The following is a 249,163-nucleotide window of genomic DNA, read 5'->3' on the forward strand; positions in this document are numbered from 1 at the left end:
CACACTGAGATCAACAGACTGACCCATCAGTGCCACTGGGGATTGTACTTGCACCCTGGCAGTCAAGCTCATGAGCTCATTCATTGGCAATCTTCACTGAGACCTTTTCAGTTACTAATTTAATTGCTTTCAAGTGTTTGCTGGCTGTGTGCACTTTTCCACCTCAAAGAAAAATCTTATATTTTCTGTTAGACTTTATTCTACTCATAGCTTTCCTGCATTTTTTTTACATATTGAAGAGAATCTATCTCCTAATCAGAAGGAACTCCATCTCAAGGTTTTTCCTTCCCTACTCAATCTAGCACTGATGATGGTAGGGCATGTCACATACTTAGCCAACAGGGGCACTCTGGCTTGGGAGAAAGGAGAAGGCAACATGTCTGCAGAGAATTACATCTGACAGAAGACTGGGACAGGAGGAGAGGAGCCAAAAATACTCCATAGCAATGACAAGTAACTCCCTGAGTTCAAACATACTTCAGGCAAGACTTGATTTTGGTTTTCAGACTTGTCATAGATTGGGCACAGAACAGCGTACAGAAGAGAATTATCACTCCCTTAAGGTGGATCATCTCTATGCTGGATGACATGATTCTGGATATTGGAAAAAACACATATTTTCCTCCTGGTTGGGGAGGTTCATCAGCGAATGTCCTGAAGTCAATGTTCACACTGTGTCCTTGGCTGAAGCCCTGGATTGCAGCTGTCACCTGTTACTGTGACAAGAAATAAAGTCTGATGCCTTGAGTAATGTGAGGTAGATTTCACTTTCCCTTACTAAGTTAAAAACTCACTTTCACAATGTCTGATACAATGTCATCCAATAGACAGAGCTGATACAGCAGCAGGGTGTGGAGTCCATGGGCCCTGTCTAGAGCTCCATAAATCCTGTTCAGAATGTGTTTGATTCAGTGCCTGAGACATATCTGCTTTCTCATAGTAACTGCAACACAGTAATGACATGAGAAAATCCTGGGAGAACATCAGGTGAGTGAGAAGCAGGTGCAATGGAATGCAGTACAAGGAAGGGAAGCTTTGTCTTTCAGGCCTGGAGAAGTTAGGACCACAGCAATCAGAACTGAAGTATTCATTTTTACCACTAGTCTTCCTGAAGGCAGGATTCTAAATCCAGTCCTGTGCTGTCTGAGTTTCCCCAGGCTGCTGCATTTGCAAAGAGAGGATACTACAGAAGACGTCATTGCTTGAGTTCCTATGGTGTTGTCAATAGATGTTTTCCACAGAATCCAAGTAGGTCAAATACCTCTTGCTTGGTTCACTCGGGATCATGTGGAACAATGCCCAAGGGGCTTGCTTGCCAAGTACACGATTTCCACTGTGGCTCTGGTCCAGGATTTTTCTGATCAGTAACGCTACTCCATCACCAAATTCTTCAAAGTTGCTGTTGGAGTTGAGACAATTTACAACAAAACCACCACAAGTATAAGAGTAAATATGCACCCAGATCTGCATATGTTTCTTGGGAAATATTTGAGTTCCATGGCAAAGCAGCACCAAGAGCACAAAGTGAGTATGAAAGAGCTGGCAAAAGAGCCTTTGGGCTGGCAAATAAGCTTCACTCAAAAACATGGTTATCTGACACTTGATCTTATGCAATCCTGACAGACAAAAATTACTCCTTCATATGTTTATATAAATATTCTCACCACCGCCTCCAGCTCCAGTCAAACAGTATGGTCTTACAGTGGTTCAGCACCTTCTGTCCAAGGGCTGAAGCATTTTTAATCTAATACAAGCTACCCTAGCACTGGACTTACAGTTTAGTGAAGCCACCATGTCATTACTGTCTCTGCTGTCTGCAGCTGCTGGCCTCTCGTCTCTCTGTCCAAACGAAACCTATGTAAGTGCTGGCAGAGAGTAGAGAGGGAACCAATGAAACTGGAGCACGCAGACAGCTGTCTTTCCCTCCCCCTTCACGCCCCCTCTTTTTTTTTTCCCCTTTGTAAAGATATTTGGATGTTGTTCTGTTCAGCGTTACAAGCCCCACTGTGCACTAGAGTCATGCCTAAATAGGCTCAAAAATATCAGTCAGTGTGTTAGGTGAAAAATCAATGACAGCTTAAAGAGCAAGCCAGAAGTGATAAAGAAGAAGAGAGTTTGGGAGCTTGAAAAGGGAGACAAAAAAAATAAAAGGAAAATACAGGTGGGGATATGAGGTGAGAGAATATTTTTGAGGTGGAGAAATGGGTGGTTACTAGAACAAGGAAAGAAAGCAGCAAAAAATAACGGGAAAAGCAAGACCCAGGGAATTAAATTCACACAGGAAGAAGTTGGAGAAAAAGAAAATGAAAATATTAGGAAAACAGAAACAAAACAGAAGAACTGACAAACGAGAGACAGAAAACTGCACATATGGATAGAGAGAAAGGATAATTAAAGTATCAAAAACAAGGAGCTAAGCTCTTTGTAGTTAAATATATATACACACTGTGAGAGACACAAAGCAATAGAGACTCAGCATTAAGTGGATTTTCTTAGTTTGGGCTGTTGTGCAAACCAGCCACCCTCATGTGATACTATGCCTGAGCTACATCTTGCCAGGAACCTCATATTTCAGTGGGTCTCTGCTCACCCACACATTTCCATGCTGTGCTCTTTTCCTGGGTGACAACACACTTCTAAATTTCTGAGCCTAAAAGAAAGCGGTGATGAAAGCATTCAGGTTTTTTTTTTTTTTCCTGCTTCTGATATTTTAGTTTCATAGATCCTCATTAGCAGTTGGGACTCCCGTGCCAACAGACATATATCCTCAGACCTGATTTTTCTTTCATATAACTCAACAGGTAACTGCTGCTGACTTCAATGTCCACAGAGAACAACCAGTTTCAGGGTGCAAAGGGAAAGTTCTGATTCATGTGGGAACAATGCTGAAAGGGACAGATTCAGAAAACTTAAGCTGGCAGAAAGAAATTGAGCAAGAATGTCATTTGGAATTTGGGGAAGAGAAGGTGGTATAGGAGTAACTATGGATGCCAAAAATAAAAAATTAAAATCATGGTGCCCCTACTGAAACCACCTACACCACCACCATCTTTTATCTGCCGCTCAACCACTTGCTGAGTTGAGACAGATTTTACTCTTTGCACCCTAGAGCCAATATTTCAAAAGCACTGTACCTACAGCCTCCAATGGAAATCCAGTAAAAGTTAAAAGTTTCCATAGAACTTAAAACCTCCATCCCTCACTAAAAAAAAAGGGGCAGTGACCTTGATAGCACACTTGCCTGTTCTTCATACGCCCCCTCCTTCAGGAGGTTCTCCATATTCTATTTCCCAGAGCTGAGTGCATGGGAAAGCTGTGATGCTCTGAACAGCCCGACCCTACACTCCCACACACTGTCCAGGGGCTGGAGCTCTCATGGAGCTCAGCCCTGGCCCTGTGGTGGAGATGGCCCAGTCTCCTGTTCATCTGATGACCACTGGATCACCAGCAGGTCCTGTCACTACCTCAGAGTTGCGCGGATGTGAGGGATGGTGCCCAGACCAGGAGGGTACTGCCCTGCCTTGGCAATGGACTCTCTAAGGGGGAAGCCCTACCCTTGCTGTTCCCTGGCACTGACTAGGAGGCACTGGCATTTAGCTGAGCTGTAAACTGGGAGCTACTGTCACTTGCTTTTCTGAACACAAATAATACAGCATTTGTAGGGTCATGATCCCTTCCCAACTGTTGTTGCTGTGAAACAAATAACAAATTGCCATGTAGATAGAACAGGGATTCAAGACATTTTTGGGAATTCATGGATGAAAGAAGGAAGCTTTAATTAGGTTCTCTAAAAGCACAATAGAGAGATGTGCTTAGAATCCCAGTTCATAACAACTGGGCTGGACAGTTTGGGGAAGCAAGAAGTGAAAATATGTTTGCACTATAGAAAACACAGAAGAAGCAATCTTAACTATGTTCCTGTGTACCTTTCTTTGGAATGTTGTTAGGAAATGGGCCAATTTCAGGAACAGAGTTTTTAATTTTCACTTCTACAGTGGGTAAACTGATAGCCTTTCAAAAGTATGAAGCAATGCTCTAGGGATAAAGCCACACCACAGTGACTGACACATAAGAAAATTGTCTCTTTAGAAAGCACAAATCTTTAGAACTACAGAATTGTGATAGAGTTCAGAAAACTACTGTCTAGCCCTGTACTGAGGTGGAATTAAATACTCCCAGAAAAGCCTGGCACATGAACATCCTAACTTCTCAAAAACTTCCTGTGAAGGAAGTTCCTTTGGCCCAACAGTTGGTCTATTCTGATGTCTCACTATTACAATACAACATAACAGAGCAGAGATTAAGAGCATGGCTGTGTTATGTTCATAATAGGGACAAACATCATTCATTCATTGCCATGACAGTGTAACACTTGAGTTGGATTCAATGATCATTGTGAGTCCCTCCATTCTGTTCTGTACTGTGATTTTCTACTTGTGAGCCGTGTTTTCTGTCTGTACCATGTCTGGAAACAGCCTGTACCACGCTTACAACAATCACTTTGTTACTCTACAATGGTATTTCTAGATTCCATCTCTTCCTGAGGGTTTGTTGGAGGCCTGGAGTAGAGACTGAGGTGAGGGTGGCTTCCTCCCTTTGAAAGATGAAACTGTTGAACAGCTGGTAAAGAACTGCTTTGGTACTTTCGTTTTTGACTTATCATAGAATCGTAGAAACCATAGAATGGCCTGCATAGGGAGGGAACTTAAAGACCATCTAGTTCCAACCCTTCTGCCATGTGAGACTCATTCACTAGACCAGGCTGCTCAGAACTCCATCCAGTCTAGCCTTCAACACTTCCAGGGATGGAGCACCCACAACTCCTCTGGGCAACCAGCTCCAGTGTCTCACCCCCTCCACAGCAAAGATCTTTTTTCCTAGAATCTAGGACTATCTAGTCTATCTCGGACTGAAGCCGCTCCTCCACAGTGCTATCACAGCAAATAGTTATTGCAAATAGCTCTCTCCATCTTTCTTGTAGGCTCCCTTTAGGTACCGGAAGGCTGAGAGAAGGTTAACCCTTAAGCTTTCTCTTTTCCAGGCTGAAAAAACCCAAATCTCTCCAGCTTTCCACAGTAGAAGAGGTGCTCCATGCCACCAATCGTCATGGAGGTTGGTGATTTTGCACTTGACAAACAACTTGGGCACACAGCATGGAAAACTTAAACTAAAAAAATTTGCGCATGTGCAACTTTTTTTTTTTTTTCCAAATGTGAGTAAGACCAACAGGCTTTGCCATGGAGGTGGTTATTGTAGCTCTACCATATCTTGCACCACGTAGCAACCACGACCAGCTCCGGCTCGCCCAGCTAACCGCTCCACACCAGTCAGGCTGAGCGGGGCCGAAGCCGCAGGGAACAGCGGCACAAGCATCGGGGGGAAACAACAGCACCACGGCAACTCATCTGGTTTTAATCCAACAACGACCAGCCTAGCGGAGCACAGCATGCCGGGGACTGACTCCGCTTTGTGACTGCAGCAAGGCTGAGGGCGGACGGCTCGGGGCTGACGCGCCCCGAAAGCACCTGCCGGGCACCGCCGCCACGCATGCGCGCTCCTCGCCACCGCCCGCCCGGAACTACACATCCCGGCGTGCCGCGCGTGCCCGCCGCTGCGGCCGAGCCAATGGGGAGGGAGGAAGCAGTTCCCGCCTCCACGCAGCAGGTGTGGACGCCATCCCCGAGCCGCCCTTCCCCCGCCCGCAGGCAGAGGGCTGGCGCGGGAGGCTCTTACAAAGGAGCACAGCGGCGGCAGAGCGAATAGGCGCTGGCTTCCCAATGGAAGCCGCAGGGATGTGTCCTCCCCGCTCCCCGGACAGCCGAGGAAGCGGGAGCGGCGGCCGCACCTCAGTGGAAGCGGCGGCTCGGGGGCTTCCCGCGCGCTGTCAGTTACGAGCGCGCGAGGCGGGCGGGCGCCACCGGGTTGGCCGGCGCCCGCGCGCGGCCCCGCCCGCCCCCGCGCCGGATTCGCTGGCGACCGGGGCGCGCGCGCCGTCCATCATCGGCCCGAGCCGCGGCGGGACCCGGGGCTGAGGGCTCGGCCGGGCCCCGCCCCGCCCCAGGCTCCGCCCCCGCCCGCCCCTCCGCCCGGCGCTGTCAAGCGAGAGGCGCGAGCGCGGAAGCCCGGGCCGCCCGCACGCCCCCGCCCCCGCGGAGCGCGCGCGCCTCGGCGGCCACGCCCCCTCCCGCGCGGCGCGGACGGGCAGAGGACCGGGAGGAGGAGGAGGAGGAGGAGGAGGAGGCCGAGGGCCCTGGGCCGCGGCCCGCCCCCGGCCCGCCCCCTGTGCCTGCGGCGTGGGGAGCCGGGCTGAGGCGGAGCGGGGCGACCGAGGGGCCGGCGGCTGGGCTCGGTTTCCTGCTCAGTGGGCGTCGTCGGGGCCCCGGCGGGCCCCGCCCCCGCGCCGCCCACCCCGGGCCCCGACTGTCACTCAAGGCGGCGGGCTGAGGCCGGCGGCAGCGGCGGGCGGAGAGAGAGGCAGCTACGCCACAGCCCAGCGGCGGCCATTCGTGGAAAAATAGGCCGTCCCGCTCCTCCCAGCTCCGGCTGCGACCGGCCTTCTCCCCGCTACCCCCACCCCACCCTCCGCCTCCTCCTCCTCCTTCTCCTCCCCCCTAGAGCGGCGCCTCAGCGGGGCATTAATGCGGGATGAGCGGTATGTAACCCCCTCCCTCTCTCCCTCCTGTGCACACCCCTCCCTCCCTCCGCTCCTCCCTCCACCCTTCATCCCCCCTCTATCCCGCCCTCCCGGGTTCCCCCTTTTCTTCCCTCTGTTCTCCCCCTTCTTACCCCGTTCTTCTCTCTCTGCCCCTCCGCCCATCCGTGCTGCTTCCTCTTATGCCCCCTTTCTTCTCTTCCTCTCCTGCCTGCCCCTCCGGCTTGCCTCCTCCGTACCTCCCTCCTCCATTCCCCCTTTCTTCGCTAGCCCTCCCTCCTGTGCACATCCTTCCCTCCTTCATTCCTCTTTTCCTCCCTCTTTCCCTCCCATGCACAACCCTCCTCCTGCCCCCTAAAGCATCGGCGGCCACTCAGTGGCCGTCGATGCTTTAGGGGGCAGGAGGAGGAGGAGGGTTGTGGGTGGTTTTTTCCTGCTGTCTCTGGGAGAGGAAACCAAACCTCCCCTTTCTGGGTGTTAACTCTCCAGCCCCCATGGGTTGGGTTTCAAACCACGTTTCTTAGGACTCGTTCTTTTGTAATAATGATTTGTACTGTTGTTTTTATGAAGAGGCAGAAGCGACGAGCTGGGAACCGAAAAGGATATGCTCGTAGGTTTTCTTATTGTATAAATGAAGGTGAATAATTAACCTGTTACACTTGATATTTTTGCAGATCAAAAGAAGGAGGAAACTATGCCCACAGAGGGAGAGAAATCTCCCGAGGCAGAGAATAACAACAATAATAATAAAAAAGGAAAAACTGGAGGCTCACAGGTAAAGAACACACACTCAAATAGGGAAGTGCCCAAACTATTAGCATTTTAAATGAAATGTTCAGCTAACAGCATTTCCTGCTCAGGGCATCTTTCTTTGGGTTAGATGAAACACAGCTGGTTGGGTGCAATGTTTTTACTGCCTGGACATGTTTGTTTGATTGCATTTTGCAGTGATCAGCTGCTTTCCATGTAATAGAAACATTTTAACATTATTTTCTTTATTTTTGGGTGGAGGAAAGACTGAAGTGATGATGCAGTTGAGGTCTTAGCTGTCATATAATTATTGATAATTAGGGACTTTTAGGAACACTATATTTAAAGATTATTTACAGCAATTCATACTTCCTTATTCAGAGCTGTATCATTGGTCTCTATGCAGAAGCACCTTTTTTTTTTTTTTCATTTGGCTTCCTGTGCCTTAATGCTGACTTTTGATGTTCATACTTACACTCTTCTCCTGAATTCTTTCTGTTTTCTCTTTTTATGGATAGGATTCCCAGCCTTCACCTCTTGCTTTGCTAGCAGCCACTTGCAGCAAAATAGGAACTCCTGGTGAGAATCAAGGAACTGGACAGCAGCAGATTATTATAGACCCAAATCAAGGTTTGGTGCAGCTTCAGAATCAGCCACAGCAGTTGGAGTTGGTAACAACTCAGCTTGCTGGAAATGCTTGGCAGCTCGTTGCCGCTACTCCTTCTGCTTCAAAAGAAAATAATGTTCCTCAACAAGGATCTTCTGTTGCCTCAAGTGCAGCAAGTCCCTCCAGCAGTAACAATGGAAGTGCATCTCCTACAAAAACCAAATCAGGCAATTCTTCTACAACGACCCCTGGACAATTCCAAGTCATTCAAGTACAGAACCCAAGCGGTAGTGTTCAGTACCAAGTGATTCCACAGATTCAGACAACGGAAGGTCAAATCAATCCATCCAGCGCTACTGGTCTACAGGACATACAGGGTCAAATTCAGCTTATTCCTGCAGGGAATAATCAAGCTATCCTCACAACTGCAAACAGGACAGCTTCAGGAAATGTTATTGCTCAAAATCTGGCAAATCAGACAGTTCCAGTCCAAATTAGGCCTGGTGTTTCCATACCACTGCAACTGCAAACTATTCCTGGTACTCAGGCGCAAGTTGTTACAACGCTACCTATAAACATTGGTGGGGTAACCCTGGCTTTGCCTGTGATTAACAACGTTGCCACTGGAGGAAGTTCAGGGCAAGTTGGGCAGTCTACTGAGAGTGGCGTTTCCAATGGAAATCAGCTGGCATCTACGCCTGTCACTTCTGCTTCTGGTAGTACCATGCCAGAGTCTCCTTCCTCATCTTCCACAGCTACAACCACTGCCTCGACATCCCTGACTAGCAGTGACACACTGGTAAGCTCTGCAGAAACAGGCCAATTCACAAGCACAGCAGGCAGCAGTTCAGAGCAGGCGACTGAAGAACCTCAAACAACTGCTACAGACTCCGAAGCCCAGAGCTCTAGTCAGCTTCAGTCCAATGGACTACAGAACGTTCAGGATCAGTCAGGTTCCCTTCAACAGGTCCAGATTGTAGGTCAGCCTATTCTGCAGCAGATACAGATCCAGCAGCCTCAACAGCAGATTATTCAGGCCATTCCTCCACAGTCATTTCAGCTCCAGTCAGGGCAGACTATACAGACCATCCAGCAGCAGCCTTTGCAGAATGTTCAGCTGCAGGCAGTGAGCCCAACTCAGGTGCTCATCAGGGCTCCAACTTTAACACCATCAGGACAGATCAGCTGGCAAACTGTGCAGGTTCAGAATCTGCAAAGCCTTTCCAATCTGCAAGTTCAAAATACTGGGTTACCCCAACAGCTAACCATTACCCCTGTGTCTTCAAGTGGTGGCACAACCATTGCCCAAATTGCTCCAGTGGCTGTTGCTGGTACCCCCATCACTCTGAATGCTGCCCAGCTTGCTTCAGTACCTAATCTTCAAACAGTAAGTGTTGCCAACCTGAGTGCTGCAGGTGTTCAAGTTCAAGGAGTTCCTGTTACCATTACCAGCGTTGCAGGTGAGTGATCTGACAAAGTTTTAGGGTTATGCTTGTTTGTAGGGGTTTTTTTGTTTTGTTTGTGGTGGTTGTTTGTGGCTTTGGTTTGGTTGTTTTGTTGTTTGTTTTTTTTTTTTTACTATTACAAGCATACCAGATGATTTTACACTAACACTCTTTCTTCAGAATTTTCTGTAATGAATGTTAAACCCTTAACTGTGAGGAAATAATCTTACACTTGTCACTAAAATTCAGATCTTAAAGTAGCTGACATTTTTGCTAAACATTGAATTAATATTATCAGTCAGTTGAAATGGAGCTGTTTGTATTTGATAAACTGTACTTTAATATTTTTGTCCTCCATCTTACTAGAGACATGTAGGCTCCAGAAATGAACGAGACTTTACTGCTGGAGCTTTGATGTGTTTGAAAAACAACACGAAAAAGCTTTTTCCAGCCAGGCAGTGTTCTTAATCTCCTTTGGGGGGTTGAAGAATGAGAACTGACAATATAGGAGCTGGGATACCTTGTCCTGGCATCATTCATATGGAACTACTCGTTGCATTCTGCACTGGTTCGTAAAGTTGTTCCCTTAGAAGTTTGAGTTCTGCAAAGAGATTGAGTGGAATAAAGTGTGCTTGCACATAGTTTCTGTGATTTGGTTTAAAATAAAAAGATAAAACCAACTGGTGACTCTACTTCAGTACTTGCTGCTGAACTTTTGATATGTACTGTGAAATACCTTTTTGGTTATGCTGGTCTAATAGTTGGGAAAGGAGCTAATAAAAGGCTCTAGGCTGGATAACTGACCTTTAGTTTTACTGTAAACTCTACAATGTCTCTGCAGTGTCCCACAAAGATAACTCTTTATGTAAAATTTGCCAATTTCTGATGTTTCAGATAAAACTTGATTTAGGTAGGAGTTAGCTTTGTCAGCCTGATAACTACTTGCCTAAGCTTGGGTTTATGTCATAGAAGTAAAAGTCTTCTATTGTGGTAGTACAATAAACTCTTTTCAACAACAGCCTGACTACAGGCAGAGGTTTTTTTTACTATTAAAAACACATCATGTTTAACTGCTGTCCAATCTGCATAAGCGAACATTAGTATCATATTGACTCTTACATGGTTTGTTTTTTTAATAATCATATGCTAAGATGACAAAAGTTTAACTGGGCAGAAGATTGTTCTCTTTAATTGAAAGTCTTTTGAGGAGACATAACTACTGACATAGTTTAGTAGTAAGAAATTTGCTATTGGGAGAATTTTGTCTGCTATGGTACTTCTCAGCATGGAATGCGATGTTGAAATACTAAGCTGAGTTTGATGTGCTAAACATCTGGGTAATGAGAATTAAAATCTTGACCTTGTGTTTAGCTGTAATGGTTCAAAGTGAAGTTTTGGTTAGCTGTAGCTGAGCAGCTGCAGTCCTGTTTACCTTGGAACACATTGTTTCTTAATGGAAAGATGCTGGTTGAAGGGTTTCATAGACAGAAGTCTCTGCTTTGGTAGGGGACTCTGCAGGAAGCCTGCTTTGGGAACAGCCTAGATTTGGGGGTGCTAGATAACCTTTCTGCATGTAGGTTTTTTCTCTGCTTACTAATGGTGTACTACTGTTCAGTACACACTAGAAGGTATTAGAACAGGAGATTCTGAATATGATCTTTATTGGCTACCTGTGCTTGTATATGATGTCTTTTGGAAGATAAAGGGATTGGTAACTTGAGCATGAAAAAAGAGCAATGAATCACAAGTATGGTCCTGGACAAGCCAAGCCTTAGTCAGTGTTTGTCTGTTAACTAGACTACGTATGGTGACCATTGAATTCTTCTTCATTGTGCCCACTCTATCCTGCCCTGCTCCCGGTAGGCCTTAGAGCTGTTTCCATATTTTTTTGGCAGCAGTGAATCGTAGAAACATAGAATTGTTTGGATTGAAAGGAACCTTTAAAGGTCATGTAGTTCAACCCCTTTGCAATGGTCAGGGACATCTTCAACTAGATCAGGTTGCTCAGAGTCTCATCCAACCTGGCTTTGAATGTTTCCAGGGATGGGGCGTCCAGCACCTCTCTGGGCAATCTGTTCCACTATTTTGCCACCCTCATTGTAAAAAACCCTCTTTCTTATGCCTAATCTACACCTACCCTCTTTCATATTAAAGCCATTCCTCGTGGTCCTATCACTACATGCCCTTGTAGAGAGTTCCTCTTCAAGTCTCTTGTAGACCCTTTAGGTATTGGAAGGTGCTATAAGGTCTCCCCAGAGCCTTCTTTTGTTCAGACTGAACAACCCCATTTTTGTGAGACTTTTCCCATGGAAGAGGTGCTCCACCTCTGTAAGTATTCTGACATTTTTTCCTTCCCTTTGTCAATAAGGTTCTGTTTCTCACCCAGGACTTGACGTTTAGGAGAAAGAACAAGCTTTGTGAATGCAGCAGATTAGTTGTAATTTCCTTCTCTTACTTATCTCTGCTTCTGTTTGATGAAACTTCCCGATTCCACAGTGTGGGAATGGGAAACATGGTAAAATGGAAAGTGAAGAACATGATGTGCAGTCCCTAGTACTGTATTAAGATTGCAAGGAAAGAATGGTTATGGAATAGAAAATTGCAAACTTGCTAAGATCTAAACTTTGCTTGCCACCTAAATAGAATAAGCTAACTTGATCAGGGCTGTTAATTCCTCAGGTTTGCTGGTTTTTATTTGAAATGTTGGTTTTTTTTGTTATTCCCAGGCATCATTACAGGAAACCTTTCGAAAAACAAACAACTCAGCTACCTCAATATCTGCAGACTGGTATTTCTTTTCTGCAGTACCTGAGCTTGCCAGTGTGAAGTGTGTTGAAAATGAGCTGAACTCTCCACAAGTAGATCATTCACCACAAATGAGCAGTAGAAATAGGTGTTAGAAATGACCTGTATGGAGGATGCCCATCTCCCAAAATTTTAAGGAGAAGGCTGAAGAACTCATCCCACGCATTGATTCAAGTGTTCTAACTTTGTTAGGGAAAAGAAGTTACTTTGTCCTTCAATCAAACCCCTTAATCAAGCCAGCTGAGTTTCTAGGAAAAAACTTTTAAAATCACAATAAAAAAATCATAATAAATCACTGTTTTTGTATTTGTGTCATATTTCTGTTTCATGAACAGTGGTTTTCCTAGTTTTTTCCACTGTGAGATTTTTAAGAACTTTTTTCTTTAGTTTTTTAGTAGTAAATGAAATCATAAAGCAGAAAAATAGTTTGGAATTATAAAAAATTATTAATTTATAGAAAATTTTGAGAAACTGGGGGACTTGTGCTTTTTGTTAGGTTTTTTTTTATTGTTGTTTTGTCAAAGGAATTCTAAATTCCAAAAGAGAAAAAATACACATTGGGAAGAAAAACATTAAAATCTTCTGGTAAATATTATATTTTGGTCCACCTTTCATACCTTTGTTTCTGAGAGTCTACTGTAAACCTAGCAAGATGCATAAGTGTGTTTGGGGTTTTTTGTTGTGTTTTTCTGGTAAAAGTTCAAAAACTGATTCTGGTAAGTACTATAATTAGGGTTATATGTTGCATGTGGTCAAAAAGCCAGGCAAAGCAGAGTAGTTCTCACATTCTTTCCTTTTCTGGCCTGAGGGAAAATTTCTATGTCAATGATGAAAATAAATTTTTTACTGTGAGAGCAACTGATTACTGTCAGAGGTTGTCTAGAGAAGTTGCAGACTCTGCATCTTGGGAGATACTCAGAAACTGTGTGGACATGGTCCTGGATAACTTGCTGTAGGTGGGATCAGATGCTCTCCGGAGGTCTCTTAAAGTCTGCACCAATATGTGATTCCATGAAATTTTATTAAGGTGTACAAAGTGTCAGTCAAAGGCATAATTAAATGTACAGAAGGAAATTTTAATCTTCTTGTTCCGTTAAGTTTCTGATTGTTAAAACCAGGTCTTTAAACAGTTGTTTAATTAAGAGGTAGACAAACAGCAGGCTACATAAAAACCTCTGTGGTTGCTTGAACATTCATACCTGCTTTGCTATGAGATCAGTACCTGTCATAGCCTTTTACCAAGCTAGTTGTGCACTAAGTATTTCTTCTCTGCTCTGTCAGTTGTTGTTTTGCACATGGGTCCCTGTAGAATGAGATAGCCTGGAGTGTTACAGGTGGCAACTTCCTGAATTTAGCCCCTGTGGTCTTAGGGAAAAGCAGTTACTGTAAAGTATCCTTGCCTTTTTTCAAGGCTTCTGCTGTGAGAGTTGCAGATGCAAGTTCGAGGGATTCAAAGTCCCCAGCTCCTTTTAAAAATAAAATAAGGTATCTTTTGCCTTTTTTAAGCTTATTTTCAGGTCCTTCATTTTGTCTAGATTTTTTAATTGGCAATGTAAGGGACTATGTGAAAGAAACTGATTTTAGTACTAGTTGATTCTAAGAAAAATATGCAGTTTGTAAAATTGTTTCCTTTCAGTAGGCTGTTGTTTTGTGTTTTGTCTGGTTGGTTGATTTTGGTGGGTTGTTTTTTTTTTTTGGTGGGTTTTTTGTGGGGTTTTCTGGTTTTGGGGGGATTTTCGTTTGTTTTTTGTCTCAGAAAAAAAATCCCTCTTTTATATGAGCAAACAAAGTAATAGATCAAACTCATATCTACCTTAATTATAAATCTTAGAGTAATTTTGTTACATAATGATGGAGGTGTTTACCCCACACAAAAGTGAATTAGATCATTTTAAAACAGTGAAAAATACTGTTTGTATTATTTGTATATTATTTGAGTTTTTACTTGTTTTAAGCAAAAGTCATCAGATTCTATCACCTTGCAACACAAGTTCAAGCCTTTTTCTTGAAGATGAGCAGTGACATGGTCTGTATTATGGGGAATTTGGAGTTCATCCACCCAAAATAACCTGGAGCAATGACTTCTGTTCAGTGGAACAGTCTGTTGCCTGGCAATAGTAAAGCTGTATAGTTGTAAGTCTTTTGTAGGGGTGTGCGATGGGCTCCAAAATAGTTCTTAATGACTGTGAAATCCAGTGCCATGTGGTCTTATTGGGGTACTTTAAAATGTAATGAGTCTTGCCATTCTTACTCTGTAGTAATGTAAGCTACTAAGGCATTTCTGTCTTTGGTCAGATACTTTCACATCACTGTGATTAGCAATTTGTCAGTATCTTGAGGTCTCCTAATTTCTTGTGCATTTTCCCACTTGTCCGCATCCAGCTTCAGCCTATCTTCGAGGCTTTCTCTTTCCCTCTTTATTAACTCTTCTTGTGTGACAGTCACTAGTTTTAGGACTTGCAGTTCAAAGACTCAGTATATTGTTTAGACGTGACTGTCATTCTGGGTCAAAGTTTGGTGAGGACTTTGAAGCATTCTACCCACTCAATTCTTTAAACAGGAAAAAAATGGATTAGATTACCTGTATGTCACTCAGTGACTGGAAAAAAAGGAAACATCACGCTGATTTTTTAAAAGGTAGTAATAAGTAGGCCCCTGAGAACTATCAATCAGTCAGTCTCATTTCTGTGTCTGGTATGATCATGGAACAACCTCCTGCCAACCATGTCCAGGCACATGGTTGCAGAGGTGGTTAGAGACAGCCAACATGTTGTCCCGAATGTACACCAAACATTGCTTCACAGAGGGCAGATGGCGCCTGAAATCCAGTGGCCTTCTGTGATGGAGTGACAGTAGGTAAAGGAGTATCAGTAGGTAAAGGAAGAGCTGCTGATATAATCTACATCATCTGCCATGACTTATGTAAGGGTTTTTGACATAGTCCCTCACAGTAGCCTTGGAGAGATATGGATTTTATGGATGACAGGGAAGTGGCTGGATGGCCACATTCAGAGTTGCCATCAATGGTTCAATCTCCAAATGTAGATCAGTAATCAGTGATGTCCCTCAGGGGCCCGTGCTGTGACCAGTACTGTCAGTATCTTTACTAATGATGTTGTGGGATCGTGTACACACTTGGCAGATTTGTAGATGGCACCAGAATGAGTGGTGCAGTTGATGCACTTGAGGAAAAGGATACCATGCAGAGGGTCTTGGCAGGCTTGAGAAGTGGGCCAATGTGAACCTCATTTTATTTCAGCAAGGCTGGGTGAAAGGTCCTGCACCTGTGGGGGGCTTATCCCTAATCTCATTGTAGTTGGTGTGTTGAAGTAATGGTTTGAGAGCAGCTCTGTGCAGAAAGACTTGGGGGTTATTAGTAAATGAAAAATAGGATATGCACTGGCAATGTACACTTGCAGCCCAGGAGCTGTTAGAGCTGGTACAGAAGAGGGCCATGAAGATAATCAGAGAGTTGAAACACATCTTGTATGAAGACAGGTTGAGAGAGTTGAGGTTGTTCAAACTGGTGAAAATAAAGCTCTGGGAGCCTCCCAGATATACAATGGGATCTTGTCAGAAAGATAGACTTTTTACCAAGACTTGCCCACAGTAACAGCACAAGAGACAGCAGTTTTAAGCTGAAAAAGTGTAGGTTTAGATTGAGGAAGATACGCTTTACTCTGAGGATGATGAGGCACCGGAACGGGTTTTACAGAGAGGTTGTAGATGCCCCATCCCTAGAAGTGTTCAAGGTGAAGTTGGGTAGGTCTTTGAGCAATGTGATCTAGTGAAGATGTCCCTACTCATGGCAGGGGGATCAGAACTACATGATCTTTAAAGATGTTTAAAAATGTTTTGTGACCCAAAACATTCTATGGTTCTATGAATGTAAGAATCAAAAGTTTTTCTGAGCCTGTCTCATGCTGACTGCAGGTGATGCATACGAGAGCAGTGCTCAGATTCTCTTCCCTCATTCAGTCATCTGCATATTCCTGAGCCAAAAGGGGAAATTTTTTTAAAAAGGAGTTTAATAGTTCTTGATGGATTTCTTTTCTCTGAATTTGTCTTTTCTGAGTCTAATTTTTTTATGTATTCAATATTTGGCTGCAATATATTGTGTTTTAATTGTTGCATGAGACATGTTTTTATTTAAAGTTCTGAAGTTCTTCTGTTATGAAAACTTAAAATACCTGATTAATCTTCATCATATTGGGTCTTCTATTCTCTATTACATATGCTAGATTTTGAGGGAGAGGAAGGTGTTTAAGCTTCCTGGAATATTGCACTTACATTGCTGAACGAACGAAAATGCATTTTTGTGATAACATATCCTGTGGGGCTCCTCTCCTGTTAATGTAATAGTGATTATGTCTAGAAACAGAGAGTGGTGTAGCTAAGCAAGATGGGATTCCTGTAGGTGGTAAGAAGGTGAAAAAAGTTTAAAATAGCCGCATTACATGCAAGAAGACTGGCAAATATGAACACCAAAGGAGGAAGACAAAGAAGCTGAAGGATAAGGGTTGCATTATTTCTTTTTTTAAAAATAACATGCAGTGTTTTCCTGAATGTTCATTGACAAGCAAGATGCAGCAAACATCCTGAAAGAAACAAGCTGTGAGTTGTGGAATCTGTAGTAAAAAGATAAGTACAAAGTACTGAGCTCTACTAAAAAAGCAAACAAACAAGCAAAAAAACGGAGAAAAGGAGTCTGTCTTGATTTTTTTACTAAATGGTATGTGACTTGGCATTCTGAGAGTGTAGATGGGAGGAGTATAGAAATGTAGCATACTTTTTCCAGAGTCACGAAAGATCACAACTGTTCACAGGCTGCCTTGAGCTGAGAGTTGTTGAAGAACCACAGTGTTTTAAATATTATAGTACTGGCATCCTTTTCAAATGTTTCAAAGTACAGTAATTTCACGATTATAAGCCGCACCATTTTGACTAAAATTTTGCTCCCAAACCGGAAGTGCGGTTTACATTCAGGAGTGGCCAATATGTGAACAAATTTTGGAAATTTCCCAACCTGGAAGTCCGAGCCAGCAGCAGCCTCGAGCTGAGCCAGAGCCTGCCCGGCAGTGGCCAGGGACGCCCCTCTCCCTCCTCCCGGTGGCACCGGCTGGGCACGCCGCTCCCCTGCTTCCCAGTGGCAGCAGCGAGTGGGGCTGGGGCCACTCCCTGGCGGCCACCCTGAGCAGGGCCAAGCCAGTAAACCCCATGATCCCCGATTCTGTTACTAACTGGCAACTTTGTGAAAGTTGCACGTGGGTCCTCGCTGTGAATGAAAGTGCGGCTTACAATCCAGTGCGGCTTATTTACGACAAAGACCTAAACGCTGCTGACACACGGAGCTGCAGCTTATAATCAGGTGCGGCTTGTAATAGTGAAATTACTGTAATTACAGGAGGAGCATTTAGCCTCCTAATGACAAAATTGCTTTTGTTATATGGTATTTTCTTAAACTGGAATTCAATACAGTGGCAGAAACAGTTTGACAACAAACTGCAGTTGGAAACAAACATTTGCCATGGTGATGGTAGCATAAAGTAAGTGTCAATGTACCAGTTCTGAACTTGATGCCTAAGGAACGTGCAATATGCCTGTTCAGATAAATTGCCAATGGAGAATAACCTGGTAAATGTGCCTCAGTAAAACTAGTCTTTTTTGCCTAACCTGTGAGTAGCAAGGCACGACTTCATCATTACTTCTAAAATAAAGTGGGAAGGGGGAAGCATTTCAAGTACCAACTTTGTTCATAATTGCCAGGTAAAATAGACTTACAGTTAGCTTTTTCTATGCTATAAACTTCAAGAACAAAATATAAGTCTTAAAGTCTTTAAAGAATAATGTTACTAAAGCTGTACTTCTCTATTCTGTGACATCAGTAGAGATACACTCTCTTGAGAATATTGGAGTTTGCCATCCCCTCTCTCAATCCCTATTGTCAGAAATCAGAGCATAGAACAGGAAAAGTATTGGCTGAGCTTTCTTGTTCATAAAATGCCAAGAAAGTGAATTTAGTGATACAGCACATCTTCTCCAGCTTGTTAGTATTTTTTTCTTTTTTAAAGCATACTTAGATCTGCACTAAGCCAACCTTCTTGTTCTTCCATTAATACCTGGTGTGAGGGAAAGACAAGAAGCATATTCAAAATTTCATTTCAACAGCTTCCTCACTGTAACTTAAATTCTGGAGTCCTAAGTCTTGTATTATTTTGAAACTGGTAGATCAAATAAATAATTTCTTATTGTTTTTTAATATATTAAAAAAAATTTAATAGCAGTGGTGATTATTGAAAGAGCTAACTATATATGGAATTGGATATTGTGTTCTGAGAGGAATATAAATTTCAAGTGAAACAGTGTTATTATTGGGGGTTGCTTTGTGGAAAGCCAGGAGTTGGACTGGATGATTCTTGTGGGTCCCTTCCAGCTCAGGATGTTCTGTGATTCTTGAAAAATAAATCTTTTTTTTAGTAGTCAATGATTTTTAATGGTAATTTAGTTAATAAAAATAGCTTGATTTACATGCTATAGCATAATAGCTTTAGAAGTAGTCAGGACTGCATAATTAATTATAATTTTTTAAATTAATATTTTACTCTAGTTATGACACTTTCATCAAAACAGTAGCTGTGGACATCTGTAGTCTCTTGAGAAATGTAGCATCAGAGCACATGCTTAGTTTAGTTTGGAATATAGTTATATAGATGTAATGATTTCTGTATGCATCTGTTCCTAACAGTGGAGTCTCCACTGATGTTTAACGCTGCTGAGAGTTGATAACAGTCATATGCCTTGATCATCTGGTCATTGGAAAAACTGTATCATGCCAACATACATATTTAATCTTCATAGATTTTCAGACTGCTATTACTTTGTTGTAAAGAGAGAATTATCAGTTAATATCTTCCTGCCGGAAAACCCCTTGGGATACATGTTAAGTACAAGCCTGTGTTTCCTTAATTATAGTTTCAAGTGATGACGTGACCACTTTTCCCTTGAGAAAAATACTGAAGTTTAAGAAATATGGACCTTGATTTTCTTGTTTCTTTGGTGATCAGGAAGTAACTGACAAAACTGTGAAGCTTTTCAGTTTGTTCTGATTATAAAAACAAGACTCAGTAAACAGTTTTGTAGGGTTAACAGTGTTACAGAAAATGCCAGAACTTTTACAGGTTTAGATCTTACAGATTTATGTGGCCCTTCTTTTGTGATTCTATAATACATAGTTTTGTTGGTCCTTGCCTGATGAAGGCTATAACAAAGTTTCACTTTTTACATCTTAAATAAATAAGTTACTTTTAATATTGACCAGTCTGTTCATCCATAAGCTGTTAATAAAACCAAAGCTTGTGACTCATGTTTAGTCTTGTAGTCTTTAAAAATGTTCTGTGGATCTTGGTCTTTTCCTTATAATATCCTTTAAATTCCTTTTAATCATCTTGCTTTTTTTTTGTATATTTACTTTTGTCTTGATCAGCATAACATTTTATATAGCCAAAATATTTACTTCAAGGAAATTCATGAACCTTCTAGTCAAGTGTAAAATATTTAAGCCAGCTAAAGCATAGTGAAAATCCCATAAGACCCACCCAGAAAAGCTCCTAGCTCCACCTCCCAAAATCCGAATAGAGTACTGGAATCTTAACTTCTTTTTTTTAATGTTAGCCCACTTCTGTCCTTTCAAGATTCAGTAATTACTACTTCATAACAATACTCATAAATTGAATGGAGATGCAGAAAATGACACCTTCTGAGTGTGTGTTTTTGTTACCATATGGCAGAAGTGTGTAAGACAGACACTTGATTTTTGGTTTGTTTTGGAATTCTTGTTTCGTTTCAGTTTGTCAGGTATTGATCTCCTCTAGTCAGACTGCGAAGACCGACAGTCCACAGGTTTCTTTCTAGTCCTACCCCTGTTTAGGAGTTAGGGGAAAGAGTTAAAGGAAAGAACTGGACCGCATTCTGTTGTGGCTATAAACTGTAGAATAATCTGAGAATTGGGACACGGGGATGGAGGAGAGGAAGATGTTCCATAAAAGTAAATCTGAGAATCTCAATTTCTTACATCTGCTGCTAGTTTCCATGCAATGTTTTTGATACTTTGCAGCACAGCTGGTGCTTGAGTTTTCAGCTGTTGCTCTAAGTTTCAGCATGCAGGAAATTACTTGTGTTCATCTGCAGAGAAGTGTTCTTGGACACTTACCCTAAGTATACTTTTCTTTTTGTCTGTTCATTCAATAATGATGAAAATCATGGTTTTTTGGGAGGGTCTCTTTTCATTAGTATAGCAAGTTACTTTTCTGATTGCATCTCCTTTAGAATACTTAATTTTTCATTTGAATACTTTTCATTTGAATAGACACTACTGAGGACAACCAGAGACATTACCTTGCTTTAGCTCAAACCACCAGTTGGTTGTTCAAGACTAAATTTTGGGAAATTGTAGCTTTATTGTGAAATTGATTTTTATATTGACTTAGTATGGGTCTTTCTGTGTTGTATTTGTACTAGCTCTCCTATTTTTAATAAAGCAATAAAAAATAAACTAGCTTTCAGTTTAATGAAAGGTTCTACCAGCTGGGAAAGCTTAATTTCTGGCTCAAAGTGCTGAAGTGCCCTCAGGTTGTCCTAAAGCACTTGGGCAAAGCCTTACATTTTTGAAAAATCATTGAAGTAATGTGGTCAAACTTCCAGGGCATTGGTTTAATTTTATGTTATCAATATGATTCTTGCACTAAAGGAAACAGCCTTCTTTTTTTTTAAGATGCTTAAACCCTTCAAACTTTATTGCCTTAAATTTCACTCTTGAAGCAGTACTTTCAACAAAATTAAGCATAGTTATGCTGTCCAGTAATTTTTTAACACACTGAGACTTAAAAAGCTTTTGAAGAAGGATATAGCAAGTTCTTACAAACCTTGACAAAGTTAGCCATGGACAAAAGATAGAAACTTGCTGCAGTGCCCCTGTAGGAGGTAGAAAAGACTGATGTCTATTTGCTGCTGCAGTTTGCACTGGAAACTCTCTGCTTGTAGTAGCATCTGGACACAATGCTGTGGTTTGTAATGACCCTTGTAGTAGTTGAGTGAATCCAATTCCTCTCCTTACTCTGTACTGATCTTCTCTACAGAATATGTGGATCCCTTGTATCAGTGCAGATTCTGGTCTGGGGAATTCTTCTTTTGCCACATACTGTTTTTTCATAATCTTTATTAAACACTGCTTAGAAGAGAGAGCAGAATTGTCAGCGTACTACATCATCTTCTGTGTAAATATTTAATTTCAGTGTTGTCTTTACATATATGTGGTTTTTAAATATGGTTTGTGCTTCTTTTTTCAGCATGAAACCTCCTTCATATTAGATTTTTAAAAATAAAAATAAATATTGAGGATCTCTAACTACATTGACACATACTTTTAAACAATATTTAAATCTTGGCTATATCTTAAAGCATTATATTCTATTATATAGACATGTTATTGTAAGTATATTGTAAAATAAATAAATATATAAACTGTGTAGATATTAGTATAAATTATGTGTATGTCTTTGTGGAAAAATAATATTAAAAGATATTTTAATATTATTAAAACATATAGTATCTGGTGTATGCAGGGCAAGGGCAGATAAGAAACTTGGTTTTTCTTGTTGCTTTGTATCAGTGAGTTGTTAATGGGTGAGTTGCTGCATCATCTCTGATGCCTGTAGAGCTTTAGAACTCTGCAGGTTGTCTTGTAGTAGTATGCATTGAATTATGAATTCTACCTGCAAGCTTCTCTTTGCTTTTTAGAATTCACAGTTGAACAAATTTTCTTTTTTGCAACGTTAGCCACTGTGGCTCTAGTTACACTTTGCAAAGTGTTTTTCAGATTTTGAAGCAAGGTGCACCCTACTACTCTGTCACCAATAACTCTGTCATTGATGTCTCATCTTTTGGCTGCTAAACATTGATTGCACAACAGCGACAGGAAATATATAATTTTTTTCTGAGGAACTATGTACCAGAACTCAGAAGTATCCTTTTCTTAGTCTTGAATTTCTCTGCTTTCCAAGATCCGATTTTCTAATACTTTGTTCTCATGATTTCTGTAGATCAGTAAAATCCTTTTCTTTCCCTTCTGCCCTCTTTGCCTCAGAGTCATCTTTTGTGCCTGCTACTTCAGGTGAGCAAGAGTAGGAAAGCAGGTGTAGTGTGTGGTAAAAGGAAGCTTGGTTTGACTTATAATGGATGACCAAGCCTAATAACCAGTGGTTGATCACTCTCTACAAAAGTACTTTTTTAGGTACCATGCATTATCTTTCTTAAATCATTCAAGTTCTGTTAAGGTTTTGCAAATTAATTTTTAACTGAAAATGTGATTGGGGTGGGATGTGTGTGTGTGTATTATTTAGTTTGATGGTAATAATTTACGTTTGAATTTTCTTGCATGAACGTGTTATAAACTCACGTATGGGAAAGTATATGTGAGTTTCACCTGCTAAGATGCGATTTTACTGCAAAATTTGAAAGCTGAGCTAGTGATGCTGAAGAAAAAGGATGTGCAGTCATTTATCTTGATAATCCTGTATCTTGTGTTAATAAGTAATGCATTTACTTAATAGCTTAAATAGGAAAGATCAGTGAGTGAGTTCATGCAGGTTCTTTTATTTGAGAAACTTTAAAAATTTCTATTCAGTCATAATCATATTTTAAATATTGCAATCAGTGAGACTTCTGTTGCACTGGATTTGTACAGTAAATACTATATCAGGTTTCCTTACTGTATGCATTTTGTCCTATGGTGGAACAAGTGGTTACTATCCAATAGCAAGAGAGAACTTAGGCCTGAGAGGAAATGAAAGGCAATTGAGTATCAATGTTATTTTGTAACATTTGGTTGTAACTTAACTTCATATCCTGACAGTGTGTACAGTAAAGCTCAGACATATGCAAATTCAGTGATGATTTTTTTCATCAAGATATTTCACAATTTCAGAAATTATTATTAAAGAAATCATGGAAACCTGAGAAAACTTTCTCTGTTCCAAAAGCATGTGTCAGTGTGTGGTGACTGCTTTCACTGCTCATACAGAATAGCATAGATGAACTGAAGTGTGACTTTGTTCCCTCACCTAGTGATTTGTTTAGCTCTCTTTTTGAAACCTGTGCTGAAACATGAGAGCTGTTGTTACTGAAGGGTTTGATTATGAATGGTGAAGTGTAGTAATATCAGGTCTTGTGGTTTGGAGTGTGTCAGGAAGAAGCAATTTCAAGTCATCTCCTGACTGTAGCAGCATTTCTGAAAGGCTTTAAATAGCACTTAATGCCCTAGTAAGACATTCAAAGGAATATTTTTAATAAGCCTTTTTTTTTCCATCTGGAAGGTGTCAAGAAATCATTCTGCTCCTGTATGGGTAACATTATCTCAACCACCTGTTTTTTGAGTTTGTTTGTTTGGTTTGGGTTGGTTTGTTGGTTTTTTTTTTAAATAAGAAGCCAGTTTAGACCTAGATCCTCCCAACTGAAAAATCCTCTCTGATTTAAACTTTTAGAAGTTGCCCTCATTTAATTCTATGATATAGGTGCTTTAAGATATAATTAAATTCTCTTGTCTTCCCTTTATATTCTCTTTATTTTTCTTCCTCTTTTATAAGTACAAGTGATGTAAAAGTTAAAGCCCCTCGTGATCCACCGAATTCTAGTATATAGTTTAGAAAACATCCCATACAACTCAAGAGTATAGCAGACTCACTTTGAAATTTTGGGCATGTCCTGTCAGTTGGTTTGTGAAAATTTTCTGGTTTTTCTTTAGGAGGAAATATATTTCAACCGGTCTCAAATACACTCCTATTATTCTTTATAAAATAACAAAGACTTTTATGTTTAGCAGCTTTAAAATGAGAATAGATACATTTCTACCCTGTGTATTACTAGTGTGCTAGCTTGTTGGGGTGCTCTTTCAGGAGTCCAAAACAAAAAGTAAGTCCATTAATTACATTATTGAACCTCACAGTCTTTTCTCATAACTGCATAAATCTCTGACAATCAATATTTATCTTGCATGTGTGCTTTCTTCAGTAACTCTTTTACCTCAAAAAACTTGATTTGCTCATTGAATCTTGTGGCCTGGTTCTTCAAATAAGGCAATTTGTATATTTTGAGAGCTTCAGAACCTTCTGATATGAGTTTAGTTAGTGGAATTTAAGGGAAGAGAGTTTAAAATAGTGACTCCATGAGATTAATTTAAAAAAGAAAAATCAATGTGCATTATTAGAAAATGTCATAACCAGTTAATGCTGTCTAAAGAACAGTCATCTAATTACTATTTAACTGAAACCATGTGCGGCATATAATTGTCTTCCTGAACAACCTTACCTAGCATTGTCCCATTTGTATTTTTACTGTCATTTTTGAGGTTATTGTGAAGAATTTCTACTCAAATTTGTCACTGTATTATGTTTAATGAATAGATTAAGGTTGTAGCTCAGTAGTATGTATCCTGTATTCCAAGATAGAAGGAAAGTTCAGAAAGGTACAGTGTGTGTCAGCAGTGGTACTTGATAGTCTGAAGAAGTGTCAGAAGACCCTTGTGTAGTTGCTCATTATTAGTGGCTGGCTTTTTTCCCCTGCCTTCACTCAGAGTCAGATAGAAGCATGAGAGACAGGATTTTTGTGTTCAGACTCAGTTGTTTATTAATTCTTATCTAAAGTACAGTGAGTTCTACAGAACCTCAGCTAACAAGCTACAAGTGAAAAAACGGAGTTGTATCTTGCTTGTCACAAGGTCTTTTAAGGCCTAACTATCCAATTAAAAACTGACATCTATATTATTTATGCTTTTGACTCAATGACCAAACACCTGTGACTCGCCCTGTGGTACTTTCTACCCAACCAAAAACTACTCCCTAAAATCAAGAAGAAGAAGGAACACAAAGGAAGAAGATGCCACTGCCCAAGAACCTCCATCTTGTCCCATGCCTATTACTATATTCTAAAACCTGAGATACCAAACCCTTCACCATGTGATATTGCACGCTTCTATTCAAACTACATACCAGTAATTCCAACTCTATCACTCAAATTTGGAAGCCTTCTCTAAGGCCTCAAGTTTAAAGCAGTGTTCTCCTGAGGGCCAGTGCCAGAAAGCACAGAAAGTTCAAAACTCCCAGGCTTCAGGGTTCCAACAGCTCATCTCATAACTTGGACAGTGAAGGTTGGAGTCAGCAAAATATACTGTATGCTTAGAAATGCTGAACAGGCTTCTCTATAAATGTGGATTGGTCATAGTCTAGAATTATGTCCTGAATATTCACCGGTAGTCACGGGATGAGTAAAGGAGTCATCCTCCTCAGGGTTCAAGTGCCTCAATGTACAGTAATTTCACGACCATAAGGCGCACTGGACTATAAGGCGCACTTTTTTTTTTGCAGCGAGGCTTCGCCCCCAGCTCCCCCCGCACGGTTGCTGGCCGAGGCCCCGCCTCAACCCGGCGGCCATGGGCCAGCTGGGCCTGCCTCCACCCGGCAGGGGCCTTCACCCAGCAGCCATGGGCCCCTGGGACTGCCTGGACCTGGGAGCGGCGGTGCTGTGGGCCCAGAGGCCTGCCTTCACCTAGCAGCCATGGGCCTCCGGGCCCGCCCCCAGCCGGCTGCCACGGCACTGCCAGCTCCCCCCATGGCTCACAGCTCACACTTCCGGTTTGGCAAATTTCGCAACTTTGTACATCATATAAGGCGCACCAGACTATAAGGCGCACTTCCGTGTTTGAGGGAAAATTTTAGTCAAAAGGGTGTGCCTTATAGTCGTGAAATTACTGTACATCTTGCTTGAAAAACCTTGGTTTGGCAGCTGTCTTGATTTAGGGTAAATTTAGGGAGGAAACTTTTGAAGGAGTCTCTTCAGAAAGTAGATTTAAGTGATCCCTCCCCCAAACAGTTCAGGAGGTAAATTTTCTTCGAGAGAAGTGGAAAAGGTTTTTGTTTAATGAGCAAAGTACTCACAAACATTAAAAAATGAATAATATTAAACAATAAAACTTCTTGTTGCTCTGAAGAGATGAGAGATTTCAGAATCTAAAGTCTTTTTTGTAGGTATGGCATTTTTCAAGTTAGGAGCTGGCAATGCAGCATCCAAGGGGTGAGGGGGTACCTCTCCACACTGGGCTTTGCTGGTGTGTGTTCTCAGTGTTGGTCTTCTGGACCAGAGCAGAGTTGAACAGGTCCTCTGAAGAAGCCACAGTCTAGAGAAAAACTTTTTGTCTTGGCTAATGAACTAGAAGCTAGTTTAAAAGTAGAGAAAGACTCTCAGTTTTCTCTTCCCTGCTATAGGGCTGCGATCTCCGAAAGCACTCTGAGAATTTTATTTTTCTTTCACTGCCTGTGCTAAGCAGCACAGTCTATGAGAAAAGGAATTTCAGGGGAGTAAAAATAAAGTTTCTGCAGATAAACTGTGCACATCTTCTACTGTCCCTTCATGCTCTCTCTGTCTCTCTGGGCCTAGCTTAGACCTACAGGGCCCATTTCTGAGCAACAGTATAGGTGAGGAGGATACCAGGATACCACATCGTAAAGTCACCTCAGGACACCAGCCCAGGGAAAGGTTGCATTGAAACTTTAGTATCAATTCAAGAAAATCAGAGAGAAAGATACCATCATCCTCTTCAGTGGAGTTCTGACCACAGACTGTTATAGGTCTCAGGATTACTTTGCTCCAATTGAACTCTGTGACATAGATGGAGTCATCCTTCTAACAGACTGTAATAAAAAAGTTTAATTCTTAACGATGTACTCAAAAATGTGACTGATAAAGAAAATAGAATAGGAGGCTGCAGTAGGCCATCATATCTTTATATCTTTAACTTCTGTAGTGACCATCCACAGACCCTTCATTTATAGTGCTGCTCTGTGAATTAAGGGAGTACCTTGAGTATGTTTGACAGATGGAGAGTGGATTGTGCTCTGCAAAATATTGCACATTGAGCAAGTTCTTAGTTTTCCTTTGGCTCACCAGAAAGTGCAACTGTTTATCACAAGCAATCGTATTGTCATATTAATATTTTCATATTGAGATAAACATTAGATATATAAAAAAATTATTAGTCTTTTTTTTTCACTCTGGCTGTTTATAGTGCTCAGTGTTCCCACAACTTAACAGCCTGACAAGGAGTTGCCTGAGGACTAGCAGTTTCTTTGGAAGCTCTACTATCCTCTTCAGCCACTGTTAGACCAAAGTACTTGGTATTACTATTTGCATTTATATCATGATGTTCTTCTAACCTTACTGTATTCTCCCTCAAGTATTATCATGAGTGCTTTTCTTTCCCACTAAAATATGGGAAATATATATATTTCCAGTACATTACTATTTCTGAAAAGAAGCACTTGGTTTTATCTTAAACATGTGGGGCTTCTGCACTCAAGGTTAAGCCTGTAATTATTTTTCCTTTGCTGCTGATACTAGAATACTTTTAGATTTTTTTTTTTGTTTGTTTTGTTGTTTTTGTTTTTTTTTTTTTTTACTGCCTGTCCAACAGTAAGTGGGGTTCAAACACTATCTCTTATGGGCTTGTCCTTGTTTTTTCAAAGAACTGAAAACACTCTGTGTCTGTCAGTACTTGTGTCCTTCTTAAGAAGACAAGGAATTAATGTTTAGTCATATCTAGGCAGGTTAGATACAACTTACTGTCATAAACTAAGGGCGATAACTGGGAAAATTTGGTCAATGCTTCAGGTGAAAATAACCTGGTACTCACCTAGGCAGAAACCAGATTTTTTCTATTTCCTGTTGCCAGCAGTGGCCTTTAGATGACAAGTCATTTTGGGAGGTTCTCTATATATGATGTTCTTCAGTCCTAACTTGTGTCCATGTATGTGGTGGTGTTAGGTGGTGTGTGTTAGGTTTCATCTCTGACTCGTAGCATGGTGTTGCACAAGGTAGTCTGTCCAAGCATCTATTGGCCCTCAGCAATCATGTGAATGAAGTAGTCATCATCCCGTGCTGGGCTGTGTGTCAACTCACTCAGTAGCTGGGCACTTTAGGCTTCAGAGAGAGTGTTGTTCTTATCCCCACTGGTGATGTCTGTTATGGATGCTATAGAAGTCATTAAAACCCATTCAAATATCTCTGAGTCCTGTTATCTCTGAGGAATTTCTACATTTTAAATTAATTTTTCAATACTGAGGACTTTCATGTCTTAAAATATTCTATTCTGCTCCAAAGAATTCTGGTTGCCTGTTACACTCTCTAAATAAGGAGATAGTATTTCCTTTAATTTCACAGTTGTCTGAAGGCAGTGAATTTTTGGAAATGGCAGCATCTAATTATATTTTGTCCCATTCCTGTTACTAGTAGAGCTGGCATTCAGTGTTGTCGTAATGTGACTGGAAGTCATATCTCTGTGTCAGATTTCATTTTTTACATGTATTTTCTAGTCTGTATAGTACTAACTTTTAAAACAAACAATATTACTTTTTTGTTCAAGAAACTACCCTTCTCACCTGTATTGGAATATTTTCTTTTGCTTTAATATCAAGCCAGTAATCCAGATTTCCTTAGATCAAGAAAGCCAATGAGGTAATGGACATATGCAGTGAAGCTGAATTCTTTGTTCATCAAGTCAGTCTTGGAATTTTATTTGGTCCCTTCCCTGGGGAGGCTGTTCTGGTGATTGACCACCCTCTCAGTGAAGAGCCTTTTCTTAATGTCCTGTCTGAACTTCCCCTGGTACAGATTCATGCCATTCCCTCATGTCCTACCACTAGTCACCAGAAAGAGGAGAGAGGGGATCAGCACCTCTCCTTCCACTGCCTCCCTTGAGGAAGGTGCAGACTGTGTGGAGGTCACCCCTCAGCCTTCTCCCAGCTGAGCAAACCAAACTGCTCCTTCTAAGTCTTGCCCTTGAGATCTTTCATCATTTTGGTCTCCTCCTCTGTACACACTCTGACAGTTTGATGTTCTTACAGTAAGGCACCCCAGCCAGCACAGAGTGCTCGAGGTGGGGCTGCACCAGTGCAGAGCAGGACAATCACTTCCCTCACTTGGCTCGCTGCACTCTGCTGGATGCACCCCAGGGTACAGCTGGCCCTTTCAGCTGCCAGGGCACACTGTTGACTCATCTACAGCTTGCCATCAACCCAAACACCAGATCTCTTTACCCAGCACTGCTCTTGCTTATTGTCCTCCCATTTATGCATCTAACCAAGATTACCCCATCCTAAGTAGAGAATCCTGCAAAACAACAGTCTCAAGAAAGCTTTGGTATGTTAGCTTGTTTAATCCTTGTCATAAGTTTCTTTTTCATTCAGAAGTTCCTTTCTGGCTCAATGTTGCTTCAGGACAGGTTGTAAAGAGAAGTGACAGTTCTGTAAGTGCCATAAAGCAACTTCTTAATTAGCTAATGGTAGTTTTCTGAATGCAGATATAGTTCAAAGGTTCTTAGAGAGACATTAATTGGCAATTGACTGAACAGTATTTCTTTGTAAGATTTCGCGTGTCTCAGCTTTTAAGAAAAAGAATACATTTGTTAAACTAGGTAATTTTTCTTACTATCAGTCAGTAATTTGTAGTCTTGTGCTGTTTTAATAACAAATCACATTAAACTAGCAGGTAGGTAGTGCTTTAGGAAAATGGCTGGATTTAACATTTTGTTTGTTGGCTTCCCTGAACATTAGGTAGATTTTTGTCCACCTACTGTAAATGTATAAAGTTTATTTATGCATTTCACTTATTGAAATTACTAATAAAAGGTACAAACAATTTTTATTTTACAGGTCAACAGCAAGGACAGGATGGAGTAAAAGTACAGCAAGCCACAATAGCTCCTGTAACCGTAGCAGTAGGTGGCATTGCTAATGCTGCAATTGGTGCTGTTAGTCCTGATCAGATAACACAAGTGCAGCTTCAACAAGCTCAACAAGCTTCTGACCAGGAAGTGCAGCCTGGCAAGAGACTGAGAAGAGTTGCCTGCTCGTGTCCTAATTGCAGAGAGGGAGAAGGAAGGTAAATGTAACTTTTATCAGTATATGTTTAAGCATCTTATCACAGCTTGCCTTATTTGGGAATGAGATTGTCCTATATTGACTAGATTTTTAATGCTTTCTATTAGAAAGTACATTTGTGTGGGCTGTTTTAGACAGGGTTTAAAATTGCCACTATTAGCATGAAATGTTTCTCCTAATAGCTGGTAATGTTTTCAAGTATAACTACTTAGCTGTTTAAATATAATCTTTTTAGAGGCAGCAATGAGCCAGGAAAAAAGAAACAGCATATCTGCCATATTGAAGGGTGTGGAAAAGTTTATGGCAAGACATCTCATCTTCGGGCACATCTGCGCTGGCATACTGGTGAAAGACCATTTGTCTGCAACTGGATTTTTTGTGGCAAGCGATTCACAAGGAGTGATGAGTTACAAAGGCATAGAAGAACCCATACAGGTTGGTTATCCCTCTCTATAGCCATAGTACAGCAAGTCTGAATCGGAGTGGCCATAGTCAAACAATGGTATCAAGGTTCTCACTTACTAAGTTAGCTGAAATTACCCTTAAATGTAAATAAAGTTACTTTAAAACAAGGAAGTGGTAGATTTCAGTTTTCGTTAATTTAGGCTGACTGTGAAGTCATATATATAAAAAGGGATCTGTTCCAACTGTTCTTTTGTACATAGGCTAGAAAAAATGACCATTTCATCATAGGTGATGTACATTATCTTGTGTCTGATCTAAATGTAATAAATTTAGGTCAAGCATGTAGGATTGGCCATGGACCAGGGTTATTGTTTCCTCCCTTGGATTAGCTCAGTCCTTAAGAAATTTATTAACCTAGTCCATACACTAGATTTGGTCTGCTTAGGAAATTTCCTAGAGTTTCAAATGGGAACTGATAAAGCAAATTCTCTTAACAGTTCAGAATGGAAAAGTTGGCCTTCTAAAAGCTGAATATTTTATCAGCCTTCATATTTTTAGCCCCAGGAGAGTGTCTCCCCCTCCCTTCCCTCCTCCCCCAACTTACACCGCCTGATGTCTAAGCACTAACTGCATTTGAACAGTGACAGGACCTTTTGATAAATTGAATTTGTCTCCCTTAATGTAGATTCCATACATCTTCATGGAGCATTTGAATTCATGTTTCTGAGTTTACTTCTCATTCCTTTAATCTAAATAACAAAAATATTCTTAAAAAATGCTACCAAGTTGTTCTTTGAGTGCTTTTACCTCCCTCGCTCTGGTAGGTTTATGGTATTTATGAAAACTCTCTGGTGTCCTTAAAATTCAAACTTCTTGTCAGATAATCACAGCACAGCAAATATTTGTTGAGAACATTTTAGTAGTGAAGAGTATGTGGCCAAAAGCCTGGGACTGAACAGAGCACACCTGGAAATGAATCAGATGGAAAATAAAATGTGTCCTTTTAAAGACACTTTGAATGTTGATTAGAATAGGGTGAGATTGAGATGATCAAACAGTTTTCAGTGCTCTCATTCAGCAACATTTTGGTTTTCTTCTTCTTTTAAAAAAGGTGAAAAGAGATTTGAGTGCCCAGAATGTTCTAAAAGGTTTATGCGAAGTGACCATCTCTCGAAACATGTCAAAACTCATCAGAACAAGAAGGGTGGTGGAACAGCCCTTGCTATTGTTACCTCAGGAGAACTGGACTCTTCAGTTACTGAGGTTCTTGGTTCTCCAAGAATTGTCACTGTTGCTGCCATTTCTCAAGATTCAAACCCAGCAACCCCTAACGTTTCAACAAACATGGAAGAATTCTGAAAGGATCGTTTATATGGACACCTAGTGCTGCACTTAAGTTTACATACCTTTCAGGATATGGAAGTGGGCTGGTAAAGTGGATTACAGAGCAGGAAATCTTTTTTCAGTCATGACTTCTGTAAGTGTTCCAGGTTGGAGGGTCAGCATGGGAAGTGTACACCGGTGCAACAAGACAAAAATTTCAAAAATACAAACAGCGCAAATTGATGACTGGATAAACAGATAGAGGAATAATATTTCCATACTGTACTTTTTTAGTTATATGTCTGTATATTCTGTAATTATTTTAAGTGAACTTTACCCCCCTATTTTAGCACTGTATGTTAATGTGTTTATAAAATCAGATAGTATCAATGTAAAACTGGGTGGGCCTTGACTAGGATTAATACCATTTGATGAAGGCACTTTTTTTTTAACATGAATTCATAAAGTTTTCATGAGAGCGTCCTTTTCCCATAAGGCACAGCAAAACACAACACAGGAGGAACAACAGTGGATATATTTTAGGGTTTTGCTCAGTCCATACAACACATTGGTTAATTTTGGCCATCTTTTCTCAAGTTTTGGAATGACTCAAATAGCAGCTGAGTGATGCATGCTGCAAAGTGATTCTGAGGTGGGCCTCAGATTAATTTTGACTGCTACATTATAGTAGTATGTATAAATGACAATCAGTGAGTTCTAATTCCTCTCTTTGTGTGGAGAGCTAGGTTACGTAGAATTAGTGTAAACAGTAGGAAAGATAAAACCATAGAAAGATATTAACATAAGATTTACAAAAGTAATGGTATCTTTATGTAGAATGAAAAAAAAATTGTGTAAATTTTTGGTAATTAATTTCATTTTGTATTTCCCTGCCCATGGCAAGGAGGTTGGAACTAGACGATCTTTAAGGTCCGTTCCAACCCAAGCCATTCTGTGGTTCTATGATTCTGTATTTTAAAATATCTGTGGCCCATTTCTAACTCATAGATAACTTGAATCTTAAAAACTCGACCTTAGGTGTTTGACTGTTTAAATTTTGTTAGAATCATGGAAATCAATCTGACAACTGACTGTTGTCCAGTATCTTCTCTCTGTAAATACTAGTTTATTATATTGTGGTTAATGTGCTGAGTTCTTTGTGCTTTGACTTAATAGCCAAAGAAAAAAATTAATTTTCACATTTTAATAAGAAGTTAGTAAACATTTTCTCTTTCCCCTTAAATATTACCATTTATTTTTTTTCTCTTCAAGGATAATATGTAGACTGGTAATAAATATCTGTTACCTAACAAGACTTATATTGACCCTCCAACCACAAAACAAACTGGGAAAAGAGAAATATTATCCTTTTTTTGGAACATGACTTTTGGTTTCAAAGATTTGGTTACATTTTCAGATGTGACAGTGAATATAGAGGAAATGTAAAAAAAAAAAGGAAAAAAAAAAGAAAAAAACAACAACAAAAATTCCATTTTCTATGTGAAAATTCCAGTAGGTACAAGGAGGAAAGATGGCCAAATATTTCATACTCAGGATTTTTAATTACTTCCCTTGGCATAAGTATAACCTTTTACATCTGCAGTCACTTATTAATAAATTCTCATGACCAGTTTTTAAGGAGATTTATACACCAAAATGTTTTTAGTGTAACTGAAGGAGGTACAGTGCAAGAAGAACAAGATGTTTTTCTTTCCCCAACAAATTATGAAAGAAGAATGTGTGTGGTAGCTGTTGGTTTGAGAATAACAGGTACCCTGTGCGTTCCATAAAGAGCATATACTTCTCATCTGAACAATTTATCAATCTTGTGGTGTTTTCTGTATTTTTGAAGCAAAAGAAATATCATTGTTTACACTGTGTACACTTTAGGCCAGCCCTTTGTAGCAAAATACTAAGCTGAGGGTATTTTATACTTTCAGTTTACATAAAAAGCTTTGAGATTAAAGAAAAACAATTTTACACTGTGGTTATGAATTTCAAGTTTCTTAAAGCTTTTTTAGACTTGTGACAGAGTCTTTAAATTTTAGTTGGGTTTTGTACATTATTTTGTATATTTTATTTAAAATACTCTTAACTGATGTATCTGGATTTAAAATGTCAGAAACAATTAGGTGTTACATTTAATACAGATGAACATTAGGTAGTATTAACTGTTAATTTTATTATAAAGGAAACGAAATGTCAAAGATATATTTTATCATTATGCTTCACAATCAGTGCTCTACATTACTTTATGCAAAGAAAAACTTTCCTAATGTTAATATTTCCTAAAGGTTAACAGTTTTGTAAACTGAAGTTACAAGCATTCTGCACAACCATTTCATATGTAATTTTTCATGCATACTTATGTATGCAGATAGGAAACTGAAATAATTTTTAATCTGTAATGAATCCCTATTATAGATTTATCCAAATCTAAATCTGGTTGGCTTCATAGCATCTCAAGTACATTAACTTGTGTTAGCAGGTGCACATTTTACCGCTGGAATTAGAAACATTCTGCCAGTCTGTTCTGCATACCATTCTGAATCCACTTTTCTGTCTTAAAAGGATCGTAAATTTCAATGTCCTTTATTTGACTCAGTGGGATATAGCTGTTGTAAGTAATAGGGCACAGATGTGCAGTAGTATCTTGTTTAATGGCATTTCACTGTTCATTCCCTTTGCCACCGTTAAAAATTTTGCTTTATTGTAATTATCAGTGCAAAGTGTATTTACCATGGTAGAACTCCAGTGTTAGAATAGTTTTTTTCTTACAATATACTTTCTTTGGTTAGGTTTGTGTATGTGTTGCCGATTACATTAGCAATTGGTGTTAAGTCATTATTTATCACATTCTTTCACAAGAGCAGTAATAAAAGTGTGTAATCTAGGAGAAAAAGTTAATTTGTCAAAGTTAAGTAAGCATGATGTTTAGGTCCTATTTTTCAATTTTATAACTGTTTTATTGCAACAATATTTGTATTTAAGTCTTCATTTTAATGCCTTGTGGTGTTTTTTTATGCATGTCACTGAATTGTCATCCCGCAAGAATTGATGTGCAGCATAGGGTATTAAATCTACATAATGATTTTGAAACAGAAAAATAGTTGATGGTAAAAATGTAAATGTTTTGCAAAAATTCCTTATAAAAACAAAAGTTTTGTAGTAATATTTCACTTGTAAATTTTTCTAAAAAAAAAAGGAAAAGGAAAAAAATGAGAGTAATGTTTCCCCACATCTAGAATTTAGAAATTAATTCTGCCAGCAAAGCCTGTAAGGCATTAATCTGACACTTTTACAATGCTGATTTGTATAATTTTTTGGTGGGTTTGGAACTAAAATCATGTACAAGTTGTTGCCTGCAATAACATTTTGCAAGTAACCTATTAAAATTCCCTTGAGTTTAAAAGGTTTCTTCATTTAATTGCTTACAACATAAAGCAGCAATAAATAATGTTTGTATGATAATCTGTTCATCAAGAAGAACACTAGAAAACAAATGCTTCTCAATGGGGAAAGGTTGGCAGCAGCTTCTGGATTTGTGTAATTAAGAGCTGTACTTGCTGGTCAGCGTTTCCCAACTGGCAGACTCCCAGCAGGGAATTAAACCAGCAGATTCTAGCTCAGCATGAATTCTGTGGGGTTTGTTCAGCTCTTGCGAATGGAAGCTACAGTTGTTCCTGAACACACCAAAGGGAAAAATTTCCTAAGGTAAGGAATATGTACATACACACACACAGATAAAATACAAATTTAGAAAACAGAAGATAATTCAGTTTGACAGATAAATAATAGAAGTGTCACTGTATTGCACACAGGGAATGAATATAACAAATAAAAGGAAACCTGAAAGTACTGACTTCAGTTCATAGAAAATATATTGAGCTTTTCTTAGTGAAACGTCGACAGGCTCCTGCATTGTGTTATACTAAAATAGCTTCCATTATATGCCCAATTGCTAATGATGATGTTATACTAATTTTTTCTAAAATGCTAAAAATTTTTATGGTAGACTTTACCATACTTTTACAGTGAGTAAATAATGCTGTTTCACAAAGGAAGAAATACATAGAGAATCACAGGATCATTTAGGTTCGAAGAGACCTTTAACTTCAATGCGCTCAATTGAAAAGCTAACCCTGCAAATCTCACCACTAAAACATGTCCCTAACCACCACATATACACAAAAGAAGGCCACTTTCTTCCATTTTCCAAAAGAAGATGAATTTATTATTTGGGACTTCTAACCTTGTACTGCAAAGCAGAATCATTTTTCCTAACTGAGGTATAAAATTTGTTATATGTTTGATTAAATACCTGTTGAAGTCTCAGTAACCTCTATTTGAATGTCAAACTTCTGAAATCAATCTATGTCATAATGCAAAGTAAATGGACGTCTGACCAACTAATATGTCTTTATTGACCAATTTTTTAGTATTGTGGCACTGGTGTGTTTTGAAGCAAATTCTACATTACTGGTAAAAGAATAGTCCTCTGCTTACACCATTTCAAATATTCAATATCAGAAAATAACAAATTCTTACATAATGACATAAGGATGATTGTGCACATTATGTTTTACACTTTTAGTCCAGATGTGACACCAAACTGAGTATTTGTGTCCACAACTGTAAATTCACTACCATTGCTAAAATTATCAAAAGTTGCATTTTATATTTATTGCATTAGCTTTATGTCCGACTAGGTAGAAAATATCAGAATTAATTAATTTATACTGAACTTCCTAATGTCTTCCATGTCCTTGCTTCCTATTCCTTTCTTTTCTTTCCCCAAAGCTACTTGCATAATTTCCTGATATCTTGAGTTTGTCAATGAAAATGGAAGTGCTGTGGAGACCTAGAGCTGGCATGTGCTATCTTTGCTTGCTAGAATACCTTCCATGGAGAGAGGACAGCAAGATACTTTTCTAGAAGAGCCTCACTAAAAATCACCAGAGGTTATCACAAATGGGTGAAGTGGTGCTTTGCCCAACTACTGTGGATGTAGTGATGGGTGTTTTTCTGTTGAGTTTATTACAGATTGTTGGATGGTTTTCTTAACAAGTACCAAAATTCTGTTAAGCATTTATTTTTATGTTGTTTTTAGTTGAATGCATAGCTTTGTGTCATTTTTATGTATTTTAAAGGAAAATCTGGGACCAAATTCCAGGAAGAGCCCAATCTCAAAGCTGGCTGACCTTTTGGTGTTGACACATTTGTCAAAGTTGTGAAAGATGTTTAAAACTAATGAAAGCAGGTAGCAAGAGAAACATTCTCTGCACAGACCTAGACACATTCAGATTTTTTTGAAGTAAGTGAATTAGTGAGGTGCTGCTTTACTTTCCCAACTCAATTTCCTAACTTAAACTGATGCTGATAGGTAATACATGTGTCTGCTGAGTGGGCATATACATCTTCCAGGAATTAAAGGTTCTTGAGTCTGTACATTAACAAGTATATAAAACACTATGCTCTTGCTAACTTCTTTATGTCAGTTCTACTTCAGTCTTGCAAATATAAATTCTCCTGCTTACAGTTTTAAAAATCTAAGGATTAATATGCAAAATTACACAGGTGAGTTGAAAATAGCTAAGAAAGTGAAAGCCAAATCAAGTGAAGTAATTTTTTTCAGTCACACATTTTACTTTTGTACTGTTGTAATTGTTGCTTAGGCATGCCAGATTTTCATCATTTTATGTCAGTTCCTAACAGGAAACTTCTGTAACTAGATGCAGAAGAAGTGTTTATTTAAAGGAGGAAAAAAGGTAGCTAGAGCATAAACAGGATTCTGACTGTGCACCTTTTCCCCCTTAAGTCTTCAGTTTTTATTGACAATAGCCACTGAAGTTTACTGCTGCTCATAAAGGGAAAAGAAGTCAAGGTAGTTGAAGGAGGCAATAATCACCTGAGAGTGGGATGAGAAGGGTGATAAAATACAGTAATTTCGCGACCATAAGGCGCACCCCCGGGAGTCGGCAAAATTCGGCAAAATTCGCAATTTTGTAGATCAGATAAGGCGCACTGGACTATAAGGCACACTTTTTTTTGCAGGGAGGCTCCGCCCCCAGCTCCCGCAGCGTGGTTGCTGGCCGAGGCTCTGCCTCAACCCAGCAGCCATGGGTCCCCGGCCCGCCTTCACCTGGCAGGGGCGGTGCCGCAGGCCCCTGGGCCCGCCTCCAGCCGGCTGCCATGGCACTGCCAGCTCCCCACACGGCTCACAGCTCACACTTCCGGTTTGGCAAATGTCGCAACTTTGTACATCATATAAGGCGCACCGGACTATAAGACGCACTTCCGGGTTTGAGGGAAAATTTTAGTCAAAAGGGTGCGCATTATAGTTGTGAAATTACTGTACTTAATTATGGAAAAATAAAGAAAAAGAGTACATTACAAAATAGGAGACTGAAGAACTAAAAGAAACCTGAATGGAGTCTAAAATGATACTATGGTCAGGAAAAGCCGTAGTTACCATGTTGAGCTAGAAGGAGGTGGAGAATAGGTAGGATTTTCCTTTTGCAAATATACTTTTTTTATGCTTTTGACTTTTGATACAACACTGGTCTTGCACGTAGTACTGGCAGCTTCTTTATCTTGAGCAGAAGTCACAGAGTACACAGTAGATTCACTATTGAAAGGTCTTGGAAAGTAGAAATTCTTGTCAGTGTTTGTTTCTCTAGACTGCTGGTCTTGCAGACAGATTAGAATATGGTTAAAAGTAGAGTCCGCTGGGAGCTGTGCATGGACATAGTAAATGTCAGTCATCCTGGATGTTACCATCTGTTTACATTAAGAGAAGCCACCAATTTTTACAGATTGTCATAAACCAGGGAGATTTTTCTACTTACATAGAAAAAATTCAATTTCCCTCAGCTTTTTTTCACTTCCTCTTTTATAGCAGCATGAAACTACACAGAAATAAAGTTGGTAGCCTTGATGGAATAAAAATACTCTGATTTAATGGTAAGAGCTTAAGACATGAAATAGTTATACATTTAAGCTCCTGCTCTTAAATATGAGCAGAACTGATTTCCCTGGCATCCAACATCAATTTACTGATAACATTCAAGTGGTGTAATTCAGATGTATTGCAGTAAATACGACTTTTGCATTAAACACAATCCACACTTCTACATTGGCATCTCTAAGTTTCACTTTTGTTGAAATAAATGCCTGAAGCCTCTTCTGGAACTAAGATTGAAAGTAGTCTTTTTTTTTTTTTTTTTTTTTTTGCATAGTCTTCTATTTTTACACTTGCAGCTTTCAAAAGTAGTTTGGCACTGAGGAAAAGAAATCATCATCTGTGGTCTTGAGAAGATATCTAGCAAACTCACAGGAACACATGCAGTGAAAAGAAGCTGACTGTAACAAATATTTATTGCAGCAAACCCCTACCAGTTGGACAGCAATGATACATGGAGGAAAATCAAAAGTGAAAATTGTTGTGGAAAATGATAACAGATTCCAAATGTATCACAGGTTCAGAAAAAAAAATTGGAGATTACCATTTTGTATATTGCAGAAGTAAAAATACATGTGTCACAATAATTTGTATAAATCCCTTCATTTGAATGACTTGACAGAATGTACCATGTGACCCTCAGCTGAACTAACTGAACTAAGCTTTCCACAAAAATTCTACAGGCAGTTTTTAATGAGGATCAGAAAACTACTTTTTGAAGGTGCCAACCTTTTTCATTTCAGAGAACAAGAGCGTCTATTATACTACTTCACTGAGATCTTAGAGATTAATATCTTTTTCACATATATCTAGTAAACTGTCACCTTATATCCCTCAAAATATATTATTATGGTCTCAAATTACTGTTCTATTTCTCTGTTAACCATCTGTTAATTGTCCTTCTGACTGGCCAACTAAGGGATTCAAATATCCACTCTATATATTGTGTTGAATATATCTATTCATAGTGCTACAGCTGCAGTAGCTAACTAGATAATTTGCATTGAAGATTTTACCCATACTCTTGTTGAAGTGCACTCCTAGAAGATTGTCTGCTGAATATTTGAGATAAGATTTAAAGAAACAAAAGAATTATCAGAAAAGAAGAAAGCAAATAAAGCTTGAGGACAAAGTATGAGGACGGTCACTGAGGTTACATAAGTCAGGAAGAGACTTTGGGTCAACTTTTAGGATTTTTCATTCTTGTTTAATTACAGGTCTTTTAAGTTTTCTTTAAAGCACATTTTATTTGATTTCACTACAGGAAATGGGGAAATTACCTGCCTTCAATGGATGGATGGATGGGATGGATAGATAGATAGATAGATAGATAGATAGATAGATAGATAGATAGATAGATAGATAGATAGATAGATAGATAATTTTTTTTCATGAGTGCCCATTTAAATTTGTAGACTTCTCTGGTTGTGACCCAAGAGTCAGGTTTGTCCAGGCAGGGGAAGCCTGGAAAAATCCCTGCACTTAGACCAAGACAGGTGTTTTCTCTGCCACTCTGTGATTCCAGAAAAGTGATGTAGTTCAAGCTTAGCTGTGAAGAGCTATATTGCACAGATCAATGTCTCAAAAGAGCAAGAGAAGTAAAAAAAAATAGTAATTTCTCTTTCTGTTCCCTTGAGAAAGGTGGAAAGTGCTCTGAAAGTTGGTTACATGCTAAATGTTGATCAAGTGAAGCATGAAAAGCAAACGGATGGCACTGGTGAGAGAGCCAAGCTCCAAGCCCTAGCAACACTGCTGAATTCTGGCTGACCCCTGCAGATGGGAAAGTAATCGCCTTCTCTTAGAACATAAGAACAAAGGTGCTCACAGAAAAGAAACCAGCGGAAGAAATGTAATGTCCCCTGTGCTGCAAAACAAAGAGAGTAAAATTCATCAAACAGCACCACCGTTTTCTGCACAAAGCACGCAAGCCAGCTCCAAAGGTCTGTGGGGCGACTGCCTGGCACGAGGTGGTTTGCTGAGCATTGCCTCACTATTCGTGCTCAGCTGCTGAGAGAGCTGTACAGGCAGCAGCGCAGGGCTCTGTGCAGTCAGAGGTACCACTTTATAAGGTACATTGGTGGTAGAGCTCAGCTCATAGTTCCATCCTAGATGTTTTCTCCATGATCACAGAGGTCTCCAGATGCCCATGCCAAGAGCAGGTACATATTTTATAAGGGTGTTTTTGCATTAGTCAGAAATCAACTTTTTCTTGGATGAGTGGCAGTCTGCAGAGATGTTCTACAGTTTGGCAGACCACCATGAGAGGGTAGAGACATGAGCAGCCTGTAAGTGCCAAACTGAAGAAACCTCAGAGGGAAACCTGTCACACACCAAGTGAAGCTTGCAGCTGACATAATGGGTGTTTTTCTCAGACATCCACAGATATTTTGCTTTCACTGGGTTAAAAACATGCATTATGAAAATATCTGTTTCATTTGTGCTTATTCAGATACAGTTAGGCAGCTTTAGCAGCTGAAGTTGGGAAGGCAAACATTAGTGACCTGTTCTCTTTTTTTTTTTCTGCAAAAAAGCAAGCCGAGGAGTAGTTTTAAATCCCGGTAAGAAATGTTTGTTGCACAGTGAGCGTACCTTCAGAAAGCAGCTGTCCTCCCACCGCCGTGGAAGAGGGGGTTGCTACTCTCATAGTCTGAAGTTTAACTAAGAGCTGCCCAGATAAAACCGCTGTCGAGGCATTGCTTCCTCTGAGCCCCTTATCCTTGTGTCCCCGCAGCAGCGGGGATCGGCGCGACCTGTCCCAGTGGTTGATCTGGAATCCCGAGCGGGGGCCGGACGCCTGTGGTCTGGTTTGTGTCTAACAGCTCCCACCGGACGCGCTGTCCTGGCATCCCCAGGGCGTGCTGGGGAGCAGGTAAGGGCAGGCAGCAAACAGTTAATGTATGGCACTTCTGTACACATTTGCGGAGCGATGCTGAGGCAGGGATTCCTATTTCACACCTTCCCGGCGGCTTGGGGGAGGACGCTCCAATGTTGCTCCGTAGGGTCTCGATGCTGTAAACGGTCCCGAATTCCCTGAAATCCCGCCGCCCTGCCGTGCCCTCCGCCCCCGGCCCCTCCCGCATGGGCTCGGCCGCCCGCCCCGGGGCCGTCCCGGCGGAGGGACCGGGCCGCCCCGCTCCGCCGGCCGAGGGAGCAGCGCCGGGAAGGGGCCGGGACAGCCATCCCCAGCGGGACGGGAACGCGGTGAGAGGGGAACGGGACGGGCGGAGAGGGGACAACCGAGCCCCGAGCGCGGCTCCCGAGGCGGCCCCGGCAGCGCCAGGTGAGCGGGGCCGGCCCCGAGCCCCTTTCCCGGCCGAGCCCCCTGTGTCCTGCCGAGACCCCTTTCCTCGCCGAGCCCCTTTCCCTGCCGAGCCCCCTATTCCCTGCCGAGCCCCCTGTCCCCTGCCGAGCCCCCTATTCCCTGCCGAGCCCCCGTTCCCTGCCGATCCCCCTTTCCCGGCCGAGCCCCCTATTCCCTGCCGAGCCCCCTGTCACCTGCCGAGCCCCCTATTCCCTGCCGAGCCCCATATTCCCTGCCGAGCCCCCTTTCCCCCGTCCCTGGCGCCGCGGTCCCGCTGGAGGCACGGCCGGGCAGCGCCGGCGGCCGCCGCGGGTGCCTCCTGCCGGCCCGCGCGGGGCTTTTCGCAGGGAATTTCAGAGGATGTACTTTGCCCCTCTCCCGGGGTGGGTAGTGGGAAAATGCAGCGGGCTTGTGCTTCTTATTTTCACTTCCGAAGGGTTTGTTATTTTGAAAACCTGAAGAGCGACCAACAACCAAATCAGTGAGGATGTCGTCTCTCTATGGATTTTAGTGTCAATCTGAAACAAAAAAAAGTTCTTTGGTTGGTCTTTTTGAGGGAACGGGGTTGGACAAAACCTCAAGCTGATTCCACAGCCTTGGTTTGACCAACAGAGTAAGTTCAAAAATTAATTCTTTGTGCACCTTTTCTTTGCATCACTGTGAGGCTCCACTTGTCTCTCTCATCCAGTAAGCTGTTAAGAATGGTTTAACGGATAGAAACCAAGAGGTAGAAATACTGATGCTTTACAGTGTCAGTCTTCTTCCTGACCTCTCCTCCCTTGACTCTGTATGGTTTTGAAGATCTTCTGCACCATTTATTTTGACAAAGGTCATTGATTTCTCTGCCGTACTGGGTCTGTGACATCTGTGTTGAAAACTAGATATACAATAACTGCGTAAAATTTGGTCCCAGTTAAAATCTTTGTAGCAAATGAATTGTTTTCATGACTGTAGTGTCCAACAGGAAAATCTGCGAACACTTTACTTGTGCAAAGCACAGCTCCCCTACTCCCTTCCATCCTTCTACCAAAGGAGTCATACTTATGCTATGGCAGGGATTCCGGCTGTTTCTTGCCTCCACTTGCTGATCTGTGCATGAGTAAACTGACCTTCTCTGAGGGGATTATTCCTCTGCTGGGGAGCTGTCTCTATCCCTCTTACCCCTCTGCCCTATACCATTCAGTGGGCTACAACCTCACTTTTGGAGTCACTTTATGCTGTATACACTTGTTGGTGTGACAGAATTAACCAATTTGTTGTTGATATGGTCCCAGACAGCACTCAGTTTAGCCTGTACTCAGTAATGGCTGTTAACTCTTTCAGGTAGGCTACAAGCCTTTTGCTTCAATAAAAATTTCAGTTCTGTATTTCTGAGCAAGCAAGAGAAATTCACAGCAACCTGCAGAGCTGCCAAGCCATGAAATACAGAGCCCTGGCAAAGATGATTCTGAAGAACTGGTTTATTTTTGGACACGAAGACACAATTTATGATGAAATTATGCTTTCAGAAATATTTTTCTAGTTCCCATTAACTTAAGGAGTCAAGTATATAGAGTTGAACAGAGTAAGGTCTGTGAGAATCTAGTCTCATCTCCTAAATGCAACTTGGTATCTGGAAGGAGGACCCTGATTCTATGTCTGTTACCTACCAATCAGGCTGTCTGCAAGATAAGACTATATGGATTTTTGGTAGAGCAGAGATGACTAAACGCAATTATGTATATCAAAATATGGCACTGATGAAAGGTGTTATGGCATATCCAGGGATGATTTTCAAAAGAGGATGTGTATGTTCATATTTCTAAACCCAGAGGCTTGGTAAAAGTCAGCAAAAGTCCCTAGGGAAGGTGGATAAGCAAGTTTAGGAGGAAGAACAAGGAGTATGTATGTTTGTGTAGTATAGGTGTTCTGGAACACATTTTTTTGGATTTGAAGTTCACTTATTTATATATAATGTTTTCTTCACTCTGTTCAGCCAAAACATACTGAGGTTCTGGCTTCTATTATGCATTAGTTTTTGGAGACCTCTGATGGGCAGCTGAAGCTCTCCTCATCTTTTGTCTGTCTAAAAAGAAAAGTGGCACTGAGATTGCCAAACCAATAACCCATATCTCCCTTGATTCAGATACCACATGAGGTGGTGCAGAAAGCTGTCTGTGCTATGAGGAGCACCATAGAATGCCTTGGAATGGAAAACAACAGAAAGGACCTTCAGTTTGGGGAGCTGGCTCAAACACTGCTCCAGCACACAGTGGCCTTCATAGAGGAGATTTTTATATCTGAATACTTATGATAAAGCAGGAAAGAAAAAGAAAATAAAAAGGGAATGATACTTTAACTGACACTAGAGACAACTGATGCAAAATAGCTCTTTTGAGAGTGTTTTAAAAAAAGTAGCTGTCCACTTCTGATATAATCATCAGAAGTGACTTGTTGCTGGAGGCTTAGTTCTGTGCAGCATGTCACTCTTCCTTTCTTTTTATTGCATTTTGTATAATGGATATGACTGCTGTCATCCGAATTGTTTACTGCATGAAAGATATATTCTTCCTTGTGCTCAGGTCTCCAGAGCCATCCCCAGTGCAGTGCAAGGTGATGCACTTCTTGTCCAGTGTAGGTCCCTGTGAAAGATGAGGCATGAGTCACTTCCCTGGTGGGCAGTGATGACTAACTGCCTTTCCTTCGGGAGCAGCAGTGCGGAGCTGCCATGCCAGCAGCTGGGCACACAAGGAATCATCACCTCAAATCAGCTCTCTGATGATTACGTGATGTAAAAGCAGTTTATTAAGTTGCAAGATTAAAGACTCTTACAGCTCATAAAGGAGGAAAGCTCATAAGAAGGTAATAAGAGAAGGAATGCTTAATTTTGCAAGTCTTCCTAAAATTGTGTTGCTTCTGAAGTGTAAATCATAAGAGATTTGTACACAAGATTTCACAGTGTGTCATGTAAGGCTTATTAGGATTTAACTATAAAAACAATTACTTGTGTAAGATTTTCTTAAAGAAAAGCACCTTCATTTAGAGTACATGTCATAAAGCTCTTTAGAAATCTCTTGCTTTATTAGCAATATGTAGAAGACACTTAGGAATGTTCGGGGTATTTTTTGTGTTGTAAATGTTCTGGGATTAACATGAAATATTTAGTTTTCAGCTTTTCAACTGGGTCTATATGAACACTTTGAAGAAAAGGAAAAAGAGAGACTACAAACCAGGCCTGACTCCTACCCTTGAAATAAAATTTCCCTTAAAATTGCTTTGGAAATTTTGGCTTATAGCAACAGTGGATTTACACTTGGTACAAAAATGCAATGTCATGGATTAAAGATTTTGTACTGTTCTTTCCAGCTCCCAAGTCATGCCTATGGTCCTGATCTTGACTATTTGGGTCTCTTTTCCAAAATTTTGAGAACGTTTGGCTCATCAAAATAACATGTTTTTAAGTGTAAATACTCCAGTACTGTGGAAAATGCTCTGATGTACAGATGCAGGTCCAAATTTTGGTTGGAGCGAGAAGTGGTGGTATCCATCGCTCATACTTGGGGAAACCCAAATTTAAGACCAGGAAAGCCAAACAGGTTTCACAGAACAGTTTTTAATTATTACTGCCGCATTTTTATGGGAGAAAATGAAGTTTCAAAGAGGGAATAAATGTGTGCCATTTATGCTGCAGTATTTCAGTTATTGTGTAAAAATACCAATGGCAGGGACAGGAAGATGAAAAAGTATTCTTTTTGTCTGCTAGTACTTTGTTAGCAGCGTTCAGATTTCAGGCTGGTCATTATCTTTTCAGTTTGATCTTGCGAGGCAGTGGTCATGAATAGGGGCAGGGATAGAACCACAACTCCCCCACCGAGACGGAAATCTCTTCCCAATTGAAGCCCATGACAAAACTCCCATCAACATCAAAGCAGGAAGGTTTCAAGCACAGCAACCTGAATGCATCTGAAATCCACTGTTGGGCAGCTTGGAAAGGTCAAGGGTTTTTTTCAAAGATTAGTAGGGAAAAGAAAAAGACTGAGAGCAAACCATGACTAGCATAAAGAGAAGAGGAAGTTGGCAACTAAGTTCACAGTTCATTGCTAAATCTGTGTTCATTAAGGTGGCTAATTTTTGTGAAAACTGATACAGGCTTTCAGCTGGCTTAGGTGTTTCTGCTTCAAATGAGAATAGGATTGTTTTTATCCTTGGTTTGATGTTAGGCAAACGAATATATAAGATTTGGTTGTCACAAGTGGTATCTGTAGCACTATTGTGGCTGTTTACTAAAGTAGTATGGTCGGCAAAGAGAAGACAGAATTTCCCAGGTTACCTGCTAAATTTTGTATCTTATCTATCTCATAACTTTCAATTTCCATGTGTTTGTGTTATTAAAAAACCAAACAAAAGCAACAAAATACTTGTCACCACAAAGTGCTTAAAATTATTTTAAAATATTTTGAAACTTTTTGCAAAGGAGGTACTGAAAGAGAAATAAAAGATTTTGACATGAATTTACTGCTCGCTCAGTATATACAGAAGGAGTTTAATTTATAACTTTGGTATTTAAATTTAGTGCTGACATCTCATAACATGGCTTTAGTGTTCAAAAATAGAAAAATAACCTCCCACAATGATATTTTTGCTCCTTTTTTCCATACTGAAGCAAATCCAAACTCTATCAGATTAATGAAGTCCATGAACTTTAAGGAGTTTATTGTGTTAAGGAAACATAAATTACTTCATAAAGCCACAAATGAACTCGTTACATTAATGTCTGCCTTACGAGTCTCTGGGGAGCACACAGGCAGTGTAAGGCATGCCCTGCTCATGGATGAGATGGGGACTGACCAACGTGACAGATGTCGGGGGGCTTTTAGGAGGGGAGGGTGGGCTGCTGGGAGAGCAGACTTCTGCTGCCCTGGAGCAGCTGGTGGTGCTCAGGGGCGGGCTGGGATGGAGCCTGAGCTTCAAGGTGCTGGAGAAACTGTTTGTTACTCTTATCAGCCTCTAATTAATTAGATTTTGGGAGAAGGATGGTGGCTTTTTTTTTGCCCACTTGCTTACCTGCTGCTTTGCAATTTTTACTCACTTATTTGCATGCTGAGGTTGCTCTTGTGCTGTTCATGTCTTCACTGTCAAAACAAGCTAAACTGCACCATGAGTTTGTAACTATTTATGCAAAAGCAGATTTGCATCACTATTTTCCTTGTAGCTTCCTTTTGTGTTATAATTCAGTGTCTTGTTTGTAAGTCAGTGGCACAGAAAGGAATCAGGGGGATAGTTATGGATGTAGCAGCACATCTTAAGCTGCACAGGGCCCTAAAACTGAGTTCATAGCAAGGGTTCATCTCCCTGAATTCTGTAACTCAAAGGTTACTTGTCAATTTTGATGTTTGGCACTGAAAGATGTTTTGAAATATTTTTTGGTACAATCATTGTGTTTTATACTGTAATTGTTTTGTCATATTGAAATATTAATTTTCAGGACTTTATATTTTGGGTTTAATAATTTCAAAGGTAAGACTTAAGCAGTCTGTAGAGTCATCAAAATTTGGAATTAATTGAAACTACACTTTCAGGGTACAAAATAGGTTTATTCTCTTTTAAATGTTTTTTCAATAGATTACACTTCTCTGTTGCCTTGAGCATTTAATGTGAAGTGAACTGATATCATAAAAGGCATCTTATTGTTTTTGATGAGACTAACACTAATATCAAAGGATGGCATCAAAAAGGGGAATGTCACTAATTATTCAGGTGTTCCTCTCTTGCCTGTAGCACAGCAATAGTATGAGCTGTGCTCCAGAGAGCTCCCAGCTTAAGCAAACCTAAGACTTGATTTCAGTTTGGGACTGACTGTGTACAGAGATGATTGATACTCAGTTGTTGGATAAATGAAGATTTATAATCCTGTCAATAACAGATGGTCTGAAGGCTCTGGCCAGGGTCAGTCCCCTGCTCTGTGTCATGGCAGTGAAGCAGGTGTGCCAGGCAGAATAGTGTAAGCACTGAAAGCTCAGCTAAAACTGAGGCAGAACTGATGAATTGGCTTAAGTGAAAGGGAAAAAAATGGAGTGTGGAACAGAATGTGAGCTGTAATGTTCCAGGAATATTTTATTAAAATGCTTTGCTGGAGATTTTTAGTTTCTCTTTTTGTCAACACTGGTAAAGTGTAATAAAATATATTAAATAAGATCTATTTAATATTTTATGTTTATGTCAACTCTCATGTTTATTAAAAAAAAACCAAATTACCATGTAACATTAGGAAACTCAATAGTAAAATTTAGATTTTTCACTTCTGTAATAACTGCAAGGATCTATTCAAAGGATCTGCAACCAACAATTTTTGAGAGGGTGTTTGGGCATGGTGTTATTAATATATAAGCTATGTCTTTATAAACAGTCTTTTATCTCTGTCTTCATGATTTTTTAAAAATTTTCTTCTAGTCAGAACTAATTTCCAAATTTCGGTGTTATTCTTCCTTCAAGTGCAAATAGGAATAGTGGGTGAAGAGCTCTGTACTATCATGAGGTAGTATTTGCTTTGAAATTCGGGGGTTGTTTTTGTATTTTGCATTCAAGATTCTAATTCCAGGACACAGCTACATGTAGTTGAATCAGTGATGGTCACAGCAGATTCATGGCACTGTAAGTAGGGATTCTGCTGATCTTCTTCTACGTGGTCTTCCTACAGGCCTCCAAACTGAGCTGAACTTCTGGAAAGCAAGAAAAGACAATATTTTATTTAAAAATAAACAGGTAAGAGTTTTTAGGTACCATTGCAAACATCGAGGAGAACTTTCTTTTTGGACTGCCTTTCTCTATGCACTTTGAAAAATGAGGCACTAAACGACTTTCCCAAACTAGTTTCCCAAAATAGTCAGGGTTTGCATAAATTACAAAAGAAAAGCTGAATTTAGCATAAGGGGAAGTTGAAGTTGGTGTTAAGGGATTAAATAGCTGTAAGGGATTCTGTTGTTCTTGTCCATTTCTTCTAAATTTCTTCCCATGACATTTCTGACACTAGGGGAAAAATGAGTGGGAGAACAAAGTTTACATTCAGGAAATTATTGCCAAATCTGCCCATGAATCTGACAATGTTGATTAATGATAATAATGATAGCTTGTTACAAGCAAAATAGCTCTTTTTAATTGAAAAATATGGGCAAGGTTTCTTACTTTCCAAACGCAAAATGTTGTTGGGAGCGATGTTTAATTTTCTTCTTTTTCCATGCTAGTTATTCACAGTGTTATGATGCCATGATACCAGGTAGAATTGTGAAGAATCCAGTTCATTCCCCACTTTTTGACCTTTCCAAGGATTTCAGCCAGCATGTATCAGTCTTTAGTTGCTAGTAGGCTTGGGACACATTTATTCATGAATTCTCTGAGTGTACTGTTAAGTTCTTTATTTTTGACAAGCAGTCATGATCTTCAACTGTTTTCTTCCTCTTTTCTAAAATGATAGTTTCAGTGTTGTCTGGATCCAAAAAAAAGAATTTTTAACTTCTTGACAACCAAAGAAAGCAGCTGTTATCCTGCTTTTCAGGACATTTTCAAGGAAGTAGAAGATGGTAAGGGTAGAGTGAGTGAGATGTATATTTTGTGTTTATGTGTCTAAGAGTAACAAAGTAATCCATAATTTATCTTAACATGAGAGTTTAAGTCATGTTGCTAAGTTATGTAAGAAATGCAAGAGCTTTTTATGTGCTGAGATGGCTCATTATTTGTTTGTTTGTTTCAAACTTTATGACTTTTATGACTTTTCCCATCGTAAAATAGGTGAGAGCGATAGAAGTTGCAAAATCAATTAGTATGTTCACTTTTTTCAGCATTGTTTTTGATACTTTAAATGCAGTAAATCTGTAGACAGATAAATTCTAGTGCTAAAAAATTAAGGCAGTTAGCAATAAAGAAATAATTAGCTAATATAATACTTTGTATATAAAATTAAACTTTAATGGATTATAATGTGATATCAGCTTCTTCTGTAATGTTATTCAGTTTAGGAGACACTAGTTCTGCAAAAAGCTTACACTTACAAATATTTTTGTACCTATTTTACTCCTGGTTAAAGATCACTGATAAAGGTTTGTAATAAAACCTGAAATAGTGACAAGTTTACAAATTTTTTTAATGCTTGTGTTAAAATTGTGGGTTATTGATGGAGGTCATAATTTTATATTAGTGAATTGAAATGTAGTGAAAGAGTTTTTGTGTTGACATATGACTAAAGACTGAAACTTCTATATTTTATCAGGTGTCTTTAATTAACCAATAGTCTGCAGTGACAGAAGGAAAAAATTTCAGGTCTCTTCTAAAGTTTTGAAGCCAGAGATATGTGGAACACCCACCAGGTGATGGAAAGAAAGCATTGCTCACCAGGATCTTGCCACCTGTGCAGCAAAACATTGCTCTACATCTCTCATTTTAATAAATTCTTGAGCAGGAAAAGAACAGGCTTATGTTGAACAGAGATCAAAACAAACTAGTTGTGTGAGTCGGAATTTTTACCAGGTCCTCCTATGCCAGCAGGAGCCCAGAGCAGCTGTGTCATGCCTTCTGCTGGAGGGCAAAACAGCAGAAACTTCTACAGTCTGTGAGAAAAAGTTGTCAGTTTGTTATACTTTCAACTTGAAGAGAGTGTGGAGTCCTTTTCCCCTTTGATGAAAAAGCCCAAGTCATCAAACAACACCAGAGGTTGGAACACAGCTCTTTTTCAGAATGGCAGGATGCACTTGGTGCCAGATTGGCCAGGAGTATGAACTAATATATAATTAGACCTCTGGTGACCAGATCTGGCCTGTCCAGCAAACACCCTGTTTAAAATGGCTGCAGACTTCTGACTTATTTTCCTTTCATTCAAGGTAGAAATTTCACATTTCCATGGCCTGGGCATCTGTGGTGATTCCTGCTTCTCCTTGGTCTGGTTGACATCACTGAGAGGAGCTACAGACATTCTAGAAAGGTGTTGAGCAGCCATGGCTACCAGAAGTGGAATGGAAACCATCACAGCCACTTGGTGAGCCTCATGCAATTTCATGAGTAATCTCTAGCTAAAACCTGCATGTCTTTCTATTTTAAGTAAATAATTACAGTAAATTCACGAATACAAGCCGCACTGACTATAAGCCGCATCACCAGGTGTTGGCAAACATTTTATTTTTTGTCCATAAATAAGCCGCACCTGAGTATAAGCCTCTCTGTCGTTCCCAGCGAGGACTCGCGTGCAACAAAGTTGCCAAATAGTAACAGAACCGCGGCAGGGCGGGGTTTACTGGTTTGGCTCAGGCCGTGAGGGCTCGGGGCTGCCAACAGGGCTGGGTGGCCCAGCTCGGCGCTGCCGCTCGGCAGGGGTGCTCGGGGCCGACTGCCGCCACCGCTGGGCTTGGTCACCCTGGCCCGGCGCTGCCCCACGGCAGCAGGGGGGGCACAGAGCCCGCCGGCACCTGCAGCAGTGATGGGAGGCGGGGATGTAGCCTGCCTGCTCCTGCGGCAGCGGCACGCGGGGACGGGAGCCCCCCGAGCCGTGGGGCCAAGCAGGAGAGAGCTTGCCCGCCTTCCCCCAAGCCGCAGGGCCAAGCGGGAGAGAGCCCCTGCTTCCCCCGAGCCACGGGGCCAGCAGGAGAGAGCTGCCCCGCCTTCCCCACCCCCTGTACTGCCTGCACGGAGCAGCTCCACCCACCGTGCAACAGAGTAACCAATTTGTAACAACCACGTAAATGCAGGGTTTTACTGCAGGAGCTCGACTTTGCAGTTTGTACTGACTTGGTTTGCACTCCCGGGGTTGAAAATGTCAGAAAATTATTCACATATTGGCTGCTCCTGAGTATTAGCCGCATTTTTGGTATGGGAGCAAAATTTTGGTCGAAATGGTGTGGCTTGTATTCGTGAAATTACTGTACCTTGCATTCCTCATTGAGTCTTGGTTAGCTTGGAAATGATCCTCTTTGAAGCCGAAGTGCATTTTCCCTTTTATACTTTTACAGCACTTGTAAAAGCCCAAGATATTGATCTTTATCTGACACCACTGGAAAAATGCATTCAACTCTTTTGGAAGATGAAATTCCCAAAGATCTGTAATTTAATCCTACCTTTATTTTGCACCATCTGCCTGATATGCAGCCACTCTGAATTCTACAGCAGGCCTGCATGAGTCAACCTAGTAATTGATCAGGTAGCTTTGAGTAAGGGTTGTAAACCACCTAAGTACCAAATAAATAAATGTTTCTTGATACACAGGAACTATTAAAAAAGACATGGGTTTAATCTGTCTTTTAGCTGCCTAAAAACCACCAAAATTACTTTACAGATACTTTCCACCAGTTTTAGGTTATTAAATTTGAAGATGAGATGAATAAATTGTTGTCAGATAGTTATCAGCCACGACCACAGTCATCAGGTACTGCATACTTAAGAACAAAATATGCTTCTTGTCTAATGAAACAAATTCTCGAGAAGCCGTATGACCTTGTCAGGATGGGTTGCTGCTCCTTACTCTCCTTTGTTGGTATAAGTTTGCTGCCTCTTTTCTTACCATATTTCTTAGTAGGTATTTCTGAATTTGAAAAATCTGGTTAGAGCTGCACAAGCCAAGAAAATATGGGCTTTGCAAACAAGCTGTGAATGACCTGCCTTGAGGCATTTTCTGTGGCCAATAAGCTTTCCCCACGCTTCCACTGAAACCAAGTGTGCTGCTAGGAGTGTGAGCACTTTCAAAGCTGGCAAGCAAAGACATTCTGTAGTGTTAACTGTTCTGAAGCATTTTGTTGGCCAGGAAGTAGAAGAATTATACATTACATACACATGTGTGTTAGATTTGATTCCAAGGTTGGGGAAGCTCTCTTCTGCAAGTTTACTAAATGACAGAATCTAACAGGATTTGTATTGCCGTTTCTGTATTTGTTGACACAATATATGCTACAGGAGAATTAGTAGCCAAAAGATATGGCAGTGTTATGTCAAACAGGTGAAAAATTTCCAGTATCACTTTTCCTGAGATGAAGAAACTCCCTTTACTGTGTCATTTTCTGAATGTTCACTGTACAGAAGATGACACATAATAGTCAATCTAGCTGGGCATGTTGAGGATGGTCTGGGAACACCTCAAAAGTGAGCATTGCATTATGAGATAATTACAGAACTAGAATCATTAGAGATAAAAATGCTAAAATATATTACATGTTGGGGTTTGTGTTTATATATAAATTGAAAAGTAACTTTATGACTGATGTCATGACTACACTTTGAAAAGTAACTTTTTTTTGGTTCACTTATTTACATTCTATTCTAAATTGCATCTTTCACCAAAAATCTTTTCAAAGAAGAAACTGAAGAAGCATTGCAGCATGTGTAAACAGCTAAAAGTACTTTAAAAAGCTTTAAGGATTTATACTTTAATCACAGAAACATGTTGGAGAGTTACTTTTCCTGTGCCAAGGAATTTAAATCATGGGATTTCACATCTGAGATGTTGTTTTCCAGATTTGATATGCTCCCTAAAAGCTCACTGAAGATTGAGGTATTACTTACTATCTATGCTGTTTGATAAATACAGTATCTGAGAAATATGGGCTATTCTCAGTCATGCAGACAGCAAGGCTCAGGTTTCTAATATCCAGAACACAAAATCACAGTGCATAGAGAATAAAGAGTGTTGAACAAGATGAGAATGCCACATGCTGTGCAAGGAGCAGACTAGTAATAGCATTATGAGAAATTGGAAAGCTGATCCCTAAATCCACTCCTTAGGGTTTTGGAAGTGGCTTTAGGAAAGTACTGGTCTCCACATGCAGCCCATGGCTAGAACTTTCTCCTGAGCATGGCACCTGCCTCTAAGAAATAAGGACTCATCTATTTATAGCTATGAAAAATGTAGTGTTTTAGGCTAATTCTTGGATGAGACAGAACACCCTTCATTCTCCCTTTTTAAATCTCTACCTTTAAGCAAGAGAAAATGAAAAATCTGAGGTCAGGGAAGAAGTGCAGAATATTTGTCTGATATTGTGGTTAGTCTGCTGTGTAGGATGGGAGCAGCCACAGCTTTTGGCTCCTGCCCCTGGGGCCTTTTCTTTATTGAAACTGGAAGCAGTGGGAGTCAGGACTGGCAGCTGATTAGAATTAGAGAAACAGAATATTCTGAATTTGAAGGGAACTTTGAAGGTGACCTGCAATGAGCAGAGAAATCTTCAACTAGATCAGGTTGTGTATTTCAAGGGATAGGGCATCCCCAACTTCTTTGGGCAATCAGTGCCTCACCAGCCTCATACTAAAAAAAACCTTCCTCCTAATAGTCAGTTGAAATCTACCTTCTTTTAGTGTAAAACTAAAACCCTTGTTCTATAGCAACAAGCCCTGCTAAAAAGTTTGTCTCCATCTTTCTTATAAATCCCCATTAAGTACTGACAGGCTGCAATAACGTGTCCTCAGAGCCTTCTCTTCTCCAGTCTCAGCAATCCCAGTATTCACTGCCTCTTCTTAGAGGACTGATGCTCCATCCCTCTAAGCATCTTTGCAGCCCTCCTCTGGACCCATGCCCTTCCAGGAAATGTGATGCTCACTTTGGGGATCTGAGCTGGAAAATTATGTACTTTAGCTCTGAAATTATTGAGACAGTGTGCTGCTCCATCCCACTCCGTAAAATTCTATCTGAGAGTATGAAACCCAATCTTACAGTGTCTGACAGTGCCCACCAGCATGATCTGCAAATAGGATTTGGGGTGAATGTGTTGGATCTTGGCTGTCTGCCATTAGAAAGACAGGCTGAGGTGCTTTTGGTGGGGGGGAGATGTAGATACTTGGAAGAGCATCCTGTGCCAGCAATTTCACAAAGGTGGCAGCTTGTGCTCATCAGAGATGTCCTGCACAGCCATTGCACATGAAGGAGCTCTTGCTGGCAGTCTTGGCTCTTCATAATCAGCTGGAGCCACAGAGAGCCTTGCCCTGTGCCAGGGGTGAGGGAAGTCTGTAATGACAATCACAGACCAGGGGTCTGCAGTGACGAGGGGTCTTCTTGGGGAGCTCGTGACTGGTTTACTCCTAGGGAGAATAGGTGTTGCTGATTTCTATACATACAAGGAAAAAGTTATTTTCATCCCTTTGGGGCATAAAACAATTACTTCATTCGAGTGAAATCAGAGACCATAGAAATTAATTTGGCACATGTTACGAGAGAGGTTAAAGTGTGTTCAATTTTATTCCTCTGGGAAAGATTTAATTTTCATAGCAACACTTTCTGTTATTATAATAAATCATGTGTTTATACGTGAGAATACGTGTTTAGGAGTGCTTGCTCTTTTTCATCTAGGTCTTTTTTAACTCAATCTGCTGAAATTGGAATGGGGTTAAATGTGTATGCTCTATGGGACAATTAATTTCCACTTGCATTTTAATCCTGGAAGTGAATCAACCAGGATGAAGCCTTGCTGGAAATATTTGGTGCTCCTCCACCTTTTCTTTCATAGTAATTATTTAAGATAGCACAGACTTAACTGCTCCTTCAGCCAAACCAGGAGGGAAAAGGTCAAATGGCAAAAACCATTTCAAAGGTAGGTTTGTTACTGACTTTTTTGTAGAGGTTAATTATTTTTATTCATTTGATTGAGGAAATTTCCATTATTATGTTGCAATTTCAAAAGCTGGAAAAACTGTTTTTTGGTGGACTCAAGGGGCATAGTTAAAGTGAGCAGAATGACTGAATAGTTTCTGGAAAGCTCTTCAGAAAGAGAATATACAATCCTTTAGATTACAATAATATGTTAACACTGCACCCTGTACACAGGATATTATTATTTTCTTGTTTATTCAAAAGTATCTGTAAACTTGGAGTTGTGACACTGGGAATGTTATAGTGCTGAATTGAACCAGATTAGCGTGAGGTAGGCCTCCAACACAGCTGGGTACAGAGTCTATCATTTGTTCTTTAAAACAGAAATTACTTTTCATAAGGATAGATATCTGGATGCATTGTCCTGATCAGGTGAATTATTTAGAAGTGTCACGTGTAGAGACACATTGAAATGGCTTTTACCAAAGACTTTTAGTGAATAAACTAAATTTAAGTGAACAAAATAAATCTGGATAAAGTGAAACAACATCCCAGCAAAATTGCCCAAAATTAAAAACAAAACAAAACAAACAAACAAAAAAAACCCAAAAAAGGTTTATTTTTCACATATAATTTACAGAACTGTCAGTTCTGTAAGCTTTTTCTCCTGCGTGTTAGGATGCAATTTACATACAGTTCTGGTGCAGGTACAAAATCATTTGATTCTAATCAAAAGATAGAGAATGTTTTTAAAATGTTGGTTTATAGAAGTGTCTTTCAATAAAATCTAAAATAATTCCTAACACTGTGCTCACTAGCTGTCATGGTATGTCTTTATGATAAAACAGAATATTTATGACTTTACTTTTTAACACACTTTTTTGGTAATTTTCAAAAATTTGGTGTTAATTCATTGCTATAAATATCTATGAACTTGGAAAATTAGGTTTCTGGAAGGATTTAATCCCCTTGTAACATAAATTCAAATAAAGAAGTGCTCTATCATATTATGTAGTTGGCTTTACTGCCTGCTGGCTAGAGCACTCAGCTGGTATGAGGGCAGCCAAATTCTCTCTCTTCTCCTTCATTTTCACCCTGCAGCTTTGTGGATATTGATTAAATTCCACTTGAAGTGAAGGGGCTGGTGAAGCCCAGGTGTGTCCAGCTCCAGGTGCAGATGTAATGAGTGCCCTGGGATGAGTCTCTTCTTCACTATCCTGATCCAGAAAGGGATTCTCCTGGCTGCGTCCCTGCCATTTCCCTGTGCTCCTGGCACCTGGGTGTGCCCAGATGCAGACCATTAGAAGGTGGGCTATAAGCTTTGCTGGTCTCCAGGAGCTTGGATTTGCTGTATGGCAATTTTGGCAGAATGCTAAGGAGAGAGATCGCTGCATGTGTGAGGATTGGGGTTTTTTTGGTAAGATATTAATTAAACAGGCAAATTTTTGGAAACAGACACAAATATTAAAGTCTTTAAAATAAAAAATAACAAATAAAAATAATCTGGTAAAATGTATATTAATGATGGCTATAAGAAAATTGCTAGCAGAATATAGAGATTTACTGTTCCATTAGATGGGGTAGGAAGTTTATTCTCTCTGTGCATACATTGATTTTTCTTGCAAGTATATATCTTATTCTAGGTAATTAAAAGCCCAGACAAATGGTTATAACAGGTTACACCCAGACAAAACCAGGTCTAAACTAAATGAATGGCACATGCTTAGTTCATGCAGAAGCCTTGTAAAATTGTTAATGCCTTTGGACTAAAATCCTGGTACTGCTTTCAAATCCATGGCAAAGCTTTCCATGTCTCAGGGTCAGGACTCACTGTATTGTACTTCTGAGTTTCATTGCTCCTGATAAAATCCCTTAAGTTTCACGGGAAATTCCTGCTGATCCCTGCACAAAGCTGCCTCAGAAAGGAGAAGTGAATGGCAGCAGTGACCTACTGCTGAATTTTTTCTTTCTTCTGGAGCACCAGGAAGCTCTGAACCAGCCTTGTCTGTGGGAGATGTGGATTCAAGACACCCCTTCTGAGGTCTGTGTGTAGTTTATCTGGTCTTGCCTTTACTTGTGGAGGATTCCCTCCACAATTTGTAAACATAAATTTGGTGACATGCTTGAATAACAGTTTTAAGCTGCTAGGTGGAGTAAAGCATTTATCACACTTGGTCAGGTGTAGACTGTAAGAGGGTTTGAATTTCGGCATTTTTGAGGTGATGAGTGCTTCCTTAGTGACTTGACTGACTTAGGGCAAAAGCAGCCTTTCTAACACTGTTCTGAATGAGAATTCTCCATTGTAAATTTGCTGACTTTCCAGCTTATTGCCAGGTAAAGCACAGTCAATAGGTATCAGTTTTCAAGTTTAAGCCATTCTTTTCCTCATGCATGCAGTCTCAGTGTTGACAACAGAAGTACAGGTGAAATACCAAGCACCAATTACTGCCTGGCTTTACTGTCACCACTAAAATATTTATTTTCCAGGTTCTTCAGAAACTATTTGCCTTTGGGTTTTATAGTCCTAATCAGGAGCTTTTTCAAACAATACCTGTCATCTTACAGCTAATTTATTTATCAGAAGCTTCAAGGTTCATGCTGTTAAGTGCATGATATATGAATAGTGTCCACATATTTTCAGGAATGAGCCTTACATCGTTCTGGATTGGCAGGAATGTATTTGGCTAAAATGTGAATGGAATTCCCTGAAAACCTGAACAGAGCAATGATCTGGGTGGGGGTTGATCCTAAGGAGGAACAAACTTAGCTTTCAGGGCACAAATTTGGGCTCCTCAGGCTTACTGTCTTGGATGGATTCTTGACGAGTTAAATATGTGTATCCTTAAAGGCAAATATATTCTAATTTAGCCACAAAACTATATCTACATTTCTTTATTTGCCTTGGAGAAGTGCAGTAGTTCATTCTGTCATGGGTTTTGTGTCTATATGAGTGGGCTTGTACTATATATTTAAAAAACCTCGAATGAACAAAAAAAATCCATGTTAGTTGAGGGATGGAGGGAATTCGAAAGGAAGAAGATTCATAAATAAACAAGTTAATGTGATATGCCTAGTCAAAGATGCTGGTTTTTATTTAAATGTCCACCTTGGCTACTGATACTGTTATTTGTTTATTTATTTTTCAAGAGGCTTGCAACAGAAAAGAGATTCAGACAAGCTGCAAAGAGGAAATTCTCAGAGATGATTAATGTTTAACATATTTAGCAAAGTAATGAGTGTAACTTTACCTGTGCCTGTTGCATGTTGCTGTTTGTGTTGCTAATGGAACAAAGCAAAAGGTGCTGGAGCTCTCCCTTTAGAGCCAACAAGCACTTTCATTAATATGCACCTCTATTTTCTACTCTATTATTTTTCCAAAAGTTGTCATCTGTGAAGATGGATAATTATCTTGAATGTTAATAGAGTAAATCTGTGCAATAGAAAATGACTGTTGTTCTGTTGCCTGATACATGTGGTAGCCATGGATTAAGACAGCCTAATTAAATACAATGATTCAGAGTCAAAAGATACTGTTTATTTAGTGAGTTGACCTCAAGTATTTGAGTAGCTGAAGTCTGATGTGCATAATAGCCTTCCTAATGATAATGCATACACATAATTTGGCCTTATAAAAACTTGTTGAGAAGATCTTTATTTAGCACTTTATGAAACAGTATAAAAGTAAGGGGTAATATAGATGGCTATCCCTGTTACCCTCTTCTTAAACAAAGGTGTCTTTAGTACACCTTGTACATGTATTGGTTTTGCATCATATCTTAAACTCTTGTTGAAAATCAGTCTGTACTACTGAGAAAATTCCTCCGTTGCTAACTCAGTTTCTGTTAAAAAAACAAAAACCCCAAAGCAACTATCACTATTAATAGTATCAGTTATTGGTTGGTTAAAACAGCACTGAAAAAGTACTGTTCAGTGTGTTCAGTGGCAGAGGTAAGCTATGTGTTTAGCTTTACCATATGCCATCCCTCAGATTTTCCTACCATTGCCTTTTATACTTTTTTTTTTTTTTGACATTACAGGAGTTTAAAGATGATTATACTGATTCAAAAGCCAAAACATTGGATCTTGACAGATGTGTTCATCACTGTTCTAGTTTAGAATCAGTGTTCAAAGTCAGTGCCCAAATACACCAAAATATTTATTTCTTATTAGGAAGACAGTTTTCTCCATTCCTAAAATTACAGCTTTAGTTAAGATATTTGTGAATTGAATGACTTGAAATACTGACATATATATTGCAGCTGGGAATCAAACTGTGTTTTATGATTCTATTCTTGCTTTACTGATGTTTTGGCTGCTGGTTCCTTCCAGAAATTAACCCATAGCTAAAGCCAGATCTAAAATGCAATTCAAAGAAACAGGGAGACTTTCAGCTCACTGTCATTCTTTATTTTGCATTTGTCTACACGAGGCACAGAGAATCCATGGATGGCAGGTGTGTCCAGGTTCTCCATCCAGTGTAGCACATAGTTAACCTGGATGGCTGGAGCATGTGTTATTCTTACACAGGAATAATGAAAACTTAAGATAGGAAAGAACTGATTTGAAACAGTTATTCAAAATATGATTTAGGAGCTGTCACATGTCAAGCATGAAATCATGCTGTTAAGAAAGAGGTAAGTAAGTATGTAAGTGTTCAAATAAGTGGTTGTCCTGAAAGGCACAAGGATGTGAAATCTCATGTTTCTGTAAGCCTTGATGAAGCCTCTAGTGGAGTATTGTGCACAGGCATTACACTTCAGGAAAAAAGGCTCTGTTGTTGATCACTGAGGCTGAAGAAGAAGAGAGAGGACAGGCATAAATCTTCAAATACAATAAAGATTTCTGCATACAGGAAGGAAATAGTCTATTCTCTACACCCAGAATATACTGAATTTAATTTAAAGTGTATAATGTTCAAGTCTTATGGCTGAAAAAATCACCTTATTGCAAGAATAATGAATTGCTAGAATATATTGCTAGAGGAGGTGACAGGTTCCTCATTTCTAAAAAATCTTCCAGGGAGAGCTAGAAAAACCTTTTTTGCAAATTGCACAGGTATAGCAAACCTCTTCCTGGTGCAGGAACATGGACTAATTACTCTTGAAGTCACTTTTAGACATACATTTCTATGGCATTGTATTACACTCAAACTGTGGCAGAGTATTGCAAATTAGTTGTGGGTATAAGGCAGTAATAATGAATATTTAGCTACTAATTTTGAATAAATGAATTTTCCTTAGGTTGACACTTTTGGCTTTGTTAATCAATATCAAGTAATTATAAATATATCAATTAAATGAGTGTCTTGCATTTAATGTTTACCCTGTTTCTTTCCAAACTTGTTTTCTCCTGATTTCAGATAATATATACATTATTATATCTACTCTTTCAAAAGGCAGGTAACTTGTCTTAACTTTACAGATATCAGTGACAATGGAAGGCAACTTGAAATCACTTCTGCTAGCCAATTCTTTGGTAAGCTTTTACAGGAGTAGGTGCTTTTTTTCCTCTAGAAAATATTAGCTTACAAGTAAGACTTGAAATTTTTATGTGATTCAGAGGAAGAGCCTAGTGACTTATAAGAGAGAATATATCCGAGGGGAAAAAAAAGAGGAGAACACAAACAAGTTAGAAAAGTACAGGATAGAATTTCACTTGAGGTGAACTCAATCCTTGTGTTTCCCTTCCAACACAGAATATTCTGTGATTTAGAAATCATCAAGAGTGCAGGGTGCATCCCTAGATCTGGAAAGTCTAGTTCCATACTTTTTAGGATCTGTGCTAATCTGTCATTCTTAAGCATTCTAGAATTCATCTGTTTGGGACTATTTAAGAGCATATTTAGAAATTTGTTTTTTGTTGGTGAGCACATGACACATACCAACAGTATAGCTTGGTACAGTGCCAGTCTCTACTTCAGAAATATTTTGGATGAGATTTCATGTTGAGAGTATTACAGAAAGAACTCTACTGCTTTCTCTGCTCTTTAGGTTTTTTCTCTTTTTATTTTCATTTCAAGCTTTCAACCATCTTGGAAGCTTTCTAACAAAAGCCCTGTCTGTGGAGATAATTAGCCCAAATTGCAATATTTCATCACAATTGTTTAGTGAAGAACTTGATAACTGCAAACGAACATGATGAACACATTAAAAAGGTATTGAACAATGCAAAAATAAAAGTGCATTTTCCTGCTGGTTCATAATACCTTAATTTATATTCTAATAAGAGGGGGGATGAGGAGGAGGTTATAATTAAATCATTAACAAAAATATGCTGGTTACTTTGGGAAAGCTTAAATGTTCTAAAGAAATGAAGGAACAAGTACAGATATTTTGGTCCTACTATTCATAGGAGTCCATAAAGAGTTTTATTGTTCTGTGGTGACAAGACCTTCAAAGATACTTATGGGGGATCTAGACATCCCAGTTACTTGAAAACTGTGCTCTGTCCTTTCCTCTTGTCCTGATCCTAGGCAAACGTGCTTTCAGGTGAGAAGCTCCTGTGAGAGCTTTAGATACACATGAATTAAATTATTGAGTTATAAGAAGTCCAGTGTTGAAAACTGACATAGCTAATAGCATGCAAGGAGAGGAAAACTAAAACATTCCAGCAGAATTTTTTTATGAGGTGCTATCAGTAAAAGAAAAAAAAATCTGATTAGGTGTAGGTTTTTACCTTCTAGATTCTTAGAAAGTTCAGAAAATGCCTTTATTTCTCAGAAATACATGGAGAAGTTGAAATCTCTTGACCAGCATGAAGACCAGACCTACAGTAAATTGAGTGTTCAGGTGGACTGAATTTTTCAGTTTAATTTAGCATAATCCTCAAAACCAACTCCTGATGGTGAATTTTGATCTAAGGTGTGTGCTTAGAACTGCAACCAAAATATGTAACTGAGATTTGTCTTTGGCTTCAGAGTCAAAAAATGACAGTAATCTTCTGGGGTATGAATGGATCTTAGAATCTTAAGCCTTACATGTTTTTATAGAATCATGCAATCATTCAGGTTGGAGAAGACCCCTAACATCATAAATTACAACCTTAAACCCAGCACTTCCAAGCCCACCACTAAACCATGTCCCCAAGTGCCACATCTGTGTGCCTTTTAAATATTCCAGGGGTGGTGACTCTACACTTCCCTGGACAACATGTTCTGTTTCAGTGAAGAAATGTTTTCCTAATATCCAATCTAAACCTCCCCTAGCACAATCTCTCTTGTTCTGTCACTTGTCACCTCAAAGAAAAGACTGGCATCCACCTGACTATGACCTCCTTTCAGGCAGTGTAGGCATCATAAGGTCTCCTGAGCCTCCTTTTCTCCAGGCTAAAGAACCCCAACTCCCTCAGCTTCTCCTCATCAGGCTTGTTGTCTTTTCCAGTCAGGAAATCTAGTTGCCTGCTCAGAGTAGAGTTCTTTAAACATTTAAGGTCATTACTGTAGTAAATGGCTTCCCCAGAGACACATGCAGGAATGTGATAATAACAGTTAGCTCTTACCCTGTAAAACACAATGGTTCTTTTAATATTTCAAACTTCAAAAAGCCCTTAAATCCTTATTCCTAGATTGCTGAATACTAATTAAATGGTGTCTCCTGTACACTTTCTCATACTTCAGTCATTAAAATGATATTTTAATGCCTTTGTATCTGAGGTTAAATGCAAAGAAAACAAAAAGTCATTGTGTTGAGGCTTCTGAAAGGATAAGATGAACTGTTTCTTCCCTCCCTTTAGACAGAGGCTATCCTTTTATTGAGAGAGGTAAATATTTGCTGATGTTGAACCAACCCAACATTCTGGATTCTGCTTTAGTTTTATGTGAGAAAAGGAACAATTATACAAAACTTCCTAATTGTGGGATATGTAGGGTGTGTGTATCTTCTATTTTGTTCTTTAAAGACTTGTTTTATGTAAACAATGGAAAATCAATTCAAAACCAGATGTTGCATTTTGTTCTAATGGGGCCCATAGTCACTTTTTGCTCATTTTTTTTCTTCATAATGACCAAATCATGTTCACTTTCATAAACCTCCTCCCAAACCCATACAGAAACTCCAGTGAGTGTCTGTGTTGCTTTACCTTCCATATCACAGGTAGCTGTAGTTTGGGACTGTTCAAATATGGATTCAAAAATAGAATTTGATGGCTGCCAGGTGGTGCTGTGTTACAGACATCCTCAGCCACCTTTTTCTCTATGAGTTCTGCCACACACCCACCGCAGTTATAATTTTTGTGAGTGGCAAGTGTAATTTGGAGGAATTACCTGAATTAAGAAAATCTGCTTAGAAGAGTAGATGGGAAAGTACAACAGCTGACACCAAGAGAAAAACTTATTAAACCATTGTAATAAGAGCAGCATTTGCATGTGAGAGACCTTTATTTGGTCTGTTTTGGGATGTGCACTGCAATGTAAATTCTGTTAAAAAGAGTAGGGTGAAAGTTAAACTAATGTTTTCAGGAAATAATTAAAACTTCTCTCCAGCATCAGTGAGGTTTCCAGTCCTTGGAATTTCTATTTCTGTGCCCATCTGGTCTAGTATTTTTTGTAGGATTTTTGATGTGTACATTTAGCTCTGTTATTCTGAAGTGACTCAGATTCAAACTTCCCTTTCTTCTTTCTTTTGAAACAGACATAAACCCCCTGTCAAGGTATCTTTTTTCATCCTGATGGAATTTTTTTCCCACATGGTTTACTGGATATTTTTTTCCTGGGGAGATTTTGGGGAGATTTGTAGACTCAGAAAGCTTTTTCCAGGTCATCTTTACATACTTGAAAGTGTGTTAAAGTAGCAGGGGAAGATTCCCAGCTTAATTAAAATGAATTTTTATGTGATTGTAGATAAAATAACTGGGTTTATTAAGTTCAAATAGTTTAAAATTACCAATGATCCATATAATTGATTTTTTTCCAGTTGACAAAAATTTTAGTAGAAGCTATGACATAGAATATAGTTTTGGTTAAAAAATTCATCCACTGTAATTTCTTATTCATAAGCATTCATAAGTAGATGCTGGAATAGTCTCATTGTTAGTATACAGATATTACTGGTTTATATCTACCCCATGTGATATTTTTTGTTTAAAGGAAGTGTTGCTCTGTTAAGTAGGAACTGCCCAAAGAATGGAATGCCATTAAGAATTGAGCTCTGTCAGTATAGCACAGAGTAATTCCTCTTCAGGCATTTGACATTGCTGTTAATCAGAAGAAAATTCACTTTCCTTGACGTATGTTGAGTTCTGGGATCAGAACATTTAATTTCTGTTTTTTTTAATGAGAACGTAATCAGTGACAAGTGACATTACCTGCTCTTCATGGGTAAGCAGATGGAATTCAGAGAAAGATTTAAAATGGAAGCTCCCTTTCAGTTTGCTGTAGAAAACCCATATGTTCATCTCAATGAGATGATGAGGATTCTCAGAAAAACATATTTGCTTGTAATATTTCAGTACAAAAGTTAACGATATTTCAATGTAGACGTTAAAATATTTGTGGGTTGGGCCTTCATTAGTTAATTTGTTTGTTTGTTTGATTGTGTGAGGGTCATTTTGGATGGCTTTTTTGTTTTACTGGTGTTTTGGGGGGATTTTTTTGTTTGTTGGTTTCGGGTATTTTTTTTTCCAACATGCTGGTATAATTCTAGAACCACCAAATTCAGGTTTTTTGTTTCTCTTCCAGTGTTGCATATGCTCACCAAAAAAATTTTAAAAATTCATTTACACAGCAAAATGTGCTCTGGAGTAGAGTAGCCTAAAGTAGACTATTAAGTGACCCTTTTTTAAAACCTCATGAGGGGACTTTTTAAACATTTATACAACTTTAAGGAGTGGTTTAATAAGTTAAAGAATGCAAGTGTCCTTTGTGTGCTTTAGGGTGCTTTCAGAGGCAGTGCAAATGCAGCTTTGTAGCCTCTTTGCCATAATTCTCTCAGCTTTTTTTATCCTAAATCGTATATGGAGGATCTATAGATTTCACTGACAAGTTAGGTAAGCTCATTATACCCTACAACTGTACTTTGAGTGTTCCTTCCTTCTTCCAGGCAAATCAAAAGTTTGAGATGCTGGAAAAAGAAATGTTTCTAATGCAGAAATCTATCTACAGCACTATTTGAAGTATCTATTCCAGGCTACAAGCACATGAAATAATGCTGAAAAGAAGTGCAGTTGCTCAAGAAAGTATGGGATATTCATGTTTATATTAATGTAAGATCTTTCTTTAAATTACATATAAATTTACATATAAGTTTATTTGAATATTTTTAATTTTATCCTAGAAGCGCTGTAGTTTTGAGTCTAAAAAATTAAATGTTGAACACTTTATTATTACTTTTTTGGTTTTTTTAATAATAGTTGCTATGTTTTAGGATACCCAGAGTAAAAATATCTCTGTTCCCAAGTCAACCAATTTCAAGATAAACCCAAAGCAAAACAAACTTTGTAGTTTCCTTTAGAGCTTTCCTAATACTCAGAACTTGCTTGATTAATTGAAATAACAGAGTAAATATCTAGAAATCCATAAAATCCAATTCAGAACTCAGGACGGTACAGTAGAAAGCGCTACAAATCTAGAAGCAAGAGTCCAGAAAAGTCAGTGTACAGACCTGCGTGGGGAGTTAGTCTTGCAAAGTTTTGTTTCCTTCAAGATGCTGCCTTTCATAGGCAAGTTTCAAAATGCTTGTACTACATCTTCCTTCTGTAATTTGTAGCACCCCCAGGAGGAATTGCAAGGCACCTTCCCAAAATCTGCCAGGTACGCCTGTATGTTACCTGTGGATATAGGTGTGTGTTTAAACAGCACAATAAAGTTGTGTATGTGTGTTTTTATACTGAAACATGAAGCTGTTAAAATGCTTGGCCTTTGAGTTGAATTTGGAGAAGGTGTTATTATATGTGCTTGCTAAGTAATAGGTGTAGGAAAAAATTAAGGCCCATGAGCTGTTTGCTGTAGGATGGGCTTTCCTCTGCATCCATTTATCTGTTTTGTAGCAGAAGCTTGTGTTTACCAAATGTTGTTGATGCTTTTATCTGTTCTCTCTGTTTCAGGGCAGCATTGATGATTGCACTAAAACCCAGTGGAGAGAGATTAATGTGGAACAGATGGATGTGCAGCTCAGAAGGTTTGCCAAGGCAGGTTCCACAGCCGTCTATTTCTGCAATTTATCTCTCTCTCAGTGCCACCCCTTCCTCACTCTTCCCACCCACTTGGATGTTTTGGTGGGTTGATTACTCATGTCCAAGCTGAATGTTCTGGAACATGCTTTGTTTTGGGGGCTTTCCTCTAAAACTTTGATTTTTTTGTGAATGAGTTTCCAGCCCCTGTGGAGTTATATGTACAATCATGCTGTCACTTCTCTGAGTTGAGGCAGTATGGGAAATAAAAAAAGAGGATGGGTGTTTAGGACAGAACCCCCCCCAGACAAAAATCACTTTCACAGTGGAACTTGCAGAGGTTCATCTACTCTGCTCATAGACATAGATCCAGAGTGTTGGGAACTGCAGGGAAGGCACTCATTTTTAAAGGGAGGACACTTCTTCTGCTTGAAGTATTTAAATGTTTTGTTGACAGTAGCCCTGCAGAAGAAAATTCCAATGGGACAAGAGAAGTATGAAGTAAAAATAACAACAAAGGCTCCCCAGGCTATTTGAAGGACACTACAGCTGTGCCTCACAGACAGTACAGTGGTTGAATACAAAGTCTTGTATCTAATAGGTATGGAGTTTCTTCTTGCTTATGTATTTGTTTCATGCAGAAATAAATTATCTGTATTCCGTGTCCATTTATAGGTCTCTTAAGAGAAAAATCAGCCTTTATCATAGATGTCTTCTCTTTAATTGCTTCTAAGTCTGAACTCTACCTACCCAGCTCTAATATTCTTTTTTTCATTTAAAAAAATAAAAATCCCAGTGGTCTTTGTTCACAGCCATAACTTGGAGCAGTTGTCGGTTTTCAGCATTTGAATAAAATTCTGTTACAGCATTAAAAAAAATAAATTGAAGTCCAATTTCCAATTTTTTTTTTCATTTTTAAAATTAAAAAACCGTGAAGCTGAAAGTATAGAAGAGAGTGTAACAGAAATTTTCTATTTTTCTTCAATATACCAATGATTTCTCATATACAACTTTTAACAAAAGCACATTTAAGCTTCTTTGTAATGCAGGAAGCTCCTAAACAGGATTAGCACAAAACTGTGATTTTTTTAAATTTTTTTTTTTTTAGAGAAAATGAAGAAATAATTGGCTGACATTTTTTCAAATTATAGATAAAAAATTTAACTTTTTAAAAAATTAATTTAATTAATCCTACCAAGTAGCAACAAAATACTGCAAATATTCCATCACTTCCCAAGTTTTCTAGTCTGAAGATACTGAGTTTGTATCTCACATCAACTTCTATGGCAGCTGTGCAAATAAACTTACCTTTAGTGATACAAAGTACAAGACAAAACAAAACAAAAAAACCCTGTAACTGCATGAAGAAATATTTCTGCTAGGCTGATTAAGTCCACACTTTGGTAGCAAATCTGAAAGTATGTTTGGTATCTAGAGTGCATTTAATTGATTTAATTATGTTTTTTGGTTAGATTCAATTTGAACACTAATATGTGCTTCTGTCAGACTTTTTCATTGACTTTATTTACTTCCTGCTGTCTCCTTTCTTTCCAGGTCAGGCTTTTAGTAGCAGAATACCTTAAACTTTCTAGTACTCCAGTTTCATAAAGGTAGAAGATGAAGTCCAAAATGTAGTTGCCTGCACTGTGCAAGAGTGGAGTACTGAAAAGGTGAGAGATGTACTTGATTTTTTCCTTCTGTTTTTGCAGAATAGTTTATAACAAACTACTGGTTTAGGTCTTGTTGCAAGAAATTAATCATTGAACTGAATATTTTCATGTGACTTACTTAGGCATCAAAATTCATAGCCTAGCAAAATTAACTTCTTGTCTGTATTGTACTTTACCATCACCGTGAATTACATATAATTTAATTAAATTCCTCAGTTCCAAATATGAAATGTGATATATATATATAGACAGATGTTAATATTACTCTTATTATTCCCAGATTTTGGAAGAAATCAGCCAAACATGGAATGCCGTGGGATTTTCTTACCAAGAGCATAAAAGATTAGAAATTCCTTTATTAAAGGCCAATGAACAGCTGCTTGAAACTTAAGGTAACAATCAAATTGGATTTTAATTATTAGAAATATTATTATTGTGTCAATATTACTCACTCCCTTGATATACTTGGCAAGTCGAAATTTTTTTCCTCAATCTTTATTGCAGACTTGTATTTTCTCCAGATGTTAGTACTGGGAATTTGCATGTATGCTGCATAACTATATGTATTCTGAAAATATTCCTGTCTCTATGTAGGAGTTAAAAAAATAACAACTTTTTAAGCTTTTAAATCTTTCAAATTTTTAAAACCCCTTTATTAATATACTGTCCATTTTCAGTGTTTAAAGATGTCTTCTCTTATGATACACAATAATAACAATTACAGGAGAATTTGTTAATTTGTCTTTTTAGCTTTAGTTTTCTTGTGTTTGAGAAATTATTTTGATTAGTGCAGTTTTTTCTGGCTTTTTTTGTTTTGTTTGTCTGTCTAGTTTCAGACACAAGTGATTTTGAAAAGTAAATATGTGGTATATTTCACTGAACAAGCGAAAGGCTGGCAAAATAACATGGCAGATTCTGTCATTTCCATTTGGATGGAATTTCAACACCTGTGGTATCTTCATCAAAACAATTATCTGCCTTATTTTCCTTTCACATGGACTGGTAGCTGCTGGTGTCACAATTTGAGACAAAGATCTACAGGTCATTCCTTCACGTGTCTTTAATAGCTTCTTTTACTCTTTGTTATCTTTTTAATCTCCTGGAGGCACACAGAGATACAATACTGCTGAGGTGCAGAAATCTTTTCTGCAAACTCCATATCATTTAGGAAAGTGATGGTTGAAATACAGGTTTATGGTCTGTTACGTATTAATGGCTAAAGGTAACTGCAACAATCAACATGAGCACTTGAACTGACACAAAGCATTATGCCTTAATTGTTCATTCTGACCCAAAAAAGTCAGTGAACCCTTGCATAGTAAAGATGATCGTTTTATGTTGCCAATACACCTGTAATTCAATCCACAGATGCCAGGGAAAGTTCTCATCATGTACAGCTCTGAAAAGCTAATATAAGATAATGTTCTACAGGGAGCTCCTGTGCTTGAAATTTCAAATCTATTTCTAATTGCTTAAATCTGCAATTTAGAAACATTGACAGCAGCGTGTCCCACTATATGCCAAAAAAGTATATTTTTGTACAAGAACCTGTTAAGAGCAATGAAATTATTTGTGGTGTTTAACATTTATAAGTTTCTTCATGGTGCATAATGAAAAAGGCATTGAGCTTGCCTAAGCAGAAATACTCTAAATTAATAATTCTGCTAAAATCTGTCATTTTTATCTTGTTGAAGAGTTTTATTGGTATAATCAGTGATATTTTCAGACCTCTCTGTTCATTTTACTTTTCCTTTATATTCAGTCTAAACACTGTCAAAATACGTGATTGTGGCTTTCATTATTTTTCTTTTTCCATCTGAGAAATAGAACTTAAGCTGATTAGGTGTGTTCTTCCAGCTTTTTTCCCCATGTTTTTCTTGTCACAGTTTAGTAAACTATGTGAAATTGAAAAAACAAATTTGAGAGTTGAAATAGCTCCCTTTCTTTCTGTACAGCAGTTGGTGACTAACATTACAAATAAAGAAAATGTGATGGAAGCTACAAGAAAGTCCAAGGTGTATGAAAGCTTTGAAGCTCTGCAGCAAAGGTAAAATTTCCAGTATGATTACAAACTGTTCTAAAGTGTAGTTCTGCAACAAGCAGGAAATGAGAGCTGTCAGCTTGTTTCCTTTTTGTACAGGTGTGAGATGTTCCAATGACATTTTTGTCATTCATTTCCATTTGATATTCTGTATTTCTACTGCTTTTTACATGACCAGCTAAACTTGAGGCTTTAGCTCATTATTTAGGGATGGCATGATGTCAAAATTGTCAAAGGTCTGTGTTCTCTTTGGATGAAATTCACTTTCTCCCTATCCACACGCTGGGAGTGCTTCTTTCGCACTCACAGCAGGAGGTGGTGGTGGATTCCTGCGACCAAAATCCTCCTTCAAAAACCTTGAACTTCCCACCTGCACTCCCTCTTCCTGGCCTTAGAGAAAGAATGTTTAGAGTCACAGTCTGTTTCTTCTTGCAGGAGGGTGTTGCAATAGGAAGTTTAAAAAAAATAAATAAAACAACACAAACCGGTTTCTTGAGATGTCACTTTTTTTCTGGGAGATACCAAGCTAATGGCTGGAGTACATCAGTCAAACATAAATAAATATGGCTTCTTTTTCTTTCCAGATAGGCATAGAATTGAATATTTTGATCCTTAATGCTTTTTGTGTCAATACCAATATGTGTTTCCATGCTTTTAACTCTTTGTACATAAAAAAAAAATATATGTCTTTCTAAAAAGTGGTTTCCTTGCTCTCCCACTCAACTGATTCTTATCTACTTTTTCATTTGTTGTTTTGGTGGTTTCCTTTTTAAATTTATCTGACATGTCTACCCTGTTGAGCTAGAAATTTTTTTCTCATCCCTTACTTGCTAAGGCTGGACTCTTTGGAAGGTTGAAGAGGAATTTCCCCTAGCCAGATTTACCTTTTGAGGGACTTTTCTGTCATATTTCCATTCCCTTGGTTTCCTTGGTCTGAATGAAATTGCCTTTCATTTTCTGGGAAGAAAATGTGAAAGACTTGCCACCTTTTCTGTTCCTTGCAGCTGTGTTCATCATTATTATTTCATATCAATAGTGGAATATATTGTTCTGTTTTAATGTTTGGTCTGAATTTTACCTTAACTGGGAGAGAATTCCTGGGTTTAAGGTGATTTAAGGCACATGTCGTTAAAATCTGTCTCTTTTTCAGACACTCTTTTTGTGAAAAATTTTTGGCTGTGTACTTAGAAAGCAAGCACATGTCTTGTCCTCTCTTCTATTTTGGTTTTTCAGCAGACTTGTTAGACATTCTTTAAATGGGAACAAAACCAAAACAGCTGAGCTTCTTTGTATATTAATGTGCTTAATTTTCTCTACAGAAAGGAAAGTTTTCCAGTTAACCTTGTGAGCTGATAATAGCATTGAACTGCACCTTTGTTCCAAGCAAATTTCTAGTTTACTTTGAAAATAGGAACATTTTGCCTAAGGAACGTAGTAACATTTTTTTCCCCCCAGCAAAGTACAAGATGTTCAGCGAGAGGAGATGAGAGACATCTTACAAATCTCGATCTGTCTTAGCTGGAAATTTAACTACACAGAAGTTGCATTTGTTTGGATTTTTGGGTTGTAGGTTTGCAGAATTAGAAATGAGAAAGGTCAATGAGATCATCAAATCTATTCTTCTAGCATGGATTGCTCAGATTTCAGGCAAGCAATGGAGAGTGATGATAAGTAAGACTGAAAGATCTATGGTGTCTGGTAGGCTGTTACTGGCTGAGCTGCTGAATCTTGCACAAGGAATGTTTTTGTAGCCATCCTTCTGTGTTCCTGCCTTAAACAATGATCTGCTAGGTTTTGTGACACCAATCTGTACAAAAGCAGAGGCACTTTGATGTATTTCAGGAGCTTCATACTATGTTATCTACCAGCCAGATGATACCCCTGGCCTTGGTTACCATCCAGCCACAGCCATCAATTCTCTGAGTGCTACAATTTTTAGTGTGCCTCAGGCAAAACCCTTTCTTTGAAGGGGTGTGAGTTGTTGCAGAAGAAGAGGTGCTTTGAGAGATTATGAAGATTTGAACATGGGGCCTCTTCAAACACGAGGGTAGGCCCCCATGGATTCTTCACAGAACTAAATCTCAGTGATTTGTTTCATACACATATAGGGCAAGCAAACAAGTCTCGTGTTTTAGGTGTCAGGCATAGAGCATGCTGCTGTGTAGACAGTGTTTTTCAAATTCCATGGTCTTTGGAGAGATATGTAGCTACAAAAGGCATTTACACCTTAACAGGCAACTTGCAAAATAACCATTAACCATAATACAATTTCAAGACTTCTCAGTTTTCCATTGAGCTTTGCCTTCAGCCTTTTCTGACAACTGACAGAAGTGTAATTAACTCCATTCAGTGATTTATCATTTTGGCCCAGCTTTTCCCCATAAAAACCTTGTGTGTAGTAATCATGCAACAGTCAGAGAGCCATCCACTTCTAACAGAGACAAGCATTAGTGTGATTGACACAAATCTAATGCAAATGGTTTCCTTATATATCTGGTGTTTTTGGATGCAAATAGCTCAACATCTTACCAAACTTTTTGACAATGTTGATGATCTTAAATTTCAAGAGAATACAGAGGAATATACAAATGCAGCCCTTGGGACATAGAGCACAGAAAAGGAGCATGTTCTGTTCCATGACAAACATAGATCTAATGATCAGATGTGTTATGTAAATCTCCTTTATGAATTTTGCCCTCTTTGGGATGTAGATTAAATAGACTCTTTCAATGGCATGAAATGCTACTCTATATTAGATAAATTTGGGTAAAATAATAAATAATAAACCCAGATAATTAGACAATACTGTGTAATTTACTAACAATTTAATAAATTGTCTGTCTTCCTCTTGTACATAAAATGGTTTTTAAAAGAAGTGTAGAGAGTGTACTGTTTGGAAGTAATGAAAATGAAAAAGAAGTACAGTAATTTCACGACTATAAGGCGCACTCTTTTGACTAAAATTTTGGCCCGAACCCAGAAGTGCACCTTATAGTCCGGTGCGCCTTACATATGGACAAAGTTCAGAAATTTGCCTACCCGGAAGTGTGAGCCGCGAGAGGAGCTGGCAGGGCTGCGGCAGCCGGGTGGAGGCGGGGCCGTGGGGCCACGGCTGCCAAGTTGAGGCGGGGCCGCAGCCAGCAACTGCGCGGGGGAAGCCGGCGGCAGATCCTCGCTGCAAAAAAAGAGGTGTGCCTTATAGTCTGGTGCGACTTACATATGGGCAAAAGTTCGGAAATTTACCGACACCTGGAAGTATGCCTTATAATCCAGTGCGCCTTATAGTTGTGAAATTACTGTACTAAAAGTCACAGAACCGATCAAGACTATGGTTGACTGTTGCATTTCTCATACTTCCTCTCTTCTTTTGCTCTTTTTACTTTTTATTCTGTTATAGTTTGAGATCCCCTCCTGTCTTATCCTTTAGCACACACCTCTCCAAACCTGCAGCACTCTCACACATCCCCAGTTGGCTGAATGGGGTTTCAGCTGGTTCTGAGCCTTGTATTTGCCAACTGGCCAGCCAGTATGTGTGCTAGCTGGGTAGTGGTAGGTCAGGGAGAACAGATCAGCAACTTCTGAGACAATAACTCATTGTTCTCAGAACAGCGCTGCATGCATAAGCGCTCACAATTGCATAAAATCAATGTTGCTTTCGGTTCTGATGATTGATTGTCACAGCAGGGAGGCCCCAGACTGAATGGACAAGAATATGCAGCTTGCCTCTTGGAGATAGATAGTTTCCCCAAGATACAGCTATGTTTGAGTGCATAAAGACAGAAAATACTGCATTGTCTGTGCTTACTCTGGGGCTATGAACACAGAAACTCCACATTTTCATATTTGGAGCTCTAAGACTCTCTGTGTTCAAGTCAAGTGGATATGTAAAAAAAAAAAAAAAAAAAACGAAAAGCCAAAAGACAATATCTGGTTTATCATCTAAATACTACTGAAGTTACAGTGACAGAGAAAATGGAGGGAAAATCCACTCTCATTTCAAGTTCGTAAAAATTGCTGATGTAAAGAAAATCCTTTGTGAAGACTAATGAGATGAACTTCCTTTGTTTTCAGTACAAAATATACCATTTATGCTATGTGCATAAATTTATGTATGCTTGGGGTTTTTTTCGATTCAAAAGGTGGAGTCTTGGTTGCTGCACCTTGAGGAAACTGTGCACAATGCAGTACATCTCTGCATAGGCTGTACTGGCCTATGAAGAGAAGCAGAGAGAGCAGTGGGGTTTTGTTCACCCAGCCAAGGCTGAACGTAGTGCTTCACAAACCTGATGGGTTTTAGATGCAGAAATGGCAGCTGGTAGGCTTGGCAATGGCCCTGAAGAATTGCCACAAGAAGCAGGTATGGACACCTCCTTTGTGTTTAATTCAGAGAAAATAAACACAGTGTGGAAATAGTCATATTAGTATAGTACACATATTCAATGTTAAACATATTAACATGTTACTATAACATATTAAACTATACTTTACAGCACCTACTGAAAAAAGAAGCATGGCTTTTTCTTCAATTTCTGCTACCTCATGGGCATTTTTATCACATTAATTACTGGGATTTTGTGGGATTATTCTGAACTGAGACAGAAGCTAAAGGCAAATATACTGCCACAACCACGTGCTAAGAACAGAGTACACATTCAGTATGTATACAAATATTACACCAGTATATTTGTGTAAGGAAGCCAAAACTATTTGGTTTGTTTTTGTCAAACCAAGCAGTTTACTTCTATGTTTAGTTTTAGTCCCATTTCAGAAAGATATCTTGTACCATTTGATTTTTTGCTTTACCTTTTTTTATCTCAAACTCCTCCTGAATGTTTTTTTCTCCTGCTGTGAGTACTCTTTCTCTTTCTGAAAACTTTCAGTAGTTTTGGTTTTGTTTTCCAACATAGAATATCTGCTGAAGGGAAATACGAAATAGGAGAGAGACTTTAAAGGGGTCATGAATATCTGACAGATGTGTCTAAATTTTCCCTGTAGGAGAAAAGGCATTATATCCTTCTATTGATATTTCCATGTAGTTTTATATTTTCCTCCTTAGAATTGCATGCAGTAAATGGGATTGGGGCTTTTTCCCCATTAATATGAAACCTGAATAATTCCATAGTCACTTTGTATTACATAATGACTCTGTATAGCCATTTATATCGTATTTTGTAATCATTCCCTTAATGCTTTGTCTATTTTTAAAATGTTTCTGATCTTTCCTGAGGACTATTTTTAGCTTGCCAATAAATGTTCTTGTACAATTAGTACAATTTTGCAAAGTCTGGTACATATCTCTATGGAGATCATAACCACAGAATTTTCAATTCCATTTCACGTACAACTTCTTATCCATCCATTCCTCCTATCCATCCTTGACCATCTGCAGCATTTGTACTCACCTGCATTGTTGTTGTTTTGGAGATGGTTCAAATTTCTGTTAAAACCGTGATTTCTTCTGGCATCTCATGTTGAATATCAGAAAATTTGTATGTACAAGCGAGTTTTTATGGTGAATTAGTTCATGATGTAGGCAGACCTAATTTCTAGTGGTAATAATGGTAGACAGTACTGGAAGCCATCTGGTTTTGGAGGGTTACCTAAATCTTTTCAGGTCACTGAGCTAAATGCTCTTTATTACCATTCTGCTTGGAGAACTTTCCTTGGGTGATCATGAAAAAATCATGGCCATTTGCTCCAAAGATGTTCATGGCAGGGATGTATCAGCAAGCCTTCAAGCCCAGAAGGTGCATGTTTGAATCAGCTATATTTTGCATTCACCCCTGGTTCTGCCTTCAGTAATTTACAGGATGTTTTGCTCTGTTTTCAGAAGCATGTGCAACTTCAGAACACCTTTTCCTTCTGCTGACTTTGGTTTATTTAAACCAAAGTGTTCCCTCTATGTATAAATTTATTTCAGGTAAAACTAATGCTGTTGGTTTAAATGAACAAAATGTTTCACCGGATTGGAATTGAAATAGGAAAGAATTCTTATTTTCTCCTGAGCCTCAGAAATAAAATTGTAGTATTCAGATTAGAAGAAACAAGGCTTGAGGAGTAAAATGAAACTCATTGTGGTCAAAGTAATGTCAGCTCCCTTGCAAAGACTGCATTGTTTGTATGGAGAGACCTCGTGTTCTGCTGTAAGAGCTCTATTAAAATTATCTACTATTACACTGGCATCTCTATAAAAGCACAAATGCTTTGAGCTGCATCTAATCCTTTGTAATAGATTGTAGCTGTTATTAGTCATTAGTGGCTAGGAATGAGGTGTGAGACCTGCTGATGACAGCTGCAGCTTTTTGGTGGGTGGCATTTGTACCACCTGAATATGCCACTTGGCATCAGGACTCTTTGGTGGCTCTTAGGCCTCCAGTTCCAGAGCTTTTGCTTGGCTCTCACAGGTATGCCAGAGAAGGCATGATGTCCAGAACACTGTTTTGCCAACATTTGTGATGCTCAGTTTCAGTGCTTTTATGAGCTCTTGAGAAATACCCCTTGGCAAGTTATTGCACTTTTGACTGACAGGTAATGACTGCTACAAATAACAGTGCCTGCTTTATTTGTTTCAGTGAAGGAAAAATTAAATATTTCTTACAAATTCAGAGTTCTTTCCTACCTCATATGTATGTTATGAAGCTATCAAGACACAATATATTTGAGCATATAGGTGTGCATACTTAAGAAATTGTATAATTTTAATGGCCACTAAATTTATAATAACTGGAATGCTTTTTGCATAACTTAAGCTAGATATTCATTATCTAATCTGAAGGGGAATATGAGCAGATCTTTGCCAAGGTTAATCAGGAGTTTTCAGCAAAGTTTTTTTTGTTCATTTGTGAAAGTCCAAACCAATTGGTTGTGGTTTTTTCCCTCACCACATACAGTGATACTTTTTTCTTCTGCGCATGTTTTGGCTCCAATATGGAATTTCTTGTTAAAATAAGTGATCCAAAAAAGATACACTCAGGCATCCTGGCTGCCTTAATGCTTGCAATCCTCAGCTGGGAGACCAAATTCTGGGGCTCAAGCCTTTGAAATAGGCAAAGCAGCAACTATAGCCCTCTGTTTCCTGTCCTATGTGATCACTGATAGGATATTCCTTCTTGATAAAAAAATATTGATGTAGTTACTTTTGTTTTTTAAAATAAGCATTTTCCAAGTAATACTACACCATGATTTTACATGAATATGGAAGGGATGCATTTGTGGTTTAGGACATTAAATTATAATGAGACTGTGGCCTTGGAATAAATCATCCATGAAACATAAGAGTTATAAAAAAGCTCCTGATGTTGTAGAAGTTCATTGCAATGCAAACCATCCCTTTTCATATGTTGAGGTGTTATATTGCTCCAGCCCAGGCTCTTCAGCTATCAGTGAGTGGTGCTCCTGCAGGACCAGCTGACACATGACCAGAGACCATGGAAGATTTAGGCTGTGCCCTTGGCATGATGGTGAAAATTTCCAACTCTTCAGAACACATAGATGATGAGGTGAGATGTTCTGTTAAGCAGTACGGAGAGTGTTGTTTAGCTCCTTTTTCATGTGAATTACATGGAAACTGTTACTTTGAAGAAAAAGATGTTAAATCTTTTAATTGTAGTCTGTAGGGCGTATCTAAAGGTTTGGTCCAGACAGGAGTTTGAAGTTGCTCTGAGGAATTCAGTCATCTCTTGGGGGAAGTCTAGCCAGTAGTGGCAGTGCAATTAAAGACTGTCCACAATAAAATTAGGAAGAAGTATGTTAGGAGTGCTTCTCTGTCCTTTGCAGGCTATAAGTACTGAACCAATGATGTCTTCCTCCAAAGTTCCTCTGAAACTATTTGTAAATGAAGGACTAGATGGTAACACTAAATCATCTGTGTAATGTACTACCCAAAAATAACTTTCTCTTCAAACTGTGGGAATAAATTTGAATAAATCCTGGTCCTACCTGATGACAATTAAGGTTTTTCTACTGAAACTGTTTCAAGGCCTACCATATGAGATCATGGAACTCATGAGAAGTTTGGAGGGATTCAATTCTGCAAGAAGTTGCAGTGGTTCCAGGACTTCCCAGTGCTTTTGAGACATGCCTTGTTTTTCCACTGTCCTAGATTCCTCTTTCTCCATTTAGGTTTTTTTTTACTCAATATTGTCCCCTGGCCTTTTCAACCCCCCTGCATCCCTACTAGTCTCCTTTATTCTATGTTTCAAAAGCTGATTCTTCCTATAGAAATGGTTCAGCCACTTTCTGTGGCTATAATAGTCCAGTGTTTTCCTTCTGAATTCAATGCCAGACAGATTACTAAAAGCTGATGCCTACCAGTGAAATACCCCTGCTTGCTAAGGTCTAGTAAGTTTTCTTTTTTTGTAAGTATTATCTTCCTTTTAACATTTCTTTGTGTTATCTTTCTTTTAACAGATTTGTATTTGATGGTGAAAACATTACACTGAAATCCAGAGTAGGAATATTTATTACTATGATCCCTGGATGTGCAGGTCAGACTGGTCATTCAGTTCAGCAGTATATTTCTGAATAGGGGAAAAAAAACCAAATATTTGCTTTTTTCTCAATAGTAAGAAACATCTCTGAGGGACAAATTTGCTGTTTTCTGGCTGGCTTGAACACAAAATTCAGTATCACCCCTTTTTACTAGTAAGTAACTTAAGTAATGTTTTTTTAATGAGGAAATTGTGGAATTGTTTATCAATAACATTATCTCTTGATGTTACTTTAGAAATGACATTTAATGAGATTTTTTTTTTTTTAAATTTGTGTCATTAAAATTTCTGGGCTTTTGCTCTAAAAGTTTGAGCAGTTATATTTAGAAAAGAAACAAAACCCTGAAAGGCAACCAAGCCTTCATATAAAAGCACTAAAACTCTCCAAAAAGAAATTTAGAAAAAATTGAAGCACTTTAAAAAAGGATGACATTTTTAGCAATGGTTGTGTTGTTCTTGGCTTCCAGACCCTGTGCAGCTGCTGGCTGTGCCCCCAGTGATCAGTGGCACCACTGCAGCCTGTGCTGCTCTGAGCTTGGGCAGTACCTGTCCGTGTTATTCAGATGCCTTTTGTGCTGCATGTGATGGAATACTAACAATCACCAGTGCCTAATTAACTCATTTTGCTTTGAAATAGGGTCCTTGGCAGCTTTGATTGACACTCTTAATTGTGACTCTCTTGAGCTCTGTTTTTGAAAATGTTTGCACACATCAGACATTTGATTCAGTTGACTTATTCTTGCTATGTTTAAATACTAATCTATGTATTTGAATTATGGGGCTTTTTTCTTCCCTAGAACCTGTGCCATGGTTGTCCCTGACACTGAACTGGTCTCTGAGATGATGTTGGCTGCTGAAGGGTTTATTGATGCTTGTCTGTTGGCCAGGAAATTCATCACCTTGTAACCTGTCTGCAGGGAGCTACTCCCTGAACAGGTGAGGGTTCTTTGGGCTTCTGGGTTTAATACCTATCCAAAACACACACTCCATACCAGTGCAGCTGAATGTTGTGTAAAAGGAGGGTTTTATGCATATTGTCTAATCTTGTGTTTTAAAGACACTTTAAAACACATATCCATCCTTAATAAATTGTCAGACACAAATTTAGAAAAATGTGTCCTTTCTTCTTGCTTTTGGATGTTTCTAATGTGTTAGTTTTGCATTAAATAATTGTAGATCACCACATCATACCTGGGATAACTGAATACATTGTACTGCTGTGTAACACCCATGTAAATAATTATCTTTCAGAGAAGAGAATAACAGAGTAGAAGGCATTTTGAGATACAGATAGTGTATTGTAATTAAATGAACATGTCTTTAAACTTTCCCCAGTAAAAACAGTGACAACAGTTTGAAAAACGGAGGTGGAGAAGCATTTCTAAATAATTTAATTATTGTGCTAGAAAGAATCCATATTCAGAAATATTACCTTAGAAATGCTAGCCTAGGAACTCTATGCTCTCTTCCCTGTACATGTGCTACTTTGATCATCTCCACCTGTATAATTTTTCACAAGATATTTCTAATATTCATTTTTATCAATGGAATAAGTACTTGAAGAACCCTGCAACCTTAAGCCATAAACTCAAAGAGCAGGTAGAGCCTTTATGAAGTAAAAAGCAACTTTATTTTCAAGCCTGCATAATTTCAAAATTATGTCTAAATATCCTGAAGATTTCCTGACGCATTCTTGCAATTTTCTTGAGATGATGAAATTAAACCATGCATATCTAAAGATAATTAATATTGTTTACTTCCCTAGAACAAGGATTCCTTGAGTCTAATGATTACAGTAATTTCATGAATACAAGCCGCAGCAATTTGGCAAAAATTTTGGTGGAAACCCGGAAGTGCGGCTAATAGTCGGGTGCGGCTAATATATTAATAATTTTCTGACATTTACAACCCCAGACGTGCCAGCCAGGGCGCCGAGCCAAGCACCTGCCAGTAAAAGCCGGCATTCCGCGATTGTTACAGTGTTACCATGTTGCCCTGGCTCCCTGCAGGCAGCACGGGGGGCGGGGAGAGAGGCGGGAGAGCTCTCTTCTTCCCTCCTCTGCCACGGCCAGGAGAGCCGACGGGGGGGGGGTTGCCGCCGTTGCCGCGTCTCCGGGAGCCGACGGGAGCCCTGCGCCGCCATTGCCGTGGCCCGGGGAGGGGGGGGGAAGTGCGCGCTGCCATTGCCGCGTCTCGGGGAGCCGACGGGAGCCCCGTGCAGCCATTGCCGCGGCCCGGGGAGGAGGTGGGGTGCTTTGTCCGCGCCCGCCGCCGGCACCAGGGGCGTGGGAAAGCTCCGTCCCCGCCCGCCGCCGCTGCCGTAGGAGCGGGGGAAGCTCCGTCCCTGCCTGCCACCGCGGGGCAGCGCCGACCCGGGGTGACCGAGCCCATTGGCAGCAGCGGCCGGCCCCGGGCGGCAGCACCGGGCTGGGCCACCTGGCCCCGTCGGCAGCCCCTAGCGGGCCGAGCCTGCACAGCCTTAGCTCAGCCAGTAAACCCCGCCCTCCCGCGGTTCTGTTACTAATTGCACGCGGGTCCTCGCTGCGAACGACAGAGCGGCTTATATTCGGGTGCGGCTTATCTATGGACAAAAACCGAAATATTTGCCAACACCCAGAGATGCGGCTTATACTCAGTGCGGCTTGTATTCGTGAATTTACTGTACTTTGTCCCAGAGGCACGTTCTGAATTGGGAAAATAATTTATACCATTGTTTGCCACTTCAGTATTAATCCTTATTACAATACTAATATTAACATTAATGTTTGAAGCAAAGTCTAGAATGTTCTGTGTTTACTTTTAAACTCTCATTTGGTTTACTTTTAATGGAAATGAGAGAAATCAAATACCTATAAGAGAAAAAATTATGGACCTTTGCATAAACTATACAGCAGTTCAGAGAGTTCTGAGAGTATTGCTCCAGTGTTGGGATATTTAGGACTTTAAATCTACCTTTGGGGCACTAGGATCCTTCCTGCTGCAGAACAGAGTTTTCAGGTTTCAATGCATATGTTGTGAAGGGACTTCTAGCCCTGTCATACCATGGCAAGCAAAGTCCTTGTACACTGGACAAGCCACAAACCAGGCTGCTTTTAAGATACATATCCAGCTCTATAACACCCTTTCAAATAGCAAAACAACCAAAAAAATTTTTTGGGGAAAAAAGAAACAAAAAGCAAAACCAACTTTCCTAAATCTAACCAAAATCTTATTAAGTGCAGTATATTCCTAAATTTTCTGATTTTTTTATCAACTCTGTTTAACTTCTTTGACCTGATGTGTCATTTCTAAAATGTGGAGACTCCTTTTCAGTGCAGATAATTGGCATCATTATTACCTCAAAATTTTTTTGCTTCGTGATCATGAACTGTCCTGAGTTTGAAAGTCACTTTTTAAAAAATTATTATTCTTTGTGATGTATTTAGTGCATTTGATTCACACTTACAGAGTTACCACTGTCATGGAAGAGGATAGAGGCATGGATGGCATCTGTCAACTTAAAATGGTATATTTTAAGATCTGAATTTGCTTCCAGTTTTGTTGTTGTTTTGTTGTGGTTTTTTTTTGGGGGGGAGGGAGATGTATTTGTGTTTTCCTTTTTTTGAGGGGGGAGAGTGTAGTGGAATTGATAATGCTAATAGGCTGTATTTATTTTGAATTCCCAGGTGTGGCTGCGGAATGTTTTCAAATTTTACCCAGCTGGTAACCAGTTAAAAACAGGGACCCAAATGGTGGAATACAGAAAATTAAATAGATATACCGATATTTATATTTCAACCTTTTACATTTTTAGTCAACCTTTAATACTGACTGAAAGCCACTGAAAGATGACTAGTGAATAAAAATGTCTTGTGTTAGTCATGTGTAAAATGACTGTTTTCTTTATAAACATTACCACTTATTTTATTTCGTGTGCTAACATGACTGGTTAAAATGTTTTTGTAGGGCTGTTATGACTGAGGACTTCATGCTATCAAGTCAGTTTGGATAATTGAAGGGTCCCTGAAACAAGGAGACAAGAACAGACCTGAGGATTGGGTAAAATATGTTCCTGGTGTTTTGCCTTTGAATGAAAACAGAATCCTAAAAAAAAAAAAAATATATATATATATATTTAATGCTCTTGTGATACATTGTTTACCCTCCTTTTCCATGTGCTTATGTGAGTCTTAAGAGACTTCAATTTGCATAAAATAGTGACAGATGATATCCCAATTTTCACAGGCGTGATCAGTGACCTGTTTCCAGCTCTGGATGTTCTGAGGATGAGGAACCTACAGTTTGAACAGATGGTTAAACAATCTACCCTGGAGCTGTAGTTGCAGCCAGAAGAGAACTTTATTCTCAAAGTAAAATAATTCATTGTCTTTAATTACTCCCCTTAAGATTTTGATCACAAGAATTGCCAATGGGCTGGTTGTATTAGGGGTGAAGATTATTTTTGAGTAAGTTAAAGCATTGATAAAGCAATGATTCAGTATTTCAAAGGCACTTCATGACAGCAGTAATGTTCCTCAGTATGATAAATATGTCCATAAGAAAGTGTGTGTCCTGTTTGGAAAAACTGTGTACATTGACAATATAGAGTGACAAAAACATTTGTGCACAGTAAGAAGAATTTGTGTTTGGTAGCAAATTCATTGTTGGTCAGATATTTACAGTGAGGTAAGAGGAGAAAGTGAACAAAAATATATAAATAAGAAGGTGTGGATATGGAATTTGCATAGTTATATGTGAGTATTGTGTGCTCTGGCTTTTATGTATAATATAATGCATGTGCATGCATGCATGTATACTCACAAGAATTAGTTGCCCATAAGCTAAATTTAAGCACTAATTTAGTTTAATTACAGACAGGATGAAAAAGTGAAACATAGAAACACTGGTTAGTACACAGACCAAATAAAAAGTACATATATTTCCACCTTTCTTCAAGGAGCGTCCATAGCTGTGTATGTGACAGCATACTCCTTACCTTTATTGGGGTAGATTGGAAATAACCAAGTTGGTTGAATGTTATTGATCAGAAGATTTATAAAGGATTTTGTGCTCTTCTCTCTCTTGTTCCGTTATCCTGACAGAAGTGTGAAAGACAATAAGGTATGCCTTGGGGAATTATGAACTTTACAATCAGCCTTCTAAAGAGCATTTTGTTCCCTGCTGACTGGGTAAGTCAGAAGACAAGCACTGGGGATCATGAACTTGTTCCTGTTTGGCTTTGAAAAATCAGAGTGACCACTTTTCACTAAAACAGAAATCCGCAAGAAGCCAAGCTATTTCTATTCTGTGACTCATACAAGTATTTCTTTGGAAGCAATGCATTACTTCAGAAAACTGACTTTGTATTTTTATGAATTACAGCAGAATCCACTCTGTCAAAGCAATGGCAAAATTGCGATAATGGCTCTGTATCCTTGGATTTTCACGGTCCTGCTGGACTGTGTCGCTGCCTGGAGAATAGGATTTGTTCTCACTTGCTGAGGTAACTGCTTTAATTCCTTTGCACTAACTCTCTTACCATTTTCTGAGAGACTGTGTTGCTCGATGGCAACATTAGCTTTGCTGGGGCAAATCTGCCAAGAAAGTGCATGCTTGCTTTTTCCTATTAAAGGAAATAAGAACATGGGTTGGGGTGGAAATCTTGTGAATATTGTGTCTCTGTGATAAGAACTACAACAGGAGAGGAAATGTGCTCACTGTGTATCTCCTTTCTGTGTGGTGGGATGCTCAGCTGGAATGTGTCACTCTATGTTTGTCAATGGAATTGAAGGGAATGGAAAGGGTAAGGTACCTGCCTGCCTAGGTAGCATGTTTTCCATCTCTCATTGTAAAGAAACTACCATGGCTCTTGCATTAAAAGTTCCTCATGTTGCCTTTGCCTGAGGCTGCAGGGTAATAACGTGCTGCTGAGGCCACTCGGTCAGCCACATGATGAGCAATAAAAAACTCAAATGTCACAAGCAAATTCTACATTTTATGTGTTGTTTGCATGTCCCAAAGGACAGTTAACCATGGCATGAAGTAATGAACGTTCAATTTGACAGATAGACTAAGTAATACTTTGTTCTGGAAGGAGGAGCAGGATGTTTTAATTAGGCTTCTAGACAGACATCATGGAATTTCTTGCCAAAACATTAGACGAATAATTCTAATACATAATGCTTGCCTATTTCTGCTACTAAATGTTGGCAGCTGCATAGATTTTCTTCTCCATTTAACACTTTCTATTAGAATTGAATGTAGAATATAGCTATTTCAGACTGGGACTCTCCTTTCATATCCTTAGGCTCAATGGAAATTTAGGAGTAAACTAGTAGAGAGACAAGAGTAACTTATGTAAGCTGTTGGCTGAGTGTGGGGATCCAGCTAGAGATCCTGTTCAGGAAAAAGCCAAAAAATCTCTACTATTTGAAAATGGTGTCAGTAAATTCACCCTGTTCCTTCCCTTCAGGTTCTGGAAGTTCTTCATCACATGTATGTAAAGAGAAAAGAAATGCCCATTTGGATGCACACAGAAGTTCTGACAGCTGATTAACTCTGTGGTTTTATAAACCAGGAAACTGAGAGTAGAAAGATATCAAGAAACACATATGTTCTTGCTAGGGATGTCATTCTCCATCCAAAATGAACAATACCAGAATTCAGAGACTCTGTAAGAGAATTCTTTCATTTTTCTGAGTTTTGATGCAATGAGACATGGGTGCAGAGCACTGGTGGTTCTGGAAAGGCTGGAGGGTAGGGCAGGATGCTGGTAGACAGAAAGTATTATCCTGCTGATAATGCTGATCCAACTGCCCTAAATGATCTGTTATTTTCTCCCCATACCCATGGCACCTCCCTTATCTCACCCATATCAATAAAACTAATGACAGACTCTCCTGTAATCAAAACAGAAATAGGTCATTATTAGGTAAAATGCAGTCCCTTTGCTGCATTGAGTGTTTACTGATTTTTTTATTATTTTAAATAACCACCTAATAAACAGGCAAAGGAAGAAAACATGGGTTTGATGTTACAAAACCTTCTTGTTTCAATGATGTGTCATCTTCTGAAGTTTTAATTGCAGTGCAATGTTGTTGTTGAAGTACTTAAGTGATAAGATTCTATTGAAATATAATTTGCAGGTTTCCTGTCATCTTCTCTGAGAGAACAAGCCAATATTACCCATGAGGGGCCAAAAACATTTGTTTTAAATATAGATCCTATGTTGACTGAGTCCCTCAACACTGTTATGGATGCTAACAAGGTGAGCCATTGAGACACAATTACAGTGGCCTCCCCTCTACCTGTTTTCCCATTGTCTTCTTCCTCTATTTTTCTGGAGACAGTTTTGCAGTGTGCATTCCTCTTTTCTTTTATTCTTATAATTTCTTTGGTTTTTACTATTGTTAAGTAATATTTTAGTACCTAATTAACACTTTATGTCTTGCCTATTTGGCACAACAAAAAGCCTTAAATTAGCATACAAACACTGTAAGGCTGATTCTGCCTCCTAGATGTGAGCTGATGTAATTTGAGGTATCAATGATAAGATTATTGAAACTGGTATTTGGAAAGTCTCTCAGTAAAATAGATTTAACATTCCATTATTGAAGCCCTTGTATCACTGTACTATGGAAGCCTAGTGTAGGAAATCTAAATCAGTCAAAGCACGGTAGGATACAGACTTCCTCTTTCCTTCTTATTAATTATACAGCTAAACCAATTTTGTGGGCTCTGTGAAATGCTGTAATGTTATGAAATCCAAATCTGAGATCTGAATGTAACCTTTGGAAAATGATTGGAGTTTTCTGCTTTCCTGTCTTAGAAACTTAAACGCTAGTAACCCTGTGTTTACTCAGCAAGGTGCCTGGTGAGGTGAGCCACATAATCTAACTTTATCTGAGAAACAGAAAGCGGCTTTTTCAAGAAACGTTTTTAAGCACCTAGAGTCCTGCTCTGAATCATCTGATTATTTCCATTGACCTTGAGAGAGATTTTTCCCTCCTCTGCTTTTATCTGCTTTCAGGAGAACTCACCCAGCAAAGCAGGCTAGTTACCTTTTAATTAATTAAACTCCAACAAACTCATACGAGGTAAAGTAAAACCTTTTGAATTTGTAGTCTTCTATGATTCTGGTAAAAAAATTCTAGGCATGTTCAAACAGACTTTGTTTAGCTTGTTCAAGGAATAGTGTATGCGTTGTGTTGCAGACAGTCCTCTGTGAGGCTGTAAAAAACGATTGCCCTGACCAGGTTCTTGTTCAACAGCATATCTTAACTTTTGCTGAAAAGTTTGCTGATGATTTCTAGGTTCTGACCCTTACAAGCAATGAATGTGTGTCTATGACTCTGCCAGTGTGGCTGCTGTTTGTGGTACACATTTAGGAGCTGCTGCCCCAACTACAATATCCAGAGCTGGTATTCATCCCCCAAAACCCCAGGACCTGGAGTAGAACCTGTGAGCATCTGATGATATTAGTTGGCATTTTTAGCATCCAGTTTGAAAATTAATTGGAACAAACTCCATTATTTATATTAAGTTTTCCTTCTAAATTTTATTCTAGTAATTTATTGTTTATTTGATGGCCACATATATCCTCAAAGAGGCATTTCAGAGAATTTGGCCATCAGTGGGGATTTTTTTTGCCATTAAGTGGGTTTTTTTCTCTCTTATATGTACTGCTTCATCAGAGAAGTAGCATGGAGGGCTGACCCTGGTTGAATGCAAGGTGCCCACCAAGCCACTATTTTTCCCCCTCAACAGCTGGACAGCAGTGAGAAAAATATGATAAAAGACTCTTGGGTCAAGATAAGGACAGGGAAAGCAAATACTCAGCACACTGTCATGGGCACAAGAGACTCAGCTTGGGGAAATTATTTTATTTACTACCAATCAAATCAGAGTAGGGTAGTGGCAAAAAAATCCCCAACCCAAATCATAAAAAGACCTTCCTTTCACTCTTCCCTCCTTCCCAGTTCAACTTCATTCCAAATTTTCTCTACCCCTTCACCCCATTTGTGGAAGACAAATTGTGGAAGGTATGATAGTATGATATATATCTGTCAGCAGAGGAATAGAAAGCATGAGCTGTTAGTTGTAATCACCTCAGTTTGAAGGTGTGGTTATTTTTGCACTTTTTTTCAATATGTTCTGCACAGGAAAGTCTCAAATTATTCATGGTTTTGATTGCATTAACTTGTATTTTACAACTTTTTAATGCTTAGACGAGTAGGAATTTTCCTGGGGAGATTAGAAGTCTATGAACTTAGAAATGTGGATCTGATGATCAAAAGATATAATCCATCCTGTTGTCTTTGAGGGTTAATATTAATATTAATTAATATTAATATTTGATAGAAAAATACAGAGCTTGGGAAAGAAAGATTTATCAGGCAAGGAAGCTTTTAGGTGCTCACAGTAAGTAAAGCTGTGTATTGCCAAATGTTTGTCCAAATAATTTTAGGTAAGGTGAAAGCCAGGCCAAAAATTAAATTGAAATAATTGAGAAATTAAAAACCACCTACATCTTTCACCAGTCTTTGCTTCTCTAACAATTATAGGGAGACTGGTGTTCTGTAAAGCCTGAGGTGGAACAAATACATTTCAGCTGCAACCAGATTTCAAAAGCTCCCTATTAGAAGAAGTTAAATAAAAATCTTCAAGTAGAAATACTGAGTAAAAAGTTATTCAGTAAAACTATTTCTTTTAGTAATTCTTTGAGAATAAAAGAATGGTGTATGCTGTTTCATCCCTTTTTAGAATTTAGTCCTAGCTAGAGAGGCACAGAAATTACAGTTTGCTTCTAAAAGTAAACTGTGATGTGCAAGTGCTTGATAGGTTTTTTCCTTTTCAGTTTTTGTCAATATTTGTTCACACATTTTAAACTGTACATCTCCAGTACTTTATTGATTTACTCATAGTAAAAGGCATAGCAATTGGAAATGGTTGTTGAAATTGCTGGAAGAACAATGTTTATAGGCAATAGGCTTGGTGCTGTCTTTGAAGACAGCCTCCAGATCAACAATTCATTCAGCTACTGCACAGCATCAGCAGTGCTCCAGAGTGAATTCCACACAGATGTGACAACTTATCTTCCCTCAACAGCAGTGATAAAATATATTCCACAGTTATTAAAGTCTTATCACATCCATTTGCTACTGCTCTTGTCTGGGCCTTGGCAAAGCTCATTGCTTTTGCAAACTGGAAAACTTTGAAAGTTGTGGTAGGCAAGGGGAAAGGAGCAGGAGGAAACTGCTTGGTGCAAACTGGTACTGACAGTGCGGTCCCACAAGTTGCTGTCTGATTGCAGATGAGAAAATTTGGCTTTACCTCTGTTCACAAGAAGCCTTGAGCCAGCTGTGGCCTAGCCTGGCTGTGTCTGCATGGTGCCTTAGGTGTACCAAAGCAACAGGCAGATGTTGAGTTTACTTTTTCTAGGTACCATGAAACATCCAAGGAGGGTCAATCCCTGTCTGGTGTAATTTGGAGTAGATGAGATGGATGCAGATCAAAGGAAATGTTAATATAACGCACAAATGGAGAGGGCTGCATGTTGGCCAGAGACGGTATACTGGTGGTAGATTTTGGAACAAGAGGAGTCAGCCAACCAAAGCAAAATAGGCTCATAAAAGCTGTCTGTTTTGCTCTTCATGAAAATTACAACCAAGGGAGAGCCCAACTGTCAGTGGATAATGCCCTCTTTGCCATCCCTTTTTTATCCTTCCTGGAACTTTAACAGGAAACAACTGTACAGAAAAAACTATGTGTCCTCTTTGCTGTACAACTTTTCATGCCATGAAAAGCACTAGAGAAGTAAGTTAATACACTGGCTTGTCTTTTTGAATGTCCAGGAGTACATAACAAAAAAAAAAATCAGTTTTCGAAGCATTATGCAATTTTAGAAATCTTCAGATAAAATTTTAAAAGCATTTAAGTGTGTTTGATATGCAATTTAATTGGTTTGGAAATCAGTTGTCTAATTTTCCAACCAAGCTACATTTCTGCTAATGGACTGTGTTTTCACCAGTTTTTAAAAAGTAGATATAAATCCACAAATCTTAATTGAATAAGCTTTTACCCTGTTTTTTCTTTCATGTCTTGTATTAATTTCTTCTGTATTCACATCAGATAAGCAAAGACCATTTTGTCTTCTTTATACCTTACTTTATTCTTTGAAGTGTTTCCAAATTCACGCAGAATCCTGCATTAACAGAACTTAATCGCCTTTTTGCCCATCACAATGAAAGGAAAGATTAGGAGAAAAGAAATTTGCTGTGCGTCAGAGTGAGATCATGAGCTGTTGTAAACTGTCATAGCTCCTTTAATGGGGAATCAGCCTTAAAAGGCTTTCAGAAATTCCTCTGATCAGGAAGGGATTTTTCAGCTAATGACTGCCATTTCAGTAGCAACCCTGGCCATGGCTCTGGAGCACAAAAGCATAACACTTTCCATTGCAAAGAGAAGCTGATGAAAAGAGTTCCTGGGCGGCAAAGGTTGTGTAGTCTTCTTGCAGGAAACCTCTTAAATAAACCAAAGATGTGAAGTCAACATCACAGGGGCTTGTTCTCCAAGTGTGTTACACCCACCAACAGTCTCGTGGCATAAAATTTGAGATTTTGTGAACCTTTATGGATTTGTTGTGAAATTTTAGTAATATTCCTTCACATTCTAAGTCAGTGCTGTAACCCATTCACTGCTCCTTCTAAGAAAAATTGAGGCGTGTACAAAGCAGTGGACTCATCTCATCATCTGCAGCTTTTCTGTCCACTGCTCTTCAGCCAAGTCTCTTTTTAAATGCTCTTATACCAAGTCCCTCTGCTAATCATAGCAGGTGAAGAACTGCATAGCAATCCAGAAGCAAGTATTTTGTGTTCCCTTTCCATTGTGTTTACAGCATTGTCTCAGTGAGCTATGATGGAATGATTTTGTACTGTCATGTGTAGATCAAAATGACAGCCTCTTATGTTATTTTTGTGTTTGTGTGTACCAATATTTCTTCCTGGAAAATACATTCAAGTGATACACTGAAATGCCTTCATGTGTCTTAAGCCATCGCTCCAAGCAATTATTTGGAGCAGTCAAACTGTGGATCATTTTCATAATGGAAAGAGTCATTCACAGCAAATTGCACAAATGAGCAATTTAAATCAAGCCTTAGTTCATAAAAAAGAGCTTAAGAGATGAACTTGTTAAAGTACAGTGACTCACTACTGTTCATTGCTGTGTTCTTTCCATAGTTCAGAAGTTAAAAGATTTTTCTTACAGATCATATCACTTTTAATCTGCAGTTTTTCTGTCAGTTCTCATCTTATCTGTAGCCACATAACATTTTTTGAGGTATCTGCTGGAGTGGGTGAGATTAGCATGTCGTGTAGGGTTTTATTTAGCATTCCCCAAGGCTTATGACTCACCCTCTCTGCCTCTAGAACAGCAGAAAATTTCAAAATGTTGCTTTATGGAGGCACATTCTGGTGCAAACTAATATTGGTACATTAATTCTGGGGTCCTCAATAATATTTAAGTCTGGAACACTGCCACAGAGAACAAAAATGTGCAAGTGTTTATAACTGTGGACATAATTTAAAATTTAGATAAGGTTAATGATCAAGAGGGATGGTTCCTAATTTGGGGTTTAAAATTATGGGTACACATTGAACTAAAAGAACAAAATTGTCTTTTATATAATTAAGAGACTTTAAGCCTTTGAATGCACATAGTTTCTGCAAAAAGTTTTTTCCCTTCTGTGGTAAGAAAGCAGAGTAAGTGCAACCACAGCTTTTGCCTCCAAAATTTATGATCATCCAGTTACAAATATGTTGAGGTTCTCCATTTCTGTCCTGTCTTCCAGCAAACTTCACTCTATCAGCTTGTCTTACTTCTCCAGTCAATAACCATCCTTTCAGCTGACTGTGACTAGACAGAAATGGCCTTGGAAGCATTTGTTGGGTTCCCCAGTCAAAATCACTGTGGAGGTTTGCAGATGATTCATTTCAGTGAAAAATCTGTGACAAGACTTCTTTAGTCCTGCTGGAAACTGCTTGCAGTGATGGATTTGTTTATCCTGCTTTGCCCAAGGAGCTAATAAGTCTGCTGTGAGTCAGGACTGTGGCAGTGCTGTGATGTCCAGCCTTCAGCTGCCCCTGTGCTAAGGCAGTTTCCATTTCCTACAAGCTCTCCTGAACATGTTGCCCAGTTTTTAAATAAGCAAGACAAGTTCAAAATTGTATTCTTACGTTTCACTCTTTTTTTTTTTTTTTGCCCAACCCAAAGTATTTTAACACACAGTGCAATAGAAAAAAATTATAAAAGTCTATAATCTGCATTTTATCCTCTTCTACTTATTTTACATGGAACTGATAATTCTCCTTTTTTTAAATACAGATAGGCATTTCTTACTGACAAATATTAAAGTCTTATTAAATTCTGACTTTCATCATCTGAAAATCAATAGCAGATATATCAAAAATTCATTACATTATTGACTGGACAAAAAAAATCTGGGTTACACATACAAAACTTTTGAGAAATATTTTTCCTCTTGCAGAACAGTATTGAGTTTGCATTCAGTTCTCTGCTATGCTGTAAGGGTTTTATTCCCTAAATGTTTCCTAACCCCCCTTTGGTTCAAATCCCAGCTATTAGACAGAGACAATTTTAGGCTGCTTGTTGAAGATGAGAGCCTCAGTCACTGTGACATACTGAAGTTTTCCTTCAAGTCCCTGTGGTTTTATTTTGTGCAAAATACTTTCTGTGATAATTTGAACAATAATATATGACCTAGGAAGGAAGATTGTCAGTTTTCCAGTACTACTTTAATAAATTCCTGGTGATTTCTACAGGTTTCTGTTTCCATGCAAAAAATTGAAATAGTGCAATTAGAAATCAAACTTCTGCAGATGATGAATCCTGTGGAATACTTCACTAAGTGACAAAAGCTGAGGATCACATTGTACCGGAGTTCAGCATTATAATAATAATGCTCAATAAAAGTTGTTTTCTTCAGTATTTTCAACATGACTTTGCAGCTTTCTGTAGCTTTTTTTTTCCCTTACTCGTCTAAGGGCAGTAGTGCTGTTGAATAAAAATTGTATCAGCTCAAAAATTTACGTCTCAATATTTTACATTTCTGATGAATATATAAGGGTCTTTGAGTTAATTTCTTCACTGTTGTAGTAAATTTGTAACCTGATGGTCTGCATTGACCATAGTGTAAGCACCTCTTTTGGGGAATAGGCTGAAATTTAGTACAATCATCTTGATATTCCTTTGTCTGGGAGATGATATTGCAGTAGATTCCTGATTAAATGTCCTGATTAAATTATATCTATCATTCATATTTTTGCACTTTATGTATTTTGGTAAAGACCTTACTTAATCCTTCCCAGGAGAAGGAGAAAATAATCTACTCACTGATTAATTTTCTGGGTGTCAAAATACCTGGGGATTTCACATTCAAAGCATTTCAGTTTCAAAGGATGCAGATGGATATGCTGTGAAATTTTCAAAAGCTGTGAAGTAGTCAATCAACTAAATCAGCAAGACTTTTATGGAATTCAGAATTGCAGGGCGATATATCTAAAAGACTATCTGCGAGTTTCACTGATTACTAAGGACTTCAATAGTTAAAAAAACCTCAACCTTGTACATGGTGAAATGTTCCATAAATTTTTGCCACATGATTTTGAATTCTTGATTTTGTTTAATTTTGCTGTTGCTTCATGTGGTAATAATTTTTATGCCTTTGTGTTACATTCCAGGGATATTTGAAAAAAAGCTGGAGAAAGAACATGGTCATACCTATTTCCAGTAAAAGAAGGAGAAACTCTTCCATTTTATTGGTGATTTGAATATACCTGAAGTGGAGAGATATGGAATGGTTCAGCCTCATGAATTGATTTAGCAGCATATTGATTATGGACACTGGTGAGCATTTGCTTCTTACTTAATGTTATGATATAATTTTTGTGCTGTGGTCCATGTTGGCAACCCTAAAACACAGAAAAACAGAAAACTTCAAAATTAATTACAGTAATTTCACAACTATAAGGCGCGCCTTTTTGACTAAATTTTTTCCCTGAACCCGGAAGTGCGCCTTATAGTCCGGTGCGCCTTATCTGATGGACAAAGTTGCGAAATTTGCCAAACCAGAAGTGCGAGCCGCAATGGGGGGGCGGTGCACGGGAGCACCGAGTCGTGAGGGGGGGCGGGAGCGGGCGGCCACAACCGGAAGGAACCAAGAGGGGAGGGAGGGAGCCAACGCCAGTCCTGACCTGGGCGGAACAAGGAGCTGGGTGACGCCACCACGGGCGCTGGGGGAACGAGAAGCCGGGTGGCACTGGCCCTGGCCCGGGCGATAGGGAAATGAGAACCCGGGTGGCCCTGGCCCAGGCGCGGAGGGAACAAGAAGTGCGAGCCCGCAACAGCCCTGAGCAGAGCCCGCCTGGCGGCAGCATCGGAGCAGCGGCAGTGAAGCCCCTGCGGCCGCCAAATCACGGCGTCGGGGAAGCCCCCGTGACCGCCAAATCGCGGAGCCGACCGAGCCCCCGCAGCCGCCGAGAAGCGGCACTGGCCGAGTCCCCACGGCTGCCGAATCGCGGCACTGCCGGAGCCCCCGCGGCCGCCGAATTGCGGCGCCGCTGGAGCCCCCGTGGCCGCCGAATCGCAACTCCGCCGAGCCCCCGCGGCCGCCGAGAAGCCGCGCCACCGGAGCCCCCGCGGCCGCCGAATCGCGGCGCAGGCTGAGGCCCCGCGGTCGCCAAGAAGCGGCGGCAGCTAAGCCCCTTGTGGCCGCTGAGAAGCGGCGCCGCCGGAGCCCCCGCGGCCGCCAAGAAGCGGCGCCGTCCGAGGCCCTGCAGCCGCTGAGAAGCGGCGGCAGCTAAGCCCCTTGTGGCTGCCGAATCGCGGTGCCGCTGGAGCCCATGCGGCCGCCGAATCGCGGCGCAGGCTGAGCCCCCGCGGCCACCGAGAAATGGCGGCGGGGAAACCCCTTGCGGCTGCCGAGAAGCGGCGCCACCGGAGCCCTTGCGGCCGCTGAGAAGCGGCAGCGGGGAAGCCCCCGCAGCCGCTGAAAAGCAGCGACAAGTGACGCAGCCCCGGGGAAGCGGAGAGAAGCGGCGCGACCGCGGGGAACAACGGGAAGCGTCGCCGCCGCCGGCCGCAGGGAAGCTGGGACGCAGCGCGGTCGCGCGGTGGTAGCCGGGTGCTGTGAGCCATGCCAGCCGGCGCCGTGGCGGGCGGGAGTGCCTGGGCCCACTGCACGGGGAGGGAGCCTGGGGCTGTATTTAAAGGCTACACCGATCTTTGAAAAATGCTTACAAATTGAGCACCTGCCAGCAATTCATTACTTTGTTGTGCGCCGCGCGGCTCCTCGCTGCAAAAAAAAAAGTGTGCCTTATAGACCGGTGCACCTTATCTGATCTACAAAGTTGCGAAATGTGCCGACTCCTGGGGGGTACGCCTTATAGTCCGGTGCGCCTTATGGTCGTGAAATTACTGTAATTAAAGAGAAAAGCTTATGCTCCTGGGAGGCTATAAACCATTTTAGAAATGAGAAGCAGAAAGTGGAGGGGCTGTGGGGTCTTGGAAGGGAAGTATCCTTCAGCTGCTTTTGATGGATTTGCTGGATGTTGGCCCCAATGGTTGAGTACAGACAGCAGGGATGGCTAAGATACAGAAACTGATTCCCTAAATTGCAGGTGTTCAGCCTCCAGCACCCTCTATGTTTTCTTCACAGATTCTTGTTCAGATGCAAGTTGTCATTTTATATGACATGAAGAAAATATTTGACTTACAAAGAAAATATTTTGAATGATCTGTACTGTTCTTCCATCTTTTAATGCAAATGAACTGTATAATTTTTTTCACTAGGTCATTCTTCATCCCATGAAGGAATGACACCAGGCATCGGTTGAATATCTTGTTAAGAAACAAGATGTAAAGGGGAAAAAAAATAAAACAAAAACAAGTGACTACTTAAATCTGAAGCATCTCTGGCTTGGAGAAATGAGTCAGGTCTAATTCAGTGACATGCAAAGCTAACATCTCAGTGCTCTCCTGTTTTCTTCCCAAAGCTATATTCTTTTTGAGACAGGAAACCTTTTATTCTTTCACTAAGATTTCTGAGTTAAGATCTCAAAATCCCTAGTGCTTAAAAGGGTTGATGTTTCTTTCTTTTGAATGGTTTTGAATTCTTTTAAAACAAAACCTTGCCAAATATTAAAAATTTACATTTCTACAAACAGATCAAATCAAGAAAAATGCTGACTGTGCAATTTAGGAATTTATTATAACTAGTTAAGAATTCTAAAATAGAGTAAAATTCATTGCAAACGCATGGAAAGAAAGAGAATGCATTATTTTATGAAATTCTGGGAAGGAAGGATTTGTTGATTTGAGCAGGGAATAACTGCATTATTCATGAGTTTTCCTTTTACAGTATTTCTTTTAAAGACCTGCTTGTCCTAGTTGAGATGTACGCTGACATCTAAAGAAGCAAGATTCTCTTCCCATTTGGACAAAAGGAGTACAAATTGCCAGCAACTCAGAACCCTTTTGTAAATTTTTATTTTATTTCACTTTTTAGGTGACCTCTTTTTAATTTACCAGGAGCTGTGTCATCTGGAGAGCCAGAAAGACTATTGGATAATGCAGAAAATAGAGGAGCACACCCCTCGTAGTCCATGATGATCTTTGCTATTTTTTTCTTATTGAGATCAGCTAATTTTACGCTTATCTGTGATGAGTGATGTGTGCATTCTCAAACTGATTTGTACTTCTTTTGACCATGCTTTACTCATGTCCTTTACCATCAGAAGTTGTGTAAAAATGTAGTATCTTAATTGCAGCAGAAATTTTGAACAAAATATTATGCAATAGAAAATGTGTGATTATTCTTAATTTTAAAATGTCAATCCCAATTCAATACTTCTTTGGATATTTGTATTTCAGATTTCATGTAGGACAGAACTGTTGATTCTTCAACTGAGGTTAAGCCTGGAAATGTACAATGCTTCAGTTTTTTGCCACTAATATTTATCAAGTTATATTTTCTTTCTCAATTATGATAGACAGAAGCTAACTGTTAAAGAAATGAATAATTTTCAGTATGTTGCTTATATGAATCCAGCTGCTGGCAGCTTCATTATCAAGCCTAAGCTCCAACTAGGGTTTGAAGTGTCATATTATAGCAATCCTGTATTTAATACATTAAATAATTACTATTTAGCTTTCCACTACAATAGGTAGCAGATGAAAGGGAGTAGGAGAAAATATAATGTTTGAAATTTAGTACAGGTGGAAAATCTTGCTGTTCTTACGGCTAAACAGAAAGAGACACACTAGATTTATTATGAGTGTTCCCTGAATTGCAGTCTCATGTGGTCATTCATCTGTCAGATGTGCCCTTGGGGCTCATAACCAGACATGCAACTGCTGTGGAACTGCATCAAGAATGAGGCAAGAGATGAAGTCTTTTCTGTGACACACAAGTAGCTGTATGCTCACCAGGCTGTATTGTCATTTAACACTTCATTGACTCTTATCTGCTCTCTGATGCTAGAGAGTCTTCATCTCCTTCTCTCTTTTTATTTTCAGGGACATTTTGCAGAATTTGCCTCCAACTTTATTTCTTCAGATTCCCTGATTACCCTCTACAGAAAGATGGTTTGCTTCCACTTCTAGCAACAAGCCTTTGTTCCACTGATAATCAAGAATATTTGAGCCATAGTACAAGCAGACAAATGTCTTCACCAGGCAGGGATTCAAAACTTCCCACCAACTGATATGAAGTTCCACTACATCCTTAATATGAGAGGCCTCTCATGGCTTTTTTCATGAGACCCTCAATTGTTTTCAGGTCTGTACCATTGGCTAATGTACCTGACAACACTCTATAATTGCTGATCTTTGCAATCTAATGATGGACCTTAGATTGTGGACTGATGAAGAACAAATTCTTTTTGTACAAAGCAGAAGACAGTCCCTGTCCTAAAGTGACCATGGTCAGGTAGATCAGATGGATGGAAAGCTGAGGCAGAAAATGTATTTAATGGAAATAGAGCAGTGGTTTGTAAAGTTTGCTGTGCTTGCTTTTTTGGTTGGTTGGTTGGTTTTTGAGAAGAAAAGGTCAATATTTCAAAGGGTAAAACAACTCTTGGAAGACTAGGTAGAACAAAACAGAGATTGAAAAAGCTCTGAAACAATAATCAGAAAATCATTTGGGTACCTAAAGACCTAAGATCAATGACACCAGTCACTAGTTTAACACTGGCATGTCCATCCTTAAACCATGTACCTAAGTGCCACACCTACACATGTCTTAAATATCTCCAGGGATGGCAACTCAACCACATCCCTGGGTATCCTTTTCCAGTGCTTGACAACCCTTTCCATCAGGCAGGGCCTTCAAATAGCTTAACCCTAGAGCAGAGATTAAAGACAGACAGAAGGATATAATAGGGTCAAAAAATCCTGGCCTCTTGTGAAATCAGGTGAGTCTGATCCTGGTTTGTTTTCATTTGTTTTCCTGTTCCTTGGAGTACATCTTTGTTGTTTTACAGGATTTTTTTTTGTCTACCTTCCCCATGGATCGCTGTGAAGGTATGGAAGCAAGAATTTGTCAGGTCCTCCTGTACACCACACACCTTGTTTTGGTGGGGCTGCACTGGCCCATCACACATGTTTACATCCATCCTGGCATGGAAGAAGGAAAGTATTTTGGCTTGCGAAAGAAGGAAGTTTGAGGTGACATTTGAGAAAGTGCTAATTTTGTAATTATGATCTCTGTCCTGTTTTCTTGAGCAGTATTACAACACAGGGGTAGTGACCACGAAAGGTCCTGGCAGTGCTGATGCTTCCATGTGTTCTGTACTGTCCTGGACCCTCAAGCCATAATGGCCCACCTGAATGTGCCAGTCAGTGGAGAGCAGACACTTGTTTTAACTGTATTTTGCATGTTCAACTGGCTGGGGAACTTGATAATTTTAGAGACATCCTAGTTCATGTTGAAGAATACATGTTGAAGAATACATGGATTCAAGCACAATGTCTACTGGATATCTACTAAGTATGACTAATATCTTTGCAGAATATATCCGTTAGTCTTCCTTAAGACATCCTATTTTGATGCCAGATAACAATATTACAAAAGAAAATATTTTTTTGTCTTTAGGGCATTTTTTTTGATACATCCAAGTGCTTACAGCAACCAAATATCTTCATTATCTCTGGATCATGAACCGGCACGTGTCTATGGGGATAAACTAGTGGAAAGCTAAGACTGTAATTTCTATTACAAAATGGTGATGGACACTATGGGCAAGTATTTTGAGGTATGTTGGTGGCTGGAAAGTATTTTCCTAGTGCCAACAAGTTAAAAACTGAGTGGCAACAGGTCTTATTTCTTGGAACTCTATGTAGCAGTGGGGGAGCTATTTCAGAGTTCCTAGGGAGCAGCAATGAGAAGCCTGCTTCTGTGAACCTCTTGTTTGAGGGTGCCATGCAGGGTGCAACTGAAATATCTGTCAAGGGAACATACAATCCATCATGATGCTAACAGTGCAGCATGAAGTCATTGCTTTTTGCTGTTCAGGGGTTGTTGCAGTGCAAACTCATAACGGCCTTAATGGGAGGTTTATGCAGGGCATCATGCAGCAATAGAGCTGATACATAGACTTTGTTGATGCCCTTATGGAAGAGCAGATTGTGGCTCAGTGTTAAAAATAACCTCTGTTTTGTTTGTTGAGCAGAGATTCACTGCTTGTTTTTGTTTTGGTTCGGGGTTTTTTTTGCACTCTACAGAAATTAACACCGCTTATTTTCTGAGACTGGAGAGGTAATCTATAATGCTGTGGATAGTTTGCCTTATCTTTTAATTAGTTAGTGATCTATCAGGCCTTTATAAGAAAAGCAATATTTGTCTTTTGTTTCCAAGAAAGGGAAAATGCTTTTAAAATTAGATTAGTTCAAAGCAAGGACAATACCTTAAGCATATAGTAAATAATGCCACTGCACAGCAGACCTGGAGTTGTTTTGCTGCCCAGCCTTGTAATTTTTAATATCTAAACCAGCCAAGACTTTTAAGCATCATCATAGATTCATTTTATTTATCCATACCCTTTTTTTCACATGCATGCTTACCTCATCTCAGCTGAATGTACATAATTTATTTTTTCATGTAAGGCAATATCATCATGGCTCCAAATCTCAGCTTCTAAAATCTGATTTATTACATTTGCTTTATTTTCCTGCCCAGAAAAAAAAACAGCTACTTCTCAGAAGATGAAGATTTTGCTGAGTAAGTGAGGCACAGACATCATTGTTGCTCCTTGTCATTATTTGTAATCCTTCTTCAACAGATACCATCACTCTGGTCATGTGTAATATCAGTGATTTCCAGAAAGAGACAGAGGCCCCTGCTGGCAGAGATTAGCTTTGTTGAAGCAGTTTGCATTATTTGCAGTGTCAAATGGTTTAACACACAAACTTTTCTTCTCAGTGAGTTGTACTGGGATCTCAGTGTCATCGTTTTTCACTTTGCACGTAATCAGACAGGAGCTATATAAGAGAAGGCACTCCTGACAAAGCAATCTATTGTAGGAGTTCGCTCCAAGAGGATTAAAGAAATGCTTAAATTTCAAAGATAATCATGTGGACCTTTCATAGGGACTGTAGATTTTCTTTTAGGCTGATTTAGAGGTTGATGTGATAATCATCAGACCTGCAGACAGAAGCCTTCTCAGATATCACTAGTTTTGCTTGAAAATGTTGGCAAGCCATTATGTTCTTTCTGAAGTCTCCTGACTGAGAGTGGTATCTCAGTTTGGCAAAGTGGCAGGGTGTCTAAGGCTTACAGTTTGGCAGTCCTGGAAAAGTGGTTGTGAAATTAAATCCTGTAAGTTTTTTCTACTCCTTTTGTGGGTTTTTTTTAATGGATCCATTGTGAAATCATGAATAAGGCTGTCAAAGTTCTACCGTGAAGTCCAAGAGAATTGGCTTCCAGTAATGTTTTGGTTGGACAGGGTTTTAGCTCTTTATTAGATGCAACCAGATTAGACACATTATACCTTTATTTCAGAAGGTTCTCATCAATGCTTTTTTCAAGGATTTTTTCAATAATTTTTTCAGTGGCATGAGACATAAAGAGAATGAATCAATTTCATTGATACATGTAGGAAAAATTAGGCAGGTCCAGCCTGCTGTCTCTAAGCTCTGGTCTTTCATCTCTTAGAATCTACATCTGATTTTTAAAAATGAAATTTTGAAAATAATTTTTAGATGCTTATATAAATTAATATAATATAAACTACACAAAGTTTCTTGCAATGTCTCAAACATAGTTTCCTGTGGGATGAATTACCTCAATGCACACATTTCAAAATTTTAGCAATTAGATCTCATCTAATTTAGGGCAAGTCCTCATCTGGCCTCATTCCTCCTATGGTATTCTATGATCAGCAAATAACAGCATGCTTTAATTACTCTGGGAGAGATATTCCAAGAGTTAATTGAAGTTTGATGCAAATTTGTCCTTAAGTGATTCCTCGTCCTTTAACCTTTGTGTGCAAACTGCCAGGTGTGAAATTCTCATTGCTCCTACAGCCCAGTCCACCTCCCTTCAAGTTCACTCGGTGTCTTTTCTGAGTTCAGTCAGGGCCCATCAGAATCCTGGTGGGATGCTTTGGAGAAATTCAATGTAAACAATGTGCAAACAGAAAGCTCTGGTCACTGGCAGATGTTTCTTCAATATTTTATAAGGGAAATAATGTTTCTTTCCACTTGCTCGAGCACTGCAAGCAGTAGCAAATGCTGAGGTGAAGATAATGTACCTTTAGGTGTCAGGAGAACATTATCTCAGACAAAAAAAAAATAAAGGTGTGGTGGGGGGAAGCAGGTGGGGGAAGCAGGCTTGGTGCAATAAAATTGCAGATTTAAAAAACTTGACTAAGAAGATATTTGAAGTTACTTTATGTTACTGTTGCTTTATTGATGTTTTGTCATCAGGCGCTGAATCAGTCCTGTCCTATAAGCTTCTAGGGGTTATGAACTTCTGATTGGAATAGGTGGTAAACAGAGCTTGTCTGGACTGGCAGGATACATCTGCTCCCTGGAGCTTTTCCAAATTACACAGAAGAAACCAGGGCCTCAGGGTAAACTAATAGATATTATTTGAGTCTGTTGAGTTCACTGGCTTCAAGAATGTGTTGTTGCACAGGCTTGATAAAATCACAGGCAAAACAGTGGAATTTACACTAACAACTCCTATGGTTCCTGTGGTTTCCAGCCGTACCTCTTTATTTTTGAAAACTGTGTGGTCAAAATATATTTTAGTCCACTTATATGCTTCACAGAATTTTAGTAGTTTCTGCACTTTTCCCAGCTGATTCACATGTTACAAATATGTGGTTGGAGTTCTGGTATTTATACTTAATGATTTAGTGCAAATTTTTGTGTGTCATTGAACATTTATTGATTTATGGGTGCAAAGTTAAAGTGGGTGAATGTAAGAAAAAGGTTTTTCCTTATTGCATGTGAATCCTTTAGTTACCTAAACTGTCCATATGCAAAGATTAGGAATGTAGTTAAGTGAGATGCTCTTATCAGGTTTACAGACCTTGCAAGGCTTGCTGTGTGGGCAAAGGAGGGAACATTTTTGTCTTCACTCTATGTGGACAAGCAATATTTCTGAATCTCAGATGTGGCTGAATAAGGATCTGATTGTGCCCAAATTTGGTGAATGCCAGTCCCCAAAAAGCCCTTATGTTACCTTGGTCCATGGCCAAGCTACCACAGCATATGTGGCTCAAGGCTTTCTCAGTCTCTGGTTTTCAGAGGGAGGTAGATGCTGTTCTGCTTTGAAAAATGCAGCATGTTCTTCAGTGTATTCATGGTGTCTAACTTCTAGTGCCCTCCTTCCCTGGCCAAATGAGGTGCAGTGTAAGCTGTGGACTGAAGTGGTCATTTTCTCCCTGGTGTTTCCAAGCAGGAAAATTTCTAAGCCTCTGTTAATAGGCCTGAAGATTTGCTTTGCTGGGTTTTGTGACAGCATTGACCTTATTCTGTATTTCAAATGTGGTCACAGTCAAATGCAACTGATGTGGGTTTTTTTCTTTCTGGAAACCCAAGCCAAAAAGCATTCCATTTTTATTCCACATGGTCCCACACCGTGTCTCCCTCAGGGCAACAGTGCACACCTCAGTTTTGTTGGGGTTCTTTGCAGCTAAGAAAGCTTTCCTAAATAAATTCACTAACCAAAAAAAAAAAAAAAAATAAATAAAATAAGAAGTCTTTCAAAACCAACAGAATTTAAAATGGATCTGATTCTTTAATGCTATTCCCACACATTGTTTTTGGTGGGAGCTTTCATGGCTGCAATATCCATTTTTACTACATTCGTGGGGAGATTTCTTCAATCTTTACCTCTAGACCATGTCAAAACTTCAGTGTCTGATATAGGGGAGAAAAGGCAAACTGCATTTCACTTTGGATGTTATACAGCAAATTAGTGACATTTAAATAAACTGGAAAAAAGTAAGGAGAATTCAGCAATGTGTTGCCACCACGAACGTGTTTTTCACGCTTTTTCTGTACCAACATTTTAACAGGATATGAGTGATTGCCTCCTTTCCTTACAGGTAGATCTTGCCAGTTTGTACATCAAGACAGGTGCCAAGAACATGCCCACAGTGTTTTTGCTGACAGATGCCCAAGTTCCAGATGAATGCTTTCTTGTGCTGATTAATGACTTGTTGGCATCAGGTGATTAAACCAACAAATTTCTTGAAAGATCTTTTCCAATGACAAATGATCTGCATTTTCATTGAACTTTTAAGTGATTGTTTCTCTTTCAGGTATTTGTAGAGGAAGATTTTAGAGAGGCTGTGTCAAGCCATCCAACTTGAGCCTTGAGTCAAACTTGGTTAAGAAAGCCTGGCCCATTGAGGAGACGAATTGCTGAGGCTTAAGTGCAGTGATCTGGGGGGAAGTGAGAATGTTCCTTTGACTTAATGTTATGTTTCCTTTGGTGTGATTTCACTAATTTCAGGCAATGTCCCTATGACTGCACAAGTGTAGCAATGAAGCTTCAGCCATGTTTTGAATGTTAGAGAATCTGGACTCTGAATGTGGGGATGTGGGAATAGGAGGAAGAAAAAATGCACATCTGGACAGTTGAGTGCATCTTGAAAGATTCTTTTTAAAGTTATATTTACTTTTGCAACCAGGCTTGTAAACAATTTCCCAACAGTCTGTGAAAAAAAAAGAACCACCATTCTGAAGGGAACGTAATTTATAAATGGACTTCCTATCAGGGCAAATTCAAAACAAAATAGTTTCCTACCCCTTAAAAAAACAAAACAAAACAAAAAAACAAAACAAAAAAACCAAACCAAAAAGACATTGGCAACAAGAGGAAGCTGGTTTTTTTAATAGATATATATAGCATCATACCTTAACTCTGATTATGTTCTTAAACCCCATTGGGTTAAATACCATGTAGAAGATAATTTGTTATGTGTTACTTATCCCTTTGTCTTTTCACAGGAGAGGTTCCAGATCTGTCAGGGATGAAGAATTGAAGGTCATAGTTGCAGGAGTTAGAAAAGAAGTCTGAGCTCTGGGCCTGATGGACATCCTTGAAGAACACTCCTGGAGGTGATTCCTGAGACTGTGGCTGCAGTAGAAAGTAAGGCATATTTCAGGGGCAAGAAACAGTGATGAGCTGACCAAAATAGCAACATATTTCAGTTATCTCACAACCCAGCATATGCTGGCATACTTCTCTTGAAAGCTGATGTGTGGCACTGAATTTACCTCTCCTGTGTTACCCCTGTAAAGACCTTCCTGTGTGGAGGCTTGGTGTACACCAAACTTTGCTCCTAGGTCTGGCTCTTGGCTTCCTACCTGTTCATAGCAAAGCCACATAGCTGCTCTGTGTCTCAGTTTCACTCTTGGACACAGTGAGGCACTTCAGGGAGAAGGTGCTCATGAGGAGTTTGTGGTGCTGTTAGTGCAATTGTAAATACTGCTCCTGATTATACACGTAGTAATTCTGTATGTCTACTCAACTCCTAAACTTTTGCACAAATATTTGAAATTTCAGGGAAAATGTGAATTCCTTCTGCTTTTCCTATGCTGTATAAAACTGGAAAAATTAAAGTATCCATATAGGTGTTTTCAGATTTAAAACTGACTAACAATACACGTGATATGATACCATAATTGCAGCAAGTGTCTCTCCTAAACTCTGTTTTAGAGACACTGTTTTGGAGGAAAACTGTAGAAGCTGGAAAGCAGTAGCTGGGAAAACTGGTTTTGCAGTGGCATCTTTAGGCAGTTTCAGGTTATGTAGGCTTCAATTCACGCATCATGTGAAACATCTGTAACTGACAAGAAAATGAGAAGTCTGAAAACCATTAACCCTTAAGAATCAGAATGTTTTGAAAGGGATATATGCCTCACACTTTTTGTGTTAAAATCTGCTTGATGGGGGATTAGAAGAGCCTTCCTGGCAGATTATTCCACAGTGATCCTCTATGAAGGCTGTTTCTCAATTTTCTGAGATGTTTAACCACCACGGTTCTAAAGAGCATTCTGATTTGATTATGAGCTTTTATCCAATTCTTATGCTTTATAACATCTCTCCTCTCCTCTCCTCTCCTCTCCTCTCCTCTCCTCTCCTCTCCTCTCCTCTCCTCTCCTCTCCTCTCCTCTCCTCTCCTCTCCTCTCCTCTCCTCTCCTCTCCTCTCCTCTCCTCTCCTCTCCTCTCCTCTCCTCTCCTCTCCTCTCCTCTCCTCTCCTCTCCTCTCCTCTCCTCTCCTCTCCTCTCCTCTCCTCTCCTCTCCAACTCTAATTTTGTTGCCATTACTTCTTCATTCCACAATTTTATTCCGCAACTTAAAGGCCAATGGAGACTTGTATGCAAGCTAGTGTGACATATTCTATATCATTTTCAATTTTACAGAGTTCAGTAACATGGTCAATTGTGGTGCTTACTTTCTGCATTTTTCTTTCTGACAGTGCTATTTGTCTCTGTTTCATTACTATTGCTTTGTATATTTTTTAAGAAAGGACAGGGCAAAAATTATTTCTAATATCTCTCTTCATTTTCTCCTTTCACATTTTCACCCTTTATGTTTTCCTTATTCCCACAGTAATTTCTTCTTTTATTTTCTTTCTTTCGTTCCTTTTTTTTCCTTTTCTTTTTAAAGGCTTTTTGAAAGCCAGCTTTCAAACTCATTTTACCTTGCAACAATTTCACCAGTCCCCTACTGTGCAAATTAGCACTTCTGGAGGCAAGAACAGGAGATACCTATTCATGTTGCAGGGAAGCAAAATAGTGACATTATAATACTGAAGGAGACATAAATTTCATGAGTTAACACACTGGTAGATATCTATATGAACTCTTAGTTAGTGCAGGGTGACCTGTCACCTCCTCATTTCCCTAGATTTGAAAAAAAAAAGACTAATATAATGTGAAAAAGAACAAAATGGTGAATTTATACATTTTCATAATGTTAAAGCTCAGTGAAGTGATGTAGTCTCATTTTTCCATTTCATTTTAGAAAATTCAACATCCTACATAAAGCTACATTTTCCCTTGAGCTCACTTATAATCTTACATCCTGCAGTTCTGTTTATGCTGAGGAATACATAGCTCAGGAATCAAAACTGCACAATGCTGTTCTTTGGATCTCTTTGGTTTTGTGTTGGTTTTGTTCTACTTGTTTTCAATCTGGACATTGCAGTCAATCCTGCTGTCAGTGTACTGAGAACACACCATGTATGCAGGTGCAAATTTGAGTTGAAAGGATGTCAGATGAAGACAATGGGTTGCACCATTATAAAATATGGCTCCACAACTGAAGAGTATCTGAGGACAGATAAGCACCTGAGAATTTCAAAACCTTTCATAACAAATTATGAAATAAATTATAAAGGAAGAATGATGCTCAAGAAAACAAAGTTGATTAATACTACAAATGTTAATGTGTTGTTGGCTCTAAGGCACACACAAGATGAGATATTTCTGAAGCTCAGTGATTTACTTGGGTTCCAGAATTTTTCAATATCACAAATCTCTGTGCAGTAATCACTCTTAAATACTCAGCACATCACCAAAATTACTTGGAAAAGTAAAGGCCAGAAGAAGAAATTATTTCTCAAAAGCACGAATATGATGAGATCAGTCAGTCTTGCTGTCTCTGAGCTCCATCTGATTTTACTTTACAGTACTGTACTTTATTTTACTTTACTGTACTTGTCATGGTAATCCTTCAGCTTTTCCCCAAAGATGTGAACACCATGCCTAAATGCCTCACAGCCCTCATGCCCTACACAAGCATACCCTCAAATCAACTCTTTCCAGTAAGTATACTCTTTGCAGCATTTCGTCTTTTCCAGGTTCTCACTTCAGTCTCCTCAGTGCTCTTAAACATTACTGTATATTAGAAAGTCAGACATGTTAAATGATTTTTCTTTTAACTGAATCTCTCTTATTCAGTCCATGTACAGCCAGTTTTCTTCATGAGCTGGTGATGGGTACTTCAAATACTCCTCCATCCTTGAGCAAGTTTCTTCACACTGTATTTTCCTCATGTAAAGTTTACAGTCCCCCAGTGACTGTTGTGAAGTCCTAGCATTAAGAACTAAATTTTCCAGTTTTGGGGGAATGACATTTCTCAAATTTCCTTCCAACTGGTTATGACTTCTTTAGCCGTCACATCCTTATAATGGTTTCCTCTTTCTGTAGTCCTGTCAGGATTTAGCTGGCTAGCCATTTTCTATGGAATTTAGTAGTACAGTAATTTCATGCTTCAACCAGAATTAAAGTCAAACATAGGTAGAGTGGATGTCCTGCATTGCCACAGGCAATCTTGTCCATATTTTTATGATTTCTTTTAAATGACTGTGTTTCATGCCCAAATTCTCTTTCAGTAGGGCACGTTAGCCTTTTCCTTGTGGTTTGTCTTGCTACTGACAGAACATATATTTTTATCTGTGAATCTGAGAGGAACTTGTGAAGCCCCATCAGAGCTCAGTTTTGGCCAGCTCTCTTGGTTTTTCCTTTGATGGCATAAATACACATCTATCTGCTTGAGTGCTTAAATCCCAGCCAAAAAGAACTATGTTTTTAGGATTTATGGTTCTATGTTAAACTAATACTGACCCCAGATTTGGTTTGGATTTTGGTTTGGGCTTATTTTATGTTGTTTGTTTTGTTTGATTCAGTGGGGAGTAGCTATCAAGGATTTCTAAGTTCTGTGACACAGAAAACATCTGTTTCTTCCTTTGGCAGGCTCTTACAGAGTTCCCATTTCTGTATGAAAAGCTCCAGGCTTTTCTGATTTGGATGTCAGCCATATCTTCTTGAGCACTCAGCTGACTTTTAAGAATAATCTGTATTAGTAAAATTAGAAGGGGTATTTTGTGGTCCTGAGGACTAGTAGCATGAAAAAGCTGATATCCATGTGGTTTAGCTTTTCCCATGCTCTGCTCACAAAATGATGGTGCTGGCATAGAGCTGGTCAGGGCTAATTCCTGGTCTAACTCCTCACTACTGCCACAGCACTGCTTAGTTTCATATGGGAGAAACCACAAGAGAGCACGAACACTTAAATAAGATTTGAGACCTTCAGACCAGTGGTATGTGACAAGGTGCTCTTTAGTTTTTCATCTTATTCTGTTTGAAGCACTTAGTGAACCTAGAGGGCTTGCATATTTGAGATGAGCAGGAGATTGAGATTGAGCCAAAAAATATCTGCACATCTGTAGTGAGAGTGACATGTATGAGGTTCAAATGGGCACTTGAGAAATCATGGGGCTTGTGTTCTTAGGAGCAGTGAATGCCACATGGAAGTTGATACTGATTTCACAAGATAACAGTTCTTATTTCTGCAATGATTGTCTTCATTATCCCATTGTGTGTGTTTAAATCTCAAAAATCCTCAAAGAAAGGGATGTGTCTATCTTCAAGAACTTACTACATTTTTCTATTTCTAATTAAATACCTTCACTGCAATGCTTATATCTTGGTTGTCTTGCAAGACATTCTCCATTTTTTTACATGGAGAATTCCCTGCTTTTTCCCTCTGTCAAATTAAACTGTAATGTATGGCTTGGACAAAAGATAAATGTTTTCAAAATAAGACCTTCTTGCTTATGCAAAGATTGTTCAAAATGTAGTCAGTAATAATTACTCAATTTTCCTCACAGCTCTCTTGCTAGCAGATCACATGGCATCTTCATTATTCTGTGTGCAAAGCAAGCGGTGCACATGGTCCTTTGTAGTATAGGGAATTCACTGGGGAGAATGCAAATGAACCCTGAAAACATGCCATTTCAAATCTATGCCTTGTGTGAATTTACCAAACTTGGCTAAAGCTAAAGGAGAAAGAAGGGTTATGCTGTGGTCAGGATCTGGTTGCATTCTTTTTATGACTACCTTTTCAAGTATATGCTGTATCCTATATTTTTGTTCACAAAAAGTAATTAACAAATACATAGTGATCTAATCAGGGTCTTATATTATATCCAGGGCTGTGCTGGAATTTCCTGCCTAACAATACATTGTAGTAAAAATCTCTTAGCTATGTGTTTTAAGGAAAGATAAAGGAAATTATGAATAGTATGTCACAGCTGGAACTCTAGGACCAGATATTCCAAGAAGTAATTTATTAAATGGTAGAGAAATTGTTCTTTTACATCCTGTCACAACAATCTACAAAGTGTTTGTGTAAGTAACTCATTTTACCTATCACTACATTCTTGTTGGATTTGATAATTTCTCTTCATTCCTTGTAAGGTTTCTAGAATTCAGTTTTGCAGAAATCATCTACTTTCTCTTTTCTTGGCCTTCATAACAGTTTACTTCAATTGTTACCTACTACTTTGTGAACCTGTACTTGTAAAATTGTACTTACTCATTTACATCTGCCAAAGGCAAGGAGAGAACAGAGAGTTCTAGGTATCACTTAGTAAATCTAGAATTTAGATGCTAGAGTAAGGTTTAAAGTAAACAATCCTAAAAGCCCAGTATTGCCTTCTCAGGGATCTGCAGTTCATATAAACTAATGCAGGTCCTTATGAGTAATTCTTCAAAATCACTCCAAAAAAAAATTACACGGGATAGGGAAAGCATCAATGTATAAATGGTAATCATCCCATACAAACAATTCTTCAATATTTAGGGAGATAAAAATATTACAGTAATTTCACGAATACAAGCCGCACCAATTTGACCAAAATTTTGGTGGAAACCCGGAAGTGCGGCCAATATTCCGGGGCGGCTAATACATTAACAAAATTCTAAAAGCTGCCAACACGGAAGTGAGAGCCCGCGGCAGCCCCAAGCCAAGCTGGAGCCCGGCCGGCCCCGGCAGAGGTGGGAAAGCCTGGCAGAGGCGGGGCCAGCAGTGTGGGGGGCGGGCGGCTGAGCCTGAGCCAGCAGGGCGGGGCAGGGAGGGCGGCAGAGCCCGGGCCAGCAGGGCGGGGGAGCCCGGGAGAACTGGGGCTAGCAGTGCAGGGGAGCATGGCAGAAGCAGGAAGGCCGGTGGGTGGGGCTGCCTGGCAGCGGGGGAAGCCCAGCAGTATCGGGGCCAGCAGCGTGGGGGAGCCCGGCGGTGCGGGGGCCTGCAGTGCCGGCTGGGCGAGGAAACGCGGGGGCGGTGCAGACGGGAGGGGGCGGCCGGCGAGCCCGGCGGAAGCGGCAGCACCACCCGGCCAGCCCCGCCGAGCCGTGGCGCTGAGCTGGGCCACCCGGCCCCGTCGGCAACTATGAGCGGGCCGAGCCTTCCTGGCCCCGCCCCGAGCCAGTAAACCCCGCTATGCCGCGATCCTGTTACTAATTGGCCAATTTGTGAAAGCTGCGCACGGATTCTCGCGACGAACGAAAGTGCGGCTAATATTCGGGGTGCGGCTTATCTATTGACAAAGACAGCAACATTGTCGAGGCACCGGAAGTGCAGCTTATAATCCGTGCGGCTTGTATTCGTGAAACTACTGTACTTAGGATATAAGACTAAAGCAAACATTAAATTCTGTGTTTTTTCTGGCAAATGGCTCAAGACTTTGATTTGAACTCTTCTTACAGTCCAGTGCTCAGAGAGTTAAGTCCAAATATGAGCAATGTGAGGAGCGTAGGAGGGTGCAGAAGGTGAAACTTCAATCAAGTCTGTGTATGGTTTGCAGCTTTGGAGGTGTGATAGATTCAGTTTGGCACCACTGTGGCAGCAAGGGCACTTGTGAGCAGCACATCAAAACAGGGACAGATCTCTCCAGCCACTCCATTGCTGCTGCTGCCATAGCAGGGATGGCTTGCAGGTCTGAGAAGGTTTAGAGGATCAAAGAAGAGAAAATTAGGTTCCCTGGGCTTCAACATTGCTCACTGTGAGTCTTGGTATTACAAGTGAACATAGAATTTTTTCAGAAAATGAGATGACATGAGGGAGAAACACCTAACTGAAGGATACATAACATAACCAAGAGCCAAATTCAGAAAACTCAGCAATGGTCAAGAGTCATGAAACAGACCTAGCAGATTCTTCCCCTGCATTTTTTCTTCTTTGAGTCAGAGTTTTGTGGTAGAGACCATTTAGTCTTGTATCCTTTTGATTGTTCTGTGTGTGCCCATCTTTATCATCAGCAGTAAATTCCAAGATCTTTTTGTGTCTTTGAGCAGTTTCAGTACAATTTTCACCACTTGGGTGGAATTCTACATGAGTATTTCTGCCATTTCCCTCTTCAGACATTCAAAGTAGATTATTTCTTCTGTACCTTAAGTCAACTTGCTGATTGGCCCATCTTTGTAACATTCCTGGACAACCTGGGTATTCTTTGATGGAATTGGTCTATTATCTAGGTTATTTGCATAAATTCCTGTCTTGTGTTTTCTAGTGGAGAGATGTGTTTTGAGAAACTATGAGATAGTGGCAATTCTTTTGTATCTTCTATTTTATCTTCTATCCAGATACCATTGAGCCATTTTCCATTGTTTCTATCTCCCCATCACTTTATCTCTTCTATCTGACTGCGTTAAAACTCAGTGAAGCATTGAGCCAGGTCAGCCTCTTCCTCTCATAGCTTCTTTTTTGCTTCTTTTCTTTGAAATTTCTGCTCCTCTTCCTATTTTATCCATTTTTTTCTTACAAGAATGTCAATTCCCCATTAGCCTAAAGGAAGAACAAACTTGTCACTTCCCTGGCATGCCTGACTGGGCTCTGTCCTGGCTCTTGTGGCTGTTGGACAAGTTATAAACTCCCCTGAAACCTTTTGGATGTTTCCTATTGGTATTAACAACATCAGTGACATATGGTTTGGGAGGCCCTGTTCAATAAAAATAGCTCCTTTAGTAAGAAGCATAGAGGAGACACTCCATTCCTGTCTTAACAGCCTGATGTCTGTCATTTTGCCAATTAACCAAGAGCATACATAATGGCCAAAGCGTGAGCTAACTGCAGTAAGTGGGTTCACAGAATCGACTGAGGACTAAAATAAATCTTCCTTCTCAAATGTGAGCTGCTTTATGTAGACCTGGTGATATCAACGCAGTCATAGTTTTATTTTCCTTTGATTATTTTGACCTACCCTCTTTGTACATCTCTTTCCACTTTTATTAGGAATGATCCCTTAAAATTCCCATGCAAGCTAAGATGCAAATCTCCTTTTCTTCCTGCTCTTTTAGAGGGGTGGCACTGCACATAAGGGGACTTGAATAGATTTAGAAACCCAGCTCAGGGTTTCTGTCACCATGACCAGCTGAATGTGAACCTTCTGGCTGTCTGCATGCCAGCCCATCCCTGTGCCTGCCTTATCTTCTACAGTTATCAGACTGAGTAACTGATACCGACGTGGGGAGAGTGGAAGGAAGCTGCAAAATGCCATGTTTGTACAAGGGAAAATGAGCAAATTTGCCCAAGGTTGCTGACAAAGTTTATTAGCTGCCAAATTTGGCTTGGAGCCTCAGCTGTGTACTGGCTGGTGCTGGACCATGGTTCACTGCACGCCTCTCTTTGATGGCCTCAGCTTGCCCTGTGAGTCTTTTCTCTCGCTATTCCTCCCTCGTCTCTGCAGATTGTCCTGTCCCTTATGGTGTTGTATTGTCCTGTATTTCTGTCCCTTCAGTGCCATGCTGCGAGCGTGAGCCAGGAACTTCCCAGCCACAGTTATGTGCCCTGCTAATGACTGGCTTCGTGAGTGGCCATGGGAAGCCCTTCCCTCCAGCAGCAGGAGGTTCATTGAGGAAGCTGAGGGGGTCGAGGTACGGTTTCAAGCTCGGCAGTTTCCTAAGAAAGCAGTGGAGATCGCTGAAAGATCGATAACTGAATAAAAACAATGCTCTTTTTACTCCTTGCTGCATACTCATTGCCTTTGGTGTTGTTCAAGTTCACCCCTGCTAAAAGTTGAATTGTAATGGTATGTCACTGCCTGATTCCTTCAGGAGATTTCAGAGAGCTGTCTATCACAGGCAGAGAAGTGAGGGAAAGAGAAGCGCGTAATTCATAATACTGTTTTAGCAGAATCCTTCAATTCAAGACTTCTTAGTATCTTATAGATACAGAGCTTATTTAGCCCCTTCCAATGCAGTGAAATATATCCACTAGAGCTGTAGCAAGTAAGGCTGAAACATTGCTGTGCACAGTCCAGGTGAACCCAAGAGTTGTCCATCTATTCAGCAATTAGACAGAAATTTTCCACTGGAAAGGCAATCCATGGCAACACATGGCACATGCATTTAGCATTTTAATATCTGGGAACTTATTCTCTTCTTGTTGCTGATGGATGCAGAGTGTGACCTGTTTGTTTTCAGAAAAAAAAAACCACAAACAAACCACATGCATTAGTGAGTTTCTCTTCAGGGAAAAGGAATATTTTCATATTCTTGTAAGAGTTTTGGCAAACTGCCTCTGATGTCCTTCGTAGCATGGGACAACATGCAGCAACTTCCACACTGGCATGAGACTGCTGGAGTTATTCTTGTAGATCTGGAAAATTGCCATTGAAGAAGTTTCATTCTGGAGTGCTGTTATTTTTGAGACCATTTATTTGTATGGGGGGTTTTAATCAGGTAAGACTGAGGATTTCAGGAATTCCCAAGGAAGCGCCTCTGGTTTTAGCTGAGAGCAGCACCAGGCAGCTCTGCCTTTGCAGAGTTTCCCCTCCGTTCAAACCCATGGGAAATACAGCAGTGAAATGAAGGGGAAGGAGAGGGGAAGGGATGTGTGGTGCTGTTCCAGGAGCCGCGGGCTCTCCCCTTCCCTCTCCCGGCTCCCTGCAGCATCCTGTGCACTCCTGCGGCACACGGATGCCTCCTGTAGGGCTGCGGGGAGGGAGGGATGGCTGCAATAAACCTGCCATTTGTATCTTCCATCAGCTGCTCCTGCTGTATTTTAACAGACTTACAGTACCATCAGGATAGTTATTTGTTGTCTGGTGGGCTGGGGGACATATCCAACTGCATTAATATTTAGTGTGATACCAACTTCTTGTTTGAAAGAAACAGATGATTGCATGGAAAGAAAATATTTATTTATTTTAAATTTCAGCATTATGTTCTCAACAATTCTTTTCCTTTTAGGTAATTAATAAAGATTCCTCTGATCTCAGCAACTGTTAATGAGTTTCTTTTTTCACATTGGTGTTATCTGCTCCTGGTAAATATCTTTCTTGTTTGCTTCCCAGCAAGTGAAAGAAATGTCAACTAACAAAATAACATGACACTTTATTGACAGGGAATTAAGGGGGTTGTGTCATCAATGTACGTAAAGCAGTACTGGGTGCATGAGTCATGTGCAGCCGATGGGGAGACCAAAAAACAAGGAGCAGAATGCAGGAAGTAATAGAATGAGGCAGGGGAAAGGTTTTAAAGTGATGAGGAAAGGGTGAGTAGAGGCAGTGAAATAGAGAAGCTATGTCAGTGTTAGGGGTGGGGAGAGGAGACAGGAAGGAAAAGCAAAACTGATCAGAATGGTGGGAGAGATGTAAAGCAAAGTGTCTGAGGAGGAGTAACAGGGAAGTCAAGGGAGAACGACCAATTCAGTAAAGGGAGGGGCAACAGGACAATTGCAGAGATGTATTAGGATATCAAAAGGATGAGAGGGGCTGAGTGGAAAAGGACCACCCTGAAGAAGAGGGAATCTTAGAGTCTGCCATCCCTTCTCCATCGAAGATTTATAGGAGGTGGAGTCCTCTCCCTCTCTCTAGTGCTGGGGTGTTAATGTGTCATTTTGCTTGCTCATTTTAGATCAGGAAAGTCCTTTCTTTGTTCTTAGCACAGAAATCTTGTTAGTGAGTGCTCACCTGTGTCTGGCTCATGCTGCTCGTTATCATTGATCAGCAGTGTGAGATCTGCTACTCAGTGATTATTTTGGCATAATTGACATTTAGCTCCTAATTGTCTTTTTCATGCTTTCAAAATAATTGAGCAGTTGATAAAGGATTTTTTTGTTTAATGCGATATATAGCAATATTACAGATTACTTTTAGTTATGGTAGGTTGAAGTTAAGCTAATAATTTTTTTTCTCTTAAAAGTTCAATACAAATATGGCATCATGTTTATATTGCTTTAATAAAAAATGGAAAATTTCTCGAGTTTAAATGGTAAAGGAAAACCATAAAATGCTCCCAGTGATTGTGGGAACTGAGAAGGAAGTTTTGGGGGGTTTAGTTTGGGGTTTTTTTCCTTCTATCTGTGGTTTTCAAACCACAATTACCTTTCTAGAAGATGCAGTTTATCCAGGGAAAGAAGTGGGTCAGGCTGAGTTCAGCAGGGAGATGGTGAGCTGCACGGTCAGTATGCTCTGTGAAGGGTACTGCTGTGAACATCCCTTTTACCCTGTGTGAAAGTGTCTGAACAGAAAGAACCGTGATCCCCCCTAATCGTGGTGCCCATTGGAAGCAGGCATTACAAGATCCTTTTCACCTGGAAGGACATTGGCCAATGTGTGGATTAAGGACAAGAAACAGTGAGTTCAGAGGTATTTGAAGGGAAATGGAAAGAATCAGAAATTTAATCAATTCTGATGTCTTTGATTTCTTGGGAGAGAAGAGAGGAAAAGAGCCCTCTTCTGTTTCAGTAGTGAAATTGCTAAATCTTTTAAAAGAGCACAGAAAAAGAACAGGGTGTAGCAGTCCTGAAATCCATGTATTGAGCTTCACAAACTTACAAAGGTGCTTTTATACCTCATTTGATATAAGACACAATCTACAGTATTTTAAAATAATCTCTGTCCAAATTCAGCATGACAGGCACCCCCCCCTTCCTTACTTTCATCTGGTGTCACATATCACTCACTGCAGAGTAAAAGGATCAGGATTCTTTAATTTACCTCTTTGTAAACAGCAACCACGTGCATCTCTATGAACTTAAAGTATTTTATTGTTGCTGTCTTTTATGCTGCTTTCTGCTGCTTAGCAGCAAACAGCACACACTGTTAAGCATGCCAAGGATAAATTCATTATGCTCTTATTTCATCATACTCCAAGGTATTTTACAATGTTCAATGTGGCAAAGAAGCCACCTGGAATAATAATTTTCTTTCTCTCCTTGCCTCTTAAACTCCCTCTTGTTACCTTTTCCTTCTAGCAAACACTGACTTGGGTTTTTTTCTCAATTTTGATAATTGCCTGCAACATGTGTTAGTCTTCAGTGATATTGGTCTTTTCTGTTCTTTTTTCAGCACGTTTCAGCTAGCTCAACCTAACTGCAAAGAGTTAAGGTTTATATATTTGATAACAACGACTATTTTACATCCTGAGGAAAGATGGAGGGAGGATGTAGGCAAAATTCCTGTATAAACTACTTGTAACTTGCCTTGGGTTTTTTTTTCATGTTTAAAGTCAATCAGGCAAGGCCTAGAGTAGAGATATTTCATAAGAATGAACCTACTTCACCCTTATAGTCTCTTTCAAAATATGTATAGGTTTAATGCTCAATTGTCTTTAGCGCTAATGAGTGGTTTTGATTTGTACCAGCCTAATCTTCATTATTGGCTTCAAGCTACTTTATGTTTTCCAGTGAACTGCTGTTGAATCAAATTTTGTTACTGTATCAACTCTTTTTTGTTTGCTTTTTTTTTTCCCCCATAAAGAAGGCTAAATTAGCAATAATAATTTCCATTGCCTGCAACCCTGAATGGGCATATATTGAAAAGTACAATGTAGTATTAAAAAAAAAAAAAATCCTGGAGATAAATGAATGGCAGAATAAATAATTTATGCTAATGAAATTACTGCAATTAGTAGTTCCACAATGACCCTTTTAAAAGCCACAGCTGTTAATGTCAGGAAGTGCTGTCACCGCTGACCTTATCATAAGAGAAAGTGACAAATTGAAAATGCAGGGAAGACCAATCCTCAAAGAGGTCTGCTCGGGAACGATTAGTGTTTTCTGAAAACCAGTGTGAATTACAGCCAGCTGCTCTCTGGCTCGGCGTGTCTCCCATGCTGTGCCATTTTGTTAAGCTCCATAACAATAGTTATTTTGCCCCATTGAGACAAGTTGTCTCGGGCCACTTCCAGCTCTACCGGAACCCACTCCGTCCCTCAGTGATTTACAAATGAAACTGTTGTTAGAGGGCTTTTCAGGGCTGCTGAGTAGAGACCTCTCATAGGATCATGTGTAAGGAGGTTGTCTTTCACCGGGAAGAGCTGGACTGCAGGGTGCGTGTGTGTCACAGACAATGAAAAGAAGGAGAAAAGGGCTGAAGCACATTTCAGTTGGAAGCTAAATGCTGCTCAAATCTGCATAAAATTTCTATTCCTGCTGACTAGCCTTGCTTCTACAAACGATTTTTAAAAAGATGAATTTATGCTATTTTGCTTCTGCTAATGATGTTCTGGTTTTTCCTATTTGTAAAGCAATTTGCCTCTGCTTTCCCTAAATGCAAATGATTCTTTATTTAGTTCTTGCTTTTATTTCTGTTTTTCTGATCATAGGTGAAATAAGTATTAAACTAGCTCTGAAAAGGCACAAGAAAATAATGAGGTTTTTTTACTGAGAAAAATAGCAAGTCTTTCTGCATCAACCTGATTGTAATATTAATGATGTAGGCTTAAAACATTTGACTGCATCAACAGCCACTCATGAGCAATTTTCCCAAAGTTCCCTAAGCATTATTGACAATGCTTTGGTAAATTATGTGTGACTTTCCTAAGAGTTGGTGTAGCTCATTTAATTCATATTAATTGATTTTTAGGCTTCCCTTGATTAATTGGACTGGGTTCGTCTTGTACAGAATGCAATAAATAATCATTAAAATGAGGGAGATGTGACTCCACAAATGATAAAGTTTAAGTGTGCTAGAAGTCATAGAGGACAAAATGAAAGTTAGTTACAGTGATGGAGTTAAATGGGTTTTCTTAGTATTTCCCTTTTAATTTTCCATACAGTACTCTTTCTTAGACATGTATATGAATTTATTCTATTATTATATTGGATAAGGTCCTTTAAAATGAACAAAAATTAATTCTGAGGGTTTCCTATTTCTTGTTTATCCTGGGAAAGCTAATTCAAAGGACTGGAGTGGTATCTTGTATTTGCTCGTTCAGTTTCCAACAAATTCAGAAAAAGGACTGTTGAACTTTGATCCTGAACCCTCTTCTTGCTGTCAGAGGTAAATAAAGACAGGCATTTTATCTATGCATTTTGCTCAGAAACACATGACTTAATGACCATCTGGAGCTGTTTTAAATGTGCCTGGCCTGTTTTGATTTTCATGTAGTATGTGAAGAGAAATTTCCCATCTCCTACTGCATTTTGGTCTCTGTGACGAGAGAGAAGCCCCACCTGGTGCTGTGTGGGACCCAGCACAAAGCCACAACTGTGCTCTGGGGTCCCTTCTGCAGCGTGCTGAGATTTGCTTGCAGCTGGAGTTATAGCTGGTGGTTTTGGTGCCTGGCTGGCACATTGGGAACAGCCTCCACTGTCACAGCTTGGAGTCAGTCTGAACTCCATGAAGTCATAGCTACTTTTCTAGTTAATACCCCCTGAAGCTCATAGAAGGTAATTTTAGCATAGAATTGTTGCCGATTTTCTGGCATTTTATGGTGTCTAGAGGCTCAGCTTTTGGGAGCACTCCACAGTGATCTAAGTCCTGCCCTTGTGAGTTTGATAATCTATCTTTCAGAAGCACAGATAAACAGGGATGGTACAACTTTGGAAATCTAAATTGTGGCATCCAGTTCTGTTCAAACTGAAGTTGGTGGCCAAAATGCTCTTCATTCCAAACAGGAATTTGATGATATATGAGGTGTGTGAGGACCAGTGTGATTAGAACAACCACTCTACTGTTTTCTTAACCTAGGAATTCCAGAGGTGAAGTAGAAAATCCATAGAATATTAACTGTGCATATAGTAAACTGTTTTAATCTGTTTTCCTAGCTGTTGGGAGTATATATCAAAAAGATTTTACAGTGTATTGAGGCACTGAGATTCCGTGGTGATGAAGGCTTGATGAATGCTAGTCCAAAATTAATTAATTTATGTGAAAACAATTGGGAAAGGCTCATTTTGCTTTAATGTTTTTTGCATCCTGACAACACTATATTTAGGGCAGATTGAAGCAGAGTTTTGTGAATGAACCATCCTTAAAGCACACATGGATATACTTAACTTATATAGATATGCTCAATTTTGGAAGCATTTCTTTGTGTTTCCATTTGCTCTATTTCCTTGTGTATGTACAACTGCTCATTCAGGACTGCATGGTTTACGGGCATTTCATGGCTTATGCCCACACCAGTGTAATATCCTGAGTGCCAAGTACAATCATAACAAGAGGCAGTACAATTACACCACTCCAAATAGTTTTCTGGAGCAAATCATGCTTTATAATATCCTGCTGGACAAAAAAAAAAGAGCAAGAGGCTGTCTTGACAAATGGAGCACTTGTCAAATGGCATGCAGAAGCTTTCTTCAGAAAGAAGGAGGGCAGCAAACTGTGTAAGTCACAACCTTTTCTTTCATTCTTTATAAATAATCTTTGTTTTATTGCAAATCATCATCACCTTTTCATTAGACTGATTAGTTGTGAAGCGGCATTTTTGTGTTTCATTGAAACTACCTGATTTTTGAAATTGGGGTTTGGGGGTTTTTTGTTTTGTTTTTGTTGTGTTTTTTTTGCAGAGAAGCTCTTTGAGCTCTTTAGCTGCCTTTGAAAGAGGGGACAAAGTCTGGAGGGAGGGGGACTGTAAAATGGTGGGAGGGAAGCAAGTGCCACAGTAAAAGCTAAACCCAGGGAGAGAGAAGAGGCAGCTCCATGCATGTGGATTTTATGCATGGCCAGTGACCAGCTGAGGGGTAATGAAAGCAAGAGGAGCCTGTGTGAGGCCTTTCCATGAAGTTTTCCCACCTGCTTGTGAGGCCAGTGCCATTTAGCCCCCAGTCAGTGCTTCTGCTTACAGTTCACTGGTGGCTGATCAGCCCACAAAGACAGAAAGGAGGGGAAACTGCTTGGAATCCTTTACTTCATCCCAACCACAAACATGTTCCCTAATCCCCATTGCAAATGCTGCAGACAAACCATAATCCAGCGATTTCTTTATTAAAAACTAAAATTTGCTGTGCTTTTATGCAAATGAAATGCTCAGCTGCAGTCTTTGCATGATATTGGATCTTGATGCTGCTGCATGAGGTTAATATTGGGAGCTGGCTGGCTCATTCCCACTTTGTCAGCTGAAGACCTTCAAAACATGGTCAACAGAAGAGAGTGGCCGAGTTTTTAAAGTCTGTTTTTAATAAAGTAGCCCCTTGTAATAAATTATTAAAATGCTCTTTTTCTCTGATTTCTAATTTGATAAAGACCAAATGGTAATTGGACAATTTCATGTGCTGCATGCTGTGCTGGCTGGCAGACCCACTGCTCCAGGCACTAGCCAGGCGCTTGAACACTGAGCCGTTTTCACCCTGCATGCTGGAGCTTCACAGAAGAATATCAAATGAAGCAGTTTAGTATTTTTCTAAAAGAAAAAAACCACATAAATTCAGCTGAAACAAATTGAAAAATAAAGTGACTGTCAGTTGATTTTGTCAAATCAAATGGTCAGATTTTGAAAAGGTAAATTCAGTAGGTTTTGTAAGATTTCACAAGTCCACCAAATCAGGAGAGCCCTCAAGACCTTCCATGTAATTAAAGATTAAGCCCTCTAATATTTGTCTTCCACTTTGTCTTATCAACCCTGTCCAGATCAGATTAACAAGACCCCTCTGGTTAAAATATATCTTGATTAGCTGCCAGACACAATGATTGGTAGGTTAGCTCAGCAGAAAAACAAAAAGCCCCAAATCATGCCAAACTCACAGTTATTTGAAACAATTCCTTGATATGTGAAAAGATATTGTTGCTGGATATTTTTATATGAATTTCTCAACTGGCAGGCAAGGAATTGCTATTTCAGCAAACTAACAGGTAGCTTTAGTTCAGCAGTCTCTGAGTGTGCCTCAACCTTTCAGCAAAGCTCTGCTGGAATTATCTGCTCAGAGTGAACACCAAGCATTTTTCGTAACATCCTTTATGTTGGGATTTTTGCCACTCTGTCATTATTTACATGAACAAAATTCTGTCAGGTACAAATGGATAAAAGCTAAAAATACGAAAAGACAATGCTGGGTTAGAGACACACAAAACATGAATTTTGTTTTCAGTTCAGCTTTTGGGTCTCAGTACCATGCCTAATGACCTGAGTAATGCATTACCTTTTGCCCTGTAGGTAGAAGATCTAAAATCCAAACTTGCTACTCAAGAGGCAGACTGGCAACAGAAAAATCAAGATACTGAAGCTTTGATTGCTCGGATAGGGTTTCAGACTGAGAAACTGAGCCAAGAGAAGTCCATTCCAAATGCAGAGGAGCTAAAGGTCAGTCAAATTCCCCTATTTACTGATGTTGAGCTATATTTAACACAAAATAAACCTTCTTAGGTGAACAGTTTTGAACAACTTCCTCCCCAGGGAGCCTAAAGTCTAAAGAATTATTATACTTACACGTGTAACAGCATTTCACACCATGATTACCACTTGACCTTTCTTTACATTATGCCTTTTCCTAACCTTTTAGCTGTTTTAATGAGATGAAAGAACAATAAATACTGAGCTCATTCAAGCATTTAATGGATGTGGATGTTGAGAATCAGACCTATTTGTAATACAGTAAAGGTCAAAGAGTCACCCTCTTAGAACTTCAGATTTCTAAAGGCTTTAAGATTCTAGGTAAATTGAACAACTCAATTGATACAGAAGTTCATTCCACCATCTTACAAGGTACAAACCTTGAATCTCAAGATTATAATAACATTCCTGATAATATATGTCTTCCGTGTTGACTTTCCTTTTTCTTTTTTTTTGCTCTCACTTCAGCCTATTAGCACTAGTTATCAACATCTGTGTTGGAAATGCAGAGGTTCACATGCTTTACTGCTCACCACAAAATAGGAATGCATAATTTTATCAGGAGTCTAGAATTTCCATCTACAGTTTCAAGCAGGGCTTTTGAAATTAAGCACCAACAGTATGGAATGCTGTAAAGTGCAGTTCCTCTGCTTTTAAAGTCTGGAAGGCTCATTCAAGTCTGGGGTTTTGCTACAAAATCTCATGTACATTGTGTCATTGACAAATAGTGCAGAGAGAAGTTCTTAATTGACTTGTAGTAGTTGTTAATGCCTCATTTTTGATATATGGAAACTTGAAGTTCCCAAGGATTTTGTAGTTTCCAGATATTAACCAGCAAGGAAGACTGTTGTGTCTAAACATTCAAAATGGTCTTTCATTTTCTTCTATTTTGCTTCTTAAATACTTACCACCAGATTATATATTATATTTTTTATATTTATACTTTAAACCTTGTGTCTAATCCTAATTTTATTGAGAGAAAAGTAATTTTTGATACTGAGATAAATGAAAGCATGATCAAAACCTTTATGTTTCTCTGGATTATGCTAACTACAGACTTCAGCCTTTTGCTGATCCATATCTCACACAGGACTTAAAAATGGCCATGAAGTTTCAAGTGCAATTAATTAAACTTGTACAAATGGGATCCAACAGCTCAACATCCACTTTTCAGTGGTGCTTTTCCTGTATTGGTTCCATATGCTTCTGATAAATTTGGATGTTCAAAATACACCCTTAACACAATTTTAATTACTTCATTAAGCAGCTAGGTGAAACACATAGAGTGATTATTGTGAGATAATCACATCTTTGGGCCACTTTGTTTCAGGGATGAAGTTCAGTGCCTGACACTAATGATTACTGTACTCCACTGTTCATTGCTTTATTGCACTTCTGAAATGTTTTCATTGGAAATGAAAGTATCATTTTGTGCTACATTATTCTAAAACTGTTTCATAAGGCTAACGATAGCTTCTAAACACTAATCTTCTCTCATCTTTTTGTTACTGAAAAAAGCCCAGCAAATGAGAATACAACTTCAGCTAAGTAATCTGTGAAGACTCTTCCTAATTGATTCGAGTACATCACCATTAAAGAATTATTTTTGCTTTCCTGTTTTATAGATTTCAAATTGGAACTTACAAGAGCTTTTAGAGTTTTACAACCTTAAGCAAGTAAGTACCTTGAAGATATTGACTTGGAGTGAAGTATTACTTAAGAAGGAATTGGTGAAAGAAATGGAAATCACTTTAGATCAGACTTATTAGGAAAAGTGAGGTCGTTCTGTATTCCACATAACTGTGGCAGGGCTACATACCTGTACAGTAATAAACAAGGGTTTTACCATAAAAGTGACACTGGTAAGGTTTTAAAAGAGTGGGCAGTAACACTGCTGTCATTTTGCCATTATTGTGCTCTGAATGTTGTCAGCCAGAGCAGCTTATGCATGAAGGTGTATTGACATTGTCTTTTAAAATAGTACCTATCCCTTTAAAGACAGAAAATGTGCAGATCATGGTGTAGGTAGCAATGTGACACTAGCTGAGGATTAGGAACAAATCATAAAAGCTACATCACAGGAGATGAGAGACATATTTAACTTGATAAGTAACTTGTCATTTATAATGTAATGCATATTGATTTTTAATATTTGTTATTTCCACAGACAGTAGCTGTGTGTGTCCTATCTAATGAATGTGTACATGGAAAATGTTCCTGACAATTCTAGAAACAGGTTTTGTAAGGATATTAAATTCTTACAGAGGCTTGTTACTGCCAATGCAGAGTGCTTGATCCAAGTATTAACATCTTGATCACTGTAATATCTTCTTTCTCTGTAATTAAACTAGGTTTAAGCAAGACCTGACAGGAGATGAGCCTGTGAGATGAGCATGAGGTACAAGGATAAGGATGAATAAAGTATAACTGACTTCAGCCTCAGGCAATGTATCTTTAAAAGTGTGTATAGTAATCTTCCAAATATACAATTGCTGATGATACAGAATGCCCCCCAGGTTTACTCTCCCAGATAAATTTGCACCAATGAAATCATAATCCACTTTTAAACTGGTAATTAAATTGTTGCAGAGGCATTCAGATTTCATGTAAGACTCATGCTAACTAATGTAAAGTCACTGATCTAAGCCACTCTTAAGCCAAAATAAGTGTCTTGACAAAGCTGCTTAAACTGATGATTGTTTAATTTCCAAACCAGAAATTAAGTACAGTGTTTTCATATAGGATATTTCCATTTCTCTCATTCCCTCCCTTGTTGTGACCTATGGTTTCAGACTTGAAGAATAAAAAGAAGGCAAATTTGGCAAAAGATGGAGGTTGGTTTGACAAATTTTATATGTTTTCCTCTACCTCAAAACTGGAGTGAATATTTTACTATTTAGGGAAAGCTCCAGTTCCAACACTGAACCAGTCATTGCCTTCTTGGAATTTCCTCTAATTATCTGAAAGAGAACCCTTTGAAGGGGAAGAAGGGGTAGTGAGGGAAAAAAGTTAACAGGTCTCAAAATCTTAGCAAAAAGTCTTCACTCTCTTGTTTAGCTCCAGCTTTTGCATTGTAACCTAGATCATGAAAGGCTTGCAGCTTGCCTGCTGCAGTGGCATGGGCTACTGAGTTCCTCCCTGTGTTCAGTAACTCCTCAGGAGTAACAGGCTGCCCTGACATTCCCCAGCTTTTTTGTAGAGATACCTTACCTGGTGTCCTGCCCTGCATTACTAGATAACACCCCATCCCTCAGGTGTGTCAGTCACACTACTCACTTTGGTATCATCTGCAAATCTGCTGAGGGTGAACTTGATCCCACTGTGCCACTGATTAAATATGAACTCTTCTGGCTGTGTTTCCTTCCAGCCCCTCACACAGCCCCAGTCCCCTCACCTGTGCAGAAAGGGCCTTAGCTCTGTGTAATCCCTGCTCAACAATAACAAAAACATCTCTGTATTATCAGCCCTATGTTCAGCACAAATCCAAAACACAGCACCACACCAGCCACTGTGAAGAAAATTAACTCTACCCCAGCTGAAACCAATATTCTGTCACATAAAGGGAAAGGGCTCAAGGATGGAAGCTGGAAAACCACAGAACTCTTTATAGGAAAGGTAATTATCAAAAGGACACCAGATAATATCTGAGATGAAAGAAGAAAATAACACTTTAAAAAGGGAGTCAGAGAAAAAAAAATTAATCACAACTTCATTTTCTTGCAGCTTGAATTTAAAGGGAGAAGATATGACCCTGCATTGCTCTTTTCTGTGTACCTTTGGTGACAAACTCAAGCCAGCCTGAGCACAACTGGAATTTACTGAGTGCAAAACCAGGAGAAAATGAAAGGGGGAACATTTCATTATATTTATCCCATTTCCCCCTAATTTCTCAAGCAAGACAAAAATCACAAATTGTGTTTGTGACAGTGAATACTTCTGTGTTTGGGGAAAATATTTTTGCTTTGTACTGACTGAATAGCATTTCTAAAGCAATTAACTTGTGCAGGATTCCAGTGTTACCTTTGAGATGAAAGTAGGATTTAGCTTCTGCTTCTCAAAAAATTGAACGTTATATACACTGGAAGTTCTCACAGGTTGATGACTCTTTGCAAGATTTAATTGACTATGATAAGGAGCATATTTCTCAGAATTGTCTGAAGGTTGCCAAGGAGCATTACTTGAAAGATCCAGATTTCAACCCAAATTATGTTCATGCAAAATCCTTTGCAGCAGCTGGTCTCTGTGCCTGGACCATCAATATAGTAAAATACAATGAGGTGTGTATATATCAGCCCTTGAACGATCCCTGATGGGGGAATTTGGGTTAATGAATTTTTTTATTATCTTAGGAGGCTCAGCTTAGTGTTCTGGGGAGCTTGTAACACCCACCAGAGATAAAGTGGGAAATGTTCAGTACTTGGCAGTATGTATGCATGTATTTATTTTTAGTAGGAAGTGATAAAAAAAAGATGTAGCTGTCCAGGACTTTTCAATTGTCATTACAATACAACAGTTGGGAAATATTCTCCAGATGTACATGTTTCATTTGAAACATCTATCCAGGGTCTGGCTGTCTGCAGTATAAGACAGGCTTATCACTTGTGATTCCCTGGAGCACCTGGCAGCAGGATTTCTCCATTCATCCTAGCATTATAGCATCCTCATTTAATTACAGAATAGTAAAAAACTTATCAATTGTAGATGATAAGTACATTTATCAAGTGTAATGCCTGTCTGATTTCCACCTGTATCCTAAAATCATGAAAGTGATACATATAAATTAATTCTAGCTGGAGAGTAGACTCACTAAGGTTGCATTCAGTTCTGCTTAAAATATCCTTCCATAGACTATCATAAAATCTGCTGTAGTCAGTAGTGAAAAAAATCTTTGCCTGACTCACTGTTGTGTAGAAAGATGGGTCTAAAGCAAAGATATGTAATGAAAGACTACTAGGATTATCTTAAAGTCTTGCATCAGGAGTAATTTGTGATTTTTGCAATAAAGTGAGGCCAATTTCTCCTCTAAAGTACAAATGTGGTATGTCTTTTTCAAGGTGTGTTGAGAGAGAGAACCAAAATGTGTGCTGGCTCAACACTGAACTAGCAGCAGCTACAGGAAAACTAGAAACCATCAGGAAAAAGCTTCTTGTAAGTGCTGCTTGGTTAATGAGCTTCTTGTAAGTACTGCTTGTTTAATGAGCTTCATTCTCTGACACCTTGAGCCCACTTAATTTCATTTTAAAAAAATATTTATTTATTTTAATGTGTTTTATTTTAATTTATTTTATTACTATCTAGTTCAAATATTAAAGGCATGCTCTCATTAAAGATTGTCACTATTTCCCCCACAAATGTACTGAAGAACATTCCACAGTTTGGGTGGCAGCACATGAAGCTGTTTACCCAAACTGACTGAATTTCCTCAAAGCCATCCAGGCACGTTATAACCAATGGACTGATAATTGAAATGGTGGTTGATAGAAGTCACTGACTGTGAGTTTTACAAGGAATATATACCAGTAAAGACCTGCTGCAGTGTAGCAATAACATCCAGGAACGGCTTTAGAAGCTCCCACTTCTGTGTTAACATTTGTCATTAAACAACCGATAAAAACAGCATCACATCTCTGATTTTCTGAAAGACCCACAAACACAAGTACACGTGCACACATGCACATGGAAGAGGAAACTTTGATTTGTCTTTTGCTGACAAGTGCCTTGTGAGTCAATGATGTAATTGAAGACCACACTTGTCATCAAGTATCTATTGAACTTTTGAGAGGGATTACTTGTTGTTTAAGTATGCATTTAGTGGAGCAACTGCAGCACAAAGCACTCTTGATACAATGACATCTTATGGCATCTTGGGAAGTGGTGGTTGGAAGGACTTTCTGCTGCAAGCTAATCATCCCTACTTAGCAAAGAAAGCTTCAAATGCTTTGAAAGCTGTGACATTAATTAGGTTTAAAAGACTTTGACCGGGCTTAAGAAATTTTTGTTGGTAACATTTAGATCTGTAACCTCACAGTTTAAGATACCAAGTAATAAACAAAGTCTTTTAAAGAAGAAATCTTTAATGTGGCATTTATTCTCACTGTTTTCTCATGAATTAACATTTTAAAAGAATGACAAACATTCACTTTCTATGGAAATTCTTGGAAGCTTGTGAGTTATGGTATTTTAGAATTTAATTCTTTATTTCAGGAATTTCCTGGTTTTCTTCACGCTATTTAATATCCTTTTTTTTTTCTTGTTCTGAAGAAGATACAGTTTTAGTGGGTAGACAAAGATAGGTTTTACCATCTGACTTTCTCTTCTGACCCCCACCCAAAAATCCCATTGGCTGCTACAGCAGTTATTTTTCTTCCATGTGAAACAGCCTTAGCCTTATGACTTTGGAGTTGCCCATTTAGATCAAAATCTACCCTAATGAAGCTTGTATCTGCACTAAAAGACAGCTTTATGGAAGCATCATGCTTTTTGTTACACACATCTATACTGATGTATGTCTATTAAGTACAAACAATTTTGTACAAAAATAGCCTTTAGTGTTGTTTTGGGGAGATTTTATATTTTTTACTTTATTTTTATTATGCAGCAGTCACGCTTAAAACTCATGGAATCTTTTATTGTTTTAATGTGTTCCTCTGAAAAAAACATTAATACATCTCTGTTCCTTGCCTGAATCCCAAATAACATTTTCCTGGTTTAGGTGACCTTGCATTCAATCCACCTCCAAATCTGATTAATCCTTTTTTATTTGTTTACTTCCCTCTTTTTTTTTTTACATTTATTTACTTCTCCTTTCCTCTCCTCATGCATTTTTCTGAGGGTTATTAGCAGCAGACTTTCCCTCAGCTATGTTTAGTTCCTAATAGGATGAATTCTGCACTACAGGCAAAGCTGCAATTCCTTTGCATTTATTTGTTGCCTGTGTTAGGCCAACACTTGTCGTATTGTCATTTACTATGAATACTTTTATTAACCACTTTTTAAAATCCATACTGCATATTCAAGCAGTATTCCCTTTGCATGGTGGGAGGATCTCATTTAAACTATTCTTTTTATAACTGCTTCAATACCCTAGCTGATCCACCTGATAAACTTTTCTAAGGAACTCTAATTTTTAATTCTCTAGCAGTTATTACTCATAACAAAAATAAGCTCCAAAAGTTCGTGGGGTTGTTGAATGGATTAGTCTATCATTGGTCAAATTCACTCTTGACCAAATGCAAAATAATACATACTTGAACTTTTTATGAGTACTTCTTGTTTGCTGTTTTTTCATTAGTATCTTAGGGAAGAAGACATTGGGACTGATCATGACAATTCAAAGACAGCTTTGAAGTTTTCTTTCTGTTAGTCCTTTACTGAGTTGAGAGTAGGAGTGGATTACCCCCAAAGATCCTTCTCGACTATACCACCTTATGATTCCAAAAGTAAACAGAAATTTAGTTCATCCAGTAACATCTTACAAGATGAATTTCTTCTGAAGAATAAAAAGGAAATACCTGTCTGTGCAGTGTGCATACTATATATCCTAAGATGTATTTGTAACATTTGACTAAGTGTTAAACAGTGAAAACTCTTGCTTGCTTAGGAAAACTTGGTTTTGACTTGTTTCTTGTAACTGAGTTGTGACTTAGTCCAGAAATTTGAAGATGCCATGAAGTGAATCACTTTTATTATATGAAAAATCTTAAAAAATGTATACACTTACATAATTCATGTCTTCATCTACCATTTCCTTACTGAGGATTGCTGGCAAAAAAAACTTTTCAAGGCAAATGATTCCTCTTGGGCATTCTGTATTTGCTTCTTGTGGTCCACATTTTGCATTCATCTTTCAGGAAGAATGTAGTCACTGTTTTTAGGTGCTCTACTACACAGCCTCCAATCACTTCACTACAAAACTTTCAGTTACAGTGCAAAATATTGTTCATTTGAATGTCTTGCAAATTCCAGATAGGAATAGGATTTTCATCTGATGCATCATCCTTTTTTCCATTTGTGACTTGTGAATTCCACAAACTGCTGATCTATTTATATGTTATATCCAAACAGCTTCCATACATTTGCACTAACAATGATTTCTGTATCTATTGTACTCAAACCATATAATTTCTCATTAATGGAAAGAAAATGTTGAAATGTTATTTAACATATTTTTAGAGAAAATTTTTAAAGTGATTGAAGTAACCTGGTTTTAATTACATGTCTAATTTTATCTAATAGCTGTGTGGCAGACTGGAATTTACCAAATGTCTATAAGAAATGCATAACATTAAGAAACATATAAAAGACATTGATAGCTTCCCTGGAAGGAATGAAAAATGAATTGCAAGTTAGCAGGCACCAGAACTTCAAACAGCCTATGAAATTTAGAAGGAAATTTTTTTCCAGAATGATAACAAGTTGGGAATGTGACATCCATTTCATAAAATGTTACTTTAAAATGTTTCACCTATAGGAAATTATATGTCTGAGAGATGCATTTCCTCTGATGCTTAGTGCCTGGTTTCCTACCTGTTAAGTGCTAGAGGATGATGAGAGGCTGAGTTGATTAGAAAAGTTCAGTAGATGAAATGAAGTCTGCAGACTGGTGAGTACAGGATCCCTTTGTCTGCACTTTGCTCTCATCCTTTTTCTCCATCTAAACACACACAACATGGTCAACAGTGAATACATTTTTCTGCAGATTTTTACCCCTATTCAGTAATCCTGAATTGCACTGTTCAGTGTTACATTTAAAATCAGCTCATCTTCCTCAGAAACATGTATTAATCCATATGCTAAAGGACATGGTGTGCAACATGCTGTTCATGGGGATGACTGTTATGTACAGCAGTAGAATTAGCCAGAATTAGCTGATGAAAAAATGCAAATTCAGCATGAAATGTTGACATTTTACTGCCATCCATCTTTAGATGTCGAATGAAATGCTGTAAACTTATTTGGCAGTTTTCTTTGTCTTTTCTAGAGAGTTTAACGTCTATCAAAGTTTCAACAGTTCCATTTTTTCAACCATGGTGCTTCTTGATCTGCTGGACTTACAGTAGTTTCACGAATACAAGCCGCACGGATTATAAGCCGCACTTCCGGTGCCTCGACAATGTTGCTGTCTTTGTCAATAGATAAGCCGCACCCCGAATATTAGCCGCACTTTCGTTCGTTGCGAGAATCCGTGCGCAGCTTTCACAAATTGGCCAATTAGTAACAGGATCGCAGCATAGCGGGCTTTACTGGCTCGGGGCGGGGCCAGGCAGGCTCGGCCTGCTCATGGTTGCCGACGGGGCCGGGTGGCCCAGCTCAGCGCCACGGCTCGGCAGGGCTGGCCGGGTGGTGCTACCGCCACCGCCGGGCTCGCTGGCCCCCGTCTCCCGTCAGCACCGCCCCGCTGCCGCGTTCACTCGCCCGGCTGGCAGGGCTGCCGCCGCCGGGCTCGCCGGCCGCCCCGCACCGCGTTTGCTCGCCCTGCCGGCAGGGCTGCCGCCGCCGCCGCCGGGCTCGCCGGCCGCCCTGCGCCGCGTTTGCTAGCCCTGCTGGCAGGGCTGCCGCCGCCGCCGCCGGGCTCGCTGGCCCCCCTCTCCCATCAGCACCGCCCCGCGCCGCGTTCGCTCGCCCAGCCGGCAGGGCTGCCGCCGCCGCCAGGCTCGCCGGCCGCCCCGTGCCGCGTTTGCTCGCCCTGCCGGCGGGGCTGCCGCCGCCGCCAGGCTCGCCGGCCGCCCCCTCCCATCTGCACCGCCGCCGCGTTTCCTCGCCCTGGCCAGCACTGCAGGCCCCCGCACCGCCGGGCTCCCCCACGCTGCTGGCCCCGATTCTGCTGGGCTTCCCCTGCTGCCAGGCAGCCCCACCCGTCGGCCTTCCTGCTTCTGCCATGCTCCCCTGCACTGCTAGCCCCAGTTCTCCCGGGCTCCCCCGCCCTGCTGGCCCGGGCTCTGCCGCCCCCCCTGCCCCGCCCTTCTGGCTCAGGCTCTGCCGCCCGCCCCCCACACTGCTGGCCCCGCCTCTGCCAGGCTTTCCCACCTCTGCCGGGGCCGGCCGGGCTCCAGCTTGGCTTGGGGCTGCCGCGGGCTCTCACTTCCGTGTTGGCAGCTTTTAGAATTTTGTTAATGTATTAGCCGCCCCGGAATATTGGCCACACTTCCGGGTTTCCACCAAAATTTTGGTCAAATTGGTGCGGCTTGTATTCGTGAAATTACTGTAATTCTTCATTCCGTATTTTGTAATGTGGACCCCTGGCCTATGCAACCTGATTCATGTCAGGCTTTTTAAAGGTAAGGAAATCTTTGAAATTAGTATAAAGGGAAGGCAAACTTGTATTTTTTCCTGTGAATAGAAAAATGAACCATGCAGGCAGCTCTTAGCAACAGGTACTTAGATTTTATTTACCTTAGCAGTCGATAACCCTGTGTAGCCCATCAGCCTGTAGAAAGCTTTTAGTGCTTATCTGGGCTGTGTGAGTAAACAACTCAGAGTTGTGTCCATAAAAACAAGAATTCTTCTAATGTTAAAAGAAGGTCACTCTCAATACAGGGACATTTTTCTGTATCTGTCTCTCTGGGCTATCAGCCAGTGGGATTGCCCCCTATCTTCAGGTCATTTCTTGCCCTTTTCCTTTTCAGTCATTTATTTTCCCATCTCTTTTCCATCTTCCTCTATCAATCTTCTAAAGAATAAACTTGAAGACAGAGCATCAGATGCTAGTGATCTCTGCTTCTGCATGCATGGATATTCTGTACTCCCTGACTCATAATTCAGCTTCTTTCTGTTGGCAAAGAGAGAGAGGGAAGGAGAGCTGTACATATTTTTCATATGGAAGTTTTTGTGGCCAGCAATTCTCAGCAATGATAACCAGTGCAGCTGTTAGCAATCAATAACACACCTTCAGTCTAGGCAGCACAGTTATACTGACCTCCTTTCACTTTTCATGGCCTCCAGAATACATCTTTAAATGAGAAATTATGAGGGGATTGACTGTCCCTGCAGTCAGTTCACAGACTGCACCAAAGCTGAGCAGAATTGTTCTGCTGGAGGGTAGGGAGGCTCTGCAGAGTGAACTGGACAGGCTCTCCTCCCAGGCAGCAAGGACAAGAGAAAATGGGCTCAGGCTGTGTCAAAGAATGGTTGGATTGCATATTAAGAACACTTTCTTCACCAAAAACGTTGCCAGGTAGAGTCACCACCCTGAAGGTATTTTTCAGAGATATGTAGGTGTAGCATTTAGGGACTGGCTTAGTGGTGGGCTTGGCAATGCTGGGTTAGCAGTTGGACTCAATGATCTTAAAGGTAATTGCTGACCAAAATTATTTTATGGTCTATGGGTAACACTGTAGTAAATATTGTTACAGCAATCTTTTTTTGATGGTAAATATACACAGGCTGGTACTAATAGAAATATGCTATGTAATTCAAACATTTTTATAGTTCTGAAGACGATTAAAAACATTCTGTGGAGGATGATGGCTATGAATCCCTACTTGTATGTTAAATTTTTAATATCCCATCAAGCCCAAAAATTGCTATATAGTAAATTGATTACAGTAAATTGAATGAAAACATAGTTAGGAAATATGAAAAAGGAATATTTCTTCAAAAGCAAAATTATAAGTATTTTGAGTGGAAATAAATCAGAGTTCCATCCTTCATGAGACTAATTATCTGCTAAAAATATTTTTGAAAATTATGATTTTTAAATTCATATATATTTCACAATAAGTATGCCTATACTATGCAATAAAAAAAAAAAGAGAAGTAAAGTTTAGTAGTGCTAAGGCAAAAAAGTTGGAGCAAGCTGATCCCTTTAGCAGAAGTGGTGCAATTTGTATTATTTATCATGACAATCATTGTTATTAATATATGATAGCACTTAAGATACACTCTGTGCCTGACAAGGATTGTAGAAAGGCACAGTTCAGCAACCTTGCTAAGGAGAATAATGACTCTCTGCTGTGATTTGTGGAATAGAGTTTCCTGGCACTAGCTTCCTTGAAAACAAGTGTATTTAAAATACATGGTTTATCCCAGAGAATTTAGGGTCTGAGGTATAAAATGTAATATTGTAATTCTACTGTTGCTAGATTTTATTTATGTGGTGTGCTATGAAAAGATGACAAAAGGGAATGGTGTGTTTTGTAGTGACAGCTTTCCTATTCAGAAATCATAGGATAAGAACTGCTGTGATAAAGGAGACTATTATGTATCCAAAAAAATCAAATCCCACAGATATTGAGGCATTGCTTACTGTTTGTCTCACTCTCTCATCTTTACTACCTGACCCTTTGATGGATGAGTGTACTTGAACTCTAGTCAAGTATATAGTCTCTGTTATCATCCAGGCAGACTTGAGGTGTCTAGAAATAAGTCTCTCCTAAAAAAGAGCAGAGAACTGTTACTGTGCTCATTCTTCTTATGTCTTGAATGCTAGATTGATGAAATTTTACTTGTAGCCCATCTCGATTAGATGCTCTTATTGGGGGCAAGTCATCATATTTATTCAGTATAAGTCCTCATTAGTCTCTCCATTTAAGACTCATCACCATAAGAAGTGTATTGGTTGCCTCATTATCCCCAAAGAAATCAAATCAACTTTCTTTATTAATCTATAAGATGTATTTTCCCCCCTTTGCCAATAAGTCTCTTATTTTAAATTTATAAATAATTTATAAATTTCCTGGTTGCACATCACCAATTCAAGCATCAAACCTGACAGAAGAGAGCCAATCTCTGATCCTGCAAAAATGGTAGAAACAACTTTTGTGAAGGTGTGCACAACTTGCTCCTACTCCATTAAACCCACATAGGAAAATTTTACCCTCAAGTGGAACTCACTGTTGTTAGCTCTGTATGTTATTCTAGACAAACAAATCAGTTTGAGGTAACTTTTTTTGAGGCATGGGCAGTATGAGACCCCTGGAAGCAAAGCCAGGGATGTTGCTGCCTTCTGAGCAGAGTGGAGAGAATGTGGTTGAAGGTGCGAATCAGCGTGCAGAAATTCTGAATTAATCTGTGAGAAAATTACTGAATGTTTTTGCATCTCCAGGCTCAGATGCAAAATGAAAATAATAAATCTGTCTTGCATTTTTTTGATTGAAATTGTTGTTAGCTAATGTACTTACGGTGGTCCAGAAGCTGCAGGAAAAAACCCACAGCATTTAGCAAAACATTTCCTCTGAAGTTTTTCCTCCCACAAAGTTAAAGGTACTGCCTACAGTTATTGTCGTTAAAATATACAGTAATTTCACGATTATAAGCCGCACCATTTTGACTAAAATTTTGGTCCGAACCCAAAGTGCGGCTTATAATCAGGTGCGGCTTATATATGGACAAAGAACGAAAAGTTGCTGTTTTAGTTTGGAGGACAGGTGTCTGCTGAGAAAGGCAGGAGTTTCTCTTTGAAATGGAGAATGCAAACCCCCTCTCTCCAAATTATTATAATTTTGAAATCAAGGGGCTTTCAGGCAAAAATATGGGAATTAGGAATAACAGTTCTTTTCTAGGGAAATTAAAATAGAAATACAGTACTACAAAGAAACAAACTCCAAACCCTGACACAGTCAGAGTACAACCTGACACCGTCAGGCAGGGTGTTGGTAGCAGTCCCATTAAATGGTGATTGCAGTCCCCTTGCAGTGACAGATGTGGCTCAGTTGGAGCAGTGCTCCTGCAGAAGGTGCAGTTTCCCTCTGGAGGTCCAGTGGTGATGTGGAGAAATCCAGTTTTCCTCTGGAGTCCAGTGGAGAAAGGGGCTACCTTATTGTCCCAAAACCTCTGTTTTTATCTTGGTAAGAAATGTTGGGCTCTTCCCCCTGGCTGAGCAACTTTCAATGGGATGCAGTAATTTTATCAGTCACGCAGTGGGACTCAATGGGCCATTAGCAGACAATGACTGGCTGGAGGAAGGATGGGGTGTGAAAAGATAAAGAACAATGCCGTGCCTGGTTTCAATGGATGGCCCATTAGCAAATTATCTGCCATTGAGATAAGGATCACTGTCCCCACCCTCAACAGATGGTGATAGAACAGATACCTTTTATCACACTCTGTATTGTAACATGCGGCTTATAATCAGGTGCGGCTTATGTATGGACAAAAACCAAAAAGTTGCTGAAACCCAGAAGTGCGGCTTATAATCAGTGCGGCTTATAATCGTGAAATTACTGTATTATTTGAAATAAAAATAATACATTTTAAAAACAAACAAACCCCCAAGCAACAAACCTTAACTACATTATTTACCCATCCCTCTTCTGCATAAGCTCACATCTTCACTTGAGAAAGCAGTTGAAGAAACAGCCCTAGGTCCAGATGATGTGAAGAGAATAAACAAAATTACTGGGCTAGCCAATAGGTTGGTTAAGTGACCTGAGGTGAGAAGATTTTGCCTGAATGTTCATCTTAGTGTGAATTTTTAAATAGTTGAAATTTTTTGTTGAACAAGCATCAGTTAGGCTAAGCCTAAATTTTTGAAGATTGTGTGGGGAAAATAGGCAGAAGGAGTGCAGGGAAGGACAAAGATGACAAGATGACCATTATTAGAAATCCTTTAAATCAAAAAAGACCCAACCAAACAACCCCAAATCACAAATAAACTCTCAATAAAATTGTGTGAAGTAAAATGTGCTGCACCACAATTGTATTTCCTAAAAATCCAGTATTGCTGAGGAACTGATATTGGCATGATTGCTGGAGAGAAATCTCGATAACGAAGTCACCACATTTATACACAACTGTGAACACATTGTGACAGCCTGGGCAGCCTCTGGTTAATGAGCAGAAAGACTGAATAATCCTCTGGGTCAGGATGGAACAGCCCTGCACCTGCCCTTGTTGCACTTTAGATTGCAAATAAGTGCAAGGCACCCATCAGATATTTGCTATTTGCTTTTGGTTTTTTACGGAAACTAATAATTTTTAAATAAGAATGAAATGTATTTATGGTAAAATTATATATATTTCAGTGTGATTATTAGCTTTATTTGCAGACAAACATCATTAAAGCTACTGCTTGCCTATTTAACAGAACCACTGGAGTCAGCTACAGCATTGCTGAGCAGTCTCTCCTAGGTCATTACAAATTGTTCTGTCTCAATTCATCATCTAGAATTTTAATAACTCCTTTTTTGACAAATACGTGTATATGACAGGAAATAGAATGAACAAGGAATATTTACACTATGACATGAGTTCCCAAGGTAGTCTGAATAAATATTTCAAGTTGGATTTCTTAAAATCCCTGTGACATTGCTTTCTAAGATCAGAGTGTGGATACTTTTGTTTCTGCAAATATCTCAGCAGAGCATAGCAATCAATATTAAATCACTTTGGGAAAAAATACTGTAAGACCATGAAACTAATAAAAAAAACCCCAGTGCAATTAAACCAGAATATATATTTTTATCTGATTCTGAAATTACTATGCTAGAAATGTAAAATATGTAAATAATTTTTGGTAGAAAAACAGTGAAGTTGATGTTACTATCTGCATATGAAAACTTTTTTTTGCCCCAAAACACCTGAGATGGCCTGGCTTTGCAGCCCTCCAAAGCTTTTGGAAGCTTTGTGCAAATCCATGGCCTTTGCCCATAGTCAGTCTCCAGGTCTTGAAGATTTACACATAGTTAAAAGAAGTTTATCTCCAAAATTTGAGATTTTATTAGTGATCTTATTGTGTAAGTTAAGGGGGAAAATATTGGAAAGGATTAATTGAGAATGTCAAGCCTTTTCCTCTGAGAATAAATTCTTTTTGACTAGAACAGGAGACAGTTAACTTCTGAAAAGCATCAAGACTGATGATTTTGTCTATATAGCATTGACCTGGAAGCTCAGCCATTCAGACTAATAAATCAGGCAATTTATATTTAATCATTAACTAACTCCCGAGCTGAACAGCTGTTCAAAATTAGAAATGGGTCACCCCGGCCAGGATGACATTACAGGCAATCTATAATGCATTAGAATAAAATTATAGTGATTTTTAACTGTCTGGAAATTTATTACACTGCATGTTCCAACTCTTAAACCCTTGTTAGCCAATGTCGCTAGTGATTTATGGTGCCTGGCTGGTATGGTAAAATTACTGAAGATTTAAATAGACAATCATTCTATGTTTAGCAAATCTTCAAATTTCAAAGCTGTTTTGGAGAATGAGGTGGGTACTCTTTATTGTTTATGACTTACCCATCAGTGACAACAAGAGAGAATGGATAAATCAAAAAAACCCTCTTGTAAATTAATGGGTTTATTGTCTTGTTGCCCTCAGTTAGTGATTTAAAGAAAAATCCAATGACTTCTGTGGGCAAAAATGGATGTCTAAAACACTTCAAAGCAAAACTACTATGTTGCAAAGATTGCTGTTAGGACCTTTAACAGGGATGATCCTTTACTTGTCACTTGTTGGGCATCTCTTATGGGTGGAACTGGGGTTTAGGAGGCCTTCACACAGCAAATTCCTGTCTTTATACTGTGAAACACATACATGCTAGCTCTTTTAAGCAGCATACTTTGGTTAAAGATATTTCCATTTTCTTAGTGGATCTTCTATATTCCTCTTTTATAACAAAAGACTACGAGTCTTCTGTTATCATTGAATTCTGTATCTGTCTTCACAAGATTGAATGTTTAGCCATGCCAGTAAGTATTTCTGATTTTTCTGAAAAATACAAATGGAAAATACTTCATGAATATAAAATTTAACAATTATCTTATTACTTTCCCTTTGTACACATGGAAAATTATTTTTAAATGAGAGTGAGTTTTTTGAGATGGATTTTATAATCTGTTCAGCTTTCAAAAATGAGCACATGTAAGAGTTTTCTTTTAAGCTCTTAAGCAGATGACACCAGCAAAAAACAAATTTTTAGTATCAAATTCCATGAAGTATAGAGGATACTTTACATTCAGAGATTTTAATTGATTTAGATTACATCATGTAAAGGACTGGAAAAATATTATTTGATTACTGTCATTGCTCTGACAAACAAATGTCTGTATGGGCAGAGCATAAATGGCTGTCCTTATAAATAGTTCTGGGGTGCTTCCCTTCTTTCATCCTGGCCCTTTCTCTACTTCGGTGATGATCCATATCTTAAATATTATTTTTATTTAAAGAAGATCCTTTCATATTCTGAAATTCTTTAGTAACCATCTTAAATTTCAAATAGATGGTGGGCTGTTTGTATCATGTGACTTGAATAAAATAACAGCTTTCCACATAGCTGCTTATAATGAATCATCAATATCTGAGACCATTCCTGATTATTCATCTTAAATATCCCAGGGTTAGCATGGTTAAAATGAACTCTGCAAAAGAACAAGGGAAACCAGGGCTCTCTGTTAGAAAAAAAAATATATTAAGATAGTGATTCTAGAGTTAAACTTTGACAGAATCACTGCAGCTGGAGGGAACATTCTGAGATATTTTAATCCATCCTCATTGATCAAACAGGATTGGTTAGACCAGATTGTCCAGGACCATGGAAATTCCACAACCTGTCTGGGCAGCCTGTGTGTTTGGTCACCCTAATCTTTTCTCCTGCCAAAATTCCAAATCATTGCAGCCTTAGCTGAGCCAGATGTCTGTAGCTAGTAGATAAAAGAAGAAGAAGATAAATAAGAGCAAAAGACCCTGCAGGTCTTCCCAGAATCATAGAATGTTTTGGGTTTGAAAGGACCTGAAAGACCATCTAAGATCTAAACCCCCTGCCATGGGCAGGGATATCAACTCTGCTGCCTTCCTCCTCCCCTTGCAAAAAAAGTGCTGAAAAAAAGTAGAAGTGACATTCTTACTGAAGTTGAGACAGCTCTTTCTTCTTTTTTTGTCTCCTAATATTCTTGTTTCCTTCCCCTTTCTGAATGTTGCTGGAATACCTGCACTGGCAGTAGGACACAGATGCTGCCAATATTAAAGTGTGTCCATGCTGCATCTGATCTAGACAAAATGCCCCATTACTGAAAAAACCAGTAGAGAGAAAGTTTGACAAAAAGTTCTATCCTATTGTTTTCAGCTTCAATGGTTTCAAGTCAGAAATTTTGGATTGCTTCCAGCTTTTGCAGTCTTTGGAAGTGTATCCCTTGTTGATGGAGTACTGTTGTACTTTGATGTGCTTCTGGTTAATAACATGGAGATTAGACATTCTGTCACTTCCATGGTGCTCAAGACATAACATATTCTGATTTTGCTTTGCAGTCCAAAAACATGTTGGAGCCAGTCCATTGAAACCTTCAAAGCACAGAAGAAAACGTTTATGTGGTGACATCTTCTTGACAGAAGCATTTGTGTCTTACTTTGGACCCTTCAAAAAACAGTATCACCAGGAACCAAAGGCACAGATATTTCCAGATTCCTCCTCTAAAGGTAAAAAAAGTAAAATTTGAAGTACAGGTCTGTATATACAAATGCCTCATTAAATGTATTTGTTTTCCAGGATATGCATATATGTGCAATTATATAGAGAGTGTGTGCACACCGCACACTTTCCTCAGATTGCAGGTATCTTTTGAGGGAAATGAAAGAGAGAGGTGCTCTGGCAGAAGAATATCCCTTCCCTTTCCAACTCTCAATACCAAGGTCTCTCTGTCCTTTGTGACACCTTTGTAACAGCAAATGCTGTAAAAATGAAAGAGCTGTACAGAGAGATCTATTCTGCTTTGCTTCTCAGCTCCAGGAAGAGCATGTAGCTGTGATAATCCCCATTTTTCTGCACATGGAGTACTCATTAAATGCATAGAAGTTCCAATCCTTGCAGTTGTCTCTGCAAAGCTTTCTCCCCCCTTACTTTTGAAGCTTTGGACCATTTTTTTCTTCCTTAGTGCAAATGCTCCTCACCCCTTCCTACTTGTTTCCTATTTCTTATGTCACATTTATATCACAGTTAATGTCGCTTATTCTCAGAAGTATGTGAAATGGGCAGCACTTTTACCTCATTTTCAATCAGAGATCTATGACACAGCTGGTGAGCTATGGAAACACAGTTAAATCCAAATTTGAGTTTCCAAGGTCAGCACTTGGAATAGTGGGGACATCTCTTTGTAGACATTTGCTTTGTGCTAGAGTTTAACAGTCACTAATTTGTCTAGAGCTTTGCTTTACTTGGAACCTCTCCCTGTGCTTTTCCACCAAAAACTTGCTTGCAGATAAAATCCTTTCTCAGAAACCTCCTTCTACCTAGCCTAGGTAGAAAAATTTGCCCTGTATATTTTCAATAGTAGGACTCTGGAAATAAATTCCATTTTTAACTCTTTAAGAATTCTTTTTTAATGGATTGAACATTTTTATGAATAAAAATCAACCATACTGTGATGTTTTACTTTTTAAGATGCTTTCACTGAACAGCAGTGAGACAAAATACCTCATTTCAGTTTTGGTTGTTTTCTTCCAAGGGAGGAAGAGTGGAAAATGAGAGACAAGTACACTCAAAGAGTTGTGTTAGAATAGATGTTTATTAATAATCCTCTACAGAAGAAACAGCAAGTAGTTCTATGTCATTAAGTATCAGCTTTGTGCAGATACAGTGACAATAGATGTACCTATATATTCAGATATTTTTCATGCGTTGTGTCAAAATTAATATGAGGAATGCTGATAATACCCCAGTGCTATTGTTTTTCACAAGTATTTCAACTAATGGAAATTATTGTATTAGTTGTCTTACAGTCCAGAGATAAAAAAACATGTTTTCAGTCTTTTGCTATATTTAGATGAGTGTATTACACATGGGAGATAGATATGTTGTATGCTTGCAGAGGGGAGTGTAGGCCTCCTGGGGTCTTTGTGCTTGTATTTTCAGCACATTCATCAAAAGTTAGGTTTATTTTGGGCTCAGAGATTAGAACCAAGAGTTAGATAATTTAAGGTGGTATGCATTCTGTAATGCTACAGTAACTACGACATTGTGCCCCAGAAGCTGCACTAGAGGTGTGGTGCCATTCTTATTACTAATAATTGTGAAAATTTGGCTCCACTTAAATATATGTAATGCTTTTCTTTATAAATTACTGTCAGATATACATAGGGGTGTTTCATTGTTTCAGTGCACACTTTTAAAAGAAGCTTCAGTCTAAAAGCCAGCAGTGAGGACTAGACAGGCCCAGGGAGAAGGAAAATTTTGATTGAAGAGTTTTCAAGGTATTTTTGGATGAGGGAGAAGGTAGTTCAGGTTTAATACTGATGATACAGTGCTTTTTTTTGTTTATGGCTTTTGAATTCAATCCAAAAATCACTAATAAAGAAGCCTGGAATAACACCATGAAGGAATTGGTGGAGGTTTGTCCTTTACCTCAGTAAGGAAAAAAATGAATTCCAGGTATCTGGACAGCTCTTCTGTTATGCTTCCACCAGCCCCTCTTGTTTATTCCAAACAACTTCTTCACGTACCTTACTCAATTGATAAGGTGCAACTTATTTATTCATTCTCTGTTATTCTGTTGTGCAGCATTAGGCATTTCTCTTCCCACCCATACCTGTTTGGTAAGCACTGATTTCCAACGTTCCCTTCTATTTTATTTCATCTCCTCGTAGGTGCCTGTGGGAGTTGGCATCCAGCAATTGTGGCTGTGAGGTGGCTGCTCTGTGACAGCCCCCTCCTTGGTGAAGGGGCACTCACACCAGATCTTTGCTGCAGCTGGTGCCCCACGGGGAGCTCCATGGCTGCCTCTGTCCCCAGAGATAGCCCCATTCTCTAGCTTTTGAGGGTAGCTGAAATACATTAATAAGATGCCATGGGAATCTGCTCTTATGATTTATTTTTTTTGTGGATAAATACTGATTTATGTCCCAGAAACAGGTACTCAAGAGCATACATAATCATTGAATTTGCAATATCAGGATACACTGAATTTTATAATATATGATGCCTTTTTAACTTTATTGATCTAGAAATATTTTTATGAATTAAATGTCTTTAGAGAAAATACTTCTTTAGAATCTGTTATAAATATGATAAACTGCTTCTCGGCACTTCCTTTTCATCTGCAGCTCCGCAGGGATCCTCCTTACTTTTCTACCTTTAATTTACATCCCCCCCCGTTATCCTGTGCATTGCACTGAGTCATGTCTTGCTGTTTGGTAACCTTGCTGATTATATTCCACTCTGACTTTAAGGATCCTTTTCCCGGGAAGGAGGGCCTGGACCCAATTACCACGTTGACAGATGATGTGGCATGGAGTAACGAAGGTGATGGGATGTCAACAGAAAATGCCACTGTTCTAACAAACTGTGAGTGCTGACCTCTGATGATGGATCCCCAGCAAGAGGGAATTAAATGGATAAAGAATAAATATGGAGCTGACCTTAAAGTCGTACGTCTAGGACAGAAAGGATATGTGCACTCTGAAGAATTGGCTTTCGCCTTTACTGCCTTCAAGTTCCCCTAATTTTCATGAGGGATTTTTGTTGAAATGCACTTACTTACAAGAATTGAAATATTGCAGCAATTCTGCTCATTTATCCACAGCATCATTTTCCTTTAAAAATGGTACTTGAAAAGGCGTCCTTTTTATGTTGTTTTCAAGTGATGAGGAGGAAATGAGATGGAGGTTGAGGTGCACTTCTTGTGAGGGTCACATCACTTTTTCAACAGGTAAGGTGCAAAGCCTGATGATAAAACCTTACTTATACTCTAGTTTAGTCAGCAGAACACAGCACCTCATATGCATATGCGCCAGTAAAGGCAAAATCCAATATTGGGTCATTTTCTGGTAAACAAACATGATTTTAATTCTTATTACTGAATTATAGGTTACCTGGCAGCACTAGCGTGTAACTGATCTCTTAATATATGTTCTTATCTTTATTCAGATTTAGGGAGATAATGCTCCATTTCAAAGGGCTTTCAGAGTTTTTTTTAACTAAATTCCAGATATAACACACAATTACGCAACACAGTAAATGGTCATAATAATGCCTGATTTTTAAAATAGGTCTTAATCATCTAGCCTGTCTGCTGATTTGAATCAGCCCTTTTCCCACATCTGTCCTGGTTTGGTTTTCATTTTTTTTCCAACCCTCACAAATTATCATGTTTTTTCATTCACACTGTGAAGCTATATCATCTGATTACTTATCTTTCCATTATTATCTACTCATTTTTTCATGCCCATTCAAGTCAGACTCTAAGTGGTTTTGAAGTCCTTCAAGAAAGTGTTTATAATTTAAATTAGGATATATCAAAAGCTGTAACACAATAATATAGATATAGATGACATAGATATAGATATATTAGATATAGATATATATATCTGCTCCCCCAAAATTTCTGTGTCAATTCCAGTGTCTTCCTTGTGGGGCTGTACCCTCATATTTGCTTATAAGAAAAGCCTCAGCAATATATATATATGTATTTTTTTTAATATGAGGAACACCAAGAGCTATTGAAAGATGTTGAACTCAAAAGTATCAAACTCTTAAACACTGGGCAATTCCTTGTGAACAGTTTTTCTGTGGTATAACCACGTGCTTTTAGAAAAACTTTGCCATTTATATTACATAAAAGAAATCTTTCTATAACCAGCGTTTATCTAATATTGGAGGGGGGGAATTTTATTTTTCAGGTAAAGTTTTTGAAAGATCATTGAAAGAGCTTTAGCTTTTGATGAGACTGTACTAATTGAAAACGTGTGTGACTCTATTGATCTCATACTTGATCCTCTGCATGGAAGACATACAGTTAAAAAGGGAAGGTAGGTATGCTTGAGTAATCAGAATTTTTCCATGACAACTGGATCTATATTGCTTTGACTGCCACATTTTGCTTAGTGCTTGAACTCCTCATGTAACAAATTATTTCTTTTTAAAATGCGATTGATAAAATCTGGAGAGGAGTGGATATTAAAATGTTAGTATCTGTGTCTGATTAGATAGCAAAATTATGTTCTTAGTTTCCAAATTGGACTCAAAATAGTACATAGATGTGTGTTTCTCAAACTCAAGTGGAATTCTTTACGTTTTAATTCAAGAAAAAGCAGTAAAACTAGGAGTAGTATATATTATAATTTGGCTCAAAAGAAAGAAAATTATTTCCTTTCCATGTTAGGCATCTATAGCAAAGGGGAAGGCATTGGAAATGACAAACTAGATTTGGACTTAAAAAGAAGGAGTTTTCCAGCTGCAATTTCAGCTTAAGGAAACTATGCCCTCACTATGCCATAATTGTTTTTTGGCCACCTCATTAAATAATGAAGCAATATTAAAAAAAAAAAAGAACCAAATAAACAAACAAAAACCCCAGACAAACAAACAAACACACACAAACCCTGGAAAGGAAGCCAATTTTGTTTATATGGTTATTGGTGCCAACCTCCCATGCACCAAACCAGTCCAGCTGATCCTGGCCACAAATTCATGGAGGGAGATGTCACACTGGTGTCAAAGCCTGCTCAGTTTTCCCCCTAAACCTGGTCTGCTAGATCCAAAACTCACATGCTCCATTTTTCATGTGAGTGCTCTGAATTCTCAAATTCAGGGTGTGTTCTGGGTTCTCCCTCCCGAGGAAAGGCTTGCAGCTCAGCCCAGAGGTCTGCAGCTGGGCATTCCAGTAGGAGACTCAAAGTGGATGACACACGGCTGAGTTAATGAGCTTCCTCTGTTCTGACACAGCAGCAGCAGGAGTGGTAGATGGCACAAGGGAAGGTAACCTTCTGTTCTGACCTTTTTGGGGTGATGTCTGTGAATCTCATCTTTCTCATGCCCCCTTTCTCCTCTATACTTTGAAAAATTGTCAAACTTAAAAAATACCATGAAAGATATTTCTTAAGATACTTCTTAGATGCCTTTTAGATGCACATTTTCAGGATGATAATAGGGGAAATAAAGATGTTTGTACTTGGTGCAAGAGAATTTCAGTCTGTAATGTCTTCCAAAACTTTTCACAAAAACTTCAGATGAAATTGTTGAGTCCTCAATGCAAATGTCAGCCTAAAGAATAATGTTGATTTCTGGTTGCTCAAGAGTAAACTTATTAAACCTCATTAAATATTTCATCTGATGAACTGACATGCCAGATCATTGTTTCTGCTCAAATATGAATTTATTTTTAAGTCTGAAAGTGTTCCTTTCTTCTGTTCTTGTTTGCAAGCAACACATCAACAAGCTAGATTTTTCGTGCTGGAGAATGTGATGTTTATTCTGATAAAAAGCCAGATATTCTTCTGGGGTATATTTATATTTATTTATATTTATATTTATATTTATATTTATATTTATATTTATATTTATATTTATATTTATATTTATATTTATATTTATATTTATATTTATATTTATATTTATATTTATATTTATATTTATATTTATTTCCCTTCTTTTGGAGAGATTACCCAAGATTTTCCCCCTCCTTCCCACCCTATATTTCTGGCATTGGTGCCTGCACAGTAAATCTAAGCAAAAAACAGCTCAAGTCTCCTTGTACGCACGAAGCTTCTGGAAGATGCACTCCTGCCCTGCACTGAGACCCTGAAATGACCCCCTTTGTTGCATTTTTCTGTAGGTGTATTTGAAGTGCTTCAGAGTAAGCGCATACAGCTTGCTTTTCAGAATCCATAGTGAAGAAACTTTACTGAAAATTAGTATTATGCTGGTCTAAAAGAGAGATCAAAAATTTCACAAGGTAACAGACTTTTAAGGCATGGGAGGATGTGAAGGGATTGTGACACAAGATAAAGAAGTTGAATTGAAGAGGACAAGGGTCACAGCAATATAGTTTTGCATTTATTTAGCAAAGGCTTCCATGCAATACAGTGAATTAATGTAGCACGGAGACAAAAGCAAATATATGAAGCTATTCAAAAAGAAGTTCTGCCAGATATTTTAGGCAGCATTACATGACCTGGAATTCTGTGCCTGATTGAAGATGCACAATTCACCTTTGAGGGGCGTGTGTGTATGATTATATACACACACCACAATATATATATACCCACACAATATATACCCCTTTGTTAACAAATAAGCAGTTTGCCTCGTTCTTGATTCATTTCTGTTATTTTTTTATTTTAGTAGTTCTGTCAGGTACTTTGAATTTTTTTTTTCCTAATAAAGAAAGACTAGAAAGGTATTTGTGATAGATATGGTGCAGTCCAGCAGTTGAAGTTCATTAATAATTGGAATGTTGCAGAGTATGAAGTAATGAATACTAATTACTCCTTTCATATCTGACAGCACCCCATGGACCAATACATCAGCCCAGACTTTAATTTGGTTCTAGTAATGGTTTCATCAATAGTACATTAATTCTGTGTTTGAAAAGATGTACAGTTGAACCTGACCCACACAGTAGATACCACTGTCATAAAATGGCCACATACTGACAACAACTGGATAATTACAAAGAATTAAATCCACTGAGCTTCAGACAATCCTAATTTTAAGTAAAATATATCTTATCATATCAATCGACAGAAAGCATAGCAAGGGAGATTTATCAACTTGTACTCCTTCCAAAGCAAATTTACTAGCCTGTTCATTAGAGAACTTGCTGATCCGTGAACCACTTCAGAAAAGTACCTCTCCCCTTCCTTCTTTGCAAGGTGGTTCTTATGTTGCACCCCTGGATATTCTGCAACAACAGTTTTTGGTATTGTTTCTGAATGAAGCCTGCAAAAGAAATTCTTAGCCTTGGAGAACTTCAAATGAATAAATTTATATTTTCTTCAAAACCAGTTCTCAACAGGGTGGCTAAAGGTACTTGTTATCTCTGAAAAGCAGACTTCATGCTTAAGTGCCTTAGGATATATTTAGAAGCCTAACAAATTTTGGGTGTTCAAATTGGATAAATTTTTATTCTTAATTTTGGAACTGCAAAACTGCTCAGTTATTTCTAATGCAGTTTAGACTATGGCCTTATGTTCAAAATGGCTTTAAAATGCTAAGATTTTTTTGTTAAAATATTTCAATATATTTGCTGTGAGAAGGCGGAGAAAATGAATAAAATAATAAAATAATTTTAAGAAAATTAGTTGTAGTACATAGTTTTATGTAAGCATCGAAGCCACAAAACAAAAAGCAATTAAAATTTGGGTGCAATGCATTAGTAATGTATGCAAAAATTATTCAAGATGCAAATACTTGGATTTTTTTTTTTTTGGAGCAGGTAAACCAAGGCATAAAAGTAAAAAGGTATCAGCTCTATATGGTGTTGGGTTTTGGCCTTCACCTGCTATAAGAGAAAGTGTGCCATTGAATAGGTTTGGCATGGATGGCCCTCAGTACTTGAATTTTTACCTGTGTGTGTCCTATCCTGTTTCCCCAGCACCTCATTTTGGAAATCACTGGCTATGAGCATTAACTATAACAGATCAGTGTTATTTTGGCTCACAGGAGAAAAGACAGAGGAATAAATTCATTGTTCATAAGGCTGCTATTTGCATTTGCACTAGGGGTTACACTTGCTGAACTCCTTTGCACAGTCACAAATAGGTAGTCATGCCTCTTCAGCTCCAAAATGAGGTTACTGAGAGATTTTTTTAAGATGTCTTGAAATTTGATTTATGTGCAAATATAGCTTGTATAAACAAGTTTCCATTCTTATGAGGCATGACTATTATTCATGAAACAGTCAGAAATTTTGCTCAGTTTCTCCACAGGGAGAAGCTTTCCTTGCCTTGAACGTCTCATGAGCTGTGCAGCTCCAAGGCAGTGCTTTTCCCACTGAACTAGTTTGACCAACTTGCACAGTTTGCCCACTGAGATTGCCTAGTAACAGCTCCATTCTGTGCTTGTTTTCACCTGATTCATTCAGCTTTGTTCTCTACATTACTTGTGGGGGTTTGCAAGTTGGTTCCAGAAGCTTTTAATTTTAAGCAGCAGGAGCTGAATGAAATCTCCTCTGGAAAATGTGTTTATCCCTCTATCTTCCCACTGAAAAATATCGTTTCCCTTTACTTTCCCATCCAAAAATTTATCACTTATTTCCCTCTTGCTGAGCTGATCCAAAACATCTCACTATAGGAAGCTATCCTACCATTCTGCCATTTAGAGTTATGGTGTGTTTTGGAGAGCATCTGCCCTGAAAGGTACACTTGAATTTTGTGTTGCATTAAAGTGTCCAATAAGAAAAGATGTTGCATAAACTCTCAAGCCAAATCCTTATATGAGGTCATGTTCCTATATTCAAAATTTCTCACCTTCATGAGTTCCTGTCTCTGAAAGACCTAGGCATTGTTGCCTAATGGACAACATACACAAGGGAATAGCAGGTCTTTGTGTCAATCAATCAAGTTTGACAGATCAGACAAGATGGTACACAAGTCCTAGTCTTCTCATAGCTGAGTGCTCATGCTACCTCCTGGAATTTACAGTAATTTCACGAATACAAGCCGCACCAATTTGACTAAGATTTTGCTCCTAAACCGGAAATGCGGCTAATAATCAGGAGCGGCTAATACAACCTCAGAAGTGCCTGCCAGAGTGCTGAGCCGAGCAGCTGCAAAGTCGGCATTTTGCGATTGTTACAAATCGCTACTCTGTTGCACTGCGGGTGGAGCCTGGCTCCCTGCAGGCAGCACGGGGGGCGGGGAGAGAGGTGGGAGAGCTCTCTTTCCTCCTCTGGCGCAGCCCAGGGGAGAGACGGGGGGGGCCCGGCGCCGCCATTGCCGCGGCCCGGGGAGGAGAGGGGGGACCCGGGCCACCCCTACCGCGGCCCGGGGAGGGGGGGGGAAGCCCGCGCCGCCATTGCTGCGGCCCAGGGAGGGGGGGGGAAGCGCGCGCCGCCATTGCTGCGGCTCGGGGAGCCGACAGGAGCTCCGCGCAAGCCATTGCTGCGGCCCGGGGAGCCGACGGGAGCCCCGCGCAGCCATTGCCGCGGCTCGGGGAGCCGACGGGGTGCTTTGTCCCAGCCCGCCGCCGCCCCGGCAGGAGCGGGGAAACTCCGTCCCTGCCCGCCACCAGCGCCACGGGCGCGGGAAAGCTCCGTCCCCGCCCGCCGCCACTGCCGTAGGAGCGGGGGAAGCTCCATCCCTGCCTGCCACCGCGGGGCAGCGCCGACCCGGGGTGACCGAGCCCAGTGGCAGCGGCGGCCGGCCCCGAGCAGCAGCACCGGGCTGGGCCACCTGGCACCGTCAGCGGCCCCTAGTGGGCCGAGCCTGCACAGCCTTAGCTCAGCCAGTAAACCCCGCCCTCCCGCGGTTCTGTTACTAATTGCACGCAGGTCCTCGCTGCGAACGACAAAGCGGCTTATATTCGGGTGCGGCTTATCTATGGACAAAAACCGAAATGTTTGCCAACACCCAGAGATGCGGCTTATACTCAGTGCGGCTTGTATTCGTGAATTTACTGTATTTGTTTTTAGATTTGCTTTGGCTAAAAATAATTTCTACTCAAGGCATATACAGGTTTTTTTAAGCTTTTGAAATCCTTTTTGAATCCCTTAATCTACTTTATTTTAAAATCCATGAGAATTTCAACAGGAAAAAAAATAGTGGGGAACAATCTCTTTTTAATTTACTTTGTTCTTAAATACCAGGGAGCTGGGACTCACATGAAAGATGCTGTGTCTGTTCCTGGGTAGAGTGGTGCATTAGTTCCATCCATTCAATCTGCCTCAGCTGAGGGGACATTATGAAGAAAACATTGCCAAAAGTAGAAGCTGTCTATAGAAATTTCTTTGCTGACTATTTTTTAATATTTCTTCTATCATGGGCTTGCATTATTTGTGCCTATTTTGCTGCATTTCTTAATAATTCAGAATTAACTTCTAAACAGATATATTTTACTGAAAAATAATTAAGTCATCCTACTGGGTTCCCCACCTCTCTGTTTATCGTTGTTGCTTATACTCTTGAACCATGAGAGAGCAATAACAAAATATTTCTTTTTTCCAAATCTGTAATTAACAGAAAACCTACAACAGCTGCAGTAATAAAACCCACCAAGTCATTATGCAGGTTTTGCCTTTCATAGGTGGTGATCACAGAAATTGGTTATTTATTGCTTCTGTGAATTGAGAACTCCTAAAGGAAATATTTTAATCCAGAACTCTAAAACTTGTTATATTGCCTCATAGATGTTCTGAAACATAGTGTGACTCCCTTACCAAAGGTTTTTCTTCTGACAAACTGAAGGACTTGTGTTTTGTCGGATCTCTTGTTTCATCTGTGTGTGTGTCTTGAAAGCAGAACAAGACTGATTTCTCCATGCCAAGCTCTACAGTTTTGTTCCCTCCAGCTGCAGCCAGTTTAGAAGGCTGTGGAGAGACCATGTTGCAGAACTGGATAGCGAATTCATGTCCACCTGAGAGAGGCTGTATAACCTGAAGGACATGACCATATGGCTAAATTATTGCAGTATTACACAAGCATAAGCCTGGAGCCCCCATCTCCAGGAGTTTGCATGGTAGTTTTATACAATATAAGTGTCTGATGTTGAGTTTAGTAGAATCCTGGGCTTCCCAGCAGTAGATATAGTAGATTTCCTGAAGGAATTCACTTAAACTATATCATAGGCAGCTCTCTTTTCTTCCTTCTCCCTGATGAAATTCAGAAGGGTCTCAGCCCACCATTTCGTTTAGATTATGTCTTATATTTAAGGGCATGTCAGAAGTAGGTGAGGGTCTTAAAAGTTGAAACCTATGTTCCTGGCTCTGGCAATGCCCTGTGATTGCCTAGAAAGAAAGAAATGTTTAAATGTCTACAGAAAGTACCTGTTTTATTCATGTTTTGATGTGACTTTCATAAATCACATTTAAAGTGTTTAGAATCTTTGCTAATGCAATTACTTTGAAAATTGAGGTAACAATTGCCAATTTGAATTTTATGAAAAGAGTTCATGTCTACCTATGTTCTGTGTTATAAATGTTCTATTAGCTCTTTTTTTAACAGAGTTTTATTACTAATGTTTGAATCTCTTTTCTCGGGAGGGAACCTTCAAAACCATTGCTGTACAGAAAATACTGGTTTTGTGTGTGGCAAGTGAATCCTTGAAAATTGACACAGTTCGCTGGGCAAGTCAATGCCAAAAAGTTGTGTCACTGGGTCAGACCAGACACATGACACACACTGTAGTCTACAAGTAATCTTTCAATTTTTTTTGGTGCTATGCCACAGAAGTAGGAAGGTGAACTTCATGTTGCCTCGCTGCTGGGCTCCAAAATGGGACTCCAGCAGCAGCAGAGTGCATGGGACAGGCTTCACCCCCCACTGAAGATAAGGGATCAGAAAATGACAGCTCTTCAAGAAGGGATTTCAGTAAATAAGAGGTGAACCTAGGATAACTCATTATTTCATCTAACAAATAATTAATTTGGAATGAAGCATTTATTAAATTACCTTAAAAAAACCTTATTTTTGTTGTTTCGGTTGCCAGCCATTCCCTCTCCTCTAGTCTATCCATTTGTTATAAATGCATGTCCCTGCTTAGTTTTTTAGGCAATATATTTAAGAAAATTATAGTAAAAACTAACAACCATCTCATTGGCATTTGTTTGAAAACTTTCTTAAGTTTCTGGTAAGTAATGATGATAGACATTTATCCCTAAGCCACAGACTCTTCAGCACAGCAGTGAATAATCTCCCTGTGTCTACTGTTTCTACAAACAATTAAGAAACACTCTGTGTATTCCTCATATACATTTGGTTTGTTCAATCATACTCATTTTGTTTCTTAAGTTGTATGCATTTGCAATGCTTCTAAGATCATACAGTACCCATCGTTTGCAATCCGAGATACCTATGAGGTTTTAATTTAGTGAGATCCACATTCTTGTGCATTTTATCCTTTCCCAGATGTACCAAGATTGAAGACAAAAAATGTGAATTCAACAAGAATTTTCATCTCATCCTTCACACTAAACTGGCTAACCCTCACTTACAAGCCAGAACTGCAGGCTCAGACCATCCTCATTAATTTCACTGTCACCAGGGACAGGCTTGAAGACCAGCTGTTGGCTGAGGTTATTAATGCTGAAAGGCAAGACACAAAAAACATAAGGTAAGGACTGTATTTTGATTTGTCTGCTGCCTGTTCTGAAATTTTAAGACTAGAATTAATATGCCTGCTTGAATCCACTGTACTGTAATTGTTAGTAGCCCATACTAGAAAGATTTTAAGAGTCTGGAAAGTGTAGAAAGTTCTTTTACTTATTTGTTCAGATCCATGCTCCCAAAGGGCTTGTCTTGACCTAAAGCTCTGCTAGAAATAAAATTTATTGTGATATTATTCCCACACTTCTCTCTACCGCTTGGTTTGCTCTGTGCATTGCATTTAATTTACAGTGCAGGATTAAAGGCCTCTGCAGTGCTTTCTACTTCAGCAATCTTGAGCCAATAAGTGTAAATAAAATTCCATGCCAGTCTGTACAGGAATATAATGGCACTGTTAGGAGCTAGGCCATTTGGCTAATAAATCATAATTTATTCCTGCAAGGATGCAGTTCTTTGGCTGCTGCTGTCACACCAATGTGTAATATGAGGAGAAAAGCTTTTGTAAAAGAAGAAAATAGTTAGGGGTGTGAAATGCATAACAAGAATACCTGCTATTTCTCTAGTGTGTCTTTTCAGTTATCTCATGCAATTTACTAACTTCATCTGCAAAGATTTGCTCCACCTGTTTGAGGTACTCCTGCTTCATGCAAGGGCAACCTGGCTCAGGGAGTTTAATTACCCCTTGAAGAATGAAAGCCATATACTTGGGAATGAGATCTGAAAACAGCTGTCCATTTACCTCTGCATCTGCACATTGTTCCCCCTGGGACTACATGCTTACAAGGCCTGGGTCACCCAGGGTTTTGGTGTGAGTCAGAGTCTGACAGAGCTCTCCATAGGACTAGTCAAGCTCTTGCACTGCCAGAAGGTCAGTCCAGCAGAGCAGACTGTGACAATGTTTTGCCACTCTGCTGCTAAAATGAGGTTCTTCAGCTTTGTGCTATTCTCTGGTTTGCTCAGCTGCCACACAGATTACAACTTGCCATCCCTGGCAAGATCACAGTCCTTTTGTGTAGCCTCAGGAGGAAGGGCACTAGGAGAGAGAAAAAGTTCTAGTTCATGACTATCTAAATCTTCTCACTTTGGGTGTCCAGAACCTTAGATCTGGTATACTGGGACAGAAAGTAAACTGGCCTTTTAGAAATCAAATCAAACCAACTGATGTAATGAAACAGAAAATATGGCTCACAAATGCTATAAAACATTAGTTCTTGCTGTGGTTGCTTAAACACAGTGGTTTTGTTCCCTCTGCTAGTCAGTCCTCACCAAGAAGCAGAACAGTTTCATGACTGAGCTCAGGTGGAGCAGCTGGAGGACGACAGGTTGCTCAGCCTGTCAGCTGCCCAGGGCAGTCTCCTAGATGACAGTGAACTTGTAAAGAAAATCAAATCAGCAAAGTCAACTGCAGCAGAAATACAACACAAAGCAGTAACAATTGAACTGTCTCTAACAACTTAAAGTCAACTTTAAAATGTCTATTTTTATTATTATTTCAAGTGTTACATTTCTATGAACTAGAATAGAAATAGTCAAATTCCTGCCTTTCCAGAATGGGCTGTCCTCCCAATATTCACATTTTCTTATCTATAATATGTAGTTGTCACATGTTGGATTTTTTTCAGGTGCTTGAGTTAGTACTCATAAAATTAATAAATACCAACATGAAGTTTGAATAAATGTATTAATATAGGATTGCCATGTTTTTACAGGTAAACAGTCATATTTCTGCAGAGGACAGTTATTCCCTAATGTTCATCTAAGATAAGAAGCTTGCTTACTTTAAATATTTGCTACTATCTGAAATAAAATCAGTTTTCTAGAGCACATCCATATTCTTTTCTGTATGGATTGGAATACTTTGGTAATTGTGTGGGATAATCATTACAAATTAAAAAATAAAGGAGACAACTGTCATCATCCAGGTAGCTGAAGCCAAAGAAAATGAAGCTCAGGAAACACAACAAGAGAGTATCACAGAGTGATGGCTGGAAGAGCATCCATTCCTTGCTCTGGGAGTATCAGCTTTGGCACTGTCAACCCCATCTACCAGCTTTCACTGAAGGTAAAATTCACTCTTGCTGATTTTTTTTCAAAGTGCAAGAAACAGAATTGTGCCTCCAGCAGTGATGCCTGATGCATTAGTTATTACTTGTACCAGATGTTTACATTGGCAGGGCTGCGTGTCTGAGGAAAGCGAACACGATGTGATCTCCTGCTGCTCTGTAACGCAGTACATCCCCACGGGTCTCTTTGTTGGCTCCCTCCATTCTGACAGTGCCTTCTGACTGTGCTTGCAAAAGTTTACCTTCCTTGTGTTAAGCCATCCCACAAGGTTGGGAAGGGTTTGGAGGAATTCTGTGTAAACAATTCCCCATCATAAATCTACCAAATGAGCTAACGCTGTAAGGGAGATCACCCACTCTAAAATTACCAGCTTGCTCAAGTGACAGTCTCCATGCTGAGTTAAATAAGGAAGCAGAAGAGTATTGCTTTGGCAGCCCTCACCCCTGGTTTGCTAGGAGTTTCCTTTAAAAGCCTCTTTACACTGCTTAGGTCAGCTCTTTATTGGAGCCTGCAGTAGGAAACCAATTATCTTATGAGTAGTAAAGCAAAAAAAACAAAATTCAAATAAATGAAAATAATTGTACTAACTTTCAGGCCTTCAATGCATCTTCCACAAAGCAATTAAACAGGTTGAAAGGTCAAGGGATATTCAGTGCTGTATCTTTAACCTGAAAGAAGTTGTCACATATTCAACCTTTCTTTCCACAAGCCAAGCATTTCTGAAAATTATAAGCTCATTTTCCTGGCCCAAAAAGCTTTTCAGGTGAGGAAAAATTTTCGTATTGGTGATGATGACATTTACTGGATTTACTGTTTCTTCTCTGGAAGGTCATGCCTGTGGTCAAACCCTGTAGTTGTGCAGTTTCTCACACAGGGTGACTGCTACTTCAGTATCAAAAATTATTGCAGAAACTCCAGAGATGCTATATTGTAATTATTTATACAGTAGTTTCATGAATACAAGCCGCATGGAATATAAGCCGCACTTCCGGTGCGTCGACAATGTTGCTGTCGTTGTCAATAAATAAGCCGCACCCCTTATATTAGCTGCACTTTCGTTCGTAGCGAGAATCCGTGCGCAGCTTTCACAAATTGGCCAATTAGTAACAGGATCGCGGCATAGCGGGGTTTACTGGCTCGGGGCGGGGCCAGGCAGGCTCGGCCCGCTCATGGTTGCCGACGGGGCCGGGTAGCCCAGCTCAGCGCCACGGCTCGGCAGGGCTGGCCGGGTGGTGCTGCCGCCGCCGCCGGGCTCACTGTCCCCCCTCTCCCGTCAGCACCACTCCGCTGCCGTGTTTGCTCGCCCTGCCAGCGGGGCAACCGCCGCCACCACCACTGCCAGGCACGCCGGTCGCCCCGCACCGCGTTTGCTCGCCCGGCCGGCAGGGCTGCCACCACCGCTGGGCTTGCCGGCCACCCCGCGCCGCGTTTACTCACCCTGCTGGTGGGGCGGCCACCGCCAGGCTCGCCGGCCGCCCCCTCCCGTCTGCACCGCCGCCGCGTTTCCTCGCCCTGGCCGGCACTGCAGGCCCCCGCACCGCCGGGCTCCCCCACGCTGCTGGCCCCGATTCTGCTGGGCTTCCCCCGTTGCCAGGCAGCCCCACCCGCCGGCCTTCCTGCTTCTGCCATGCTCCCCTGCACTGCTAGCCCCAGTTCTCCCGGGCTGCCCCGCCCTGCTGGCTCAGGCTCTGCCGCCCTCCCTGCCCCGCCCTGCTGGCTCAGGCTCTGCCGCCCGCCCCCTACACTGCTGGCCCCGCCTCTGCCAGGCTTTCCCACCTCTGCCGGGGCCAGCCGGGCTCCAGCTTGGCTTGGGGCTGCCGCGGGCTCTCACTTCCGTGTTGGCAGCTTTTAGAATATTGTTCATATATTAGCCGCCCCGGAATATTAGCCGCACTTCCGGGTTTCCACCAAAATTTTGGTAAAATTGGTGCGGCTTGTATTCGTGAAATTACTGTATTTAAAATGCTGCAATATGTTAATGAAGCTAGGTTCAGGATAAACAGCATGACTTAGCTCCTTGCACTGGGATATTAGGGTTGAAATTGATCTAGTATATAAGAAGTAAATAATACATACCCAAGTAACATTCAGGCTGTTGCTTTTCCTTTTAATCTTAGTGACTGTATGCCCCGGAGAAAGCCAGTGCTCAGGTGTACTGGGAGTCAGAGATGTCTCTGAAGCAACTCTGATGACCTTTTTCAATTTTGTGTGCTGTCATGCTTCTTCTAAGTAGTAAAGAGATAGAAATCCTTGAATTGGATTTCCTTTTTCAGTTCAGAGTTTAACACAAAAGAGTCCTGTTGACTTTTTAATACACAGCCAAGGAGTACCATTAGAGTAGTCTGGGCAAATTGCTTTTCAGTGCTAAATCTTTTTTGTTATTATGTCTGGACACATGCCTCAGCTAGACAATTTCAGATAAAGTCCTACATTCTGCCATAGTTTTTTTGTACAACTAGTGATGTTCTCAAAGTGGAGTTTTCTTTGAGTGCCTTTTTCCATAGACATCACATGCTGTATCTTGTGAGGAAATTCTGTTTTACCATAATTTTTCCACTCCCCTAAAAACAGAATTTTAACTCCCTGCCACTCCTTACTGGAGTAAATGTCCCATACAGGGTTTCCAGTTTGTATATCTAGATGTTTAGCAGTAAGCAGACAATGGCAATACCAACCAAAGTAAACTTACCAATAATACTTTTTTTTATGTATGGGTGCCTGTGTGTATATATATATATGTAATTTAGTATTTTAAGGCAAGTCCTGAGTCCCTTGATTGTATTAGAGTTTTTTACATACCTCAGAAATTATTGGTGTCATCCTGTTTTAGTCATCATGCAAAAGGTACAGCATCTGTATTTAGCATACTTGCAGGCCATGGCAGTGATGGATGTGTTCAGAGGGGTAGATAAAGATACTTAAAGATCCACCAAGAAATGGAAGAAGTCGGTGGACTCAACATGTCCAGAAAAGGAGGAAAAAAATCTATTCAGAAACTAATAATACTGTCCAGGACAGAATGTTGTATGCTCTGAGGTACAAAATCTGAGGGTTCATTTTCCAGGGCAAGTGTGTGTGAGGGTGGGAGGTGCCTTGCATGACAAATTCAGATCTCAAGAAGCAAGGAAATAACTTCTAGAACTGGGTGGTGAATCAGAATTTGAGAGATCAATTACTGTGGTCCTTCACAACCTGTTCTCCTGATGAAAAGTTTATGAAAAGATAGTGTGGTAAAACATGAGTCACAGCCTATTTGGTGAGCTGTGATTGTGATTTTTTTAGATTGACTTTAGGTACCTGAGGGGAACAGTCCTTGATAAATAGACATACAGTAAGCTATCCTGTTAATGGCTATAAATGTATTTTCCCATGTTGGTTCTCATGATGGTATTACAGCTGGTAGGTAACACCATAGCATGACAATTTTTCAGGTCTCCTTTATGAAAATTCTATGATACCAAGAAAGTTTCTGTATGCCTTCAGCTGTGGATATGGACAAATTTGTTTTCCAGTTGTACTGGTTTTGTCTTTCGATCCCAAGTGATGGTCTTATAGACCTGTTGTTCCACACCCCACAGTCACCATTTTTACATGACTTCTGAGAACACAAGCTTGGTCCTGGGTATTTATTTTGCCCAACTGCCCCAGCTTTATATGACAGTATTGCCTGCATGTAATGAAGTCCTTTACATTCAGAAGTTGCTGTTTTCTGTCACGTGGCCACTATCCTGCAGGGAAATGGGACAGATCATCTCCCTTGCTTCCCCACATGCTTCCCTTCTTGCCTTCAGTTCACTCTCCTGATGATTTCTCTGATGAAATGGCCATCCGTCTGCGAATGGTGCAGACCTGAAGTACTTGTCAAGGCACATCTTTTGTGTTTAGCAGAATTTTTGTTGCTTTGTGGAGAAAAATCTCGGCTCAAGGTATGCAAAAAGCACAAGGATGGATTTAGCAAAATGCTAAGAAGAGAGCAGTCCAGCCACTCCTGTGTTTTTCATCCTGTCTTCATGACTAGACCCACTTGAAGATCATGAGACAATACATAAGCCTCTGATCTACTTCTGGTTCAAGGACCACTTAACCGTCCTCCCGTTAAAGAATGAACAATTGAGCTCAAAAGTGAAATGGGGCATGCTGAGCTAGAAATGTGGAAAAATTGATGTATGGTTATGTGCTTGTGTGTGTGCTTCTACACATGTATGTGTAGATGTATGTTTTTTTACTGAACAGAACAAAGCCTTCTGGATACATCTATCACTGGAATGGAATATGCGTTATAGTGGGAAAATATGGCACAGTTTATTTTCAGCAGAAGATTTGATTTCCAGTTTCTTCCACCCTCACCATATTCATGGCAGTGGGGTGGATGAAAAGTGTAAGGCCATAAGCACTACAGTATGAAGAAATTTTTAGAGCATTCCTGTACTTGGCATAATGCAGGTTTCCTTTGTAGACTTTTCTACCTTTTGACTAGATGACGGCCAGAGGGCAATTTTCTCCATGCTCATGTAATCTTGTGCCCCCTGTGAATAAATAATGGTCATTATACCAACTATATTCAATTGTATAGGGCTCTGTGGCTTTATACTTAGGATTACTATTCCCCACAGACAATAGTGAGAATACCAGGTTAATACAGCTGTGACCTCACTGTGCTCAATTTAAGCTCAGGCCCCACAAGGTGAGAGGCTTGTGCATTCACCCACTGAACCAATCAGTTAAAAAACTGATGTGATATCTACCACATGTTGCTCCCTTTTTCATGAGGGAATTGCTCTGTACCCCCCATAAGAGTTTCTAAAGCTCAGTAACAATGCTGAGCATCTATCAAAATGTCAAAAGGTTCATTATCTTAAAACCAAGGGAACAGATTTCTGCAGGCTTTTTCTAATACCAGCAATAAGGCCACTGTTGAGAGCTCGCAATTTTGCTTGTTGAAATTGTAAGGGTTTAGTGAAGTGCTTCAGAGGAAGTAATATGCATTGCACAAGTGATAGTGAAATTAATGGGGGCATTATCATTCTTTTTCCTTTCTGCTCTGCTAATTTTCCCATCTCCTCCCCCTCCATCACTCACCCTTCCCCAATTATTTCTATTGCAGGCAAAAAGCTTGGGTTCACTATAGACTCTGGAAGATTTCATAACATCTCTCTAGGTCAAAAGCAGGAGATGGCTGCAAAGGAGGCATTCCAGAAAGCTGCCCCACGTGGCCATTGGGTTCTTTTCCAAGAAAGTGTCAAACTGCCTTTCTGATGGGGAATACCTCCTCACCTGGAGGGATGATCCCAGAACACAAAATATGCAGTGGATTACAGCAAAATTCTAAGCAGTGAATAATCTTGTTCCATTTGCTTCTGCTTGTAACAGGATAAACATCATATTAATAGGGTGTATGTCACGTTTTGCTGAACAGTGCACTCTCCCAGGAGGAGCAGGGGAGATAAAACAGAAAGGCCCTGGTGGGTGGGTGGGATGCCCTCAGGCACAGCCTTCCCCCGCCTAATTAAGAGCTCCTATTCCATTCAGCGGGCCATAATGGAGACTTTAATGAAATGGCTCTGGCTGTCCCTGGGGAAGCTGCATAATTAGTCCCGGAGTGCTGCTTTTCTGAGATAGCAGACCCAGCTTTGGCCAGCTTTGTATGGACCAAGAACCCACTCTGCAGTGGACAAAGGGATCTGTGGGATGCCCTGGCAAGCCGTGGTTTCCCAGCACAGTGAACAGGAGCCCTGCAACCATAAATGCCACTGAAAAAAGATGCTCCTTCCCCAGTGCTGTGTGCTGAATAGCCAATGTTTATATGTGACTGCCTGCCAGCCCTGAAGCCAAAAGACAAGGGCATGTTCCAGGCCTTGACATTAAGGTGGTTTTGGGAATAGTGTGGTTCTCTCCTTTCCTGGTTTCAACCACAGCAGCCTGCTTTGTCTGCCAAGCAGGCTGCCTGCTACAAACGAAGAGATGGGTTAGAGTCAGTGTTTTCTGCCAGATGAAACAAAACCACCATGGCATTAATGAGGGTCCTGGTGTGCTAGGCACTGTGAGAGATGCACAAGCTGCCCCCTACGTCAGCAATGAAAGTGGAAGTGTGCTTAACCACATTTCATGTGAGCGAGCTAATCATGCCAGTCTGAAAACAACCCTGCATGGAAATGTTGTGAAGGGAAGAGTCAAACTGGTTTTCAGGGAAATTTCAGGGTTCTCAACTGCTCTGGGGGCAGAGTGGAAAAATGGGAGACGGCAGAGGCAGTGTTGTTTGTCTGAAGCCACAGGGGTGGATGGGGAGTATCTGAAAAGTTTCTGGTGTTACAGACCTGCTCAGTTTTCCAGCCTGTTATGCCTGGCTTTTGAGGAAGGAGAAAGGCAAAAATTTTGCTTTAAAGGTTTTTGATAGTGAGGGATTGTGGGAAGTCTGAAAGGAAACTTCATGGAGATGTCAGACCAAATCCCAAATGGCACTAAGCTAGCTAGAACTACTAGAATTTGGATGTACTCAGTGCTTCTCAAGCTTTAGTCATCTGCATTTGGGCCCGAAAGCACTATAAGTTGTTGGTTTTGTTTTTTTTTTTTAATATATGGTTTTTATAAGTATATTTGAAGTATTTTATTATGGATTTAATTGGTGGCTAAATGGTACATAATTAGATATTAGAAAGAAAATATCAAACCAACCTACATCTGCTATTCTGACTGACCTGGGAATTACTTTAAAAATTACTTTGGCTTCATATTTAGTGAAAGCAGTTGGCACATTGGTTGGCAAACTGGCAGAAGAAAGACTGACTTCAATTCTTTTGGTGTCACTCGTAATTAATATCTCAAATTCAGATATTTGATGTATTGAATGTTTATTTTGTAATTATATTAAGGCTTGAATCATTTCCACTTTGCATTAGATGGATACAGCCTACATGAAAATTCAGGTCCTGCCAGGCTACATTCATGTAATGTGAGATTCTCCCTCTCTTTCCATTCCCCTATTCCTTTTTCCAGGTGAGGGGCAGTTTGGGAATATCCCCCCAGCAGACCTCATAATGAAGTGATGCAGTAGCTAGGGTGTGACTGACGTTATATTCTTTGGCTGTAATTCCCTGCGCTGCATGGAGATTGCCAGTGCAGTCAGGAGGTTCTGGCACATCACTGAAGGGCCAAAGAAAAGCTCCTGGATGAGCTGCAGTTTGAGCTGCAGTGTTGGTACTGTAACAAAGACATGTGGAGTGTGGGCTAATAGTGTGGTTAAATCATCTTTAGCCCAGCCACATTTTAAACTTTTCTCAATATTCCTGTTTTACACCAGGAGGTGCTTTGGAGTCAGATACTTTTCCATTATAACTCTCTTCTCTGATCAATCAGTGTCTTTCCGCTGTCTATGTGTATTTAGAATTTTAAAGACAGTAACACTCTGAAGTTGCCTGAGACGTATTTCCTAAGCAGCAGGATAGCTGGACCCGTTTTTCTGTCTATCACTTCTGTCTTGTCCCTTGGTGTGTCTTGGACAGGTTTTGTCCTAGGTCCAGTTCTACAGGGAACTTAAAAAGAGTACAGGTGTCTTCTGAGCTATTCTTGTCTCTGTATGTGATGACACCCACAACCGCAGATCACTTAACCCTTAGTTTATAATGTTTTCATTATCTTCAGAATCAAGGCCTTAAATTTTAGAAGCTAGTGGTGAAACCTTAATACATACCAAGAAATGACAATGACTTAACTGTTACCCCATTAAAAAGCCATGATGACAACATCTTAAGGACAACAAATTTATTTGTTTTCATACAAGAACCATATTGGCTCTTTTTCAATGGAATATTCATCTAAGCAGCTGAGTGGTTCAGAACCTTGGACAAACTCCTTGAGCAATACTATATGTCATCCCAATTTCTGTGTCTTTATCAGTGCTAAGCCAGCTCCAACCACAGAAAAGCACATCATTCCCCAAGGAATAATAGAAAATTCAATTAAAATTACTGATGAGCCTCCTACAAGAATGCTGCCTAATTTCCATGCTGCTCTCAATGGTTTTGACTGGATAAAAGTAAACTTTTTTTTCTTTTGTTTGCATTAATTATTCTTTTCCCTTTGGGTACAAGTGGTAGCATTGATGACCATTCTGTGGGAGACCAGGACTTGGGATTGTTGTGATTCCAAACTAACCTGAGAGCTGCAGGATGCCAGCCCTCTGTGCCCTGCCCTACCTCTGTGTTTCCCATCAGTGTTGGGCTGGAGGAAAGGTGTGGCAATGACACAAACATTTGTACTATTCAATATGAGCATGAATAGGTATGCTTACAACAACAGGAAGAGCATTTATTGCAGCAGCTTTAGCCAGTGGTGCACTTATGATAAAAACCTGTAGTTTTAAAAGGTCAGAGCTCTTTCATTCAATGGTAGTCACGTATTTTGCTCTGCTCTAAATTTGCGTTGACCAAGAAAGGGATTGAAGAGCAAGGGGTTTGTGCTGTTTGTTTTTTTCCCTGTTTAAGGTTCTACTTGGTGGCTGGACAGAAGAAGCAGGAGAAAGAAGTCATGAGAATGTGGAGAACAGGCACATCACAGGTTGTGCACAGCCCCCTTCCCTCCAGATCCCTGGTTCTCCCTGTGTGCTACCCCAGGAACTTGTAGAAAGATCTCCAAGCCCAGTGTGAGTCAGCTTCCCTGCAGCAGTGCAGTGCTGGAGCAGTCAGCTTGTTCACATCAGCAAAGCAGACCATGATGAAGGCAGCTGTAACTGCACACTTTCGCCTCCCAGCAAGGTATTCACATGTAGCTACTTGAGCACAGCACACACGAGGGCAGAGCTGGGATGTGAGAAGGGTAAGAGTTCCTTTAAAAAGGAGTACTAGCCAATGCCGGGTGGGGGAAATAAAAGGAAAGCAAAAAAAAAAAAAAAAGCTGTGTCAGAGCTACAAATGGATTTATTTTGATAGTGTGGGATGATTTAGAAAGATATTTATGAGAAAGGAAGAATAGCTGTGGTTTTGTAGCTGAGCAGCTGACGATTAATACAGCATTTTGTTCTGTTTCAGTTTTTTTATAACTTACTATTATAATACTTTTAATGGAAAGCTGAAAAATTTAGACAAAGTTTTTAATAAGGTGATTCATATACATTGTTATCCTGCTTCGGTCTGTGTTTGTAAAAGAAAATTTATGTATATATTCGAATTAACCAATTTCTAAGCTGCATACTTGAGAGAACTCTCTTATCCACTATTCTGAGCCAAGGATGTTTGTGGCTTACCACAAATTCCTGTGCAAACACTGTCTTTAATATATTTCTGCTTAAGGTATTTTTTCTTTTTAATTACAATAAGAAAATCAAAGTATGCCTAATCCAGATGGAATACATTTCATGGGGTTGTGGTTTTATTCAGGGTAGGAACTTGTGTTGTATTTTTCATGGTTGAACTCAGCATTCCGATTTAAGGAGGTTTTTTTGTCAGACATAAAATGCTTCACGTGCCCAGATTCTGCTACATGTTGTTCAGCTCAAGATGATCTATTTCCTATTGAAAGATGAGAGTTTATACCTCTGATATTCCCTCCACGCATCATTATTTTCAAGGGTATCAATATTAATTTTGTTATGCTTATTGCTTCTTAAACTAAAGGACAAAATATAGAAAAATGTCAGAGACATAAGGATTAATTTCTGCAGGTTTTACATGTAAATGCCAAATAATTTAAAAACCAGCTGAAGCCCTGTGCTGAATATCATCTAGCTGAAATTCTCTAACACTATAAATAATGGAGGCAAAAAGAAAAATATTACATTTCAATTTCAAACTCTCATGACTCTTTGGGAAATAGTGTAAAATTTCAACGAGTTTGAAGGCTTTTTAATAAATGTTAAACTAGTAAATTTTCTACTTGGGATAAAGTCTGTGAATGATTTAGCTAAGAAGCTTTAGTGGTTAGATAAGTAATATTTATAGACTTCTAGGTAAAGTCTCTGTTGTTGTTTTCAGTAGCACAGCAGTTCTCCTTTCCTAAGGGACATTTGGGAATTAAAATGTCACTATCAACAATTTTGCATCTCGGTTTCTCACTTTCCTTCCAACTCCAGCCTCAAGAGTGCTCCCTTTTGGCACAGCTCTGGGCAATGCTCACTACTGTTAGTGTATAAGTTACTCCTTTTTTCTTTGACAGGATACCCTTGATCAGCATGCCAAGGAAGGGGAATTTAAAAGCATCCTTTTTCCTCTGTGCAATTTTCACACTTGTGCTCCTGGGAGGGTGAAGTTTGGCCCTCGGGGCTGGAATGGAAGGTACCTGATCGATCAGCACCTGAGATCTCCGTCTGTGTCACTGTCCTCAGCAACAGTTCAGAGGCCCACGAGAAGGTAAGAAGTGGCCAGGTGAACACATTTCCGCTCAATCATGCGTTTATACTGAGTAACGGGGACGCAGCTCTTTCCCTGAAGCTGTTATTTCAGTAGCTGGCACTGCATGATGCTGTTGGTGAGTATGAAAATAAATCAGATCAAAGGGACTAGGGGGTTGTGGTTTTTTTTTTTTCTGGCAGTGGATGCTTGAACTTTGTAATATAGGTCAAACCAGTTCCACATCGGTAGCTAAGGGGGAAAAAAATGCCCTTCATTACGTTAACAAAAACAGGGGTTTACATGTGCATATATGCCAAATTCATTAGGCAGGTAATGAAGCATTTGCACAAATGTAATTACAAACAGCAATTCTGACAGTTCATAACACTGCATTAATAATCACTACAATTAGTTCTGATGATGGAAGCAATTTACAGCACGTCACATGTATAAATAATGGTGCATTTCCTGAATGTGTCATTATTATGTATTAAGGATGCCACCTTGTTGTGACTTTCTCTGTAATGTTCCCCTTGAATCAAAGTTAAGGATACAAGAGTGATGTTTTTCTGAGCTACAGTATATTTCATACTTGTACGGTTTAAATAGTGAGTTGAGGTCATTCGTGCAAGTTCTGTATGTGGAAATGTGAAATGCCTAAATAAAGGGCATCAGTAATTAGTTGTTACTGAATGATATAGGATATTATTGAATAAATAGATCCTCCCATTTTAGTAATTTAAATAAATCTGAGAGATATTTTTAAAGAAAAAAAAAAGAGAGACAGAAGTATCACCCCTTGGGGATATGGTTTTCTCCATATCTTCCAGCTTGTATTTACTCTGAGAAATTAATTTTCTTTTTGTCTTCATACCCCTACTAACCTTTATTTAGTTAGTAGGACATCAAGCTGTTTCTCCTTTTGATATCATAGTGAAATAATTGCTTAATTTTATTATGATGATTTAATAATGCTTCCCATTTAGAAAACAAGTCTATGAAATCAGCTTATTCCAACCCTTAGTTTTCTTTGCTAATAAATCTTGCTGCTTTAAGCTGTTCTTTTCAAACCACCATTCATAATCTGCATAATTCATTTTGCTAATTAATGAGAGGGAGGATTCTGATGGCAGGGAATACTAGAAAGGTCTGTAAGAGCAAGAATTATTTCTTCTCTCCTCCTGGTAATATTGCTTGTTGGCCTTTCTCATTGTGCTGCCTAGTGATTCATTACCCTGTGGCTTCGTAAGGATTTCTTAAATGTAGATATTGAAGAGAGAAACCAGACAATAGGATTTTTTTAAAATGTGAGTTCCTATGTACACATGCATGTCTATGACCTTGGGCATATATACATACACATAGATCATATGTATATAATCTTCCAATTTATTGTCCTTTGAGAGCAACCTTCTGGAGACAATTAAGCATTGACCAGAAAGCATGAATTGAGTGACTTGAGCTAGCCCTTCAGCTAGTGGAAATTGCCATCACTCTGTTATAGCTTCCACCAGTTTATGGTGTTTTCCCAAGAATATTTAATCTTGTATCTCAGTTTTTCCTGATGCTAGGACAGCACATTAACCTACAATGGTTAAGGTCTCTTCACATGAAGTACAGGATGCCTGATCCTGCTTCATTGTCCTACTCTTGCCCTCCCCATATGTGTTCAAGGAGTTGTCACTGAATATTATTGTGGGGGGAAGTGGATTCTGTCCTCTCCATTATCCACCCACGCAGATATATCTCTGTGGGTTTTTTGGGTACAGCAGATCAGTTTTGTATAGAGTACAGCGGCAATTATGTGAACCTGACAGCCCAAAACATTTCTAATGCAAACTCTGCAGTTTTCTCACACTCACAAAAATGTCCCTTTTATATCACCAGCTTTGATTATCCCAGTATAATCAATGTCCCAGAAGTGTGCAGCTGAATGAGCTTGTACTGAATTAGAATATTGATACTCTTCCAAAGACAAAGGAAAAGGCAATTTCTTGAGATAAACATATATGAAATTAGAAAAACGTTAAATGAGTTTTTGTTGCCAACAAAGAGAAAGGTTTATTCTGACTGCAAGAACCTTTCATTCTAAATCCAAGTTGCTGGCATTTTTCACAGGCATTCTCTGTCCAGCCTTCTCATCACACCATGCAGCACTGCATATTATATTCCAGTGGTTTAGGTTTTTTTAAATTCATTTTTCATTTTCTTTGAACCAGTTTAAAATAAAGATGGATTAGCATTTCACATAATCAAATCGCTGCATACAAGTTTATGTAGCAAGCAGGCTGAAATAGCTGCAGCTATTTTACTTGTTCTGTTCTGTCACATCATGCAATATTTAAAGGCTATAATTAAGTTTTTATTCAAACTGTTGGGAGGCAAATACTGCCCCCAAGGGCGTAAAGGTTCCTGTCTGCAAAGGTTTCATCACAAACTGGCATATTTTGCAAACCAAAGGGGAGCAAAAAGAAGCTTCAAATGCTGTGAAGCCAAATAAAAGGGAAAGACAGTGGTTCCTTGAATAAAATGTTTTACCACCCTTAACCACATGCTTTCTCTGTGACATTATGACTAGAATTCTATGATAAAATTAATGCTTATATGATGTAGCAGTAATGGGATTAATATTAATTCAATTTTTACCAAAGTTCTTGAATACTTCCCAATTTCAAATAATGTAGAATTTCAGTAACTAAACGTTCCCTAGTGAGAAGATATGAAAGACTGCAATCAGATACATGTTTTTTATTTCTCCTCCAAGAAAGGCACAGTAGGTTACCTTCCTGTCACTCATGAGGATTATATTTTTAAAGATCTCTATGGGAAAATACATGCACTTGTTCACAAAGTTATGTTCTCTCATATCATGTAGTGTTTTGAAAACGTGGTTTTCTCTAAAGTTTTTTATAAGGGCTAAGGGAGAAAACATAAGGCTTGGATAATATGTCTTACACTATTACTGAATTTTAGTCACAAATTTGCTATTTTTGCTCAGATACCTGTCACTGGATTGAAATAAAAGAAATCTGCTTTAAATGTTATTTGCTGAACAAACCAAATCCATCAATACAAATGTATAACCATGGAGCTTTCTAAAAGGAAGTAGCTGGATTTCTTTTGTCTCTTAACAGCATTTATTCTGAACAGCTTAGGTAAATCCTTTAAGCAGCTGACTTGTTTCGTTCTATTCCTCAGGTGGGTTCCAGAGGAAGACTTGCATAACCTCCTCAGTGAGATCATGTAAGGTGGCCACATCACAGGATGCCTGGGACTGCAGGCTCTGCTGGATCTGTCTGCAGGAATTCCTCAGCCTGAAAATCCCGGTGAGCATTTTCATTTTTAATACCTAAAGCTACTGAACAGGTACCCAGTATATTTAACCTAAGGGAAAGAGAAAACCACACGCTTTCTCATCCAGGCAGCCCCACCTGGGGTAAGGTCTTGTCTGGCTGTGAGGGAATAAATTTGTCGATGGTTCATCATGAGCAGATTTTGGCTGAAAGGGTTTATGAGTTGACATACTGCTTGTCTACTTTTGCAAGTATCATTAATTTGTAACTTGAATTCAGTGCTTCACAACAGTGCTTGTATAGTGAGCTTAATGACATTGGATACACTTAGGTTTCCCTTTTCCTAAGAAAACTGTTTAAAGGGGCTTCCATTTAGAAGGTTTTAGGCAGGCATGGGAAATTCTCTCTTATGGAACTGCACTTTAACCAGTGTAACTGATAGACTCACCACTTTTAGCAGTCCAGAATGGCACTGTCCTTAGAGTTTTCACTTACTCTTTGCACATTTTCCTCCTCAAAAAAATAATGGAAATGTTATACATTTCCTTGCATCCCACTCTTCCTAAAACAGGGAAAATAGCTTGTAAGACTGTTTTTAATTTTCCACTACCGTCTCACACATCTGTTTCTGTAGCTTTGCCAGGTTATCACCAGCTGACATACTGAATTATTCAAATTTCATTATTGAGTTTTCATCCTGGACAGAAGTGTGTGTGAAGCATCCATGACTCCAAAGGCCCAGATTGCCAAAGTTGCTTCTAATCAGCAGCAAATGCTACAAGTTTGGTGGCTTCAAAACGAAAATGTTGCTTTAACTTTAGTTCTAAGAAGTTTTGCATGGAAACTGCTTTAATCTGTTTTCATATACATAGTTCTAACAAATACATGGGGTGTGTGTATATATGTACACACATACAATATAAATGTATAATATTATATATATGTTTTATATGTATGTATATATATATGTGTATATATATATATAAATATTTTAAACCCCTATATGCTTCTCTTTAGCTGCTGAATAAGCCACTTTAGAGAACTGATTGTACTCAATTTGCCAAAACCAGCCAAGAGATCTTTCAAGCGCCCTTTCCAGACTTATTATTTTTCATTGTCCAAAGGCAAAAAGCTCATTTATGTGTGAAAAAAAAATAAAAATTATCATGCTACGTGTGAGCAGGCCATTTGTGGAGCCAGGCTAAGCAGGGAAAAGTGCCCCTTTCACCCCTGGCAGTGGGCTGAAGCCTACCTTTTGGCTGTGAGCGAGAGGAGCAGGCTGGTGTCTCCTTGGTCCCAAAGAAGCAGGATTTCATATGTCAAAGAGCCACCCTCAGATGAAGGCAATTGGAAGTAACTGCTCAGAAGAAGCCCAAGAGTAAGTTGCCATGGAGATGGAAAGGCTAAACACCACTGTACTCCTGACCTCAAAAGAGGCTGATTTCTCCACATGACAGCTGAGGTCATGGGGGCATGGTGGGAAGCTCATCCTGCCAGCTCCAGCTCTGCCTCTAGCCTATGGATAAGTAAAGAATTACTGCTTTACTACTTTAGGTAGTCCATTAACCTTCACAAGCCTGAACTTTCATTCAAATAATTGCAAAATAAGTATAGGTGGTGAAACCTGAACAGAATCACTGCTATTTGTATGGCCTTTGGAAAGTTTAAGGACCCAACCCTTAGCGCAGATCCACTGGTATTTTAAACAGTGAGGTATCTTTCTTAGGTTCTTGCTGTAATTGGAAAAAGTTAAAGCCCAGAATTACCAGCAAAGCCAGAAAATCATTCAGTGACTGGCAGCCAAATGAATGTAAATAGGATGGTCCTTCATCAGCAGTGGGGCTTTGTATTCACTGGGGAGATTACCTTCTCTTTTTAACTTCTTGCCTTATGATGAGTTTTTTTAGCTACAAATTCATTCCACGGGGTCCATTAGAATAACCCACTATGCCTCAGCCTTGATAGACCTCACCAGTCATAAAGACAGAAGGGCAGCAAGCTCCTGCTATGTGCCTCAGTAACCCACAGCCTCCCTCTGTACACACGACTCCCACAGATGCAGTAAAACGTGATTTAAGTGCCAGCAGAGAGACTGGTAAGTACAGATTGTCTGACAGAATTGATCTTCCACTCGAGGTAAATAACAGGGCTTTTTTCAAAACCTCAGCACTACTTCAAAGTGGCGTCTTAAGATACAGCTTATTGTGGGTGAGGTTAGTGGTGCAAGTTCAGGCACAGGTAAATGGCTGGTTGCAGAACCAAAATGACTTCAGAAATAAGTGCTTACTGGTGTTATTTTGAGCAGCAGCTTGTTGTAGACTGTTCTAAATGCCAGAAGCTGTTAAATGTTATTGTGATTTTGTGGAGTGGACCCTGCATTAGGAAGAAATAGCTTTTGTGAAAAGTACCACTTAGAGCTAGAAATATTTTTCAGCAAAACAACTTCAAGCCTCTTTTAAATTGCAGACAGCTCTATGACAATAAGTTCAGAGAAATTCTTTGAATTCAGTGAAGTTCTTACAGCACAGGAGATGGGGAAGTCTGGAAAATAAATGTGACTGCTACAGTTTTTATTCTTATTTTATTTATTACTTTTTATTTTATTTAGGAGGTCAGCCCACTGAGAGTACATCTCACCAAAGTCCTGTCTACATAAATCTTGATCTGCTCCAAAGTCCCAAGTCTTATCTTAACATATTCTGACAGAGTTAGGATCTTCCTGCTCTATAGGAACAGCAGTTCACAGTATTTGGCTCAATACTGAGCTGATTGAGACCTTAATTTTTTATCCTGTTAAAATTATCACCACTGTCTATCTCATTGAGGCCGAAGAAGCCATACAAAAAAACCATGCAAGATTCCTACACTTGGAGAGATGGAGTAACAAAATGGCACAAGAATCCTTGCTGGGCTGCTGAGGTGATGCAGACTTTCAGTACTTATAATACACTTAAAATACACTTGCTTCAGTAGTGACAGTCCTTAAAATAAATGCAAAGCATTCTCATGAAGTAAGAAGCAATCCCCCAGAAAATTGAGAAAATTATGCAAATGCTGGGAATACTGTGGTAACCCTTGTTCCATTGTATCAGAACATGCAGCTGTCACGCCACAGATTTCAAACAAATTTCTGAAACTTTGTAGATACAGCAGAATGTTTCCTGATGCCAGCATTACCAATAACATTATTGATTCTTTTCCTACAGCTTGAAGGGGAACTTGGCACCATGTTACCACCAAACCTGGATAATGATGGATTCCATAAATACATAGAAGAAATGCTTCCATCTGAAAGCCCTGTACTGTATGGACTGCACCCCGATGCTGAGATGGGATTCTTGTCAACATCAGATAATCTCTTCAAAATTCCTTTGGAAAAGCAACCCATGTATACATGGGAGAGGGATCAGACCAGTTTCATTGAGAGGTGAAGTTCTTCATCTAGTGTGTTGTCAGTGCTGTTAATGACAGGTGAGATTCACATCTTACTGTGTTATTTCAGCAATAGCCTTAATTTCTGAGGGGAAAAAAGGCATTAAATCAGAAAAGATCAGATGAGTGTTAATGGTTGTGATAATGCACCAGCCTGGCCAAGGGGTAATACACTGGGAAGACATTTGGATTGATTTCTTTTTCACATTGAATTTATTGTGGCATGGGAAACAAGGTATGAACCTATCTCTCTTTTTTTTTTTTTTGGTATACTTTTATAGGCAAGTACAGCAACAAAAACTTACTAGAAAAAAGATGTGGTTGGTTGAATTGGCGGGTCTTGTCTTGACCTCTATCTTTTGTTCCCATCTCCTGCATGACAAAACTCCCTAGGGTAGCTTTCCTACACCTTCTCACTTGTGCCAGACATAGGAAATCCCTCCCAGCCTGCAATGCTGACTTTTTCTGCTGCATTCACAGCACAGTCTAGCAGTGGTGTGCAGGCTTTCCTTGCCAGGAAGAGCAGTCCAAGCACAGGCTCTCCCATTGCTTCCCTTCCTGGGCACTTGATCTGAGCAGGAGCCTTGTGGCTGCTCCAAGACTTCCCTTGCAAGCAGTAGAGGAAGAGGAGGTTTTCAGGGAGTTGTAGTTTTTGGGTAGTCTGAAGAGGTGAATCCTGGCCACAGAGGGTGTTTGACCAGCTCTCAGACTCAGCACCTCACCACAGAACCTGGAGTCTAGCAGAACAATAACATTAATACTGATAAACTATCAGATGCTGGGTTAAAGGGACCAGCCCTAATACCAGGATAAGCTTTGTCGCTTAATATGGAGTTGTCTGTGACATTCTAGTTCTGTTCATAGTCAATATATGTCAGACACACAGATACATAGCCAAACTCATTCCAGAAAATTTTAAAAGGATGAGTTTTAAGCATGAAGCATCATTGGTGCTGTGCTTAAGGGATTAAATGAATAAAGGAGCAGGGAAAGAAAATGAAATCACATATCTCAGCTAGTTCTGTTTTCAGATCTTGCCATCTTCTGCACCTTCCTTTCTGAATGTAGATCTGAGAAACTATGTCCAGATGCCCCAAAGCCTGGCATATAAGACTGAGCCTTCAGCTCCTTACCTTACCAGAGTTAGTTATTGTTGCCTGTGACTGCCGCTCCAGTTCTGCATTTCTCCATACCTTTCTTTACTCCCTCCTTTTCCTCTGAACACTGTTCTTTTCCCCCCTCTTATCACTATCAGATCATGGAGGCTTTGCAAAAGGAAATGTGACAACTCTGCATGCAAATAGCCAAACATTGCTTCATCTCCTGGGGGGAGCTTGTGCTTTTCACACTCAGTTCCCACCCACTTTAGGGAGTCTGGACTATAACATATGGCATTCATCATTAAGTCTGCCAAACCTAGGGCTGAAACAGAGGCTGAGCTGCATTGATGCAGTGATTTAATTCCTGCTCATTAGTGCTGTTATGAATTGTTCTTCATTTATGTTCTGTCTCAGTTCCAGAGCAGGCCTGCAGGGAGAGAGAGTCTTTTTGGGGATGAGACATATGAGTGCCTGTGCTATGCTCTGGCTAATGCCTGAGACAGCAAGGACTGTGGGTGGTGGAAGGGATGATGGAAGCTATTAGGTACTAGAGAAATACAAACTACTGATCACACTTAACTGTAAATCAAGACAATTCCAGGGTATATCCTAGTAATAGCAGTCATCCCAAGTCCAGGGACAATGTGTTAGTAGGATTCAAGGGTCAATGTTACCTGAAAATGTAAAGCTAAATAGAGCTGCTAAGTGTTAATTGGTTTGCAGTCATTCCTCTCAATAGTGTAGCCAAGAAGACAGCAAAGGTGATGGAGGGAGCATCTCTGGTTTTTGTCTAAGAAAATGAGGTATTTGTGCTCTTCTGAAGAAATCAGACTTGAGAGGAGATGAGTCACAAAGAGTTGATTGCTGAGATTTCTATTGGCTCTGTTGTATTATCCTAGACAGGTTAAGAATGTCTGGGATGATATTCTGGAAATGCTTCCTGAGAAGCCTAACAAAGCAGAAATCATGCAGGAAGACTATTGCCTGGAGACCCTATGCTATTGTTTGCTTTGAAGAGTAAGGTGATCAGCCTTTTCCTTTCAGAGATCCATAGGTCTTTGAAACAGCTGTACCTCCATTTGAAGGCAAATTACTTATTTCAGGGCTTTTTGTGGCTTTTTTGGAAATGAAAGAATAGTTATTCTTTATGTATGCTTTTTATTTTTCTCCAAAGGCAGAGCTGATGTTTTCTGCTCACATGGAAGTGCTGCAATACACACTCTTCTGTGATGTTGTGCCAGACACATGGACTAAACCAGCATATCCATCTAAACACAGTTTTGCCCACTGGTAAGTGACAGGGTTTAGCAGCTATGCAGAGCCATTCCAGTGATTTAAGCCCAGCAGCCTTGTTCCATTCATATTTCTCCCAATTTTTGTCCTAATGAAAATCAGTTTTCCTTTGAAGTGGGTTTTGCAGAAACGCCAAGCACTTTGCTAAATCGACGGCTCTGTCACCTCCCTTTGTCCCAAGAACCAGGCTTGTGTGTTCAGCATCTTGTGGGATTCCTTTCCCTTAGCCTGCCATCAGCAGTGGTTAGACATGGATGAAACAGGCATTGTTTGGAACAGGAAATTCTTCTGATACCTCATGGCAATGTATGCTGCATTATGCCATTATTCAGAGCCTCTGTCAGAATCCTTTATGTTCCTGATGTGCACTTTGCTCTGGCTTATTGGAAGTTTAAATACCAAAGAAGATGGTATCAGACAATTTGCATTTAAGAAGCCACCAACTGTTAGCAAATTCTGGTAGTTTCTCATGGTGAAGTTCATGTTTCTCCCCAAACAGGACACAGATTTAACAGGACTGAGCATACTCACAATTCTCTGCTGCCAGCAACCATGCTGATACCCTCTACAACTGATTTCAGACATACTTACATGAGGGAAACCACAGATTCCATTGAAACAATCACCTTATACTTACATAAGCTTATACTTATTGGTGGCTTCAGCAATGTACTTTCTTTGTAGACAAAAGGACCCTTTACACTTGAAATCTGTAGTTTATTTTGTCTAAAATAGTAGTTCACAGTTAAGGCAGGAGTTATTGATGCTTCTTTTTTAGGGTTACTGATTTTCTCATGAGGTGTCCAGAACTTGACATCTGGACACAAGACCTTGTGCTGCCAACAGTGGTGAGGCTTTCTGGCTTGTTCCATCCTCAATGCTTTCTGACACATCAACAGTGATGGGTGTAGGGCACCAAGCATATGGTTTCAATGCCAGACATTTTTCTTTAAGTACTGGTGTTAGCTATGTTTGTGATGCTGTTTGGAGAGTTAATCACAGTTTAAATAAAAATATAAAAATCATCTTAACATCAGAATAATCCTTTCCTGAAAGCAGAGGGAACAATCCAAACTTGTCTTCAGGCTACTCAGAAGTGTGAAGACAAAGCAGCTAGGAAATAGATCTTGAATTTTATAGCTTAAAAAAGGCTTAAGAGTGCAAGTTTTTCTACCATTTTTATTTAACTAATTCAGCGCATATCTCATGGTATCATTCTATTTTCTTCTATAAAGAGTTATGGGGCTAAGGAGAAAAATAAATCAAGTCTCCCAATCCTCTTTGTGTAGTTGCTGCAATAGTGGGGGATGGAAAACTTTCAGCAGTGTAGTGAATAAGCAGTACATCTCATTTCTTGTCACAATCACAGCATATTAGCTGAGTTGGTTAGAGGATGGTGCTAGTAACACCAAGGTTTGTGGGCTCAGTTTCCATATGGATCACTCATTTAGGAATTGGACTTAATGATTCTTGTTGGTCCCTTCCCACTCAGAATATTCTGTGAATCTGTGAATGTATGTTTGCATTTATCCTGAACACCACAGGAGTGCTTGGTAACAGAGAAGCTGAAATTCTGCATGGTCACCAATGGCACTGAGCTAAATGCTTCACTTAGCTAGCAGAAAGGTGGCCAGGAGCTCCTAACAGGACACTGGCTGGGCTGCCACCATTCTCTGGAGAAGGGCAGACCCCACACAGTCTCAGGCTTGAGCATAATGGCCCAAGAGGTTGACAGTTCTGATATTAAAATTACTGTCAGGATATTGAATTATTGAAAGCACTTGTTTGTTTTAATGCTGTTAATGCACAGCAGGATGGATAAGGTGTGCAGATGCTACCAAAAAGACCAAGGAGTATGACCCAGCAAGGGAAGGAGCCTGTATCTGTGTGCCTCCCATGCAAGGTAAGAAATAAATTGCTTGGTCTCCTAGTTTTCAGGGACTCTATTAGGCATTCAAGTTGCACCAAGAGTTGCACTAAAGCATTGTGACCCTATGAATAGCATCAAGAAGCTTAGGTATGGTGCTAGATTGCTGGCATTAGTCACTGGAACTTTAAATTTCATACCAGCTTGGTGTTCTAATCAGTAAATAGTAAATATTTAATATTTATATATATTTATAATATTTATATAATAGATACATTTATAATAAATCCTGCATTTAAATAACTGTTAAGTATGTCTGAACAAGGTCTGCATTGTGGCAAAGCAGCAGCTCTAATCCAACTGAGGTTCAGAAGCTTAAAGACTATTCCAGAAACTATAAATTTCACAAAAATGAACTTCTAGAATTTTTTTGCAGTTCTCAGAGGTGCAGAATAGTAGTTAGCACATGCTAGCAACCTGGATCAAGTAATCTAAACAACTGCAATTTGAAAAAAAAAAACCCAAAAAAACACCACAACCTAACTCCCCCAAAAGCCACCAACAAAACCAAAACAAACAAAAACCTCCACAAAAATAATCTTTATCCTGTTTTCTTCTTCTACCTTGACTGAAAGTTGCCAATTCTAAATAAACAGATATAAAGAATTATGAATGTTTTATTTGCTGGGTCATAATGCTTACAAAGCTTTTTGGGGAGACATACCAAGAATAAAGGAAGTACTTGAGAATACCTGTACTGTGGGTCCCTTCCAACTTAGAATACAGTGATTCTGTGATTAGGCATGAGATATAATGAGGTATAATTAGGTGGGCAAAATCTAAGAATTAAGAGATTTTTTTAATCTGGATTTTCAAGCAGTCAGGTTTTGCAGTAGCTGTAATATGGTTGTAGGCTGTCCCTGAATGGAAACTGTGTTCACCTTTTGAGCTGCAACCCTCTTGTAACAACCTTCACATGACAAACATTGTATTTTGTTCTTTTGTATCTGTATTTTCCTGAGACTGAAGCATCTAGCTCAGAAGCACAATTCAGACCTGCTGTCCATGTAAGACTTTAGTTTTAACTAAGGAAAGCTGTCAACAGTTCATTAGAGAAAGGTGAGTGACTCCCAGTGGCAATAAGAGAAATATCATTGTTACTTATACTCTTCACCAGACCCAAATATAATAAAAAGGAAAGCCACTCTTTTGGAAAGGAGTTGCTACTACAGCAGGTAAACCGCAAGGGGAAAGTTGGGATGGGGGAATGGAGCAGTGGCAAGGATGTTATTTGAATGTTGCTGTTTGAAATGGGGGCATCAACTTTCCGGGTTTTTTTTAGACATATGTCAGTCCAAGGGCAACACAGTTCATTCCTCTTCTGGAGATGAGAAAACCATCAAGGAATCTTGTGAGTGCAGTTTAGGCTTGTATCAGTGTTTGCCTATATAAAATTATCTATCTATCTCTCACTACAGTCTCTGCTTTTAGGAAAATGGCATGTTGATGAATCCACAAGTACAGTCCAGACAGATGCTATGTACTCATCTCTGCATTTGTGATGATGCATAGCAGGCCAACAAAACCTAAATCTAAAACCAAATCTAAAGTCTACACTACATCTGTATGTTCAAATGTAGCCATAACTATTTAGCAGCTGTTTAAACACAAATAATTCTGATCTTGCACTACAGAACATTATGTAAAGCAGGTGCTACTCTTAGTGCGGGCACCACACAGGACATCCAGTGGGGTCCATAGCAGAAGCATGGATCAGGAACTGACTTCAGCAATGCTGTTTTTAAAAGGCTATTCCAGTGGATCAAAGGGAAACTAAGAATGTCTATGACTGTCCAGCTAATAAAAGCAAAAAGCAGGAGGACAACTTAGTCTTGGACTTTCAAGCTGAAAATCAAGAAGTCAGGTAAATGGGTTCTAGCAGGAATAGCCTTACTCCTGGCGGTTTCGTACTAATCTTTCAACAAAATGTGCTGCTTTCTCAATCTGCCTGATAGGAAAAGGAGATAAGGATTTTTCAGAGTCAGTTGGAGCCAGGAGATGTGTCTCACAAAAGCCACAATCCTTAATGTTGCACTTATGTGGTCTATGTTGTTATTTCCTCATCTGTCAATGTTGTGCTCATGTGTTTCTTCACATAATGATTATTGATCTCCAAGCACCATTACACCTGCTATGGGAAAGCAAATGAGAAACATCAGAATCAGGGTGTAGTTTGAATCACAAAACACTCCTCATTAGATCAGTCTTTATTCTCTCTACATAAAAAGAAATGTGTATCTTACACAAATTTTAACATACTTTAACATGCAATACAAATATGTTGCATTTAAACAAAGTTGTTTGAAAGCCTGGTTGTACAAATGAAAAAATATCTAAGTATGAGCTGTAAGCAAAAAAAAATTAATCCTGAACTCTGATGTAAACCAGTTAAAACAGCTGCATAGGTGCTTCAGGCAGCAGGTGACTACACAAAAACTGCTGGTGAGAAGTTTTGTTGATTTTTTAAAATGGGATATTTTAAAACCTTTTTTTTAAACACTCTTCTACTTTCATGTTTTGGTGAATAATTGCACTTTGGAATAAAATTTTCAAAAACCATCCTCCCACTGGTCGATTGCATCAGCTTTGGCTGGAATATAATGGCATTCAGATGAAAGTACCTTTTCCTTCTTTCAAAGGACAAGTTCTATAAACTACAGGTGGAAGAACAGGTTCAGAAAACAGAGCTGGAAAAATGGATCTTTATGGTTGAGCTGGTAGACAAAGGTGTTTTGTTTCTTTGAAGACGGGATGCTTTGAAGATAATTGTTAAACACCCTTTCTGCAAACTTGCACAATAATATAAATAAAAATATTGCTCATTTTGACCAAGCTCTCCATCATGTGGCTGTGTAGTTCTATTAAAAATTAACCACTCAAGGTTCAAGTGTGCCATTTCACTTAACATACAGGTCTGTGCACGTAGATTTCTCTACCAAAACATTTTCCTGAGAGACCTTTTGCATAAGACCATATCAATCAATAAGTTCCCAATACTGAAATGAATATGCTATACACTACAATACTATTTTATATAAAACATAGTAATAAACCTCTGAAGTCAAACTGTTGACATATTAACCAGCTGCAGGCACCGCTTGAGTTCAGTGTTCTCAACTATCATTCGCCAGTTGTTTTTGTAAACTAGAAGATAAAAGAAAACAGTGTTAGTGCCTTTTAGGAAACTCAGCTTCCCCAAAAACTTCCATTGCTGAAGATGTTAACTTCCAAAAAGCACTTTTATGCACTTCAGCCAACCAACAGGGATTTCAAAATAGGCAAAAGTCTTTCAAATTTTTAATCGAATTAGTTGTTTACACAGACAATATACCTCACTTTAAATAATCTGAAATCTGAGAAACGTCTTTTGCAGGATTTGCCCCAGGGCACAAGAAGTCAAATGTTATTTAAAGAGCTGTAACAGTTTAAAAAGGAATGACCAGAGGGAAGAAGTCCCACCTTTCCAGGTACTCCTTGACATTGTTGTAGCCATAGAACTTGGCCAGATGAATGAGCATGCCGGTGGCACAGCGCCCGTCCCGCCGGCGGCAGTAGCTGCAGTTGCACACCCCGCGACAAGGAGGACAGATCCAGGCCTGCAAGGGCGTGAATGTGGGAGGGGGTAAAAGCAAGTTAAGAAAAATGTTATATTGGCCTTCCTATTGCTCAGAGAAACATGGGTATGGCTTCCCCACCATGTGATTGTTCAGGGCAAGGTTTTACAAGCCTCTATCAGCCAGTTAGCCAACCTTATTAACATTTCCCAAATTCTGCAGGATTAGAGAAATTATTCAGTGCTTGAATACTTCCTAATCTGAAGCCTCAGGTTCTCTGATGTGCTCAGTATTGATTTTCAAATAGACTGAAGTAATCTGTAATGCCTAACACTCGTTCTATGTTAGACTGACAATAGTCAACTCCCTAGAAAGACATGGTTATCCACTGTGACAAGTTCCTTTGCCTCTCTCTGCCTGCTGGTACAGGACAATTCCTGGGACTGAATTAACCAGCTAGTACATGAAGTCAGGCATCTCCAAGCTGCTCAGCAGCTGCACATAAAAGCACATGTGCTAATAGAGCAGCCACTGCCACACTGGACTAGCACATCAGAGCTATTAGTTAGTACTACACACGTGCTCTTGGCAAAAAAGTTTGAACACTGTTACCACGAGCATATTCTTAACATCACAGATTACTAACAAAACTCTATTCCTTACACTTTCATTCCAGGCTGAAGAATGATACTTACTGGATCAAGCAGAGCTGACTTCACATCTTCACCGTATCGATTTCGAAGACATGGTCCACAGAACTGTCCCCTTACTCCTCCACAGCCCTGGTTGCGGCAGATTGTTTTTGTATCGGTTGTCTTCTGTCGACACTGGTGGCAAGTACTACCCTAAAGGTGGAATGGAAGAGAAAAACATTTGTATGAAGGACATCTTAAATGCCCATTGATGAGCTTTCCTAATAGTAATAAGCACAAACTTCAAACCAAAGTCAAATTAAACAACGAGGAGCAAGTTCTGTTACTATGATAAATCATATAACAATGCTAGGAATTTTACAGAGACACTGCCAAGTTTCAGTTGCACTGGAAGTCTCAAATTACATGAACTTGATAATCACAGCTCTGGTCCTTTTTTCTCTCTAGGAAAAACCTAAAATTATTGAGAAGATGATCTTGTGGCTCATCCCTGCCAATACCATGAAGCATGACATACATGGTAAGATGATCTTTATGATAATCAATAATAGCCAAATCAAGTGAAAACAAGGAAGGAGGAGTTCCACCAAGAACACTGGACACTACACAACCTGTACAGAAATGTCAGACGGACAAAGAACAGCAAGGATCACTATTATTCAACGGTACAACACAACATTTTTCTTAGTGAGAGAGACGAAAAGAATGCCAACTATTACCAGTGGCAAGTAATAGCTACAGCAAACTTAAGAGCTCTGTGTCACAAAAACACTTTTTAGGGACAAAAAGCCAGTGGGGAATATCAACTACCACAGCCAAGCCCAGAGAAATCTGGCAAAGCTTTCAAAGCTGTACTTGTGTGACATAATAATGATGAGCTGAACTCCCCAGGGCCTCAGGAAAGGACACCTTTTAGCAAAAACCACTGAAATAGGGAAAGACTTTTCATTTCAAGCACACAGATACACTGAAGAATATGGCAACCACTTACTAGAACTTTGTCATAGATTTTGTCTCTAACAGTGATTGCAATGTTGTCCAAGTCCTCATCGGTTATGTCTTCCACTGGACGATTAGATGAATACTTAGAAGATCTCCTTCTTTTGCGTACGCCACAATCCCCCTGCTAAACAAATTCATCTCAATACCTTTTGTCTGAAGTCATGAAGCCTCTGTCACCACACTTGGTGACAAATTCCTTCATTTACAATGAGTATGCAGTCCACAGCTGGCAAACTACAGGCTGATGCACCATTGGAAGAACAGGGAATAGTTTCCAAATCATCCCTGCCTCTTTCTCTCCCTCTCCTCCATAATATTTTCTCTACTACACTTTTTACTTGTTTTATTTAATTCCTTTCCATCATTACAACTTCTATTTGCACGAATCCCTGACATACTTTACTGCTAACTTTTCCTTGCATTTCCTGTCCTCCTCCACTATAACTCTTCATACTCCATTTCTTCCCTCTCAAAATTATGAACTGTGATCATCTGCCTTCCCAGGCTTTCCTCCTTCAATCTCCTTGCATGTTCTCTAGTTGCTTCCTCCAATGACAATCTCTAATGTCCTGCAAAAACAACCCCTCTACTGAAGTTTTAGGTTAGTCCTGCCATACCCAGCCCTTTCTTATTAACCTATTATTTGGAAGAGAATACTCTACTCACAATTAGTGATTTTTTTTTCCCTTCTAAATATCATTCTCTTTGACCCCTATTCATGAATAAATCTCATCTGATTCTCAGCCTTCTCCATACCTGTCTCTGAAGACCTCATTTGTCCTTAACTCTAGATCAGGAATGTTCTGTCAAAACAGTCATTTACCAGCCCAGGTTCTCATTTGGTGCTACTCCTCTCCTCCTAATAGCCAAGTTCCCTCTAAAATGCTTTAACTATGCCCAGCACTTGCTCCTACAAGCAGAACTGGGATCCAGCCTGTAAGGATTCAAACTTAAAAGGTCTTCCTCATAAGGGCTATACAGAAAATATAAGCAAGACCACCATAAGCTAGAGGAGGTAAAAAACAGATTTTTAAAAATAGGAAGGAGTAAAATCTGCAACTTCTCAATTACTAGTCTGAGCATTAGCAGTTTGCTGGTGCAGATTCCCTTAATTCACTCTCAGCTCAGCCACAGAACTCACATCTTCCCTCTGCTATTTCCAGAGAAGGATTTTTGCCTTTTTTTTTTCCTGAGTCTGCTAACAGAGAAGGTTTGCTTTGCCACCTCCACCACCCCACTGCCTTGCCACGCCAAGGCCTTGTACATTATGGGCTCTAGTAATTTTCAGATGAAGAATTATTAGCAGACCAAAAGTTAACTGACTTGTTATGCCTGAATAACACTGGTCACAAATAGAACCCAGGAGATAACTTCTTCTGTAGTTAATCCCAATCAAAGATTTTCAATAACTTTGTGTAGGATGTGACGTCTGGTCTAAGCGCTGGCCGACAATTTAAATGTTTCCTAGTCCCTGACTACTAGGGAATATCAAAATTTGGCAAATACCACACTGAGTCTCTTCAAGAGGTTTTGTTGTCTGTAGCTACGGATGTGTTCCGCGAATTTGACAGCCGACATAGTAAATTTTTCCAAGGCAAATTTTTCTGGTGGACGAGCGTTTCTAGTTGGGTTCATCCGACGTGTTATCTGGCCTTCAGAAAATGTCCTCCTTGGGGTTTTCTTTTGTTTCTAATAAGAGAAGAAAATTCCAGTAACTGTCTTTTCAGTTATGTTTGTAGTGTTAAACACTAAAAACAACCTGAAAATGTCTGTACCACACTTGTACTATCATGAATTGTTCTACTCTTCTGCTCCTTATTTAAGCCAAACTCCACCAGATATACTCCCTATACACTATACCCTTTTGCTCCTTTTAAAACATCATACCTTCACATCAAATTCCATTCCAATTAACATCACAGAACTCTACCAAAGACATGACCCTTCCAGGTTTCCTCAAATCTTCTCAGTTTATAATACACATGGAAAAAATGCTACTCTACACAGAATGAAGGTTTGACACTCCTCTGCTTAAAGCTGGTAAAAGTCAATTGAAATAACTACTGTGTCATTTCTGTTTATGTTGAATGGTTCAGCTTCATGAGCACAGTTCTACTGAGAAGCATGGATTTTAGAAGGAAAGCCTACAAGAGGAAAACTAACAGGATCTGAACCCAAAGGAAAGCAACTGCTCTTCCTTATTCCCATATACAGAAATTTGTCTGAGATCTCAACAGAATTTCTGGAGCAAAAATTATAAAGTAGATGTCATCTTGGTCTTTGTGTTTCTTCATAAATTATCTTATAAAATTTCATTTCCTCACATAATCTCTGGTACTTCCCCGACCAATAGCAAATCTATACAAATGAAGAAATCAAACCCAAAGGAAACCAGAACAAACTTGCTGAAACTTTCTGGTGAAACATGTTAATCCCAAGTCTAGCAAAAATTACTGTCACCACCAACCAGTACTGGGAACTTACTGAAGGAGTCGAGCTGGGTGTTTTCACTGGGAACAGGTCCGGTATGGAATTCAGTTCTGCCAGCAGCTGGGAAAGCTGGAATCAAGTGATGTCACATTGAAAACTCACTCCAATTTGCAAAAAAAGCAACACCACCTACCATCCATTCTTCATGTGCACTTCAAATTATAGTTAAACATGTGCAAGGAACCATTATGGAAGCACTTAACGTGGGGCTCATAAAAGCAGTTCATTTACTCTGCCATGAGGAAAAACTCTGCCAACAATACTAACTTCCTAGCTCCCACTAATTCTTACTGGAAATTAGAACTAGCCAAATTGACATAGTATCTTGTCAAAACAGCACCAAAGGAGAGCATTATAACATGGTAACAATTGATAATGAGAATTAAGTTCATATGATAGGAGGGAGAAAAGAAAGACAGGGTGCCAGAAGACAGTAAGATGTTCCCAGTGAGTTTTTACTGACTGCAGACACATCTGTGCTCTTTGCCAGGGAGCTCAGTGTCCCCTTTAGCAGTGCAGACACTGGGTACACACTCATTACAAAGTCAGAGAGTAACTAAGCCCCACTGGCAGCTTCCCCAATGCATGCATGTTCTGATCATGTACAACATCAGAAGTACTTCAGCAGGATGATGATTTCCTGCACTGTGTACAAGATGTCTTGGGGGTACATTTCCACAGAAGCAGTGGCTGATAGGTACAAAAAAAACACTGACCTGTTCTGGAATTCCAGAAGAATGAGGTTAACTTCTGAAAAGCCAGTGGTAGTGGGGATGAGCCAAGCTGCTAGCTCTCTGAGACTGCCACAGCCATCAAGAGATTAAAAGCTGAATACAGTATTTCTCAGTAAATACTTCAGTGTGGCATTTATTAAGAGCTATTTAAAGCCATTACAGTACTGCTCCTAGGATGCCAGTGAATTTCACAGTGGTTGAACTGCAAGGAAGAGTGGAAGGTGAGAAGGACCAAGGAGCAGCAAGACCAACACAACAGCAGTGGGGACACATGGCAGAAGTGCAGGTACAAAGCTGAAGCAAGTTTTTACACAGGAGCTGCAGGCCCACACCAAGAGGTATTGCTTGATCCCCTACACTGCTTGGAAGCTGTAACTTTTCCTGAAACACAGTAAAACTGAAGGAGCTACTAAAGACTGAACATCAGATTACATAGCAGCATGATAATTAAAGAGAGCTGGTGGCATGTTGGATAATAAGAGGAAAAAACATTGGGAAATCATCAGTTGCTCTTTTCTGTACCCACACACACACATTCAGCAGTTATATAGTAAAGCATTACTGTAAAAATCACATCCAACACAACTGAAAAGTTACATTTATCACCCTCAGCAGTTTTTAGCTGGCTTTCCAATCAGTAACTGCAGCTGATCTGCCACACACAAACAAAAAGTAGAATCATTATTGTGCAAACAACACCATAAACCACCTGGAAGGACCAGCTGGTTTTCTGACATGTTCTGAAGGCTGCAAAACTTGGTCATTTGTAACTTTGTTCACATCCACATTAAAAATTCTTAGTTCTACTCTGATTTTAAATTTCAATCAGGCTAGTCCCTACTTGAGGTCATTCTAGGGGTAAAACTATGAGTGCTGAGTGTCCTCTAGGGTTTTCCCACGTAGAAACATTCATAATAAGATTTCCCCAAAGTTCGAGCACAGCACCAGCAGGAACCTTAAGTATGCTAAAGCTAAGTAATTGGATGTAAATATCAGAGAACAAAATCCTGCTCTTAAGTCTTACCATGGCTTTATTTTCTTTAATATTTATGGCTCTCTTAAGCAGTGCACTGGAACTTTCCTCCTGTGTTTCTTTAATGTCTTCTTCAGACTCTGAAGCAGAGCCCTCTGCTTTGTCTGGCCGCTTGAGGCTTATTTCTTTTGAAACAGATGTGAGGGATTCACTGTCCTTTAGAGGTAAATCAGACAAAGCCTGTTCAGGCACTTTTTTCTCAGATGACTTCCTGGTGGGAAATTGTAAAGCAACACGAAGGCCAAAGCTTCTTCTCTTGGGGGAAACCTTCTTCTTCACCTCTTCATCCTCTTCTTTCTCATTATCCAGCAAATTATCGTGTTCTTCATCACTCAAGTCTGACTTCACCCTCTAGAGGCAGGAAAAATCCCATGTTAGATTATTGGCTCTGACAGAAGAGAGGTCATTTTTAAATCACTAGTTCTAGACAGCAGTCTTTCCACCCAAAGGCACCACCAAAAATTCACCTTAAGGTATATCTTTTTACAAGTGCACAGTATGCAACTTCTGCCTGTGCAGAGATCAACAAAACATCCACATATTAGTATTGTCTAGGATACAGACATGGCTGTCTCCAGAAGAACAATCTTGCCCAGTACAATCTACAATCAGTGGAAGTAGTTCTCATTTCTAGTATGTGATGCTCCATTAAATAAAGCATTCCTTCTTTTTCAAGACAACACCTTTCAATTCAGCATGAAAAAAGAGCATCACAGTATATCATAAAAAACCCTACAGGAACATGAGGTTTATACAGAAGAGACAAAACAAAAAGAAGTCAACATATACATTCACAGGTAGGTGTGACTGCCTTTACCAGAACTTTTTTCTTGTTCACATGCACCTCGTTTGAAGTGAAGCCCTCAAACACTTCTGTTTCAGAGTCTGTGTCCTCAGTGAAAATCCTCCGCAGCTCTTCAGTGAGGTATTTGGACTGAAACCGGAGCCCCTGCAAAAATACCACTCAGTACTGTGAGAGACAGTCAGATAAAGAGTATTCACACAGCCACAATAAACAGGTTTGAGGGTCAGACAGTGCCAACTAAATAGCATACTGTGACAGCACTTCACAGGCAAAGCCCGTCGAAAGAAACAAACAACAAGAAGGCAACATTCAGAGCTTCAGTATTGAGTTATTTTAACTTTGCAAGATTTTTTTTTCTTCATTTTGAAGATAGGGCTTTAACTGAGCTGCTTCTTGTAGGGGAAACTTTCTTCTTCACCTCTTCCCTTCTTCATTACTACTCAATAAAAATAAACTATCGGTTTTCTTGTATGTAAATTATCATGTTGTTTTATGTATTTTCTTCTGGATGAAAAAAAAATGGCTTTGAATAGAAGAAAATACAAATGAGAGGTGGGGTCTGCTCCTCATGCTGTAACACCATCACTGAACTGTCTGATACCAACACAAATGATGAGAGCTTTGAACAGCCTGACTACTATCCCTCCACCTTTAAACCTCTTAACTCTGTTTTTTTGGTGCAGTTCATCATTCACATGTGTTCTATGGTAGAGAGCCCCTCAGTTTCAGCCTATAGACCAGGAAGTGAAAAGATCTCATTAAAACACTCTTTATGATATGTACATTATATCCCAATTAAACACAGGGCTTTTACTAAATAGAAAGTTATTTCCATGCTTCCAACAAGAACTAGTAGAAAAACATTTAGTCAACTTGTTCCTGTTCATCTCTTGAAAAACTTGCTCATGGTAGGAATATAATGCATGCTCACATCACACCTGCCTCTAGAAAGTCAGCAACATGTAAGTTTGTTTCCCCAATTTTCCTCTGTTACTTCTTCCTCCCACACAAGAAACAAAAATTACCTTTAATACAATGCATTTGCTAAATATCTTTATTCTTCCTTCAGTTCCCTCCCTTCCCTGACTTTAATTACACATTTCTTTATTTTAAGATAATATCTGGTGAAAAAAAGACACAATAGACGAGTGGAAAAACTTAGAGTGGAATGGGAAGGGGGAGCCACTGCATATGCTGTTTCTTTACACTTAAACATGTACAAATTATTATGGGTAATTGTAATGAGTTTTCTATGAGGAAAATTACTTTATTCTTTTGTTGATAGCTGCAGTGCAGCTGCTTGAGAAAGGAACAAACACAATAGGGAAGTTACTTTAAAGTTAAATTGCATTTCTTGGAGGAAACTGAAGTTTTTATGCATTCTGTATTTTTATGAAACTCCACAGTGAAGGTTGTTGGGAGTAAATATGCTATTTGTTAGCTAAAGTAACTAAAAATAACACACCTAGATAACACATAGATGCAGTTCATATATAAAGAACAGTCTACACCAGGTAAAACACACATCAGGGATGCCTATTGTGGGAGAAATTTTGGGAACTTGGCAGAAGCGCAGAGATTATCTGAGCAGGACTGCAGAAAGCCCTGAGTAAAAGCAGGCACGCAGAGGTCACTATTTATTAACTCATTTACCTCAGCATCCAAGGGAACACCTGATGCACTAATAGCCCATTTACCAACCCAGCAGGGCAGCTACCTTGCCTCCTTTCTCAAGAACTGCTGAATTTTTCTGAACTTCCATTTCCCATCATTTTGCCCTTTGCACCAAAACCTTTTTGTTTCCAGCACAGTGGGCTTTTGCAGCAATAGTGGTGTTTGACATCATGAACACAAGATGCTCATCCTAATGCAGGGCCCTGATGTGCAAGGATTGCAGATTATGCTGCAGTTGGATGGAACTCAGGGTATTTTTATTGTACCATTTAGTGGTAAGGAAATTAAATTAAACATTGATCAAGATTTGAAATAATTCTCATCCCAAGGGAAACACAGGAATGGTAAGGAAGGCTGCAGTGCCAGTTGTAAATCTGGAACAAGTCTCAGTGGGATTCTCAGCAATGCATCTTAAACTAACAGTACCTTCCACAGTATTTTTCATCAGAGGATTTTAAAATATTTTGCAGAAGAGATCATTATCATAAACTCTATTTCATAAGCCAGGAAATTAAGGGAGAGCAAAGTACAGTCAGGTGTCTGCAGCCCCCAAGCAGGCAGAAGCAGAAGCTCCCACACAAGGCTTCCCCTCCACCACCACTATCTCTTCCCACTGACCCCTCTTGATGCCCCCCACAAAAACACAAATGGAGCAAGCTACCTCCTTTTCTGAAGTTGCCAGTACTGCTGTCTAGCAATAACATTACAAACCAATTTAGAGCCCAGTACATTTCATTACATTTTAGATGTTATCTTTCTGCATAGCACAGACAGTGGCTCTAGCCCTAAAAGGTTTCTTCACTCTCCTGGGGTCACCTGCCTATAAAGGCTCAGAAAAAGTGCAAACTTGCACAAGCCTTATTCTGTCTCTTTGGCTAACACTAATCATCTTCCTTGTCATCAGCACCTCTTAACCACGTGCTGACCTGATGGACTAGGAAAATAAAAGAAAAAAAATTCAGTTATTAATGAAACAGAGGGACCTTTGCAAGAGCACAAATGACAAAGGTATCTTATAACACACTAGCCCATGGCTATCAAGCATATAATTATGTTTCTAAAAGACTAAGAACTAAATTTTTTACCACCCAAGACAGCACACCAGTTCTATTTTTTTTTTGTGAATTCAGCTGGTATCTCCAGCTACCAAATCAGAAAACAAAAAATATCAAATCATTGTGCTGATTCAAGCCACTTCAACATCAAGAGAGCAAAGAACCAGCAGATTGCACTATTGTGGCAGGAGCTGGTGGCTTCTCTGGGTTACAGTATTAAAACACAATTTTAATGCAGAGACAGCTTGGAGATATTTCTGGAAGAAATACTTTGAAGTCTACAAAGTCACAAATGCCCATCTAATATTATGTAGCACTGTCTTATGTATCCAGCAACATCCTTCCATGATGGTAATTCCCTTTTTCCTGTTTGCTACACTTACCAATTTCACTTAAACTCACCTTCCAATGAAACACATTTTCCTTTTTATATTATGAAGGAGTTTTCAAAAGCAACCACTAAACCCTAAAAAGGATACTAAGTTTGTTTACATTTATGTTCAATATGGGGACTGCAAATTATGGGTTAAGGTGAGAGGTATAATTCACACAGTTTTGACACAGGCTCAGATATTACTGCATCCCAAGAACATAACTGGACTATGGCAATCTGTTCCTACCTCTTTTCCAGACTCCAGGGAATCAAAACTAGCAGACTTGTTCTCTGATAAGAAGCTCTCTTTGGAAGTATCATCTTGGAATCCTGGAAAATCTTCACTGTCACTGGGGGCATTAAAAATGTGGGCCACATCCTTGGGTACCTGTTTCTGATTCAAAACAAGACAGAAAATATGAGTCACACACACCAACTTAACAAGAAAATTCAACTGGCAACAGTACAACTTATTTTTATATTCCTATGCAAGTGCAAGTCTGTATCACAAAATGTGCTATGTGTAAATTGTATCTTATTTAGCTCAACTCTGGGAAAATTCTGTAGACTGCTTTAATCCCTGAATACAGATTCAGGATCTGGGATTAGGGAGGGGATGTGGTACACAGGGTGTTCGACTCCACAGGAAAGTACTTCACAGACAGAAAAATACATGTGTGCCTCATCTTTGCAAGCAGATGCTTTTATCCATGGGGAAACCGACCAGCCCTCTGCTCTTTCAGAGCAATGATGGCACAGAGGTGAGGAACACAAAATGCTGAAGTACAAAGCAACCTGTCCTTTAGATCCCACAGTACCATCATAGATTTTAGCAGACACTTCGCTACCTCCAAAAATAAAACCAATGTAACCCGTTCTCCTTTGTTAGTGCCGTTACAGAGTTTCTCCTGTGATACTTGGTAAGAGAGTGAAAATGTGCTGACCATGAATACTTCTTTGCTAGAAGCCCATGATGTGGCCCACCAGGAGAGGAGGAAGCACTGCCAATGGCAGGCAGCAGCCTTCCTCAGGTGACCAAGATTACAGCTTCAGAGTTCAAGAAGTCCAGTCCCAGCCTAGGAGACTTACAACACCACATCCAACCATTCCACTGGGTCATACACTTCACAGCAAACACTTGGGATAAGGCTCTGCATGTACCAGGATAGTAAGGAAGCCTTCAGATAGTTCCCATGTGAGCTGCTTTAGGATCTGGTGTGTGTAAAGATGGGATGAACAGATCAAGCCTTAAAAACCAAGGAAGAATGCATTTTGCCAAGTTTCAGAACACACTTTTATGCATCCCAGTATCACCTGCAAAACCATTCTGCTAGTCACACAAATGCTCTGGGAGAAAAGTGTCTGCATTCCTCACCAGCATCCAGACGCTCATCTCCTACATTCCCTGGACCACATATACACCTCACACACACCACTCTAACATGAAACAAGCCTCTCTGCCGTTTGCTAAAGCCACATTCTCATTAACTCTCAGGAACATAAGGTCAATGACTACCTGGTCAGAGGCCAATCTCTCATCTGAAAGTGCTGTTTTCCTGTCCTGAATATTCACCAGTACATCTCAGAGATGAGGCTCAGAAGCGAGTGCGCTGACTGCCCTTTTCCACTCACAGAAAAACAAGGTTGCTTATACAGGGCATATATTAATTTTCAATTTTTTTTAAGTTTACTTGTGGCAAGGCAAATGACCCAAAGGAGGCTCATTCTCCAAAAGTAATGCTGCTGAAAAAGTTTCACTTCCATTAAAAGAGCAAGCAGTACCTTCACCAAAGCATTGCTCTCTAAAATAAGCTGCAGTAAAGGGCGAAGATGAGCCTAATTTTATTCTCTTTCTGCTCTTACAAAGTTAATACAGGCTGATGCAAAACCAACTTACTGTTACTGGAGCAAGAGAGGGATTCACCTCTGAAAAACTGACCCTCTCAGGCCTATAATGGCATAATCCAAAGCACAGTTGCTGAAGTCATGCTGTCCACATCCAAACCCCTCTGGATATGCCCTCACTCCCACCTCCTACAGTGAACATCCAGAATCCACTTCACTGTGATGGAATTCACTCAGTACAGAGCAGTGTTAAAAATGAAACATTATGCATTTTAATGGAAAAACATACAAGGAGCTGAGAGCCTCGCTGCTATGAACAAGTTGCTTCCAGGAACCACTGGACTAGTTCTTGTGCTAATCTACAGCTAAGTTAGGCACTGCTGTGACGACTGTATGCCTGATTTCTTCTTCTTCATCTATTGCTTCTGCATCTGCACCAGAGGAGCCATTACGAGGCTGTAATTACTGATTTTGAGCAACAACAACCAAAAAAATTATTTCCCAATAGGAGACTTTTTTTTTCAATTCCCAAATTCTAAAGTAATGGTACTGATTTAGGTAACTTACTGCAGAGCTTCAAGGATTTTTAGTTTGTGACTTGCACCCCACAGCCTGACTACCAAGAATCTCAATTTGGTCATTGATGAGTCCCTGTTTTACCAGAAGGACTTAGGTTAATAACAGACAACACCTGACACGTACAAGGTGGACATATTCCAGAAGTTTAGAAAGGGAAGCCTCATGATGAATCTTGATTAGCAATACTATTTCCACACCTTAAATTGTAAACCAAATATATTTCCAAGAAAAGTCCAGTGACATAAAAGACAAGCTTGTAGCAAACATCTTTGGCATAATAACCAAAGTTTAATCCCAAGCAGATACTCAGAAAAACCAAACCTGTGCAAAGTCACACTTTCACCACATGCTGCAAAGCCTCTTGTCCCAGGTTGAGTCCAGAAGCCAGCCTAAGGCATGCCACCCAAGGGTTACAAGCCCTGCATTTGGCTCGTACCTCAAAGGAACAACGAACAGGGAAGCACTCCAAGGTTGACAATTGTGGGCAGCACTACAAGAATAGAGGGGCCCAGCCAGAATGTCAGTAGGTGCCAGACCAATAAACCAGAACAATTCAGAAGTCAAGTTCCTGGTTTTTCCACTTGAGTCATAAAGGCAAACTGTACTCTAAAAGCTTAACTTTAAGAATCATACAAATGGGTGAAAGACATGGAAAGCACAGAGATGCAGAGTCCCATACTGCAGTGCAAGAGAATCACACAGATGGATGCATGGTCAAAAAGACTGTCAACTACACAATCAGCCTGAGACTTGTGGGCATCAACAAAAATCTAGGAAGGCAAGGAAGATCATAGATAACCTCCACAATTTCTCAACATCATTAAAGCTCAAGAAGCTGAAATCCGCTGGACAGCAAAGTGTTCCTGCATAAGCAGCAGGAGATTGAAAGGCAAGCGAGTGTTCTGAAAGAAGAAGAAACAACTGATAGAATGAGCAATCATCACTCACTTTTATGATCTTTGTAGGAATAATTTGATTCTAAAGAGACGACAGATTATGCCTGAGCCTTTAATCTGTCACAGCAACAATTCCTAGGACTTTAAGGGTGCTCCCTCAAAAGGTTCTGGCAATTTTCACACGAGTAAACCTATTGCTCCATGACATTTTGATAAATAATGCTATTTTCAGAACAGCCCAATACAGTTTCTATACTGCCTTATTTAGACTGATAATAAGCTAATGCCCATAAAGCTACCTTATCCTAAAATAAGGAATGCCCAAGTATCATAATCACATGGCATACCATTTAAAATGTCACCGTCCACAGGCAGCACCTTCCTGGAAACTATTTCCCACTCTTCAAAAATGCTGGTATACTGTGAATGTCAGCATGCCAGCACATGAACACAATCCAAACACTGTCAACTACTACTATTTCTTCCTTTGTACCATCTAATCTCTCAACAATCCAAACAGTTGCAACAACTATTTCTGAATTAATTCTGCATAATTCAAGGGCATCCATTTCATCTATGGTGATGCCTAAATACTGTCCAAGTCCTAGAATTCCAAGGAAAACCCTTTTGTACAATACCACAGGCATGTGATGCACCCTCGCTTTGTGCCCCGACTGCTCAAGTCTAGGACTTGAGTTCAGGCCTTCTGGGTGCAACCACTATGCCATAGCCAGCACTCCTTTAACAAGCTCTGTGTGCTGAAACTGCTGTGCCAGGATCTGGTAAATCAGACCCCAGGAAATGGAACTGCAGGTCTTGCAATTTAAACAGTTTTGTACTGCTGACTTCTTCAGTGACTGTTTTCAAATGAAGGCACAAGCCAATCTGCCCGACACCAGTGATGAGCCATGACTTCAGAGGCAAAGAAACCTTCGCCACCACATCCTTCTGTCCCAGCCAGGACTGAACTCACTGCTCACCAATGTATCAAAAACTCAAAGCAGAGCCAGCAGAAGGCTGTGCTCAGACAAAAACAAACTCCCGTGAGAAACAGGAAAGCACCAAGACCAGACCATATCCTTCTCCCGTTTGTTGAGCCTTGAAAGAAACATGATGTGCAGCCTTTTAGCTGTGTACCAGAAAGGGAACTAGTAGATGGTAAGAGTCTTGTGTTGCAGCACTAGAGGTGAGAATCAAGAATCGAGCCATTTGTGTCTATTGCCAAACAGGGCTCTCCCTAACTGTTTTATAGCACCCTTATCTTCACACTGCCAATGGAGGGCCTGAGGTCATACAGAGGTGGAAGGTTGACAAAGTCTCTGAGAGGACAGAGGTTCTAATAAATATTCCAGTGGCTCTATTACACTCCACTTCCACAGAAATCCCTGTAAAGCTCTAAATTTCCATCAGCGAGAGCTGAATTTCTCCTTGCTCCTTCCCACTCCCTGGGAAGCACACCATGACTTAAAAAGAGTCAATTTAGACTACGTATAAGGAGAATGCAAACATATACTACAGAGTCGAGTCAATTTAGACAACATATAAGGAGAAGTAAAACACTGGAACAGGTTGTCTGTAGAGCTGGTGGATGCTCCGCCCCTAAAAACATCCAAGGTCAGGTTGGATGGGGCTCTGAGCAACTTGATCTAGCTTAAAATGGCACTGCTCATTTAAGGAGGTTGACTAAATGAGATCCCTTCCAATACAAAGTATTCTACAATTCTATGGCCATACCACCTCCCAAGATTTGAGCCATACAATCAGCCTGATGCATCCAAACATGCACTACCAGGTTTGGACCAGACCACAGCCGATGGAAGCATGGTGCTTCTCAGGTGGCTCAAATACGTGTCTGTGTAGGCATCGCGACGTTTCAACAATAAAAAGCCAAACCAAAACAAAAAACTTAAAAAAAACCAAAAACTAAAAAAAAACTTTAAAAAAAACCCCACCTAAAGGTGGCCAGAATTAAAAATAAATAAACGCATTAGCTATTTCTCAAGTGGCATCCCCAGGCTCACAACTAATTAATTATCAATGATGCACTCCGTCAGCCTTTATTAGAGCCGCTACAAATCCCAGCACAGCTGGGATTGCCCCACGCCGCTGCCGAAGGTCTGAGGGCCGCCCCGAGGGCGGTTTCCACCCCGCTCCCGGCCTTTCAGAGCCGCGGAGCCGCCGCGCCACGTGGATGACTGCCGGCGGGACCGCGGGCCGCCCGGTGCCCGCACGGCGCGCTGCGGGCAGGGCCGGGGCAGCCGCGCCGCCGCCGGGGTCACTGCTCGGCGCTGGCGGGCGGCTGCTCCGACCCCTCACGCCGCGGGCAGTGGACAAAGGCCGCGCTGCCCCGGGCAGGCGGCAAGCCGCGGGCGGCTCCCTGCCCCCGCCGCCCGGCCCCGCTCCGCCGGCCAGCCTCACCTTGCCGCGGGTTCCCGCCGCCGCTGCCCCCCGCCGCCGCCGGCCGCGCCGCGCCATGGCCGCCCGCGCTGCCGCGGGATGAGGAGGAGGAGGAGGAAGGAGCGGGGAGGAGGGGCGCGGGGCGGCGGCGGGGTGGAGCCGGCCGGCGGCGGCGGGAAAGCGGGTGGAGGGACGGGGCACCCCGCGTGGCCTGCCTGGGGATGGGCCACTGCTGCTCGGATGCCTCTGCGGATCCCCTGGGCACCCAGCATCGTCCGTCCTTTCCTACACGCTTCTCGCTGGGCGGCAGCTGTTCGTCTGGAAGGGGCACGCTTTGCCTCGGGGAAATAGGCTTTCATTCTCCAAATAACTTAAAATGTTTATTTACGCAATACAGGCGAGAAGTGTAAGCCTTGAAAACCTCTGGGAAAAAATGGGGGCGGAGGGGGAATGGAGATGATGCCACTTTCAAATCTTAAAATCATAAAGTCCAACCAGAAATTCAGCACTGCACGCTCACCCCTAAGCCATGTCCCCAAGTGCCACATCCATATGATTACTGAGCGCTTGAGGGATGGTGATTCCACCACTTCCCTCAGTAGGCTGTTCCAATGCCTGACCACCCTTGAAGGGAAGAAACTTTCCCTGGCAGTGTCTCAGGCCATTTCCTCTTGTCCTATTGCTTGTCGCTTGGTAGAAGAGACCGAGCCCCTTTACACACTCCTTTCAGGCAGTTGTGGAGAATAATAAGGTGCCCCCCTGTCGTCTTTTCTCCAGGCTAAACAACACCAGCTCCCTCAGCTGCTCCTCACCAGACTTGTGCTCCAGGTCCTCCACCAGACCCTTCCCCAGGTCAGCTGCCCACCTCTGGACACTCTCCAGCACCTCAATATCTTGTACTGAGGAGCCCAAAACTGAAAACGGGACTCGAGGTACAACATCAGCAGAGCCAAGTACATGCAGACTTTAAATGCATTCCCCAGCTTCCCAAGTCAACAGCCTTTAACTTCACTGTGAAAGTGAAATCTAAAAGTGAAAGGGATGGGAAGCAGAACTGTTCCTTGAAACAGAAAGTCAACAGTTCAAATTTCAAAAGATCACAAATGCTGGAAAGTAAATCTAATCAAATAAACTTGGTTGGGGGGAAAAAAAAGGTGGGGGGGGAATATAGGAATATATAAAATTTTAAAGCATTTTGCTTCCACACAAGTTCCTATTTCATCACATTTTCCACTGTGTAGCTAGTAGAAAGATGAACACAAAACCAGGCAAAATATTTTTTCTAGTTTCCTCTAAATAACCTGTACTCCTCAATTAGGAGGTTTAATATTTATTTAAAACTTAACATTTTATATGTCCCATTTTAATCAAGGAGATTGATACTAGATTAGGTATTTTGTGTTATGATTACCCTGTAATTCAGTGAGAAAATCTACCCTTTGAGCAGAGTTGCTCCCAAAATTGTCTGATTAGGCAGGCTGGAGGTCTGTACTCAGCTTCCCCCGGTTCCACTGGCACTATAAATATTCCCTTGCCCAATGTAATGTGAAGCAGGTCTATCAGAAAATTGTTGAGATGGTGTTTTCCTGATGCAACTTTGATATGGTTGCAATTACATTAACTCCCCCGATTAGGGCACATTTTATAAAGTTCTCTTCCCTTTTCCCATCCTTGCATCTGAGTATTTCTCCCTGGAAGGGCTCCCTGAGAAGCGTTCTCTATCTTGCCAGCATGGCAGCCTCACACATTCTCTGACGGGGCCATTGCTATCATCCATCTCAAAAGGATGGCCTCTGTAGGAGGCTCAGAGGAAAAGAGCTCTTGGGATCAGCAGTGAAGCACCTCAGTGCTTGCAGAACTGTAAAATAAAAGTGTGTCTTTGCCATTCTCCTCATGGGATTTGAGAAAATAGGAGAATAATTGATGAATATGTCTGAACTGGGGGATCTCAGGATAAAGTCTCAGGGTATGTTTCACACCAAGGTTTCTGTCCAGTGTCTTCCACAAACCCTCTAGTCTGGATAGCTGAAGTAGAACAGCAAGAAATTCACTTATCCATGTAATCTGTCTGAAATAAGCCCACAATAGCTACCTTTACAGTTTTTGAATTGATAAAAGCCAATCAGAGGAACCAAGTGTGTTAGTTTGTAGCTTATCTTCAAACACAATTGTGAATTGCCACTCTAAAAATAAATTCAGATTGTTTTGACTGTTTCAGTACTTTCTGGATGACAAAGACTTTAAATCATTATGTATTTTTTCATTTAGGGGAGCACTTCAAAATGCACTGTGCAGTCTGCCTACTATGATGAGTTCCCAGGTCTGACAGGTATTTTAAATACTCCACTGTAAATATTGACTTAAAATAAAAGTTAGAGAAAAGTAACATTTTTTTGGAAAGCAAAGGACAGGTGAGTTTTTCTCTCTCTCTGAGGGGAAGAGCCTCTCCATGTACCATCGCATCTGATTGTCAGTGTAACGCATGGGGACTACCCATTTAAGTACTTCCAAGCCTTTACACTTCAACCATATGGAAGGTATTTGTTAGGAGAGAATGTGAGGGAAGTCATTACATGCAAACAAAGAAGCATTTAGCCAAAGCAGGCCAATTTAAACACTGGTTTGCATTGCAATATCCACTATTGAGGCACCTGCGGGTTGTCACTCAGGGTGTGGAAATAAGCTCTGAGCATGAGGTGGGGAGGAGGGAATTCAGCAGAAGACAAAATGTGGGAATTATGTATAATATCAGCAAAATTGAAATGCAGACTTCTTAAAACACAAAAGAATAAAGATCTCTTGTGCAATACATTCCTGAAAGGCTTGTATATTATGTGTTCCACTGCTGACCCTGAGCTTGGTTCTTTCCCTTGTTCCCAACAGTCTACGTTATGAAGCACTTGGTTTGTTAAAAGCTGTCAAGATGCTATCTTGGATTGCGAACAACAGATTTGAAATGGCTATGTTGACTGTCCTGTGCTAAATTGGAGTGAATAAAATTGAATTCTCTTACAATAGAGATGTGCAGCTATTATGCTGTTACAAATACATTATGAACTGTCTGATATCTTTAGCTATTTTATGCAATTTGTTGCTTTGGCTTTGTTTCTCTTTTTCCACCCTAACTTTCCACTTCATTTTGTACTTTCATAATCATTCTCCTTCTCAGCATTTCAAGCCCTTCTCGTCAGTTATTGTTCTTTATGTTGTCTTATTAGAAGCGTGGGGGGCGGGGTTTAAAATTTTGTTTGTTTAATTTTTCTGTGGCTTTAGCTCATACTTCTCAGTGTGGATTTTCCATCACTGAATTCTTGCCCATTTTCTTTATCTCTTGTCATATTATTTCAAAGTTCTTTTTAATAGTTTTTGTGTTACTGCCTTGTCAGTAGAATCTCATCATCTGCTCACATAAGGTTTAGCTGAATTCTGGGAACTCTTCAACTTTAGCCTTATATATTAAGCCTGAATTATTTTGCAATTACTGGATCCAGAATAGTTTCTGACCTTGCTTATCTTATGAGAGCATGCTGATAGTGTCTCAGTCCAATTCTTCAGACTCAAAACTATACAATGAAACTCATAACAATGAGCTCTGTCTTGGGCTCAGTATGACTATTACAATCAGACTAAAATTTCCAAACCGAACAAACGTGTACTGAAGGAATTATGAACTAGTCAAAATATGTATCAGGTATAGCAGATCCATGAGTTTATGGGATACTCAGTAACAACATAATGCACTGTAAAATTACAGGACAGCACCACCACCTCTCTAAAGTGGCCAGGTAAACAGAAAATTTGTTTCACATGAGCTTCAAATTAATAAATATCACGCTAGTTTATAATTTTGCACTTTACTACTGTGAATTTACCAAGTTGGATAAACATTAAAATCAATCCTTGATCCTGAATTCTGCTTTCACTGCTCCCACTAATAGTCTCTAATTTGGGGGCCATTGTAATCACAACTGGGGGCTTTGCTCCCATCTTCCTGCCACCACGCTTCTCTGAGACCTGTCAAGCATTTTAAGTAGCATGCACTTTCCCACACTTCTCAATGAATGCTGACATACCTACCTTAAAAGGATTACTTTCTGCTGAGAGGAATTGTAATCTTCTTTTCCTGCTCTGCAAATCCTCTAGTAAGTGAAAAAGAAAGACCAAGATCTGTTCTGCTGTGCAGGGCAAATCACCATCGCAGAAGGTATAGAATAAAACAACAACTCTAAGATTTACTTGTGGTCACGCTTGTCCAGGAGCTGTGTCCCTGACTATTAACTCATTGACATTTTCCATCACAATTTCTGGTGCTTTGGTATTTTCTGGGTTAGCTTCTACCAGCTGTATGAATACACACATATACAATTGCTACCATGAATGGTGTTCAGGACAAAACACGTCTCTCAAAGATGTCTACAAAAAGGTAGAGACACAGAATTGCCTTAACTTGAACCCAGTTTTTAATATTTTGCATTCTGTTAACAAAACCCAGAAACATACTTTAACTTATATACAAAAACTACTGTTTTTTCAAACTGCCTAATGTTAATTTGCAGAATATTTTCAAAAGCTGGCACAGAGGGTGGTGGTGGTGGTGGTGAAGGTTTTTGCTCCAGCAGTGGGTTGTGGGTGGTATCTGACAGAACAACAAAAGCACAAATGTTCCTGCTACCTTGATTTCCACCCACTCATCTCAAAACCTTTCCTCACACATGGTGATTGTTGCAACAAATTGCCTTGTGGGTGAGGCTGAGGGCTTGGGTGATCTTATACTACCAACTAAAAATGAAGCCACAGGTTATTATTTTGCAGTAGTCACCTTCCCCATGCTCTCCCATCATTCCCTTAAAATTCCTGCAAGGGGGGGATGGGGAAGAGTTTGCCAATAAAGCTTGTATTGCTGAATATTTAATTTTGTTGCTTCATATTGCAAAACGTACTTTGTTGTCAGTCATTCACAAAGTAGATGAGGCAGCATCACAGTCCACTCCCCCTTTCCATTCACTTATTAGGCAGCCAGCTATACTCACAAGGTAGATGAACAGCAGCTTCAGGCCTCCTTCCATGAGTTTTCCTTTCCATTATTATATTGCTGCAGCAAAAAAATTCAAACTCTAAATTTATGAGGCGATCTTTGACATACTTTTCTTGATCTAATCCTGCAAATCATAGGTCCAGGTGAACAGACATGTCCTTTGCTAATTCATCCTAAAATTCTTCGTTGATATTTGGAGATATCTGTCATGTGTTTTAATTAACTCTTAGTTGTATTTCAGCCCACTCTGATGGATGGCTGCTTCCAAACTGCCAGTGAGGGGACTGTGTTAGTTGTAGCTAATTCCTCCTTGGGTAAATTCTGCAGTGCCAGCAGGGCTGGAGCATTTCAGTTGGACATGGAAAATGCCCTTCTCTCTCCCCTACCTTCCCAGCCATTCACGTGGGACAAATGAGTCTTATGTTTCAGAGAAATGAGCTTTGGATTTTTCCTTCAGAGGAAATGGGGTTTTTGTATCCTGTGAGGTAGGATTATCTGACTTTTCTTCTCTTGCTTTCTCTGGTTTTAGAAAAAGGCTAGGAACATATGGCAAAGCCCCATTTAATCCACATTCTCTAGTCATTCATTACCCATTTTTTTCTCCTTAGTCATCCTTTTAATTTCTTTTCATCCTTTTAATTTCTTTCTGATGCTTATTTGTCAGTTCCATAAATCCTGCTGAATATCACAATCACCAAAGTTTGCCTAGCATAAAATTCCTCAAAAAATCATCCAATTGCCAATTCACTCTGACATTAGAGGCTGGGAGAGCAATCTGCTCTGACTTGTCATACTCATCAAAGTCTTTGTATCAAAGCTATTCTTTTGCGTGAAAGGTCATTCTTTAGGACTTCTCTGGATGCTCCAGGCTGCTATTTTCATTGCTTTTGCAAAGTTCAGTTTCAATTCCAAATATATTAGTCAGTATTTGAGTTTTGCAAGTATTGCTATAACTTACATAAGAATTACTTCAACTCAATTACATCCTGACTCAACCAGTTTTTCTCCTGGACTTCTGGATCATCCTTAGAAATCATCTGCATGGTTCAAACCATGAATTGAAAGCATAGGAAAGTACAGCTTGTCTCATTTAGAAGCAGAAAATTTAAATAATGGAATAGGTATTTCTTCGTCTCATTCTGGTTTACTTACTTAAACACCCTTAAACTGCACTTAAACACCCTTTTCTGCAATGAAAGAGGAAGAAGAAAAACCAGGCTATTTTATTCTGCATGGTTCCACTTCATACATCCCATCTAGTTGTTTATCCAGAGTTAATTTTCTTTTAGCATGCATTCAGGCCCTGTGTCCTCACTGCCTTCTGCCTCTGAAACCACTCAAGTCCTGTGTTTGTATTCAGATTCCTGGGAAAGCCTTCCCTCCTTTCCTCTACAATAATTTTTGCACTGGTGTTTCATATGGCAAACGCTTTGGCAGGTGGCCTCTATTGTGTTAGCTCATTTAATCCATAAAAGGCTTAATCACTTCTTTTGCATAGCATGCCCAGAATCTGGCTAGTGCACCCAGTAGCTTCAACCTGTATTAGACACACTTATTAGCAGCAAACAGTATGTTTCAGTATCACATATGGTGCCACTCACCATGTGGGTTTGACTATGAATACTCCATCTCCACTCTAATACTTTAAATATAGTAAAAGGAGAAAGGAAGAATTTATTTGCTGTCTATATAGTTTCAATTTCAGGTGTAGGAATGGTGTCTCCACTCTGTAATCTACCCCTTTCTTTTGCCTGACTGCCTTTTGGGAGTTCACACAGGAAAAATATGTAAAGTTTGCAAGCATTAATGTACTATTATTAATGGCACTGCACATTAAATAACATAATGAACAGGTGTATCATTCATGTCTGGAGCCACAAAGGTAGAGGATGCAAAGACAAAGCATAATGCACTATGAGGTAAAAGTGTCATGATTTGCCTTTTTGTGACCCAGTGTTGTGCCACTTGGGTCCTCCCAGCCAAATTATAAGTGTCTTACTTCTTCCTACAGTCACTAACTGAAAGTGGAATTAACTTATTACCAGGACTTGCTAATAGTACTAAATCTTTGCAACAGAAGGAGAAGGAGTCAAGACAACATGCCAGGATGGATTGGATAAAATAAAAACAGAAGCCAGCAAATGAGCCAAAGCAGCATGGATCTGAAGGTGGGGAGAACCAGGAGACAAAAACTCAGAAGCAGAGAATAAGCTCCTTCTGCTTTTGCCTCTTTTCTTCTCTGGTAGCCAAAACAAAACATCTCTTGGGATAGCTAAACAGGATTCAAGCCTAGTCCTGACCATGCTACCATCATTCTGTCTTGCTGTGACCACCAGCCAGAAACTCTCAGCAGAGGCTGCACTGCCCTGTCCCAGAGGGAGTGATGTGAGACAAGAGGTTCCCAGGACTACCACTCCCCTGCCAGCAGGAGAAAAGTGTGGCCCTACTGATCACTATGGTACTCTACTGTCTCAGGTGTCAGATATTTTAGGTTTTGCATTTGCCCTTGCCCATTTGCCTGTGCTTTATTTTCTGGTAGCTGGGCTATGCCTTGACAAATACCTGTGTGTGTAAGAGAGTCTCTTAGAGAAATTGTTTTATTTCTGGCTCACATTCAATTCCAGCATCTGGGAATAAGGTGGCTATCCTTAGTATTAAAGACTTCTGTCCCTCATCTCACTTTTCAAAAAGGTCTTGAATTAATTTACACAGAGCACAAAATGGTACTTAGGCTGAGGCACCTTCTCCCCATAGGCCAGTCTTGTGGTAACAGCCTTGTTCCTCCAGTTCTTCTGGACATAGTCTAACATCTCGAGATGCACACACAGCCTGCTGGCATTGGTCTAGAAGAAAGCAATGTCGCTTACACTTCCCCTTTTTGTCTTACAGATTGGACAGAATTGTCAATAATAATCTGCCATCACCACACACCTGCTGAGGGCATCATAAAACCTTCAGCCAGATGTGGCTTCACTTCCAAACTGAATAGCCAAGGACCTGTAGCAATCTGTCCAGCCATCTTTTACTTCAGTCTCTCTCTACCTGAGTCTGTTAGAACTGTGTGTGCCAAACCAACCTCCTCACACAGCTCTAGAAGTCCCACATACTTATGCAAAATGTCTAAGGTCATTGCCAGGCATCCCGTGCCTGGCTGAGGGTGCAGTGTGCGACTGTGGTGTGAAGGGCTTTCCCCTCAATAAGGAGTGTTGCCAACATCTCCAGCTCAGCAAGGAACCCCCTCAGGAAGAACCATCTGGAGCCACACCCCTGAAAAAGTATTTGCTACCATCTCTTGCGCCTTATTGTTGGAGAGAATGACTTGTGCCAGTGTTCAGTGTCTGGTAGACAGGACTGCCTCTGTTGGATCTATCTATGTTTTGTCACCAGCTGGACCACAAATTGCAAATACAGAGCTGGACATTGCCCCAATGGAGTTAGCTTATTTGAATTAATTTTTTCTCCTGGGCTTTATCTGTCCTTCATCTTCTAAAGGACCAGATAACCCTTCTCACAACAGATGGGAGAAATTGCCAAGACATAGTGTATTTCATTAGAAATGCAGTGTTTGGGAAGTATGTTTTCTGTTCCCCATTTTATAGTCAATTGTATCATACTCCTCCTTGTAATATGCTGAATGAACTCCACCATAAAAGGATTTTCAACATTGTCTTCCTAGAATAGTTTCAAAACCTCACAGGCTTCATGAGGACTGTCTGCCTCCCAGAAGCATGCTAGAGAATTTTATCCTTTGCATTTAGAAGTTGCACAAGTAAAGAGAATTTATATTCTACTACGGAAAACTTGGAAAATAATGTCTACTATGCAAATTACAGTAATTTCATAATTATAAGCCGCACCTGATTATAAGCTGCCCATTACAATACAGAGTGTGATAAAAGGTATCTATTCTATCACCATCTGTTGAGGGTGGGGACAGTGATCCTTATCTCCGTGGGATATATTCTGCTAATGGGCCATCCATTGAAACCAGGCAGGGCATTGTTCTTTATCTTTTCACAACCCATCCTTCCTCCAGGGAGTCATTTTCTGCTAATGGCCCATTGAGTCCCACTGTGTGACTGATAAAATTACTGCATCCCATTGGAAGTTGCTCCAGTCAGGGCGAAGAGCCCAACATTTCTTACCAAGATAAAAACAGAGGTTTTGGGACACTAAAGGAGCCCCTTTCTCCACTGGACTCCAGAGGAAAACTGGATTTCTCCACATCACCACTGGACCTCCGGAGGGAAACTGCACCTTCTGCAGGAGCACTGCTTCAACTGAATCACATCTGTCACTGCAGGAGGATGCAGCCACCATTTAATGGGACTGCTGCCAACACCCTGCCTGACAGGGTGTCAGGTTGTACTCTGACTCTGTCAGGGTTTGGAGTTTGTTTCTTTGTAGTACTGTATTTCTATTTTAACTTCCCTAGTAAAGAACTGTTATTCCTAATTCCCATATTTTTGCCTAAAACCCCCTTGATTTCAAAATTATAATAATTTGGAGGGAGGGAGTTTACATTCTCCATTTCAAAGAGAAGTTCCTGCCTTTCCCAGCAGACACCTGTCCTCCAAACTAAAACAGCAACTTTTTGTTCTTTGTCCGTATATAAGCCGCACCTGATTATAAGCCGCACTTTGGGTTCGGACCAAAATTTTAGTCACAATGGTGCGGCTTATAATTGTGAAATTACTGTAACTTAAATGCAGCTTAAATCCAGTCCACAGGACTGTTAATGCTTCCAGCAATCATTTCAAATCACCTTAAAGCAAAAACAAAAAGCTCTTTTAAAAATACAGCACCAGAGCTCTTAACCTCACACACCATGATTTCCTTTTTGGGGCAAGGAGAGGATATGTGGCCCAAAGAGAATCATTTGAAGAGTCTATCACATTGCATCTGACTCTCTTTCAGTCTTGAGCCCTAGGTACCTAACGTGAGACACAGCTGCTGTTCATGCTGCTGACTTTACTGGCAGGCAGAGTCTTATTGAAAAATTTGTGCATGCATTCTCTGACCAAAACAATGGAGCACAGTAGAATTCTCTATCTGGTCTTACAAAGCATAAAACTGAACTCAGTGCAATTAGTTCTGTTTTAAAAACATTTTCCTAGTCAGTTGTGTTGCACTGTGACTCAAGGAAGTCAAGACTGTAAAAATAGACCCTAGTGCGGGAATAGTCCCTCTTCTTGTATTTTTTGGTATTGATAACCAGAACTATCCTCTCCATTGTATCAGTGCAAAGACTCTTCAGATCGGACCCTATCTTAAATAAAGATAATCTATTCCACCAAAGACTTATGGGCATATCCATTAGAGAGAATTAGGTTTATGCCACCATACAATTAGGAAAGTACTCTATATTTAAGGTCTTTCTGTCATTTGTTAAGACAGATTTCCTTTTTTTCTGTTGTTGTTGTTGCAGGAGTGAACTCATTACAAATAAAGCTTGCTGGGTGCTTTCAAGGAGGGCAAAGTAGTAATTAAGTGAATTGTACACACCTCTTCCTACCCTTACCAAAAGTAGATCTCAAAATAATTGGTCAGGGAAAGACCATATTTCCCACAAACATACAGAAGCTTCTGCATACTCCTGAGGGACAAAATCTCAGTCCTAGGACTCCCTTTGCATGTTCTAGCATCCTCCCTTCCTTGTGCCTCCTGCTAAGTAGCTATCACCCACCCAGTTTTCAAAAAGAACACATCCCCTTCTCCAGAAGAGATGCAGTAAAGGCTGCAATCTGCAAGACTTGCAGGTTCATGACAGATCATGACCTCTGTTGTACTCCTAAAGTTGCCCCCTGTAGGAACAAAGGCTGGTTGGTCAGAACAGAAGAAGCCTTTTGATCCTGCCTATCCTTTTGCAACATTAATAATGCTCAGCTGTCCCCAGTACTCACTCTGCTGTATGCACACACTTTAAACTGAATGTATTTCTGAGCAAGTCATAAGGCAGCAGGTACTGGTGGAATCTAGTACAGAAGGAACGGACTGGAAGTTCAAACAGACAGTTTGAGAGAGGCTAAAACACAAGCAAAAACCCAAAGAGAACAGTTATGTAGCATACAGATGGTGAGCTCTGTCATTACATACTTCAGGTTAGTTACAGAGCTTTGCCTGATGGTGACAAAACCTCCTACATGTTTAAACAGAGCTTCACAAAAATACGGCCTCAAGGCAACTGGCAACACTGTTAAAAACCATATATCCAGATTAAATGACAGAACTTGGAGAGACTATCACGGTGCTCGGATTTCTTTCAGGAAGCTCCTGTTACAAAGTGGCAAATCAGTCACCAAATCCACTAAATCCCCCAGGACAGCAAACCAGCCCTTTGTTCACATGTCACAGCAAACAGCAGCGAGAGCCTGAAATTTTTCCATGGGGAAGCATGCCACAGAAAGAGTGGCAATGCCTGGTTTGGCTGATCTCTAGGTCAGGCTCAGTACCTACTCTGCTCCAAGAAAGCAAGGACCCAGGCTGAGGAATAAACACTTAACTGCCTTTGTGGAACTCAAACTCATGGCTAACATTAAATATTTATTCTCAAATGCTGCCTTCCTTGGAAACAGGCAAGAACACAAAGAAAGTCTACTTCCCTGTAGCCACACAGAGAATGAAAGCATAGGGACAGGTTTGTATGAGTACTAGCTCTCTGCTTTACCCTTCTTTCCTTATGCAGTTTTGGTTTGATTCTAGATTGGCATACTTGCTTTGCACAGCTGGCAGGACACTAACTCTCTCCCTTGGCAGAATGCAAAGGAAGTGGTGGCTGGCTGTTTTTACCTTCCTCTCTTCACTAAGCACCTTCTTTCCTGGAGTAACTCATCAGCCCAGTCTCCTTTCCCCTTTTCCCTCCTCTCATGGGTTCTTGGCAGCAATTCTCCTTCCATCATCTGAAATGTATAACAGCTGGACTGGGAAGGTAGGACTTTGTGAGAAGTGTTCTCACATCCCAGCAAAGACAAGGTGGTGACAACCACAGCAGAAGTCCTATATCTCCTCAAAACGGCTTGGCCTCAGCAAAACTGGGATTTGAGGTTGTCACTGCTCACAGGAGAACCTGTCAGAAATGAAGATTTCTTCAAGATAACTCGGGTGATGGAGCAACATCACTACCGCATACATTTTCCCTCTGGCCTTTGCAGAGCTAAGGTTCTTCCACTACTAAAGCTGCTAATTTTTTACAGCAAAACTTGTTGAGCAATGAGAGCACAAGGCAAAGAGGTCTCAAATGGTAAAGATTGCCATGGCCACCTAAGATGTTTGGCACAGTCCAAAGTAGCCAGAGCAGAGGAAGTGAGTTGTGTGTGTGCACGTGACAAATGAAGGGAAGCAAAAGATTATTTGTAGCAGGATGTTGGAGGAATTAAGATCTGAATTGCCCAAACATACGTATGTTGCCAAAAGTGAAGTTTCACAAGTATTATGATAGAGATCCTTCAAGAGTCCATCTGACTCACCATCTCCTGAGTTCCTATATTCTAGCCACCATCTTCTTCCTCCTGCACATTTCTCACTGAGTTTCACTGGTCTGTCAAAGGGTACAACTTCTTTCCAGGAATTGTGATGTTTTATATGGTTTTGAGACCCGGAAGAAGGGATGGTGCATTGCAGTCACAGCCACCAGTTGTTTTGTATCCCAAGAGTTAAACATTCTGTAAGCTGCTTCCCTGACTGGAGGCTAGGTAGGAAGAATACCACACAAATGTTTCACTGTGAAAAAAACAGACCAGTTTCCCTGAAACCAGTTCTGTACCTGCACCTTAATGCCTGTACTTGGTACTGAAACACGCATTATAGAGAAATATGAATAAAATGTATTTGCTTGTTCAGTCTAGCAGGCAACCTTGAGCCAAGCCAATAAACTACATCTTTTAAAAAGCCTTTTGCTTCCTGTAGAACACTGCTTTGTTTGCCATCATTGTTAGGCAAATAGGAAAGGGCTTATCTCTTCTTCCCAGAAACTAGTGTGGCTATAGAAGAGCTCCAGAAACTTGTCAGTCTTTACTAAGAAAAAAATATTGGTTTCACAGCCCTTGCCAGGAAATTATCTGAACCTGTGGAAAGAGAGAAGGTGTAAAAATTAGTTCACTGGGCTATGCCATTCTTTTTTGATTATTAGTTCAGTTCCAATTCCAGGCTCTTATCAGGTATATTTTCAAAGGCAAATTACAGCAACCTTTAACATTAGAGCCTTCCAATATTACATATTTCATGGTTAGCTGCAAAATTAGCATGTAGCCCTCCAGTGCAAAATGCGCCATATTTTTGTTTTATTAATTTTTAATTAAAATTTAAGCAACTAAGCCTGGTTTCTAGCAGATGGAGGCAAAGGCATAGCTTTGACCCTAGTTACAGTTTTGTTTAACCCCCTCTAGAGAAACATAGTTACTGTGCATTAATATACAGCCTTTCACTGCTAGACCTGTTAGTGTACATTATGGACTAATAATAATAATTATATTGTCAAGCAATTCAAACTGTGTAACAATACAAGCTCCTCTGAAATGTGAAGCACTATAGGTAATAAACCTACTTTTCTTTATACAGTCAGCTCAAACCTCTTTTTGAGCAATCTGGTGTTAAATAAATAATGGGCCTCATTGTCCTCTCCTCCAGGAGGAACTACAGGAGGGAACAGAGTGGGAGGAAATCTCCAGGAGATTTTGCCTTGAGACTTTGTTTTTGTCAAGGGTGGAGTTGCTCATGCCCTCTCCTCCCATGAATTTGAATGGGGGTGTAAAAAGACACTTCACCTGGAGAAGATTTTGGTGAACATCTCAGGCTGGCCGGAATCTGGGCTCTTCTTGCCACGCCAGGTTTGTGGTTCACTGGGTGTGCAGAAAGGACAGTCCTGAAGCACAGCATCACTCCCACAGTGATATCTGTTCCTTTTTAGGGGGGCTGTGGAGGTTGATGGCTGTGCAGTACATTCTTTCGAGCCATGGCCAAAGCTCTGTGGTAGGACAGGGACCTGCTTTGACTTCATTGTTAGTAACTGCCCATTCCTACAGCATAGTTTTCCAGTTCTGTATGCCACAGATTGACTAAGTGTATCTGGGTGACTTTTCCTGACTAGCACCTTTTGTTATTTTAGTCCCTCACTGTAAACTAGAGCTGTGAGACCACATAAAGCTCAAAGCCTCCTGCAATTTCAGTGTGGTAGCAGCTGAAGGAATCTGGCAGATGTTTTCCTAAATCTGACCGTATGCAGAAGTCACTGGGTGCAGTCGGCACCGGCAGGCAGGTGAGTGCTTTGAGAGGCTTTGTTGGTGGCTCTTCATTTCCCCACAGGTGAGATGCTGCAGCAGCTACAGCTCCCTACAGCTCCTGAGAGTCACCCCAGCCGATGGGACGGCTCTGGCCTGGGCAGAATCACACACAGGTTCTGAGGCAGTGGCTGAGGGATGACAAACTCCAGCAGCAAGGCAGCAACGAGCAGGCAGGGACAGTGGAACTGCTGCTGCCTCGGACAACCCCGAGGGATTGAGGATGCTGCAGAAAGTTGATACCGGCAGCAGATAGAGCTGGAGGTTATCTAGAAGGTATCACAGGGCTGGAGATAATCCTCCTCACACCTTTTCGAGTGACCTGTGTCAGACGCAAACCTCCTCTTCCAGGTCAAAGCCATGTGGCACAAACCTCAAGCACTTCTCCCTATAAACCCTGCCTCTCCGGTACACCCAAATAAAGGTGCCCTTACCCATTTCTTGGCTCCTGCCGCTGGTTTATGCTCCACCGCTCATGTTCTCAGACCCAGGTGGACAAAAGGTCCCGGGAGCAGGGTCAGGACGAGGCGGACTCCCCGCGGCTCTCCCGCCCTCGGCTGAGGCCACCCGGGCCGGGCCGCGGCAATGGCGCCACCTGATGGAGGCGGCGCGCGCCGCAGGCGGCCCGAGCCGCCATGGCCGCGCCGCCACAGCGGCCCGCGAGGGGCTCGGCCACAGCCTGGCCCGCGGCATAGGGCAAATGTCAGCCCAGGCGGATCCCAGGGTGCGAACCCAGCCTGACTCTCACTGCAATTTCCATGGGGAAGCCTGCGATCCGGGGTGCCCAGGTGAAACTCACAGGTCTGGACGCCTCCGCAGCGTGCTGGAGCAGCTCCCTGCGCTTTGCTAGAGCAGGGCTTGTGAAGCTGAGAGCGGACCTGGAACCTAATTCATCGCGCTGAAAGCCTGGCTGAACCACCGCAGTGCGACCGAGCGCTTTGGGGACCGATAGAAGAGTCCCTTGTACCTGTGTTCTTGCCCTGAAGTACCTCTCCCCCTCTCCGAGCCACCTGCTGCCATAGCAATGCTGCTCAGAAAGGATGAGAAACCTTCCGAGCAAACTTTCACTCTGCTCTTCCCTGCACTAACCAGATGGAACAGTGATTAATACTAAGGCAAGAAAATAACCGGGATCTAAAGCATTCCTAAGAAAAATAAAAATAAAAAACTAAAGAAACAAAACTCCTGGAGAGACCAATTAGTTAATTCTGTTTGCCCCCCAGCAGTCAGAAAAACAACAGTGAACACCAATTTGTCCTGTAGCACACTGTACTGTACTGTGTGCATCCAGATTCTCCTCCTACTTAGATTGGTATAAATCAAGAAGCCAATGGAGTTACACAGGTATAAAAGTGGCATTATCAGTTCCTGGGTCTCTTTAAACATTACTGAACCCTACTGCTGATTCTTCTTTGTTCCCCTGTTAGAAATGATTGTTTAAAAGGCACATGCATTTATCCATAGCACTCTGTATCATGCAAAGGGCTTCTTTTATTGCTTCTGGTCTTTCTTTTTACTTTTATTATTTCTTTGAAGAGAATGTGGGATTATTACCTCAATCTAGGCAGACAGCCTGCTGAGGCTCCCTTTGCTGCATCAGGGGTTTCTCTTTTTCTTAATCCTCTCTTTATGGATAATCTTTCTCTACCTTCTAATGACTCTCAGCTAAGGAATGTATTTTGTTATTACTACCTGTTGTTTAGAAATTCATTTTATTTGGTGTGGGTGTTGCTAATTGTTTGCTAATGAAAACCTTACAACAATCAATATGGTCAGGATTGTGCTGGTCTTCATGTCAATTAACCCTTTCTTCCTCTCTGTTCTGATTTAGATTTTCCTCATACACTTTTCAGATTTTAAATATCAAGATTGATTTTATTTTTTGAGGTCCAAGGCATATCCTCCCTATAGGGAGCATAGGGAACTGTTAGCTCCCTTTTTAAAAGGCAGGAGCTGTCATTTTGTCATCTGCAAAATGTTTGTACATGCAAATGCAGGGCTGTCTAAGGTGAATGCTGGAACAAAATATGTAGGAAAACCTAGTCTTTAAGACAAGGAATGGAGACCATCCTGTTTAACATAAATGTGGATAATCTCAAGGCAGGAAAGACTGCACACTCTTCAAGATTCTTCATGTTCTGCTATCATAATTGCTATTTAGATATGATATGTATCCCCTTTACACACAGAGAATGAAAATCAGTCCTGCTTATTAAAGAATTTACAGTTTAAAAATATCAACAGCATTAGAAAGACAAAGGGAACAGCTATGCAACATAACAAACAAAGCTTGTTGGTTACCATTCCCTGCTTTCCCTTGGTTTCATTCCCTCAGCCTGACCTTTTATCTTCCTACATGCCTTATAGCCACCTTATCAAGAGGAATAATTTGTTCAGGGTAGAGATGCCCCAGCCCATACACTACCAACACCATAGGATCCCTGAATCTAAGGTGCATACCAAGACTGGAGCTTTTAGGAAGAAAGTGCAATGCAGGATGCATCTCCTTGGGCCGAGGTTCCAGAGAAGCTCACACACACCCACACTTTGGGAAGAAGATGAAGCTTCAGTGGCGTGAAATGGAATCCACCAGTGTCACCATCCCTCTCTTCCCTAGGAAGGCAGAGGTGACGTAACCAAGAGATAACGTGGGTCCAGATGCTAGGAGAGCCCTGTTTGGGGAAAGCAGCAGCTGAAGCCCTGACCCTTCAACCTGGAAAACCCAGGAGACTCTTTCTGATGAGGGATTCATAAATCTGACTCTTGACTCTGCTGAGGGTAATTGCAGCTCATCTGAGACTACATCATTCTACTCCAACAAGCCTTGGAGTGGCTTTTAAAATTAATTTTAACTCAAATGAGAATTGTTTTAAAACACCTGATCCAAAATGCTCTGAATACCTCCAGTTAGAATACCAAGGCTCAGAACAGTCCTTAGTTTTGTGCTTGTGTACCATATTCTGCATTAGATATTGGAATGTGCTGAAGAGTTCAGCACTGTAAGTGACCAAAGGAAAACCAGGAATACTACATTATTGTTGCAGATAGCATCTGGGACAAGCAAGGAAGAAATACTGAAAAAAGAGAGAGAGAGAGAAAGGGCCATATCATAAAGGTTTTTGTTTCCTTGCTTCAGTATCATCATAGCTGCTGAATGTTAATGTGCTTTAACTCTTTTTCATTAGAGTCTAGACCTTTCTGGGTTTCTCTGAGAGTAAAGGCATTGTGTTATATCACCAGGATGTTATTTAGCTAATCTTTCCTTAATAAAAATATAAATGTCTTTATAATTTTTTCCAGTCACCTTTGCCAGTTCTGCAGGGTGCCAGACAACCATGCTACTGTATGTGACTAATGGCACCCAGCCAGTCTTAAGTAATTATATTATACATTTGTTCATTAATGCTCAAAGCAAAAATCAGTTGGCACTACCTTTTCAAACCTGGCTTCAGCAAAGACCCAGTTCTTTAAGTAAATAACAAGCAGAAGGAGGAAAAAGAATGGTAGGAGGACTGGGGCTAATCAGGAATCGATCTAAGCATCCCAGAGAGCAGCATGTCAGCTTGCTTGGGTATAGATACTGCAACCTCTCTGGGAAAGCTGGAGTGGGAAAAATCAGGTAACCTGGATAATACAACAGAATTGAGCTGCTGCTGTGGCAGCTTGGGTGATGCCCCTCATCCTTTGCTATACAGCTCATGCTTTTTGGCTCAGGTGGAGGCACAGCATGAGCAGCAGTCCAAGACCTGCTGAGGTGCGTGCCATCTACACTGACCCCAAGCTAAAGGCCATTCTCAGAAGCAGGACTGGCTTCAGCCCAGCTGGTGCTGAGGCTACACTGAGCTGCCCTGCCAGGCTCAGGCACTGCCAAAGCTTCTTACTTTGGGCTTGATTCCACACAGCTGCAGGTGACTACTGGCTTCAGGAGTAGCACCGTGGCATTTGCACAGCAGTTTCAGACATAAGCTGATGGGTCTGGTTGGACCTAGGCTGGATTTCCATAAAGTTATCATAAGCATTTCTGCATCTGCGAGTAAGCTATTGTCAACTAAAAGGAATAAAAAGTGTAGGTCAGGCATGCACTAGTTACCATGAATAAAAATCATTTGGAGTCAGAAGGGATTTTAAAATTAGGGTAGAGCTTTTGTTTCATCCTTTTCACCATAGAAAGCATCTCTCTCACTTTTCTGCCATTTAGATCTCCATTGCTGGGGGCAGAGTCTTTCTCCTGCCTTTGGCTCAGCATCTCAGCACACTTTTAGGGTGAGCTTTGAAAACCAGACAGCAATCAGTACTGCTGGCATGCTCTGAGACCAGACATCCTGTTTCAGTTGAACTGCTTCAAAGAGCAGAGGGCTTCAAAGGTCTCTTGGGGCTTTTTTCTTAAGCTCAGGCATCTTTACCCTGCTCAGCTGCAGCCAGAGCATGTCTGACAGACACCTGGAGCTACGAAAACTCAGTGAAGGGTGATCTGCTCATCTTTTTGATGCATAGCAGTGTTGTGGTATAAGGGAAAGGCAGCTCATTGTAATGGCAGGGAGAAAACAGTAGTGTGGAGAGTTAAAGTTTTGAGGTTTGGCTTTGTCCAGCAAAATCATTAGTTCAGTTAGTTCAGGACTGGCTTGCACATACTCATGTTTTACAGACACTGTTTGCTTGGATGGGAGTTCTGGCTTGTGAAACTTCTTTCTTTGCAGCAGAAAAGCTGTGGATATTTATGGTTACCTCACCTCAGCAGCTACAGTTATGTGCATGCATCAGTGTTCTTGCATTAGAAATGACTTGTTGATATTTACCAGGGCAGGATCTTTCTGGCAAAAGCTTACCTAGTTTATAGGTGTGATATATTCTCCTCAAATCACATTTCCACATATTTTCTTTTAGCTTAAGACAATTCTGTGTCTCTTATCATAACCAAAGCTGCTGTTTTAGCAGAAGTTGGTTTGATATCCTTCTAGCTCAGAGAATATGACCAAAATATTTTCTTTGGATGCTGTCACAGTGCAGTTGCCTGGATTTAACTTACATTCTTTTTCATGATTGATGGTACAGAGCAGATTGTACCATACTGTACCTGATTTTACCTGAATTCTCACTGAATTTTCTGCAAGTCCACAAATGACCTAAAAAAGAATAATCCATTTCTTTAAACATGAGTTACCTGAGACATGGGGTTAGTGAATTTCATGGAGCTTCAGTCCATGCAAGTGCCCAAAGTCTGTGCTCTGCAGGTTCTTACAAAGATCCATTAATCACTTACTCCAGGACATTTCTATGGAAATTCAGTGTGATGAATGACTGTTACACGCCTTTACTTGTTCTTTTTTAACCTTACTCAACAACTTTACAGTTCAACATTTTGTGTTGGGTCCTTAGGAGTTTCCTTACATGGTTTTACATTTTAGGCTGAGAAAGATTTGTCCACTCTCTGTTCTGCAAACTTCAGCCTTATAGAAAAACTGTCATTTGGATCTCAAGAGTTGCCAAAAAGAGTCTTGAGCTTTGGAGTGACATTTGAGATAAGAAGGGCCTTGAAGAAGAAACTCCAGAACCTTAAATTCGACTTGGGCATAGCACTTCAGAAAGGGAGGATGCAGGGGCACTTAGGATGTTGGCAAAGGGGTGCTGGCAGTGCTTTGTGTTAGGACATTTCGTATGAATGGATTCACTGCTCTAGCAAAGGTACAGCATCATTGACTTGTCTGCCTTGAGGATCACCTATTTTTTAAAGTGCCTTTTCTTAGTATTTTTCTCGTGTAAGAACAATGTGGCAGAGGGCTCTCTATATTTTGTTACTGTTGCTGTAGCCAGTATAGGGCTGTGTACTCTAGAGGAACAATCCTAATTCATGAAGGACTGTATTTTTCCATGAGGTCATTGGGTTTCAATTTTGTTGACTTGTCGCTATTTACTTGTTGTCAAGAAGGTCAGCCCTATTTTGAAAACAAGCATCAGTGAAACTTTGTTTTACAAGGCAAGACTTTTAATACGCTACATATTTTGTTTCAGTGTGAATGCCCTGAATATCCAGTGGACTCCTAAATGTATGAATAAAAAAATTTAAAAAGTAAAATAAAATTTAAAAATAAATACAGGAAAAGCCAAATTCATCCTGATGTCATCTGTGATTCCTTTCTTTCTCATTACATGAGGGTAAAATGCATAATGAAGTAATTTTCAGATTCCAAAAGGCTATATATAGAAGAAATCCTTATCAATATGTAGCTGCCTAGGCTGGGTTGCTGTTTCATGTCTCTTTTGGTTTGCCTTGGAAGCACCAAATCCTCCCTAGGGTTGGTGGACTTGATCCTTTATGACACTACATCTTTTCTTCCTATCAACAATGGATTGATATTTTTAAAGGTTTATTAGTATAGTAGTACAAAATCAGAGGTCTGGCCTAAGAAGTAGGTGGTGTGACTTAAGCTTAGCCCTGACATTGAAAACATTGAAAGTCCCATGCCTTGTCTATTAAGCCTGAAAACACTTTGAGGCAAGTCCTGCTGTACTGGGCATTTCTGTGTCCCAAGGCTGGCTGGAACAGAAAGCACAGTTGTGGGAGGAGTAGTCAGCCTTAGCAGCCATTTCATTAAACCTGTTGGAAGATTGATACACGCAGCATTAAACTTGTATATGTGCGTCCACAACATAAAGGTGAAATTTAATACAGATCTCAGTGTGTTTTTCACCCTGAGTACAAAATCAAGCAGTAACATAATGAAGGTGGAAATGCATCTATAAAATGGGATTTCCAGCAACTTTGGCAACATATATGGAGACAAAAAAGCTCACACTGGAGGTGCAGGAAATAAAATTGAGCTAATTTTAAATATCTTTTTAATAGCATTGCTGGCTTTCATACATCAACACAAGGGCATCTGAATGAGAAATTGTGTTTCCCATAATAGGTTTGGTTTTTTTCTTTTTTTTTGCCATAAAATGTTTTTTTTTTATCCTTCTCCACTCCTGGAATAAATGAGTGATGTGGAGACACATGACTGGCTTGTTGAAATCAACCATTTAGCAACACTAGGACCAGATGCCCATGCAATGGAGTGCCAAATAGAGCGCTGGCATCTTTCACAGCTTGGACAAATGTCCAGGTCTAATGACTCCATGGCAGCCCTGTCTGCAGAGAGTTCAGAGGTACAGTCGTAGTAGACAGAGTGTAGACAGAGAGCTGCACCCAGTAGTAAAGCCTCAGATGGCAAATTTGGATGGCTGCTCTATGTCATGCAACAATTTTTCTGGTAAAAAGTGTTGGAAACTTTGTAAGTGTCCTGGCAAAAAGCAGAGTTTTGGTGTGCTTGACCCTTTCACTAATGGTGAAAATCAACTCACAAAAGAAGAAAATCAAAAGTAGCAGTACGCCTACAGTTGTAGTGGTGACTGCCACCATAAGAAGTTATAATATGTGACATGTGTGTTCCATTAATTTGTTGTCTTTGTGGGGATTTCAGTGCTTACTCCATAACAGAAAACTGCTTCATGTGGTATCTCAATAGCTTAATGTGACTGCATTGCAAAACACTTATTTAAACAAAAAAGTAAACCTTCAGCCCTCCTTTCTGAGTAGAAAAGATTGAAGCTGTGAGTAAATTAAACACACATTTTTCAAGCAGAAAGAAAGTACAAGAGCTCAAAAGATACTTTGTTTCTAAATTAATGGCTTTTATGCCAAACACATGATTTTTGGTGGCTGAGAAATACTTTTTGAACATTTGATGACAAAATTTGTATTCAGAGTCAGGAAGAGATAGAGTTTAAAATCTCTGTTGAAAAGAAGAAATGTGCCGTCAAACCCTCAACTCTAGATATGAGGAGAGCTAACTTCAGGCTGCTCAGGGAATTAATAAGTAAGCACCCCTGGAGGTGCTGGAGTCCGTCAGTGCTGTCACTTTTTTAAACATTACGTCTGAAGGGCACAGGAGAAGGCAATTTCCAAATGTCAGGAGTCAAGCAGGTGAGGCAAAAGGCTTGGCTGAACATGAATCTTCTACCTTCGGAAAAAGGCAAGAAAGGAAGGTGAATGCCCAGTGGAAGCAAGGTCAGGTGACATGAAAAGAATACAGAAATGCTGCTTGCCATTGTAGAGAGAAAATTCATATGACCAAAGTTCAACTGGATTTGAAGCCAGACAGAATTTTGAGGGACAATAAAAAGATTTTTTTTCAAATGTATTAATGGTAATAGGCAGTGTAAATAAAAATTATAGGATGAGGATGGTCACCTCACAAACAGGGACATGAACAAGGCAGAGATGCTTAATGCATTCTTTTCCTCTGTCTTCAGCATTCTTGGTTTCTCAACTCTGTGAGAAGATGTACCTGGGTGGCTAAACTGTGAAGGACCATCGGGGCTAAGGACAAGAAGGATTGGGTTGCAGGAGGCAGAAAATAATGGGAAAAGAGGTGAAAGCAGCAACTCTATCTTTCTAATGTATTGAAAAGACCTACATGCTGAAGGTCAGGCCTCAGACAGGTAGGAAAGGCTATGAAGATGTACATTGCCGGAAATCCTCTTTGGCAGAAACACTTGTCTGTCACTTATAAACTGCAAAAAGAAACCTAAATTGCAGCTGAGATCAGTTACAATGACTGATTATAATACAGACCAAAGTATTTGTAGCAACAAAAGCCCTAGGCATATTAATTCATTCAGCTCATTGCATTGTGTGTAATTCTTGCTTACACTTGCTGTCATGAAATAGAGTTAAGATTTACAATCTTATTGCTGTGAGAAGATATTTTTATATATGCTACTTTGTTAGCCATTTTACTTCCTAATAATTAATCAACTCCCCAAAGAAGTATGATGTTGGGGAGTATGAATTTGTGTTATTAAGCTATTCTAGCTGAGTATTTCTGTGTAGTAGCAGCTCTGTTATAATATGGCCCACCTGTTTTATGACAAGTTACAATTTTCTTGTAATGTTAGCTGCAATTCATCTCAATAATTATGCCAAATTAAGTACTCATGCACATATAGAAATAAACATTAAATACATTAAAGTGAGAAACATAATTTAATCTCTCTCAATTTAAATAGAGTGAGGATTGCTTAGCAATCCTTAAATCAGCCATCTAAACTTGGCTGAAGAGTCCCAGGGTTTACAGCGTTTTTGGAGGGGGAGGAAGGGGCACACGCTGTGGGTCTCTGACTTGCTGGGTCACTGATTTTTCCCACCTTCTAGCAAACCTGCAGCCCTTCTAGCTTTCAGTGGGTTCAAGCTCTGCCCTTATCCAGGCCTGGCTGTCCAGCACCACAGCCTCTCCAGGGTCTGCCCTGGAGTACTGCTCACATGGCTGAAGGTCTCCTTGATCTTCAAATCCAGGAGCCAGGAGGTGTTATGGTTGTGCTTCTGGCTGGGGGGGCTGCCTCTCCATTGCTGATGAAGCAGGGCTGGGGAGAGCCTTGTGCTGAAGCTGAGGATTTGCTACAATTCCTGTCCTGCTCAGCTGAGCTGAGCACTTGAACTTGTTAAAAATAATCAGAAAAGCAGTGGCATTGCTAGGGACTGACCTCAGCTTCTTGGTAGACTCCACTTTCTCAGCCACAAGTCCATCTTCATCTACTGTTTCCACTCGGTAGTAAAAGCTCTGAGGAAGGCTGTTGGTACCATGTGGGCAGGAGGAGATGTAACAGGGACTGTATATTTATTTGCTTAACATGCAGACTACATCACTGCTACAAAAAAATGATTGCAGAGGGAAGATGATGCTCTGCTTACTTTTAGCCAGCAGAGTTTTGGATAGAGTCCTTTTGCCTTCCCTTCGTGACACAGAGGGAAAAATGTTGTCCTATTTGAAAAGTTGCTTACCCTTCCAAATAGGAACTAATAAAAATGTCTGAAGTTAGTTGTTGAATCCATTGTCAAATCATTTGTAAATGGGGTGCATGTGCTATCTTTCTCTTTATTTCATAAAACTTTATTAAAAAAACTTTCGGACAGGATTATGTTCATGATGGCATCTCTTTAAAGATCCATCATGAAGCATGACAGCATGACTCAGTTGAGGGTTAGACCCTCAAACCATGCATAGTCTTTGGAAAGGCTTCCTCTTACCCCCAAATGGAGGAAGTTGGTAAGTGAAATGCACAAGAGACCCTCACCTTCTGCAGGTATGCTGTGAACCTTTCTAATGCATGTTTTTCTTCTCTCCTTTGAACAGATGTTTCCCCAGAAACCATTTTTCTAGTCATTAAAGTCACTGATCATAGGTAGGTTTACCTAATATTGCTGAAAATGCTTTAATGGCCTCAAAACATAATGACAGCTTCTGTGCCTCTGACTGTTACTGGGAAGAAAACAGTGACAGAAAGGAAATAAGATAAAGACCACTAGAAAAGCAAAATACTTGGAGACAGAGATTTTCAAAGATCTCCTGCTTTATGCCGGCTTCCTTTGTTAGAATTATCTAGCTAGCCAGTGCTGCCCCTGTCCCCAGCATTAGTTGGAGTCACAAAACCACGTGTACACATGGTCACAGCAAAGCTGCATTGCCCCTTAGCTGTGACTGGGACTACACTATTGTCCCAAGACCTGCAGGGCAGACAGAGGGCATGGCACAATGCTCTTTCCATGATACAACAATTTCTTCTACCCGTAACAACAGACCATCATTCCAGATAAAGTAGGGACTTTGGATAAAAAAGAATATTTGATACTCGCTTGCTTTTTCAGAAAATATAAATCTAGCTAAGTGTCTCTTCACAGTATCTTTTCATCATTGCCCACCAAATTAAACAAGTGTTGGCTTCCTCTATTTCCTTGCCTGGAAACCAAACCACTTGCTCAGATACAAAATAGCCTGTGCTGCATCACCAATTAAATAAAAACATTTCCTTGATTGTGTAGTAGGTATTTTCTTTTTTCTTTTTTTTTTTGTTTTCCCCTAATGTGGAAGAGCTGAGGCTATAAAAGACATATTCTCTTTTTCTTTCTAAGCAATCATACAATTTGGATATATTTTGTCATTTAAGAACAGAAACACCATCCAAGATAAGGCCTTGGTTGACTTCAGGGCCATGAATGAATGTGACATTTGAGATTGCTCTGGCTTGTCAGTCCGAATATGCACTACCTTACTTGATTTATTCATTATCACCTACCAGGAAGAAATCAGCAGGTATCTTCAGTGTCTGATATTTTTCTGTAAATCCATTTCCTGTATGATCTGAAAAATGATTAGTAACATCTTTAAGAAACAGTCAATTACCTGGAGAAAGACTTGATCACATGACACTGAGAGGTCTATTCACTCACACCTTTGCCTATCAATGCTCTGCTGTCATGAGTATAAGTTTAACTAAGTTAAGAGTCAGACTGATTCAACACTATACCCAGAGCAAGCTCCTAATAAATTCAATTTTCTCTCCCTGCCATTCAAAAGTTTTAGATGCCAGGAGGGAGTTTGACTGATACTAGTTGAGGCAATGGCTTAATGTACTGCGTTATTTATTCCACCCACCCTTCTCTACATTGTTTTTTTGGCTGTTTATCCAGATAAAGGCATAATCTTAATTAAGACTGATTTAGGGGCCGAATGAATTCCTGCAGGCTATTACACAGTGTGTGATATAAAGCAGCAAATAAACAAGCATGCTGCACACCATGTCTGTAATTACTGTGCTCAGCTGTATAGTGTAGGTGAATTGGTGTTGACTTCCCCACGTCTGTTCTCTGCAGCATCCTGGCTTCCTCTGCTGCAATGTAGGGTCTGGAAATCCTTCCTGAGATGGGTAATTCATTTCAGGGGACTTTGGTGAACATCACTTCAGTTGAATGATCTTTCTCTCTCATGAACCCTGGGTGAGAGCTGGGCAATGGCTGGAGCCAGCCAGGTGGGAGGACAGCCTAGCCTGGCCATCAGGGCCAGCAGTGGGCAGGAGAACATATGGCACTGGTACATCTCTGAACCACGTATCAGGGCTCAGAGTGTCTCTTAGGAGGGCGGGTTCACCTGCAGATGCTACTGGTGTAACTGGTTTTGCTCCTGGCAGATGGTGACTGCTTCACTTTTGCAGTTTGTGCACTCATCCAGAGATGCTGTGAGACCAATAATAACCCTCTGGGAGAGGATATTTTTCCATTTCACATTACTGTGGGAAGCAATGCAATTGTTCATTTGGTCTTGACTGGTTTTCGGTGCAGCATATGCAGCACACATTTCAGTTGTAGAAGTTTCCTGTGTCAAATTTCATATACTGCATTGGTGAAAAGAACTTGGACATGTGTTGCTGTACAAATACTGAAATATGTAATTATAGCACCTTGTTGTCTTTGAGCAAATAGTCAAGTGGTTTTTGGGTCCTGAATTCTATTTTCAAGATTACAGTAAATTCACGAATACAAGCCGCACTGAGTATAAGCCGCATCTCTGGGTGTTGGCAAATATTTCGGTTTTTGTCCATAAATAAGCCGCACCCGAATATAAGCCGCTCTGTCGTTCGCAGTGAGGACCCGCGTGCAATTAGTAACAGAACCGCGGGAGGGTGGGGTTTACTGGCTGAGCTAAGGCTGTGCAGGCTCGGCCCACTAGGGGCCGCTGACGGGGCCAGGTGGCCCAGCACGGTGCTGCCGCTCGGGGCCGGCCGCCGCTGCCACTGGGCTCAGTCACCCCGGGTCGGCGCTGCCCCGCGGTGGCAGGCAGGGACGGAGCTTCCCCCGCTCCTACGGCAGCGGCGGCAGGCGGGGACGGAGCACCCCGCCTCCTCCCGCGGCAATGGCTGCGCAGGGCTCCCGTCGGCTCCCGGAGCCACGGCAATGGCGGCGCCCCCCCCCGTCAGCTCCCCGGGCCGCGGCAATGGCGGCGCGGCCCCCCCCTCTCCTCCCCGGGCTGCGGCAGAGGAGGGAAGAAGAGAGCTCTCCCGCCTCTCTCCCCGCCCCCCGTGCTGCCTGCAGGAAGCCAGGGCAACACGGTAACACTGTAACAATTGCAAAATGCCGGCTTTTACTGGCCGGTGCTTGGCTCGGCACTCTGGCTGGCGCGTCTGGGGTTGTAAATGTCAGAAAATTATTAACATGTTAGCCGCACCCGACTATTAGCCGCACTTCCAGGTTTCCACCAAAATTTTTGTCAAATTGCTGCGGCTTGTATTCGTGAAATTACTGTAACCTTATTAACTGCTGTATCTCCAAATTTAAAAATTCCTAACCAAGTTCTCATATCACTCATTTTTGTTTACTGAATTTTATTATTTTGTTTGCCAAACTGGATTTGACTTAAAATTGAACATATATATATCTTGTAGGTGTTCAGTAGAAAGGAGCTCTGAAATGTTTAGAATCAGTTGTATTTACATTTTCTTGCAAAAATAATTAAATTGACTGTAAACAGCTGGGTTTAAAAATCTACTATCTATTGATTTTTTTTTTTAAATTATAACACTCTCCTGAAGTGCTCCATGCTTCTTAAATGCAGCTAGGTATTGGAAAGTACATCTGTTCCCAGAAATCCATATTTCCTGAAGAAATTCAGGAGATGTTTCAAATGCAAATCAAAATAAACAAAACCGTTAGGTCATAAGCCTTTACCATGAGTCAGCTGTAAATTATTCTGGTCTTTGGAGGCCACGTGCAAACTCTTCTTCTCCAAATAATAGATGACAAATCAAGTTGCCCAGCAGTAGCTAAACAGCCATATATTGTTATGCTTCACCAATCAGAATAAATCGATTATTTCCAGCATATTTTGAAATTGTGATTACTCAGTGCACAAGATACTGAAGTTTACTATTTTTGTTGGAATTTTCTCATTCCTTAAAGATTTGCTCAATTATTTTCATCATTGGGGTTTGTTGATTCCCATCATATTGACCTACCAAAAACTTGGTGTCCAAATACTTTTTCAAATACTGTAGTAAACCCTATATTCACATCAAATACAGTTGGACAGCCATCTGTCACAACACATACAGTGTTTGATGTAACAATACCAATTTCAAATTACCACTTGCATTATTACTTTACAGGAATTTTCTTTCTTTGCTGTCCTCAGAAGTTTTAGCAGCTTTACTCATTATTCTTTCAGTTCAGTGCAATTTTCAGGTGTTTTCATCTAGTCAAATGGAAGACAACTCACTTTTCAGTGATTTAATTCATCAGCCATGTCTCATTCTTTATATTTCTGCTGTATACGTTTGTGTAACCAAAGTCTCTGGATAAGGACTCTGCACATTGTTTCTTTCATGTAATTACTGTCAGATTTGTTTTTGCTGCTTGTTGACAGCAAGCTGAAACAGCACTGATTTTTGCAGAGCTCCACCAGTGAGGTAGTGTAGTGGTAGGCAAATAAGTACAAAGATAGATAAATAGATAGATAAATCGATAGATAGATAGATAGATAGATAGATAGATAGATAGATAGATAGATAGATAGATAGATAGACTCACCAATAGATAAAAGAATATGGTTGTATGGGATAGATATCTAACTATAAATAAACAAGTAGGTAGAGTAAATAAATTTCATGTAAGAGATTAGTTAATTTGCTTCTCTTCTTCCACTTTGGCATCTGAAATGAAAGTTAAAAACAGAGAGAAAAATAAAATTTTCACTGAATTTATCACTAACAAAATTTACATTATCCACCTAACTTCGAATATTTTAGCAACAGCTGCATAATAAGCTTTCTGAATATCAGTATTGACACTGCACAAGCCAACTACTTGAGAACAGAATAAAGGCTTTTTTTCTCTGATATTTGGTGACTTTTAAATGATCTTAGGGAGGAGGAGGGGGGGACAGTTTCTCTCAATAAACTCTTAAAGATGAGAATTTAGACAGCTACAGAAGAAGGTCTTGTTAAATCAGCATAGTTCTGAATTATGAGTGAGAATTAAGGAGTTTGATCACTGCTTGCCTCCTTGCAAGGCTTGCTTTCCTGCTAGGCTGGCTCACAATAGCAATCCACCAGGAACATTGCTGCCTCAAGGACCATTACAATGAAACCATGAGACTCCTACAAACGGTTTACTCCGTTGGAAAATCCCCTCTTGGAACTGCTTTCTTTCCTGGAGACTTGCTTGATTTTTCATTGCCACAGCAGGAGCAACTTTTTTCCTCTCAATTCCTTCCCTGAAATTCTTCCTGTGAAAATGGAGAGACTGACTGCAGAGGAGGCTGTGGATGCTCTCACTCTGTAGTAGGATTGCCATCCTTACTTTTCTGTCACTACGCCAATTTAGTTTTCACCATGGTGGATGTGTAGGGGAAGTCCTGGAGACATTGTAGAGGGAAGAAAGGGAAACTAATTTAGCTGAAAAAAATGCAGGACTTGGACTGTGAAAATAGACTACCTTTCCTTGGATCAAACTTTTTATTTTCCTCTCACTTAAATATACCAAAAATTCACCTGACTGTAAACATTTCTTTAGTTCTTCACAAAATTTCTTGTGTACTTCTTAAAGAAAAGAAAGACTGGATTCGCAAAAGAAATGAGTGAGTGGCTGTGACCACTGGTATGATCAAAAGAACATCAATAATGAGTGTTTTATCAGACTCAGAGAACTTTCTTCAGGTATCTAAAGGAGTATTTCAGTGTCCCAGACAAATCAATTCCTTCCTGTTTTGATTCCAGCCAAATTGGTGGACAGTCACACTCTGCTAGACAACCCTTATTGCTCTCCAAATTTTTTCTTATTCTTCCTTTAGCTTCCTGAACTGGTAAGAGACACAGTTAATGGCCACTTTGGCCTTGTTGACTACCTTGGTCCTCTGAACAGTACTGGATGGACATCTGGGCTCCAACAGTAGGGTCACTCCCAACACCTTGATCACAAACAGTTTGTGCCATACAAGTTCTCTAGTGAGCTGCTTACTGACCAGACTGCACAATTCTTAAGGACTTTCTGTTATCACAGAGTCATAGAACTGTTTGGGTTGGGAGAGAGATCATAAGTTCCAACCCCCTGCCATGGGCAGGAACACCTTCCACTAGACCAGATGCTCAAAGCCCCATCCAGGACTGGGAACACTGTCAGGAATGGGGTATCCACAGCTTCTCTGGGAAATCTTATGGAGCTGTGGGGGGAATAGCTTCGGTGATGCTGACTTTCATCCAGTGTCTGGTGGCCTCCCTGAGTTACCCACAGTAGGATATATCCATGTAGCTATAAAATTGTGCTGGATATAGGAATAACATCTGTAATGATTTCTTATTGTATAGTACTTTAAATGGTCAGGAGGTTTATTAAAATACTTGATTTTTTCCTAAATATTTGAACTACAAGAGTACAGAATATGGAATAGTTGCAAAATACTCTAATGCTTTTAGCTGAAGGCAAAAGTGGCTTATAAAAAATCAAAATGTGGCAGGAAATACTGACAGCCTTGCAATTTGAGCATTATACAGGAATGCCAGCAGCAGCGTAATTGCTTTTTTTTCTAGTTTTTGTTTGGTCCCCGTGCTGGTTCACAGTGTTAATCTCCATATGACTTTTTTGTTTCTGAAATCAAGTAAATAAAAGAAAAACAAGGCTCTGAAGGTACATATTGCTTTTACTTGTGTAAAAGCAAGAGAAGGATGGATTATGGGGTGATATGTAATATACTTAAGGTTGGTCTGAAGATATTTTGCTTCTCCTTGGTGTTAGGGAAAAATAATGTCATTCATAGTTCCTTGGTTAGAAAAGTAAAAAAATATTAAACAAAAATGCTTGAAATCTGTTGAGCGTTTAATACCATTAGACTTGAAAGATGGGGATGGTGCACTGACTCATTTTTAATTAAATTCAGATTTATTTGAGAATGAAGTTTGAAGAATACAAAAATAGTTTTCCTTGAACTTTTTTTTCTTCCATGACTTCTTTCCCTCTTGGCCCCTCCACTTTTGTTTTCACCCCTAGGATGAGGTTTGCAGGTAGTTTTGGTTGATTCCTATATCAGTTTTGGTGACCAGAAAAAGTGATGGAGCAAACCAGACAGATCTCTCATGAGGATTTCAATTATGCTCTGTAAATTCTCCAATATTTTGATTTACTTTTTAAAATAAACTGGTTCTTTTTAAAAAGGATCTCTGCCACCAAATACAGTCTCATTTCAATGAGTAAATAAATTAACTATGAACACATTTCTTAAATGTGAGTCATTATACATAGGCAGCTGTCAATGTGAGGCTGTTGCCATCAATTAGGATGCAGAGACTGCGCCTCACCATCTGAATGCATGAAACCCACAAACTCAGTGTGAGCCAGCATCTAGCAAATATTTTATAACCTCCACAGTTTTAACATTTGGGTTAAACAACCATTCAGTTACCCAGACTTTATAGAGTTCACCTTGCAGTACTTATGAATGCCTGTCTCAAAGACAGACTTTCAGCACTACTGTAAATTTTTCATTAAATTTGGATAGCTGAAATTTTTTTTGTTTCAGTGCTGTTCTAGGGAGATGCTGCTCCACTGCTGTTCAGAGACCAAACCAATCAAGAACATGTGAAAGGTTATACAGAACTTCTTAAAGCAACAAGCTGAAATTCTCCAGGAGGGCTGCAATTACCCACATCCTTCAGGTTCGCCAAATCCAAATGTACAGATGAGAATAAAAGAATCGCCTTTTTCATTAATATTCCTGTTTTGGATTCCACTGCAACTACTGGAGAGGAATTCCATGTACCAGGTGAAAATGTGCTATTATCTCTTCTTTTGGAAGTGCTGTCTGGCATTGCTCCTGTATGGTGAGAAATTCAGAGTGATTGGAGTTTATGATCATATATGACTCTCTTATTTTCCACTCTGGTGTCACTTTTCCATTTGGAAATCCTAGTCTCTGTTATTTCTGCTGCTGTCCTCTACCCCTCCTGTAGCCCTGTCCATGGTGGACCAATTTGGAAGACAAAGGGTGCCCAAGGTATAACCATATATGAGAGGCCTGGGCAATCATCAACCACATGAAGTTCAACCAGGGAAAGCGCCAGATTCTGCACCTGGGATGGGGCCGCCCTGGATGTGTGTATAGACTGGGAAATGAGAGGCTGGAGAGCAGTGCCATGGAAAGGGACCTGACGGTCTTGGTCAATGCAAGGTGAACACGAGTCAGCAGTGCCCTGGCAGCCAGGAGGGACAACCTTGTCCTGGGGGCATCAGGGACAGCATCACAGCCAGGCAAGGGAGGTATTGTTCTGCTCTGCTCTGAGCTGGGTGGCCTCACCTAAAGTTCTGTCTTATATTGGGTGCCAATATAAAAATGACAAAGCTTCAGAGAGCATCTAAAGGACGGTCATGAAGATGGTGAAGGGCCTGGAGAAAGGAAGCCTTGTGAGGAGTAGCTGAGGTGGCTTGGGCGGTTCAGCCTGGCGGTGAATGAGGAGAGACATTGTAGTCTAGAGCTTCCTTGTGAAGGGGAAGCAGAGGAGCTAGTACTGCTATCTTCCCTTCATGACCAGTGACAAGACTGAAGGAAATTACATGAAGCTGAACCAGGAGAGGTTGAGGTTGGATATCAGGAAAAGGTTCTTCACCCAAAGGGAGACTGGGCAATAGAACAAACTCCCCACAGAAGTGATGATGGCACCAAGCCTGAAGAGTTCAAGAAGAGTTTGGACAACACTCTCAGGCACACAATGTGGCTCTTGGGGATGGTGCTGTACAGGGCCAGGAACTGGGGTTGATGATCCTTGTGGGTCCTTTCTGACTCAGCTAATTCCATGATTCTGTGTTTCTATGAACTAGTGACTGTAGCCATCTCTCACATGAGGTCACTTGGCTTAAGGCTTCAGCACCTTCCCATTGGAGAACAGTTTGGTGGATTGCCAGAAACACAGAGAAATTCAGAGCATATAGGCCTGGTGAATTTGAACTGAACAGAGCAGAGAAATACTTCAGGTCTTCAAACAAGGGTTATATAATACCCAGTGGAAAATTTTCACTCAAAGTTGATAATGCCATTATCAATTGCTGATGAAATTAGCTTCCTCAAATATAAAGGTTTTCACTCTAGGGTGAAGAGAGTCCTACCAGGAGAACCACTTATCGTCATCTCCTCCCATGTAGGTGCAACATGGCAAATCCTGCAGCTCTGGTACTCCAGGGTTGGTAAACTCAGACCATTTCTTTCCCAGCCTCATAAAGAATCCTTCATTTCTGAAAAACCAGAGGATATGCTTAATGAAGTAGAGGACGCAAACTGACAGGAATGTTGGAAATGGGTGGAGAGGAACCAGCGGATCGCAAGCAGAGTTGGCAGGCAAGGCGGCTGGCCATCAGCCAGAGGGAAATAGAGTGGAGCTGAGTGTTGGCTGTGGCCAGCTGGTGAAAACAAAAATGGAGCACGAGGAAGTACTAAAATCACAAGCTCAGGCAGGACAGAATTTGATGTAGAAACTCAAGTTACTCTTGAAGCAATAAACCTTAAAAAAATAACCAACCCTGCCAGCACCATACCTTATGGTAAGTGGGTGAGACATAGAAAATTCCTTGGCCTCCAAGGCCTGTAAGCAAGTCCAGGGAAGTGAAATCTTTTCCAGGAACAAGGATCAGACATAAAACAGGAGAGAAAAAACAAAATGCTTTTACAGGAGGACTCAGGGCTTAATTTTCCCTAGTTTGCCTTTCATCATCAATTAGAAAAGGTAAATTTTAAGTTCTTTTGAACAAATAGCAATGTGCATTGGTAGAAACAGCCATGCATTTAAGAAATTATTTCATTTCCCTTTTTCATGCCGAGTTCCAGTCCCTCCCGCCCTGCAATGTTTTCTCTCAGTAGCCTGCTACCAAAATCACTACAAATGTCATACTTAAAAATTTCAGATTTTCCAGTATTTTTGTGCAATGTAAATCTCTGCTAAAGCTGACAGAAGCCTTGCCTAGCTAAGAATGAGGATATTTCAGATTCATTAATACTTCCATAGTTCTTCTTTGGGTATTATATTCTCCTGAGCAGTGGAAATCCATTATTTAACTTTATAAAAACTAGCCTCTTGTTGATTCCTGTTATTTCACTGAAGGAATCCACATGCTCCAATCGTGCTTTTTTACTGGTTTGCAGAGAGGGGATGGTAGGGTGTGTGTGTGTGTGTGTATATGCATGAAACAAAATGGATTATGAATTTAAAATTGCCAATTATGTTGCATCACACAGCTCAGAGCACTGGCACAATGATGAACCCCAATCCAGATTTTTCAGCTTAAATGGCTTTACATTCAAGCAAGCAAATTAACCATAAAATAAAGGGGGGTTTTTACAAAATATCCCAAGAAAGAATAAACTGCAGATAATAAGCACCAATCTGGTGTTGAATGCTGCCCAAGATACCAATTGTTTTAAGTCACGACAAAGACAGCTGAATGCTCATCTTGTGGGTATAGAGCATGGATGATTGCTTGCCATGAGTATCTTCTCTCACAAATAACAGTTTTTTCGCTCTTAATTTTCTGCTAAATTGGAAGCTAACTGCTTCCCACATTGTCGTCGGAGCACCTGCAGCTGTGCTGGATTTCTGCGCACCATTTCTTTTAGGTAAAACAGCACTCCACTTCCTTGAGCTCATCATTATGTTTATGTCTTCCTTTCATTGCACTGCCGCACTAATGATTCAGGCAGGCTGGTCAGTCATTAAGTGACAAGCAAATGATACCATATGCAACGTGTGACTAATCGGTCTGAACAAATGAAATCACAGACTTGCTTTTCCCATCATTCATTTCACAAACAGTAGCAATGTGGTGCACAGCAGGTAGTTCAGTTAAAACCAGCCTTGTAAAGCAAATTTCCCGCAGCCGTTTAAGTGCACTGTGATGGATTCAATGCTTTAGCAACCAGATGATGCCCAAGGGAACAAGGGATGGTTTGGGCAAAGGGAAGTAGGGAGGAGGAGAAATGCTCTGTACATACATTACAGTAATTGAAGGTTTAGTTACCTTATTGGTTTGGGTACTTTGTTTGTATGGATCACAGAAATGACTACTGGATTACCAAACCCAAAACATACATAATACACCCAGTGCTTATCAAGACAGAATGCTCAGCTCTTTAAATAAAAGTTCCCCAAAGATGCATATTTTATGCAGATCTAAGCAAAATTATCTCTGATAGCTATAGTGGGAAGACCATGCATATGCAAAAGTAGAACTTATATTTTTTTTTCTCTGTGCCCAAACTGCCTTTAACTGATTATAATGAGATACTTTTCCCAGCAACACCACCATTAAAATATTTAATATTGAATGTATTTAACATTTGCAATTTTTTTTAAAGTATAAAAATTAACCCAAGTAAAGTCAAAAGTACAGAAATAATGCCATCTGCTATCATCAAAATTTTGCTGTTATTAAATGAAGGCCCTGAGTAGCTAAAGCATTTCCTAAATGGTTAGATGAACTGGGTTTTTCATGTTCTGGTTCAGAGTTACATGCTGTCCATACCTCACTAAGAAGGTAACAAAAAATAATTTTGAGCTTAATGTATTGACTTTTTCAGCATGAACATGAAGAACTGCCCGTCCTAAGTATGTTTCATCCTTTACTCAAAACTACTTTTCAGAGCTGAAAAAAACCCCGAGAATAAAAATAACTTAAACCAATCTGTTTTTTAAAGGCAAATAAACCAAGAAAATCCAGAGCATTGTAAAAGGTAGAATACAGATACATTCATTTAACCCAAATCAAGGCTTTGAGAAGTTACAATCATAGTTAATGAGAAGACATAAGATGAAATTCTTAAGTTGCTCAGGCACCATTGACAGGAGCTTAGATAAGAAAGAACAGGACTCATTCATCTTCTAGCATATATGTCACTCCCCAGGTATTTCTCAAACCCTCATTGAAATATTTGCATAATTAGAATGCAAAGCCAATTCTTAACGAGGATCCAACAGTCAAAGGGTACCGCCTTTTGACCTTCTTTGTCAAAGTAGCTTTGTGGGTTTCTGAGTCACTGACAGTTCAGGGGCTGAAAAGGAGGAATGTTCACAGATCCATCCTCCACTATAAAATCACCAAGAGGGAGCAGGTGGCAGTTTTTGCACATCACAGTGGATGACCACCTTCCACAGCATCCTTCTGAGACTGAGAGAGTACGAAGCTGAGCACTTTGGGTGGTTTATAAAGCAGGGACAAGGAAGGAATGTAGGCATTTGTATTTATAAATATGGAAATTTAATATGCAGCATGTCTTTATGAATAGGGATATGGGCCAGCAAAACCCTAACTCACAGTAAAACCCTGGAGTCCTGGTGGACAGTGAAAATGTGGATGTCTTTGCAGCGTACTAACATTTGCAAAAGCCTAATGCTACCTGTGCCTATTCCAAAAAAGAGCTGTCACAGAGCTGTAGAGAAGTGAGATTTTTTTTCTTACTGATACACTCCCTACAACTCTTTTACAATTTGTTGATGCATTCATAATGATCACACGATTGCCCTGCAGTTGAATCTGCCAGATACCACAATCTATGTATTCACAGAGCAGATAAAAACCTAAGGTGTTACTTAAAAAGCGGTGTAAATATCTATAGGAGGGCTATATGGACAGCCAGAACAAATCAAAACAAACATCAGTTCAGACAAATATCACCTTTCCAAAAGTACCAGATATGGACATCTGGAAAAGAGGTTATGAGAACAGAGCAAATTTATGCTCCTCTCTAAAGTCTCCTGCCCCAAACCCATTTTTTAATTCAGGGATTTTTTTAGTGCCTCATGTTTCGATGGATTTAACAATCAGACATGGATTTCTCTCTCACTAATATGTTCAATGTCCTGTAGAATAGTAGCAATGAAGTAGCAAAGACAATAATAAGATTTAAAAGCTGGAAATGGAAGCTCAACATATTTAGGATATGGATTTGGCAGTTGGAATAACTAAAAATTGCAATGTTCTAATGAGGTTTGTGGACCACTAATGAAGCTTAAATCAATTTGATAAATACCTGCAAAAACTTACTTTACTTTAAAGGGCTGTTTAGGCAACCAGTCTTTATAACCTCATAGGTCTCCACTTGAGCTAAAGATACACTGCCCTGGTTCCATTCATTGATGTCACTCTAGTTTTACAGTTTTCATGTGGTATCTAACTAGTGCTACAGTTTGTTAAGATGTCTTTCAGGAATCAAGCATTTCTGCAACTGTTGTTTATAGTTTTTGTTTTCTTGTTTTCACAGAATTGCTGTTCATTGGTTAAGTCATTACAAGAGGGAGGAATAATACCCATTGCCTGTTTCTAATGTGTTTTTTCTTTATTGTGCCCAGAAGCTTCTGACACAGGATGTGTTATTCAGATCCTTTTTCTTCAGAGAAAACAAAAGCATGAATACCCCAATTGCAATAAATATGGGACTTCATAGAGGGCCACATGGCACTCAGTATAATCTAGTGTTTATCTGCATAGTATTTATTGCTATCTAGTACACATTGTAACAGAATGTTGTAGGACACAATGATGTACCTTTTATGCATCTTGCATCTCTGAAGAACCTTTTAGATCTTTTATAGAGTAGAGAATGATAAAGTGGGACAACACAAGGTAAAAATATTTTTTAAAACCTTTAAAAGCAGCATTACAAACTAAAAATCATTGCTCAGATATTTCCTAGTGACTTTTGTTTCTTTTTCTATTTTCTTTCGTTTCTTTTAAATACTGCCATTAAAAAGAAGAATTACAATGAAAGATGCCCCCCGTGGCTTTCTGTCAGATGCTATCTTATTTGTAAATACTTTTTGTGGTTTAATTATTCCCTTTGTTGTTATTTTTTCCCTTAGTTAAAGAGCAAGCCTCCAAATTGTTCTGTGATCATTGTATCTATGCAGATGAGATCTGGAAATTAAGGAAACTTGCATTAGCTACATAATTAAATGCATAAAGAGGCCTGCCACAGTTTTTTGGGGTGTTTTTATCACTTACAAACACATAAAATATGAAACATTTAGGGGTTTTAGGATTTAAAGAAATATTTTCGGCAAAAGCCCTACTAACAACAAGTTGTGTAAGCAAGTGATAAATTGCTGCTTTAGTAGAAAAGCTTTTAGCTTTTCAGTCCCACTGCTCCTGTCCATTTGGCATTACACCTTCAGCCCTTTCATCTACTTTAATGAAATATACAGCTGTCTTTACTTATGGCTGGTTTTGTCCAAGCATCCCTAGAGTGTGCTGTACAAAACTGAGGTCATGAGCAAGAAGACTGTAAAAGGAACAAATCAGACTGTACACCTGCGACTGGGGATGTCACATTGCTTGTTCCTAACTGTTATGAAACCTTTCAGTCCCCACAGAGGTTTTTAGGAGTGTCTGAATGCAGAGCTGCTATGTCACAGCTTGTCATAGAGTTACTACTGCACTAATCCTGCAAACAGGTAAAAGAGGAAGTAATAGGTTATTTGATTCTCCTCTCAGTGTGTGCTGTCTAGATGTGTCAGAAGGTTCAAGGATGAAAGTTAGCCCATTAACACAGAAGACATCCTCCTCTTGGAGTCTGTTCTCAGGGAATGTTCAACAGGGCGTGTGCCTCCTCCAGACAGACAAAAAATTTCTGGGTGAAAAGGTGTCGTCCCCAAAATCTTTAGAGACAGGACTTGCAAGCATTACTATAAGGATTTTACAAAAATGCCCTCAAATTGTCAGTGGAAACAGAGATGTAAACCGAATTTATTTTTACCTGGTTGCCCACTGTGATCACAGGCTGCATTGGAAGCAGCCTTGGCTCCTACAAAGTAAACTGGTTTCAAGGCAAGCAGCAGTTCGTGTGTCTGTCAATAATCCAACACAGCCCATCTTCTTTTGTTTACTTGAAAGCATCATGATTTCTTCTCTGCTCACACATTTAGGGCTGTATCACCAAAAAGACACAGAAATGCTGCACATTTTTTATATCCCATAGCTCAGGAGGGCCAGATGTTTGTTTGTGCATAGCTCAGCCAGCCATCACAACCCAAATTCCCAACCAAGCAGTGTCCCCTGTGCCCGAGTACTCCACAGGGGAGACAAAAAAAGGGGAAAGTAGAAGTATTTTAGCACAGACATAAGTACCAGGAAGACCTTGTCCCTATTTGATGTGCAGCTCACACAATTTTCTACTCCCTTGCTGTGCCCGGTCCTCACTGTCGTACTGTCAAACTACTAACAAAAAGCTCAATGCTATACCCCAGAGAAATATTTTCAACAGGGCTGCCATTTGAGGAGAAAAATACAGCTCCCCAAATGCACATACCGAATTCTAGAACTGAGTTGGAAGGGACCTTGTAAGGATTGCCAAGTTCCAAACCCCCTGCAGTGGGCAGGGGAACTTTCCACAAAGCCCATCCAACCCGACCTTGAGCAGCACCAGGGATGGGCCATTCACAACCAGCAGTGCCACATCACTCTCACAGTGAAGAACTTCTTCCTGTTATCTCATCTAACCCTTCCCTATTTCATTTTGAAAGTTCTGGGGAGTCATTTCAATCTTAAACACAACTTCAAATGCATGTAGAAAAGATGTGATTTCTGGACAGATGAAAGTTCCTCTCCCATTCCTTATGATGCTATTTTACACTCTCATCAGGCCTTTTTCAGGACGCCTGTTTCCCTTAAGTTCTCTTTGTTACCAATGTCTTATATTGGCAACCTCTGCCAGTTTACTAATCTGTTTTCTTCAGTCATTATGGCACCAGCAGATCTCAAAATGCTCTTCTTGTGCTCAGGTATCTGTGAGGCTCAGGTTTCCCAGGCCATTTTAGCCTAGTTTTCTAAAGAAGGAAGACTGATGCAGTTGAAACATTCAGTTACTGCTCAATCCTCCAATTTTATCTCAGAAGTTCTACAGCCAACTGTAGAACAGCAATTCTATAGCAATTAAATTTGAAAAAAAAAAATATATATGTAAATGATCTATCATACATTTTCTGAAAAGTTGCAGCTGGAGAGAAGGAGCAGTACCAGGTTGTCATCTTCCCTCTTTCTCTGAAAATCTGTTGAGTGAAATTTGCTTGTTTTCCATTGGGCTTTTCCTAGCCAGAGTCAAAGCAGACAACCTGGTCAGCCTGTGCCCACCTGGGGATGAATCCTGATGGACACAGCCTGATGATCTGAGGGTGCTGAGCCATGGGGAAAGCTGGCATGGGGAAAATCAGGGCCAAGGAGAGGAGAGGGAGGTTGAGAGTAAAATAGGACATGGGGGAAAGATGCAGTGTCTGCTGTAGTGGACAGGAAAGAATTGAAGATAGAGAAATTAACATGGAAATTGCCAATTTAATTACTGAAAATCAGTTTTCATTAATTTTACTGTTCACAGAACAAAGTTTTTAACAAAGAAATTAGTATTCAGCAGCTCAGTGGTTTTATAATGGTGGTCTGAGGAGAAATGAAAAGAAGTGAAATTTACTTCTAAAAATTGAATTTTGATAATGGAAATCTAACTTTAGCCTTATTGGCACGATTGGCATTTGCAGTCACATTCGTTAAGGAAATCATGTCCTCATGCAGAAACTACAAGAAAAAGGTAGCTCTGCTGCCTAGCTGTAACCCCAGCAGCCAACACTGTAGGCATTTTGTTCAAATGAGATTCTGGGAAGCAGAAAAAAGAAAAGTTTTGAAAAAAAATGCAGAACTGGTTGTGATCCTGATGCACTCCCACAGAACATCTTGAAATCACTTTGCAAAAACCTACAGCTTCAGGGAGGCATCAGAGGCATCACCACAAAGATGGGGAGGGAAAAGAAAAACCTTTAAGAGGAAAACAAACACTCTCTCACTGCTACCTTCCTTCCAGAGGGCAGGGAAAGGACATCTAGAGGGCTGCCCTTACAGCTTGCTTGGATGAGATGAGCACATCTCCAATGAGGTAATTTTGTGCAGAGAGCACTTCTATTTGCCACTGTTCAGAGATGTCATTTTGACTTTCTGATTTACTAGTAGATAACCTAATTTATAGAATTGACAGTATTCTTTAGCAAAGTTGCTGTACCATGTAACAATCCAGTTTCTGGCCTTCCACAAACAGAAAGCACTTGTTTGATTTGATTTTTTTTCCCCTAAAGATGTGTATATATGTTGCATATATGTACAGGTTTTGCATTATAGCATCTAATTAATAAAAATCCATAAATTCTACTGAAAAGTGACATAATTTTACCTAAATACTGCAGAATTTCTCTACTTCTGGTGTGTGACATTTTTAGAGAGCAGCAGGTTAGATCTGAAAGCACGCAGCAGGGTTTGTGCTGTATTAAGTATAGAAAATAAACCAAAAGAAGCAGTTCAATTTCCAATGTTGCCTGCAAACATTGCCCTGCCAAATTGCATGGAAATGGGCAGAGGGTTTGATATGCAATACTAGAAGGAAAACTCCCTCCAGAAATTAGAGATGGCAGCAAAATATCTCTTTATTTTGTCCTCTTTAAAGAAAATATATTGTCCTTGCTTTCCTCCTCCCCACAGAAAAATACCCCTTCTTTTTCTCCTCTCCTGACACCCTTTAATTAATGCTCTCTTTTAGGTGACACTGCTCTGTGGCTGTGTGGCTGAGTGGATCCCTACCCCTGCTCAGGGATGAGGCACCATGTGGAGCACCAACAAAAAGCCTCAGTACCCACCCTGGCTGGGCTCCTGTGAATAGCTCACCCTTCCTCTGTAAGAGATGTGAGAGTGCCTGTGACTGCCAGATTAGGAGAGAGAGGAGCTATATGTGTCTAGATGTAAATACAGCACATCTCCAGCAAAATTCAGAGTGCTAATGGTGTTGCTAATCCCAAATGGGAATGTTATCCTTGCCAGCAACCTGGCATGCAAACATTATCAATATTTCTCAACCAAGGCCACCTCCACACCAAAACAAAATGAACAGAAGATGCCAAACAGATGTGGGACCTGCTACCCAGGACCTTGCCTGCCCTTAGGGCTGGCTGGGCATCCACCACCTGCTGTGGGAGACCAGTAACCTTGGAGGAGGGAAAGGGCCAGCAGGGTGTGGGCTGTGTAGACAGGGAGTGGGAAGAGTCTTGAGTTTCAAAAATCAATTTCAACAGTGAAAGCATGAAATCCAAAAGGCACTGAAATACAAATGTGTCACTGATGCCAACAGAGACTTGATCAATGCCTTACTCACCTACACAAATTTATATGGACTAGTAATTAAAGCTAACACCATATAAAATTTCAGGTAGCAGCCACAACAATAACTTGCTCTTGACATTATATCTGATACATTAACATGAAATATCATTCAAATAATACTTTCTTCTCAATTTTCTTTCAGCTGAATTCTCATCATACCAGGTACACTCAAGAGGGTTTAGGTCACCGAAATAGAGGTAAAACCCAACTAATGCTGTTTGATGTGCAAGGGGACACCTGTTTGCACCTGGAGCACTATGGTGCAAAGTCTTCAGAATTCTAGTACATATGAATAAAATTGTGAAGTAATTTACATTTAATTGTGCAGTCTCTTGCAGGACTATTATCTGGAAAATGAACACAAAAAAAGATCTGAACTAGCACTGCTGTAGTCAGTCAAATTACACAGAGGAAAAAAAATTCCTGAGAATATATTATATGGAGCAGAGCCCAAGTTCTCAGTTTTGCTGTCTTAAAAATAAGGAAGCACTTACTGACTTCCAAAAAGTTTTAGGGACTCTAATCTAAACCTTTTGACAAGTTTCAGATTGAAGAAATGGTGTTAACAAAGCAGACCTGCCCCTGACACTGGTGCCTGTGTGTTGGGAGAGCTGCATGGTATGGGTTGTGTGCACTGAATTATACAACCCATATTCTCATAGCCTCATATCATAGCCTGTTGTGTTCACCCTGCAACATCCTGTGGGTAATTGCTCCAACACTTGGGTTAACCTCATGATAGCTGACAATTACTGCACCAAATGTGAAGGAATCTGGTGACTTTCCACTCTTAAACAGAGTTTAAGCAGAGCTTCATGCCATTTTCAGTAACCCAGAAAAATGGTAGATAGAGACTTTGCATGATGTCTTTACAGAAAGTAGAAGCACAGAGGATTATTTCAGGATGTATGTGGCAACTGAAGGGCTGATCTGTGGTGAAGACCCTCAGTCTGAGGCTCAGGGGGCAGACCTGCAAGCGTGATTTTCAGCTAAAATCAGAGCCAGTAAAAGTCCCAGGTGCTTTAAAGTTAGGGTTTGCTTCCAAGGTCAGTGCTGGCTGCCAGCTGCACACCCTGGGGAGGGCATGTCCTGAAGTAATGTGGGTGCTGACTACAGTGGCACAGGAAGGTGTGGGCTCAGCTCCTGCCTCCCATGCCCCCACAGCAGCTGCTCTCAGGTCCCTGCTGAGGAGTGAGTGTCACTGCTCCCCACACACCCCACAGCAGCTGTGCTCCTGTTGGAGAGTTAATAAACCTGCTCCAGCAGTGCCAGTGCTCTTCACCCCTGCACCATGGGCATGTAGTGGCTGGAGAGATGGAACAGGAGGTTTGTGTTGTGTTTCCTCCTCACTGGAAAGGAGATCAAAACCATTTCTTACAAATCTTCCCATCCTGCCTGGCCTGAATGGGGTGCTCTTCTACTTCTTTTCATGTCAGAGGGAAAGACATGAGACTTGACTTTGTGATCCAAATCCTTGGACATCACCTGGGGCTGGGGAGTCCTGGAAGTTTGACCTGGTACAAGAGCCACTCAATAAATAGAGGCAGAGCTTGGAGCACAGGGACCAAGCTCCAGGCTCCCCTTAGTGCTTCCCAACACACAACCAAGAGCCTTTAGCAGGATGCAGAGTCTGGCTCCCTCTTGTGCTCTCTCCTTTTAACAAATTCATTTAGGAAATACAATGAAGTGGAATATTTTTAATATGTGGCTTAGAAGTACTTCTAACCTTGGGCTGGGCTCCCCATTCATGCTGCCATGATCTTGAAGCCATTCAGGTGAGGAATTTAGCTTCTTACTCATTTGGGCAGGCATGCTTTTGGACAGGAAAAAAACCCCAAATAAACGTGGAATAGGATTGCCAAAATGGTTTTCACAGCTTGAGATATGACAGCATGGGATGCACGTGTACAGCCTGGTAGAGAAAGGACTTCTCTGGAGAGATTTCTGTTTCAGCCCTCGGCCAGGTATAGGTGAGGAATTTCCAAGGGAAGAAGCTGAAGCAGTAAGACATGACATTTCTAGTGTTCTACAGAAGGTGTCATTGTTGTGCTGTTCCATTTGACAGATTTCTTTCTACTGTCCAGGATGCTGCAGAACATTAATCTTTTTCATTCTCTTTCAGCTACAGTCTATCCCATATTAAGCTCAAGGTAAAATATTTCCTGACAGAGAATTTAACTATACATATAGGCAAATATCACAGGCTAGTCCTCCACTTCATTTTCTTTTAAGTAGGATTAATCAAGTATGTGTGTATATAATCTTACAGAATCTAACCTTAAATCACTGGTAATAAAGGAAAATCTCTGTTTTAACCAAGTGTCAATAAAAAGTAGATTGAAGAGGGTGTGACAGTGGTTATAGAATATTACCTGCACTCTTTTGCCGTGTCCAACATGCCTGTGCTTGGTAAGGCATTGATCATGACACTGGGAACACAGAGGCTCCCAGGACCAAGCATGGTCCCAGGAAGGTGCCAGGACCCTGCTGGTTACATCTGTTCAGCAGTGTCACACCAATTATCACAAATACCCCAAATATCATGCCTTTCTGAAGTCTGCTTGACACCTTACAGAATTAAAGCAGAGGAAGTCACTGATGTATAAAAATAAATAAAGCCTAAAATATTTTCTGCTGTGTTTGCTGAGGAATGACCCAGGACGCCAAATTCCCATGTCTTACTGTGATGTTACACAATTGTAGCTTAACCACCACAACCACCATCATCCCTGCTACTAGTACTGCTATGGCTGGATTTGATACTTTTGCTCCAGCACTTGTGCTTCAGTCGACCTGCTGTGATGATGCCATTTTCCCAAATGAAATTCTGCCATAGATAGTTACATTTCCCACAAATGATTTTTCACTCCACATGGGCTTTCAGCAAAACAAATGTAAAGCCATGCCATGGAAACAAGAGCAGAACAAGGTCAAGACCACCTTCACTGGACAGAAATAGGCCACTCAAGATTCTGTTACTGGGTGAGGGAAAAGTCCCATCCAGTTCCCTGCCAGAACTAAAATTATTCTTTCCTTGTCTGCAGCCAGATTCATGAAGCAGTGAATATTGATCCATGTGGTTTTCAAATGCAGGACTTACCTGAGATCTCCCACAGACTGAGCATAAGGGCCTAAAACCTATGACTCTATAATACTGTAATGATGTCTCCCGTATATGAGAGGGGCTGAACAGGTGTCATCCATGTCTGGAACTGCTCTTGCCCAGGTAAGAGCAGTCAAAATGCATTCTCAGCTCCCAGCAAGTGGGACTTAGGCACAGGTAGTCCAAGCAAAGGAGCCCCTAGATGGCATTGTGAGACTCCTCTTCCACTCATCAACACTGAGATGTTTCCTACCTTTTTGATCCTTTTTATAAAAAAAAAAATCCCCTAACCCTCCCAAAACAAAAACATCCACCCAACCAAAACAAAATACTAAACAATGATAAACAAATTAAAAACCCCAAAACAACTACTATACAAACTTCAGTTCATATTAAGCTCACTTCATATTTGAAATCAAGACAGGAAGCTTGATCTGATGCCTTCTCAGCTTGCTCCAGCTAGAAATATCTCTCGGTAGATTAAAAGACAAGCCAATATATCTTTGTTACAAAGTACACTTTTACTATGATCTGCTTTGTGCAGTTCTGCCTCAGATTGGTGCCATGTTGTCATATTCAAATTGTCTTGCTTGGCCAAGCAATATTTAGGACCACCAAAGCTCCTTTCTTCCAAAAGTACCTTTCATAGAGCTTCAGAAAAGATGCTGTAAGGTAGCCAAACATTCGTCTTTCCACCATAAAATATTTAGGGTAGAAATAGGACTGATATTCAGTTTATGTTTTCCTGAACTGCTCTGTGCTCCATATTGTGTGTGAGGACTTAAAAAAACATAGGAGGAGAAAGCAAAAATTACTCCTGCTCCCCATTAAATATTACATATATATAAACACTGCGGTTTTACTGGAAGTAATCAGTTAGGAATGGAGTAGCAAGAACATTAGGATATTATTGTCGTGTACAGAGCTCACAAACGGTCACTCTCCTGCCTGAGACACTTCACCCTCTTTGTTGGGTGTAAAAAAAGGCAGGACTGCAAAAAAAATGTGGGAGGAAAGGACTATGATGTAAACCAAAAGAACATCAGAAGACTTGCCTGGAGTGGTAAAAGCAGGAGCTAGATTACTGGATCAGTGCCTTTCTAGCACCTCCAGACACTAAACCTCCAGGGCAAAAAGCAAGGTTCACCAGTGGCACCTTGCTCAAATGTGCCCATACATTGATTCCTGTGATCAGCAAAATTTCCACTGGGCAAGAACTGACATGAATCAGGGAAGGGTTGGCTTCCTGCTGGCCACAGAGCACCACAGGGATGAGGAGCAGTGCTGCAGTCTCCTGCTTTACCTCCCCTCACCTCTTCCAGCTGCCTTTTGAGTTGCCTCACGGGTATCTATTTATTTCTGAGTCTTTCCTGACTCTTCCAGATTTGGTCAAATATGTCTCAAGTACCTAGAAATCTATAAGGCATAAGAAGGGGCAAAAAAATCAGTTCTTTTTCTTTAGAAACTAGGTTTAAACCAGTTCTTTCCCCTTAATTGTATCACTTGTAAATTCTTTCTCCCACAAGTACTCTCTATGACTCCAGAAGTGACTGCTGATATAAAGGAGAGCACAGCTCAAAAACAAGATTTAGTGCATAGCTCCCTAATCTCAATCAACTGATGGTGTAGCCCTGCGCACAAGACAGGACACAATTTCCTAGGTCAAGTTTCCTGGTTTTTGGCCATGGTGTGTATTTGTTGGCATTCAGCCCGAGAGTCTACAAACTAGGAATAAAAAGTAGCCCTTCTTTCAATTAAGTGGTTAATAGAAAAAACTAAACCAAATAAGCTAATTGCTACTAGAGACCAAACTATTAAGAGTTGGTTGGTATTTTGGAAAAATAGGAGACCCAGGGAATAAACCACTGCCAGTGGCAAGCCATTGAGGAAGATGCAAAGGATCAGACTGGAAATGTGCCTACCTGTGGCCAGTGAAGAGGTCCCACAGTGGGAACAGCCCCCAGGAAGAAGAGGGTCTGTGTCCCCTGAAGCAGGTTGCTCCAAGGAGCCTAAGAAATGTGCAGCACCTTTCTCCAGCTTCCAAATGCCTCCTCCATGCTTGCAGTCATGGACTGCATCATCTATCTCTGTGCATACGTTCTCCTACCCATACAACCACCCCACTGCTCCAGAATAGGCTTATCCAACCAGTCAGCCAGCACAGGGAAAGACAAGGCAGCAGAGGAGGAGCATCTGCAGAAAGTTCATCATCTGGGATGGGTACCCTGCTAAAGAGGAGGAAGATTTTCCAAGTCACACTGATTTCCTCAAAATACAGTAATAAATGCCTCAAAGTCCATAGAATAGAGAGCCTGTATAAGCAACACCATGATTTTTCCACCAAGCAGAAAATGGAGCAGTTCTCTGGAGACAGAGGCTGTGGGCAGTCATCCAGGAGGAGGCTGTGCCCTGCCACCCTTCAGCTTCCAGTTGTCTCCATCAGGCTCTTGCCCCTTTCACCTTCACTGACTCTTTTACAGGCTATAACCGGTTTAGCGAGTAGCTGCAAGGGAAGCACCAATGTTTTGGAAGTGCCCAAGGATGGGTGAGGCTTGATCTACTTGGTGCTCTAGTGCCTTGTAACCTTGGCCATGTGTCTCTGCATCTCTGTTTTTGAAGTTTCTTCTTAAAACAGCATCTCCTCTCTGTCTCCTGGTGCCTTAAATTGATGAGCATTTTCTATTTGCCTTCAAAGCCCTCCAACCAAGTGGTACTAAATGAATGAGTCCTATTGACAGACCTACTTTTCACTGCTGTGCAGGATCACTCTTTTTCCCCAGTCCACAAAAATCAAGTGTCAGCGGTCCCTGTTATGGACCCCAGGCTGTCACTGTGACCATAGTTGCAATGTCACAGCAAGTCTGGGGGAACTCCCAGTGAGCTGCACACATTAGCTGCATCAATGGTAGGGTAAAGCACAAATACCCATGCTGTGTGTGCAGCTGAAATATGAGGTTTACTCTGCAGAGGAGGCTTGCCTTGTATATGAGTACAAAATGCTCCTGTCTTATCTATTTGCAGCTTCCCTGTGACACCATGTGGCAGCTGCAGCTGTGCTCCTGAGGGTACCACTGATCCAGAGAACAGAGCCACACACCAGCCAGGCACCAGGCACCAGCCTGCCAGCAGCACTTGTACAACAGCATCTTCTGAAGACAACCTGCTCCTTGGGCTCACCAAACCCATCCTTTGGCTAAACTGTGAATTCAGCCTCACACCATTAACCCAGCAGGCTGGGGATTTGCTTGCTTTTGTTAAACACACTCAGACAACTTTGCAGCATGTTTGGAGAAACTGGCCCAGTCTAAATACTCTCACTACAGCCAACAGCTTTGGATGAGATGCTGACTCCAGGGACTACTGACAGGAGTAGCCAGAAGTCTTTATTCCCATTAGCATCTGTCCTAAGTGAATGTGCACTCTCGTCATAAAGCCTGAACGTTAAATCCAGGGTAGAACATGCACCAAAGAAGTTGAACAGATAATCCCATCAGTGCACTTAAACCAGAATCTGAGTCAACAAATCTAATAAAATGGGGTCAGTGGACCATACAGATGGCAGAGGAGCCTCTCACTGCTGCATTATGTCCTCCAGTCCCTCAAGGTCACACTGGCAGTTTTGATGCAATAAACTGACACTCGGGGCTCAGGATTTCACCACTAGATGTCAATGGTATTCTGAGTTTTTGAAAGGGAAGAGACTGTTAAAAGCAGGTTAACTGCAGGAAAAGTTTGTTCTGGATGACACCGGCCAACCACAAGTCAACCAAACTCTTCCTTGGTCAGGATGCTGATGTACTCTTTGCAGAGATGCCTCCAATAAGAATCCTGTTACAGTAACATGTGGCTCCAGGAGTTTCTTGTCTGGTTATTTCTGGGAAATTATACCAACCTTCAATGTACGATGATCTCTCAATGTCCTCTGAAAACCTTAACATTTAGCTGAAGTCCTTCCTCATTTGCATTTGTACAAAGCTGGACCAGGTTCCCTGGAGTCACTCAAATTGCTCTGAGGAATCAATCAAGTTTGCAAAATGCACAGAATTAAATTTGATTGACTAAACTATATTATATGCTTCAGCAGAAACTCCAATTTAAAAGCAAAGTGAATTACCTCACTTAAAATTAGGTAAACCTCATCAACTAAGCAGCAAACAAGGGTCTAAATGAATTTCAGACATGCCTGAGTTTTCTTCAGATTTGCAAATTATTTTCCCTTAACAAAACTCCCCTGTTCTACCTCTGCTATGCTGGACATGTTCAGTTTCTTCTACACCCTGTCTTATGCCCCTCTTCTTGTTCCTTCTATCACATCATCACTTATTTGGATTTAAGAAGTGGCCTCCAACCAACAACAATGTGCCCTGAAGCTGGAGCACATAGCTGTAACCTTGAGCCAAGTTCATCGCTGGCAGCTGGTGTCAGCCACAACAATTTTCATCACTTTGAGTGTGACAGGGAACCCAGCACCCAAGAGCTCTGCCTGGTCCTCTTCTGGCACTGCACCACAACGAGAGGGATTGGCTTTCTATGAAGCCCAGCATCAGTAGCAGATCAAGCAGTTCAGGGCTATTTGCTACTTTAAAGTATTTCAGATTGGATAGAGAGACCATGTTCTGTTTTGTAGTGTAGCCAGAGCCTCAGTCTGACAGCAGACATTTGGGTATCCTGGGTTTTTAAAACCCAGTGGAAATGCATAGAAGTTCAACTTGATTTCACACAGTCTTTCTGAATGAGAGGGAGACAGACTTATGACAGCAGTTTGCTTTGTTTTAATGAAAGTTTTACCAAGCTGCTTGACATAACTTGAAGACTTCAAACTTTTGAGGGCTTTATGACCTAAGAGTCGTCACCTGGAGTTGCTGAGCTGACTTTCTCAGCAGACGCTTGAGTGTACCACAGTCACCCTCAACAGCCACACATGGCTGAGGGCAAGTCCCACAGTGACCTCAGTAACAGCTTCATTGCTCATGAAGTAACAAAACCTCTGACTAGCATTATAGAGAGCTCTCACAAACATTTGTCAGGAGCCTCTGTAACTTACCAAGGATGCACTTGATCTGGGGCTTCATCTTCAGCATCGTTTTCTTTTCTAGGTCCTAAACATCCCTGTTTACACTTGCTAGTGAATTCCCTTCCAGGAATCCACAGCTCTTTGCTTTCAAGCCATCTGTCACGGCTGGCAGTACCTCTCTCAAGGGACACTTCACCACTTAGGTTAAATAGAAAAGTGCTGCCAATGCCATTTCTTCCTGCTAAGTAGTACTCCCGTCTAACTCATTTCCTAGAGGCAGCCCCATACTCAGCTGGGACAATAACAATTTTTTTTTTTTTTATAATCTTATCTGGAGCACTAGCAGTCACTCTGAACCAGCCCTTTCTCTGCTGCAGACAGGAAAAGGCTTGAATTGGTGTTACGACAGCAGGAGAACAGAACAAAAAACTGCAAGTTTTAAAAGCCTTGACAACTTTCTGCAAGAAAATCTGTTTGAAAGACCAAGAAATTTACAGCCCATCTCTTTGCACAAACCATCTTTTAAGACCTATGTACTCCAGGTAGGCTGCCCATCCCAGTTACTGTCCTGGTTTAGCTCATCTGATTCTGCTTAAAGGCATCTTCATGTCTTGCTCATGTACTTCTAAAAACTTATTGAATTGAGCCACACTTCACACTAAAAAGGGTAAAGCTTGGTTTTCCAACCAAATTTTATTCTCAACCATGTTGATTTGCTATTCCTTAGCACCCCCAGGTATTCTCTGACTCCTTACCAAAGAGATGAAAGGTGAAACCACAGGCACAGGAACTAGTGGTACTAGGATGGTAAAGAGTACTAAAGCCAAGTCACAAAAGACCTCTTATTAGGAATCAGCCCTGTTTACAAGCAATGCCAGCACTATCCACCTCTCCCTGCAAAATAACTTCATCAGCCAAAAATCCTAGAGCAATCAATCAGACCCATACAGAGAATAAAAAAGGAAACATTTCGTTCTCATTTGTTGCATTTGGGTGACCTTCCAAATGGCCCTTCTCTTTCCTAACCCTAAAGTGAGTTTTTCCCTGGGTTGTAGCTGCCTGGTTTCTGTAGGATGGCTGTCTTTTTCTTAATGGGGAGGATTGCCTCTACTCTGAGACTTCTACTGGGGAAATCGAACCTGGAAGAGGTCAGCAGCACTGTTCAGGGTAAAGGAAGTTTTCCAAGGCTTTCCAGATCATGCTGAGAGGAAAGGTGATGTCTTTGCAAACAATGTGATGGGTGTTAAGGATTCTGTAATGGATTTTAATGTCTCTACTAACTTCAGGCTGTGGTTTTGTGACAGAGCCCAGACAGCTTGGCTTGTGAAACAGAAAAGGTCTGCACAAGCCTGAGTTTCTGAGCTTAGGGGTAAAATAGTAGACTCAAGGGGGCATATATGGTTGGCAGTTCTGGAGGGCTGTACCTTCTCTGTACCTCAGCAATGGGGAAAGGAAGAGGGCAACGTGCGGCTGGGAGTTTGGGATAAAAGGAGGCTGCACCCTCTGAAACCCTGAGAGAGAAAACCCCTAGTATTTGTGCCCCAGTGGACTCCCTTTATTTGAATAAAGTTGCAGGAGTCCTTTGTCTCTTTTTTTGGACAAAAACCTCTGGCGTTTGTGGATTTTCCTGACAATGCCACTTTCCCTCCCTGGCATAAGAAACACATGAAAAAGCCATGCTGAAGTCCAGACAGCTCCCTAAATGCGTGGATTTGCATCTCTGCAAGCGAGTGGTAGTACAAACCTCCCGGGGACACCACCAGCTGCTTATCACTGCAGTGAAAATTAAAATTATGCAGACTATATCACTGTCATACTTTTAAAGGGTCTGAGGAAGATGCTGGTCAAGTGTGTTAACAAAGGTTATGAAATCACAGAATATTCTGAATTAGAAGGGGCTCAGAAGGATGACCAAATTTTAACTCTTAAGTGAATGGCTCCTACTGGAATCAAACCCACTGCCTTAGTATTGTTAGCACCATGCTCTAACCGAGTTAATATCAGGGCCATCAACAGACCTTCCTCCAAACAAGAGGGAATGCAGGAGAAGAGGTTTCTTTCAACAATTGTTTGTTTGGCCCACCTTTGCAGTCCTCCTTAGTCCTCCAGACTTTAATGACATTGCTCAATTCTTTTAACTCTGTTACAGCTACAAGCATTTCACAATATTATTGTACCCATGAGCGTAAGTTGCCATGCCACAGGCCTCCAGTGTGAAATAGTGGACATTGTAGGAGTGGAAGACTTACCTTCCTTGGGTTTTGCTGTTGTATCTCAGGTGCCATCCCACAGCAGAAGACAGCAGGGCTCCAGGGCAGAGGCTCTGGGTGGCATGAAAGTCTGCTGGGACGTGAAACACAGCAAATATTTGGGAGGGCTTTTTTTTTTCAGGTTGAGTGCTTTTTCCCTCCTGAGAGCAAATCATCTGTGCTTGGGGTAGAGCAATTGTCCCCATGCAGGTCAGTGCTGCTCTGCACAGAGGGCTGTGCTGGTCCCGAGCAAAATGCCCCCAGCTGCTGCCTCTGGGGTCACACGGCTCCTGTAGGAATGGCTCATCACAGACCCCCCTGATTACTTCAGATTAAAATTCACAGAGTCCCTTGAGCAGCTTAAATTGCAGGCTTCTACCAGCCAAGCTCTTTTTGTTGGAGAGGGATGGAAGAGCCTTTATTTGAACAGTTTAGCAAGAAGATCTCAAGGGACAATGTCCACAGCCCCAGCAGCCTATTCTCGTGGCTCTTCTAGTACAACTGGAGCTGTAAGGCAGCTGTCCTCAGCTCCACACCCTGCCATTTACAAATCATCACTCTTCTTGTGAAAGTCTCCCAGCAAGGACAGCAGAGGAAAGGAGAGCCCTTTCTGCAAAGTTAACTGCTTGCATATAGCCATGTGTGGTTTAATAAGTGCAACAGGTTTGTAGGTTCTCTCCCAGTCTTCTGGGCTACACCATGGAGAGCAGTGATATCCAATGAAGGGACAGTGATAAACCACTGAGACCATAAATTCTTCAGATGGTGCAACTGGATCTGGAAAAGTATGTCTGTCTGTAATGTATCTTTAAAAATCATTTCAGAGAAGTGTCAACAATCCAGGTTTGTTTTAAATATTAATGTTAGAATTCACCCTGTCTGTATACTAACACTAGCAGACACACTTTTAAGGTCAAGCTTAAGACTACTTAAGGTGCAAGCACTCAGAGGATTAAGTACTGCCTATTTGTAAAGCACTCAGAACAGACATCATACTGTAAGTACCAAGTGTTATTTCTGTCTGAAATAGCCTGGTTTGGTTTGCTGGTTCCCGGGGTTTGCAAGTGGAAAGGAAGGAAGGACAGGGCAAGCCTCAGCTGCTTTACAGTGC

General features: G+C 40.3%; 2 protein-coding genes, 2 long non-coding RNA genes and 1 pseudogene across 5 annotated transcripts; 4 read left to right on the forward strand and 1 right to left on the reverse strand.

Moving 5' to 3' along the window:
• The first annotated feature begins 6,448 nt into the window (after positions 1–6,448).
• Positions 6,449–36,381, forward strand: SP4 (Sp4 transcription factor). Its single transcript, XM_033059344.2, has 6 exons — positions 6,449–6,652; positions 7,327–7,427; positions 7,921–9,469; positions 30,013–30,241; positions 30,476–30,675; positions 31,757–36,381. The coding sequence occupies exons 1-6, from the start codon at positions 6,646–6,648 to the stop codon at positions 32,002–32,004; spliced, it is 2,334 nt and encodes a 777-aa protein (XP_032915235.1). The 5' UTR covers positions 6,449–6,645; the 3' UTR covers positions 32,005–36,381.
• Positions 36,382–42,067: 5,686 nt separating this feature from the next.
• On the forward strand, positions 42,068–66,879 carry LOC117009121. 2 transcript variants are annotated; one of them, XR_004420428.1, is made up of 5 exons: positions 42,068–42,209; positions 48,907–48,971; positions 51,080–51,234; positions 65,793–65,955; positions 66,796–66,873. It is a non-coding gene; the product is annotated as an uncharacterized LOC117009121 (long non-coding RNA). The 2 variants fall into 2 exon arrangements; XR_004420433.1 differs by lacking the exon at positions 65,793–65,955 and having other exon boundaries at positions 66,796–66,879.
• Positions 66,880–67,322: 443 nt separating this feature from the next.
• Positions 67,323–130,974, forward strand: LOC117009068. Its single transcript, XR_004420425.1, has 21 exons — positions 67,323–67,462; positions 68,416–68,531; positions 68,812–68,923; positions 70,487–70,578; positions 77,940–78,071; positions 79,859–79,997; positions 82,509–82,566; positions 83,007–83,099; positions 83,286–84,543; positions 86,186–86,307; positions 87,070–87,136; positions 87,353–87,500; positions 93,800–93,965; positions 103,673–103,796; positions 104,580–104,721; positions 121,745–121,891; positions 123,547–123,597; positions 124,273–125,536; positions 125,645–127,098; positions 130,392–130,523; positions 130,904–130,974. It is a non-coding gene; the product is annotated as an uncharacterized LOC117009068 (long non-coding RNA).
• A 3,841-nt stretch (positions 130,975–134,815) lies between these two features.
• Positions 134,816–171,941, forward strand: LOC117006824 (annotated as a pseudogene).
• Positions 171,942–178,451: 6,510 nt separating this feature from the next.
• On the reverse strand, positions 178,452–195,430 carry CDCA7L (cell division cycle associated 7 like). The gene is made up of 10 exons (XM_033079554.1): positions 195,374–195,430; positions 189,883–190,029; positions 186,546–186,677; positions 185,720–186,079; positions 183,956–184,030; positions 182,978–183,160; positions 181,461–181,592; positions 180,512–180,661; positions 179,722–179,858; positions 178,452–179,406 (listed from the first exon to the last, which is right to left on the reverse strand). Exons 1-10 carry the CDS (start codon positions 195,428–195,430, stop codon positions 179,376–179,378), a joined length of 1,404 nt encoding a protein of 467 aa, XP_032935445.1. The 3' UTR covers positions 178,452–179,375.
• Between the last annotated feature and the right edge of the window lie 53,733 nt (positions 195,431–249,163).

The sequence above is a fragment of the Catharus ustulatus genome, chromosome 1, assembly GCF_009819885.2.
Source record: "Catharus ustulatus isolate bCatUst1 chromosome 1, bCatUst1.pri.v2, whole genome shotgun sequence".
Lineage (NCBI taxonomy): Eukaryota > Metazoa > Chordata > Aves > Passeriformes > Turdidae > Catharus > Catharus ustulatus.

What these genes read in the sequence shown, in the direction of transcription:
- SP4 (XM_033059344.2), top strand. An exon ending in TACCATTACCAGCGTTGCAG is followed by an intron (nt 9,470 to 30,012) that starts GTGAGTGATCTG and finishes TTTATTTTACAG; the next exon opens with GTCAACAGCAAGGACAGGAT. An exon ending in TGCAGAGAGGGAGAAGGAAG is followed by an intron (nt 30,242 to 30,475) that starts GTAAATGTAACT and finishes TAATCTTTTTAG; the next exon opens with AGGCAGCAATGAGCCAGGAA.
- CDCA7L (XM_033079554.1), bottom strand. Translation starts at nt 195,430, where the DNA reads ATGGCGCGGCGCGGCCGGCGGCGGCGGGGGGCAGCGGCGGCGGGAACC. An exon ending in TTAAAGAAAATAAAGCCATG is followed by an intron (nt 184,031 to 185,719) that starts GTAAGACTTAAG and finishes ACTTGATTCCAG; the next exon opens with CTTTCCCAGCTGCTGGCAGA. An exon ending in TCTTGAAGAGACTCAGTGTG is followed by an intron (nt 181,593 to 182,977) that starts GTATTTGCCAAA and finishes TTTGTTTAGCAG; the next exon opens with GGGGATTGTGGCGTACGCAA.